The following is a 269,411-nucleotide window of genomic DNA, read 5'->3' as shown; positions in this document are numbered from 1 at the left end:
GTACCCATCAGGACCACTTCCAGCAGTGTCTGATGTATTGCTGTCACTGCTAGGTGTCTGTACCCATCAGGACCACTTCCAGCAGTGTCAGATGTATTGCTGTCACTGCTAGGTGTCTGTACCCATCAGGATCACTTCCAGCAGTGTCTGATGTATTGCTGTCACTGCTAGGTGTCTGTACCCATCAGGATCACTTCCAGCAGTGTCAAATGTATTGCTGTCACTGCTAGGTGTCTGTACCCATCAGGACCGGGTCCACAGTGTCAAATGTATTGCTGTCACTGCTAGGTGTCTGTACCCATCAGGACCACTTCCAGCAGTGTCTGATGTATTGCTGTCACTGCTAGGTGTCTGTACCCATCAGGACCACTTCCAGCAGTGTCAGATGTATTGCTGTCACTGCTAGGTGTCTGTACCCATCAGGATCACTTCCAGCAGTGTCAGATGTATTGCTGTCACTGCTAGGTGTCTGTACCCATCAGGATCACTTCCAGCAGTGTCAGATGTATTGCTGTCACTGCTAGGTGTCTGTACCCATCAGGACCGGGTACACAGTGTCCATCCACAGCAATAACACATGTTCATAATTGACAGGGTCGGCCTAATCTATCGGTGAGATGAACAGCTGTTCAGTCTTGAATTCCCCGGTATCTTGACATGCAGGCTTACCAACACACACTATAATAGCCTTTTAAATATCATTGCTCCTAAAGTCATAAAAACACTGTATCACAGAGAAGGAGTACCCTTGAATGCAAGCTCAACACAATGTATCCTCTTTTGTTCTCTCTTCACAATTTCAAGGTGTGACCTTTGGTCCAACTACTGCAAGAGTAGAGACACTACTGCACTACTATAGCAAAACAGGCGCAGATCCACAGCAGATTGTCTGCTTCGGGGCTGAATGACAAGTCATTGTTGTATAACATCATTTGGCAATCTATTGCAAATTCACGTATGTTTGGCACATGTCCATGTTGCACTACTACACATCCACAAACCAGGCAAATTGAAACTGTTAATTGTTCAAAGTTTATAGTGAGAGAGTTAGGTGTAGTGGGTGGTTGTTAAAACAGTCTTATCATGTGCAGGGAGACATGTAAACATGTACCCTGTCCTTGGTAATTACCCTTGTCACTAACAGTAATACTGAAAAGGGAGCAAACATCCCTCATAAACCACATTCACAAATAATTGATCAATTGTAAAAGAAGACATGATCTGCAACAGTACATACAGATACGGCCCAGCAAAGTGCATTGAACCCGAACATATCCTTTCTCAGTGAACTGATCCTACTGCTGTAAACAACACCAACAAGCACATCCCGTCATCACATTCTGGCTGAATTATATCATGGCAGTCTCTCTTCCTGGTGTAGACCTCTCACATCAATTTGTAACTTTCCCACTGCCTTGTCACTGCTTCTCGATACTACAGTGCATCCCTTCCAGAAACATGACGGTGCATCTGTGTATCTCTTCCAGAAACATGACGGTGCATCTCTTCCAGAAACATGACAGTGTATCTCTTCCAGAAACATGACGGTGCATCTTTTCCAGAAACATGACGGTGCATCCCTTCCAGAAACATGACGGTGCATCTCTTCCAGAAACATGACGGTGCATCTCTTCCAGAAACATGACGGTGCATCTCTTCCAGAAACATGACGGTGCATCTCTTCCAGAAACACGACGGTGCATCTCTTCCAGAAACACGACGGTGCATCTCTTCCAGAAACAGGACGGTGCATCTCTTCCAGAAACATGACGGTGCATCTCTTCCAGAAACATGACGGTGCATCTCTTCCAGAAACATGACGGTGCATCTCTTCCAGAAACATGACGGTGCATCTCTTCCAGAAACATGACGGTGCATCTCTTCCAGAAACATGACGGTGCATCTCTTCCAGAAACACGACGGTGCATCTCTTCCAGAAACATGTCGGTGCATCTCTTCCAGAAACATGACGGTGCATCTCTTCCAAAAACATGACGGTGCATCTCTTCCAGAAACATGACAGTGCATCTCTTCCAGAAACATGACGATGCCTTTGTTCATGGTGATAGTTGGCCTTATGATCATCTAAACAACATCAACAATGGGTTTCTTTCCCAAATGTGACAGTCCGCCAGATAACTGTCATTCATCTGAATCCTACTTACGTCTCTATCCATGTTATTCCAAAACTATTGTGATTGCACAATAATGAAGATAAAGTGTTTGTACTTGAATGATGTCTTGTCCTATGATATCCTCCCACATTTCCTTGATTCAGTGTATTGTTGAGAAGCAAAAGGAAGTAGCTTTGATATCCACCTGTTCTGCATGGAAGTGCTATCTATTGATAGCCTAGCATGGAATCTAGGTGAACATTTTCTGTCATGACTCCATGGAATGAGGACAACTGCACTAGATTGACACTTCAAGCAATCTTTATACCAGTTTCTATGGCAACTATGAGACCTAGGTGGTCTGTTAAATCTGACAGATAAGCAAAGTTTGATGCGGAAAGAAATAACAGCTCACTTTAACTGTCACCTGAGAATATTCAGAATGTAAAAAAAATGAAGCCAGCTTTAAATAGTTGTTGAATTTGAATTTTCCATATTGACCAATCAATACTTTTGTAGACATATTGCAAAACAAAATCTCGTGCCAAAGAAGAACATGTGCCGAAGTATTTGGAGACAAGTCTCCTTCTAGTACTTTAGAATAGCATCTGTATGACCAGGCTAGGGGCAGACAGGCATAAGGCACCCACTCACAGCCTTCCAAGCAACTGGGTCAATAGAACAATTTGCAGTAATGGGCAGAGTCATTTAAGTCAATGCTCTCTGAAACATTATATCCCTTTTTGTTGTGTTTGAGCCACATCGATATAGCATCTTGACTGGTCAGTTGTCCTGCTTTCATGCTGTTGAATCTTGGATTGGCCAGCAAGGTGTGGGCGGGACAGGACGTTAGGAACACACCGTTCTTCCCCGACGCTAGGAGGTCCTGCGAGTGTTGGAGGATAGCCTGCTTCACCCTGTCCAACACTTGCATATTCCTGGGGGGGCAGAGTCCAGCCCGAGTACAGGAGATACTCAGTGTGGCCGACGAGTACCATGTGTCATACAGGGAGTTGGCAAAGAACATTGGCGTGAACACATGCTTGTAGAACACCTCAGGCAGGAAACAGCGCCACCGAACCTGTTCTGGGAGGTTCCCTGTACACTCCTTTAGCACCAAGGATTCTGTGGGAGGGGAAACAATATCCCATTAGAAGAGAAAAATGGTACAGTTTAAAATGTCACCAAAGACTGTAATGTAATAGTTGCTGTCAGCAATGACTTTTATATAATTGCCTAAATACTGAGGACTAAATTGTATGGATCTGAACAAAATATAATGCCAGAAAAGAACCAACATACAGTCCTGTTCAGTTGGACAATTTCAGAGAAGATTTTTTCAAAAGCCAAAAATGTATTTGAGAGAATTTAGAAGGAGACAAAAAAAAATATCAAAAAAATCAAATATTGCAAAAATATTAACACTTATGTTGAGAGCAACTACTAACTACACCTACAATAAATGTCATTCCATGTTGAAAACAAATGACAAATGAACAACAGGTTTTTCAATATGGCTGCTAGATTGAACAACTTTAGCCCAATCATTGGTTTGAACAAAGATGTGAAGTTTCAGCTTAATGGTTAGTTGTTTCTGAGATAATGTTTACAGAGCTAACTGTATTTCACTATATGATGGGATTTGTATTGTATCAAATAATGGAAGCAAAACTGTTTCACAAGAGGCGGCATGATGTACTTCTGGGGTAAGTGTCATGCAGCATATACTTCTAGGGTAAGTGTTGTGCAGCATATACTTCTAGGGTAAGTGTTGTGCAGCATGTACTTCTGGGGTAAGTGTTCTGTAGCATGTACTTCTGGGGTAAGTGTCATGCAGCATGTACTTCTGGGGTAAGCGTTGTGCAGCATGTACTTCTGGGGTAAGTGTTGTGCAGCATGTACTTCTGGGGTAAGTGTTGTGTAGCATGTACTTCTGGGGTAAGTGTTGTGCAGCATGTACTTCTGGGGTAAGTGTTCTGTAGCATGTACTTCTGGGGTAAGTGTTGTGCAGCATGTACTTCTGGGGTAAGTGTTGTGCAGCATGTACTTCTGGGGTAAGTGTTGTGCAGCATGTACTTCTGGGGTAAGTGTTGTGCAGCATGTATCTCTGGGGTAAGTCTTGTGCAGCATGTACTTCTGGGATAAGCGTTGTGCAGCATGTACTTCTGGGGTAAGTGTTGTACAGCATGTACTTCTGGGGTAAGTGTTGTGCAGCATGTACTTCTGGGGTAAGTGCTGTGCAGCATGTACTTCTGGGGTAAGCGTTGTGCAGCATGTACTTCTGGGGTAAGTGTTGTGCAGCATGTACTTCTGGGGTAAGTGTTGTGCAGCATGTACTTCTGGGGTAAGCGTTGTGCAGCATGTACTTCTGGGATAAGCGTTGTGCAGCATGTACTTCTGGGGTAAGTGTTGTACCGCATGTTCTTCTGGGGTAAGTGTTGTACAGTATTTACTTCTGGGGTTGCAAGTGTTGTGCAGCATGTACTTCTGGGGTAAGCGTTGTGCAGCATGTACTTCTGAGGTTGCAAGTGTTGTGCATCATGTACTTCTGGGGTTACTAGAGTTGTGCAACATGTATTTCTCGGGTAAGTGTTGTGCATCTTGTACTTCTGCTTTAAGTGTTGTGCAGCATGTACTTCTGGGGTAAGTGTTGTGCAGCATGTACTTCTGAGGTGTTAGGCGTCATGTACTTCTGGGTTAAGTGTTGTGCAGCATGTACTTCTGTGATAAGTGTTGTGCAGCATGTACTTCTGGGATAAGTGTTGTGCAGCATGTACTTCTGAGGTGTTAGGCGTCATGTACTTCTGGGTTAAGTGTTGTGCAGCATGTACTTCTGTGATAAGTGTTGTGCAGCATGTACTTCTGAGGTGTTAGCCGTCATGTACTTCTGAGTTAAGTGTTGTGCAGCATGTACTTCTGGGATAAGTGTTGTGCAGCATGTACTTCTGAGGTGTTAGGCGACATGTACTTCTGGGGTAAGTGTTCTGTAGCATGTACTTCTGGGGTAAGTGTCATGCAGCATGTACTTCTGGGGTAAGCGTTGTGCAGCATGTACTTCTGGGGTAAGTGTTGTGCAGCATGTACTTCTGGGGTAAGTGTTGTGTAGCATGTACTTCTGGGGTAAGTGTTGTGCAGCATGTACTTCTGGGGTAAGTGTTCTGTAGCATGTACTTCTGGGGTAAGTGTTGTGCAGCATGTACTTCTGGGGTAAGTGTTGTGCAGCATGTACTTCTGGGGTAAGTGTTGTGCAGCATGTACTTCTGGGGTAAGTGTTGTGCAGCATGTATCTCTGGGGTAAGTCTTGTGCAGCATGTACTTCTGGGATAAGCGTTGTGCAGCATGTACTTCTGGGGTAAGTGTTGTACAGCATGTACTTCTGGGGTAAGTGTTGTGCAGCATGTACTTCTGGGGTAAGTGCTGTGCAGCATGTACTTCTGGGGTAAGCGTTGTGCAGCATGTACTTCTGGGGTAAGTGTTGTGCAGCATGTACTTCTGGGGTAAGTGTTGTGCAGCATGTACTTCTGGGGTAAGCGTTGTGCAGCATGTACTTCTGGGATAAGCGTTGTGCAGCATGTACTTCTGGGGTAAGTGTTGTACCGCATGTTCTTCTGGGGTAAGTGTTGTACAGTATTTACTTCTGGGGTTGCAAGTGTTGTGCAGCATGTACTTCTGGGGTAAGCGTTGTGCAGCATGTACTTCTGAGGTTGCAAGTGTTGTGCATCATGTACTTCTGGGGTTACTAGAGTTGTGCAACATGTATTTCTCGGGTAAGTGTTGTGCATCTTGTACTTCTGCTTTAAGTGTTGTGCAGCATGTACTTCTGGGGTAAGTGTTGTGCAGCATGTACTTCTGAGGTGTTAGGCGTCATGTACTTCTGGGTTAAGTGTTGTGCAGCATGTACTTCTGTGATAAGTGTTGTGCAGCATGTACTTCTGAGGTGTTAGGCGTCATGTACTTCTGGGTTAAGTGTTGTGCAGCATGTACTTCTGTGATAAGTGTTGTGCAGCATGTACTTCTGAGGTGTTAGCCGTCATGTACTTCTGAGTTAAGTGTTGTGCAGCATGTACTTCTGGGATAAGTGTTGTGCAGCATGTACTTCTGAGGTGTTAGGCGACATGTACTTCTGGGTTAAGTGTTGTGTAGCATGATTTACCTCTGAGGTTGTGGAGATTGTAAGTGTTGTGCAGCATCTCCGCCATGACATGCTGTTGATTGGCATCTGGTTGATCCAGGAACAGGGAGCCATCCACCAGCACATGCAGGGTCTTCACTGATGATGGCAGCTTCTCCCTCAACCGGTCAGCTTGGAGAAGAGCTGCAAGCCCTCCAGCTGTAGCATAAATCCCCTCCTAACACATGTGTTACTGTGAACATTCCTCTTTAATGAAACATATCCCGTCAAATATTATTATGCATTTCAAGGTGATCCGTGGAAGTTGTCCTACATAGCTGAGTACACAACAGTTTGCAGCTACAAGCTACAACAACCACACAACAGCAGTCAAGCTACAACAACCACACAACAGCAATCAAGCTACAACAACCACACAACAGAAGTCAAGCTACAGCAACCACACATCAGTCAAGCTACAACCACACAACAGCAGTCAAGCTACCACCCTACAACAGCAGTCATGCTACAATAACCACACAACAGCAGTCAAGCTACAACAACCACACAACAGCAGTCAAGCTACAACAACCACACAACAGGAGTCAAGCTACAACAACCACACAACAGCAATCAAGCTACAACAACCACACAACAGAAGTCAAGCTACAGCAACCACACATCAGTCAAGCTACAACCACACATCAGTCAAGCTACAACCACACAACAGCAGTCAAGCTACCACCCTACAACAGCAGTCATGCTACAATAACCACACAACAGCAGTCAAGCTACAACAACCACACAACAGGTGTCATGCAACAGCAACCACACAACAGCAGTCATGCTACAACAACCACACAACAGGTGTCATGCAACAGCAACCACACAACAGCAGTCATGCTACAACAACCACACAACAGGTGTCATGCAACAGCAACCACACAACAGCAGTCATGCTACAACAACCACACAACAGGTGTCATGCAACAGCAACCACACAACAGCAGTCAAACTACAGCAACCACACAACAGCAGTCCAGCTACAACAACCACACAACAGCAGTCAAGCTACAGCAACCACACAACAGCAGTCAAGCTACAACAACCACACAACAGGTGTCATGCAACAGCAACCACACAACAGTAGTCATGCTACAACAACCACACAACAGCAGTCATGCTAAAACTACAAAACATCAGTCGAGCTACAACCACACAACAGGTGTCATGCAACAGCAACCACACAACAGCAGTCCAGCTACAGCAACCACACAACAGCAGTCAATGTACAACAACCACACAACAGAAGTCAAGCTACAACAACCACACAACAGCAGTCAAGCTACAACACCCACACAACAGCAGTCAAACTACAACCACACAACAGAAGTCAAGCTACAACCACACAACAGCAGTCAAGCTACAACCATACAACAACGGTCAAGCTACAACAACCACACAACAGCAGTCGAGCTACAACCACACAACAGCAGTCAAGCTACAACCACACAACAGCAGTCAAGCTACAACCACACAACAGCAGTCAAGCTACAACCACACAACAGCAGTCAAGCTACAACCACACAACATCAGCCACACAATAACAGACACACTACAGCAGATGCACAACACCAGGGGATGTCAAATATTGGTTGAAAACCTTGGCCCTACACATATGACTGGGGGTCTTCTTCTACGAAAAAGACACCAGACACTAAACAATACTCTAGGCCAACCACCCCACACTCAAGATCAGTCCATGTGGGAATTAGACACACAGTCAGGTACACGGGCACACAGGTGTATAGATATCGTTGTGTACCAATGATGATGACATACCTGATGACCCAGCAAGGATGACATGATGTGCTGTGGCCAGGCTGGTGTGAGACAGCAGGTACTCGATCAAAGTCTCAAAGACTGCCCCACCTCGCAAATACAGTTGCCGGGATTGCACATCCAACACACCTGACTTGTTACCTGCAACAGAACACGACAATACCTTACATAACACATGTAAAGTCAGCAAAACATGATGACACCTTACATAACACCTGTAGTGTCAGCAGGACATGACTACACCTTACATAACACCTGTAGTGTCAGCAGGACATGACTACACCTTACATAACACCTGTAGTGTCAGCTGAACATGACGACACCTTACATAACACCTGTAGTGTCAGCAGAACATGACACCTTACATAACACCTGTAGTGTCAGCAGAGCATGACACCTTACATAACACCTGTAGTGTCAGCTGAACATGACGACACCTTACATAACACCTGTAGTGTCAGCAGAACATGATGACACCTTACATAACACCTGTAGTGTCAGCAGAACATGACGACCTCTTACATAACACTAATAGTGTCAGCTGAACATTACGACACCTTACATAACACCTGTAGTGTCAGCACAACATGACTACACCTTACATAACACTAATAGAGTCAGCTGAACATGACTACACCTTACATAACACCTGTAGCGTCAGCTGAACATGATGACACCTTACATAACACCTGTAGTGTCAGCTGAACATGACGACACCTTGCATAACACCTGTAGTGTCAGCAGAACATGACAACTTACATAACACCTGTAGTGTCAGCAGAGCATGACACATTACATAACACCTGTAGTGTCAGCTGAACATGACGACACCTTACATAACACTAATAGTGTCAGCAGAACATGATGACACCTTACATAACACCTGTAGTGTCAGCAGGACATGACTACAACTTACATAACACCTGTAGTGTCAGCTGAACATGACACATTACATAACACCTGTAGTGTCAGCTGAACATGACGACACCTTACATAACACCTGTAGTGTCAGCAGAACATGACACCTTACATAACACCTGTAGTGTCAGCAGAGTATGACACCTTACATAACACTAATAGTGTCAGCTGAACATGACGACACCTTACATAACACCTGTAAAGTCAGCAGAACATGACGACACCTTACATAACACCTGTAGTGTCAGCAGAACATGACACCTTACATAACACCTGTAGTGTCAGCATAGCATGACACCTTACATAACACTAATAGTGTCAGCTGAACATGACGACACCTTACATAACACCTGTAGTGTCAGCAGAACATGACACCTTACATAACACTAATAGTGTCAGCTGAACATGACGACACCTTACATAACACCTGTAGTGTCAGCAGAACATGACGACACCTTACATAACACTAATAGAGTCAGCAGAACATGACGACACCTTACATAACACCTGTAGTGTCAGCTGAACATGATGACACCTTACATAACACCTGTAGTGTCAGCTGAACATGACGACACCTTACAAAACACCTGTAGTGTCAGCAGAACATGACACCTTACATAACACCTGTAGTGTCAGCAGAGCATGACACCTTACATAACACTAATAGTGTCAGCTGAACATGACGACACCTTACATAACACCTGTAGTGTCAGCAGAACATGACAACACCTTACATAACACCTGTAGTGTCAGCAGGACATGACTACAACTTACATAACACCTGTAGTGTCAGCTGAACATGACACATTACATAACACCTGTAGTGTCAGCTGAACATGACGACACCTTACATAACACCTGTAGTGTCAGCAGAACATGACACCTTACATAACACCTGTAGTGTCAGCAGAGCATGACACCTTACATAACACTAATAGTGTCAGCTGAACATGACGACACCTTACATAACACCTGTAAAGTCAGCAGAACATGACGACACCTTACATAACACCTGTAGTGTCAGCAGAACATGACACCTTACATAACACCTGTAGTGTCAGCATAGCATGACACCTTACATAACACTAATAGTGTCAGCTGAACATGACGACACCTTACATAACACCTGTAGTGTCAGCAGAACATGACACCTTACATAACACTAATAGTGTCAGCTGAACATGACGACACCTTACATAACACCTGTAGTGTCAGCAGAACATGACGACACCTTACATAACACTAATAGAGTCAGCAGAACATGACGACACCTTACATAACACCTGTAGTGTCAGCTGAACATGATGACACCTTACATAACACCTGTAGTGTCAGCTGAACATGACGACACCTTACAAAACACCTGTAGTGTCAGCAGAACATGACACCTTACATAACACCTGTAGTGTCAGCAGAGCATGACACCTTACATAACACTAATAGTGTCAGCTGAACATGACGACACCTTACATAACACCTGTAGTGTCAGCAGAACATGACAACACCTTACATAACACCTGTAGTGTCAGCTGAATATGACAACACCTTACATAACACCTGTAGTGTCAGCAGAACATGACACCTTACATAACACTGATAGAGTCAGCAGAACATGACGACACCTTGCATAACACCTGTAGTGTCAGTAGAACAAGACACCTTACATAACACTAGTAGAGTCAGCAGAACATGACACCTTACATAACACTAGTAGAGTCAGCAGAACATGACGACACCTTACATAACACCTGTAGTGTTGGCTGAACACATCTTCCTGAGGCAAGGGTGTTAACTGACAATACAAGTCTAGTTTACAGTCTTGTTGAACTAGGCTGGAATTTCCAGGCTCGATCATAGTGCCACCAGTGGCTATTATGAGTTATGTCCCTTCTATGTCCCTCCTATTGACCAATCAGATTTCATCTCTCATAGCACGTGCATTTGCTTCAAACAAATTGGCAGTAATCAAAATCTATATTGTAATAAAACAGGTTTTACGATGAAGTGAATCAAATCATTTGAGCACCTTGATTAAACACATGAAAAGATTTGCAAAAATATCTTTTGATGCCCAGTTGTCGGAACACTTGCTTTGCAAATTATGCAGTCAACAGAAATCTGCATGTTGAAATCCATGTTGTTTACAAACTGAATGTCTAGTGATTTTGATTCTATTCTGCACAGACTCATTAATCCAGCCAAAATGTAACTCTAGTTTGGAAAGGGTGGAAACTGGACTTTTATAGTCAGATAACTCCCTTGACTCGGGAAGATGGCTGATCACTTTACCCATCACCTGTAGTGTCAGCTGAACCTCCTCTACCTACCTGTGAAAGAGCTCCCATCACAGTACAGAAACTGGGCAGTGTTCCAGGTGAAGAAGTCTGGGTTGACCCTCTCGTCACTGGACAGGATACCCTCAAACAGAGCAGAGGTGTGGGCAGACTGGCTTGATCCCAGCTCGGTGAAGCTCCTGTGTGGTACAGACATGTTGGAGGTCAGCGACACCTTCCATTACATTGGACATTCTGGACATTGTGTGGAAAATAGAGCTCTAAGAATGACTGCATAAATATCAGGAATTGTTATCAGTATCAATAATATAGTATTGATTTCCTGTTTGAATTATGTTGTCATAACCTAAAACAAAAACACATTGATATCCCCTTCCCTTAAATATGTGCATAAAATAAAATACAGTTCATCATATACGAGGGGTGGCCTAAAAGTTCTGAGCCTACCTATGAAGGATGTATAGTCCCTAGTACCCTTAACAGCGTACATGTATTAAGTGCAATACTTCTTACATGCTGTATTTGAACCTAATCCACAACCAGGCAGCATATGTCTTTAGGTGTTCTCTGCTGATGAAAAGGTACAAAATTGGCTACCTCCAACAGCCATATATGTGGACACAGTGTCAACTATAGGACATGGTGCTCCTATCTTTGGCACTGCAAAGAAGTGGGCAGCAGGGTTCAAGAGGGGAAGAGAGATCGTCAAAGATGAATCTGGATCAGGAAGACCTTCAACTGCCACCAGGTAAGGAACATGTTGATAAAATACATGATATGATTACAGATGATCCATGACTCACCACACATCACATGGCCAATACAGTAGGCATCTCATGGGAGAGTGGAGAACATTCTGAGGAATGTACTGGGCATGACAAAGGTTTCAGCCTGCTGGGTTCCATAGATTTTGATCACTGATCAGAAACGATACAGGTTCATCTCTCACAAGACTTTGAGAAGGCAAAGTCAGTTCCATCAAATGGCAAGGTGATGGCTTCAGTTATTTGGAGTCCAAAGTCATCCTACTAGTGGACAACTTCCCAAAAGGTAAGATTAAAGGTGTAGTTCCACCAGGACAATGCACCTGTGCAGCAAGTCTGTTGTTGCCATGGCTGCAAATTCAAATGCATGACTATGCCTTTGAACTCTTCTATTTTCATCAGCTCTGGCACCATCAGATTTCCATCTACATCCCAAACTTGAAGAAAGAACTGTCTTGCAACCATTACACAATTGATTACATCACCACCAGGAATAAGACTTCTACACCAGTGGGATCCAGGTACTCAAGCATCATTAGTAGTGGATAATGTCGAAAAGATAATTAGCAACCAACTCCATCAATGCAGTCTATCATAGAGGCTAGGAACTTTTCAACCACCCCTCGTACTTCATTATACCAAACAAGGTTAATCTTACAGCTTGTGACATGGTCACTGATGACTAAACCATACAATTCCTTCTATTCTTTAGAGGCTTTCAATACCCTCCACGGGCCTTAATTAGTAATGATTCTTTTCAATAGACAGAATCATTCATTTAATAAGCAAGGTTACATATAATATTTTCAAAATTCTACATCATGATTAAATAAATAAAAATAATAAAATAAACAAGTCCTGGAATGTTGTATGATGCTGTGCTTGTTATGTAGTAAACACTGTAGTGATGTATGATGCTGTGCTTGTAGTAAACATTGTAGTGATGTATGATGCTGTGCTTGTAGCAAACATTGTAGTGTTATATGATGCTGTGCTTGTAGTAAACACTGTAGTGATGTATGATGCTGTGCTTGTAGTTAACACTGTAGTGATGTATGATGCTGTGCTTGTAGTAAACACTGTAGTGATGTATGATGCTGTGCTTGTAGTAAACACTGTAGTGATGTATGATGCTGTGCTTGTAGTAAACATTGTAGTGATGTATGATGCTGTGCTTGTAGTAAACACTGAAGTGATGTATGATGCTGTGCTTGTAGTAAACATTGTAGTGATATATGATGCTGTGCTTGTAGTAAACACTGTAGTGATGTATGATGCTGTGCTTGTAGTAAACACTGTAGTGATGTATGATGCTGTGCTTGTAGTAAACACTGCAGTGATGTATGATGCTGTGCTTGTAGTAAACATTGTAGTGATGTATGATGTTGTGCTTTTAGTAAACACTGAATTGATATATGATGCTGTGCTTGTAGTAAACACTGAATTGATATATGATGCTGTGCTTTTAGTAAACACTGAATTGATATATGATGCTGTGCTTGTAGTAAACACTGAATTGATATATGATGCTGTGCTTTTAGTAAACACTGAATTGATATATGATGCTGTGCTTGTAGTAAACACTGAATTGATATATGATGCTGTGCTTTTAGTAAACACTGCAGTGATATATGATGCTGTGCTTGTAGTAAACACTCTAGTGATGTATGATGCTGTGTTTATGATAAGCATAGGTTCTATGGGACCTGTTTCAACCCAAATGTCCAACTGGGTTGTTTGATGTATGATATCTGAAGTGCTTACAAAGTTTCATCAAGGAATTTTGACAGGTGTATGAATTCTACTCTGCAAAATGAAACCCTCATTTGAACACTGTCATAAGTCCTATTTGTTATTGCCTTAGAAAAGCAAAATATAGACATCTGAAAAAATATGTGTACAGCAAAAGGCACCAGCACTGTACTTGCCTCATGTATACTGGTATACAAAGTTTCACAAAGAAAGAGAAACAGTTATGAGTTATGCTCCGAAAACAATACCTACCCTCATTTGAACTTAAATCATACTTGTTGCCTTGGAAATGCATATAAATATAAATTTCAAAAATTCCTGAATAGCAAATGGCAACAGTTCAATACATACATGCGGATTATACATAATTTCACCCCAAAAAAACAAGTGGGCTGAAAAAAAAGACAAGTGGTTCTCAGGCAATTGCTTTTGAAAATATTGTGCGGGCGGGCGTCTTTTTTGTTTTGTTTTTTTAAACTTGTACAAACTGGTAAGAATCCAAATCTGTATATCGCTGTGTATAAGAGGCTTTCAAGGGGTCAGGTGGGGGTCATCTTATACACAGGGTTGAAGAGGATTTTTTTTTTAAATTTCCCCAACACAAACACATTACTGTGAGCTTGTAACACCGGAAATACCATGTCAGCAAATCCGTGCAGAAGTACACAAATTAATCATGTTATTACACTGCCTGGTTGTAAAAAGAGTTTATAATATTTCTGAATGTATATTTGTAATCTATTTCATTAATTTTATTCAACATTTCATTCAATATTGTTTCAATTCATTTCGGCTAAATTGTATGTGAAGTGATCGGCAGATTGCAAGACTCAATCTTAATCTCTGCATATAAAACAATGCCAATCAGAACAGGAAATACTGTTTAATCGGTAAATCATCATGTCTAGTGATGTTTTATCTCAAATTTCAAATTTGTATTGGCCAAGTTTAATTGTTATGATCTGTTCTTTTTCCTGAATTCGCTGAAAGGATACAATGTAATTTTTTCAGCGGAAGACAAACAAGTCTGTATTGCAAATGTAGGGACTTTGTATGCACTGGTGATGTGCTTCATTCTGATTCGCTTTCTAGACGGGGTATATAATTAGCATTTCCCACTTATTTTATGAGACAAATAAACATGTAATTGTAAATCTTAACCTCTGTGTATGAAACAGTGTCATTCATACAGTACACAAACGCCTTTGAATTTGTAAATCATCATGTCTGGGGATGTTTTATCACAAATTTAATGTTTTCTTTGACCAAATTTGTAAACAGCAAAACAAGCACACAAACTCCTATATTGCTGCCATGATCAATCATGATAACACTGGAGATGTGCAGTAAAGCAGTGCGCATGAAAATGGAAGAAACTGCAAGTTGGATTGCATTGTTTTTAAGTACTGTAGCATTTCACTTTTGGGATCGTGTGATCGAGACGCGGAATATTTAAGGGATTTGTGATGATGAGGTGGTGCCTGAGAACCAGGAATATATATATATTTTTTTAGCCTTATTGGTTTATGAGTTATGCTTTGGACATGAAACCTGATGGACAGACAGAGCTTGTTTGTATACCCCTTACAAAACTTACTTTGGGCAGGGTGTAACAAGAAACCTAGTAAACTACTATCATTATGTACATATGTCCAGATTACATGTTATCTTCACGACATGTTCAGTGGTTAGTTCAGTACTTCCTGTGTGTGAAGATTGTGGAGTACCTGTGGTAGCAGTCCGTGGGAGACACACACCAGCCCCCAGACTGGAGGTGCAGCAGCCAGTTGTTCTCAGCACTGATCTCACCTGACAACACAGACACACGACACACTGTCACAATTGTTTACATACAATCAATAGTTTAGAACAATCAGATATAAAAGTTGAATTCAAGTGTGTGACTGATGATATACTACCAGGCTTGATTCAACTTGCACCAAGTGCCTGTCAACATGAAGAACTAGCTGCACCAGAAAAAACAAAACAGGTTGCACACTGGTCCCATAAAAGTATCCGATGAGATTGGTCATACGACTGTATCATATATTTTGCTGACCTCACCCTTTTAATGTAACATTTTATTTTGACAACACCACCCTCAAATACATGTAACATTATATTATGACCCCCCTCAAATACATGTAACATGTAACATTTGTTTGTGACAACTCCACCACCATTCTATAATAAATGACCAGTCACTAAATAATGTTGCAATTCAAATTTATACTTCATTTTATTTATTTGAAAAAAGAATTAGAACTGTCATTTTTATACTGAGATCACAATGTCTGAGATAGAAATTAGAATGCTGGTGGAACCTATGCAGCCAATATGCTCCTCTAGGGGTAGAGAACTCCTCTCAGCTTTAACATCAAGTAGGCCTCCTCACCATGTCGGAGATAAAATGCTGGTGGGGACCCATCCAGACAATACGCTCCTCTAGGGGCAGAGTAGTCCTCTGGTAAAATCACAAGCTCACCATCTGTGTCACTTTCATTATGGAATTGTACAAACACAACACGCATGTTCGACAATGCTCGCACAATCACTACTATGGCAACAAGCATTATGGCAAGAGTTATCTGAATGTACAGTCTTCGAGAACACACAATAGGTGGAAGAAAGTTTGGCCGTGAAAGTCTTGTTGGGGCAAACTTAAATGTCATGGCTGGAGGTTTTTGTAAAAGAGCTTCATCTGATTCCCTGTGCCCGAATTCCATGTTTGAATCTATGAACCAGCAGCGACAATACAAGCATCAAAACTGGTCCAACATGACAGCTTTGATAGGAGCACCCGAACTGTTAGAAAGTGTCATCCATAAGTTGTGGTGTGGGGAACCTGAAACAGGGAAAATAATAAGGGTCTGGTAAGATGGTACGCATGGTGCTTCTGTCCAGTGTACAAACAGAAGCAGATCAAGTTACCATGGTTACGGCTGGTTACATGTGAGTGGTGACCAGTGGTGATAGGTTACCTGATACATCTGGTTCAACATCTGACAGTTCAAATCATTACAGAGAGCCTACTGTGATAATGAAATGCCAGCCACGAGCACACAGACAGTACAGCGCCGGCTGGAGTCAGCACGAGGTGTTCACGGGGCTGTTACCAACAAACTATCAAACTACTAGCCTAACTACTATTTCGATGAAAGCAAATTCTTTCCTATATTATGTGCTGAACATAGAATATTAAGGACATAGACATGTGATAGCGGTGTGAAATCGTTTCAAACTGATGTCAGATTCTGTTGGACCAATGACGTTTCTACTGCACTGGTCTCATTGTCCAATCGTTTACACACAGTACGTTCCACAATAACGATAAATATCATATCACACAGTGCATATATCATGTATATCATCCATATCATTCTCTATATCAGAGCAATAATGTTGATCATGAGTATTGACATATCATCTCATACACACATAAACAATAGATAAAGGTGTCAGCTGATACTTGATTACAGATTTCACTGGGGAAAACGCTGCAAACGAACTGTACAAATCGAAAGGTTAATTGAACTTACCAATTTGTCATCATTAGCTAGCGTAACTGTCCATAGGTACCGCAGTATGACACATGTAACTGCTTTGTCCATGTCAGTAATCACGATATTCACACATCGCCATCATGAGCGTCCCCGACTGTTAACATAATCTCCGTACACCGACGATGTCGGGAGCTGAGCAAGGGTCGTAAACTGTTTTGGTCGATCTTTACTACAACAACCGGGTTCGAGTCTTGGACATTTTGCACTTGCGTACATTCACAACATTGAATTCTTTTTACCATTAAATACCATTTGCATTTTTTTTAATTAAAGCAGGTTTGGCTGTTTTCAAAACAAGAACAAATGAATCAAATATAGATTGAGTATAATTAGTAATTCAGTATTGATAAATGCAATATAAATATCATTTCTAGAAAACCTTGACACGATTTTCTATGAGATAAAATGAGATAAATACTCAAGAAATCAAAATATTGCTGCCCCAGTGAGATCACATCGCTTAACATCTCTCAACATAACCAGCATTTGTTTGACCATAAGAAGTGAGTGAAACGATCAGTAAAACGTCGTCCTGTGGTCGTATATATATATGTGCGTGCGTGCGTGCGTGCGTGCGTGCGTGCGTGCGTGTGTGTGCGTGTGCGTGTGCGTGTGTTCACATTGTCATGGTTTCCATTGTTAAAAGTGTCGAACTTCATGTTCTCTATTTCCCTTATAACTACCGTCGATTGTGCATGCGCAGTGATACAATGTTTGCTGCAATGAATCAAGCTGACGCGACAGAGTGTATGACACGGTCTTTAACTGATTTTCTCTGTATAAATACCTGTTAAGAAGAGCCCTGTACATAGTTTCTTTAAATCTTTACAGTTTGAAATACACAAGATGCGTTGAAGATTTTAAATGTTTGGATCGTAGATATATTTGTTTGTCTATATAACGCACCACAGCGGAATAAATAATGCAAGTCATCTGCAATGCCTGTCGAATTGCTGAGTTGCTGCAATCTCAGCGTTCTCCTCGGGGGTATTGGGCCGGATTACACAGTCAAAAGGGCCACATGTCAAGACCTGGGATCTTCCGACTTGTCCAGCACCTACAGCTTCAAATTCACCCAAGCGTGGTGACTGGCAGGACAATAGGAATTTAAGAGGGGCATCTCACATCTATTACAAAAAAAGTTTTGTTTCGAAATGTGGTTTATGCTTCAAATATTGGTAGTAAATTCCTTTAGAGCTTGGTGCAGCTTTATTTCGTTATATTTGGAAGAAATTATCTTTCATTGATATCTCAAGCATTGATACAAGCCACTGACAAGCCGCTGTCAATCAATCAATCAATACCACTCACAGTGGCACATTACATGTTAATTACGGATGATAGTGGCTCAGGCACTTATTACATATGCACTTTATAGATTTACTGATTAATTTAATAACTGATCCTTTTTAACACACAAAATATTGTTGTAGTTTGTAATAATTTGGTTTCATATAATAATATTTCTTTAAATATAATTTGCGTTCATTCACAAAAACAGTGCACTCAAACAGAAAGTGGAACGTATTTCCAATTGAGATTTGACACAGTGGACATATTCCATAGCTATATGGCAGTTTCATCCATTGGCCAACCTCTACAGGTAATTTAAGATTGTGAAATGTATAGGATAAAACACGCCTCCGAGGTTTAGATTGAAAACGTAATAGCGCCAGCGAGGGAAAAGCCCGATCTCAATGTTGTACATTTTCAACCCAAACCGAGGAGGCGTGTTTTATCCAACGTATGAACCCCGTCTAAATGCAAGAAATCCCAGAAGAAATAAGAAAACATCGAAAAACATACCTTATTGTGAAACAATCCAGCGTGTCGCGGTATAAAAGGAATTCGATCAAACCTTAATTGGTATTACAATTAAAATGTAAAACCTCAAAGGAGGTTTAGAAGTGACCCATTTCAAGATGAGCTGGTTACTAGGTTTACCCGAGGTTGTTAGGAAGCTAGTGCAATATAGTGTAACACGGTGATAGGTTTATAAACAAGAATAACATTTCTCATTGGATGAAAGTGTTTGATCATGGTGCCACTCTTGAATAAACTCTCAACAAAACTAAGCCTCTGGCGCTACCACTTTTCGGGAAAGTATATGCATCTTTAGGGACTTACATATATACTAGTATATTACTTAGTTTGTGCCAGGAACTAATAATGCTTTTAAATTTTTTCTGTTTGAGTGGGATCCTTCTAAGTTTACAAATTAAGTATATCTTCACGTGCAACACTACCAAGTTTATAAGCCGTATACTGAGTTACTGAAAATAGAAGACGCGAGTCTGACAGGAACTGAACGTGTGGGTGTCCAAATAATGTTGTGACCACCAGATGTTTGCAAGTAACGCCCGACAATGCATTTTGCCAAAGGTTGTGAAACGTTTGACAATAAGTGCGTTAAATAGCAGGCGGCCTGTAACTTTAACTCCCGTCCCCACGTGTTTAATATTCTTCCATAAGAATAATGTGAACCTGAATCATATGTACGAGGTTACGAGCATATATGGAACAAATTTGATTGTGACAATATATGATGAATGAAATGTAAGAATATAAAATAACAAGTAAAACCAATAAGTGTAATGATTGTTTACAAAGAAACTATTACAAAAATATTTTGCGTCAACATTTTCTCACTCGGTAAAACATCAGGGACCTACAGGTATATCGTTTTAAAAATATCGATTATAACATTTTCAGCCATTTAACTGATAAATATCACCAAAAGGGAATATGGAATAAGCTGTAGATATCAATATATGCACCAAAGAAAATGGTATAGAATAGTGTAAACCATGTTTTGTTACACATTCAGAATATTGCAAGTAACGATTATTACAGTCAGTAACTGAGAAATGTTGTCTTTCGGGTTAACACGTGGGTACTATTCTAAATATAGATACTGTTTTGAATACAGTATTTGTCTAACAGTTCCTAATATTTTATCGCCTGGCGATACTCTAGGTGAACATCAACTATATGTGAAATGTTGACATTGTAATACTTTTTTGATGTGGAAGAGGAGATGGCTTGTTTCTGTTTGTTCTTGAAGTTTAAAAAAGAAATAAACACACCTAAATTATGTAGTTATGTCTCCAAATTGGAATTAGTTTTAAGATAATAGCATCAGTAACCAAGCCAGGGACTCCAAGATGGCCGCGCCCATGTACTCATATGTCAAGAGCAGGTTAGCTGATAAAATTCGAACATCAAGTAACAATCTCTCTTCACTGTATGTTTTATTGAGAATGCAATCTTACATGTTGCAAGTGACCCTTGATAAAATAGTTTCAAAGTTCTTGAGAGAACACTCGACAGATGACTTTGTCACTGAAGTTGTCTAAGTAAGTGAATTCTATTCATCCAAACAAGCAGGTGCTTGCGTTAAACATAATCGTGGCAATAATATATAAGCATAACTGTGGAGTTCATCCATAATGTTGATTTTATTATCTTAAATACGAAATGAGGACAATAGAAACATATGACAATTTGTATTGCTTTGTATTTTATTTCTTGTATCCATCATGATCCACAGCGAGGATATGAACAGAAGTTACAGTTGATAAGTTGGCCAGCGACAGGGAGACCAGTGATAATGGAGACTTTTACACTATACTCTGCCGTCCTCCTGGGTGTGGTCAGTGTGTGCTACTTCAACTCCCTCAATTGTGGGTTTGTCTTTGATGATATGTCCGCTGTGGTTGAGAATAAGGATTTGCGACCACACACTTCAGTTTCAAGACTATTCTGGAATGACTTCTGGGGCACACCAATGCAAAATGTAAGTCTAGGCCAGAAGAGCAAGACATTCATTCATGATAAATTCTAGGGTATTACATGATATATTCGATACATTCATAATACACCTTCTACAGGACATGTAAATAACCACTGATTATTACATAGAATTATGCCTTATGGAGGCAGATATGAACACAAGAAAACACAAGAAAAAGGCAATATTGTGCTTTTACTGACATCCACAAAATCATCCCCCAAAGCCTGGCATAAGCAGATGGGAGCAGAAGACTCGTCAATATGGTTGATTGGGTGTCAATTTAATGTACCTGAATGGCATCAATTGCTGGTCCGTGTCTGGACCAGACTTGGCTAGTTACAGGTCACTGAAATAGCTGGAATATCGCTGCACAGAGCATGCACACACACACTCAACAAAAGCTATTTGTCATCAGCATGGTCCAAGGTATATTAAAGTTATAGTGATCATCATCCCTTGATGTATTAGCATGAATTCTCAAACTTGGCAACAATTGTTGTTATTCTATCAATTTCTCATCTCCACCCTTGCAAATATTTCATCATATATTTTCAATAATGATCACATTTACAACTGTTTACCTGCAGCTATTTTACCATTGTTCAATGTGTGACTGTTAGGAGAGAAGTCACAAGTCCTACCGCCCTCTGTGCGTGCTGACTTTCCGGCTCAACTACAGCCTCAGCGAACTGGAGCCCATGACTTACCACCTGGTCAATACTTTGCTGCATGCAGTGGTCTGCATCATGTTCATGAAGTGAGTACCCGTATTACCATGCGGTTATCTTTATCATTTTATTACTTTGATAATTTGATAAAGTATGTCTTAAAGTGATTCCCAACGTTAGCCATGCTGGCTGGTAAAAGAATACAAATGCGAAGATCCTGGTTAGAATTGTAAGAGTCGACTAACAGGATCAGGGGGTCAGGCTTGCTGACCTGGTTGCATGTCATCATATCCCAATTACGTAGATCCATGCTCATGATATCACTCACTAGGTTATCTGGTCCAGACTCAATTATTTATTGACCGCCATCATACAGCTGAGTTAAACAACAAACAAACAAACAGGTTTCCTGTTATGATTGTTTCTGATCTGTTTTCTTGTCCAGGATGTGCTGCATGTTTCTAAAGGAGTGGACATCCTTTTTGGCTGCCTTGCTGTTTGCGGTCCACCCTGTTCACACAGAGGCGGTATGTATGTCACTGTCAGATGTCACCCACTGTGGCACTAGCCTGTGTATGTCACAATTAATGATAGCTTGGTATATAGCACTCAACAAAGTGATATTCCTTGAAATCTTCTATTCAGTATTTTGTTTGTTATAATGTTTCAGTAATAGGATACATAAATTGTTATTGGTGAGATTTGTTGCTTTTAGTGGTTGCCTCATCTGCTTCATGTTTTGCCCTGCACAGGTGACAGGGGTTGTGGGTCGAGCTGAGGCTCTGTCCTCCATCTTCATTCTGGCTGCACTGATGACGTACGTCAGGTGTACGGGGTACAGGAAGCAGATAAGTGAGTTGTACATGGGGAGAAGGGGGGCAGGAAACACCCAGCACCGATGCTGTGAATGTTATGATGGTTCATCTGGTCAGATGAGGTACTGACAGTGTGTTGAGAGCATGCTCCCAGTACTGTATGCTTGTCATGACAGCTTAATAGATTGGAGATCTGTTCCATTGTATTCATGGTGTATAAAACTAAATATAGTAATATTTTGAAAATATGTTGATATTTATACAATATGCAACATGCTCACTCAAGTACCACTGTTTATCCTGAGCAATAATTTGGCATGCTATAATTAGGAGTTATATAGCTCAGCAGAAATTCACTATCTCCAGTTATTGTTTCAAACATTTATGCCTGGCTATCATTATCATGTTTATTTTTTTCTTATATGCTAAAAGTACATGAATAAGTCCTGTTTAACAGTATGACATGTATGATAGACTTGTGTGTCATTTGTCATTATTACTTGTTTATCTTCCAGATTGGATTTGGTTGATAACAACTGTATGGCTGGTTACCATAGCAATGTTATGTAAGGAACAGGGAATCACTGTTATTGGCATCTGTTGTGTTTACGAAGTGTTCGTTGCACAGAGGGTAAGTACTGCCAAGCGCAGCTATGTTAATTCACCAGTCAGCCCTCCTTGTTCTGCCACGTGCAGCTATGTTAATTATCCTGTCAACCCTCCTTGTACTGCCAAGTGCAGCTATGTTAATAAACCAGTCAACCCTCATTGTACTGCCAAGTGCAGCTATGTTAATTAACCAGTCAACCCTCATTGTACTGCCAAGTGCAGCTATGTTAATTATCCAGTCAACCCTCATTGTACTGCCAAGTGCAGCTATGTTAATTATCCAGTCAACCCTCATTGTACTGCTAAGTGCAGCTATGTTAATTATCCTGTCAACCCTCCTTGTACTGCCAAGTGCAGCTATGTTAATTATCCAGTCAACCCTCATTGTACTGCCAAGTGCAGCTATGTTAATTATCCAGTCAACCCTCATTGTACTGCCAAGTGCAGCTATGTTAATTATCCTGTCAACCCTCCTTGTACTGCCAATTGCAGCTATGTTAATTATCCAGTCAACCCTCATTGTACTGCCTAGTGCAGCAGTGTTAATTATCCTGTCAACCCTCATTGTACTGCCAAGTGCAGCTATGTTAATTATCCAGTCAACCCTCATTGTACTGCCAAGTGCATCTATGTTAATTATCCAGTCAACCCTCATTGTTCTGCCAAGTACAGCAATGTTAATTATCTTATCAACCCTCATTGTACGACCAAGTGTAACTATTATCCAGTCAACCCTCATTGTACTTCCAAGTGCAGCAATGTTAATTATCCTGTCAACCCTCATTGTACTGCCAAGTGCAGCAATGTTAATTATCCTGTCAACCCTCATTGTACTGCCAAGTGCAGCTATGTTAATTAACCAGTCAACCCTCATTGTACTGCCAAGTGCAGCTATGTTAATTAACCAGTCAACCCTCATTGTACTGCCAAGTGCAGCTATGTTAATTAACCCTCATTGTATTGCCAAGTGCAGCTATGTTAATTATTCAGTCAACCCTCATTGTACTGCTAAGTGGAGCTATGTTAATTATTCAGTCAACTCTCATTGTGCATTGAGGAGAATTGCTAGCAAATAGTTTTCTTACTTGCTTGTTTGTAGTTTTTTTATTCTATTCTTTGTTTTATTTCTATAAATACTAATTCAGGGTTGTGTAAATACCAAATCACTGAAAGCCCTCACTGTGTGGGGGAGCATCTACATTTCCTTGAGATTGAACTACAACTAGCCGGCTGGGAAAATGTCCTAAGTTTTTAAGCCATGGTCTCATATTGGCCTTAATTTCTAACACTGCTAATGTTACTAACTTGAAGGAGTACATAATTTTTAATCAGTGTATATTACTATCAGGATTGTTGCAAAATTACATTCTAGGGGCACCCTGAATATGTGTTAAAGTGTTTTCACAAAGTTGTTTCAAATACCAGGCCTCTTTCTGGGAGCTGGTGGACTTCCTGCACAGCCTGGTGGGAGCGAGGCCACGGGTGCCGGGGTGGTTGTCCACATCAGTGGTGCGCATGGTGTTCCTGGTAGGCAGCACGCTGCTGATGTTGTTTGCCAGGATCAAAGTGATGGGAGCACAGCTGCCAGTGTTTACCAGGTCAGACCATGCCGGCATATAATGTTGGACATCTACAAGAATCATGCCTGATACAGGTTTCATCGTATTAAATAGAGTCGTTATCCAACATAGCAGGACAGAGTTGTCACTTCCAAGATATCCAGGCAACCGAGATAACGGTGCATAAACATCCAGAAGATCAACTAACAGTATTATAGACATAGCAATATGCTTGCATACACAAGACATTCAGAATACAACACATGTATGCAGTGATAAATTGAAATGTATTTCACAGGCAATTAAGAATTGACCTTCACTTTGTGTGAGCTTGCTCCGACGTTCATACAATGTTTGGCCCTCACTCTATGAAGGTTCATACTCCAATGAACTCACACAAAGTGAAAGTCAATTCTTATAATTTTTTATCACAATTTCTTACCTCATAGGATGTAGGCCGAGATCTAAACACAATTTTATTTAGTACGTGTGACTTCATGTTTACACTGACAGCCATACAACAACCAGCTATATCGCGGAGTAATATAGTTCCTCAAAAAGAGAGGTGACATGGGCGTATGGAGGCACAATTTGCTCTTCAGAAACATCTTACGCAGCACATGTGTTCAAATCATGTGTATCCTCATTAGATGAGAAAGGTATGTAAAGAACTACCTGAGTAAGTCAGTCACAATGACAGCGCGTCGTAATATATTTACATCAAGTACAAGACGTCAAAATGGCCGACACGATAAACGTAACGGGAGGATTTCCGAAGTTGTTAATGAACCTGTGGCGGTTACATGTGTTAGTCATCATTGATCAACTGGGCGATCATTGAAAGGTGAGTAAAGATGCGTCAAACTGACACCAAGGTAAATTCATAGATTGCTGGAGACGGTCAATGTCAGCCCAGGCACGGATCGAGTCGATACAACGATAGTTTAGATGTGCATTTCATCGTTTGTTCATTAGGATAGGCCGCAGCAAGGATATTCGTGAACAATCATGCAGTCATGCTCTCTGACATTTCTCAGTGTATACTGAAACGCTGAGACCAAGAATAAAGGTTCTAAATGATCAGAAAGAACGCTTATGTATGTTTTCGTGCTAGGGAATTCCCAGGGGTTTCCCCAGGAATGTGGAAGTAGTCTGTCAGTGTATACGTCATTTCAAGAACACGGTCTCGTGAAAAACGTATGAACGTCAAATTGTGTCGTTCATACACTTATGAACATCAACTTCGCGGTCATGTGACCGACCTCTCGTCCAATGGAAAAGCTGTATATCGTGTAAACGTCAAATTAAAAAATTATTGAACAAAAACATTTGTGACAAATTATGTACAGTGTAATAACTGGTACTGTTGACAAAATATGTACATGCACTTTATCAGGCACAGCAGCAATCAGTAGTAGCAATGAGTAGCAGCAATCAGATTTCAACAACTGAACCACTGAATTGCCCACAACATCATTATGTAGTGATAATGTTATGTCTGTCCACTTGACAAAAACAACAAAGTGCCACTCTCACCTCAAGCTGGTTAATTCACAGCTTGGATATTGTGAGTATTACCACACAACTTTGATTCCTATAATCCTACTTTGATAAGCATTTTATTACGTAAAACAGGAAGTGCCGCTATGTTTAACTCACGGCAGCTCATTATCTTCCATTAAAGATAACCAGTACAATTGGATTAAAAATTAAGTTCATAATTGGTTGACATTTGGTTCAGATTGCACTGTGCTTTTACAGTGATTTAAGATGTGTGAGGAAATGTTCTAGATATACATGCGACAGTGATCACTGCTATGGCAGGTGCTTAATTTGCACTTCTCAAAATTCTTAATAGGGGAACTACCACAAGGCTGTAGTTAAGTGCCCCCCCTGCCCCCAGGCTGGCTACGGCACTGTACCAACTGCAAATAATGGTACAAGATTCTATGGTAAAGTAACAGTTGGACAGAGTTCAAGGGTCGAGATAGCATATGTAGGGCTGGTCCAAAAAGTCTGGGCCTAACAAACCAAACCATATTCTCATATTGATAGTGAAGCTATTCAATTCCAGTCAAGAAGTTTACTGAAGCCACCCTGAAAACCCATTCAGGGCAGCATTGAGGTCATCATTGTCGTCATAGTGCTTTCCATGAAGGTGTTCTTTCAGTTCAGGGAACAGGTGGAAATCACTTGGTGCCAAGTCTGGTGAGTATGGAGAGTGATGAGGCTCTTCAAACCCACACTGTCCCACAGCAGCCTTTGCAAGTCGAGAGGTGTGAGGAGAGGCATTGTCATGAAGTAGTAGAACTTCAGCAGTTAGCATTTCTTGCCGCTTTTCTTTTATAGAATCTCTTAGGCATTGAAGCAAATCAGCATAGTAGGCACCAGTAATCATCTTTTGACTTTCTAAGTAATCAACAAGGATGACACCCTTTTCATCCCAGAATACAGTGGCCATAACATTCTTCACTGATCTTGAAGACTAGAATTTCTTTGGTGTCAGAGAAGTGGAATGGTGCCGTTCCATGGATTGACGTTTTGACTTGGGATCATAATGGAGACCTATGTTTCATCACCCAATCTCTTTTTGAATTTGATGAAATCCTTCTCAACTAATTCTAAATTTTCTCTCGCAAATTTCAGTTCTCCTTTCCTTTAGATCAGAATTTAGAAACTTTGGCACCCAATGAACAGATATCTTATTCATCAGTAAGTGTTCATGACTATAGTTTCAGTGGCTTAGACCTGTGTCTTCCTCAAGTTCAGCAATGGTAATACATCTATCTGACAGTATAAGTTTTTATATCTCCTTCATTGAATCTTCATTGATGGAAGTTGAGGGATGTCCAGACCTAGGGTCAGCATCAAGGCTTGTTCTCCCAGCCTTAGAAGTAGCTGCCCAACGTTCAACAGTGGAATATTTTCCCCATACACTTGTGACATGCGGTCATGAATTTCTTGGGGAGCACTTTTCTCTGATGTCTAAAACTTGATGACTGCTTGGTACTCAATCTTTTCCATTTCTGTGTCCATTTGGACCTCTATCACATTCAACTGGCTGTCACTAACATACAAACGGTCTCAACAGACCAAATACACTTGCAATGAACAACTCAAACAATGTACTACATTGACTAATTCACTTTCTTATGGACCCATAGTTGAAAGCCTAGAACTTTTTGACCAGCCCTCGTATAGTGAGGCAGTTTGGACCAGAGAATAGGGTCAAGATATCGGTACATTTGAGATATCGGGGTTTGACTGTAGTTCTTTTTCTATGTTATTAACAATACCATTTAGCTGTAAGATACACTAATTCTAAAACACTTGTGAAAATCTGGGTTAGAATTGATCTTTAGCATCATACCAGTGCTTGTGGGTTTCAACAAAATGGTAAAAGTCCAAGACATACTTAACTTCTGGCTTCCTCCTATATTCACCTGACACGCCATGAAATGCCTGAAGAACTGTATGACATGGTGTTAAATCAAACTTACAAATATCAATATATCTGAAGTTTAAGCAAACTGTACAATATATGGGAACAAAGACATCCGAGGTTTCTCTTCACTCTTGGACTATGATTACCAGTGTAGGTATGTCCCCCCTCACCACTTGCTGGTCCTGCTGCAGGTTTGACAACCCTGCATCTGTGGCGGACTTCCCTGCCCGGCATCTCACCTTCAACTACCTGCTGTCCGTTAACTCCTGGCTGTTGCTCAACCCCTCCCATCTGTGCTGTGACTGGACGATGGGGACCATTCCACTCCTAGAGACCATCACAGACTACAGAAATATCTTCACACTTATCTTCTATGCAATGATGATAAAGTTTGTGACCTATGCTCTGAGTGGTCAAAGTCAGAGATCTAGGTGTATTATCATGGTAAGTTTTTGTATCAGCAAGCTTATTTAAGTAGTGTCAGAAACAGAAAGAAAGAAAAATTTTAGCAGAAAAATATAATTAAAAAAATATTAATCGATTAAAAGTTCTTAATAATTCAGACAAAATCATTTAATCTACATTTGCTTTAAGGGTTAAGATTAATGATTTCCCTCTTATAAAGCTGCATCACCAACACTGTAAGGTATTAAAGAGAATTTGTCAGTTGTACAATCTTAGGTTTCCATCCTGTTTCTTAGGCTTCTTTATCTTTGATTTATATTTCTGATATGCAGCCTTAAGTTATAAACAGTTTATCTATAAACATATGTTTTAGTCTGTTTTCAGTCGTACAAATGGGTATCTCTCATACCCTCATGTCTAGTCACACGTTTAAAAGGAAGCCAGGTCAAGTGCCTCGTCGAGAGACAGTACACGACACGAGGGCGTTCATCGCCTTCGTGGTCGTCGGGAGTACGATTCGGACGATAGCTACGATGGGGATTGTAGTGCAGTCAAGTCTCTTTAATCCGACACTCGTTAATCTGACACTCGGCTTTATCCGACACAAATGAGGGGAACCGAATGATTCAGTGCCATTTAGTCCCATTAATCCGACATTCTCGCACACCGACTCCGACACACCTAATTTGCAACGAATTACCGAAATCACTCATTAATCAGTCTCGTTAATCCGACACAGTGGTCAGCGTATTCCGTGGTCATCTGCCCGCGAGTACACAACCCCGTGTTTTGACACGCATTGGCTGCAGAGATTAATTTAACAATTAACAGGAAAAGCTATTCAAACCTGTATTTTCAAAGCCATACAAATGTAGTTTACAAATTGAAGCCAGATAAATGTGCATGAAGCCAGTTTAAAATACGAACAGGTATATAAAACATGGTCGACTGGTATGTGAACAAGAAAGCATGGATGACTTCATTAATATTCAAAGCCTTGCTACTGATCTTGGATCGGCAAATGCGATTGGAGCAACGCCATGTGGTATTGCTGTTGGACAACGCCCCGTCCAATGCTACTGTCGACACAACTAATGTAAAATGTCACTTTTTGCCACCAAACACCACATCACAGATTCAGCCATATGATGCCGGGATCATAAAGAATTTCAAGCTTTATTATAAGAAACAGCAAATGAAATTACACCTCGACAATGTTGATACTGAAGAACCACAAGCCCTAGATGTCAAGCAAGCAGGGGACTTTGAGAAATGTGCCTTCAAAATGTGAGAAACAGAAAACACTGACAGACTATTTTAAGTAGATGAAGCAAGTTGTTAAGACAGTAGCACTTGCATTTACACGAGGAAACGTGTGTCGTTGATGTGATAAATTCAGTGAGTAATGTCTCTATTGTTATGTATAAATGGGAAAATTAATATAAATTTCATTAATCATAAAATAAGGAATGAATTAATAAACAACATAACAATATAAATATTTCTTTTTTCATGATTTTATTACAAGGTACACATGGTTATTATCTATCGTGAAGATGTCCGATTTTCGATCACAAATCACTTAATTTCGTTAATCCGACATACTCGTTTATCCGACACAATCATGTGCAACCAACGATGTCGGATTAACAAGACTTGACTGTATTTCTACAGTTAGAGATCGTAGCCCTTGTCCCTATGAGGACGTGCGGCGTTCTTGCAGGGAGTTTCTGGGAGTTCAGCGCCGTAGTGAAGATAATGACAGAACGATGCCCTCGTCTCACTTACATATCGACCCGGCTTTGATAGCCCAGATCACTGCGGCGGTCCTCGCCTCAACGGCGTCGACCAAGAAGGTAGAGTTGTTTGCTTGGCTATCTAACTTTCTGCCTGAGTTATCACAAGACGATGACAAACCGACGCGTGCAGGCTTTAAGGTCGGAGATACACCGCAGTCTCTTCAGTTTTATCCTCCCGATGCCTTCAGAGCCATGGCTCAAGATATGGACCAGAACTTTGCCTCTGCTCTGCCTGGACAGAGTTTCTGCAAGCCGCCTGTTCGATCTCGTTACCCGATTTATGGCATGCCGTTTTCGTCACCCATGAGTAGGGACTTGGATTGGGGGCTACTCTTCAAGAAACGCCCTCCAAGATTCTAGTAGAAGACAGGCATTTGGAATCCATGGACACTGCTGTTTGTCACCATCTACAACTGCTTGCTATGCTGTCAACAGCGAGCCACCGGTTTTGAACGCCCAACCACGACGTTACCGAAACGAGAATGTGAAACAGGCCTTTCGTAGGGACATGCCTCGACAACCGTCCCGCAAGAGTGATTTGGACAGGAAAGGTCGCCAGGGCTGTGGTCCCAAGAAGAAAAGGTTCTCCTCATCAACTGCCTCGAGATGGAAGCAGTGATTCAGGTGGTCGAGTTCTGGAAACTTCGACTCTGTTGGAAACGGCTGATGATACAGTCGGACAACTCCACAGTCGTCCACTGCATCAACAAACAGGGAACGACTCGGCGGCCCTTCTGAACCGGACATTCAGGTTCTTCGCCCACGTCGACGCCCTGTTGAGACCATCGAGGCCGTCTCCCACGGAGTGGATGATCCATCCGACAGTCTTTCATCTGCTGACAGATCGACTCTGGTTGCCCTAAGTAGATCTCTTCACAACCCGGTACAACAACCACCTCCCTCGATTCGTGTCGCCGGTTCCAGACCCACGGGAACCGCCAACGGTGCTATTACCATCGATACTGGAGAAAGTTCGTCGAACGGCCAACCTACGTCTGCTTTTGGTCGCGCCTTATTGGCCGGCCAGAACGTGGTTCCCGGAACTTCTTCAGATCATCGATCAGCCACTGTTCCCCTTGCAAGATGGAGACGACCTCCTTCTTCATCCTCACACTGACAACTTACATCCGGGGATAAAGAACTTCCAGCTTCACGCCTGGGTTTGCCTAAGACCTCGTTAATGAAGAAAGGATATTCGGCTAAAGCGGCAGCGCTTGTCTCGTCGGCAAATCAAGTTACGACTCGTAAGCTGTACGATGACAGCGAGAGTATCGGAAATACATGCCATTGACGTCGGTCGGATTACGTTCGATCAGCGTAACCATGGCAACGTCCATCTTGGTCTCAGATGGGATGTTTTAGCGAAAAATCAACTTCCTGGCCAAGATTTGAGAATGTTCCACATTCCTTCCTTATCTGCCAGTATGGGCCCTCATGATCACGCTGATCTCATCCTTTGCCCAGTTCGTGTGCTTCATATTTACCTGCAGCGATCTGAACAGCGACGACAACATTTTTAGCGGTTGTTCATACTGCTCTCAACCAATGCAAAGAAAGAGATTACACGTAATACTCTCTCCTTTTGGTTGAGAGCGGTCATTCTCAGAGCTTACGAGGCGCAAGGACTCGCACCTCCCACCTCCTCTCATCCGCACGAAGTTCGAGCCATAGCTTCAACATTACCACTCCACAGTAATTGTTCACTGCAAGCTATTATGGAGGGCTGCTTTTGGAGATCTACTTCAGTGTTTGCTTCGCATTATCTCAGAGATATCTCAACAGAAGATGTTGAAGGATTCAAACAGTTTGGTCCACTCGTGGTGGAACAACAGGTCTCTCAGAAAAGACAGTGAATTTGTGCTTTATTCACTTTGGACTTTTTGCTTGACACTTCGTGCCATATAACATGTTACAATAAAAGCTGTTGGTGAATGTAGGCATTCTTATGGTTTTTTGTTGTGTGCAGTATTTCGGCTTTTTTATTATGGTTCTTCAGTGTATGCATCGTCTTCCCATACTTTATAGTACTGCTCGTATTTTTATTTACCTTGTATACTGCGAGTTGCTCTGTAACTAAATTATGCGCCGACCACACTTCCATCGCAGTTCAATTGACGTGTGCAGTTGTCCTGTTGCATCGATAATTAGTTGTCGAAGAGCATTAACCATGCTGTTATTAGTTACCTTGACTACGGCGAGTTGTTCTGTAGCTAAATTGTACGCCGACCACACTTAGGTCGCAATTCAACTGACGTGTGCAGTTGTCCTGTCACATCGATAGTTACTTGTGGGTCGAAGAGCATTAACCATGCTGTTTTAGTTACCTTGTATACTGCGAGTTGCTCTGTAACTAAACTATACGTCGACCACACTTCGATCACAGTTCAACTGATGCGTGCAGTTGTCCTGTCACATCGATAATTAGTTGTGTGTCGAAGAGCATTAACCATGCTGTGCGTTCGTGATAAACAACTTGTCTCGTCCGTGCATCTGGTCGAATGTTCTATTGTCACTACAGGGGTGAGGAACTTGGTACATTCGACGTGAAAGAGGTCACTTCCTGATTACTTTCCTGACCCTCCTTCCAGTGTTCCATCGAATTCAACCCATTTGTACGACTGAAAACAGACTAAAACATGGGTTTTTCAGATTAAAAGCAATGTTTTATTGGTCTGTTTTCAGTCGTACGTTCCCACCCAGCCATCCCCACAGGGAAGTAATCCAGTCCAGTCCCGCTTGATGGCTTATTCTTCGAGATTTGTGACATGTCATAGGGATGTGCGTGCGCAACCGGACGGAGACAAGTTTAATGTTTACATTCCAGCTTCTGGCTTCCTTTTAAAAGTGCGACTAGACGTGAGGGTATGAGAGATACCCATTTGTATGACTGAAAACAGACCAATAAAACATTGTTTTTAATCTGAAAAACCCATGTTTACATTCCAGCTTCTGGCTTCCTTTTAAACGTGTGACTAGACGTGAGGGTATGAGTGATACCCATTTGTACGACTGAAAACAGACCAATAAAACATCGTTTTTATTCTGAAAAACCCATTTTTCGTTATGTAACACTTTGTGGATTAGTGTGATTAGGATTTTGTTCTGGTTGGGTTTATGGTGTTGTTGAAAAGAAAATTAACCTCAAAAGTGAGTGAACAGCTGATTTTTTACTTATCCTGCATTACTCCTTAATGCATATTACTGCTTGTTCTGGACAGAGAAAAGAGCTGTGTGAAGGTCTTTGCTTGGAGAAGTTGATCTCACGTGACCAAAGGAAGTGACGTCACAGATCATCACATTACTCTTGTCACCTGATGAGAAAAGACCTGTTTTCTTGTTTCTTGGAACATAAAACTGGTTCAAACCCTCATGTGTTTGCTATCTGAGTTAATGTTGTTTTGTCTTTGTGTTGTGCATACAGTTTGTATTTTGATAAACATGTGCATAACTTTATTAGACACTTACTGGCGTTTTCTCAAAAGAAAACATAAGGCCAGGTGTCTTGTTGCTCCAAGTAACCATCTTGAATATTTTGCGTAGCCAGCCGTTTGTGGACTGTTTTGCGTTCTATCTTCTTTTGCTTGGTACCCCACGTTTGGTGTATCATCATCGCCCCCGCCTACGGCACAGACGCCTATGATAAACGCCTCCCTCCTCCAGTACCTGTAGTACCAACAGGCGAGACAGCCGGCGACGCCAGCGCATCTACAAGCGCCTCTCATAGCGCCTCCGTAGACGCCTCCTCTAGCGACCTTTCAGATGGCGCCTATCTGCATGACATCCTTACAGACATCCGCGCCCTTGCCAAGTGCGTCCTCATTGCGGAGTGACACCTAGACAGGGTCCTCTAGACAGGGTCAGAGATCTAGGAGCCGCTCCCCGATTAGTAGGCTCTCTAGTGGCTATCGATCCGACTCGGAGGGCGCCTTCATCCCTTGATATGATGACACCCCTATGGACGGTGGATCCCACCTGGGTTTTGACCAGGTAGCTGACTGGTTGGCTGACAGATTGGAGGCTATCGCTTCCTCGCCATCGCCTAGAGGTCGATAGCAAGACGGCTATCCGTGCGGACCCCACTTCAATCCCTCCTGACCAATTGATCAGAGACATAATCTCAGTCTTGGACGAGGACTTCAGTAAACTGTCACTGACTCCGTCCTTCAGGGCCCCACGGTACAGACGAGATGACTTCCCAATTCACTCTCTTCAAGTTGCGGACTACGCTTACTCCTTTGATGAGGACATGCACCGCATGACGGGATTGAACCACTCCACCTCAGTCTGGGTCTCCGACAACAAACTCTCCTACGTAGAGACCGAGATTCGGACACGCTCAAACCCCTCTCTCTGATGACAACCCCAATTGGATTGACTATCTAACTACTGTCGTATCCTATCTCCAACAACAGGTGGAACAGATGTGCTCCCACATGTGCGCCGCTCTGATCGAGCTCACTACCACCAGACGCCTTGGGTACCTTGCCTTGTCCAACTGGGACCCAGAGTTCAAGAGAGACCTCTTGCGCCAACCCTGGTCCGGCTCTGACCTATTTAATGGACAAATATCCCAGACACACGCCCTGGTCTCAGCCTTCACCCGTGATAAGACGGCTCTCAAGGCCCTGGCCAGGGTGTCCAAGTAGTCGTCCAAGTAGTCGACACCCCAGTAGGTGGGAGAACGGCTCACTTCTGGCAGAATTGGGAGATCCTGGGGGACCCATATGTCACCAATATCATCCAACACGGGTACAAGCTGACGCTTGTAGACGACCTGCCACTGACGTCGTCACTCATAGTGGACACATTACCCCCCCAACTCAACAGCAGCTTCTGAGCTGGAACATCACGGCGCTGCTATACAAGAAAGCAATACAGGTTGTACACACCCCAGCCATAAGACCGGGCTTCTATTCACCTGTCTTCCTGGTCCCGGATCGAGGCGCAGGAGGCGCTCATCAGCTTGGACATCGAGGACGCCTACCTACACGTCCCTATACATCCCGGCGACAGGAAATTCCTCTGCTTCATCTTCATGGGAGTCCATTACAAATGGGCGGTCCTCCCATTTGGAATTTCTTCAGCCCCGTGGCTATTCACATGGCTTACCAAGCCGATAGACCTTGTACCTCCATCGCCGGGACATCCTGTTTGAGGCGTACATAGACGACTGCCTTCTGGACCATCTGGACCCGGTCACTCTACTCCGCCACAGGGACTTCACCCTCCAGCGCCTACACCAGTTGGAGTGGAAGATCAACTTCAGGAAGTCAGAGTTGACACCCTCCAAGCGCCTTCAGTTCATCGGGGTCCTCTTCCAGACGGACCTTGACCTCATCTCTGTACCCAGAGACCGGTGGGAACGTATGCAGGCGCACCTGATTCCAGTCTCCACCTACCACGCACTCTGCAAGTCCTCCTGGGCCTCCTAACCTCGGCACAGGACTTGACCTACAGAGGAAGGCTCCAACTGCGGCCTGTTCAGATGTTCCTGGCGCCCTACATCAGACACCAGGACCCCGCTCTATCCATCGTCCTCCCGGATCATCTCAAGCAGCATCTCCGGTGGTGGACGGTGGAATCGAATGTCTTAGGCGGCGTCTCCTTGACAGGGCTTACGACGTTTACGCCTCTTCGTAGACGCGTCCCTACAGGGATGGGGTGCACACCTGGAGGGACAGGTCGCCTCAGGGCTGTGGTCCATCGATCTCGACAGACAACATCACTGTCGTTTGGTGTCTCCGGAACCAGGGAACAACTCATTCGACTTCGCTTCTTCAACAGACGTTCTGATTATTTCACCTAGGGGATCAGCTGAGGAACCAGTTCCAGGTCCACCGCATTCCAGGCTGCCGAAACATCCTAGCGGATGCCCTGTCTCGGCCAGACAAGGTGGCTCCCACAGAGTGGAAACTTCACCCAGACCATGGTCTTCTCAACATAGACCTATTCACCACCAGCCAGAACTACCAGATCCCGACCTACATATATCCAGTGCCGGACGCATGACGAAAATCCCGGAACTCCAGGCACAGCTCCGCTCCTTCAGACTGGAAAAGGGGCGGTCGGGTAGCCTAGTGGTTAAAGCGTTCGCTCGTCACGCCGAAGACCCGGGTTCGATTCCCGACATGGGTACAATGTGTGAAGCCCATTTCTGGTGTCCCCCACCGTGATATTGCTGGAATATTGCTAAAAGCGGCGTAAAACCATACTCACTCACTCAGATTGGAAGACCAAAAGGTGAAGTTCCGTCCCCCGGCCTAGGACTTGAACGTCATTCTCACCGCGCTGAGAGATGCGCCTTTTGAGCCACTCAAAACGTTGTCATTCTACAAACTGATGAAAAAGGCGCTCGCTACAGCAGCCTGGGTCAGCGAGCTACACACCCTAGACGTCACACAGGTCTGCTTTGAGCAGGGAGAACACAGAGCTGTGCATCTGGGCCTGGGACTTCATTGCAAAGAATCAGCTCCAAGGCCAGCCCGACAGATCGTTCCTCACCCCCCCCCCCCCCCCCCCGTCATCGACTGTGGGCGCGGAAGACGAACGAGAGCTCCGTCTATGTCTGGTTAGATCGCTTCATTGCTACATCCGACGATCCGAGAAACGCCGTAGACGGCGACGCCAACGGTATCACCCACAACACGATCGCCCTCTGGCTACAAGCCATCATCCTCCAGGTCTACAAGGCCACTGGACTGGACCCTCCACGCTCCAACAATCCGCATGAGATCCGGGCAGTCGCCTCCACCGTGGCGCTTCACAGCAACTGCTCTCTACGCGCCATCCTGGAGGGATGTTTCTGGCGTTCCAACACGGTCTCCGCCAGTCACTACCTGCGAGACGTCGCTTTGGAGGACGTGCAAGACACGCACAGCTTTGGTCCGTTAGTGGTAGCCAAGCAGGTCACCACTACTACACGTCATTGACCATGCCTCCAAGTCCAGAGCCGGCCTTTCGACCTCCCCTGGCGTAGCCCTGGACTAGAAGGTTCATGCCTCATTTGCATACGGCTCGTTGCTCCAGTCTCGACCTAACCGAGCGCTATTGTCAGGCTGCGCAGTACTAGGACACAACACATACCTGACTTCCCATCCATGTCATGGTCACCCAGGCCGACCACAGCCGAAGACAGGCTGACGGAAACGGAGTTTCCTATACATGGAGTGGTCACCTGATGCCGACCACGCAGCCGAGGACGGGGTGAGGGAATCGGAGGTTCCCACACTTGGAGTGGTCACCCGATGCCGACCACACAGCCTAGGATTGGCTAGTCTGGAAATAAGAGATGAAACGTCCACATCTGAAGGTATGCTCACCTCCGGTTCCGTCCGATAAAGATGCATTAAGGAGTAATGCAGGATAAGTAAAAAATCTAGTAAAATCCTAGATATTTTTTATATTTGTATACTTATCCTGCATTACTGTGTCTCAATGGATCCGGCCATCACAGATCTACCTCCCCACAGTACCTTCCGATGTTTCGGACTACAGAGTAATGTGATGATCTGTGACGTCACTTCCTTTGGTCACGTGAGAGCTGCATGATGGACTGGTATCTCAGCTAGTTGGAGCAACTTCTTCAAGCAAAGACCTTCACACGGCTCTTTTCCCTGTCAAGAACAAGCAGTAATATGCATGAAGGAGTAATGCAGGATAAGTATACAAATATAAAAAATATGTAGGATTTTACTAGTTTTGTTTCTTTGTAGATATTATTGAGTTGTTAGAATGGTCTGGGTATAGCAGTATCCTTCCTTATGTCCTTCCCATTTGTATGTTTCAGTCTTTAGCTTTTCTAGTCCTTCCATTTGTTCCGGCCTCCAACTTGTTTTTCCCTGTGGGCTTCGTGGTGGCAGAAAGAATCCTCTACACTCCCAGCATGGGCTTCTGCATGTTGGTGGCCCTGGGCTTCCAGATACTTGTTCACCATAAACAGTAAGCTACTCCGATGGGGAGGTCAGCTTGGCACACACGTGGGTTCTGGTTCACCATAAACAGTAAGCTACTCTGATGGGGAGGTCAGCTTGGCACACACGTGGGTTCTGGTTCACCATAAACAGTAAGCTACTCCGATGGGGAGGTCAGCTTGGCACACACGTGGGTTCTGGTTCACCAAAACCAGTAAGCTACTCTGATGGGGAGGTCAGCTTGGCACACAAGTGGGTTCTGGTTCACCATAAACAGTATGTCCCAACGTTGCTGACATTGATGTCTCCCTGTCCCAACATTGTTGACATTGATGTCTCCCTGTCCCAACATTGCCAACATTGATGTCTCCCTGTCCCAACGTTGCCGACATTGATGTCTCCCTGTCCCAACGTTGCTGACATTGATGTCTCCCTGTCCCAACATTGCTGACATTGATGTCTCCCTGTCCCAATGTTGCTGACATTGATGTCTCCCTGTCCCAGTGTTGCCGACATTGATGTCTCCCTGTCCCAACATTGCCGACATTGATGTCTCCCTGTCCCAATGTTGCTGACATTGATGTCTCCCTGTCCCAGTGTTGCCGACATTGATGTCTCCCTGTCCCAACATTGCCGACATTGATGTCTCCCTGTCCCAACATTGCTGACATTGATGTCTCCCTGTCCCAACATTGCTGACGTTGATGTCTCCCTGTCCCAACATTGCTGACATTGATGTCTCCCTGTCACCAGGTCTCTGAAGATGGTGGTGCAGCTGTTAATGGCAGGCCTCCTTCTGACACATAGCATCAAGACAGTGCTGCGTAACAATGACTGGTCAGTAGATGTCCATTGTTTTGATAACAACATGTGTAATTTTGTATCAGTGGACATGATGATCCCCATGTGCAGTGTATTTAAATGGTTCATGACAATTCCCATTAAATTAAGTTTCAATGACAAATGTTAAAGGGCAAGTAATCAGTTGTGGGCTGCTGATCTGTCCCAAGACTATAAGTACTGTCTGTGTGTTGTCAGGGCGTCTGAGTACACGCTGTTCAAATCAGGACTGAAAGTCAACCAGGAGAATGCCAAGCTGTTCAACAATGTGGGCCACGCCCTGGAGAAGGTGGAAAAGTACAGCGAGGCCCTGGAATACTTCGAGACAGCTGTCAGGTGAGCTACTCAGGGCCCTGGAGCACTTTCAGACAGCCATCAGGTGAGCAGGTCAAGGTCTGAAAGACTTCCAGACAGCCATCAGGTGAACAGGTCAAGGCCTGGAGTACTTCCAGACAGCCATCAGGTGAACAGGTAAAGGCCCTGGAGTACTTCCAGACAGCCATCAGGTGAACAGGTCAAGGCCTGGAGTACTTCCAGACAGCCATCAGGTGAACAGGTCAAGGCCTGAAGTACTTTCAGACAGCTGTCAGGTGAGCAACTCAAGGCCTGGAGTACTTTCAGACAGCAATCAGGTGAACAGGTCAAGGCCCTGGAGTACTTCCAGACAGCCATCAGGTGAACAGGTAAAGGCCCTGGAGTACTTCCAGACAGCCATCAGGTGAACAGGTCAAGGCCTGGAGTACTTCCAGACAGCCATCAGGTGAACAGGTAAAGGCCCTGGAGTACTTCCAGACAGCCATCAGGTGAACAGGTAAAGGCCCTGGAGTACTTCCAGACAGCCATCAGGTGAACAGGTCAAGGCCTGGAGTACTTCCAGACAGCCATCAGGTGAACAGGTCAAGGCCTGAAGTACTTTCAGACAGCTGTCAGGTGAGCAACTCAAGGCCTGGAGTACTTACAGACAGCAATCAGGTGAACAGGTCAAGGCCCTGGAGTACTTCTAGACAGCCATCAGGTGAACAGGTCAAGGCCTGGAGTACTTTCAGACAGCAATCAGGTGAACAGGTCAAGGCCCTGGAGTACTTCTAGACAGCAATCAGGTGAACAGGTCAAGGTCTGTAGTACTTCCAGACAGCCATCAGGTGAGCAAGTGGAACCTGTGTCCTGTCCAATGTTCTCTTGCATTAGTTGCTAGGGTATTCCATCAGGTGCTCTATGATGTCTTGTAACAGTGTGATATGTATTGGCAGTTTTGTTTTTATATTTGCAGTGTTCAGCCTGATGACATTGGTGCACATATAAATGTTGGTCGAACGCTGAGCACCTTGAACAGAACCCAGGAAGCAGAGAAAGCTTACAGGAGTGCCCTGGCTCTCTTTCCCCCAGTTATACCTGGTATTATTATTATTATTATTATTATTATTATTATTATTATTATATACTGCAGGTATCCAGGTACTAGTATCTGCTCAAATGCAGTTTTATTTGTTCCCAGACCAGTGAATTCGTTTGTATTCCAGTTATTATTCTCAACTCCCTGGGGAGCTGCCTAGGTTATTTACAGACCGCCATCATATAGCTGGAATATTGCTGAGTGCGGCATAAAACAACAAACAAACAAACATGACAAGTATGCTGCTGTCCCCCTGATGCACTCTCCATGCCGTTATGTCAGTCTTAGGATTTTGTGCCATATTCTCATAACGGTTGCCACAAGCATTCTTAATTGGTCTGAAAAATAATTTGACCTTTTAACACACCATTCCATTTTTAATAGACTTTTGACTAACATCTTTGGTGCTATGCAATGGAAAGTGGCAGATGACAAGTAAAGAATGGGTTGTGGGGAGTCAGTAGTTATCACAATGACTCCAGATGATGACTATTCCCTGCAGGTAAGAGCTACACGACCCGGATTGCCCCCAACCACCTGAATGTTTACCTGAATCTGGCCAGCCTGGTCTCCAAGAACCCAGACAGACTGCAGGAGGCAGATGATGTAAGTCTTACATAGCTGGTGTTCCAGACAAACATCCAGGTCGCTGGCATGGCCAGATTGTAGATGATGTAAGTCTTGGCTAGCTGAGGTCTCAAATATCCCAGTTGCTGTCATTCAAGGCAAGTGAGAGAATATCCTAGTATTGTTAAAGCTGTTAAGAGTCTTCCTTAGAGTGTTTCCTTTGTTGCTGATGCTGGTATCTGTGTGCAGTTGCTGAGGACAGCGGTGTCAATGAGGTCTGACTACATCCAAGGCTACATCAATCGAGGGGATGTTCTGGTCAAGTTGGGCAAGTGAGTCATGGAGATAGAAAAGTAACCTTACTTGTGTGTTCTGGTAGACATGGAGCTCTTTGTCTGATGTGTGTTCTGATAGACATGGAGCTCTTTGTCTGATGAGTGTTCTGGTAGACATGGAGCTCTTTGTCTGATGTGTGATGTGTGTTCTGGTGGACATGGAGCTCTTTGTCTGATGTGTGTTCTGGTAGACATGGAGCTCTTTGTCTGATGTGTGTTCTGGTAGACATGGAGCTCTTTGTCAGATGTGTGTTCTGGTGGACATGGAGCTCTTTGTCTGATGTGTGTTCTGGTGGACATGGAGCTCTTTGTCTGATGTGTGTTCTGGTGGACATGGAGCTCTTTGTCTGATGTGTGTTCTGGTAGACATGGAACTCTATGTCTGATATGTGTTCAGGTAGACATGAAGCTCTATGTCTGATGTATTCTCAGGTAGACATATATGTCTGATGTGCGTCATGTGTTGTAGGAGAGAGGAGGCTAAGCAGGTGTACCAGCAGGCCCTCAAGGTGGACGACGACAATGCTGACATCTATTATAATGTGAGTAATCATTCCCACGATAGTGACATATAACTGACAGTAGAACTTCTTCCACTATCTTATTCTCTTTCTGATTAAATCCTCCTTGGGGCACTTATTGCATTTTCCTTGCTCAAGAAAATCTACATGACATAGTTGTAACCATTTTCCTTAATAAAAAATGTTACCACACAAAAAACTTCGTTTTTGTATGATATACGACCACCCTTACGGGGCCTCACCCCCAACAGCGCCTCACGCCAGGGGGAGCAACTCTCACCCAAATCACTTTCCTTATGACATCTGTAAGAGACAGACGTGTTGACGTTAATACCCTTCCCGCCCACCTCAGAAATTACGGTCTTGTTTACAAAGACCTTCAAACTGTGTACGGGTTGTTCTAAGACAGGCACGAACGCTGCCTAATATGTCTAGCGGAGGACATTGCCTTTACCCCCCAAAAGAGACAAGTTGACTTGTTCCACTTTAAAGAGGTCTATTAAAGGCGGGGGTAGATATCAGATCTACTAAGACATCCCCCCCTCCCCATCTAAAAAGGGTAAAAAAGCTGCCGAGATTGTCTCCCCCGCTCCCTCTCCGGGGGCCGGGGGAGAAGGCTCGAGGGTCCCCGTAGTAAGCACTGCACCCTCTCCTGCACTGTCTTTGGCAGACTGTTCTGCGTTACTTAAGTCGCCGATGGCGTTGATGATGGAGGAGATGAAGTCTCGGCTCCGGCAGGAGCTACGGGCTGAGCCTTCCCCGTTGTCGGCGCCGGACGCGGCTTCGAGATCAGTGTTATGCCCGGCGTCGGCCGAGGCAGGCCACTTGGTCTCGGGGACGATCCGAGACCGGGCTTCGGCTCCGGCTCGAGGTCGCTCCCCAGCAGAGGGGTGGCGGGCGCCGGCCCGTGCACTACCGACGCACAATTTTCCCTAGCGGAGCCAGACGCCTCTTCCGAGGCCGAGGCTTTCACTAGTGGATTCGTAGCCCGGAGCCAGGGGGGTTCCCTTGGTCTCGGGGACGATCCGAGACCGAGCTTCGGCTCCGGCTCGAGGTCGCTTCCCAGCGTAGTGGTGGCGGACGCCGGCCCGTGCACAACCGACGCACAATTTTCCCTAGCGGAGCCAGATGCCTCTTCCGAGGCCGAGGCTTCCACTAGTGGATACCTACCCCGGAGCCAGGTTGGTTCCCTTTGTCTCGGGGACGATCCGAGACCGAGCTTCGGCTCTGGCTCGAGGTCGCTCCCCAGCGTAGTGGTGGCAGGCGCCGGCCCTTGCACTACCGACGCACAATTTTCCCCAGTGGAGCCAGACGCCTCTTCCGAGGCCGAGGCTTCCACTAGTGGATACCTAGCCCGGTGCCAGGTGGGTTCCCTCGGGCCGGGTGCAGAGGCACGTGCGGGACAGGATTGTCCAGGGAGGGAGTTAGCGGGAGAGGGGCCGGCCGACTCTTCGGAGTCGGCCGCGCAACTAACGGGACGCTATTCGTAGCTGTGCATCGCAGATGATGTGCGCTGTTATGGGCATGCGCAGGCGGTGGATGTCGGTATCTAAATACTCGACTTACACACGCCAAGACCTACTTGCTTTGCCGTATAAGAGGGTGCCACCCTCTTCCCTGGGGCTCAGCAGATGGTCCGAGAGGCCGCTCAATTGTATACTTCCATCAAAGACTCATAAGGCCTTGTTGGAGGTACCAAGCGTTAAAACCGCGTAAGCGGGCCTCTCCAATTGTGCCCTCCTACGCTAACGCACGGGTCAGACGTCCAGACCTGCTTGTAAGCCGCCGCTTCCTTCAGGTATAAGGGCGCCGGGAGGAGCAAGAGAGGCACGGGCCGGGGCAAGGCGGCTGGTCGAGGCCAACAGCTTTTTCGCGGGGCTGGGAACGATGGGTTCCCATTAGCGCCTGAAGAGCCCCGGGTGAACCCACAGTCGCAAGTTATCGAACTGCCGACAGCTGGGGTCCACTGCCGACAGCCGGATGTCCCCATAGGCGGCCGACTGGCTCTATTCCTGAAGGAATCGGAGACAGTTACATCACAATCCCCGGACCCCGTCCATTTTAAGGGATGGCCATTTGCCTCGGTGGAAACATCATCCGCCCCTCCCCTTCTCCGGGAGAAAGCACACTCCGGTGCCTGCTACCCGAGAGAAGGCGGAATTCCTCCGTGCCGAGGTCGACGCACTTCTTATGAAAGCTGCGATCGAACCGGGTCCCGAGGGACAGGAAAGCTAGGGCTTCTACTCGACTTGTTTCCTAGTTACCAAACATTGATCTCACCTGTCGAGACAGGAGAAAGGCGTATTTAAGTCTATTGACGTTAGCCAATCTCCACATACCAATACACCCCGAGTTCAAGAAATACCTGAGGTTTTCTTTCGACGGGAGGTGTTATCAGTTCAGGGTTCTACCATTCGGGATCTCTACGGCCCCGAGGGTGTTCACCAAGCTGATGTTGATTCCCGCCCAAGTGGCCAGGTCAAAAGGTCGGTTCTGCCATCCGTACCTCGACGACTGGTTACTAAGAGCTCGATTGCAATCCCTGAGTCAGATAGCTACACAACAAGTGATAGATATTCTGATCACTCTAGGGTGGAAGGTCAATCTCAAGAAGTCAGATCTGAGCCCCACTCAGAATCTAGTCTTCCTAGCAGCTAATTTCAACACGGTGAGAGGACGTGTATCTCTGTCACAAGATATCAAGTCCCTTAAGCGCAAGTCACACTGCTCGTACATAGCTCCAGTTACTGGACAACATGGCGGCGACAGTGGATTTGGTCTGGCGGGGCGCTTGAGAATGAGTCCCATTCAACAAGCACTCTGTCGACTTTGGGCGAACTCGGAAGATCTCGAGACTGTGCTCGAGACTCCGTAGTGGCTCATTACACACCTCCAGTGGTGGAACGAGGTCGGGAATCTGTCCCGGGGGCTCCCCCTCGACACTCCCGTTCCGTCTCTCACAGTTCAAACAGACACTCTTCGGCTGGGGAGGCGTTCTGAATGATCACACTGCCTCGGGACTATGGTCCCAGCAGGAGATCAAACTGCATATCAATGTGCTAGAACTGAGAGCGGTCAGGTGGGTGTTCCAACGCTTCCCGGGTCTGCTTCGTGGCCAAGTGGTTCGTCTAGAGATGGACAACCAAACGGCGTTGACTTACATCCGGAAGCAGCGGGGAACGGCGTCTCCGTCGCTTCGACGAAAGACAGTTCCTACTATAGTGCGACTCTCACGATATCAGGGTGCTACCTGTTTATCTCCCGGGGGTGGACAACGTCCGTACGGACGCTCTGTCTCGCCGGATCCTCGCTCCTCACGAGTGGAGGCTCGACCCGGGGATATTCGGGATTTTCTCCATGTTATACAGGCCGTTACAGGTGGATCTGTTTGCGTCTGGGATGAATCACCAGACACCAACGTTCTGCTCCCGAGTCCACGACCCGGGGTCGGTGGCTCCGGACGCCTTCCAGCTAGATTGGACGGACAGAATTCTGTGGACATTCCCCCCAGTACCTCTGATTTCCAAGGTCCTGTCTCAGCTAAGCACTCAGCCTGCGCGACTAATTGTGCTCCTGGCACCTCTTTAGTCGGCGCAGAGTGGGTTTCAAGTAATACTCAGGTTTCTGGCTCAGCCTCCTGTTATATTACCTTTATGACCGCACCTCCTATCCCAGAACGGGGCCCTCCACCCGAATCCCAGGATTCAGTGGGTGGCTTGGCCACTGTCAGGAATCGCCTCCAGAAGAGCGGTATTCCTGCACGAGTTGCAGACACAATACTGGCTTCGCGGGGGGATTCGACAAACGTTCAGTACGATAGATAGGCCTGCTATGCGCCCTGGTGTGTCGATAGAGGGATTGCAGATCCTTTTTTCTGCAGATCTCATATCTGTGCTTGAGTTTCTCCAGTCGCGACTAGATGACGGCCTGGCCGCATCAACAGTCCGGGGGTACTCTACAGCTATCGCAGCTTTTCACGTCACTGTCGACGGGGCACTTCTGGGTGCACACCCATTAGTGCAGCGCTTTTTAGCAGGTGTGGACAGGATCTGACCGCCAGTCCGGCGGATCAGTCCCCCTTGGGACTTGTCAATCATTCTCGATTGGCTGTCCGGTCCTTCCTTTCGGGATCTGTCGTCTCTCTCTCTTCAGCTGTTGAGCTGGGAGACGGCGTTCCTTGTGGTGGTAACGTCCGGCAGACGGGTAAGCGACATTTGTGTTATGTCAGCCGATCCCGAAATAACTGTCTTCCATGCGGTCGATAAATATCACCGGGACAGAGTCAGTTTTCGACTACCGGACTCTTACCGTCAAAGTGTCGCACACGCTTCCACGTGAACGGCTCCTATTGAGCTACCTGCTCTTTCACAGCCTTCCTCGTCGGGGACCACTGCAAGACATGCTCATGTCTTGGATGTCCGCACGACTCTCAAGGCCTATATCAGCAGAAATATTGGTGTCCGTAAGGATAACCAACTATTTTGCTGTTACGGCGGTAGGAAGGTTGGCTCACCTGCGAGTAAACAATCTATCTCGAGGTGGATAGTTCAACCATTTGTACAGCGTATACGCTTACAGGCAGGGACCCCCCTACCAGGTTGAAGGCTCATTAGGTTAGAGCAGTGGCTGCGTCAAAAGCGTATGCCGCGGCTCTGCACATTGAGCAGATCTGCTCTGCGGCTATTTGGAGCCAGCCGAGCACGATTCATCAAACCTTACCAACTCGACAAACACTCAAGCGAGCGTACTCGGTTTGGTCAGTCAGTTCTCCGAACGGGGCAAAGTTCTAATCTCTAGCCGATTGAGCATTCGAGATTTTAGACAGTCCTCCGGTTATACTGCTCAGTAATGGTCCGGAATTTATCTTCTGCGGTCGATAAATATCAGTCCTTACTACTCGATAATACTCGTATTTTGCGCACGCGCTCCTTCGATCCTCGGGTACCCTCTGGCCTAGCTCAGCGCTGGTTATGGTCTCTCGTGATCTACGCCCCTATATCACTTGTTCAAAAAAAGTGTGGGGTGGGTGGGAGGTGTTTCGAGTTCTCAACTTATGACAAGCCGCAAAAACAGGCTTTATCATAATATATGGTCGACCACGCCCTGTCTCTAGCCCCCGCCTTTCGACGGTGGTGCCTCACGATAAGGTTGGTTCCATTTATTGAACTCAATATTTTATTCTGTTGAATAATCAAATACGATGTATTTATTTACGCCTGTTTCTGACGGATGCCACTTCCTAGATTATCTTTGGGAGTCTGTCTTGATGCAATAAGTGCCCCAAGGAGGATTTAATCAGAAAGAGAATTTTACAAACCTGTAGAGGTTATGAATTCTCTGATGAAATCCTCCTTGGGGCACGGCCACCCACCTCCCCACATTCCGTCAGCATTCGACATATGGAATGTGATTTGGGTGAGAGTTGCTCCCCCTGGCGTGAGGCGCCGATGGGGGTGAGGCCCCGTAAGGGTGGTCGTATATCATACAAAAACGAAGTTTTTTGTGTGGTAACATTTTTTATTAAGGAAAATGGTTACAACTATGTCATGTAGATTTTCTTGAGCAAGGAAAATGCAATAAGTGCCCCAAGGAGGATTTCATCAGAGAATTCATTACCTCTAGTAGCCATTATGAGTTATGTTTCTTCTATGATCTCCTATTGACCAATCAGATTCCACCTCTCAAATCTCTTTCATTATCTCGAAACAAAATCGCGGTGATCTGATCAAGTTAAGCAAAGATAAGGTTTACCTTCCCTGCCTCACTGATACCAAGTGCATGTGGATTGTAGCACATTGAAAAAGATTTGGAAAATATCTATTGAATCAGATGATAGCACACATGCTTTTCAATTCCTTCAATTGGCCAAAATCTGTACAGCAGTCGCCCGGATGTCAATTTTATTACAAGATTTGTTAGTCCATCCAAAATATAACTTCGAAATGCCAGTTTAGTTCACCAAGGGTGGAAACAGGACTTTTATAGTCAGTTCACTCCATTGCCCTAGGAAGATGCCTGTGTGCCAACTTTTACAAGTTTATTTTCTATCACAATGATGATGGAACGTGTTACTCCACAGCTGGGTGTGGTCAGTCTGGAGCTGAAGCAGATTGGGGAGGCCCGCAGATACTTCGAGGCAGCCCTAGTGCGCAACCCAGACCACACGGTCAGCAAGACTTTTCCAACACACAGTTGCCATATCACTTTCTTTTACAGAAAATAAGACATGCATAAACATGATAAAATAGAACATTATATTTGTGTGTTTTTCATGTGATTTAAAATAAATCACTAAATCAGATACTTAATTTCATAACTCAGTTGATTCAGTTGAACATTTCTCACTGGAGTCAGTAGTTGAAAGGAATCATCAGATATGTTCGAGACAGGCATTTATGGTAACGGTGATTGAGCCGACATTTTGTTGTGCATCGTAAGTAGATTTTCACATACGTGTACTAATTATAGGTTTCTTATAAAAGAAATTCAGTATTCAAGGAATGACCTTTATACTCGTCATTTGTTCAAGTTTCTATTCTTGACATGTGAGTAATTCTTACATATTAAGCCTTTATGAGGTTATAATGTTAGAAGTTCATAATGTTGAACCTGTTCTCAATGTTGGCTTTGTTTCAGCAAACGTTGTTCAACTCGGCAATATTGCTGCAGGAAGGGGGAAATGCCAGGGATAGGCCCGAGTCCTACAGAAGGTGGGAGTTGGTGCTGCACATATGTGTGGGCTATTTTGAACTGACAGGGGTGATACTGACCAGGTTTTCACTGACAGGGGTGTCAGACCAGGTCTTCACTGACAGGGGTGACAGACCAAGTCTTCACTGACAGGGGTGACACAGACTAGGTCTTCACTGACAGGGGTGACACAGACCAGGTCTTCACTGACAGGGGTGACAGACCAGGTCTTCACTGACAGCAATGACAGACCAGGTCTTCACTTACAGGAGTGACAGACCAAGTCTTCACTGACAGGAGTGACACAGACCAGGTCTTCACTAACAGGGGTGACACAGACCAGGTCTTCACTGACAGGGGTGACACAGACCAGGTCTTCACTGACAGGGGTGACAGACCAAGTCTTCACTGACAGGGGTGACACAGACCAGGTCTTCACTGACCGGGGTGACAGACCAGGTCTTCACTGACAGGGGTGACCAAGTCTTTACTGACAGGGGTGACACAGACCAGGTCTTCACTGACAGGGGTGACACAGACTGGGGTCTTCACTGAGAGGGATGACACAGACCAGGTCTTCACTGACAGGGGTGACAGACCAAGTCTTCACTGACAGGGGTGACAGACCAGGTCTTCGCTGACAGGGGTGACACAGACCAGGTCTTCACTGACAGGGGTGACACAGACTGGGGTCTTCACTGAGAGGGGTGATACTGACCAGGTCTTCACTGACAGGGGTGACAGACCAGGTCTTCACTGACAGGGGTGACAGACCAGGTCTTTACTGACAGGGGTGACACAGACCAGGTCTTCACTGACAGGGGTGACAGACCAAGTCTTCACTGACAGGGGTGACAGACCAGGTCTTCACTGACAGGGGTGACACAGACCAGGTCTTCACTGACAGGGGTGACACAGACTGGGGTCTTCACTAACAGCGGTGACAGACCAAGTCTTCACTTACAGGAGTGACAGACCAGGTCTTCACTGACAGGGGTGACACAGACTGGGGTCTTCACTGACAGGGGTGACGCAGACTGGGGTCTTCACTGACAGCGGTGACAGACCAAGTCTTCACTGACAGGAGTGACACAGACCAGGTCTTCACTGACAGGGGTGACACAGACCAGGTCTTCACTGACAGGGGTGACACAGACCAGGTCTTCACTGACAGGGGTGACAGACCAAGTCTTCACTTACAGGAGTGACACACTGGGGTCTTCACTGACAGGGGTGACACAGACCAGGTCTTCACTGACAGGGGTGACACAGACCAGGTCTTCACTGACAGGGGTGACACAGACCAGGTCTTCACTGACGGGGGTGACAGACCAAGTCTTTACTGACAGGGGTGACACAGACCAGGTCTTCACTGACAGGGGTGACACAGACTGGGGTCTTCACTGAGAGGGGTGATACTGACCAGGTCTTCACTGACAGGGGTGACAGACCAGGTCTTCACTGACAGGGGTGACAGACCACGTCTTTACTGACAGGGGTGACACAGACCAGGTCTTCACTGACAGGGGTGACAGACCAAGTCTTCACTGACAGGGGTGACAGACCAGGTCTTCGCTGACAGGGGTGACACAGACCAGGTCTTCACTGACAGGGGTGACACAGACTGGGGTCTTCACTGAGAGGGGTGATACTGACCAGGTCTTCACTGACAGGGGTGACAGACCAGGTCTTCACTGACAGGGGTGACAGACCAGGTCTTCACTGACAGGGGTGACAGACCAAGTCTTCACTGACAGGGGTGACAGACCAGGTCTTCACTGACAGGGGTGACACAGACCAGGTCTTCACTGACAGGGGTGACACAGACTGGGGTCTTCACTAACAGCGGTGACAGACCAAGTCTTCACTTACAGGAGTGACAGACTGGGGTCTTCACTGACAGGGGTGACACAGACCAGGTCTTCACTGACAGGGGTGACACAGACTGGGGTCTTCACTGACAGGGGTGACGCAGACTGGGGTCTTCACTGACAGCGGTGACAGACCAAGTCTTCACTGACAGGAGTGACACAGACCAGGTCTTCACTGACAGGGGTGACACAGACCAGGTCTTCACTGACAGGGGTGACACAGACCAGGTCTTCACTGACAAGGGTGACAGACCAAGTCTTCACTTACAGGAGTGACAGCCTGGGGTCTTCACTGACAGGGGTGACACAGACCAGGTCTTCACTGACAGGGGTGACACAGACCAGGTCTTCACTGACAGGGGTGACAGACCAGGTCTTCACTGACAGGGGTGACACAGACCAGGTCTTCACAGACAGGAGTGACACAGACCAGGTCTTCACTGACAGGGGTGACACAGACCAGGTCTTCACTGACAGGGGTGACACAGACTGGGGTCTTCACTGACAGGGGTGATACTGACCAGGGTCTTCATTGACAGGGGTGACGCAGACCCCTTAAGAAGCAATTTCTCTTTCTAAAAGAACTCCTTGAGTTTGTGGTGAAACACTGCTGGTACTACTTGGTAACAAGAGTCTCACCTTTCTTCAATATGGACGGTAACTCTCCATGTGATCTTGGTGTCTGCAGGTTGAAGAAGCTGTTGGACGCTGATCCAGAGGACTCCAAGATACACTTTAACCTAGCTATGCTGGCGATGGATGACAAGGACTTTATAGCGGCAGAGAAATACTTCAAGCGAGCCCTGGAGGTGAGCCTTGCAGCAAGCTGTAGGACACACTGTAGCATTACAGACCTAGGAAGGGACGTAGCAAAGGAGTGATAGGGCCTATGTCCAATTTGTAACAAGTCATCAACTAATAGGGGATTATGAAGGAAATGTCTCTTACATGTTTATCTTTATCTTCATTTGAAGGTTTGAGTTAACATCACACTGACCCTGAGATTATGAACAGTGGACCTGAGATTATTTGACAGTGGACCTGAGATTATTTGACAGTGGACCTGGATTATTTGACAGTGGACCTGGATTATTTGACAGTGGACCTGAGATTATTTGACAGTGGACCTGGATTATTTGACAGTGGACCTGGATTATTTGACAGTGGACCTGAGATTATTTGACAGTGGACCTGGATTATTTGACAGTGGACCTGGATTATTTGACAGTGGACCTGAGATTATTTGACAGTGGACCTGGATTATTTGACAGTGGACCTGGATTATTTGACAGTGGACCTGATGTTATGTGAACGTGGCTTAGAGATTGTTTGACAGTAGGTCTGAGATTGACAGTGGGATTGTGATTTCGTGAAAGTGGAATTGTGATTGTATGACAGTAGAATTGTGATTATGTGACAGTAGAATTGTGATTGTAAGACAGTGGAATTTTGATTGCGTGACAGTGGAATTGTGATTGTGCGACAGAAGAATTGGGATTGTGTGACAATTAAATTGTGATTGTGTGACAGTGGAATTATGATTGTGTGACAGAGGACCTGGTATTGTGTGACAGAGGATCTGATATGGTGTGACTGAGGACCTGGTATTGTGTGACAGAGGACCTGGTATTGTGTGACAGAGGACCTGGTATTGTGTGACAGAGGACCTGATATTGTGTAATAGTGGACCTGATATTGTGTGACAGTGGACCTGGTATTGTGTGACAGAGGACCTGATATTGTGTGACAGAGGACCTGATATTGTGTGACAGAGGACCTGATATTGTGTGACAGAGGACCTGGTATTGTGTGCCAAAGGACCTGATATTGTGTGACCGGGACCCTGATATTGTGTGACAGTGGACTTTGTAGTGTGTGACAGAGGACCTGATATTGTGTGACACTAGACCTGATGTTATGTGACAATGGACCTAATGATATGTGACAATGGACCTAATGTTATGTGACAATGGAGTTCATGGTATGTGACAATGGACCTAATGTTATCTGACAATGGACCTAATGGTATGTTTTGTTATGTTGACAGATTAGGGAGAACGTCCCAAGCACTCTGTTTAACATGGCCCTGATGTTTTGTTATGTTGACAGATTAGGGAGAACTTCCCAAGCACTCTGTTTAACATGGCCCTGATGTTTTGTTATGTTGACAGATTAGGGAGAACTTCCCAAGCGCTCTGTTTAACATGGCCCTGATGTTTTGTTATGTTGACAGATTAGAGAGAACTTCCCAAGCACTCTGTTTAACATGGCCCTGATGTTTTGTTATGTTGACTGATTAGGGAGAACTTCCCAAGCACTCTGTTTAACATGGCCCTGATGTTTTGTTATGTTGACAGATTAGGGAGAACTTCCCAAGCACTCTGTTTAACATGGCCCTGATGTTTTGTTATGTTGACAGATTAGGGAGAACTTTCCAAGCGCTCTGTTTAACATGGCCCTGATGTTTTGTTATGTTGACAGATTAGGGAGAACTTCCCAAGCGCTCTGTTTAACATGGCCCTGATGTTTTGTTATGTTGACAGATTAGGGAGAACTTCCCAAGCGCTCTGTTTAACATGGCCCTGATGTTTTGTTATGTTGACAGATTAGGGAGAACTTTCCAAGCGCTCTGTTTAACATGGCCCTGATGTTTTGTTATGTTGACAGATTAGGGAGAACTTCCCAAGCGCTCTGTTTAACATGGCCCTGATGTTTTGTTATGTTGACAGATTAGGGAGAACTTCCCAAGCACTCTGTTTAACATGGCCCTGATGTTTTGTTATGTTGACTGATTAGGGAGAACTTCCTGAGCGCTCTGTTTAACATGGCCCTGATGTTTTGTTATGTTGACAGATTAGGGAGAACTTCCCGAGCGCTCTGTTTAACATGGCCCTGATGTTTTGTTATGTTGACAGATTAGGGAGAACTTTCCAAGCGCTCTGTTTAACATGGCCCTGATGTTTTGTTATGTTGACAGATTAGGGAGAACTTTCCAAGCGCTCTGTTTAACATGGCCCTGATGTTTTGTTATGTTGACAGATTAGGGAGAACTTCCCAAGCGCTCTGTTTAACATGTCCCTGATGTTTTGTTATGTTGACAGATTAGGGAGAACTTCCCGAGCGCTCTGTTTAACATGGCCCTGATGTTTTGTTATGTTGACAGATTAGGGAGAACTTCCCAAGCGCTCTGTTTAACATGGCCCTGATGTTTTGTTATGTTGACAGATTAGGGAGAACTTCCCAAGCGCTCTGTTTAACATGGCCCTGATGTTTTGTTATGTTGACAGATTAGGGAGAACTTCCCGAGCGCTCTGTTTAACATGGCCCTGATGTTTTGTTATGTTGACTGATTAGGGAGAACTTTCCAAGCGCTCTGTTTAACATGGCCCTGATGTTTTGTTATGTTGACTGATTAGGGAGAACTTTCCAAGCGCTCTGTTTAACATGGCCCTGATGTTTTGTTATGTTGACAGATTAGGGAGAACTTCCCAAGCACTCTGTTTAACATGGCCCTGATGTTTTGTTATGTTGACAGATTAGGGAGAACTTTCCAAGCGCTCTGTTTAACATGGCCCTGATGTTTTGTTATGTTGACAGATTAGGGAGAACTTCCCAAGGGCTCTGTTTAACATGGCCCTGATGTTTTGTTATGTTGACAGATTAGGGAGAACTTCCCAAGCACTCTGTTTAACATGGCTCTGATGTTTTGTTATGTTGACAGATTAGGGAGAACTTCCCAAGCGCTCTGTTTAACATGGCCCTGATGTTTTGTTATGTTGACAGATTAGGGAGAACTTCCCAAGCGCTCTGTTTAACATGGCCCTGATGTTTTGTTATGTTGACAGATTAGGGAGAACTTCCCAAGCACTCTGTTTAACATGGCCCTGATGTTTTGTTATGTTGACTGATTAGGGAGAACTTCCCGAGCGCTCTGTTTAACATGGCCCTGATGTTTTGTTATGTTGACTGATTAGGGAGAACTTCCCGAGCGCTCTGTTTAACATGGCCCTGATGTTTTGTTATGTTGACAGATAAGGGAGAACTTCCCAAGCACTCTGTTTAACATGGCCCTGATGTTTTGTTATGTTGACAGATTAGGGAGAACTTCCCAAGCACTCTGTTTAACATGGCCCTGATGTTTTGTTATGTTGACAGATTAGGGAGAACTTCCCGAGCGCTCTGTTTAACATGGCCCTGATGTTTTGTTATGTTGACAGATTAGGGAGAACTTCCCAAGCGCTCTGTTTAACATGGCCCTGATGTTTTGTTATGTTGACAGATTAGGGAGAACTTCCCAAGCACTCTGTTTAACATGGCCCTGATGTTTTGTTATGTTGACAGATAAGGGAGAACTTCCCAAGCACTCTGTTTAACATGGCCCTGATGTTTTGTTATGTTGACAGATAAGGGAGAACTTTCCAAGCGCTCTGTTTAACATGGCCCTGATGTTTTGTTATGTTGACAGATTAGGGAGAACTTTCCAAGCGCTCTGTTTAACATGGCCCTGATGTTTTGTTATGTTGACAGATTAGGGAGAACTTCCCAAGCGCTCTGTTTAACATGGCCCTGATGTTTTGTTATGTTGACAGATTAGAGAGAACTTCCCAAGCACTCTGTTTAACATGGCCCTGATGTTTTGTTATGTTGACAGATTAGAGAGAACTTCCCAAGCACTCTGTTTAACATGGCCCTGATGTTTTGTTATGTTGACAGATTAGGGAGAACTTCCCAAGCGCTCTGTTTAACATGGCCCTGATGTTTTGTTATGTTGACAGATTAGAGAGAACTTCCCAAGCACTCTGTTTAACATGGCCCTGATGTTTTGTTATGTTGACTGATTAGGGAGAACTTCCCAAGCACTCTGTTTAACATGGCCCTGATGTTTTGTTATGTTGACAGATTAGGGAGAACTTCCCAAGCACTCTGTTTAACATGGCCCTGATGTTTTGTTATGTTGACAGATTAGGGAGAACTTTCCAAGCGCTCTGTTTAACATGGCCCTGATGTTTTGTTATGTTGACAGATTAGGGAGAACTTTCCAAGCGCTCTGTTTAACATGGCCCTGATGTTTTGTTATGTTGACAGATTAGGGAGAACTTCCCAAGCACTCTGTTTAACATGGCCCTGATGTTTTGTTATGTTGACAGATTAGGGAGAACTTTCCAAGCGCTCTGTTTAACATGGCCCTGATGTTTTGTTATGTTGACAGATTAGAGAGAACTTCCCAAGCGCTCTGTTTAACATGGCCCTGATGTTTTGTTATGTTGACAGATTAGGGAGAACTTCCCAAGCACTCTGTTTAACATGGCCCTGATGTTTTGTTATGTTGACTGATTAGGGAGAACTTCCCGAGCGCTCTGTTTAACATGGCCCTGATGTTTTGTTATGTTGACAGATTAGGGAGAACTTCCCGAGCGCTCTGTTTAACATGGCCCTGATGTTTTGTTATGTTGACAGATTAGGGAGAACTTCCCAAGCACTCTGTTTAACATGGCCCTGATGTTTTGTTATGTTGACAGATTAGGGAGAACTTCCCGAGCGCTCTGTTTAACATGGCCCTGATGTTTTGTTATGTTGACAGATTAGGGAGAACTTTCCAAGCGCTCTGTTTAACATGGCCCTGATGTTTTGTTATGTTGACAGATTAGAGAGAACTTCCCGAGCGCTCTGTTTAACATGGCCTTGATGTTTTGTTATGTTGACAGATTAGGGAGAACTTCCCGAGCGCTCTGTTTAACATGGCCCTGATGTTTTGTTATGTTGACAGATTAGGGAGAACTTCCCAAGCGCTCTGTTTAACATGGCCCTGATGTTTTGTTATGTTGACAGATTAGGGAGAACTTCCCGAGCGCTCTGTTTAACATGGCCCTGATGTTTTGTTATGTTGACAGATTAGGGAGAACTTCCCAAGCGCTCTGTTTAACATGGCCCTGATGTTTTGTTATGTTGACAGATTAGGGAGAACTTCCCGAGCGCTCTGTTTAACATGGCCCTGATGTTTTGTTATGTTGACAGATTAGGGAGAACTTTCCAAGCGCTCTGTTTAACATGGCCCTGATGTTTTGTTATGTTGACAGATTAGGGAGAACTTCCCAAGCGCTGTTTAACATGTCCCTGATGTTTTGTTATGTTGACAGATTAGGGAGAACTTCCCGAGCGCTCTGTTTAACATGGCCCTGATGTTTTGTTATGTTGACAGATTAGGGAGAACTTCCCAAGCGCTCTGTTTAACATGGGTCTGATGTTTTGTTATGTTGACAGATTAGGGAGAACTTCCCAAGCGCTCTGTTTAACATGGCAATGATGTTTTGTTATGTTGACAGATTAGGGAGAACTTCCCGAGCGCTCTGTTTAACATGGCCCTGATGCTGGTGAATGACATGAACCGACCAGGTGATGCTCTCCTCTATCTCCGGACTCTCCTACAGGTGAGAGTTAGCCCTGACAGAACGTCTGTAATACATACATACTTCACCCAAGCTAAGCTAGGTTACCTCTATCTCACTGAAGGTAAAACCACCAGGTGCTCTCTAAGCAAGGTTGTACTACATCGTCTCATGTAAACAGTGATGGTGTCATGTGTTCTCTTGTTTAAGTTAAACCATTATTCTTTTTACTTCCATGGGAATAAGTAATGTTCGAACTCTCCAGTTGCATGTGCTTATACAGTCAAACACTGGTGTGTTGAACTTTGATGTGTCAAACTTACCATTGCTTTGAAGTAAAAGCTTGGTCCCTGCATATTCCTTCAATTTTCATCATTTTCAGTTGTGTTGAACCTTGGCTAACTCCAAGTATTGACGTAGGTCCCTTCAACTTGGACACATTTTACATGCTTCATCTGCTCATGGGTTGTACTGAAGACAACTGTAGAGCAGTTGGTGAGGTATAGATCCTTGCTAAAATGAGGATTGTTTTACATTGTGACTTTTACCTCCCCAGTATAAGTCGGACCACATCAAGGGGCTGATCCTGACGGGGGACCTGAATGTCAACTATGTCAAGGACCTCAATGCAGCACAGCAGGTACGAACTTGCCCCAAACAATTAGTAGCAATCATTGAGCAGCTACCGTGGTCCAGTGCAGTTCTCCCTTGTAGGCATCCAGAATGGAGTGTGGAGAATGCTATTTCATATCAAATTGGCGTCTCAAATCTTTAACATCAATATGATGTGTAAAATGACTATACATAAACACATTCATCATCGATATCCAACCAATCTACGATTTAGTATTTTCAATATTGAATTTTCAAAATTATTCTAAAAATATGTGCTTTGAATTACTGAATGAATTATGGTAACAAATGATTATAATCTATGATTGATCGCTTTGAAGAAACCAAATATGACTAATTCTGACTCAGCCTGTTGACATGGAGCATTTAAGGTAATTTAAGATACCGACGTTTACTACAATATCTGAAAAACTATCGGACCTACTCCAGTCAAAGTTGGTATGACATTATGAAACAGTCATACATAACTGGATATTACATTTAAAGACAATCGGTGCATGAATAAAAAATCTGTCTATTTAGCTATCACTATATTTCATCAACAACCAGACCTGTTCGTCACGGGTGGAACGAGCATTCATTGTAACAGCCATCTGCATAATGCTACCCCTGGGTCACAGGGCCATATGACACAATTGAACCAATCAACTCAACTCATAAGAGTGCACGGGAATCACGCACGTTGAGACGCCCAACTCTAACACCGTATTCGTGTGTGCGTGATTCCCATTCCACCCTTTCGAGTTACCTTCCAGAGTATACATGGGAGTAAGTGTTATATGCTGTTATTCCCCCTCCTGCTCCTTGTAATTCATTATGTTTCAGTTGATAGTATTTAAACCTTATCATGGCTACACTGAAACTCTTGTAGCTGTCTTCTTACTGTACTGTATGTTATAACTGTTAATTGTTTAACGTTTCCTGCATTACTCCGTATCGCATTTACTGCTGTCTTTTGACAGAGAGACGAACTGAGATCCAGCTGCTGAAGAAAAGTTGTTCCAACCAGTAGAGGCAGCACCCTCCCACAGTCATCAGGATCGTGACTATCAACTTGCGATTCAAAGATTCAACTTGCCCACTGGCTGTCTGGACGAGGTTTTGTTTTGTGACATTCTCCTTCACCCCGTCGTTTAGAGCGCCATGCTTTAGGAGTGATGACCTACAGGTTCACTCCTTGGATGAGGCTGAAGGAGCTCACATGTTCATTGGAAGCCATCTCTTCAAAGTCTTCTACGTGCCTCTTGGTCGATACGTGCTAGGTTTCCATCGAAACAGAGCTTCTGGTGGACAGCGTCTGTATCAGAACTGGCAGATCTTCACTGTTCAGGCTCATTAAGCCTGTTTGACCCCTTCGTCATAGGCTACTGGGTACTCACTTCTCGGGATCATAGTTGACTGGTCTCGCATATCACGGTGTATCATATCGCTCTGCACCGGCCCCGCTCTCGGACGACAACATCCACTGTCTTCTTCGTTGACATCCCCGGCACCAACGCCAGCGTTCCTCAAAGAAGCTCTTCCACGACGCTCCTCGGCACTCCCGGTGCTCCTGCAGTTTTTCCCAAAACTCTTACACCACTTGTATGTCTACCACACAGTTCATTGAGGATTGTCTGTGTGTAGAGATTCTTCGACTTGGTGGTCTTCCCCATTGACCTGTACTTTCTCGTTTAGCACTCATCAGGTTGAGAGCTCAACCCAGAGGTCTTCGCCAGACTCTTCAAACGATTGACGCCCCAAATATTGATCTGGTCGCCACATCTCAGAACTGCCAGCTGTCTAATTATATTTCACCGGTGCCAGAACCGGGCACTGTGGCAGTCGACGCCTTCAATGTTCCCTTGGAAGGATTACGCGCGTACGCTTCTCCGCCTCTGGTTCTCCCTCCAACGGTTCTTCATAGATTGCGGCCACTCGGCACCTGACACTGATTTTGGTTGTGCCTTGGTGGCCGGCCAGAAGTTGGTTTGTAGACCTATGAAACATCCACAGAGACAACCCCTTGAAACTTCCGGCATGGTCCAACCTTCTGCTCCCCCCACACAGTTGGTTGCCACACCCAAAAACCTGCACGGTTTCGCCTGCACGCCTGGCACATCTGCAGAAAGCCCTATGAGCCAAGGGCTATTCGGTTAGACGGGGACTGTATGATGATAAATGGTGAGCGTTTCAGGCGTTCTGCTCAGACAAACACCAGGATCCAATGACAGTGTCACCACAGTTCCTTGCTGAGTTCCTCCTGTACTTGCGCAGCACACGTTGGTTGAAAGGTTCTACCATCTCCACATACCTGATTGCCATTAACTCAGTTCTTGCCATCCCGGACGATTGGAGAATGACGAAAATTCCTGAACTCGAGGCCCAGCTGCGCTCGTTCAATCATAAAGACCAGAAAGCCAAGTTCAGACCGCCCATGTGGGATCTGATAGTGGTCTTTAACACTCTTAAGACGGCTCCCTTGTACGACCTAAGGAAGAAGACGGTGTTTCTACTAGCTTTGGTAACTGCTTCGCGACGTCTCCGGTTCGAATGCCTTACTCAGGGCGCCGTTCATCTTGGGCTGTGCTATGACTTCATCGTAAAGAATCCATGCCCAGGACAGCCTGAGCCTGATAGATCATTCACTACCTCCTCCCTTCCCCCCGTCCATTGTGGGTGCTGAGGAGGAGGAGGAGCTTTATTATGCCCAGTAAGGGCACTGAAGGTTTCATACAACGATCTAAAGACGATCTACCGCAAGTCTAGGAAACTCCTTTTCCTGCCGGTCTCCCCTTCGTCGCAGTCGGATGTCAGCTAGAATACCATTTCATTCTTCAAGCTTATAAAGCTGCCAGAATGGACCCTCCCCCAAGGCTATCAACCCGCTATCAACACAAGATCAGGGTGATTGCATTTACCATGGCTGTTCACAGTAACTGTTCCATCCAGTCAATCAAAGAAGGCTGTTCTTGGCGATCTGAAACCGTCTTCGCCAGCCACTACCTCCGTGATGTAGCCTTGGAAGATGTCGCCGGTGTTCACAGTTTTGGTTCCATGGTTGTAGACCAACAGGTCACCATTCCCCGACGCCAGTGATTCTCCGATATCCTGAACGGGGCCCCTTGACCTATCTGGTGTTAATCACCCCCGACTAGAGGGCTCAACTGCGTTCCACATTCGCTCTTGGATCAGTTCTACTTTTTGGCTACCCGCCTCATTATCCCCCGCCTAATGAAGTGGGCATGGGATATAGAAATGGGTTCTGTTGTCTGTCCGTCTGTGCGTTTGTGTATGTGTGTGTGCGTGCCTGCGTGCGTTTGTGTGTGCATCCTGAAATCGTTTCTGGAGCATCGCTCAGAAACCGTTAAATATTTCTCTACTAAACTTTGCATGTCTACCAGGCACATACTGAACTGGTGCCTTTTGCTATTTAGGAATTCTAGAAATTTTTATTTTTTATGTTTCCCTGGCAACAAGTTGGACTTAGGTTCTATAGGGTAGAGTTTGTTTCCGGAGCATAACTCAAAACCCATTCAATTCTTTCTAACAAAATTTTGCATGTTTACCAGACACATAGTGAACTGGTGCCTTTTTATATTTAGCACTTTTAGAAATTTGTATTTTTTTACGTATCCATGGCAACAAGTTGGACTTAGAAAACAATAAGGGTAGGGTTCGATTCTGGATGAAATTTTCCACATCTGTCAGACACATGCTGAATTGTTGCCTTTTGCTACTTATGAATTTTAGAAATTTGTTTTACTGGGCATTATTTCCAGAAATATTTCCTTGCCAAACATTGCATGTCTATATATAAAGCACATACTGAACAGAACTGGTGCCATTTGATATTAAGGAGTTTTAGAAATGTTTATTTTAGAATTTCCATTGCAGCTATTTTGACATGGGCAAAGAGAAATGTTGGGTCAGTTACGTTGTTTGGGGACATAACATGTTAAAATGGTGGGGGATATAGATGACTTCATCGACTATACGCTTTGTCTATTTCTGTCACCTATTCGGGTTTTACTTTTTGCATCGACTCTCGTCTCTTGACAAGAGGAATGGTACGAGATGTTGACGCCGCTGATTCTCCGATACCCTGAGTGGGGCCCATCAACCTCCCTGGTGTTTATCACCCCAGACTAGAGGACTCTCCTGCATTCCGCATTTGCTCTTGGGATGTTGACGCCGCTGATTCTCCGATACCCTGAGTGGGGCCCATCAACCTCCCTGGTGTTTATCACCCAAGACTAGAGGACTCTCCTGCATTCCGCATTTGCTCTTGGGATGTTGACGCCGCTGATTCTCCGATACCCTGAGTGGGGCCCATCAACCTCCCTGGTGTTGATCACCCCAGACTAGAGGACTCTCCTGCATTCCGCATTCGCTCTTGGGATGTTGACGCCGGCCCCGCTGATTCTTCGATACCCTTCGAACTCTGTGGCGTTTATCACACCAGACTAGAGGGCTCTCCTGCATTCGGCATTCGCTCTTGGGATGTTGACCCCGGCGCCGCTGATTCTTCGATACCCTTTGAACTCTGTGGTGTTTATCACCCCAGACTAGAGGGCTCTCCTGCATTCCGCATTCGCTCTTGGGATGTTGACCCCGGCGCCGCTTATTCTTATATACCCTTTGAACTCTGTGGTGTTTATCACCCCAGACTAGAGGGCTCTCCTGTATTATGCATTTGCTCTTGGGATGTTGACCCCGGCGCCGCTGATTCTTCGATACCCTTCGAACTCTGTGGTGTTTATCACCCCAGACTAGAGGGCTCTCCTGTATTATGCATTCGCTCTTGGGATGTTGACCCCGGCGCCGCTGATTCTTCGATACCCTTTGAACTCTGTGGTGTTTATCACCCCAGACTAGAGGGCTCTCCTGTATTATGCATTCGCTCTTGGGATGTTGACCCCGGCGCCGCTGATTCTTCGATACCCTTTGAACTCTGTGGTGTTTATCACCCCAGACTAGAGGGCTCTCCTGCATTCCGCATTCGCTCTTGGGATGTTGACCCCGGCGCCGCTTATTCTTATATACCCTTTGAACTCTGTGGTGTTTATCACCCCAGACTAGAGGGCTCTCCTGTATTATGCATTTGCTCTTGGGATGTTGACCCCGGCGTCGCTGATTCTTCGATACCCCAACCCAGGCCCATCGAAATCTCTGGTGTTTATCACCTCAGACTAGAGGGCTCTCCTGCGTTTTGCATTCACTGTTAGGTAAGTTCTAGTTTTTGGCTGAAGACAGGAATGGTTGTAGATGTTCCGGTCATCACTTGTATGCGGTGGGGATTCATCGGACCTTGATGAGGGTTTATTATGGATTCACTTCTGAAGGTATGCCACCGGCCATGCTGTCTAATAAAGATGCAATACAGAGTAATGCAGGATAAGTTAAAATATTTTTTACATTTGTATACTTATCCTGCATTACGAAGTCTAAGTGCCCTCCCTCCGCTATGCTGCCTCCCCACGAAGTTTCAGATGTTATATGTTTAAAGCAGTTATGTGTTTTGATGTGATGTCATGACTTCCGGGTCACATGCTGACTGTGTGAGGGTGCTGCCTCTACTGGTTGGAACAACTTTTCTTCAGCAGCTGGATCTCACACAGTTCGTCTCTCTGTCAAAAGACAGCAGTAAATGCAATACGGAGTAATGCAGGATGAGTATACGAATGTAAAAAATATTTAGATTATCTAAAATTACCAATAATACAGTATATCAACTCAGGAAATGTGCTTCAACACACAAACCTGATTTAGTTTTTGTCCTGAAAATTCAGATTTAAATTAGGGTGTGTTCAACTAGCTTCAGTATGAAATACATCACACATTATGTTTCCTTCTGACAGAACTTTGAGGCAGTGCTGGCCCTGGATCCGAAACACGTTCAGGGCAACCACAACCTGTGTGTTGTGTATGTGGAGCAGGGCGACCTGCTGAAGGCAGAGAAGTGCCTGGTCCATGCCCACAACCTCGCCCCCGAGGAGGACTACATCAAACAACATCTCAACATCGTCCGCAGAAAGATACAGCAGATCAGACAACAGATGGCCGCACAGAAGGCACAGGCCGCAGCAGACAAGCAGCCCTCACCCCAGTCCAACCAGCAGGCTGCCCAGGGCAGACAATCAGCAGGTGCAGCAGACAAGCAGCCCTCACCCCAGTCCAACCAGCAGGCTGCCCAGGGCAGACAATCAGCAGGTGCAGCAGGTGCAGCAGACAAGCAGCCCTCACCCCAGTCCAACCAGCAGGCTGCCCAAGGCAGACAATCAGCAGGTGCAGCAGACAAGCAGCCCTCACCTCAGTCCAACCAGCAGGCTGCCCAGGGCGGACAGTCAGCAGGTGCAGCAGACAAGCAGCCCTCACCTCAGTCCAACCAGCAGGCTGCCCAGGGCAGACAATCAGCAGGTGCAGCAGGTGCAGCAGGTGCAGCAGACAAGCAGCCCTCACCCCAGTCCAACCAGCAGGCTGCCCAGGGCAGACAATCAGCAGGTGCAGCAGGTGCAGCAGGTGCAGCAGACAAGCAGCCCTCACCCCAGTCCAACCAGCAGGCTGCCCAGGGCAGACAATCAGCAGGTGCAGCAGACAAGCAGCCCTCACCTCAGTCCAACCAGCAGGCTGCCCAGGGCGGACAGTCAGCAGGTGCAGCAGACAAGCAGCCCTCACCCCAGTCCAACCAGCAGGCTGCCCAGGGCAGACAATCAGCAGGTGCAGCAGGTGCAGCAGGTGCAGCAGACAAGCAGCCCTCACCCCAGTCCAACCAGCAGGCTGCCCAGGGCAGACAATCAGCAGGTGCAGCAGGTGCAGCAGGTGCAGCAGACAAGCAGCCCTCACCCCAGCAATGATGTGATGACATCTTTAACTTCATTCATCCTATCATCACACTAGTTTGAGATTAGTACATCATATATGATTCCATTTGTAGAAAATCAAGTGACAAAATGTTCCATACTTCTGTAAATATGGTAATGAAGGATAATTTTGAGAAATTTCCAGGAACTCTAGGGCATGGCCAAAACAATTGCATCTTGTGAAGTGTTATGTCACAGCAGTGTGATACTAGAGTGTTATTATACTGTTCAAAGCGGCATTAAAACCCAACTCACTCACTATACTGTATAAGGAAATGGAAAAACATGAAGACCTGCTGCCTTGATTTTCCTGTGTACAGTTCCATTCTGTTATGATAAATAACCATTCGTGACCAACTCGTGTTATTCCAGGACAAGCCGAATAGCGACTCATACCCCTCTAATAGCCATTTTTGCGACCAGGTTGCATCTTAGCGCAAACGGGCATACCTAAAACAATTGTCAACTCGTTGCGTAATGGTTCACATATATTTCCCCATATATTATATATATGTCAGATGCAATTTAAAGCACATCTGGACATGCAGAATTATACGGTATGATTGAACACATTAAACTGTGTCTTGGGTATATTTTTAGATGCAAGACATATGTAAAATCAAAAATTATTTCTGAGGGATTCTTTGACGAACAACTTGAAAGCAAACGCGCATTCTGATTGGTTTGTCGTATTTTCGCACATAACATTCATAGATAGGAGGACGAGTCTTCTTGCAGGTTACGGAAAGGGGCGAGTGGTGACGAATGGATAAATAACATGGACCCATTCGCCACCATATCTTCACTGTGCCTCGATTGACTCAATGCTGAGAGTGGATGTTCAGTCAAATTCCACTGTTCTTTACCAAGCAAAGCAAGCGACTATATCAGCTGTACTCAGCTCACCTGGTAGCATAAGGACTCCCTCCCACCTCCCTCCTGTCTCAATACTCCGGTAAACATTGTCTTCTGATTGGATTATATACATCAAGGACTCACTCGGACAAGTCCTCAATTTTGAATGTAGATGGAGGTTAATGCGGAACTCTTATTCAGAAGAGATTGATTGGTTGTTAACTTCAAGCTCATGAACAAGAGAAGTTGTGTCCAAGGCACACAAGCTCCTTCCCTAGTAACGGTTACTAAGTTTTCTTGCCACCATTGTCTGGGGGTTTGGGGGCTTTTGTTGAAATGTGGCCCCAATGAATGTCACTGATGTGATTGCTACACTCCTTTGAGGAACTGCTATTTATTTTAGTAATATTGCTGTGTTAATGTCCAATGTTTATGAATTCCTTTGATATTCAGTTTAGAGGTTTAATCATAAGTAAAGATATGAAAGGAAGCTGAGTAATTTTTTCTGCATATTTTTAGCTCTCTCTCCCTATCATAAAATCAGTAACAAACAAACAATGCACATAGGTAGCAAGTATTTTGTAGGTGTAGCGAAACTCTGTGCCAAGTTGGAAATATACGAGATGGTGAATGAGTCCAGGATGTTTGTCATAATAGAATAGGGCGAGAATATATTCGCTAAGCCGGCATGGAACACCTGTTGATTATGGGGGAAGATCAATTAATGAATTCTCTGTGTGAGTTGTATTGATCCTGTATTTTTGCTGATGATGTTGTGATATGTGGTATGTATATACTAAGTGACCTAATCACTTCTCGGACTCACACACAAGTACTGATTTCACTGATATAGATTTGATAAATGAGAACATTTACATTTTTTTGTTTTATATCGAGTATTGAATTATTAATGATTTATGGAAATCTACATATTGTAGTTCACATGTTTATACAATGTTTTGCTGTCAATCTTTACATGCTTTGTTTTGGACCAACTGATGTCAGTGATTTAACATTAACTTACCCATGTACATACCAGATTAGAACAAGAAGTAAACAAGCACTTCTAACCATTGTTACTTCACACCGATCTCAGTTGCCTGGTTAGCAGCTCAAGCGACCATGTGATTGTTACTGAACTCTGTTTGCTATGTCTGGTACAGTCTTTCCCTGTACAACTTTCAGAGCATGGCATGGCTAATTGTCATCAAATTGTTTGTTGTGGAATGAATGATTATTATCTCCCCTGACACAGGGATCAACATGTCTGTGTGTTGTCATTTGTTAACGGAACACTACTCCACAACGCTGTGTATCACCACTTTGAAAGAGGTGCTTGATAAGAGATGACTTTACCATTTAGGAATTGTTTTTGCATTTTCCTTTTTTATCAATTTTATGAAATCAAGTTGGACCGATGCTGGGATTTGTTAAAACTGTTGATGAGCTGGCGATGGTTGCTGGTTGGGTCATTTTTACCTTTTGTGAATTCTTCTTGAGGGATAAGTCATCACTTGAGGATGTGATGGATATTATTTGCAAGGATGCAAAGAAGGGAACATGTTACATTGCGTACATAAAGACTGGAAGCCACCCAGTTCTGTGTGCCGGTATGGTCAGTTACAGAGCACAAACACAATAAGGCTTCACTCAAGTCATTGGAATTCCCTATGTGCCCCCATAAGCAGATCTCCCAACACATGATCCCGACATAATCAAACCTCCTACTTTCACCTGATGTTTACCCAGTGATCCTACCATAGACTTCACTCTGTTAATCTACCATTATTGTCAATGTATATAGTTTTATTTTGATCATTTGTTATAAATGTTGCCAATGTACATAATACATTATGGTTGTGTGGAGGAGAGGACATGTTACATCGTTTCCTCTAGTTATCCCCTACATTCCAGTGATGAAAGACAAGTGCTAAAATCACATTTAGTGACCATTACACATCAATGTAATTGAAATCCCACAGTGAAATGTTCAGGCAAGGATCCATTCCAAACTTGTAGGAAACAAAATGTTTTCCCTTGCTTGTCACACTGGCAAGATGTCTATGCTAGGGATGAAAACGTAAGTGCAAGATGTCGTCAGCATGATGTGAGCACTACTGATGGCCTGCGTGTGTCAGACTCAAGAGTCAAGTGACTACCTCAGTACATCAACTACTGATGGTGAAATAAAAGGGAAGCTTCTATTTGTCTTGTGTTTCTAGGTATTATTCTATTCCCAACACTATAACTGAATAGTTTGTTTTGGGTGGTGTGATGTTTCATTTGAAGTTGGGAGGCAAGACATTCCTTATCAAAGAATAGGATAGCCCGTAAAAACTGACAGCGTTTATGTAGCTGTTTCCTAAAAACAGTGGACATAGTCTTCATTAGTGGGGAAACTACTCAAGACAATAGTGTAAAGTATCTGATATTGGAAACGGAGTTTGGAGGAATTTAGTATTTTGAATTTATAGATATGAAAAATACCAAAAACATCTGTCTATTTTTGTATGTCCAACACTCCTGGTGTAATGCTTTAACCAGTCAGTGCCAAGTGTAATGTAATATTCCCTTGTGAATGTCCCGCTTGTTGAATTATTACATTCTGTGTTGATGTCACACATATAATACATTGTACACCTATGCTGCAGCATCTTTAGAGGGAGGGTCCTGCCAGACTCCACCCACATAGGCTATGAATGACAGCCATATTTTACCTGGTAAATGTAGGATGAAGTGAGTTTACATGAAATGACTGATTATTTCTGGTATATTTAGTGTTTGGTTTATTGTTTCTACTGTAGAACCATTAATACTTTACACTGAGATGGCAGCTTTCTTCCTTCAGAAAAACTTTGTATTGTGTTGAAGCAGAAGATTATTTCAAGTGCCATTGTTCCTTGTACAGCACTGATTAAACTGTTGTATCCTCAGTTAATACCATCAAGGCCTCAGTCACAAGGACTTCACAGGTATATTTCATTCATTCTAAGAATATGTTTTTTGATCCTGCCAGTTCAGGTTAACAAGTGCGCTATAATATCCTGACTCACTCACTGCAGCTGTTGATGCTGCTGGTGCTCTGTGTCTTCGTAAACACAATAAACATATCTTCTCCAGTGTGTCAGTTTTATCTTTCATCAACTGGCCATATACAAGTAGGGCTCATACAATAGTGGATTGTATGAACACTCCCTCATGACAGGTCGGTGATCACAATATCAGATATTTTAAATACACACATGCACAAAAGTTAAGCGCCACCATATTTATAGTCTCTTTATTTCATGTGTGGGAATCAGAAATACGAAATATGATGATGTATGACTGAAGTATGCTTCCATAGTTTCATGAACCCAAAATTTGTCCAGATACCACAAGGAAAGCATGCTTTAAGTGTTGCTGCAGTTCCCCTACCTTATAGATAGTGAAATTCAAGTTTCAGATACGTTGCATTTTGCCCCTGTGTGAGATTCCAGTTCCAATAGAGGTTGAAAGTTAACGAACGCTGAAAGATGGCAAGTGATAGGCATGAAAATTGTGGGCATGTCATGCAGGGCCATTGCAAGACAAATGGGTCGTCATCACAGTGTTGTCACTCGTTTGATTGTCAAACATGGTCAAACCAATGATTTCAATGACAGGCATAGGTCTGGTAGGCCAAGAAAGACCTCTAACAGAGAGGATAGACGTCTTTTCAGGATAGTCAGATGAAATCCATTGGCCACTTTAACAGATTTAAGACTGCAGTGGATTACCCATCAGAGACTCTCGAGGATGACCGTAAGGCGTCGCCTCAGAGCGGCTGGTTTTAACGCCAGAAGACCAGTAAAACATCCTCAACTAACTGAAAGGCACATGCGGAATCGTCTGATATGGTGTCGTGCCCGTAGTCGATGGAACTTGGCCAAGTGGAGAAGGATCCATTGGTCTGATGAGTGTCGAATGCTGCTACGAACTGTTGATACGTGTTTGGAGGCAACGTAACACTCGTTTTGCACCAAGGAACATCCAGAAGACCTTAGCATGTGGCGGGGGTCTGTCATGATATGGGGTTGTATTTCCTTCAGCTGCAAACTTCTGCTGGTGACAATTCGTGGAAACGTGAATGGCCAACAATACCAAGATGGCGTTCTTTGTCCAGTGGTAGTCAACCATCCTCTTCAGACAAGACCTGTTTACATGGACGACAATGCTAGACCACACAGATCTCGGGCAGTTTTGGCTTATTTGCGTCAAGAAGCTGTTGCCACTCTTCCTTGACCGGCCTGTAGTCCTGATCTTAATCCGATTGAGCATCTCTGGGACATTCTTGGCCGGAAAATCAGACATTGTGATCCCCCAATTCAAAATCTCGCTGGACTTGAAGGCGCACTTCATGAAGAATGGATCCGTTTGCCTCAGAGAAGCATTCAACGACTTGTAATGAGTATGAGGTGTAGGGTTGAAGCTGTGGTCAATGTCCGTGGATCATACACACGTTACTGACGTTTCTGTCTTGCAATAGACTCTGCACTCCCTAGGGTATCTATGTGACACCTGATATGGTCTGTTGATATCATGACAGTTACATGACAAAAAAAGTTTTTCAATGTTTTCTAAACCTTCAATTTCTGGTCTTCAGTAAAATTCCTTTCTGCTCGTATTCTTTTGGAACACAAGATAAACTTGCTTTGGGACAACTTTTGCATCACATAAGGTTTACATATATGGCTTATAACAATCGTACATCTTGTTATAATAGTCATCATTAAGTGCCAAAAGTAACAGCTCACAAATATGGTGGGTGGCGCTTAACTTTTGTGCATGTGTATATATTCAGAAAAATAAGTTTCAACAAATATTGATTAGTTAAGATTAAACTAGATTGGTGTTTGATTTATATGCTACAACAGAAACAACGCTACCAATTAGTGAATGCCCCCAAACGGTGAAGCATTTTGACTTGACCACATCAGGAACGTATGGTGAAGCATCTTGACTTAACCACATCAGGTGACAGTTGACCTCAAACATGGAAAATATGGGAAAGCCTGTGCCTCTAACTACCTTGAGTTATGATTTATTAACATCACTTCCAGTGTGGGAAAACGTGGCATTGAAGTCCTATGCTATCTTAATAATAAAGTTGTAAGTACTTCCGGTTTAAATGACCTTGAATCTCATCCATGAATGCTCAAGATGTCTACTTCCCACGGAATGACATCGAACTTCAAAAACATCCAATCGCATGCGAGAACATTACAACTTGTGTTACTATTAAGAAATTTCTATACCATACAAGAAACTATTTATAAGTCATTACATGAGATATGACATTTGAAACACTTATGACAGATGAGTTAGTTACTTGGAGTTCAATCTGATATTTCATGAAATTTGAACCGTTCCATAATTTCACATTGACCTCATATGGCGATAAGATTGAGACCCCCACCTTAGAGGTCATGTCCACTTCTATTTATAGGTCAGAAAATTCTCAGGAAACGGGCCTTACATGGAGCTGCTATATTATTCCTGAACATCGTAAGGCATGCGGTCAACACTTGCAATATGTACACAGCAAACACACTATTTCTGTAAATATGTCCTACTAGCACAATGATAACAAAGAAATCATTGTTCTGGAAATGATTGGTTTTAATATCTCTTCATTCATTTTCAAGCTGTACATGTTTGTATTGCGGACAATAACAGCATTTTTACAGGAGTGTGGTTAATCTGTAATTGGTTCATAGAACATGCAATTTCAAGGAGAGAACAACACCAAAACACCTGTACAATAAGGTATTTACATGTATTCAGTATACAAAAAAGCTGACAACTTCCCATTGACCAGAAAGTTAAATTTGTGCTGTTTTAATCAAGGCTATCACATCCTAGGACAATGACAAGACCTAGCCCCCACACTCATAGGATGCTATCCAATCAATTTTGACTAAACATGATGAAGGCTGAGCAAACTTCCAGGACATAGTTTGCCCATTCTTATGTGTGGAAATACCATACCAGGTACAAGTAGATGATTTAAAGCTTCTCTTGATTCAGTTGAAATATCTACACTGGTATTTGGACAGAATACGTTCTAATTTACTTGTCCACATCCTTGTACCCTAGTCCAAGACATCCCAAAACAGTTTTTAATCAATACTGTGAAATAAATAGTAATTAGAATTTAAACGTGTTCCTCCTATGATGTTTCTTGACAATGTGAGCTGTCTGCCTCTGCCGCCAATGCCCTGAGGGAGGTCGGTGTAGCTGTAGCACTGTCCTCTGCCGTAATCTCCACCTTGTACATCTCGCCATTTATCTCCACAAAGTCCCCACTACTCAGATGCAGCAGTTGCTCTGCTGACAGCTGGATGCTTGACTTCTCCTCAGCATCCTTACTAGTCTCCACTGTTGTCTCCATGGTGATAGGGTCAAGCCCAGGGTCATCCATGACCTGGACCTCCTCGATGACACTATCTGCCAGGTTGATTTGCCCTGCTAGGGCCTGGAGTCCCTCAATGGCCTCTGCAGCTTCATGCTGCTGGACGAGGGAGTTGAGGGAGATGTTGTGAAGCTGACCAGCATCAATGATCAGGTTGCCATCTTGGTTAGGTTCAGGGGTCACTATAGTTGCCAAATCCTCAAGGGATATAACACCTTGGACACCAGTTGGATCATCCTGCGAGTCTGTATCTGCAGTTGTTGCTGTTACAACATCACCGACAGTAAGAACATTCTGATCCACATCTTCTCTGATATTGGATGTGTCTGTGACAAAACAGCTTGTTGAGCCATCATCCTTCATGACGATCTCGATATGGTGCTTCTTACGCATGTGCTGGAAGAGGTTCCGGCGTTTAGGGTTGGTGTAGCGACACAGTACACAAGAGTACAGGTGGGATGGAGGGGTGTGGTCAGTCATATTATGTTTACGCATGTGAACCAGCAAGTTCTTCTTCGTATTTGTATGGAAGTCACACACCACACAAGAAAAGTCATCTTCACGCTCAGATGGCATAATATTTCTGTGTTGAGTGTGCAAATGCTTATACAAGTTGATCAATTTTGAAAATTTCATAGTGCAGTGATTACATGCGAATATTTTATCCTTAGTACTGTAATCAGTTCGATCTATAAGCTTGGATATATCTTTCATAGCAACCTGACTACCCTCAACAGGAGTGCTTTCATTTGGAAGAGGCTTACGACGTCTTCGTAACACGTCAATGTTATGCTGTGAGCGCATGTGGCGTAGAACGTGTTCCTTTTGTGACCCCCGATACAGACAAAGCCCACACTGATAGGGCTTCTCCTTCGTATGAATAAGTACATGTCTACGTAACCGACTTTCACAGTCGGTAACAAAACTACAATGTTCACAGAACAGTTTCAATTCGGGGCCCTTCCGGTGGAACTTCATATGCTGTTTGAGATCTCGTTTGCTGACAGTCATCAAGTTGCACTCCTCACAGGCGAAGGCATTTATTGTGCCATCTGGCGAGTCCCCTGGCAGGTGTTTCCGTTTGATGTGGACTTTCAGGTCGGGGTTTTCATTGGCACACATGTAGTCACAGAAGGGACACTTGATCTGCTTCTCCTGAAATACAAGCCAGACAGAGGTATAGCACACATGTAGCCACAGAAGGGACACTTGATCTGCTTCTCCTGAAATACAAGTCCGACAGAGGTATAGCACACATGTAGCCACAGAAGGGACACTTGATCTGCTTCTCCTGAAATACAAGTCCGACAGAGGTATAGCATGCATGTAGCCACAGAAGGAACACTTGATCTGCTTCTCCTGAAATACAAGTCCGACGGAGGTATAGCACGCATGTAGCCACAGAAGGGACACTTGATCTGCTTCTCCTGAAATACAAGTCCGACAGAGGTATAGCACACATGTAGCCACAGAAGGGACACTTGATCTGCTTCTCCTGAAATACAAGTCAGACAGAGGTATAGCATGCATGTAGCCACAGAAGGGACACTTGATCTGCTTCTCCTGAAATACAAGTCCGACAGAGGTATAGCACACATGTAGCCACAGAAGGAACACTTGATCTGCTTCTCCTGAAATACAAGTCCGACGGAGGTATAGCATGCATGTAGCCACAGAAGGGACACTTGATCTGCTTCTCCTGAAATACAAGTCCGACAGAGGTATAGCATGCATGTAGCCACAGAAGGGACACTTGATCTGCTTCTCCTGAAATACAAGTCCGACAGAGGTATAGCACACATGTAGCCACAGAAGGAACACTTGATCTGCTTCTCCTGAAATACAAGTCCGACGGAGGTATAGCATGCATGTAGCCACAGAAGGGACACTTGATCTGCTTCTCCTGAAATACAAGTTCGACGGAGGTATAGCACGCATGTAGCCACAGAAGGAACACTTGATCTGCTTCTCCTGAAATACAAGTCCGACAGAGGTATAGCACACATGTAGCCACAGAAGGGACACTTGATCTGCTTCTCCTGAAATACAAGTCAGACAGAGGTATAGCACACATGTAGCCACAGAAGGAACACTTGATCTGCTTCTCCTGAAATACAAGTCCGACAGAGGTATAGCACACATGTAGCCACATTCCAGCTAGGACATTTAGCAACAGACGTATAACTAGCACTGTGATCAACACACTAACATACTAACTGTGCTAGCTAACGGTCCCAATATAAACAAGCTGAAGGGTCCGTGTGTGATTAAGCCTTGACATTGATTTCTACAGGACGATATATTGAGAGTCAATAGTTTACTGTTTGATAAGAGTTTTTCACAACCAACAACCCAGTTCAACAGGTGAAATGGGGTTAAACATCATGTTCAAGACTACAGTGACAGGTGTGTATGCGTGTGTAAGTGCTTGTACTAGTCTAGACTAACATCCTTCATACCATGCCTACCCCACAGCATACTGCACCAGGCACTTAACAAGTACATTTTTTTAACCCTCTTTTGGTATGATGCAGATCGGTAATCAAACCACCGCCCTTCCACTCTGTTTCCATCTGAGTAAGTATTGATGGTTTGCTCCTGCTAAATCCTTATTAACGTGTTTATGAAGAGCTGCTGACATGCAAATCGCTGTGTACCTCGTGCTTATACTTGATATGTCTCTCAAGGTGTATCTTCTGTCTGAAGGTGAGGCTACACTTGAGGCAGGAGAAAGCCCTCAGGTCTTCATGTATGGCCATGTGTCTCTTCAAGTTGCTACTAGTCGCTGCCCGGTACTCACACTGGGTACAGGCGTACTCTCTCAGACCTGCAGCACAATACAAACAACTACATATCAAAGGCTTCTCAATTCAGTTATTAGTGGTAAATTTACTTATCTTTAAGAGCTCATGTGTGACCCTTTGAGTGATCTTTGAGTAAGTCGACCTACCGAGGTGTTTTTTCTTGTGTTTGTACCAGTTTGGTTTCTTGCTTGTCTTGTAATTACACAGCGTGCAGTGATACACTCCCTGGGACATGGACTCGCTTGACAGGAACATGGAGTCCTGAAACAATGCACAGTACTACATGATTGACAACAAAATATTATAAACATGATTTACATCAATTTTAGAAAAATTTTTTTAAAAAATAATAAAAAAAATAATATAATTTCTATCAATTTTAGAACACATGAAGATCCGGGGAAGAAAAGGTCTTCAGCAACCCATGCTTGCCGTAAAAGGCGACTGTGCTTGTGCTTGTGCTTATGAGGCGACTAACAGGATCGGCTGATAAGCCTCGCTGACTTGGTTGATGCATGTAATCGTATGCCAATAGCATGGATCTATGCTCATGATATCAATCACTGGATTATCTGGTCCAGACTTGATTATTTACAGACTGCAATCATATAGCTGGAATAATGCTGAGTGAGGTGTTAAACAACAAACAAACAAGCATCAATTTATAGGCCTGAAAAAGCCAGAATATTACACAAAAACAATTTTACATATCTCTATCATGTTAAAAAAAAGAAGGTAAAATTGTTTTAAAATGTTTGACATCTTTCATCAAAACACCAATAAATGTAACAATCCAATAGTTTAGTCTACGATCAATTTTGTGTACACACATCAATCCTGGTGCGACTTTTGACATATCTCTGTTGTATAGTAGCTCCCTCTGGCAGTTCCACCAGGATATACTCCTCACTCTTGGCTTTGCCCCCTGGCCCTGGGCTCTCGTACCCCACCTCGCCTTCCTGTAGCTCATGCTTGCCCAAGTTGACAGAAATAGTCCTCAAGGTGGGTGCCGGCAATGGCTTGTAAATAGTTGGTGTTATGGTCTTTGCCTGTCTGTCGATTGGTGTTTGGGTTGAAGCCGAGGAGAACTTGGAATCATCAGCCTGCGAGTCTGGTGTGTCGTCAGACTCTGAACTGGAGGCCGTATCAGCTGCCTCAACAGTCTTACTGCCTTCCAGGATCATGTCCACTCCAGTTGGTCGTGCTTCTGTGTCCTGGACAGAAGATGATTCACTTGTCAAGCACTCCAATGTTTCTGAATCGGTCAGTTTCTCGCATGGCCCTGGCTCCTTCTCATCCTTCTCCACAGCCCTGCTGCTGTTACCCTCCAACATGGAGGACAGGGTGACAATCTTCACCACAGAGGAGTTCCTCCTTGCCGGCGAGATGATATACCCGGGTTTGGCCGGTGTCAAGGGGGAACCATCCTTGAGGAACTGGTTAGGAAGTGTCTTGTTCTTGTCTGCCCTCTCGGACTTGTTGCTGGCAGTCAGTTCACTGGCTGACATCTTGTCATCACTGTTTCCCAGGTGCTGGTCCACATCTGCAGTAGACAACACGTTTCAAACCATTGCTTGTCACAGTGAACAACAGGACATATAAATCCTGCATGCATCCAATAAAAATCACCATTCCTACACACCATGAGTTAAAGAATAAATAGAAGTCAGAACTAATTAATATTGTCTTGTGGCAAGAAATATACATTTCTTAACCCTAAACTGTGAAACTTTAAAACACAAATTTGGACTGAAAAGCAATTAATCAAAGCTATTATTGAATCTTAGCCCCTGGGTCAAACATGCGACAACCAAAGAAATCCATGACAATATCTGGCGTTTGCCATAACACACTGAAACAATTTCCCCTAAGTATCCACCTAATCTCCATCTTATTGTTTGCTTATGTGATAGAACCGATACTTCTCATTCAGGAAAGTGCTAAGAAACACAAGTAACAGGGAGGTACCTGGCTGTACAGCATCAGCTGTGCTGTCGGAATCCTGTGTTGTGGTGGTGTCTAACACCCGTCTTGTGGTGATGTCTGACTCTGTTGACTGGCAAGGTGTAGTGGCAACAATGTCAACCCCGAGACAAGGTCCCCCTACATTTGTCTGACCCTGCTCCAGCGACGTGACTGGAGCCGTCGTGTCAGTACGATCTCCTCTGCTCTGGTTGTGTGACAGAGGGGGAGGCTTAGTGTTTGTAGAGATCATATCTGCCTCAATCACCTCCTCCATCACACACACATCAGAAACAGTCAGGGGAGACAATTCACCACTCTCACTCACTGAATGATTGGCCTGCTGAACTCTACTATCTACAGAGTCATGTGTAGTTGCCACTACAATATTTGGGGGTGTCTCTGAACTGTCTTGCGCATTGTCCAAGGCAACTAACACAGTTGATCCTGATTTGGTGGTCTGTTTGACTGACTTAGTTTGCACACTGTCTGAAGCCTCTAACACAGTTGATCCTGATGTGGGGGTCTGTGTGACTGACTTGGCCTGTATATTGTCTGAAGCCTCTAACACAGTTGATCCTGATGTGGGGGTCTTTATGACTGACTTGGATTGCACATTGTCTAAATCCTCTAACTCTGAACTGGTCTCTTGTGAGTTTATCTTTGGCACAACCACAGCAGTGCTTGCAGAAGCTATGGTGTCTGTCTTTGTTGATGTGTCTGGAAAAGGCACTCGCACTATGTTCTCAGCTGATACTACCACTGGGATGCCATCTCTACCTGTCACCTCTAGCCCTTCAGGGATTTCTTTGATGCTGAAATAAACAATGACGACAAAAAATAACGCAGTGGAATAATGAAATCTGTCATAACTGGACCTTGTCTAATACATCAATTAGATTAATAAAGTGTGGACAGCGTTTGAAATAACAACCTGCTCGTAGGCCTGTGGCAGGTAGATCCCGTGTTGGCCCGTAGTTGCAAATTTGTGTGGGTCCTTATGGCCTGCAGTAAATTTACATATCAATTTATTTGTCACGATAAGCTGCAGTTTGTTAAATGAGGGCCTGAAGAACTTAGTCAGGTCCTGCAGCTTCTAAACTCTGAGGGTCCTGATGGCAGCCTGGCAATTTTTTTTATTTCGAACACTGATTGTGGACCCTTTGTGTAGGACAAGAGATCCATACAATCCTCTAGCTAGTGCTCTGTAATCCATGGTAGACTAGTCAGTGTTTGCCTTGTGTTCCAAAATAACGGGATCCCCTGTGACGCGAGCGCCGTGGGCGCGAAGCTATCTAGGGAGGCTTTGGGGCATGTTTGTTAAATGTGGACCTGAAATGGTGAACTTTAGGCCATTCTGAGCATAAATAAGTGTGTGGTTAAAATCTTTAAGTCTCAGTTTTAATGTGTGTACACAAGACATCTTTGAAATCTTCATAGATTAGCCACTTGACTCTTTCAACACCAGTCAACCAGGAGCTTTATCTGCTGTGACACCAAGTTCCCAGAGACTCTTGTGTGATTGATGAAGCCAACATTTATCAAGGAAAATATCTGCTTGTAAAACATTAGTCCTGCACCATGACTGTGGAATATATATATTTTGTGAAAACAACACCAATCTAGAAACGTATACAAAAGCAAGTCAAGCCAGCTCTAGCTAGGAAATCAGCAAAGGGGAAATTATATATTTATTTTTAGAGTCGATAAGGGTATTATGTAATATAAGATTTCATAGACTAAATGTTAGTCTGGTAAAACATCTTTGCAACTACATGTTATACACCATTTGAAAGGTCTAATCCTACTGTTTATACATATTTATGTTTATCACATTATTTAAATAAAGCATTTACAACTTAAGTAAGTTGTAAATAAAAACAAATGTAAGCTAACACATTCAAACGTCCAGATTGAGGACCAAGGAAGGGTAAATTTGACGATTTTTGTCAAATATAAACAAACATAAAATCGACTTACCTATTTCTTTTTTATTTTCATTGTTTACCTGATCGGGAAAGCATTTTATAGATAATTGTAAATAGTATCTGTCATCACCAATCTCTCGATACCTGCAGCTGTCAGTAACATGAAGAAATACGTCCGTTTTCGAAGCTTCGTATTAGAAAGTTTATCTTTTCATCTACATAAACCTCGCCAAGTCTTTTCGTCGCTGTAAGTTTGTCACGTGCTTTCTTGCCGATATCTGTGTTGATTGGTCAAACTAGAGTACATGACCTAAGGCTGTCAATCAAATTACAGCAATGGCACATGTGTAATCAAAGATTTTGACGGTAGTTTTTTGTTATTCTTAACGTTTCAAGCAGGAAACTCGCGATCTATATTAAAAACATGGAACTTCATGGATGTATCGTTCTAGGTTAGGAGCTGTGACAAAGTTTTTTCAGGCATATTGGAAACATCGTATCTGAGCCGAGAAATCGAGGCGATGAAAGCCGAGATGTCATTTGATTTACATCGCGATCGCACGAAAAGATTGAAATAATAACTTAGCTGTAATTTCGACAACTTATAGATAAATTTTGGTTGATGTTATTCATTACTTTGTATACTAGATTTAAAGATTTGCTTGAAACGTCTTTGTTTTGCTCCTTGACATGTTCGATGTGGACTGTTGTCGAAGTGTGTGTCCGAGAATTTTATTTTCAATAACATCGCAGGAAATAGTGAATCATTTAATCTTTCGATAAAAAATGATAAATTGAAATGGAAGACGTATTTTAGACATTGTGAAATGTGATTGATTTAATAAATGAATGATATGACAGGTAGGTTCATAAAATTATATAGATCTACCCTTTATTTTGACGTGACTACAACATGGCTGGTCTACCGGCCTACGGTGTTGAAAGAGTACATTGGCTCTTCAAGCAAACTTTCTTGAAACCTATTTTTCTTTTGACAAAGTTTCGGGGATGCCATTTGGACTTTAGTCCTTGACATTGACAAAATACTGTTAACAAGGTCTGCGATTGGCTTACGTTTCTATTTCCGTTTTGTAAACCAATCAGCGATGCCATTACAGACACGACATGGAAGAGAAACGTCATCGGATACCTCTCCGTTTCCCGCAAAATCTGGCTTGCACCGTAACCCCACGAATATTGGATACACATTCTCACATGGGTTTTGGGAGCGAGAGAAACACGAAACAAAACAACAATAAGTTATGCGTGAAGGGAACTTTTTTCAAAATAAAAAACGCGTAAGGGGACGCGTGAAGGTTGTTTTTTTTGCGTCCTATTTTTTTTCAGTGCGTATTTTTGTATATGGGACGCCGTAAACGCAAACACTGCTAGTAGTACACATTTCATCAGTATTACCATAAAACAAGACATACCTGAACTTATCTGCCGCCTTTGTTTTGGCCTCTGTCTGCTGTTGAACCTTGGCTTGGGCCATGGCCAAAGAAGCTCCACTGGAAAATGGTGTCAACTTTGTCTTTTCCTTTGACTTTGGTTCAGACATAACTTGCTCAATGTCCATATTCAGCTTGCTGTCCTCTGACTTGCACTTCTTCCTTGTTGGCATGTCATGCTCAGCAGTTTTAGTGCTGCTACCTTGATTTTTCTGTTTATTTGTGTCAACTGAAGCGAAAAACAAAAACAGAAGTAAATATATGATAGCTTCATGATACAAACACACCATTTGGAAGAGCAGCCAATTACTGTGTGAAGAACAGAACAAAACAAATAAAAATATCTCTAAGATGTCTTAGGTAGACTTTGCTTCTCAGTTAACATGGCTTCGTGTTCATGGATCACATGTGCAGATATAAGAATGTCAAGTTAATATCAACATCTAGAACACATATGTTTTTGTAAAGTAGGTATCATGGTTTCAGATCGGTTCATTTTCTGGGACTCTGTCATGAAAATTGTCCTGAAGATATATTTCAATTTTGGTACTAACATAGAAGAATGTCGGATTACAATTTGCACAAATCATGAAAATATCCAATTAAATTTGCCTTTAGCAAAGTCACTGATATACATACCCTTTATACTAGATGAAGTCTGAGGCTTCCTTCCAGTTGAGAAGAGATGCATGTCCTTGAAGCGAGAGTTGGGCACCATTCCCCGTCCACTTCTTCTTGGTGATAACAGACCTGCAGTACTCCCCTCCCCAGATGTCCTGACATCACCCTGAATCGCCGTGGAGATCTTGCTTAGTTTAGATTCACCTTGCTTGTCACTCTTCTGCCTCTTGGATGACTTCTCTGATGCAGGATCCTCCGAATGTGACATCGTCTGAGTTGAGTGAGCCTCAGCTGGTGCGGTCAGTTTAGCCATTGCTAGCTTTCTGCCTCTCTTCCTTGCAACAGGAGACGTGGTTACTGTGGCATGGAAATTTGTACTTTTCTGTGTCCCATCTTGACCAGACTCCTCTGTCATCTCTTTTCCTGGACTCTTCTTCAAGTCTCGATCAGCATCATGCCTGCTGTCCTTCTTCACAATCTTCTCCATCTCACTCAGGTCTTTGTGCTTCTCGGTCCTCTTCTCCACCTCAATCAGGTTTTTGTGCTTTTCGGTCCTCTTCTCCACCTCAATCAGGTTTTTGTGCTTCTCTGCCCTCTTATTTCCTGCAGCATTATCTCCTTCTGGCTCTTCATCTTGGATCTTTGCAGTGATGGCAGGAGACTCTTGTCTCCTGGGACGACCTCGACTTCTCTTCACTACAAGTTCTTCAGAGGAAGCATCCTCAGGCTTTTTCTTTTCTTTGTCATGTTTGGGATCTGTGTCTGAAGCAGTAGACCTTGTTCTTTTTGTTGATAATGAGGTCCTGCATCTTGTGGATTGTGTGGTGTCCATTTTCCTCTGTTTTGCCTTTTGAACATTGTCTGACTGCTCAGTTTGAGCACGAGTTCTTTTCTTGTCATCCACAACCCGTGGCGAACTGCTCCTTGTTGAAGGCATGAGAATCTGTAATAGCAAAATGACTGGACTTTGGTTTGTAAAAAGAACACATGATCAGTGGTGCAAGTTTTGAAACTGACTGAAATGGAATACATATTAGAAATACAATGTTACCATGGTTACTAGGGGAAAAGACAATGAAAAGCACTGTTTATTTCTATCATCTATGGCTCCAGATAGATGTGATATTGTTTATTGATTTGTATATTAACTCAAGTTCATCCCACACAACTAATATCAGTAGTTTCAACTAGGATATTTGCATTTGCTTACATTACAGTATCAGAAGGAATCTTGGAACATGAAGTTCTTTTATGTGGGTCAGTTTTTTGGCGAGTTAAATGCAACGTCCATCTGAAGCTAAGAGATGAATACAAAACAAACCCACTTGACTTGCCATATCACAATAAGTTATCATTTTTTAAACAAAAAAAACACAAAAGTGAAAACCTGTAGTTCAAACAGATCAACAAGAACATTATTAAAGTGACATCCTCTGACCCCTAAAAATATTATTGTGAAAATGTTTTATGTCAACTTTACTACTTTTTCACTTTTGTTCAAACCAAAAAAACCCACCCCTAATTTTATTTGTTTAAAACTGAAACATGCTCATGGAATTACGATTGATGAGATATGAAACTTTGAACTGCTCCCATAGTCGATGTAAGCCACAAAAACATACTCTTGTACAGAATGGAAGTTTACCACTGGTCACAGCTGGTGAACAAATTGGGCATACATGAATCACACAAAATCATTCACATGCAAAGAACTGTCTTGTGGCAAACCCCCCCCCCCCCCCCCCCCCCCACACACACACACCATTTTCAGTAACCAACTGAGCATGATGTATGATGTAGTATAGTCTGCACATATACCATTTATACAGAGAAAAATAACCCAGAGCAAATTGAGTTTACACCTGCGCACACATAATCACAATTTTCTAGTTTGTCTCATATCAGTTATGTAACTGCTGGGTATAGCGACCAGTTATTGCTGAGACTAATTATCACCAACATCCTGTTGTAGCATGTATGTGACAGACGGCCACCTGTTTCAGTTTGGCTTGCAAATAGAAGGGAGAATATTTATCCGAAAATAATGAGCAAAATTGTTACCAAATACACACAAATACACCTTGCTCCAATACACCTTTCAGAAAAGCCATCCAGGGGTAGCACGTGAACACAAATAGTGATCAACATGTATATGTTGCAAAATGCAGAGTATATAGTGTTATATAGATTTTCATGTGGAAATATTTTATTCTTAAATATTGGTTTGCATCCACTGGCAAAATTCACAACTGATTCATTATAATAAATACAATATGTGAATGTGATATCAAATATTAAATAAATGTTATTCATAACTGAAGAGGTGCGCATGATCACATGATGTTCAGACGACTAGACAATATGATACACATAGCCTACACTGTTGTGATTCCCTGTTTGTACATTTTTCACATATGCTCATATAAAAATAAAAGTTAGTCATACAGTAGGTCATTTCCAAATCGCAGAAATAATGGTGATAACTGGTCGGAGGGCAGTAGATAATATCCAGCAAAAAATATATAAAATGTCTGATTGTATTGTTACATCCACATAATGAAGTTACTTCCAAACGTTGTGCAAATTGCTCCACGCACACACACATTTATGTTTATATACATGTCGTGTGATACTGAGGACTGGATCAAGCACCTGTTGTTCTCGATGCCGACTGCTGCGATGAAACTGACAGTTCTGCCATATTTACTGAATTTAGGTCATTATTAACATCAGCGACCGCCATATTTGTACTTCGTTTCATCATTCAAAGCCACGGGAAGGGACGGGGACCAATGTCAAACAATTAGCATGGTAAACAAAGAATTATATTGCCCAACAAACAGTCACAGCTACGACATTCATGAGCTGGCGAAAGACTGTGTTTCCGAATGAAGAGCTCTCAAGATCTTTCACGATGGAGGTGAAAAACTCAGTTTCGATGTAAAACGACCTCCAAGTCTGGAGATTGCTTAGAAACCTTGGGGGAGTAACTCTCAAGAATGACGGGCGTTTTAGAATGTTTCCGGGTGATGTGTATGGCTATATACCTTATAACTTCAAAAAGACCGAAGGCAGGTGTCGATCAGGATATGAATATCGTCATTTTCCCGTGGGTAGTCAGTGTCAGCATCGAACGGAAGGTGCACTTCGTCGTCGTGATGCTAATCGCGTGCGTAATGCTCCAGACATTTCATTGGCTGATTTGTTTGTGAGGTGAATTTCCGCGGCACGTTCAAAGGCTATTAATGAACGTTGTTTGTTTACTCATAGATGCGTACTCAATTATGAAATGAATTGGTTCCTGAGAGATGAATATCGATGATAAATCCCTTGGTGAAATATTAAAGCATTAGGCCGCATCTGTAGTGTATGACAAGAACCGTCAACATTTTATGTTAGTGAAACTATACGACCTAAATCTAGGTTTTCACTTTAAGATTAGCCCATCTTTATTGTGGTTATTTTAATCCAAAGTAGGCCTAAATTTGGATAATTTATGGTTATGATCAAAGAGATACAGAAGACTTATCCTGTACCTAAAACAGAAGCCATTGTCGCTCACCTGAATCTTTTCAGGCTTCATTTTAGCTTGCAAACAAAGCACAACATATTGGTGAAAATTGCACCATAATCATGAAAATACGACAGATCATTGTTTTAAAATACGGAAGGAAGAACAGGCAAAACAAGTGTTTTACCATTTTTTTGTACTATGCACAGATGAATTTATTTCACACAAACTAAAAATATTATCAAATGTTATGCAAATAAGCACATACTGTATTCGACGTAATAAGCGCCCAGAGCGCTCTCAAAATGAGAAATAGGGGGCTCTTATTAGAATATTATTTTGGTGGCCGCTGACAACCTGAAATGTTTATGTACGACAGATATATTTTTCCAGAATTAATTGCCCATAATTAAGGAAGCATATATAGCGTATTATACACGAATAAATAAGTCTTGTGTACATTGATCAATCGGAAGGGGTGCTAATTGGGATTGTTCACTGGCCAATATATTAGCAAATATCGCTGTGGCTGCTTATTAGAGCGGGGCACTTATTACGTCGAATACGGTATTTCATAATTCATGCAACATTCACACCATGCATTATTCCACACAAATATAATACATGTAGAAATCTACAATATTCTTAAAATGTTTATCAAATAGACTCTCATATATTCTTCCGCTTCCCCACATTTCTCACATGTAAGCATGCACTAAAATACTGTGAAATACAGATGGAGATGAACCGGTGTCAACTCACTGGTTTGTTTGAAAAAAGCATGCTTACAGGACATATTGTTTTGAATGGACCAATTAATGTTACATGTCAAGGCACATCCAGGAATGTGAAGAAGGGTTGGGGTGTACACTACCCAAGTCACAAACACACAGGATACGTTGATAATTAAGCTGTCTGAAATAGGTTCAGAGGGTGTTATACAAGGTAGGTGTAAGCAATATAGTTTACAGCTGCCTGGAGGATAAAAGTAAAACTGAAGGCTCCTGACACAACCTCTGAAGTCAACAATCAACATCCTGATGAAGGCACTGGTTGATGTTCCCTCAACTGTATGTGCAAGTATCTGAGAGTCAATACAATGATAGTGGAAGCTTCTGAGACTAGTGTCCAACCATCAAGTACCAACACTAAATGGTGTCCTAAGTATAAACTTGTTTGTTTTTCATTCATTAATAGTAAGTTAATTTGGAAGTTGAAACATTAATATTTTCTACCAACTACATTGAACTTTGGGCCAAAAATGTGAAATTGAAAACTATCTCATAAATTCAAAAGGCCTAAAGAAAAGTATGTGAAATTACACAATCTCTTATTTAATTAAAACAAGATAGTAGATATTGTGCCATTTTGGGGGAGGTGATGGTGCATTTCTTTCGTGGTGCCATTGTAGCTTAACCATGATACAAGACTGATAATTATTAAGTGTCAAGCGTCATATTAAGAGGACCTATAGATATAAATATTGCTTGCTCTCTTTCACATGGATACACTTTGGCCGATGTTGTTGGAAGGATTCTATCCCAGTTTTGTAGAAGTACTTTTTGTGGCTGTCCAAAATGTCTCTCCACAGCTACTATGACATCATTGTTCAAGTTGAAGTGGGTTCCAGCTGAAACTTTCGTCATGTTTGGGAACAGATGGAAGTCTGATAGGGTCAGATCAAGAGAATAAGATGGGTCCTGAATGAGTTCAAAGCCACACTCATGGATTGTAGCACACATTTTCTCAGGTCACACATCTTGTAGTCCTAAGTTCATTCAGTAATTGACTCAAAAGTACATCATAATATGCTACAATTATTGTCTGAACTTATTGAAAATTGCCCACCATGATGGCCATCCATGGATATGGAGGCCATAACCGTTATAGGTGATGGGACAGTCCTTGCCTTCTTTGGTAATGGTGATGTCATGCTTCCACTGTGTTGGTTGGACTCAGCCTGGAAGTGGTAAACACAGGTTTCATCCATAGTCACAAATTGTTGCAAGAACCTTTCTGGATCAGCTTCATACACAGCTAGATTATCATGATAAAATGTTGTTCCTGGTGCTATTGTGACAGATGTCAGAAGTTTGGAACCCAACAAGCAGATACTTTCTTCATTGTTAAAGTTTCTGTGATAATGGAATGTACTTTCTCCTGGGAAATGCTGACTGAATTAGCAATATGACGTTGCCATATCTTGAATTCTCTGGATCCTTTCTGGTGTTGCTTATGTGACAGGCCTTCTAGGATGGTGGCTGTCTTTAAGACTCTTGCTGTCGTACTAAACTCTGCTGCCCACCTCTCTAGGGTGGCACTGAGGGGGGCATCCTTCCATTGTGTTGTACTTATTTCTTCATGGATGGCTTTTTTTGTTAAGCCCTTTTTCTGTAAGTAATTGATGAATGCAAGTTCCTAAAGATTATCCATTTTCTGAAGGTAATAAAAACCCTTCTTAGACTTGTCACAGCTAAACAATTTGCTCAATTATCTCCAGTTGTTGTGGCTATACATCTATGACATCATGTGATGTCCACACCAACAGATTTGACTGTTACCCAATACCTTCTATGTGAGGCTAAGAACTTATCAACAACCCATCAAAGTTCCAGCATCTTCACAGATTTGGCTTCATCAGTTGATTTCAATTTTTTACTGTTTACAGTGACAAAAACTCACCTGAAATGAAGTTGTAAGAAGTTGAGGTTAAAATCAATGAAGCATCTAAAAGGTGTCTGCCCCAAATGCTGGAAGAAAAGAGTAACACATGACGTAAATATGTGAGTGTGGTTACCTTCTGCACACACCACCATGGTATAAAGGACCTACCAACAGTGTGTCGGATTAGGGCACACACCACCATGGTATACAGGACCTACCAACGGTGTGTCAGATTAGGGCACACACCAGCATGGTATAAAGGACCTACCAACAGTGTGTCGGATTAGGGCACACACCACCATGGTATACAGGACCTAACAACAGTGTGTCAGATTAGGGCACACACCACCATGGTATAAAGGACCTACCAACAGTGTGTCGGATTAGGGCACACACCACCATGGTATACAGGACCTACCAACAGTGTGTCAGATTAGGGCACACACCACCATGGTATTCAGGACCTACCAACGGTGTGTCAGATTAGGGCACACACCACCATGGTATACAGGACCTACCAACGGTGTGTCAGATTAGGGCACACACCACCATGGTATACAGGACCTACCAACGGTGTGTCAGATTAGGGCACACACCACCATGGTATACAGGACCTTCCAACAGTGTCAGATTAGGGCACACACCATCATGGTATACAGGACCTACCAACGGTGTGTCAGATTAGGGCACACACCACCATGGTATACAGGACCTTCCAACAGTGTGTCAGATTAGGGCACACACCACCATGGTATACAGGACCTACCAACGGTGTGTCAGATTAGGGCACACACCACCATGGTATACAGGACCTACCAACGGTGTGTCAGATTAGGGCACACACCACCATGGTATACAGGACCTTCCAACAGTGTCAGATTAGGGCACACACCATCATGGTATACAGGACCTACCAACGGTGTGTCAGATTAGGGCACACACCACCATGGTATACAGGACCTTCCATCAGTGTGTCAGATTAGGGCACACACCACCATGGTATACAGGACCTACCAACAGTGTGTCAGATTAGGGCACACACCACCATGGTATACAGGACCTTCCAACAGTGTGTCAGATTAGGGCACACACCACCATGGTATACAGGACCTAACAACAGTGTGTCAGATTAGGGCACACACCACCATGGTATACAGGACCTAACAACAGTGTGTCAGATTAGGGCACACACCACCATGGTATACAGGACCTAACAACAGTGTGTCAGATTAGGGCACACACCACCATGGTATACAGGACCTAACAACAGTGTGTCAGATTAGGGCACACACCACCATGGTATACAGGACCTAACAACAGCGTGTCAGATTAGGGCACACACCAGCATGGTATACAGGACCTACCAACAGTGTGTCAGATTAGGGCACACACCACCATGGTATACAGGACCTACCAACAGTGTGTCAGATTAGGGCACACACCACCATGGTATACAGGACCTAACAACAGTGTGTCAGATTAGGGCACACACCACCATGGTATACAGGACCTAACAACAGTGTGTCAGATTAGGGCACACACCACCATGGTATACAGGACCTAACAACAGTGTGTCAGATTAGGGCACACACCACCATGGTATACAGGACCTACCAACAGTGTGTCAGATTAGGGCACACACCACCATGGTATACACACCTAGCATCACTGTGGCCCCCTCATGCACACTTTCCATGCCGTTGAAATACACCTGTGAACAAATGGTTTCCCCATTCTCTTTCTAGAACAAATAGGCTATAGGAATTGTGATGTGGGGATGTATGGGTGGACATGTAGCATGTGTGAGACAGGATAAGTATATAAAAATACAATTTATAGTAAATTTACAAATACATAAACCTATCCTATCTCACACTATGCATTCAACAACTGTGGTATATGCACAAAGATATGCTTAACAGTGATACAGAACAATATTAAGTAACACTGTGTAGTGTCATGAAGGCAACACTTGTGGATAGGAAAGAAACACTCCAAGGACCGCAATTGTAAAGCCACAGGATACAATGCATGACTCATTATCGATTCAGAGATGGACTCCAGCCAATCAAAACTACAAGATAGGGATATCACTTTCTCAATTGGTTGATAGGACAAGCCACTTTTTCATCTCTTATTGTGTTGTCAAAACCACCAATCCCACCTCAGCGATTGAAACGATAGGTTAGGATAAGAAAGGCAACGATCGACCACATCCACAAAAGGATCATCGAACTAATACCCTACAACACGTGCAAAGGTGTAAAGGATTGGGACACCTGAATTCAGCCGCGCCTAATGGCGACTTCCAGATGAAGACCAAAGTCTCTACAGACGAGTGAATACATCCTCCAAACAGATGCTCAATCTGGGAAACCCGAAAAAGTATAATAGACTCAAAGAATAAGATTTCCAGAAACATCCTTCCATAATTGCAGCCAAAGTACAATTATTGTGTACAGACATAGTAAAGTCGATAGGGCGAGTTTCATGAGGGTTGGAAACGACCGGAGCAGGCAGGCCAGAAAAAGTAGGAGCCCGTAGAAAACTGACAGAATCCCAAACAAAATCGTGGTACTGGAGACTTCTGTAACAACTGGCGTAAAAAGCCGAATAAGTCTCTTACGGGGACACCGAAGAGGTTTTGCTGCACCAAGATTGACCCGAAGCGCATGTACGGGACACAAGGATACCTCTTCAAGATCCCCAGGATTCAAGATGGACGTCAAAAGCGGGATAGTAAATAACCAATCAGGTTGTTCGGGAAGTTGATTTTTGTCTATGAAATCCCATCGCAAACCAGAAAAAAACTTTCCTGTGCAAGCACATTTAAAGTTGACCTCTAATGCACGAATCTCACCTGCACAAGCAGCCGTCGCGATAGCCAAAAGAAAGACATTTATGAACGTGATACGTTCCAACTCCTCGACAAGTGGCTTGCATTAGCCGAAGTTAAATGTCGACAAATGACGTTAAGATCCCACAGGTCGCAGGTGAAGTTGTCCTCTCCTGGTGCGAGCTTGTGCCGTCATCAGGAGAACGAGAAGTTGTTGCCATTAACGCAGAGGGAGTGACTGGGAGTGTCAGTGAAACAAGGTGAATTGCCAAAGACGTCTACGGTAGATTCTCCAGAAGGGTCTGAGGGGTCGAGACGGGAAGCGACCGCTGCAATCCGAGCAGACATCATGTGAGTCGGAAGGGGAAAAATTGGTTGGTTGGTTTGTTGTTTAACGCCGCACTCAGCAATATTCCAGCTATATGACGGCAGTCTGTAAATAATCTTCACGAGTCGAGGGGGGGGGGGGGGTTGGAAAAAAGAAAATGCGAGAGCATGTCACCATACTGTGGCAATTAAAAACAGAATGAGTTGGCTGGGGAAACCATTTGTTAAGCGCTTGTAGGTCGACTGGCATGAAAAGTGTGCATGACCCAGATTGTTTGGAGGTGACCATGGTGATGTTTGGGTGGATTGTCTTTTTTAGAAACCAGTTTAAGTACGTTTCCACTTAGGATAAAAGGAATGGAAAATGCATAGTGTGAAATCGGATAGGTTTAAAAATGTAGATTATGTCAGAATTTGTTTCATAAGTTTCTATGACATGTCCGTTGTGTGCAAGGCATTATTAGCCCGTGAACTATGTTCACTGGACCTTTTGTAAATGGCCTAACTACAAGCACTAAAAAAGTTATTACTGGTATTTTTTACCATCTGCAGTTTATGGTAGAATATGTAACTGTATTTGTGATGAGTTGTGTTATTACTTAAACAATAATCCGAGAAGTAAGGGAGTTCTTACTTTACTTAGAGATCATTGAGAGCAGGGGTCACCATGAGGTGTACTGAGAAGTACAGCACCAATCATCTGACGATCCGAGAAGTAGAGACCGCCCGGAGAGTGGAAGGTCCTGGGTTTGATCCCCGGCCACGTCATACCAAAAGACTTTCACGTCACCTCTGAGTAGTAGACTGGAGTCTGGAATGCTACTGCACTGGCATGATCAGTAAACAACAAGTACAATGTAGCTCCAAGACAGTGAGCTGGAGAGTGAATGAGTTGAGTCATTTTTGGCACATTAAAGAAATCTTCAAGTTTCAGTTTTTCACTCACATCACAGTTTAAATCCCCAGTAACTAGGAAACGTTCACATCCATGCTGCTTGGAGAAATCCTGAAGTTTCTGCATGAAGTTAGTAAGTGAATGTGACAACCGTGTCCAGGACACTTTTAGAGAAACATACACACAAACAATGCAGAACTTGCCAACAAGAAAGGAATTGTATTCCATCCTGTGAGATGATATTACATCATATAGCTGGACACTGTTCTTGAAACTTGTTCATACACAGTCTCCGGGATAGACTTGATATCCTGGCAGGTCTCTTTCAATGTAATCATTGATGTGTGTTTCTGTGTATCACAAAACATGAACCACACCGACAAACCTATTCTTCAAATCTTCGAAATGAGTATTGAGTGAATGAACATTCAAGTGAGCCACCTCTAGTCCATCACCATGACTGTTCTCTACAGGGTGTGTCTGCAATCTAGTCATCTCATCCAATGCTGTTTTGTTTACTACAATTTTGTGTTCATCAAAACCTACAAGCTTACGGCCTTTCCTTGATTTGACCCCACTGAGCATTGTATACACTTGACCAGAATGGGCTTTAAATTTACTTCCTTGTGTAATTGTCATGTTCCCAATCATCTGCTCATAGGTGCTACCTTGACACTTGTGGATTGTGAGGCCCCATGCTAAAGTTCCTGGATACCGTTTTCTTTCAGCCATGACAGATATAGCATTGTCAGAGGCTGTTACAGCAGTAATTGGTACTGCATGTTTCAAATTGACAGGGTTTTGCTTTCTTGCTTCAAGACCAACCTTGGATAATCAAACTGGACAAAGATTGTTCCCTTCAGCTACCCGACTGCCCCTGCACTGCGATGAAGTAGGCTGGTTCGGATACCACTGTTCATGTTACCGGTATGCATTACAATGAAGTAGGCTGGTTCGGGTACCACTGTTCATGTTACCACTACCCACTGCGATGAAGTAGGCTGGTTCGGGTACCACTGTTCATGTAACCGGCATGCACTGCGATGAAGTAGGCTGGTTTGGGTACCACTGTTCATGTAACCACTACCCACTGTGAGGAAGTAGGCTGGTTCGGGTACCACTGTTCATGTTACAACTACCCACTGTGAGGAAGTAGCCTGGTTCGGGTGCCACTGTTCATGTTACCGGCGTGCACTGCGATGAAGTAGGCTGGTTTGGGTACCACTGTTTATGTTACCAAACATGCACTGTGAGGAAGTAGGCTGGTTCAGGTGCCACTGTTCATGTTACCACTACCCACTGTGAGGAAGTAGGCTGGTTCGGGTGCCACTGTTCATGTTACCGGCATGCACTGTGAGGAAGTAGGCTGGTTTGGGTGCCCCTGTTCATGTTACCACTACCCACTGTGAGAAAGGAGGCTGGTTCAGGTGCCACTGTTCATGTTACCGGCATGCACTGTGAGGAAGTAGCCTGGTTCGGGTGCCACTGTTCATGTTACCGGCATGCACTGTGAGGAAGTAGGCTGGTTCGGGTGCCACTGTTCATGTTACCGGCATGCACTGTGAGGAAGTAGCCTGGTTCGGGTGCCACTGTTCATGTTACCGGCATGCACTGTGAGGAAGTAGCCTGGTTCGGGTGCCACTGTTCATGTTACCACTACCCACTGTGAGGAAGTAGGCTGGTTCGGGTGCCACTGTTCATGTTACAACTACCCACTGTGAGGAAGTAGCCTGGTTCGGGTGCCACTGTTCATGTTACCGGCATGCACTGTGAGGAAGTAGCCTGGTTCGGGTGCCACTGTTCATGTTACCACTACCCACTGTGAGAAAGGAGGCTGGTTCAGGTGCCACTGTTCATGTTACCGGCATGCACTGTGAGGAAGTAGGCTGGTTCGGGTGCCACTGTTCATGTTACCACTACCCACTGTGAGGAAGTAGGCTGGTTCGGGTGCCACTGTTCATGTTACCGGCATGCACTGTGAGGAAGTAGCCTGGTTCGGGTGCCACTGTTCATGTTACCACTACCCACTGTGAGGAAGTAGGCTGGTTCGGGTGCCACTGTTCATGTTACCCCTGTTCATGTTACCACTACCCACAGTGAGGAAGTAGGCTGGTTCGGGTGCCACTGTTCATGTTACAACTACCCACTGTGAGGAAGTAGCCTGGTTCGGGTGCCACTGTTCATGTTACCGGCATGCACTGTGAGGAAGTAGGCTGGTTTGGGTGCCCCTGTTCATGTTACCACTACCCACTGTGAGAAAGGAGGCTGGTTCAGGTGCCACTGTTCATGTTACCGGCATGCACTGTGAGGAAGTAGCCTGGTTCGGGTGCCACTGTTCATGTTACCGGCATGCACTGTGAGGAAGTAGGCTGGTTCGGGTGCCACTGTTCATGTTACCGGCATGCACTGTGAGGAAGTAGCCTGGTTCGGGTGCCACTGTTCATGTTACCACTACCCACAGTGAGGAAGTAGGCTGGTTCGGGTGCCACTGTTCATGTTACCCCTGTTCATGTTACCACTACCCACAGTGAGGAAGTAGGCTGGTTCGGGTGCCACTGTTCATGTTACCACTACCCACTGTGAGGAAGTAGGCTGGTTCGGGTGCCACTGTTCATGTTACCACTACCCACTGTGAGGAAGTAGGCTGGTTCGGGTGCCACTGTTCATGTTACCACTACCCACTGTGAGGAAGTAGGCTGGTTCGGGTGCCACTGTTCATGTTACTGGCATGCACTGTGAGGAAGTAGGCTGGTTCGGGTGCCACTGTTCATCTTACAACTACCCACTGTGAGGAAGTAGGCTGGTTCGGGTGCCACTGTTCATGTTACCACTACCCACTGTGAGGAAGTAGCCTGGTTCGGGTGCCACTGTTCATGTTACCGGCATGCACTGTGAGGAAGTAGGCTGGTTCGGGTGCCACTGTTCATGTTACCACTACCCACTGTGAGGAAGTAGGCTGTTTCGGGTGCCACTGTTTATGTAACCGGCATGCACTGCGATGAAGTAGGCTGGTTCGGGTACCACTGTTCATGTAACCGGCATGCACTGCGATGAAGTAGGCTGGTTCGGGTGCCCCTGTTCATGTTACCGGCATGCACTGTGAGGAAGTAGGCTGGTTCGGGTGCCACTGTTCATGTTACCACTACCCACTGTGAGGAAGTAGGCTGGTTCGGGTGCCACTGTTCATGTTACCACTACCCACTGTGAGGAAGTAGGCTGGTTCGGGTGCCACTGTTCATGTTACCCCTGTTCATGTTACCACTACCCACAGTGAGGAAGTAGGCTGGTTCGGGTGCCACTGTTCATGTTACCGGTACCCACTGTGAGGAAGTAGGCTGTTTCGGGTGCCACTGTTTATGTAACCGGCATGCACTGCGATGAAGTAGGCTGGTTCGGGTGCCCCTGTTCATGTTACCAGTACCCACTGTGAGGAAGTAGGCTGGTTCGGGTGCCACTGTTCATGTTACCGGCATGCACTGTGAGGAAGTAGGCTGGTTTGGGTGCCACTGTTCATGTTACCGGCATGCACTGCGGTGAAGTAGGCTGGTTCGGGTTCCACTGTTCATGTTACCACTACCACCTGTGAGATAGTAGGCTGGTTCGGGTGCCACTGTTCATGTTACCACTACCACCTGTGAGATAGTAGGCTGGTTCGGGTGCCACTGTTCATGTTACCGGCATGCACTGCGACGAGTGAGTGAGTTTGGTTTGACGCCGCTTTGAGCAATATTCCAGCAACATCACGGCGCAGGACACCAGAAATGGGCTTCACACATTGTACCCATGTCGGGAGTCGAACCCGGGTTTTCGGCGTGACGAGCTAACGCTTTAGCAACTAGGCTACCCGACCGCCCCTGCACTGCGATGAAGTAGGTTGGTTTGGGTACCACTGTTCATGTAACCACTACCCACTGTGAGGAAGTAGGCTGGTTCGGGTACCACTGTTCATGTTACCGGCATGCACTGTGAGGAAGTAGGCTGGTTCGGGTGCCACTGTTCATGTTACAACTACCCACTGTGAGGAAGTAGCCTGGTTCGGGTGCCACTGTTCATGTTACCGGCATGCACTGCCATGAAGTAGCCTGGTTCGGGTGCCACTGTTCATGTTACCGGCATGCACTGTGAGGAAGTAGCCTGGTTCGGGTGCCACTGTTCATGTTACCGGCATGCACTGTGAGGAAGTAGCCTGGTTCGGGTGCCACTGTTCATGTTACCGGCATGCACTGCGATGAAGTAGCCTGGTTCGGGTGCCACTGTTCATGTTACCGGCATGCACTGCCATGAAGTAGCCTGGTTCGGGTGCCACTGTTCATGTTACCGGCATGCACTGTGAGGAAGTAGGCTGGTTCAGGTGCCACTGTTCATGTTACAACTACCCACTGTGAGGAAGTAGGCTGGTTCGGGTGCCACTGTTCATGTTACAACTACCCACTGTGAGGAAGTAGCCTGGTTCGGGTGCCACTGTTCATGTTACCGGCATGCACTGTGAGGAAGTAGGCTGGTTCGGGTGCCACTGTTCATGTTACAACTACCCACTGTGAGGAAGTAGCCTGGTTCGGGTGCCCCTGTTCATGTTACCGGCATGCACTGCGATGAAGTAGGCTGGTTCGGGTGCCACTGTTCATGTTACCACTACCCACTGTGAGGAAGTAGGCTGGTTCAGGTGCCACTGTTCATGTTACAACTACCCACTGTGAGGAAGTAGGCTGGTTCGGGTGCCCCTGTTCATGTTACCGGCATGCACTGTGAGGAAGTAGGCTGGTTCGGGTGCCACTGTTCATGTTACCGGCATGCACTGTGAGGAAGTAGCCTGGTTCGGGTGCCACTGTTCATGTTACCGGCATGCACTGCGATGAAGTAGGCTGGTTCGGGTACAACTGTTCATGTTACCGGCATGCACTGTAAGGAAGTAGCCTGGTTCGGGTGCCACTGTTCATGTTACCGGCATGCACTGCGATGAAGTAGGCCGGTTCAGGTGCCCTTGTAAATTGTGTTTTCACAATAATACACCATATACCTTGTCCAAGTTACTTTGTCAAGTGGTATACATCTCAAATAGGTAATGATGGTAACGGTTCTCTAACAACCCTGTGCACATGTTTTTGTATAATGTGTAAATGGTTTCCGAGTTATGTTCTTGCCAAGGAAACATAAGTAAAAACTCCCAAACTATCAAAAGGCATCAGATTATCACTGGACATATTTATGTGCCAATTTAAATGAAGAAATATAGTACGGTTTTCAAGATCTGCTCCAGAAACAAGCACTTCCACCATTTACAGTCGAAGTCAAAGTCGTCAGTGAAACTCAAAAAATATTTTCTTTTTAAATCCCAAACTATCAAAAGGAGTTTTCCACTAGACCTATTTATGTGCCAAGCACTATCGCCATTTTCAGTCTCTAAGTTGTTGCCTTGGTAGCCTTTGGAGATCCCAAACTATCAAAAGGCACCAGTTAACCTCTAGACCTATCTAAGTGCCAAGTTTGGTTTAAGATATCTCTCATGTTTTTTTAGTTCTGCTCCGGAAACGAAATGTGATGGACGGAGGGACAACACCCACTTCTATATCCTCCTTCCACCACCTGTTGGCGAATAATAATGATGCATGATAGGGCTGGGACGGAAATATACGTATAATCCGACCCTGCATGCACTGAAGTTTACTGAAGCTCGAATTTATTAAAGCATATAGGTATATAGCATATAGGGAATGTGTGGATAGTCAGAAAAATATGTGAACATTAGTCATTTGTAGTGTAACCATCGAGTTGTAGTGAATGTTTGTCATTAAACAACCACTGGGTCCGGGTAGTCCTGCGGGTACCCGGGCCCTACTCAATACCCATGTCCCGACCTGATGAAGTACCCGAGTTAGACTGTAGATCTGGAAAGTTTTGCAATCAGGAAAGTAGTGCGAAAACTTGGAGTGACACACACTCTTAATAGTTCCACTACGCAGTTATATTTGTAGTTCAACAACAACAAAAACGCAAGGAGGCATATTTCTTCTATTTCTTTCGTTCCATTGTCAACCAACCAGTTACATAATTAAATAAATAACCCCTCACATCCTGCTTCCTTAATTACACTTTGTCACTGTGTCTGTAGTCTGATCAGGAAAGTTCACCGTCCAGTCTATACTGTTAGATAAACAGGTCACTCCAACGTTCCTTGTCAACTACAGCAACACATGCATCTATAGTTAAACAATCAATGACTAGCACGGTGTTACCCTGTCATCTAGTCACCTCCTACTTTGTAGCTTTGATCTTTGGTTGGTTTTTGTTTATTTGTTGTTTAACGCCGTACTCAGCAATATTCCAGCTATATGACGGCGGTCTGTAAATAATCGAGTCTGGACCAGACAATCCAGTGATTGACATCATGAGCATCGTCGCAATTGGGATACAAAGTGATCTTTGGTAATCTCATAAACAGGATGTCACAAAATTTTCCAGACGTAGTTAAGGCCAGTGTTAGTGATAATTTCATGGGGCAAAGCTTTCCAGATTTCCAGTATACATATAAGCATGTTTCTTAAATAGAAAAAAATGTTTTCCTTGGTAAGTTCACGTTTGTACTGCAAGAAGATCTGCAGAGGGTCAAAATTACCATGTTAATGTGGTTATATAGAACTGTGTAGAATTTGACAGTGTTTGTTTATTGACCTGTAATGTAAAACTAATTATCATATAATGGGAAGGTTTCTCGGCAGGATAAAGCCAACGGATAAAAACAATATCCGTTGGGGTCATATGCGGATAGAGATGCAAATATCAAAGGTCAAGTAGGACTACTTTCACAGTTTATAAACAAACATGGCGTCGCCAGTCAGAATTAACCATCAGGAATCTGGATAAACTACAGAGATAATTGCTTTCATTATCAAAAGAACAGTCTAATATACTGAAAGTCAGTGTCTAACTGTGACGTAGATAAGGCATTTTATAAGTTTTGGCAACTTTGGAGATATAAATTTCGACACAATTTTGCGAGGGCACGAGGCCTAGCCAAGCGGGATCAGTAGCCATATCTGTGCTTGTAGACCTCTGCGGCTTGAACCTTTCTCCTCAAATTAAAAAAGTTGGATTTGGCCGAAATATGTTTGAATTGTTACCTTGTTTCGTTTTGTCGCTGTGTGTACATCTGACTACACTTCTTGACGTTATGACAGGACAGACCGACTGTCAACAACGTCTGACCGTGGTCGTGACGTCTCATAGACTAGGGTTAGAGTAGCTTCCCTTTGACAAAGGGCAGTTACTCTAGCAGACAGACCAATCGATTGCCACGAAAGGCAATTAAAAACAATTGTTGTTTTGCGTACATGTTGCTTCGCCACTGTATAAGAAAGAGATTTCAGTTTGAACTATATTGGCTACTGTCACTGTCCGACCGACACATTACTTACCCTAGGACGTAATAAATATTAATGCGCGCATTCCAGGAAAACTCGCAATGTTTCGGTAATGTTTTTGAGAGAGGGAAAGCGATTTTGAAGCACAGAATTAAAAAATGACATTATATGATAAAGAGGTTATCACACTTGTGTGTTTGGGGATGTATTAGGAATAAACACTATGTATTTAGCTCGCCAAGGCTCTCTAAATACAATGTTTATTCCTAATGCAGGATATTTACCATTCCCAAACACACACGCTAGATAACCTCTATTGATCTGTTTGGGTCATCCCCTAAAAGGTATATTGAAGACAAGGCCTTCATATTTATATCAAAACATACAAAGTGACGATAGGCGACAGACGTTGATGGTGCCCAGCGTCCGACTGGGTAGAGAAGAAGTGTAATACTGTTTCGTGGAATGGTGCAGATCAGATTGTAATATAGATCCTTCAAGAATCAGCAATCTTAACTTGTTTGCCTTCATTTCCAACAAGCTGTTTTACAAAGGTGACCTTGGCATAGTGTAATGGCTTCACTGAGACACAACAAACTCCACACTGTTGGTCACATGTCTTTAATAATCCATTTGAAATCACAACTTCCACAAACCAAACATGACTTTTTAATGGAAACATGCAATAATAGTATTAAAATTGCAATAACCTAAAAGAAAACCGTGTGAGTACAAGTTGATAAATAGTGATGTATGGATCAGTTCAATTTCCAAATAATAAATGATAGATCATTCCAGCAAAGCTTTTACAGAAAAAGTAAATTTGGATAGAGTTGATACTTTGATAAAACATGAGTCTTCACGGCCTTGTGCATAGCTTCATAAACAACATTAATACATAACAATATTTAGCAGTTGTTGATCACATTGTTACTGTCTAGGGGGTTGGTAATTTATAAGGCTTGGGTCTTATGACGACTATCATCCTTTGCTGCAATGCATGCACACTGTTTATGCCACATTTTTTCATAACATTTGGTTACCCACCCTCTTTTGCTGTCATATTTGCATGACCCCTCCAATATTCTACACACTTCCACGGCATCAGTCAGATGATTAACTTCATTGTTTTACATCCTGTTATCTGTCCTGCGTTGAGCATACACGGCTATGGAATTGACTGCTATATGACTTACCTCCTTCTTCTGCTTATTAGTACCATTAGTACATTTTTTGGCCTGATGTGAACATATACATTCTACTTTATCCGACCTGCAGATTTCCAGACTTCAGTATCTCATGTCCATGGTTGCATTTGCCATTTATATGTTGCAGTGCCTCAGATACTGTGAAATATCTACTGTGACAGTGAGAGGTCAAATGGAATATCTACTTTATACTGCATCACTGAGTAAGCATATACCAGAGGACATGCATAGAGTATGGTAACTAACTGTAGATACGACTATTATTGTAACATGTACCATATCCATCTTCCCAATGCCAGAGAGTTGACTGACTCTACAAGTTCCCTTGCCAGACTAGGCTAGAATTCCGTGGCTCGATCGTAGTGCAGCCAGTGGCAGTTATGAGTTATGTCCCTTCTATGTCCCTCCTATTGACCATTCAGATTCCACCTCTCCTATCACTTGAATATTTTGCAAATAAAATGGCAGTGCCCAGTCCAGACATTCTGATTGATTATCAAGATCTTTATTGTAATGAAATGGGTCTTACCCCTGCAAAGTACATCAAATCACTTGAGAACCTTGATTAAAACATGTCAGAAAAGATTTGGAAATCATCTGTAGATGCCCAGTTGATGGTATACATTATCTGTCAATCCTGCAATCCACCGGAATCTGCAGGGTGGTCACCATGTTGTTTATGAACCCAATATTAATTTCATTCCACAATTTTGATGGACTATGCATAGACTCATTAGTCCAGCAGAAATGTTACTCCATAATTCCAGCCTAATTCGGCAATGGTGGAAACTGGACTCCTACAAGCAGATAATTCCCTTGCCTTATGAAGATGGTACCATATCCTGAATGACTACATAAGTTTTCATTTAAGCCTCTTTTCTTTCCTTTGATGATGACACGTGAGAAGTTTTAAACTTTCCTGTATTTTATCACACCATCTTTACTTTGGAGTTGCGCATCATATCACATTACAATATGAAGAAAGATTTGTTTTTTTTACTTGGTGTATATCTGACAAATGTTTGGGTCGGCAGGCAGGGGATTTCTACACCTGGTTTACATGTGCACCTAGCAGCAGATCTTGCTGATACAGGCTCTACTTTGAGATTCCAGTGTCTTGGCAGTAAATAGTCTGTACCATTTAAACAGTTATGAACTCTTATGCCTTTATTATATATATGCCAGCTTCACCCGATGTGGCAGTGTAATAGTTAAGAAATTAACAATGAGGAGTTGTTTATTGTAAAATAAAACACTGCCAAGGAGAATAAATCACTTGGTTTATCATACCTGCAGTTATTGTACGGAAAACAACTACCACGAACATGTACTTCTTATACATGTATATGTGATATCAACATTATGGGATGCAATCATTCGGCCATTGTGTTTATCTGCATTACCGAGCTACATCTACAGTAAACTACGGATATAACAAACTTAAAGGGACCACTAATTTTAGTTCATTATAAATGTAATTCGTTATAAACATATATACAGCATATGGCTGAAACCATAAAAACATTTCGTTATATCCGCCAGTTAGTTATAAGCGTGTTTGTTATAAACGTAGTTTACTGTATAAAGGGCAACATCTCACTACCCTCTCAAAAATAGCATCAAATAATGTAAGTCTTCATCAAATTGCGAGAGCATGGTTGAATCTCCAGAAATTACGTCATGATAAGACAAAGTTTTTTTATGAAATATAATATGCCCCTTTCTCCATTGTTCTTTGAGATTTATCGTGGAGATATCTTATATATGCCGATATACAATTATGTGCAGCTGATTCTAAACCAGTATGTGAATCGGAAAGTGTTTAGGACTACACCAAGCTGAAGCCATCCTGTAGCTACCAAGGCTGTGTGGTAAAGAGGTAGCTTCAGTAAGCAATTTATGCCGGTAATTATCAGCCATTAACACAACTATCGCTACACATGGTGAAAAAAATCAATCATCTTAATGCCATTCAACTACACTGCATTCATTTTGAAATGCATACCAAAAAACTAAAGTAACAAAACAATGATGCACATATTGAATATTTACATCATCGTTAATAATCATGACCAAACAATATAATAAAAGCTTGACTATCAAAACACATCATCATTCAGGATTATGTAAACACAACATTCCTCCCTGTAACACCAGAATTTTTCCTAGCTACTTCTTTGGGACAAATGTGAATAAGTGATAAACATAAATTATTGTAACAAGACCAACTACCGTAAAAATACAAAGTTAAAAACTTTTTCAAAATAAAAAGAATTGTCACTAAGTCACAAACTAAGTTTAGATCTGTCCTACAAATCAAAGTGCTATCTGTCATTATGTAGAGAGAGTATGCAGCACCTATCTGCACTGTTTCCTTTCACAATATGTTCCTACACGTCTGGCACTGCTATCTGTCATTATGTAGAGAGAGTATGCAGCACCTGTCTGCACTGTTTCCTTGCACAATATGTTCCTACACGTCTGGCACTGCTATCTGTCATTATGTAGAGAGAGTATGCAGCACCTATCTGCACTGTTTCCTTTCACAATATGTTCCTACACGTCTGGCACCATGTTTCCACATGTATGTCAAAATGTTGAAACTTATCAAGTATCGCTTGAAGATACCGGTACTTGCATCCTGAGCAATTTGCTCCATGAAATCAACAGCTCAAAGCATTCCTGCACTGCAGTTGTCCATTGCTATATAGGTATGACAAGTTACAATATCAATGACTAACTTAAAGAATGCGCTATAAGTTGATAGTTTGGATAGAGCTAATAATTATTATCATTTACCTTACCTTTCATTTTTTTTCACAAAAATTCACCTTGTCAAAAACTACAACCTTAACTCCCCACCAACGTTCCGGAGCGTACACAAAGGTGTTTGTATTGTGACATGGGGACATCACCAGTGTCAGAAGGGGATGGGACTGTCACAACACTGTTGTAACACTAGAACAACCAGGAAGGCAGCATGTGTTTTTACTCAAAAACATATCGGTCCCCCCACCTTTAATTTGATACATTAGTTCAACTTGTTACTCAATATGTGTTTGCAAACATAAATACAATATTAGCATGTTTTAGACCAGAAACAAGCAGAAATATTCATTAGCTGTAGTGATTTGGTGGGAAACAAATGCTACTTCTTTGAGAGTTTGATGTTTCCATGGAAACACAAGAAATGTAAAAACAAAGTTTTTTTAAAAAGAATATGAAAGGCGGAGAGGAGGATAAGACATACCACTCCCCCTTACTTTACACTAGTGTCTGTCAAAATGAAAGTTTAATACTACAAATACAAGAACAACATTATTAGTTCTTGTCCTCTGAGTGAGTGATTTCAGTGCGTCTTCTTATCTTCCCTGACTCTCACACCAAACAAATGGTGTTGATACCTCCCATAGATTGCTGATGTCATACTGATGGAGGTGTCAAATTCTGACCTCATGATGCTGTTTCAAGAAACATGCACCAACTGGACCTTCACTTCAAGCAAACTTCCTTACTTTTCATAAGCAATCCAACATACATGAAGACGTCACGTTTTCTTGCTGCCTCTATGATTCAAACATCCTTGCCACCATGATGGAATTCTTCTATACATATATACAGGCATTCTCTGTCCTTGGCCACAAAACTACAAGCACTTTGACAAACACCAAGGACATTGCCAACTGTACAATAGTAAATATAAGTACTGGAAAATACAAATAGTCTTACTGATATATATATGATAGATACATGCTGGTTGCAATGTGTAGATATTTGCCAAATATACACAGTTGTCGAGTAAGGGCCTTGGGAAGGCCTGTTGTCCAATATCCAAACTCTGTCACACCTGTACATCGGCCTTGACCTTGACCTTGATCATCACCACAGTTCAACCATTATACAGGAAATAAAACACTAAAATCTTCTTATTATCTGTGCATCATTTTTTCACAAGTCGATCTAAAGGCCTGCCTTTTGTGGCTTGAAACACTTAGTTGCCATGGTACTGAAATTATTGACAGTTGGTACGTTGACAACAACGTCCCTACGTTTGGCATCATCTATGAGAGAACGCCAGTCCTGTCCTCTCTGAAACAAACAGATTGTCACTATTACATGTACAGTAAGTACCCCATGGGGATTTGGGGTCAGACATGGTCCACTATTACATGTACAGTAAGTACCCCATGGGGATTTGGGGTCAGACATGGTCCACTATTACATGTACAGTAAGTACCCCATGGGGATTTGGGGTCAGACATGGTCCACTATTACATGTACAGTAAGTACCCCATGGGGATTTGGGGTCGGACATGGTCCATTATTACATGTACGGTAAGTACCCCATGGGGATTTGGGGTCAGACATGGTCCACCACTACATGTACGGTAAGTACCCCATGGGGATTTGGGGTCAGACATGGTCCACTACTACATGTACGGTAAGTACCCCATGGGGATTTGGGGTCAGACATGGTCCACTACTACATGTACGGTAAGTACCCCATGGGGATTTGGGGTCAGACATGGTCCACTACTACATGTAAGGTAAGTACCCCATGGGGATTTGGGGTCAGACATGGTCCACTACTACATGTACGGTAAGTACCCCATGGGGATTTGGGGTCAGACATGGTCCACTACTACATGTAAGGTAAGTACCCTATGGGGATTTGGGGTCAGACATGGTCCACTACTACATGTACGGTAAGTACCCCATGGGGATTTGGGGTCAGACATGGTCCACTACTACATGTACAGTAAGTACCCCATGGGGATTTGGGGTCAGACATGGTCCACTACTACATGTACAGTAGTAAGTACCCCATGGGGATTTGGGGTCAGACATGGTCCACTACTACATGTACAGTAAGTACCCCATGGGGATTTGGGGTCAGACATGGTCCACTACTACATGTACGGTAAGTACCCCATGGGGATTTGGGGTCAGACATGGTCCACTACTACATGTACGGTAAGTACCCCACTGGGGATTTGGGGTCAGACATGGTCCACTACTACATGTACAGTAAGTACCCCATGGGGATTTGGGGTCAGACATGGTCCACTACTACATGTACGGTAAGTACCCCATGGGGATTTGGGGTCAGACATGGTCCACTATTACATGTACAGTAAGTACCCCATGGGGATTTGGGGTCAGACATGGTCCACTATTACATGTACGGTAAGTACCCCATGGGGATTTGGGGTCAGACATGGTCCACTACTACATGTAAGGTAAGTACCCCATGGGGATTTGGGGTCAGACATGGTCCACTACTACATGTACAGTAAGTACCCCATGGGGATTTGGGGTCAGACATGGTCCACTACTACATGTAAGGTAAGTACCCCATGGGGATTTGGGGTCAGACATGGTCCACTACTACATGTACGGTAAGTACCCCATGGGGATTTGGGGACACACATGGTCCACTACTACATGTAAGGTAAGTACCCTATGGGGATTTGGGGTCAGACATGGTCCACTACTACATGTAAGGTAAGTACCCCATGGGGATTTGGGGTCAGACATGGTCCACTACTACATGTACGGTAAGTACCCCATGGGGATTTGGGGACAGACATGGTCCACTACTACATGTAAGGTAAGTACCCCATGGGGATTTGGGGTCAGACATGGTACCACACTCAGAAACTGAACTGACCTTTAGAGTGTCAAGATGGCCTAGGATGTAGAGGGCATACTTAGCACGGGTGAGAGCCACGTTCATTCTCCTTCGGTCAGACAGGAACCTGCAAAGTCAACCGATCGGAACCATTACTTGTTTTCTCTCTTTTTTATCATCATAGGTAACTATATGAGGAGTCAAGCTGCCCTGACTTTCACTGGAAACATTTCTTCTTAAGACATCTTTCAAACACATAACTTGAAAAAGCCCTCTTAACAAAATATCCCCCGACCCAGGCTAACGGTGTGTAACATACCCAATACTTCCAGCGGACCTGCGAGCCCGCACGCAGGACATGATGATGACGTGTTTCTCCCGGCCCTGGAACCCGTCCACTGTGCCGACCTCCACATCTCTCACTCGCCTGCAGGAGACAAGCATTACAACACAGTCCATGTTACATGCAGAAGAATAGGAAAACAAACCTCATACCTTTGCTAATGCTACAGGTTCCACAACTTTAGCTTTTTCTTCTTAACATGTGTTTTTTATGGATGTTGTCGTCATTCGTTCCATTTTGAGAGCTTTTCATTGAATCCTGATAAAATCATCTACCACATAGCAATCTTACAGAAGCTAAACTGTTCAGGATATGTTTGATCTTGTGTGCCCCTGTAAAGGGAGGGGAGGAGTCCAAAGTTACTACCTCGGTACAGGACCCCCTACAATCAGACCCTACCATGGGACCAGCTGTAGGTCTCATGCGGTGGGTACTTAATATTTGATTGGGAATTGTTTCATTGGAGCCCTGGCAAAAACTATTTACATAGACTTATAAAACATACAATCATGCATACACTGAAGCTGACTGAAATTTTATCTTTCTTCAAACATATGAAAGTAAGTAGATATGCAAACATTAGTGGCTTGTAGTGTAACCATGGAATTTTAGTGAAATCTTGTCATTAATAATATATCACATGACTAACCACAGGTCCAAGTAGTCCTGTGGGTACCCGGGTCTTATTCAGCACCCACCTGCCCTAAGTGTCTGAGTCACCCAACCCAGCCCAGCCCAACATATCCCGAGGGAACTCTGAGTTAGAATAGGTCCCCAACGGCATAAAGCTGCCATGCCAGGCAAATAAGAGGATTGGTGGTCAGACTTGTAAGAAAAGGATAATTGTGTGTCAAGACACCCTGACACTGTGGGACATAACAGTGCTCATAACCACTAGTATGTGTTTTCCAGATTTTATTATTCACAGGCCGCCATCACATAGCTGGTATACTGCCGAGTGTGACTCAAAACAAGAAACAAAGATCCTGTTTGCGACTACAAAAGTACTTACTTGTAGCTGAGTGAGTTATTGACAAGACACCGTTGACTCTGATAAGGGCAGATAACTCCAATCCTGGTTGCTGGTATCTTGGAGCGGGTCATGATAAGTTGACAAAGCTCTGCTACACAGTTGGCCTCAGCTTGGTTGCTCACTGACCTGGCAGTAAAAACCTACATGTCATTACCATGGTTGTTGTAGAAACGGATTCACAAGGACAAGTTTTGTTCTTATTTATGTTGACAAACATTATGTGCTATCTGATTTACAAGTGTTTAAAGAGTAACAATTCTTAGAAATCTGAAACACAATGTTTATCAACATTATAAATACAACATACATCAGACATGTTCTTCTAAACAGCTGTGGGACACACATGATGAGTCTGGAATGCTACACCAATTTGTCCAAGTAGTACACAGAACATATAGTAAACATTTTCTGACAAACATAACTAAAATACAATGTGCTATGGCCACAATGAACAGCTCAGGAGATTTCAGGGCATTTTTATGGAATCTGCTGTTACAACAGGGGAATGATCTATGCCTAGATGCGATGATTAAGTCTGTATTGAAGTGCTACACATTTTACCAAGGTACATGCTCTCTGGCACTTGAACTAGAGATTTAAACATATCTCACAATTTGATCAATATTTTTTTTTATCTAACAATAAAAACAATCTTGATGTCAAGTCGCATGTGGTCCTACATACTCTCATACAATTAATACTTCATCAACACTAAACCCTGCTGTGGTGACAAACATCAATGCCAGCTAGGCCAAGGAGTGAGTTCACTCAGACTTTCAGTCCGGGAAGCTGCAACTAGGCACAGCCCACAGTATACAGTTTGGGATCAGTAGTGTTATTCTTGTCTGCAACTAGGCACAGCCCACAGTATACAGTTTGGGATCAGTAGTGTTATTCTTGTCTGCAACTAGGCACAGCCCACAGTATACAGTTTGGGATCAGTAGTGTTATTCTTGTCTGCAACTAGGCACAGCCCACAGTTTGGGATCAGTAGTGTTATTCTTGTCTGCAACTAGGCACAGCCCACAGTATACAGTTTGGGATCAGTAGTGTTATTTTTGGCTAAAAACATTTATTAAAGAAAGTCAACCATTGTTTCTTACAACAGGAACTCCAATGATGTGCTAGTAGTTTCACATTTCTTGCATCCATTCACATCACAGAATACCCGAAGAGAAAACTTTCAAATTCCCAAAGAGGAAGAGGAAGGAGTGTTGTCATCTGATCATGCTGCTGTAGATTCTCTTTCACGATAATACATGTACTTTAGATAGGGACTGCTGCGAAGGACTGGTGTAAGAGACAGGTACACCCACCCTTCAGTTGAGCTCTGTTCCTGCCCATCCTCTATGTTGAACACCAGGTAGGGTAACAGTGGCCAGTTCCTGACTCGGATGCCAACTGAACTGAAACCCAGAACACATGGTCCAAATATCAAATGTACAAAATCCACACAGGGTACAGTCAGTGTAGGGGTGAGGGTAGAGTCAGTGTAGGGGTGAGGGTAGACTCAGTCTAGGGGTGAGGGTAGAGTCAGTGTAGGGGTGAGGGTAGAGTCAGTGTAGGGGTGAGGGTACAGTCAGTGTAGGGGTGAGGGTAGAGTCAGTGTAGGTGTGAGGGTAGTCAGTGTAGGCTAGGGGTGAGGGTAGAGTCAGTGTAGGGGTGAGGGTAGAGTCAGTGTAGGGGTGAGGGTACAATCAGTGTAGGGGTGAGGGTAGAGTCAGTGTAGGGGTGAGGGTACAGTCAGTGTAGGGGTGAGGGTACAGTCAGTGTAGGGGTGAGGGTACAGTCAGTGTAGGCTAGGGGTGAGCGTACAGTCAGTGTAGGGGTGAGGGTACAGTCAGTGTAGGGGTGAGGGTACAGTCAGTGTAGGGGTGAGGGTACAGTCAGTGTAGGGGTGAGGGTACAGTCAGTGTAGGCTAGGGGTGAGGGTAGAGTCAGTGTAGGGGTGAGGGTAGAGTCAGTGTAGGGGTGAGGGTACAGTCAGTGTAGGCTAGGCGTGAGGGTACAGTCAGTGTAGGGGTTAGGGTACAGTCAGTGTAGGGGTGAGGGTAGAGTCAGTGTAGGGGTGAGGGTACAGTCAGTGTAGGCTAGGGGTGAGGGTAGAGTCAGTGTAGGGGTGAGGGTACAGTCAGTGTAGGCTAGGGGTGAGGGTAGAGTCAGTGTAGGGGTGAGGGTACAGTCAGTGTAGGCTAGGGGTGAGGGTAGAGTCAGTGTAGGGGTGAGGGTACAGTCAGTGTAGGGGTGAGGGTACAGTCAGTGTAAGAGTTAGTACTCTGTAACACATGGGACCTATTCAATTGCAGCGTAAGTATTGAAGTGAGCACCTTTACCTGGCCCCCCAGGTGTTGCTGCCTGGCAGTGTATATGAAGGTACATGGCCTACCTGTCTGTGTTCAGCTGGCCGTCATACACATACAGGTTGGGGAAGCTAAGAATGGCGGGATCCATGCGGTACTGTGTCTTCAGCATCAGAACAACATTCTGGTCTTTTGACTTGAAGTAGGAGTACAGTCTCTCAAACAGGGACAGCCCAAACTTCATGTCCTTGGCTTTCTGTTAATACATCAGTCACACACAGGCTGAAAGGTGTTTGGTTGAAAGAGACAACAATAGCTTCCATGTCACCAACAAACCTGATCAACAGTGCAGTCCCATGTACCCCACATCCCAAGTAAGCTGAGGTGAACCTACAACACACTCGTCACACTCCTCCAATATACTACACTGACAACCACTGTAGAAGAACTCTCTCATGTTGAAGCTGTGCGGTTCAGGGAATGTTCCTAGTTACAGAAGTTGTTCCCATTATACGCAAGCCCTATGGCATGATGTTGTGAATACAAGGACAACCCACTCCTATGCCTGGAGCTGCAGCTCCCCCATTACTCACTGTGGACCATGTCCAGGTGATGCCAGAACTGCAGACAACATAACATTGACTGGGCTTTTGGAATCAGTATAACACAGTCCCAAGGATGGACAATCACTTTGAATGTTTTCACAAAGGATTGAACAAAGAGGTAAGGAAACATCATCCAAATATCTAAGAATTTATCACTGCAATCGGTAACATCAAATATGCTGACAGAAGATCCTGTCTACAGATTGACCATTGAGCAGTCAATGTTGTCTCTTGTTAAACTACAATAGACTCTTTGACTGACACTCTTGTGACACCTTATCGTTACTAAAGCTGCAACTCGTTCATACCCAAACTACAAACCTCCCAAAATCGACATATCTCTTTCCACCAAACTTAATAAAGAAACTGACCAAAACACCTCTAAATCTACCACACGAGCATACATACATGAAGAATTGCCAAATTAGTGTCACATATACACAGACGGGCCCTTTGCCCAGGACTCAAAATGCACGGGATTGGCATCCACATCAACAAAACTATCCTTTAGGCTCCCCAAAAATCAATCGATCTTCACAGCCGAACCAAATGGGGATAGTAACAGCCGTACACAGCGCCCAAACTATAAAACACCAAAAAACCCTAATCCTAACAGATTTATTAATTGGGCTCTCCCCCCAAAAAACTAGCTACCAATATAACATAAACCATCAATCTATAAAAACACACAACCTCACAAACTCCTTTGGTTCCCCCACCTTTTTAGCATGGCATATTTCCAAATTCCAAATTTCCGCCCAAATTAATTAAGTGACCATAAAGCCCCTCCAGGTTGCCTTACCTTTTGGACGTACCCTTCTCGACCACGTCACTAAATGGCCTGGCGGGCCCGTGCACAAAATAGGAAATATGGCAGAAAGCGCACATTAAAACCCAAACTAAGTGAGTAAGACTTCTCATTTGTGAACCATTTTGTGAGTTACAGCCACCATAATGAAAGCACATTGCAATATAGGCACAGTGGAAACACACTGGAAACACAGTGGGGCTATTCCACATTCTCATTAGGGGACACTTCAACAATTCAAACGTGAAACAACAATCAACAGATCATAACCTGTCATAAGAATGTAGGACATTTTGGGAAGTAGGCAGAATGAGAACATTCCTGATTAGCTGTTTTTTTCATCTGCCTGTCATGTTGATGCTACACAAAAACATATCCTTAGTCTTGAGGGCCCTTACCATCACTAACACACACTTCAAAGTCCTGAATAGTTTCACCTGGGTTTCACACTTTTTCGATCGCTAACAGTCATTGCTTTAGAATAAACATTGTTTCAGTATTAGAAGTCGGAATGTATTACCACTGATCATCAATCCATACAGTTCAACAGTCATCGTTCATATCCCTGGAGTCACCTGCTTTGTATTAGGGTTACACCAGGGCCCTGTCCAACAAAACAATCTTACAGCTAGGACTACTAAGTCAGTAATAGATATAGGAGTTAGTATCGTCCTAAGTACTAAGGATGCTTGGAGTGGGGCTGTGGTGGAGGTGTTGTACCTGGGAGATTACAGTGGGCGGCAGCTGCTCCGGGTCGCCCACCATCACCAGCTTACTCACACCATACTGCAGCGGGATCAGACAGTCCAGCTCCGTCGACTGAGTTGCCTACAACAACAGCCACCATGCATGGAACTGCCATTCAAAATAGTGTTTTGTAGCTCACCTGGATATGTAGTGAACAGCCACTATAGATAACAAAAAGTAGCTGTCAGTATTGCCGTTCAACATTCACTGCATTAATCAATGTAAATAGTGAGGCCAAAAGTGTTAACAAATAGGATACAAGGAAACTAGATTTCCACAATGTTTCCAAATCTGCAAGAAAGAATGTACTATTAAGAACATTTTTGCAATACACAACAGTTATAATTATTTAAATCAGAATTTCAACTCTTAGCCTAACATACCTTCTAAGGATAATAATTTTTCCCCCAAATCCTAATGATTTGAACAAAATATGATGTCATCATCAGAGAAATGTACATACAAAATTCAGTTTCCTCACTCTGGTAATTTCAGAGATGTAAACAGAGCAAAAATGCCCTTTGAGAACTAAAGAATTGATCAGAATGAATTGTAGCTTTTTCAATAAAGGTGACCTGGTGGCCATATTGAAAATCTGATATGAACCTCTCAAACCAATTAAGATGTCATGATTGGTGGCAATCGGCCAAGTGGTTTCTGAGATGACGTTTATTTGAGGTACGAATCCCCGTACGATGGAATGCATTTTGAGATAAGTTTGGTGCATGGTCAAAGAGCGAAAAATGGAACCCCACTACAAACTAAATACCTGTACATACTAAGTTTCACTACTGTTGGATAGAGAACAGCCGAGGAGCAGCCACAAGAAGTTTCAACTTTCAGTATGGTCAAAGTGCAAAGGCCAAATCAAGATCAAAATGTAAATACTTCCAGAAAAAGGCCATGATTTTTTATTTTTTTTATATAGCTGACATGGTGGCCATATAGTCATCTAATTCATGTCTTCATTAGTGGGAACAATCACGTGAAGTATCACCCTCATTGGTACAGTTGTTTCTGAGGAACCTCCGGACACTGGGCAAGCAGCCCATGACATTAGCTCACTTGACTTTCAGTCAGGTGAGCTAAACATTTACACCATTATATCGTATCAAAGTATTCAAATTGTGTATGGTTACAAACAAATCTTGATGCATTAAGACCTCAAGCCTTAATCAATTGAAGCTGAAACTGTCTGTTACCTCATCAATGATGGCACAAAGGAAGGGGTTCCTGCGATTGTTCGTGCGAAGTATGTTCATGATGCGTGCACTGCCAAGGCTGCTGAGGGTTCCACAAATGACGTGGGCGTCCTGCAGCACTCGCTGCCTTATTCTGGTCTCCTCCGAATGAGTCAGTTGGACAGACTGTCAGCACATCACACACAAAATTCATCAGTAAAAAGTTTCATAAATACATACTATATGATTCTGATATAAGCTCTGTAAGCAAACGCCACCTTCATTTGATTTTAAATCACAATTTTGTACAAACAACATGGCTTTTAGAATAATCTAATGCGCAAAAATGAATCAACACCACTGTGAGATCAGTCTGTTCCATTACAGTATATACTTAGCGTGCTATGTCAGTGTGCAGTGTGCTTCTTATCTCTGATATCAATAACACAGAGTGAACACATCCTGAAATCACAGTCATCAATTGTTGTGTTGGTGTAGGTTGAGTCGTGTGGGGACACCTCAGCTGTACAGATACGTGGAAACTGCTGCGTTGCTGTCACATAGACCTTCCATGCCCTAACCTGACAGTGCAAGAGATCTTCAGCATCCTGATATCAAGCCCTTGATCATACCGGGAAACTGCAGAACCTTACATATTGTGTCAGACTGGGAAGCTGATAAGATGGTGTTGATGGCTACCATCATGTAGATTCCTAGACTCATGCAAGAAGAGGAGTAAATCAGCCACACATAGCATCAATGCCTCATGGGGTCGCCATAGGCAGCAAAAGACTTCTATAAGTGGAAATATGATGAACGTTGACCACCGATAGAGCCATTTCTGGAGAAACCATCTGACGTCCGTCCCCTTTGCAGAATAGCCACATGCGCAGAGCAAGTGAATCGGGGGCTGGGCAGGGCTGCTTTAAGTGTAAGATTTAGTACTCGGTTTGTGGCGACATTGACAAGCTCTGGAAACCACACACAACATGGCCAATAAGGCACTACTAGAGGGTTGCTGTGGATATAATCTTCTGCAGGGTCCATGGCAACAGGACTTGGGGAGGATATGTATACATGTTATATTCTCCCACGTGAATGCCAGAGCATCGTGATCCACAGCTTTACGGTCGGGCATCCGGTGAGGCAGGACCTTGTGATGTACAGACTGATAGAGAGGTGCATCTGCTGGGGCAGTACAGTATGGCCAAAAAGGTAACTGTCACAAGGAGAGTCGATGGGCGGCCATTCGGTCAAAAAATACAAAGTGGAACAAAAGGACAAAAATACGCAATAAAGATCAAATATTACGAATAAAAAACTAAATGTTACAAATAAAGGGCAAAATACAAAACAAACAGATGCTGGTTAACCAAATACAAAGTTGAAAAAAAGGTCAAAAGTACACAATATTAATAGTCAAATGTTATGAAAAGACGTCATAAGAAAAGAAAGAACAATGTGTACGAAAGAACGTCAGTGAACACGAAAGGACGTTTACAAGAACGCCAGATGGTGCTGCAATTTGTAAAACATTACGAGTTTAATCAGCTTGTTCCACTGTGTATATGATAACTGCATCCTGAGGTGTACAATGTATTACGTCATTCCTCGTGCACTCACTGTCTGATGTCACACACACATAGATAATAATGTACACACTCTGTATATACATGTTGCGTTTAAGCATCATCACCGGTCAAGGGCCTTTTCATAAATACAGTATACTGTGTAAATCGGACATCTGCCTAATTTTGCATACAACCTTCAATAAACACTCATTTAACACTAAACTAGGATTAATCTACAATGATCCAATAGCTGTTCATGCTTGGTGCAACACGAGGGTGCTATGATGCCGAGTTTTGTTTCAGATGTACATTTTCATAACATCTGAAAAGTGAACGTTGTGCGAGTATTTGTTTCATTTAACAGCTTTGACAGAAATTGTGTGTGAACAAAATGCTGCCTAATACCTGAATGTCAAAAATATATATCAAATGTATTTATATTCATATGTATAACGTTACACAGTAGTTAGGAAAAAAAGCTTGCCATAAATATAGTCTTGCCCCGCTTTCCCGGACGATTTTCATTCAAAACGAAATAATTACTACATAAATTTACCCGTATATCCGGAAATTCAGTTTCCAGAACTGGACGGTCATTTTCATACACAAAACACTGAAATGCACACAAAATTGTCTCACTCACCCGGACAATACACTTCCGCTGGTGGTAATCCTTTGATTCGTGAGAAGTCAATTAACCAAGTGACACTGAGTTACGTTTGAGACGAGCTTGTTTATTGTACATGTAATCCGCTTCAATAAATATGGCGTCTGTGGAGGTCAGAGGTCAAAGTTGTGTAAGTATGGCCTGTCAACCAGCGAAACGTAAGCGACACGCAGTTACAGCACGAGAAAGAAAGGGAAATTTGTCTGTTTAAAGAAAAACACCCGTCAGCAAGTTTAGAAACCATCAGTAAGCATTATGGTACTGAATTTGGACATACCATAGGAAAATCGACAATTATTGACAGTTCAAACTTCCATGACAGACTTTTTGAAACTTGTATGAATAAAGATTGAGTGGATGTACCTGTTTGCTCTGTCATCTGTAATGAGTTGCATGATTGAAGGGAAGTAACTCTTCCAGTAAGAAGCTGGTTTCAGTTATACGGAAATTTGTTTATACGGACGAATTGTGAAATGACGCAAGTGTCCATATAAATGAGGCACGACTGTACAGAAAATCAGTTTTCCTCTATGACACCAGCATTCGTTTTCAAACCAGATTTATTTTGCTTGTTTACATCCAGACCATTTATATTTGTGACAAAGACAATTTGTAAGTTGATGCCGAAATGTATGTGTAATTCAGGGATGTATGTATCCTCGCTTAGTGTTAAATGAGTGACGTCAGGCGGTGGGTGCACGAGGAATGACGTAATACACAGTGCATGCCCGTACACGACTGTAAACAGCACCAGGGAACAGTGCATGCTCGTACATGATTGTAAATAGCAACAGTGAACAATATATGCCCGTACATGATTGTAAATAGCAACAGTGAACAGTGCATGCCCGTACATGACTGTAAACAGCAACAGTGAACAGTGCATGCTCGTACATGATTGTAAATAGCCACAGTGAACAGTATATGCCCGTACATGATTGTAAATAGCAACAGTGAACAGTGCATGCCCGTACATGATTGTAAATAGCAACAGTGAACAGTGCATGCTTGTACATGATTGTAAACAGCAACAGTGAACAGTGCATGCCTGTACATGATTGTAAATAGCAACAGTGAACAGTGCATGCTCGTACTTGATTGTAAACAGCAACAGTGAACAGTGCATGCTCGTACATGATTGTAAATAGCCACAGTGAACAGTATATGCCCGTACATGATTGTAAATAGCAACAGTGAACAGTGCATGCCCGTACATGATTGTAAATAGCAACAGTGAACAGTGCATTGCCCTTACATGATTGTAAATAGCAACAGTGAACAGTGCATTGCCCGTACATGATTGTAAATAGCAACAGTGAACAGTGCATGCTTGTACATGATTGTAAACAGCAACAGTGAACAGTGCATGCCCGTACATGATTGTAAATAGCAACAGTGAACAGTGCATGCTCGTACTTGATTGTAAACAGCAACAGTGAACAGTGCATGCTCGTACATTATTGTAATCAGCAACAGTGAACAGTGCATGCTCATACATGATTGTAAACAGCAACAATGAACAGTGCATTGCCCATACATAATTGTAAACAGCAACAGTTAACAGTATTTGCCAGTACATGATTGTAAACAGCAATAGTGAACAGTGCAGGACAGCGTTTGAAACTAACAGTTTTCGTCCATCAGTCCTTATGATGATAACATATAGCAAAACCCTTAAAATGTCAAATTTCTATTAGTCCTAATGATACCTTTACCATTGGGCAGTTTGGCAAGGACTAGTGCCAATTTCTAACGCTGATGCTGGAGTGGGCATGGCTTATCGAATTTACAAATGTGAATAACTTAGAAAAATTATGATTCAAAACAACCCAAAAAGGAGCACCAACCTTTTTGGGACAACACAGGGACAAGTACATATAATCCCAACATGAAACAGCAGCTATAAAGAGCCAGCATGAGGGTAGTTGGGAGTGTTGCCTTCAGTAAGGTGATGTGAGGTAGGAGGATGAGTGAAGGCAGATAACTCTGTAACTGGTGACCCCGGATTCAAGAGTGCATCCATGCAAGCGGTTGTCACTCTATGTTAGGACTATGGGAGATAGGAAGCAAACTGTCACTCCCTGTTTTGTAAAATACATGAATAGCTCAAGTAGCTCAAGTAGACATTCCAAGAACACAACTAAAAAAGTATGAAATACTGACTACTGTTCAAGAGATCAGTGTTCAACCTACATGATGAGCGGGTCCACTCTGCTGGTTGTCCAAATATTTTAGTTCTTTTTCAAACTTCCTGAGGTCTGCCTGTCTTCTGTCAATCTGTAAAACAACACACTTTTAATCGGGGCATTATAGATTTCATCTTCATATAATTTCAGTAACATCAGTGATACTGAGGGGTTGTAACTGACTGAAAGTCTTGACATGGTATGACAGCTGTTGGGAGGAAGCACCAAGTGCCTCCGCCAGCTGCAGACTTGTGGCACGTTGGTGATGGCCACCAGCATGATTACTGTTCTGACAGACCAAGACTCAGACCTGGAGCAGCTACTGGATTACAATCCACAACCACTGGATCCTTCAATGTGAAAACACATCACAGACCACATATGCACAAAACATGCATGTGCTGTTACTCTAGATATACAAACATTATTTCAAAAAGGAAATAGTGTCTGCAGTTTTTGTTGTTGAATAAACATATTCTGTCATATACAAACATGTTTCAAAATACATATTCTTAAAATGATGTACTTGTAGCAGAAACATTGAAATATATGATCAGATTTCATAACGTGGATGTTGATGCAGCCATCCTTCGATGTAATGAACTGAATCTGCAGGCCCCTACAACCTGTTCAATCTTTGTATTAAGAATGTCCAGTTCTGCTGCTAACACACCTAGCCTGTAGATGCAGTTCCCTGACCTACCAAAGTTCTGCTGCTAACACACCTAGCCTGTAGCTGTAGTTCCCTGATCTACCAAGGTCCTGCTGCTAACACACCTAGCCTGTAGCTGTAGTTCCCTGATCTACCAAGGTCCTGCTGCTAACACACCTAGCCTGTAGATGTAGTTCCCTGATCTACCAAGGTCCTGCTGCTAACACACCTTGCCTGTAGATGTAGTTCCCTGATCTACCAAGGTCCTGCTGCTAACACACCTAGCCTGTAGATGTAGTTCCCTGATCTACCAAGGTCCTGCTGCTAACACACCTAGCCTGTAGATGTAGTTCCCTGATCTACCAAGGTCCTGCTGCTGACACACCTAGCCTGTACCTGTATTTTGTTTCCTGATCTACTGATGTCATCAAGCTCCTTCTGAATTTTCTCAATCCGTTTTCGAAGTTGATGTTGCTCCTGACGGACACTGTCTGGCAGAGATGAATTGTTGTCTCTTTTACGTTTCTCCTCTGAAGGAAACCAAGATAACACTACAATATCACACATTGATGAATACTATTTGACATATACAGTAAAACAGCCGCTGTAAAACTATCCAGGGTTAATATTTCAGAATATTTGTATATGTCCAAATGGCTTTCATCAATTGTATATAAGGTCCATTTCTATTTAGTATGCTTATCAGCCAACTTCAAGAAGAGTTATGCTTATATGGTGGACGAGGTAATTCAGGGATGTGAAGAGGTTTTCCCGAAAAAAGAGGAAAAGTCTAGGGGGGTCTGGTGGCATGCCCCCCTAGAATTTTTTTAAACATTTGATTGCATTTTAAGCAATTTCGTGCAGTTTGGACAACATTCACACCAAGAAATGTAATAAGTCAATGGCAAAAGTCAATAAGTCAAATAAACAAGTTGCAGTAAAATTTTGAAGTTAAATCAGTACTTTTAAAAAATCGGGCATAGCTTTCGCACCCCTGGCTACCCTCCAGGTCTGGGAGCAATACTGCCATAAACTTCAACCCCCATCCCCCAGACACAAGGACAACTGTCACAAGCGTGCAGTGTCTCACCCTTTCCCCATGTTGAAACATATTGAAAAAAAACTTACCTTTTGAAGAAAAAAACAAAACTCCATTGCAAACATAAGACATTAATACAACATATATCCCCATGTTATGGGGTTTTGGACGCTGAAGAAACATTCATAGTTTTCTCGCTAATCACATGAACAACTGTAAAACATCTCATTCACTTACAGACTAAAAGACAACTTATCTTAAAAACAAGCCATCAGCTGACCCTGAGTATTTACAATTTCTGTGTGACGCCACACCCCATGTTATAGTGCAAGTATTCGTGATAGAAAAATGATGTCCGAAAACCTATGCAGGTGAAAGCTCTGATCGAAAACAAGACAATCCGAGATAGTTGTCCAGTTTTCGATCATATATTTCGGATTGTTTTTTTTCCATTTTTTAATTTCATTTTTACGCGGAAGATGACTTTTCCCGAGGACTACTGTTTTAAAAAACATGATTTTCCTCGTTTCCACGGAGATTTCACATCCCTGGTAATTTGTTGTTATTTTTTACATTTTTCTTATCAAGCTCATTTTTATATGCTGAGGACTTTTTCTTTTTATCTGTTATTAGCTTTCAAAAGAAAATAGATTCTTTATCAAAATTCTGTACAAAGTGGGGCACTTCTTCCCATGAAACAGTAGCAGTTGAATCAGAAAAGTCTTGCACCTACAATTGTCTTCAAAATGTTTGATTCTCAAATAAACCTATTCTATTGTATAGTACTCTTGAGCTATCAAACAATATTTATCATTGTGTAGCATTCTAAGAATACTACCTCTATTACATCATGGCCATAAATCCTCCATTTTGGCTGTCCTCGCCATATAAAATCTTAAGATTTACAACTGTCGCCACTCTTCTCGGCCAGCTATCTAATAGATCATCTGCGTATGTGCAAGGTGGGAAAACGTCACTTCTTTCAAATAACCAAACATCCTGCATGAGGTTGGAGGGACTAATTCCTGACATAATAGAGATAGTATTCTTAGAATTATACACAATGATAACTATTGTTTTGACAATTCCTTTGAATACACTACCTCAATTCCATCATAGCAAGAATACATCAGAGGGAAAGGTGAGACCTGGAATCTAGTCATCCCAGATAGCTGACAGCAGTGACAGATAGTACATGAAGAAAGTGACAAGTAAATGCACAAAAACCTGATATTTCTCTTGAAAACCATGATATTGGCATTGCTGTAGCTTCACTACCTGTACAAACTGATGTCATTTCCAGCTTAGATGACATCACTTACACTCTTGATGATGCCATTTCCTGTTCTGAAAACATCCTTTCCTGCCCTGGTGTCACCTCTGGTTCTCTGTGGACACAGTTAGCTTGACGACATTCCATACTGGTGCCAATACCATCTAGCCGTAGATCATTGCCACATGTAATAATGTGAGTCCAGCTGTTAACCTATGGTCTGCCTACCCTGGTTCACATATGACCAAAAAGGCTAATTTACCTCATAAGGTTTGTAGTCTGCTGAAATCCTGGACACCCCTAACCTCCCCGTTTCTCCGGAGAAAAGGGGCAGGAGCTACTGACACACTACAGCCTCGGGGTCCCACAAGCTGGTTCCAGATCTGCTTGGATATCATGTAAGTAGAAGTTTGTGAAGGTGTTAACGTGAACTCCATTGACAGCTTGATACGACCTGCTCTATGGATACTGAGTTCCAAGAAACCAAGTTTGTAGCTAAGGCTTGGATCTGCAGTTACTGTGAGTGTGAATTGATAGTTGAGCTTGTTGATAACTGTCCTGCTACTGTAGCCTTAGTGATGTCCCTATCTGACAAAGGCTTTCAGGATAAGATCAGTCATCTCCTGCACTTTCTATGACCTTCAGTGGCTGTAAGGTGGAACTTGAAAGCTCTTTCTGGACACAGTAATCCTGATTGTGAGTGAGCGTGGAAAAATCAATGGCATGTAACTCTGACACTCATTTGGCGGTTCTAAAGGGCTGATAGAACAATGGATAGATTCCATTCAGGAAACAAACTTTGATGTCTTCTTGTTGAAAAGCTCTCATAAGACGAAAAAGTACTGGGTGAGAACCTACTGAGCTGAGACCCTGTCTTGTTGGGGAACAGATGTTACGGCTGACCTGTAGTCCTCAACAGTGCCAAGCTGGAATTCCTTCTTCTGTTGTGGCAATTGTTATTATCCCAATCGTTCTGCTCTCTGCCATTGGCAGAACTTCCACCATCTAATACATATGGCTGAAAAAGAAGGTCTCCAAGATCATACCACTGTTGCAGAAGCAGACTTGGAAAATCCGGAAGCCTGCCTTTTCCATCTGATAGTTTCCAGGCATGGAGGCGGAGGTAATGGAGGACGTTCCAACAGTTTGAGAGGTCATGCCATTAGAAGTGGGAATAGTCTTGGGTTCCATGCTCTGTTGGACCTAGCCAGAGCTATCTGAATGATGACGCAGTCAGTCTCCTCCACCTTCTTCATTACTCTGTCTAGGAGAGACCAAGGACAGAGCAAGGAAGGAATGCGTAAGCGAATAGTCCCTTCCAGTTCTAGAATAAAACGTCCGCAGAGAACTTGAGGGTCTGGTACCGGGCTGATATAAACAGGGAGCTTGTGGTTTAGACAGGCAGCAAAAAGGTCAGGATGTGTGTCCAAAGTCATTGTTATCCATTTGAACACATCTGGGTGAAGGGACCATTCTGTCAAAATCATCTTGTTCCTCCAGGAATTTCCCCGGTATGTGTTGACTTTCCACTCTGCAGTTGATCCAATCTGCCGATCTGAACAAAATTGTAACCTCCTTCAGTAAATTCTCTGACCTCGTCCCTCCCTGCCTATGGACAGTTGATGTGAACAGCCTTGTCTTCCTGTGACCATTCTCCCTGGATCCGTCCATGTTAGCGGCCTAGCCTGTGCTCAATGCATAAATACTATCTCCCTCAACACTAACTGTTTGATTGGCATTCTAGGAGTTGATGAATAAGAAAGAAAACGTACAACCTTATGGATAACAACTGCCAGTTAACTGCACTACGTGACATTTTGATGTAGATTCTTACACTGTTATCAAGCTGTTATCACTTCAACTTGATTACGGGGTAACAATCTACATCAAAACGTCGCTATATGCAATGAACCAGAAGTTGTTATTCATAGAATTGCACGTTTTCTTACTATCTCAAGAATATTAGAAATAGTTGAAAATATCAGTTTAAAGTTTTGAGATTTTATGGTGAGGACAGCAAAAATGCTGAATGTATAGCTATGATGTAATACAGGTTTTGTATTCAAGGGAATTATGGGGTTGGTATAAATGGGATGTTTTGGAACATTCCATACAAGATTTTGGTGTGGCCACTGAAGGTAGATTTGTTTTTAACTACTAAGACAAAAGGATCAAAGAAGATCTTTAACATTCATAGGAGTATCACAAACTCATGAAATTATTGGAAGAAGGGCGCTGCTGGAAAATTAAATTTCTTTCCTTTTGTAAATCTTTTGTTTTTAATGTAAAGTATGAGTTATTCACTCCAGTTATAAATACTGAAACCTTGTCTTCATCTCTTGTGTTTATGTGGAAAATATATCAAACATGCCATGATTTTATGCTCTTGACTACTAGAATCGTAATTGCAATTTACATTACAATTAACCAATTGTTTTTGTACCACCATGCCATATTAATTCCATGCATGTATAGTGTGCATGGGCCTGTGGCCTTCATACTGAAATATATTAATATGGTAATACAGGCGATTGGTAAACCAAGATGAACTGGGGGCTGTAAGAGACATTTGGTTTTGTTATAGGTGAATCTTTTCGTTGCCAGTTGTGTTACATACAGATGTGAAGTAACATTACTGTACATATGAAAAGCAAATCTCTGCATCTTCTTAAAGGCAAACTGGAGTTCACTAGTTCCAGCACTGACTGTAACTCCACATATTGATAATACTTGGAGAAAACTTCCCTGTTCCGATATTTGTCCTTTTACAAGCCACCTTAACCCTTTAGTGTCCTGTGTAGAGATACTAATAAGCCTGGTACCTTTAGCTCGCTCTGTGTTGACCAGCTCATCATAAGAATACTCCTGGACATCAGAATGGATACTGTTCACCTTTCCAAACCGCACCAGTCTCATTGATGTACACTGGCCTCCACCTTCAAACACACATGGAATGTATGATTAAAAAAGGAGTTATCACAGACACTTCACTACCTTCATCGGCAGCTTATTGATGAGCTACAAGTCTCATCAGTTAATCTGCAGCTCCATTCGATGGTGTACAGACTGCACCTACATGTACTGACCACTACGTAGAGCTACGAGTCTCCTCATCAGTTCATCTCCAGCTCCATTTGATGGTGTACAGACTGCACCTACATGTACTGACCACTACGTAGAGCTACAAGTCTCCTCATCAGTTCATCTGCAGCTCATTCAAAGGTGTACAGACTGCACCTACATGTACTCACCACTACGTAGAGCTACGAGTCTCCTCATCAGTTCATCTGCTGCTCCATTCGAAGGTGTACACAGACAGACACAACACTGACCCTTGCTGTCCTAGAAATAAATGAAAAAAATAACTAGAAAGGTTTTGCATTACATGCAAAAAATGAAGCAGTCCCATCCAAGTTCAATGACATCACACCTGTGCATTACAATTTTGAAACAGAATGACTAATACCTCCACCTCTCTTGATAACAAAGTTTGGACGACTTCCAGTTGGAAAAACAAATGCCTAATGCAGTACAACTTTTAAACTGAAAGTCCTTTACTTCTAGCTATGTTACCAAGCAGATAAAGTTATAGTTACCCTGGACTTTTAAATATGTGCATAAAAATCACAAAAAGTATGTCATAGTACAAGTGATATTATGTTTAGTACTAAACCTAATGATTCTTTAAATTATTTCTACACCTTCCAATGAAGTGAATAAGCAGTAGCATTTTCAATAGAAAAAGTTTTCATTTGATCATGTTGACAGCATTGCTAACTCTAAAAGTGTAAAATGTACAACAAATTGTATATTAATAATACTTATTCTATCTCACACTATGCATGGCCCATTTTTTATTAAGTGGAAATGTGCCTAAAGAAATGTTTCCAGCCACTAAAAAACAATTCAACCAAACACACATAGCATCACCATGGTCAACTCCCAACAATCTGGGTCATGCACGTTTTTCATGTCGGTCGACCAACACGCGTTGAACAGGTGCTTTCCTCAGCCAACACATTCTCTTTCTAGAGCTAACAGGCTAGAAGAGTTGTGATGCCTGGATTAATGGGTGGGCATACAGCATGTGAGACAGGATATTAGGTATCATAAATATACAAGTTATTTAAAATTTACAAATTTTTAAACTTATCCTATATTACATTATGCATTCATCCTACTGATGGAAGGTGGGCCGCAAATCCCTAGTCTATAAAGGCAACAACAGTAGGATAAACAGGAGGAAGCTGGAGCCAAACAGTGACACAGAACCATATCAGGTAACACTGTAGGATATACACGAGGAAGCTGGAGCCAAACAGTGTCACAGAACCATATCAGGTAACACTGTAGGATATACACGAGGAAGCTGGAGTCAAACAGTGACACAGAACCATATCAGGTAACACTGTAGGATATACACAAGGAAGCTGGAGCCAAACAGCGACACAGAACCATATCAGGTAACACTGTAGGATATACACGAGGAAGCTGGAGCCAAACAGTGACACAGAACCATATCAGGTAACACTGTAGGATATACACGAGGAAGCTGGAGCCAAACAGTGTCACAGAACCATATCAGGTAACACTGTAGGATATACACGAGGAAGCTGGAGCCAAACAGCGACACAGAGCCATATCAGGTAACACTGTAGGATATACACGAGGAAGCTGGAGCCAAACAGTGACACAGAACCATATCAGGTAACACTGTAGGATATACACGAGGAAGCTGGAGCCAAACAGTGACACAGAACCATATCAGGTAACACTGTAGGATAAACACGAGGAAGCTGGAGCCAAACATTGACACAGAACCATATCAGGTAACACTGTAGGATATACACGAGGAAGCTGGAGCCAAACAGTGACACAGAACCATATCAGGTAACACTGTAGGATATACACGAGGAAGCTGGAGCCAAACAGTGACACAGAACCATATCAGGTAATACTGTAGGATAAACACGAGGAAGCTGGAGCCAAACAGTGACACAGAACCATATCAGGTAACACTGTAGGATAAACACGAGGAAGCTGGAGCCAAACAGTGTCACAGAACCATATCAGGTAACACTGTAGGATATACACGAGGAAGCTGGAGCCAAACAGTGACACAGAACCATATCAGGTAACACTGTAGGATATACACGAGGAAGCTGGAGCCAAACAGTGACACAGAACCATATCAGGTAACACTGTAGGATATACACGAGGAAGCTGGAGCCAAACAGTGACACAGAACCATATCAGGTAACACTGTAGGATATACACGAGGAAGCTGGAGCCAAACAGCGACACAGAACCATATCAGGTAACACTGTAGGATATACACGAGGAAGCTGGAGCCAAACAGTGACACAGAACCATATCAGGTAACACTGTAGGATATACACGAGGAAGCTGGAGCCAAACAGTGACACAGAACCATATCAGGTAACACTGTAGGATAAACACGAGGAAGCTGGAGCCAAACAGTGTCACAGAACCATATCAGGTAACACTGTAGGATATACACGAGGAAGCTGGAGCCAAACAGTGACACAGAACCATATCAGGTAACACTGTAGGATATACACGAGGAAGCTGGAGCCAAACAGCGACACAGAACCATATCAGGTAACACTGTAGGATATACACGAGGAAGCTGGAGCCAAACAGCGACACAGAACCATATCAGGTAACACTGTAGGATATACACGAGGAAGCTGGAGCCAAACAGCGACACAGAACCATATCAGGTAACACTGTAGGATATACACGAGGAAGCTGGAGCCAAACAGCGACACAGAACCATATCAGGTAACACTGTAGGATATACACGAGGAAGCTGGAGCCAAACAGCGACACAGAACCATATCAGGTAACACTGTAGGATATACACGAGGAAGCTGGAGCCAAACAGCGACACAGAACCATATCAGGTAACACTGTAGGATATACACAAGGAAGCTGGAGCCAAACAGTGACACAGAACCATATCAGGTAACACTGTAGGATATACACGAGGAAGCTGGAGCCAAACAGTGACACAGAACCATATCAGGTAACACTGTAGGATATACACGAGGAAGCTGGAGCCAAACAGTGACACAGAACCATATCAGGTATCACTGTAGGATAAACACGAGGAAGCTGGAGCCAAACAGTGTCACAGAACCATATCAGGTAACACTGTAGGATATACACGAGGAAGCTGGAGCCAAACAGTGACACAGAACCATATCAGGTAACACTGTAGGATAAACACGAGGAAGCTGGAGCCAAACAGTGTCACAGAACCATATCAGGTAACACTGTAGGATATACACGAGGAAGCTGGAGCCAAACAGTGACACAGAACCATATCAGGTAACACTGTAGGATATACACGAGGAAGCTGGAGCCAAACAGTGACACAGAACCATATCAGGTAACACTGTAGGATATACACGAGGAAGCTGGAGCCAAACAGCGACACAGAACCATATCAGGTAACACTGTCTACTGTCATAAGACACAGCGTGTGGAAAAGGGAGAAACACTCCAAAATGTTGTGACCCTGATACGTGAACAGAGGAAACACATGAAGTGGGGCACAATATGAGTAACATGTTCATACATAGGAGTGTATGTTATAAAGCCAGACAATAGAATGTATGAATCAAAAACGGAATCCAGCCAAACAGGGGTATCACTATCTCACATGGACGAAAGGAAAGCCAGCTTGGTATGTCTTTTCACACTTCATCAAAACCATCAATCACACCTCAGGAATTGAATCGATAGGTAAGATGAGAAGAGGAACGATCGACCTTATCGACAATAGGATTGTGTGGAAGACAGTAGTGTCACTGCAAATTAGATAGCTGGAAGTGGGACTTTTTCTGCTGGTGCACGTGAGCAGGTGTTTACAAACAACATGGATACCTTTGATGATGGAGACAATGTTTTAATAGATGAAAGGGGAACTGCTACAGTGATATCCGTGTTGACAAATGGATATTACAGGTTACAGTTTGATGGTCCCAAATTTGAATTTGACTGTGATGAAGGAAGATTATAAAAAATTTCACTGTGACCAACGTTTTGTCACTGAAACACCATCTTCGAACACGGCGAATCAGACGACAACTCAAAGCCTAAAGTTGCCCAAGGTAAATTTGTGGCTGTTGAGGGCGGTATGATCTATGGCGTGATCCTAGACAATCAAAACAAAAATACAGCCAAGAAATCTTTGTATGATTTGAAAAAGTTTGATAACTTTCTAAAAGTCAGAAATGAAACTAAAAGGGGAGAAACTTACAATGGAGAGCTGACCCCATTGGTGATTAAGTGATCGAGTTCCTGTGGCAGTCCGGATCAATTGGAATCAATAATCCAATGAGCATAATAAACTGTCTAAGGCTCTACAACACCATCCATGTTGGTTTAAGAGGTGTCAGTGATCATTACAACATGTGTTGGGGCGACATCACCTTGCATGTTCATGGAGACCAAGAATATTTTGAACTGTCCACGAGACAAGAAAAGAATAGGTCCGGTGAGAATCCTCGTGACTGTCACGACGTAAGCCTCCAAAATGTGGTCTAATTTTGCTGATCCCTCTCGGTGCCCTGTGCAGGTGTATAAGTTGCATGCCTCCACGCGTCCACTCAACTTCTGTCGAGCTGATGATCCCTTTTACCAATGTTTACACCAGCACGCACACTGTAGGCATGCCTTAACCTGGTGATCGGTGGTTTATCCACCATCGTATTGGGAAAAACAAACTTTCCTGACTCATAAAAAACATGTGCGATGCCGCCAGTCTCTAAACATCTAAAGAACTCACTAAACAAGAACTCGCACGTAACAACTTGTGCAAAGGTTGAATGACAATAATGTTCCGCCAATTCAAATAATTCAGATAACAGGTCACAATAACATCCACTCTGTGAACAATTACTGCCACATTAATCCTGACCAGCACAAGCAAATATCCAACATTATTTCGCGAAAAACTCCATCCCACACTGTGACATCCCAGCTTGTTGATGAAACTCCCATCATGCAGAGCGGCCCAATATCGCCATGAGACAACAGTCAGCAGTCTCAAATTATTAATGTTTCTGGTGGTGTCAACACTATGTTTGCTGGCAACATTGCTGGTGGAAACATAACGATTAATCTCGTTAAACCTCCAAGCCCAGTTCCAGTCAAAAGAAAGGGACAGTCATTGAAAGTGACAGTGACAGTAACACCGACCAAAGCATACTCTGACCTCTCCTCCTGTTGTTGTTACCGTTATTTAAGTTTCTATTATTCTGCAAAACTGTGCAAGTATTTTGTTTAAAATGATTCGAAGAACATTTTTTTCACAGCGAACGAATATGCCATGAAGAAGTTAAGAGGTTGTTTATTTTAGTTCACAGTAACTTCACACGTCAATGGAAACATGTATCACTACACACAATCTATATGTAAGATTTTGACATGTATCTGATGTTAATTCACATGGATTTATTTCTTAAAAGGGAAAAAATAATGCAAAAATGATATATAGAATTCATCACTCATGTTTTTTAATATGGGAAATATCAACCTCGTCTCGTTAATCAGTATTTATATACATGTATATGAATATCAATGAATACCAACTAACTAAGTCGAGGTTGATATTTCCCATTAAAAAAACCACTTGTGATGAATTGTCTATATGAGACCCAAATCAAGAGTACTAGTTGCACCTGTTTGTGAGTGGTATGTTTGTATGTGATGGCAGTGGTACCTGTAGAATCTTGGTGATGATACCAGTGATAGTGTGAGTCTTGCCTGTGCCTGGTGGTCCCTGCAGCAGACAGATCCGCGGCATGTGTCTCGGCTCCTGCACCGCCCGGCACACTGCGCTGATTGCCTCCGCCTGCGACTGGTTGTAACATTTCTACAAACAGAATCATTACCAAATCCCCCAATTTTTTCTTCATAATTGCTCACTATAGACATGATAGACTACATGATAGAATTATGCATTTGCTAAAATGCTGACTTTTGATAATAACACTATTTCAAAGGTGGCCTAGTCTATACACATACACTATTTTGTGATGAAGGCAATATGCAGAAGTCTGTGATTGTTCCTTGTCATCTTAAGAACGGTAAATTTTATATTTGTAATACTTATCCAATCTCACACTATGCAATTTTTCCTTCTTTCGATCCTTATGTGGAAATGTGCTTTAAAAAAGTTTTCAGTTAAAAACGTAACAACATGAGATCAGGAATAAAATGATGTAGGACATCGTTACATGAACAACCACATAGCTGTGTATAGAGATCTTTTCAGCTTACAACTTAGAATCAATCTGGAAGGGGTCTCCAGCCAATTAGTTCTACTGATCAACAACATCCACAAAAGCATCTTCAAAGCAGTACCGAAACATGTGCACAAGGCAGAGCTGGGCAGGTAAAGGTTGGGGACACGGTCGAAATGTCCAAGCCTTGTGGTGACTTCGATGCTGGAGACCGGAGTCTCTACAGACGAGGTTGATCACCCTACCATTGGGTACTCAGTCTGGGAACCCAGATAAACATGACCTTGGTGGAGGCCCTGAACATCAGTGATGGAGATGTCACATAGATAGTGGGAAGCCAAGTCCGTATCAGACTTCCAAACAACAACCATCCATGATGGCGGACTGGGTACAATTGCTGTGTAAGGTAAGGTAGAGGTGACAGCTCTCCTCTCATGTGGACTGGATGTCGTAGATGAAGACAATTCAGCGATGGTGTAGGCCTGAAGTATAGTTGAATGGAGCCAAAATGAGACTGTTGTATGGGAGACTTCCATGGTGGTCCCTGTAGAAAGAGGGATGAAGAGCTGCTTGCAGGCACGCATAAGTGGCCAAGCAGTCTCGAGGTAGATGAGGAGCATTTGAACGGGCATAAGGTGATGTCTTCATGGTCATCTGGGTTGAGAATGGACACCAATGACTGGATGGACAAGAAAAAAAATGAGCGTGGCTCATCTAATACCCCGCCTAGAGTGTCAGTAGTTTCAAATTAAATAGCGAGGATAGGGTTAGGGTTTGAAAAATTCATAAAAAAATGGAAAATTAATAAAAACATTTTTTTTCTTTTGACTGCACCCCTCCAAATGACACAGATTATATGTACTAAGTTTTTGGACGGACGGAACCTTGGTATAACTATATACCCCTGACATTTTGTCGGGGGTATAAAAACAAAAAGTCTGTCTGTCCCGGAAGCTGATTCTTCACGATGAAGGAACTGTTTGGACTGAGTGAGACGAACTGTCCTTCGACATGATCGTGTGGACATCCGTTATGATAGGTTGTTCTAGTGTAGATGTGGGCACAGACACACTGGGGACAGATGGCTGGTTCGTTTGGGGAGAAAAGTGCCAGAGACCATCTTCTCGACCCACAGGTAGGGGATGGTAGATGCAGGTGGTTTCACAGCTGTTACAGTGGAGGGGACAGCTGGCTTGGTGATGTGTTTGGGCTTCTTAGAAGACGAAGGCCCATCCTCAGCATTGCCAGATTTAAACTGACGGTCAATGTTAAGTTTCTGACACTTGCGTAGGTATAGACCAAAGGCTTCCTCTGAGAAGTTGGAACATTGGGAACACTTGTTGTCTGGAAGGCAACGGCCACGATCATGTGGATCAGCTGTTTAGACATTGTACAGACTGAGTGTGTATCGCATTCTGTTCCCATCCTCTTCTAATAATTGTGTAGCTATCAAGGAGGAGGAAGCTCATTCAAAAAACACCAAATAGGATTCTCTAAGATTCAATACACACCTCTACAGAGTGGCGATGGGAAAAGGAATGCTGTGGAAGGGGTAATCATGTGATCAGGTCGTGAAGGATTACAGTGTGTGACCTGTTTGTTTGAGTGGTGATGCTGGGATGGGTTCGGGTGATTTGTTTATAGAAGATGGAAACCTTGTTCAAGCACGTTTCCATTTAGGATCGAAGAAATGCATAGTATGAGATAGGATATGTTTAAAAATTCATTGGTTTCCTACCAGCAGAGTTGGGTCAGGCTTATGTGTATCTTGGTGGAAGACTCTCTGGCTGCTTGGGTGCAGGATGTCCCTAAGCAGTGGACTGCGGGGCAGGTACGTGAGTCCCTGGAACTGCCGTCGACTGCTGACCAGTGAACACAGAGGCTGCAACAACAACGACAACATGACAAAATGTCACCAACAGCACTCTACCCACAACAAAATGACACATCACCCATAGCACACTCACCACATGACACCCACAGCACACTAACCACATGACTCCCATAGCACACTCACCACATGACACCCATAGCACACTCACCACATGACACCCATAGCACACTCACCACATGACACCCACAGCACAGTCACCACATGACACCCACAGCACACTCACCACATGACACCCATAGCACACTCACCACATGACACCCATAGCACACTCACCACATGACACTCACAGCACAGTCACCACACGAATCCCACAGCACACTCACCACATGACACCACGTCACCATAGTACACACACTACATGACACCATAACACCAAAAGCACACTCACCACGACACCATAGCACACTCACCACATGACACCCATAGCACACTCACCACATGACACCATAGCACACTCACCACATGATACCCATAGCACACTCACCACATGACACCCATAGCACACTCACCACATGACAACCACAGCACAGTCACCACATGACACCCACAGCACAGTCACCACACGACTCCCACAGCACACTCACCACATGACACCACGACACCATAGTACACACACTACATGACACCATAACACCAAAAGCACACTCACCACGACACCATAGCACACTCACATGACACCCATAGCACACTCACCACATGACACCATAGCACACTTACCACATGACACCATAGCACACTCACCACATGATATCCATAGCACACTCACCACATGACACCCATAGCACACTCACCACATGACACCACAGCACACTCACCACATGACACCCATAGCACTCACCACATGACACCCATAGCACACTCACCACATGACACCCATAGCACACTCACCACATGACACCCATAGCACTCACCACATGACACCCATAGCACACTCACCACATGACACCCATAGCACACTCACCACATGACACCAATAGCACACTCACCACATGACAGAATGGCACCCATAGCACACGCACCACATGACACCGATAGCACACTCAACACATGACACCCATAGCACACTCACTACATGACACAATGACACCCACAGTACTCACCACATGACACCCATAGCACTCGCCATATGACACCATGCCACACACAGCACTACATTGACACCATGCCACAGACAGCACTACATAACGCCATGTCACACACAGCGTACTCACCAACATCACATAATAACAAATCTATTAAAATCCTAGATATTTTCATATTTGTATACTTATCCTGCATTACTCCTTAATGCTTATCGCTGCTTGTTCTTGACAGAGAAAAGAGCTGTGTGAAGGTCTTTGCTTGAAGAAGTTGCTCCAACTAGCTGAGAGGCCAACCCATCATGCAGCTCCCACGTGACCAAAGGAATTGACGTCACGGATCCTCACATTATTCTGGAGTTCGGAACATATGAAGGCATCGTGGGGAGGTAGATCTGCGATGGGTGGGTACCTTTAGAGTCTAAAGTTTAGACACAGTAATGCAGGATAAGTATACAAATATAAAAAAATATCTATGATTTTACTAGATTTTTTACTTATCTTGCATTACTCCTTAATGCATCTTTATCGGATGGAACCGGAGGAGGGCATACCTTCAGATGTGGACTTTCATCTTATTTCCAGACTCTGTTCCCTAGCCAATACTTGGCTGTATGGTCAGCTTCAGGTGACCACTCCATGTATGGGAACCTTCAACTCCCTCAGCCCATCCTCGGCTGTGTGGTCGGCATCAGGTGACCACTCCATGTATGGGAAACTTCGTCTCCAGCCCGTGTGGAGGATGATGGCTTGTAGCCAGAGGGCGTCTGACTTCCGCTCGCGAGGTCGCAGATACCGATACGAAGAAGCGTTGTCGTTGTCGATGGCGTACCTTGGATCGTCGGATGTAGCAATGAAGCGCACTATCCGGACATAGACGGAGCTCTAGTTCATCTTCCACGCCCACAATCGATGAAAGGAGGGGATGAGGAATGATCTATTGGGCTGGCCTGGGAGCTGATTCTTTGCAATGAAGTCCCAGCACAGGCCCAGTTGCACAGCTACTTGTGCTCCCTGTTCAAAGCAGGCCCGTGTGACGTCTAGGGCGTGTAGCTCATTGACACGGGCTACTGTTGCGAGCACCAGTAGGAAGACTTTTGTCAGATTGTAGAATGACGACCTTTCGAGTGGCTCGACCAAAGTCAGATCGAGGTTCCATGTCGATCTGATCTTCTGGACCACTTTGGGAAGGAGTACAGGTGGCGGAAAAGTGTATGCTTTTAGTCCTTCCCAGGGGACACTGAAAGCGTCGACTGCCCAAGCCAGTGGATCCGGGACCGGAGATAAGTAGGTGGGGATCTGGTAGTTCTGGCTGGTGGCGAATAGGTCTATGTTGGGGAGACCGTGGTCTCGACAAACAAGAGTGCGGCGTCTGGGTGAGGTTTCCACTCTGTGGGAGCCACTGTGGCTGAAACAGGGCATCCGCCAGGTGGTGGACCTGGAACTGGATCCTCAGATGATCCACCAGGTGCAACAATCGGAACGCCTGTTTAACAGTTTAACAGTTTATTCTCCAAACCAACGGCGGTGGTACAAAAGAACAAGCATGTAAACAAAGTATTGATATGTGGTAAGATGAGAGTATGTCATGCATGAATATGTTATATGAAGGAGCGAAGTCGAATGAGTCGTTCCCTGGTTCCAAAGGCACCATACGACAGTGATGTTGTCTGTCAAGATGGAGAGCCGGGCGTGTCTGAGGGCCTGCTTCCAGTGAGCGATGGCCAAGATAATTGCAGAGGGGATACAGAGGGGTCCTGGCGCCTGATGTAGGGCACCAGGAACATCTGAACTGGGCGCAGTTGGAGGTCAAGTCCTGCGCTGAGGTTAGGAGGCCCAGGAGGACTTGCCATTGACGCAGAGTGCTTGGTAGGTGGAGAGCTGAAGTCAGGTGCACCTGCATGCGCTCCCACCATTCTCTGAGTACAGAGATGAGATCGAGGTCCGTGTGGAAGAGCCCCCCGTTGAACTGAAGGCGCTTGGAGGTGTCAACTCTGACTTCCTGAGGTTGATCTTCCACCCAAGATGGTGTAGGAGCCAGAGGCTGAAGTCCCTGTGGCGGAGTAGAGTGACCGGGTCCAGATGGTCAGTAGGCAGTCGTCTGTGTACGCCGGCAATGGAGGTACGAGGCTATCGGCTTGATAAGCCATGTGAATAGCCGAAGAAATTCCAAATGGGAGGACTGCCCATTGGTGATGGACTCCCATGAAGATGAAGCAGAGGAATTTCTGGTCGTCGGGATGTATAGGGACATGTAGGTAGGCATCCTCTATATCCAAGCTGATGAGCACCTCCTGTGCCTGGATCCGGGATTGCATCCTGAAATAAGGTGGACGCGCCAGGTAGCGTTTGTTGAAAGCAGCGAGGTTGTGGATCATCCTGTGTTTGTCCAAGTCTTTCTTGGGGACAAGGAAGACAAGTGAGTAGAATCCCGGTGTTATGGCGTTTACAACCTCTATGGCTTTCTTGTCTAGCAGCGGCGTGATGTTCCGGCTCATTATCTGCTGTTGGGTGGGGGGGTAAGTGTCCACTATGGGTGATGACGTAAGTGGCGGGTTGTCTATAAGCTATCACTTGAGGTCCCTGCGGTTGGCGTTACCTCCCTTGGGGAAGCCGCAACAGGACTGGTATGTGCCCGAGGACTTTCTTTTCCCCTTGCCTCTGCCCCAAGAGGTTGAGGTGGAGCCCTGCCTCCGAGTCTGGAGAGTGTTGCGTCGTGGCTGTTAGGAGCCAAACTGGGAAGCCTTAGCAAAGCTGGCTGCGACACCCTGGCCAGGGCCTTGAAAGCAGCCTCATCACGGGCGAAGGCTGAGACCCGGGAGTGTGTGTTGGATATCTGTCCATTAAAAAGGTCAGAGCCGGACCAAGGTTGACGGAAAACGTTTCTCTTGAACTCTTGTTCCCAATTCAACAAGGCAAGGTACCCAAGGCCTCTAGTGGTAGTGAGTTCGATGCGTGTGGCGAATCTCGGTTTCCACGTAGGCGAGTTTGCTGTCGGAAACTCGGACTGAGGTGGAGCCGTTCGATCCCGTCACGTGGAGCATGTCCTCATCTAAGGAGTGAGCATGGTCCGTAACTTGAAGAGAGTGGACTGGGAAGTCATCTTGTCTATTACGTGGGTGACAGCTTACTGAAGTCCTCATCCAGAGCTGAGATCATGTCTCTGATCAGTGGGTCAGGAGGGATCGAGGTTGGGTCCGCAAGAATGGCCGACATGCTATCGACCTCTAGGCCGGGCGAGGGAGCGATTGCCTCCAATCTGTCTGCCAGCCAGTCTGTGTCTTGGTCAAAACCCAGGTGGGATTCACCGTCCGTTGGGGTGTTGTCATAGCAAGGGATGAAGGCGCCCTCTGAGGAGTCGGATCGATAGCCACTGAAGCGTCTGCGAACCGGGGAGCGGCTCCTAGATTTTTTACCCTGTCGAGGAGATCTGCTGTCACTCTGATGTGAAGACGTACTTGGGGAAGCCGAGTCCGCGGAGTGACGAGAAGTAGAAGGTGTCTGTGAGGTCGGCCGATGTGGCGGAGGCAGAGGCGCGGGTGTCTGTATGGGCGCTGCGTAGATAGGTGTCAGCTGAAAGGGTGCTTGAGGAGGCGTCTGCAGAGGCGCTATGGGAGGCGCTATGGGAGGCGCCTATGGGAGGCGCTCTGTGAAGGCGCTGGCATCAACGGCTGTGTGGCCTGTAAGTACTGAATGTACTGGAGGAAAGAGGTGTCTATCATGGGCGTCTGTGCCGTAATATAGGTATAGGCGTCGTCTGGTATGTGAGCACCATGCCGGGCGTCAAAGTGGTCACCGCCATAAAGATATACGCTGTTGTGGTCGTCAAAGTGCTCTGGGTGGAGACTGCGACTGTGGGGTCCGACATCAAGTTGAGGTTGGGGGTAAGGCATCCAAGATGGCTGATCTTGTAGGCGAATTCTCGGAGCAGTCTGACATCGTGCGCCCGTTTCCTGGCCTGCTGTGTTCTGAGTTTTTTACACACACAGAGGTACTGACTGAAAGCTGTGGGTGAAAGCAGTAAACAGTCTTGACATCGGTGACCCAGAAAGCATTGAGATGTACAATAAGGCACAGTGGTTGGGGATCCCACGCCAACTTATTACCCCGGCACTTTGAGCAGGAGGGCATGATATCTGCAATGTGGCAGTGTAAAATCACAATGCGTCCCCACCCGATAATGTATGCTATAATTTGTTTATCCCACTGTGTGGGTTTATGAAACAAATATTACGACAAACGTAAGACAACATACAACAAAACAAACAATACTTGCAAGGATACGCCAATCGTGGGGTACCAAGCAAAAAGAATATAGAACGCAAACCAGTTCACTAACTGCTGGCTACGTAAAATATTCAAGATGGCTACTTGGAACAACAAGACACCTGGCATTATGTTTTCTTTTGAGAAAACACCAGTTATGCACATGTTTATCAAACATAGAGTGTACAAAATACAAATCGTAGGCACAACACAAAGACAAAACAACATTAACTCAAATAGCAAACACATAAGGGTTTGAACCAGTTTTATGTTACAAGAAGAAAAAACAGGTCTTCTCTCATCAAGTGACAAGAGTAATGTGAGGATCCGTGACGTCACTTCCTTTGGTCATGTGGGAGCTGCGTGATAGGGTTGGCCTCTCAGCTAGTTGGAGCAACTTCTTCAAGCAAAGACCTTCACACAGCTCTTTTCTCTGTCAAGAACAAGCAGTATTATGAATTAAGGAGTAATGCAGGATAAGTAAAAAATAATAATTTTCTTTAAAGTTACCCTCCTGATCTAATTGATTTAATTAATTAATGTTGTATGAACATTGTAGAATTTTCCTATTTGGAATATTCTATAAGTAATACGTTACCACTGTTATACCGAGGCTGTTGTCTCCCACAACTGCTCTTATAGCCAAATCTTCCACAGAGATCTCAATTACCTCATGCAGCACGTGCCTAGTCACCCATGCTGTCATGTGACACCCTTCACTCTTGTCTCTAGCGAGAGCAAGTGCTCAGGGGACGGACGGGCAGGCAGCAGCCCAGTGGTAACGTATTACTATAGAATATTCCAAATAGGAATATTCTACAAATTACATTAAGTAATACGTTACCACTTGTTATACCAAGGCTGATTACCACAGTAGGTGGTGGGGAGCACCTACAACCCGAACCTGACTGCTCGTGTTCCTTCCGACCAGCGGAAGTACACAACAAGGAGGAAGCACTCGATGCGCATGATCCTAGCTTGGCGTTACCATATAGGGATACCAAAGCACTGTCAAGCGCATACCGGAAGGCTCAATCGTCTTGCCAACGATTGGTGACTCTGAACCGCCCCACTGGATAGGTATTTCTTTGCCGCAGCGGAAGAAAACACAGTATCCGTGTGAGCTAAATCTTAGATCAGGTGAAACAGTCAGAAAGAGGGAAATTAATTTCATTCGGACCTTAAATCCCAAGAACAAGCCTACTTAAGCGTATGTAATACGCACATGACCTAAATTCAATATCTGAAAGCATGCATTACAAGGTTGGAATACACGACAGACAATTAAGTATATAATTGACAATTCAAATAAGGAAACACACAGAAAGCCGCACTCACCTGTGGATGAGCGCGCTGGCTTGCGGGACCCCCACTCCCGTACCCACTGCTGTGGGAACATTGGAATCGACCCAAATTGACCACCTGAAGCCTGAGGAGTTCGGAATTGCGCTGGGCACACCCCTTAGATGACTGCTTGTGCCGCGATCAGCGGCCCAAGACGGTGCACACCCTTCACGTCTTCATCAGAGACCTTTCTGAGGTAATGATTGGCAAAAACCGAGTCAGAACGCCAGTAACAACCCCGCAATATTCTGTGAACAGATATATTGGAGTGTAGGGCAAAAGTTGCTGCTAGCGCCCTGATCTCATGCGGGTTTGACCCCGCAACCAGTAACCCCCGAGCCCGGTACGCCCGATTGATGACAGAACGAAGCCATAATGTAATCGAGTTGCGAGTTATGTCAGCAGTCCGATTAGGGTTACACGATATAAACAGACGGTCACACCCTTGTCTGCGTTCATCCGAAGCCTTAAGAAAATACTTAAGGGCCCTAACCGGACACAGCGCTCTGTCCTCGGTATCAGCAGGATGTAAGATTTCTTTGAGTGATCTTACAGTGAATTCTCTCTCCGTTTGGCCAAATTTCTGATTCTTAGCGACGAAGCCCATGAGCAGGCCCAGGCGGACCTCTCCTTCGTCGCCCTTATCAAATTGTACCTTGGTGACATCGAGTGCGTGAATTTCAGACACACGTGCCGCCGTGGCAAAGGAGAGGAGAAATGCTGTTTTCCAAGTCACATGCCGAAACAAAGCATTTTTCAAGGGTTCATACGGAGCTTCCTTAAGCGATTTCAACACCAGGGAAAGATCCCAGGCAGGAGCCCGAAAGCGACATTTCTTAAGATCTTGCTGTTTGAAACCCTTGATAATACCCCGAATCACCGGCTCTTTTGAGAGACTGGTACCCATAGCAACGTCCCGTACCGTAGCAACGGAGGAGACATAGTTGGCAATAGAACCCCCGAGGAGTTTCAGGGTCTCTCGTAAGTGAGACATGAAACGAGCAATATCCTGCACAGATACCTTTTCTGGCAAATGAATGTGATGTTTACAACACCACTTCGTGAAAATAGCCCAGCGTGCATTATACACCTTCTGGGTAGAATCACGATGCATACTAACGTATGCCCGAGACGCCCGACGAGAAAACCTTTACTCCTCAGCCGTTCGGTGACAACATCCTTACGTGCAGATTGAACTGCCCTGCGTTTGGATGAAGTTGACAGGTGTGAGGGTGGATCAGGAGATCCAGTCTCACAGGCAGAGGAAGTTGTGACTGCGTGACTGGGGCCAGCAAGTCGGGGGTACCACGATCTGTTCGGCCACATTGGCGCGATCAGTAACATTCGACAGCGAACTCCTCGGAACCGGCTTAGAATGAGTGGTTGGCGGGTAAGCATAATCGTCCATGCCCGTCCAGTCTAACGCGAGAGCATCGTGATTGATGGCCCTCGGGTCCGGGACTGGCGATACAAACAACGGGAGTTGATTGTTGAACCTGGTTGCGAACAGGTGGACCATCAGACGACCCAAACGTTCGCACAGCCACTGAAACACTACTGGGTTGAGCATCCACTCTGGAGGGGCTGGGGCCGGAACAACCAGGGCCTTATCCTGAGATAAGGCCGCCAGTTCGTAGTCCACCAGTTGAGACAATAAGGCCGCGACGGAATCCCCAGACAGCCCAAGAGCCGCCAGGGGATCCGCCGTTGTGGAGGTAGTGCCCGCAAGGGGCGCCCGACAAGACGAACCGGCCACCTCAGGGGTGATAGCAGAGCGCGGGTAGCGCCTGTATCGCTCAAAGTCCTCCGGCCCCAGACCCTCACACTGGGTGCACCGGGTGTCCTCGCAAGGAACCTGACACCACGGGCAACGATCCTGAGGATCCCGAGAAGACAGAAACTTGACAGGCCACACAGCGCCTGTTTACAGGAGTAGCAGGTGTGCTGGATAAAATGTCCAATTCCATGTCCGACATTGTTCTTTGAACAAAAAACAAAACATGGTTACAACACACACACCAAACATATTCACAAAACGGATATTTTCCGAAGAAAAACAAACAATAAATGCGAATACATAAAAAAACATATAATAGAATTATATATATATTAATAGGTGATGCAAAAAAACACCAATATATACTACTAAAGGTGGATGGAAGACATAAATGCCGACGCCACACCCCGTTAGTAGCGGAAAAAAAGGCGCCTAGCTCCTTATAAAAAACGCCCCGTAAATTACAGTTTACTTAGGACTAAGAAACAGTAATAAATATCACCAAAGGATTGGCAGGAGGTGAAAAACATGACCGTAAGAGGGACGCTGGAGAACAGTCACAAAACGTCTTGCTAGGGCAAGCGAAGAGACAAGAGTGAAGGGTGTTACATGACAACATAGGTGGCTAGGCACGTGCTGCATGAGGTAATTGAGATCTCTCGCTGTATGAGCAGTTGTGGGAGACAACAGCCTCGGTATAACAGTGGTAACGTATTACTTAATGTCATTGATACCTTATTCAGTTAATGGCATTCAGCACAATGACATTGGACTTTCACGAGAGCAAGAAAACAAGCAGCCAGGGCTTCAACATAACTAGCAGATTATTCACATGTATTGAGTCCTCCCTGGGCCTCATCATCATCTGGTGAGGGAATCTACTGTCTCACCTCCAGCGTCATCAGCCTGTCACTGATGGGTTTAAACTTGCGGTACCGCCCCAGTGCCGTCAGAGTCAGGAGATGCAGCTCACCGCTCAACTTCTCAACACAGGATTCTGGCCAGACAAGACATTAGAGCTAAAACATGTCTCTGATAAAAGATGTGTGCTGTTGTCATTAGATGAAGGTAATACCCAGTCTGTGGTGAAGTAACCTGTGTTCTTGCAAGAGAACATTTTCAAGAAAAAAGTTATTCACAACTGTATTTACTGGGTATGTTTTGGAGACATTCAACATTGATCTGACCCCGGCGTTCCCCTTACAGACTTACTGAGTAGAGGGTATGTTCGGAAGAGATTATAGGCATTGTCACAGGGTCTGACATTCATCCTCTCCACATATCCCATGAAGGGCTTCCATGTTGGCTGGGCTGGGGCCCTGGTAGCAGCATCCTTCTGAGCTGGCAGTGGTGACCCCCACACATTCATCCCCAACAGGTCTCCTTCCATGGGGTACTGGCCGCGGCGGTACTGCTCCCTCGTCAGCACACCTGCAGTCACAAACAGTGCTACTGGTACAGAAGCTCACCTTTCACTGATAACCTTGCCTGCTTTGGTGACATGATATAATTAGATGATAAAGTGCTCAAAATGCTGAATTGCACTTATTCAGACATTTAATTGAACTTGTACCATTTATCATGTTGGTACCAAAGATGGAAGTTTTTGACAGTGGCATGACAGAAATATGTAACCGATCTTGTTAAAGTATTATCATCATTATTCATTGAAAGTTACTTTGTTACCAGGTTAACAATGGTTAACTGTCCTACAACTGCACACCATGTTGGACAATTTGATCTCTAGAGATCATAACATGAACAGATGACAGACATTAGGTAACTAAGGCCCCAACCTTTAGGACGTGTATACTAAACTTGATAAAACCCCTGTCATTTACAACAAAACAAGAGTACATTATAAACAGCAGAGCAAATGGGCTTGAATGATACTGTTGCAGATGTATCCCAGCTCCACTGACCTTGCCAGATGAATTTGCTGAGTCCACCCTTGTCCTGCTTGCTACAGATGTCCACACTGAGAAACATAACATTTGTCACTGTCTTTACTTTCTTTTGTTTCCACTCCTTGAATATCTGCAAGATGACACAACTACAAGTTTCAGTGATCGTGGAGATATATGTTGGACTGGCAAGAAGTGCATGGTGCATGGGAATGGGTCCCTGATAGGTGAGTAAAGGAATTACTGTTTCAGTCGGTGATGTTAGCCACTTGTCCGAAACACAAGTCTAGTTCAGTCTAGTAAGCTCAGCTAATAACAATCCACACAATAACACTAAATTCAACTAAACATTATGCTTAGAGCCACTTCCGGGCTAGTAACATCAAACATCTTCGGCACAGACTGCTTTATATAACAGAGACCAAAGGCTATACTGTCTCAAACAATTAAAACATTGTGTCCAAGGTCTCTGATAAGTACAAGCCAATGTAAGTTGAAACTCACCATGTCCCAGGTCTCCATAAGCAGCAGTCTGGTCATGATGGTCTGATAGTCCTCCAGACTGGTGTAGCTCTCCAGTAGGGGATATACACATTCTTCAGGCTTCAGGATTGGGGGAGGGTGGCCAGCAAACTCAGGTTTACCTGGAGAGTAATAGCAACAGGCCTCTTCAGTGTACTGAATTAGAGACACTTTCTAGGTTTGGAAAACAAGAGAAGTTTCACTTACATTGTTCTTCCAGCCACAAAGGGTTCCAGGCAAGGACTCTCTGAAGGTAGTAAGTCATGTCCATCAGTTTGTCCGGATCCTTGATGACACCCTGAACCTTAGCTCCTGTTGTTGCTGTAACTGTTGGTCTGTGCTCTCCAGCAGAACCTTTTAACATCTGTGAAAACGGCAGTATCGGTTCAATTGGTCTGAAGGTTGTCCTAGGTCTCTGATTTGCATTTATTCCCATTGGTATAACTGAAACTGTTGGTTTCACGAGCAGATTGTGGGGATGTTTCATTAGGAGATTCCGATGCTGACCTGAAGCTAGAGCAGACGTCTCCCTGGACACACACTGTTGCACAGACTTACCCATGGATCTGACCTGCAAAAGTGATAGTCAGTGATCAATATAGATGTCATTTTTATGTACAAACATGTCAAATATGGAATACAACAGGTGAGAGCACAGTTCTAAAATTACTTACCCAGCTGGCTTTCCTTGGGTCATTTTCACTGAGTGTCCTGAGCAGCTTCTCAGGTGGCAAGTCATTGGGAAGATGGGCTGGAGATGGTGTAGACAAGCGTTCAGGGGCATGGAACGCTGTGGTCTTTAAAGTGGAAGCTGTTTCTGGGACCCCAGCCACAATACTTTGTCCTTTGTTTTCTTTCCCTGGCCCAGCCAGAGGAGTGGGGGTAGTCCTGGCCTTAGCAGGAAGAGGGTACATCGACAGATCAAAGGAGGCTTCTTTAGCTGGTTGAGCAGAAGCTGTAGGACTTGATGTTCTCTCAGGGGGTGGTGTAGAAGCATCTGTCTCGACGGCACTAACATCGAGGCAGGATTTCTTCTCTACTGATTTGGGTGGAACTAAATCTTTCCTGTCAGCAACTGAATGTCTACTATTTTGTGACAAAGGTGATGGTCTAACTGAACCAGATGACTTCGATGACGGAGTAGATAACTGTTTTGAAACGGATGATGAACCAAGTGGCTTAGACAAACCAGGTGATAACCGTGATGATGGTTTGGATGAACCCGATGTAGATTTTGTTGAACTTGATCGTGAATGGGCTGATCTTGATGTTGATTTTAAAGAACTGGATGTAGATTTGGATGACCCAGGTGTTGTTTTGGATGAACTAGATTTGGATGAACTAGATGTTACTTTAGATGAGCTTGACACTGATTTTGAATGCGAAGAGTGAGATGGGTGGGATGACCGTGAGGAATGTTTGGATGAACTATGAGAGGTCTTGGATGATGATGGTTTTGGTGATGTAGACTTTGATCTGTCTTTGGATTTTCCACACACACGTGATATGTCTTTGACAGATGAAAGCAAGGTCTCAGTATTGGTTTTTATCACAGAGGAGGTGATATTTTCAACCTCCATGTCAACAACAGATGGGTGTTCATCTGCATGTTTGCCAGTACTGCTGGTCTTGTTGCCAGCTCTATCTGGCTTGTGCTTTTCCACCAGCTTGTTGAAGGTCAACAGAGGCAGGCCCTTGGCCATGATCTCCTCCTCATCAGGCAGAGCCACATCACTGCTGCTTGTGTGCAGTGCTGAAATATGAAATACATATTATTATTAACTATGCCTTGTTGAGACAAAAACATAAGGTATAAGGTACAAAAATTGTGAGCATGCTGACCCCTCAAAAACAGCCTTAGACTGATATTGTAAGTGTCATGGAGAAGTACATAACAGAACGGAGGTGCAATTGTTAAGATTGCTTCCATTCAATTCTAGTCTAAATTAATAGAATTTATAAAAAAACCAAAATAATTTGGGGAATCATAAATAGCAAAGGGCACATCTGAACCATATGGTGAATGTGTGAACTATATTTCATAAAGATATCTCTAATCATTTTTAAGTCCTGATCTGGAAATCAAACCCACTGCTTTCATTCAGTTCAGAAACTAAGTCAAAATTTCAAAAGTTTATATAAAATATATTAAAAATGCAGGCGAAGAATAAATAGCAAAAGACACATCTACACCATGTGGTGAATGTGTGTACCAAGCTTTGTATAGTTAACTCTTATGTTTTCCGAGTTCTGCTCTAGAAACAAAACTTGATGGACAGACTGAGCCTATTTCTATATCCCCCAGAGATGACAAATTCGAAAGAACAATCATCTGTGTGTTACTTTAAGGACAACTTGATTTGAGAATTTCAATCTAATCTGTCTGTTCGCATACACCACATGATACAAGAGAAGTTATTCAACTATCAAAACAATACCATGGAATTGGGATTTGGAACTTTGTATTTCTGTCAGGTACACACCAATACGAACAAAGTCAAAGTCAAACTTGTTGCCATGGAAACGGAAAAAATATAAATTCTAAAAAACCCTGAATAACAAAAGGCACCATCTGAAAACCTGGTCTTTGTGTGTGCACAGTTTTAAGAGAGAACACCTATTAATTTTAGAGATATGGTCCGGACAAACACACCACTATGAACAGAGTCAAAGTGAAACTTGTATCCATGGAAACAGGGAAAAATTCCTAAAGAGCAAAAAGCACCACTTCAGTCCTTGGTTAATCCATGTACCAGGTTTGAACGAAAAGATTTTCATGGTTTTCAGGTTGTGTTCCAGCAACAAAATCCACTACTGCCTGGTAACATTTAATCCAAATTCTTTCCATGGAAATCGAGAAAAATAAAAATGCCCAAAATCCCCATATAGCAAACAGCACCACTTCAGGATCTGTTTGAAATATCTGTCAACTTTTTGAGTTGTGCTCCGGAAACAAAATGATTACGGACGGAAGGATAGACAGACGGATGGACAGACAAGGCACTGACTATATGGACTACATAATAAATGACAAATATTACTATATACACATACTTACTGTAACTCTGGGCATGTCTGACCTACCTGCTGGTTTCATCTTGGCTGAAGGCACCAGAGGATCCACAGCAGTCTTGTGAGATCTCTCTTTTTGGTGCCGCTTGGCCGTCTGTATCTTCTGTGTCAGAGAGAAGCCAATGTCTTCACTCTTCTGCTTCTTCTTTTTGATCATTCTGCCAGTTTTTTGTGGCACTGTTTTTGGGGGTGGAACTCTTTTGGACAACCATGTAGTCTTTACTGGAGGGGTTGCCTTATAAAAATTGGACTTGGTGATCGGGGCCACCTTAGTTTTCATCTGTTCTTCTTCTTGTTTATTACTCACTTGTGTCTCAGACACTTTACTTTTTGGGGGCAAAACCATGATGCTCTTCCTTTGGACATGCTTGGTCATTATTTTCTTCATCACAGATTGTGCAATCTTGGGGAGATTGGTTTCTGCTGATTCTCTCCTCTGTTCAGGCAGTACTCCCTTTCCACAAGATTCCACCTGCAGAGACTTTGTGAGGCAAGGTTCATCAACTTGAGTCATCACATCAAAAGGATCAACATCCATGCAAGGAGGAACTTCCTCATCACTAGATCTTTGCAGACTCTCCATATCCTGCATTGATGCAGGATCAACCTGGGTGGCAGCACCAAACACATCCCTCTGTTGGCTACTCCTTCCCCTAGGTTCAGGCTGAACTTGTGTAGCAGCTCCATATACATCCTCTTCTAGGTCCTTGTGAAGCACCTTCTCTGCGAGTCCTGTGCTATTCAGACATGACAGGTTTGTCTCCTCCAGGTCATCCAGAGCTCTGTACAAAGCATCATCATCAGATTCTGTATCAGGGTCGACCCCAGCTTTCTGGGCTGTGGTAGAGTCTGCGTGAATGGATGGGGACATAGACTGTGTTTGTGCACTGTATAACTTTTGAAGGTTTAACTTGGTCATGCCAAATAGAGATACTTTCGATTTCACATCAGTTGCTTTGGGTGTTGAAGTCTTTGATGGCACCTCTGATGGTAGATGAGCACAATCAATTTGGGTATCAACATCAAATATGTTCTTATGACTAATAGTGCTTTTCCTCCCCATGGATGACTTAGAAGGTTTAAATACTGGAGGCCTCATTTCTACATTGGGAGACGACCATACAACTGACTTAACTGAAGCAGTCTTTCGCATTTTCTTTTCTTGGCTACACACATGTTGATCCTGGCATAGTTCTGTTTTCCTTGCTACAACAACTTGGGTATTATCTGAGCTAACAATAGCTTTATCTTTTGATAAATTGTTGGCTTTATTTTGCAAAGCTTCAGATACACTTGCATCCATTTGCGTTGCAGCCATATAGATGTCTTCATCAGACAGAAATGAATCATCTGTTGAAGATTCCTGCTGCAAGTTAAAGGACACACTTTTACCTCTTGATACCTTCCTGGACAGCTGTATAGCAACACTGCTGCCAGCCTGGATTTCACTTTCCTTATGACATTGATTGTTGTCTCCTAAATCACACTTGGATTTTATCACATAGTTGTCCTTGCTCTTATCATCAAGGGAGTCATCAACTTCAGTCAACACATTAAACACACTGTTGTCACTGGTAAGAGGATACTGCTTGTAGTTTGGTACAATGTGTAAGCCTGGAGGTTTATCATCCCATGCTTCCAGCATCTCACCATTGTCCTCCACGTCATCTACTTGTGTTTCTGCCAGGTAAATATCCTCAACCTGATTTGTTTCCAGTACTTTACTGACAGACATTGAATGTGGAGACCCATGCTCGGGATGGAAAATTTCCTCTTCGTCTGAATCTGAGCTGATCTCCCAAATGCTTCTTCTCTTTCCAGGCTTTGAAGACATCTGACAATTAGCATGTTTACTGTTATCAGAAACACTTTCAAAGTCAAATGTTCCTTTTTTCTTAGTGGTGGTTGTCCCTTGAATCTGTTCTTGATCAGATTCATCAGACTCTCCTAGATGATCAAAGGGATTTCTATCCTCCTCAGCTATCTCTTCAAGGGATTTGTCTTGATCAGAATCATTAACCAGGGTCACATCCTCCTCACCAAAGTCAAGGTCAAACAGTTCTGTGTCAGAGTGGTCAAACACGTCAAACATGCTGTCTGTGTCCGAGATGTGTTCTGAGCGAACATTGGTCTGTGAGAGATCAATAAGGGCTTCATCATCACTTGAATCATACACAAAGATGACATCCTCCTCCTGTGTGTAACAAGGCAGCTTTATAGGGAGCTCTAGTTTCTCCTGTTTAATCTTGACTCCTTCCTTTTTCACCTTTATACTTTCAAAATCATCTGGAATATCAGTGAACTCTTTCCTTGTGTCCTCTGCCCTATCTTGCTTGGAAGCTGCAACATACTTTTCGTGAAATCCTGACACACTAATTTCAGAATGCTTTGAATGATCAAAAACACCACTATTTTCATTTATTTCCTCTCCCTTTCGATTACTATCACATACAGGCTTAAACAAAAGACAATTTTCACTGGCATTGCTGTCAGTGCTACCTCCTGATCTACTTTCAATTTTCTTCGACTCTGTAAAAGATCTGCCGGTAATCGCAGTTTCCACCATGGGAGGTTTGACACAGGATATGACTTTTGGATTCAAGACCTGCTGACTCAGAAGTGGAGGATCAACATCTGATATATTGGAAGGACACTTTTGATGCAGCATTGCATCAACCAGAGAAAGTTCAGGAGGATTCCCATAAACAGTCTGTGATGGTTCCTGGGTCAGTTCCTCATCGTCCTCTTCCATTGGTTGTGTCACGTCCTCATCAAGACCAATCACCATGATATCACTGTCGTCACCTTCCTGGGAGTCAAACAATGTGTCTGGGGGCTGGGTCAGTTCATCGTCAATCTCATCATCTTTTGTTTTGGATCCAGGTACAGTTTCCCCACCTTGAGCAGATTTTGTTTCCTTTGTTTGTTTAATATCAGCTGCAGTCTGAAAACTCATGGACTCAAGGTTCCTGTTGTCATAAACCTTGAAGTCATACTGTTGTGTGGCATCACCATCTTGTGTGCTTCCTCTCCTACACTCCATCTTGCAAGTAGCAGACACAACCTTCTTGAGCTTCTCCTTGGCAGTCTGGGAAACAATGAAACTGGAGAGGGCAGGTGTTCTTGTTTGGTGTTCACCTTGCTCATACTGATATTCCTGTGTCTCCTCATCAGAAGAAGACACAATAGCCTTGGACTTTCTGGAAGCCTTCTGTGGAAGTGGTGGACAATGGTATTCCCCTTCAGAGTCAGAGGAAGCTTCAGAATGGCACGATATGTCATCATCCGAAAAACTTTCATAGTCTCTCTTTATCTTAGCCTTCCGACTACTGGTTATTGTTGAGGTCCTTGATTTGTAAGGTGCCTGGCCCTTCTTTCTATCAGCATCAAGATTAGCCCTGGAAAGGGGTGGCTCACTGTCTGAAGCAGAGGAGGAAGCATTCTTCTTACTAGACTTTGTCATTGCACTAGACTGCCAAACTGATGTTGAATTGGACTTTGTCACATTACCAATGTCTTTATGCCTTTCCCCCTTACATATTTGACTGTCACACTTATTGTCTTTCTCATACACACCACGATATGGGGCACAGGTTGTTGAGACTTTCCCCCTTTTTGCAATTGCAACAAAACTTTGCTCATTTTTAATGTTCTCTTTGCTTGTAGGTATGTCATCTGATGAAGAGTCTCCATTTGAGGTTTCTAGTATAACAAAGTCAGAAAAACTGTCAGAAGAAACGTTCTGGGTTTTTTTGTTTAGCGACAACTTGTTAGGTCTTGGTTTCAAGGCGGTAAGTGTGTCTCCAGGGGACTTCATAACCTGACCACAACTCTTAGCTTTATTACTTTTAGAATCAGCAGACTGTTGTTTTGCATGCCTCTTTAAGGTTAACAACTTTTCAGCTAATGTTTCCTCAGCGTCAGAACTAGAACTGTTGATATCTGAGATGACTCGACTGACAATCTGTGACATGCTTTTGTTCCTCTTGGGAGACTGACTGGCTTGACTCTGGCTAGAAGCTGAACTGTGTCTCTGAGACAGTCTGACAGTCCTTCTCTTTGGCCAGGAGAGCTCAGGTAAGTCAGTGTCACCTGCATCCTGTGTAAACATCATCTCATCATCAAAACCTTGCTTTGATGAGCTTGCTCCCCGACCTCCACTTTGATTTTGGAATTTCTTAAAGATAGATGAGGTGTTGTAGATTGGAGACACCTGCGAATTGGAGGCAGTACTCCTGGTGTCATTCGGTGTCTTTTTCTTTTGGGAGGATGATATGTGTGACACATTCTTAACATCAGATTTGAGCATCTGACTTGAAGTTTCATGTTCATCAGAGGAGAACAAGTCGATGATGACAAACTCCTCATCAGACACCTCATCTTCATACTGACTAGTACTTGCGGCAGCTTTTGTCTTTTTAGCTGTACTGGGTTTTTCAGACACTGAGCGACGGTTGTCAAGATACTCATCACTGACTTCCCACCTCCTTCTCTTGCGTGTGTTAAACAGGTCATGTTGCTGACTTCCAATTCCTTGGGTAGTTTGCTTGCTGCTTGTGTCATCCTTAGAGCTGGTCTTAGACTTGGATAACCACATACCAAGTTAGGGGAAATTCTAGAAGACAACAGGTACACAAACAAATTAATACAATTTTGCCAAATAATAAGTCACATTAACTTTTTCAGGAGACATGGCAATATCTTGAACATCCTATGGACACACTCAGCTCAAAGCTTTCAATGTGGCCATCTAAAACTAATAAAATTTTTCCTCCCTCCCACTAATGTGTGATAGTTCACATCTCTCTTTCTTTTTTTGCATCCACCATCTTTCTAAGGCAAGGGAGTTAACTGATTGCAAAAGTCAAGTTTCCACCCTTGCCGAACTAGCCTGGAATTATGGAGTTACGTTTTGGCTGGACTATAGAGTCCATGCAGAGCCCAATCAAAATTGCATAATAAAATTGAAATCAGATTCGTGAACTGATGTGTAAACTTCTGACAATTGCAGGATTTGCATAGAATGTGTACCCTCAACTTAGCTTCAACAGATATTTTCCAAATATTTTCATGTTTTTAATCAAGGTGCTCACATGACTGGATGCACTTCGCGAAGTAAGACATGTTTTATTACAATATAGATCTTGATTATCGATCATATTGTCTTGACTGGGCGCCGCCATTTTCTTTGAAGCAAATGCAAGTGATATCAGAGGTGCATTCTGATTGTCAAAGGACATAGAAGGGGTATAACCTGTAATAGCAACTGGTTGCGCTACAATTCAGAAATTCCAGCCTAGTTCGGCAAAGGTTGAAACTGGACAATTAAGGTCAGTTAACTCCCTTGCCTCTGGAAGATGGGCATCCACAAAAGAAGTTCGAAAGTTGCTCTACCAGCGATATCATGGAGTACTGTGCTCTACCAAGCCGACATTGTTTATTGAAACACCACTTAAGCAATATGAAGGAAGGGACAGAAGACAGTCATTGTGTTCATGTCTTAGTGGTCAATGGCAAACATTCCTGGAGTTGCGCCCCCTTGCCCGCTTGGCGGCGCTGCGGTAGGTACGGTCCAACATATATAAACTTCAGTCGACATTGACCCACTTGCTTTTCTGTAAACAGCCGGTAGTACTTGAAGGCCTATTTCTATCATGAATTACAGAAGCTGGAAGTTGCCCGAACTGAAGACTGAGCTCAAAGCACGAGGTGCTAGAGTGTCAGGAAGAAAAATCGATCTGATAGAACGGTAAGTTTCTAATATTGCTGTTTCTTAGCATTTCTTACTGAGCAGTTATTTTATAAGATTGTAACAGTAATTATTCCCCATTTTGTCACTTTACACAGTGCAATATTGGTATCATGGTCATTGGTAGAACATATGTTTAGTTTAGACAACTGAGATTGCTAAACAAATGACGTAAGCATCGACGCGATAATGCCGACAACATAAGTGCTTCAGTTTTCGTTCACGTAAACAACATGCCCCCGTTGCTAAGGACGCTTTGCGTTGCACTGCCAAGGGAAAGAGCGGTGACCACGGATCTTGTACGGAAGGTAAATGTCAGTCACAATAATTTATTCTTCGAATTAATGACTCACTGGCAGTGTGCAAAATATTACACCCTTTTACATGAGGTTGGGATAACTTCCGGTTTATAGATTCTATAATTATTTGGGCAATTATTCAATAAAAAATTGTTCTTCGATACGAATATACATAGTAAATTTAAGCAGAGATATTATCTTGGAAGCGGTCTAAGGAGTGCATCGCGTTTAACTCACCAACCCCCACACAGTCCATGTAACATTTTCTCCTATCTCCCCCACCCCCAAATAAATGACAAGTCCCCAAAAATGTAGCTTAAATAATCATAATGCCCCCTTGCTACACTTGCTAAATTAAGTTTCTTACTACTTGTTTTATGACACCCAAGTGTCAGTCAAATACTGCAAATATGATGTAATTAGCATTTCAAATTCACTACTAGAAATTTACTTTTGAACCTGCTCTGAAATATTTAGTCAAGAAGATTCCACACAATTTGACATAAAAATGTGACCTTATGTACTGTGATGTGACCTTCCTATACCGCTTCACCCAGAACATTTATTTCATCCTCAAGTGTGAAAGGTTCACATATTTATTATTTCTTCACAAATATGATGGGTCCATACTTGTATAACCGCGTTCATATTTCTAATATTAAGATTAGATGTAATGAAGCATTTGAATGGTAGTCTAACAGAGTAATCTTTAGACATTGGTTCGATTCCGGTCGAAGGCAAACACATCAGGAACCCTTATTCAATGCATGTATTTTTATTTTGTGACACAATGTCTTATTCTCGTGTTAATATTAATATCCGTATTATCATATGTTGTTTTTCTAACAAACAAAATTATATACAATTACTGTAGTGCAAGTAAAGATATTATTACTGAACAAAAGTCAAGTTTTAGTACTGATAACAATGCAGAGATGGCTTAAGCTTCCTTACTGACAGAAATACTGATTTGTTGACTTTGGAGTTACAGGGATCTGTTCTTAAAATAATTGTTACTTTTTGACAAAATGGAAACTAAGACATTTGTGTACTCCAAAAATAATTTAATAGTCCATATATTTTACAGTTATTTTTTTCAATCAGGTTTTTTCTTTTACAGTTGTTTATTTCAAATGTTTTTCAGACTCGAGAGCTATGACCGAAACTACAATTTTGGGAGAGAGACAGAACTTGAAGCTGAGTTTGAAATGACACTGCCCCTAGTTGAAACTTATAGGGATGTAAATGGTGACAGTCATCTTCCTTTCTTAGCATACAAAGCTATAAATTATTACTTACAGCCTTTTCAGAAGAAACTTGGTTCAAGTTCAAAGAATCTGTACACTAGTAGGTTTTTGAATTTTTTTCGTTATTCAAAACCTAGTAACATGTGTTTCCTGAAGTCTGAGTGCCGTGCTGAAATGAAGAAGCATGTGACTTACAAAGTCAATATTGCAATTGATGACGATGGTTCTGTTGTGGAGGGGCAGTGTGAGTGTGCTGCAGGCCAGGGTCCATCAGGACATGGCAAACATATTTGTGCAGTGTTATATGCTATGCACAAATTTTCAACAACTGGCGATGTTTTAACAGAAGAAACATGTACACAAAGATTGCAAACATTTCATAAAAGTAAACCATATAAAGGCAGTCCAATTAAAGCAACTGACCTTGATTTATGCAACAGTGAACTGAATGTTATATTTGACCCACGACCAGTTCAGTATCGCAAAGTGCCAAATTACCCTGACTTTTTCTGCAATGTTTGGTTGAACCACCCTAGTGTCAATCCATTTCCAGTTGCTAAAATGTTTCCTCCAGCAAATCCATTTGCTGTTAATCATGATCATGATTATCTTAAGTTATCTTTAGCTGACCAATACCTGAAATCCCAGAATATATCAGAAATATCAGATATGGACAAAACCAACCTTGAAATAATAACCTGTAAACAGTCAAAGAGCGAGGAATGGAAAACTGAACACACAAAGAGAATTTCTTCTTCCAATTTTGGGAAAATTTGTTTGGCAACAGACAAAACTGATTTTCATAAACTTGCTAGATCAATGACTAAGCCTTTCGAGGACATTCAAAGTCCACCACTTAGACATGGCAGAAAATATGCAAAGGTGGTTTCAAAACCTCGCCATGTGGCATGTTTGAGTCAGATGTTCATCCATTTCTCGCAGCTTCACCAGATTCTCGGTGATGATACTACCATTGAAGTGAAATGTCCATTTGCATCTAAAGATTGTCTAATCTCTGAGATAACTGTTCCCTATTTGAAGGTATCTGAGGGAAAACTTACCCTTGACAAAAGCAAGCCATATTTCTTTCAAGTGCAAGGGCAGCTCTACTGTACTGGTAGAAAACAGTGCATTTTTATTGTATACACGCTGAAGGATTTTAAATATTTTACTGTATCCCGAGATGACCATTTCATTGAATCTATGGTTGAAAAACTTGTGGCATTTTATGACACCTTTTTCAAAAAGGCACTACTTGACAAATTCTATTTCAGAGATTATGACAGGTATTCCTGGTAAATTTCAGTAACTGCTGATACTCATGTGTCAATGGTCATCAGCCCTATAAACAAGAAAGACAGAATTGTAGTCTCAATGTTTAATGCTGAACATATTATATTCTGCATATATGGACATTCACAAACAAATAGTTATGAAAAAACTTGCAGGGCTCCATTTAAGGATGATAATTCACCAGATGCATGTTGACGTGAAAAGAATTGCATCAGACAAAACCAGGTCGAACTCTGGCCCCATACATTGATGCATTCACTTGTGTAAATAAATACAATCTCAGATGTCTATGAAGACATTTAGTACTTACTGTTACAGTACTATGTGACAATGGCAACCATCTTCTAATCACTCCAGTAGTTAATAGTTGGATAATAATCTTAATATCATAATATCACACCCCCCCCCCCCCCCCCCCCCCCACAACCGTGTGACACGTAATCCTATCATAATCAATGTAACTATCCTCAACCAGTGTTTTAAGCCAGCTCATTGCTGACTGGCTAGTATTGAGCACAACCACCAGTGGCTTAGTTAATGACATAAATCCTGCTGGGGTATCGTGCAGGAAGCAGAGGCACCGTAAGTCCCCATGATCCCCTGCGAGGTGGCCTAGCTTTGGTTACTGGTGGCCTATAACCCGTGTTTTAAAACAGTATAAATGATACTGTTATGTCCAATTGTGTATGAAAAATTGTTTTTAAATATACCTTTGCATTCATGAGTAAATTGTGTATATCAACTTGGTCTCGTCGCTATATGGCTGAAATAGTATTGATGTGACATTAACTTTTAACTCACTTTGTGACGATGACAACCATCTGTTAAGTACTCCAGTAGTTAATAGTTGGAAGATCTAAATATTTAAATATAGATGAAGCTACAGTGCAATACATAATCACAATTCAGTGTCCATACTCATAAATATCATCACTGCTTGAAGCATACTCCTTCAGCTCTGTATCTGAGGAATTACAACTGTCATGTGATTATTTTCTGCAGCTGAACTGTTTGTGGGAATGATAAAAAACCCATTGTCATTGACTTCTTGCTTGTCGTGATTGCCATTCATAACATCTGAGAGAGCTGAAGCAACAGCACTAAGACGTGCCAGATATCTGGACCGGTCTAGCTGCTGCCGGTATCATATGAAACAAGAATACACAGCCATGGGGCACATTAGAACTGTGTCCTCATTACAGCCACAATGCACAAAGTAACAGATTTAAACATGGCCCTCCTAACTTAGGACAATAAATTACAATTTGTTTCTCAGTAAACATGTATCCATTGAAAAAATAATGGATATATGATCCAGAAATATACACTTCAACTTATTCAGATTTTAAGTTCGTGAAATAAAAGCAACCAGTATTTGGGTTTAATCCAAATTGCTGCCATGGAAACAGGAAAAGGCACCAGTTCAACTTGTGTTTGATACATGTGCAAAGTTTCATAATAACATATGAAACAGTTTCCGAATTATGCTCGGACAAAAAATGTGTACCTCTCTCCCACTTTGTGGCAGGGGATAATGACATATTACCGCAAAATGTAACAGTATGCACCAAACACTGTCAACATTCTGAAATTCATGTTACTGATGTCATAAATTTAAAACAAATTCAGTGAGTGAGATGGGTTTAACACCACATTGAACAGGAAGTTTAGCATTATATTATCATAAGCTCTGATACTAACACATTTATGTTTGTACCTTGACAAAAGAGTATGATTGTTTGTGGCTGCACAAATGGTAAATTTGCTTCAAACTTGCTCTTTGACCACAAATTCCCATTCTAGTCTGAACATGATACATAATCGATAACCTGTTACATTTAACTTTATCCTCATGAATATTTAGCAACAATTATCTTTAATCATGTAGCAAACGTAATAACAGGCCTTGTTGAAAGAAATTAGAAACATATCTCCATACTCTACGACCGACTAACGTCCGACTGGAATGACAGATATTTTTAATGATTTGCTAACCAATATGATTAGCAAGTAGAGGGAACAATGCACTTTTTGAAAGAACAAAGCATGAAGCAAACCGTGGTTATTTCTGTGGCTAATTTGGTTTCTGAACTGTTAAGAGGTTCAGTAAGTATTTTGAATGTTGTTGCCAGATCAATAATAAATTCATTGTGAACTCTTTTGCTTGATATTTTCCTATCACGCATAACAGTCTTGCCAGACATACGGTTTTTCTTTGAGAAGAATGTTGGCATATTAATGGTAACATCTTTTGGTGCAAAAATATCTTGTACGTTGAAACCTTTATCGGCCATAATACTATCTCCTGGGTCGCACATCACTGTCAAACCACTACGCTCTACTATTTGACAATCACTTGTGGAGCAACCATACGCAGGAGACACGTATGACACAAGACCACCTGGTGTGGATCCAACAAGTATTTTGATTTTAATACGTTGAGTCGGTAGACTGCTGAGCTATGGGGCGTTTTGGTTTCTGGATGGGGCATTCAGTACCATCAATGATAATTCGTGTGGATGGAAATTTGGATTTGAAATCACATGGACAAAAATAGTGCACTAAGTTTCTTTCTGGCCAGTTATCAAGCTCACTCCACTGTCTATACATAAAATTTACCCAGGTGATCCATACATTTAATACAGTTTTCTCTGAAATTCCAAAATGAAGACCAAGTTCAAAGTTAGTCTTATGTCGGCGCAGTTTCATAAGTGTAAAAGCAATTGATTTTCCACACTGATAGTCATACTGTCAACTTTGCTGTACAGATAATTTAGGTGATATGCACATAGACCCAAACTTGCAAGTACAAAGGTGAAGTCTGTATAGCTGGACAGTCCTGTATAAAACAAAATTGCTGCAGCATTAAACATAATACTTTGTACTGAAAGCATTGGAAATTTGTCTGTCTGAGCTGATGTACTTTCATATTCAACCTCTGCACTATCTGCAGAACAAATGTTTAGGTCGGTATTCATTTCATCCAACTCAACATTGTCAATTATTTCCTCCCCAGCTACCTCACTGATGTCACATTCAATATCACAATCTGTATCCATTGCTTTAAATGTCCTCTTTTGGCTCTCACGTCTTTCAATGCGGGATTTCCTTAAGCCTCCATCGGCCTCAAGTGTGTTGGCTGAATCAGTCCAGGGAAAGATTGATGGTACAGCATCTGGTTTTCTCTGTCTCCTCAGAGGTGTACACCCTGGGGAAAACAGCAGTTGATTATTATTTTCCAAACAGATATTGTGCAATCTTTTGACTACCAGTTGTGAGATAACTTTTTATGATTAGATTTAAGTTAATTTGCAGGGAAAGAACAAATTTCTATGGGGTAGATATGTTTTGTAACATTATGAACATAATAGTGATACACATTTAAATTATGGAAAATTATGATATAAATTAGCTGACAATTTCGTAGATATAGTCTCAACATTACATACATATAATGCCTGATACAGAGAAGTGTCTTGAAGTTCAACACGTACACATGACACTATTCTGACAAATACATATCAAAAGTGAACAAACATGAACCTGTATTCTTGAATCATCTGTGCCTCATCTCTGTGGAAAACAAGCACCTGCAGGAAAATGTAACATGACGCATTAAAGGCAAAAACGTCAAATATGTGTTGACATTCCTGGTAATCATCAATTCAACAAATTAATGAAGAAAACTAAGAAGGGTTATGGTCAAACATCAACAACTTAATAAACAGGAATATAATAGTGGTAAACAGGGTTTTACCTTAATTAACTGGGTATGCACTAGACCCCCAGTAATTGATTTCAAAGGCCCTTGCATGAAATATATGAGGGTCAAACCTAAACATCACTGGCAAAAAAATGGCTACTATAGTAAGGCAAAAATGACACATTTTTTCTATCTTGGTTTTAAAAAACAATGAAATATACTCATAGCTTCACATGCAAACACACACAAACATGATTACATTAGAATTAGCCAATACTCCAATTTACCTGCCTACTCTGACAGGAGGGAACACAAATTATCATAAAAAAAATCACACACTTCGAAGTTGTAAGAATCTTTACTCAATTTAACTCAATGACAAAATCAAACTATCTGTGAAAATAAGTGTGTCCCGTGGGACGGAACATATTCTATTTTGACTGCGTCCATTCTTCACATTTCTGCATAATGGATACAAATTTCTGAGTCACGTAAAACCCTCTTCGTAATTTCAATGCAAGAAAATATAACAAATATAATTGGCATGCACGTTAATTAAATCTGCCAACGAATCGAAACATAACAAGTTACCCAAATATCTTACCATAACTAGTTACAGCAATGAAATCAGACTGCCTGAAGTGGGAATGACACACAACACTGTAAGATGACGGTTTCCACATCTTGCTTTGGTTTGATTCGTCGCTCCTCCGAATAGCAATCAACCATCGTTTCAGCAACATGGGTTCTCTCGGAAACGACAAACCACCTCGATTGCAGCATCCCGGGACACAGCAGCACGTCGAAGGCATTGTAAATACTTTGTTGTAGTTGTTGGTCCTGCAAATATCTATGAACCGCGTAATATACCGGAAGTACGCGCAGGACCATAGCGTTTGGCGCCATCTATTGGCGAAGTAGTAATGGGGCATAACTGAGGAATGTTGGCCATTCTATGAGACATTCTGATTATATCAAGAAGCAAATATTTTCATAAATGTGATAAATGAGAGATGGCATGGGAATGCACATATGTGCTACCAAATACATAATATGTTCATGTTGTTTTTAGCAAAATTTCATCAATATGATGGTGGGGAACACCAGAAATGTGCTGAGTCAAGAAATATATGGTGACGTTGAGATGTTAGTGTCGGCACAAATACATGTTTGGTGTAATAGTAATTAACAAATAAATTTAAAGTATGAATCAATACTTTTTCTTAGCGTGCGATTGATACTTGTATCGAGAAGTAAACAATCGCGATCAGCCAATGCATTGTCCCACTACTAATAAATACATGCCATCATATGGTGGTGTTAAGATGTTTGTGTGATGTGAATTAAGTGCTGTGAATAAATTATTATAAATATATACTGATTAAAGCAGTCCCATTTTTGACATCTTGCTTTTATACCAACTTGTTACAAATGCAACAAATATGAAAATAATTGGGTACTTAGTGTGCAGGCTCTCTAAATTTGTGTACAGATCATATAAATGTTTGTGTATAAGTCAGCCAAATGAAGTACAAATGCTCCACACCACGTATTGGTCAGACAGGATTATTAGGTACAGGTTAGTCATTTTCGATGAGTATGACTCCTCACAGGTCATGACCCTCTAGTATTCATATTGGGACAGTAGGGTACTGTTTAAAGTGGCTTTAAACCAAAACCATGTGATATTTTCATACAAAGTCATTTCAAAATGCAAAATTTGTTAAATTGAAATATAGCAAATAAGGAGTTTCGATACTCCAAATGAGTAATAGATACACTTATGTCATGAGCTTGTCCCCGTCCTATTGAACGGTACAACGGTCTTTCAGCTGATAGCCTATAAGGTCTGATGACTATGTATTGTCCGATGAACGACAGGGACGTCAACAATTGTTGGGTACTACCCCTACACATATAATTGTTAGAGGTTTCCCTGCGTTGTAATTAGCAAGTCGCAAACCCCGTTAATCATCAGGCCCAGTGACGAATGTGGTTCTTTTTATCGAAACCTCGGGAAATCATCATTTCACATAAATGAAAAAGGGGACATCAAACTTCTTGGTAATCATTTTATATACACATGCATGCTTAAATCAAATACCAACGCCACATCAAAGTTACCTTCTATTTATAGAAGTTTTCACATTTTTATGTGTTGGACGTGTACTTTTCCTTTGACGTTTCTCGATTGTAGTTACCCGCCCTTGTTGTTATAAATTCCCAACTAGTTCTGAAACGAAGTATGTATTGTTACAAAAAACGAACTGAGATTGATGGAAGATGCCATTTAATTAAAAAAAAATGAAATGTAAGTTCATTTTTTTTTTAAACAATTTATTTAATGTTTATTTGATTTTATTTACTGTTTTGTAAAGCAATCACTTATAGATGAATATGTAGCTGCGATATCGTCACGCTGAAACATGTGTAGAACCAGTGGAAGTCGGACAGAAAAAAGGGGAGCAGCACACAGCTTCGATTTCGCGCCTACATATTTATTTATCGGTGATTAATAGGATGATAAAAAAATCGAAAAGTGCTATCTGAGGGTTTGACACTTATATTGGCAAACCCTCAAAGCATGTGTCAGAAATAAAATCACAATTCTAATCTTACCAACAGGGACAAGTGCTGCTATGACTCCTCATGTTGAGACACATAAAGAGAAGGGCATATACTAGACATTTATTAAACATACAGAGAAGGGCATATATAAACATAGAGAGAAGGACATATATGAAACATACAGAGAAGGGCATATATAAACATAAAGAGAAGGGAATATATGAAACATACAGAGAAGGGCGTATATGAAACATACAGAGAAGGGCATATATGAAACATACAGAGAAGAACATATATGGAACATACAGAGAAGCGCATATATGGAACATACAGAGAAGGACATATATGGAACATACAGAGAAGGGAATAGATGAAACATACAGAGAAGGGCATATATGGAACATACAGAGAAGGGAATAAATGAAACACACAAAGAAGGGAATATATGGAACATACAGAGAAGGGCATATATGGAACATACAGAGAAGGACATATATGGAACATACAGAGAAGGGCATATATGGAACACACAAAGAAGGGCATATATGGAACATACAGAGAAGGGCATATATGGAACATACAGAGAAGGGAATAAATGAAACACACAAAGAAGGGAATATATGGAACATACAGAGAAGGGCATATATATAAACATACAGAGAAGGGCATATATGGAACATACAGAGAAGGGCATATATGAAACATACAGAGAAGGACATATATGAAACATACAGGGAAGGGCATATATGGAACATACAGAGAAGGACATATATGAAACATACAGAGAAGGGCATATATGAAATATACAGAGAAGGGAATACATGAAACATACAGAGAAGGGCATATATGGAACATACAGAGAAGGGAATAAATGAAACACACAAAGAAGGGAATATATGGAACATACAGAGAAGGGCATATATATAAACATAAAGAGAAGGGCATACATGGAACATATAGAGAAGGGCATATATGGAACATACAGAGAAGGGCATATATGGAACATACAGAGAAGGGCATATATGGAACACACAAAGAAGGGCATATATGAAACATACAGAGAAGGGCTTATATGGAACATACAGAGAAGGGCATATATAAACATACAGAGAAGGGCATATATGGAACATACAGAGAAGGGCATATATGAAATATACAGAGAAGGGCATATATGAAACATACAGAAAAGGACACATATGAAACATACAGGGAAGGGAATAAATGAAACATACAGAGAAGGGCATATCTGGAACATACAGAGAAGGGCATATATGAAACATACAGAGAAGGGAATGAATGAAACATACAGAGTAGGACATATATGAAACATACAGAGAAGGGCTTATATGAAACACACAGAAAAGGACATATATGAAACATACAGAGAAGGGAATAAATGAAACATACAGAGAAGGGAATAAATGAAACATACAGAGAAGGGAATATATGGAACATACAGAGAAGGGCATATATATAAACATACAGAGAAGGGCATATATAAACGCACAGAGAAGGACATATATGAAACATACAGAGAAGGGCATATATAAGCATACAGAGAAGGGAATAAATGAAACACACAAAGAAGGACATATATGAAAAATACAGAGAAGGGCATATATAAACATACAGAGAACGGAATAAATGAAACATACAGAGAAGGGCATATATAAACATACAGAGAAGGGCATATATAAACGCACAGAGAAGGGAATATATAAACATACAAAAAAGGGCATATATAGACATACAGCGAAGGACATATACAAATATATAAAGAAAGGAATATAAAAACATACAGAGAAGGGAATACATAAACATACAGAGAAGGCCATATAAGAAATACAGAGAAGGGAATATATAAACATAAAGCGAAGGGCATATATAAACAAACAGAGAAGGGCATATGTAACATACTGAGAAGGGTAAATATACACGCACAGAGAAGGGAATATATAAACATACAGAGAAGTGCATATAAAAACATACAGAGAAGGGAATATATAAACATACAGAGAAGTGCATATATAAACATACAGAGAAGTGCATATAAAAACATACAGAGAAGTGCATATAAAAACATACAGAGAAGTGCATATATAAACATACAGAGAAGTGCATATAAAAACATACAGAGAAGGGAATATATAAACATACAGAGAAGTGCATATAAAAAACATACAGAGAAGGGAATATATAAACATACAGAGAAGTGCATATAAAAACATACAGAGAAGGGAATATTTAAACATACAGAGAAGGGAATATACAAACGCTCGGAGATGGGAAAATATAAACATACAGAGAAGGGCATATATAAACATACAGAGAAGGGGATATATAAACATACAGAGAAGGGGATATATAAACATACAGATAAGGGGATATATAAACATACAGAGAAGGGGATATATAAACATACAGAGAAGGGGTAATATGCATAAAATGACAGAACGCCTGAATTACGTACAGGTCGGGGTAATATGTATAAAGTGATTGAACACCTGAATTACGTACAGGTCGGGGTAATATGTATAAAGTGACTGAACACCTGAATTATTTACAGGTCGGGGTAATATGTATAAAGTGACTGAACACCTGAATTACGTACAGGTCGGGGTAATATGTATAAAGTGACTGAACACCTGAATTACGTACAGGTCGGGGTAATATGTATAAAGTGACTGAACACCTGAATTACGTACAGGTCTGGGTAATATGTATAAAGTGATTGAACACCTGAATTATTTACAGGTCTGGGAAATATGTATACAGTGACAGAACACCGGAATTACGTACAGGTCTGGGTAATATGTATAAAGTGACTGAACACCTGAATTACGTACAGGTCAGGGTAATATGTTTAAAGTGACTGAACACCTGAATTACGTACAGGTCGGGATAATATGTATAAAGTGACAGAACACCTGAATTACGTACAGGTCGGGATAATATGTATAAAGTGACAGAACACCTGAATTACGTACAGGTCGGGGTAATATGTATAAAGTGACAGAACACCTGAACTACTTACAGGTCAGGGTAATATGTATAAAGTGACTGAACACCTGAATTACGTACAGGTCTGGGTAATATGTATAAAGTGACAGAACACCTGAATTACGTACAGGTCTGGGTAATATGTATAAAGTGACAGAACACCTGAATTACGTACAGGTCTGGGTAATATGTATAAAGTGACTGAACACCTGAATTACGTACAGGTCTGGGTAATATGATTAAAGTTACTGAACACCCGAATTACGTTTCTGGGTAATATACAAATCAACTATACACTTGAATGACGAATCTGGAAAATATTTATTGTGGCTAGACACGTAAATTGCTAGTATATATTATTTAAGGTGAGTGGCCATCTGAATCTCGAGTCTGGGTAATATGTACTCTCCCAAACAAGTAGGGCTCAGGTAATAAAAAAAAGTTATGAACGGTCCTTAAAAGAGAGATCAGAATTGAAAATAACTGCAAGAGATAGAACGGTTTCGGAAACAAAACCTAACGCCACATTATCCGACACACTGCATGTGGGTAGGTCATTCTTGATTTTGACACTTCAGCGATAGATCATCAACTCGCCCTGAGCCATTTGTATTGTTGATTTCCATTATCCACTGTAACGTGTAAGCTCTCTACTCTAACTTTATGCAGTATTTGTGATCAGATTTGAAATATGTCGTATTCAACGTGTTGAACGCCTTACATCTTCCCGAGGCAAGGGCGTTAACTGACTTTAAAAGTCCAGTTTCCACCCTTGCCGAACTAGGCTGGTATTATGGAGTTACATTTTGGTTGAACTAACGAGTATATGCACAGTCCAATCAAAATCGTGCAATGAAATCGAAATCCGGTTCGTAAACTGTCGTGCAGATTTCGGTCGATTGCAGGATTTGCAAAGCATGTGCACTGCCAACTCTTTGTCAACAAATATTTTCCCAAATCGTTTCATATTTTTAATCAATGTGCTCACTTGATCTGATTCACTGCACGATGTAAAACCCTTTATATTACAATATAGATCTTAGATTATTGATCAGATTGTCTTAACTGGGCGCCGCCATTTTGTTTGAAGCAAATGCAAGTGGTACGAGAGGTGGAATCTGATTGGCCCATAGGAGAGGCTTAGAAGGGACATAACTCGTTTTAGCCACTGGTTGCGCTACGATCGAGCCCTGGAATTCCAGCCTAGCTAGGCAAGGATGGAAACTGTACTTTTATAGTCAGTTAACTCTCTTGCCTCGGGAAGATGAATGGCTAAGGGTTATTGGCATGCTTCGAACTGGTAGAACTCAGCGAGAGGTCGCCAATATATTCAACGTGTCTCAGTCTGTGGTTTGGACTTTGGAACAGGTTTCATAAGACACGGAATGTTAATGATCAATAAAACAAATCCAGAAACCCAGGCTTGTAGAAATCGAATCTGAACAGCCAACAAAATCGCTGTTCATTTGCGCCAGGCAACCCGAGTTTATTTAGGTTTGTTTGTTGCACTCACTGCAGTATTCCAGCTATATGACGGCGGTCTGGACTAGACAGTCCAGTAATTGATACCATGAGCATCGATCCAAGCAATTGAAATGCGAAGACATGCATCAACCAAGTCATCGAGCCTAACCACCCGATCCGGTTAGTCGCCACCTACGACAAGCATACGCCAATTTACTGACTAGAAAATCGTCTGCAAGCTGCTAATTTGCATGCTGCACGCTCAGCGACCACGCGTTGTAGCACCGTAACCCGACGACACATTCTAGCCAGACGCCAATAGTGTTTAGATCGTAGAACGGAGGAATGACCGATGGTCTGTGTAATGTTTTCATATGAGTCCATATTCACTCTGGACTTTTTGGATAGGCGTGGACGTGTCTCTCATCCTCCTGACGAAAGCTACGCGAACGTCATCGTAAGGCAACGTGACAATAGTTGCGGTGGGTCTGTAATGATATGGGATGGGATCACTGTTACTGCCAGAGCGCCACTATTGTCCTTGTGCGTATCGTAACTGACTACCCCCACTTGCAAAACATCATCAGATTGCTATAGCTAGCCATCAGTCCTGACTTAAACCCCACAGTGCACGCCGCGGACTTGCTCGGGAGACGTGTACGCCGACGTCAAAGGTCACCTGCACATTAGCCGACTGGAAAAGACTCCCTCAAATTGTCATTGGGAGACTGTTCTGTACTTTTCCCCACCCATTACCATTATTCGATACCTCTTTATTTTTCAGTAATCATCTGTTATTTTCAAATAACCCCTACTTTTTTTGAGAGTATTTAAGTGGCTAGACACCTGAATTACGAGTCTTGTCGATGAATAAAAGAGGTTACATGTGTAAATATATCGAGTGTGGGTCATCTCAACAAGTGGCTCTACATTTGTCAAATGATCATACCCACATAAATAAAGTAATTAAACATGTCCAGGGACCGCTGGTACATACAGAGAGCCGCAGGCATACACGCATACACTTGCTTAGGAGGCATAACAAGTGGCTATATATACGCCTATCACATTGTACGTCGCCATAGTAATCAGATATCATTTAATGACCAGGATACTGATAGCCATATGAAGAGGTACTATGCTCCATTGTCTGCTGCCAGTTGTCTAGGTCGTGCAGGTTGTAATTGATGACGTGAGCGAAACTTTGACATTAAATGTTAGACTATATAAATAATATATAAAATAGTGGGGTTTGAAGAGCTTGCCTAGCTCCTCAGCCTTAAAGCGCAACATAATCTCCGCTCGTTCTTGTGGCGAGTGACATTTCTAGAGGGACAGTTTTGTTGAGTAATAGGTTTCAAACCTATCCAAAAAAAATCATGAAAACTGTGCACAAATATGAATTCAAATCGCTAGTTGTGTGTTGTCATGACTGGTCTTAATCGTGGATGACATTTGTCCTTTTGCTGCAGTCGGGACAGTTTCAAGGTAGAATTATTAAATAGACTGTTCCCGGCACACGTCCGAGACTCCTGTTTCCGACTCCAAGCCCTGTTCAACCATGTGGCAATTGGACAGACGGGCGTTCACCTGTTTGTCCCTTAACTGCTGTGGCACCTGTTTGCTCGCCCGGTCCAGTTGTGTGGACACATTCCAATGTCATGTCCAATGAACCGGGAACTGGTCAATCTGTTTATTTGTCAATTCGCCGGACATCTGGACACACGAGGTGTTGGACACGGACACCGCTGTCGATTGCGTGTCTTATGGCAAGGCATTGGCCATTTCCGCGCTCCGTTCCATAAATCTCATCTAAGCGCTCGATTGATATTCTCACTAATCGCTTCATCTGGTTACCAGTCGGTTCAACAGGTTTCTCATTACGGCATTCAGGCACATGTAACGAACGAAGCCTTGTCACGTGTTTTATGTCTACTGGGTGGTTATTGTAACAACACGTTTTACATGTGTTTAACTGAGCGAAGAAATATCAAATTTGGCCACACATCGATTACCCCCCTTGGTAAATGAAACGAGGCCTTAACTAATTAAGACATTCAACAGGTCTGTCTGGACACTCGTATTGTTTACTCACCTTAAATAACAAACAACCACATAGCAATCTTGTCATAGCTGCAAAATTGTTTTATATCATGCAGGTAGTTTAACAGCAATTAGAATAAAAAATATTATATTTTCAAAAAGACAGCATCTATTGTTAGATGAGGTATGTTGCCAACCGACTTAGTGACGTCACAGCATGAAATTAGTAGGGCGATACGGTGTTGGTAAAATACAATGGAAGGAATAATGATTTAGCTCCACACAGTGGTGTTAGAGACCTCGGGCTGATACTTCAATATCCCAGCTTACCTCGACACGCAAACCACGCACACCTTGCCAACACTTGGAGCAAAATGGCCATATGTCAATAACTGTATCCTCCTCGAAAACTTACAAAACTTCATCGATTATGCGATAGTCACAGCTGCAAAAGGAAGGAGAATTTTCGGAAGGTGGGTTGCCTGTGAGAAGACGTCATGTTTGTCCGTGAAAAATAACCAGAAAGTTATATAGAGTTAGCAAGTCAGCGGTGCTAAATTGGTAAGTGTTGATGTACAGTAGAGACACTATTCACTTGACATACACTCTTGTTGGTTTTGACCTTTACCATTATCTGGTATACTTGAGGCGGACTGAAGTCGTGTGGATCTGTAAAGGAACACATTTCACTTTGAAGGCCACGGATTAGATTCATTCTTTAAATGGTTACTGTACTTTTCTTTAAATCGTGTAAACTGTTTCCAAGAGCGAGTAACCTTTTGTCATACTAACGAAAACATGATGAATTATTTTATGTACTACATGTATTAGCCTCATCAACAGACTATTAGGTAAAGTTCATGGTTTTATGAGCGGGTGGGGTTGGGCGTGTCCGAAACGTGCCCGGGGAGTGGAGGTAGGGGTCTCATATGTATGGTTAGGGTTGGGTTGGGAGTGAGGTTTAGAGAAACAAAGGTTAACAGAACATGTCTGATGAACTGCGGCGAATGTGTCGGTATGATCCCGTGTCTGGTTACTCCGCCATTGAGACATGGGGGCTTGGGTGTCTTCTCGGCTAGATCTCACGAGAGTTCGTTAAGATATCAGTTCATGGTGTGAAGACAGTGTATGCTGTACAAATCTCACGCGATCAGACACAACTTACCTTATATGTTACCGTTTTGAAACTGTTAAACAGTTCTTTTATGATCAACTTACATATCTGTGTAACGATTAACTAACTACAGACATTGAAACGAATAAATCGAGAATAGAGAGAGAATAAAAAATGAATTGCTTTTGGGGGATACAATAACGTTTTTCTGTTACAAAGTTACAAAAGCCAAATGTACGCTTTAATGTACGTTATTCGGCAACCTTCACCAAATTGGTACTTCAAGTCGCCAGATTGTGCCGGAGAAGAATCAGTGTACCAATCACACATGGATCAGGTGGCAATTTGTTTAAAAATTAGTTTTAATATTGTATGCATGTAATAATAAATTAAATCAATTTCGTTTATTTCAGAATATGGTCGTTTAAAGGATGTGTGTCTAAAGAAACCCTTGACTTCGTAACCTCCAGAACATTTGACGACCCGTGATGGCGAAAGTAATAGACAGACTGCGTATCCAAGGGGTATCCCCGTCTCGGGAAAACTCGTTCAGTTCTCACAGCGAAATAATTAAGCCACCACCCCCTCCTACAGAGAAAGCATGGGTAGCTAACGGTGACAATTTCTACATGCCCGGTCAGCGACCAAGTTGCAGTAAAGAATTTCTCAACAACAGCTCCAACCCTGCTTCCAGACGAATGGAAGTCCTCACACGCATGCGCACAGCGAACCAAGGCATCTCGACCATGGACACCAACTTTGGTCCGTCAACTATTCAGTTTGTGCTTCGTGGGAAACCAGTTCGGGACAAGTTGGGGAAATACGTCGGTCCAGACACATTAAAATTGCTCCCAGACAGAATTCAGCCTCTGCAGCCTACCAACACTCAAGACATCGATCGTCAAATCCAAGTCCACATTGGGAAGGCGCATAGTGAGCCTACAAATAGCGCCGTGTTGGAGAAGGAGATGAGAGACATTAAAGCAAAGGACGACATCAGTCTTCCCGCTTTCGCATCCCCGTACTTCATGCTTGGTCCAGCGCTGTCTCCGTCGTATGGTAGTACTTTCATGGCCAAGAGATCATCTCGGTCCCAAGGGGAAGGGTTTGAACTTACTGGGCATAAACTGAAGGGGGTGGATAGCGGGACATCCAGATCTGGGTACAGTGAGATGTACCCTAGTATCGATACCCCCCTACGTTCACCTCGCCGGTTCACGCGCAACGCCTTCAAGGAGAGCCCGTCTCCACTCGTAGCCCCAAATCCTCAGGCGCTCAATCAATGTCTTAGTGTCAACCAGAGCATTCGCCTTCCCCTGGGAACCCAGAACGAGGCTATCAAGCTGAAACACTTCACCCAGTTCGTAAAGAAAGATGCCAAAGTGTGCTTCAATAATCCTTACAGAAAGGTGAAGAGAGAACGTCGCACCGTCGCAAAGCCTGACACCCAATACCAGTTTGACTCTGTCTCGAGTTACGTCCATTTCAATCGGATCTACCAGCAGCCCACCCCCGGCCGGTCAGTGGCTGTGCATATCCCCCAGATGTCCGGCTTCCCCGCTCACTGCACGGACACCGTGCTGCTGCGGATGATGCTGGAAATGAACAGGCCAGGTGCGACTAGGTCTCCGGACAAGTACTCCGACGTGGCTGTCCACAGAGATTTAGATGAGTTCCTCATGGTGCGCTCACCTTCAGCCATCAGTAAAGCTGCCTCTGCCAACAGTAAGAAGACCGGGCGGAACAAGAGTGGGAAAAGCAATGTGGACACACCTATAGAGGAAGAGGGAGACTGTGCGTGGGCCGGCAACCAGGGGACAAAATCCGGGAAATCTAGGGAATCGGAAACGCAGGGCATGAATGCACAGAAGGTTCAAGAGGCTGATATGGTGAAGGAGGCTAAGGCTGTGCAGGAGGCTGGGGAAGAAAGGGAGGAGGTTCAGTTGCAGGATGAAGCTCAGCTTGTTGATGAAGGAATAGGCGAAGCGGAAGACGGATGTGTCGAGGAGGAAGAGGGAGTCAATGAAGACGAAGAAGAGGGTAGAGTATGATACATGCTCTGTTATGGTACGGGACTCAAAATAGTGCGAATATAAATAGCTCATCGGACGAATGCAAAGCGAATAAAGGACCTGATGTATTATTTATGATAAACACGTTGTTTAAAATGACTATTTATTATTGTACCTCCTTCAATTTGACCTGCATATTTCTGTGATCTCATAATGATGTTCGCCATTTGAGCTATGTCGTATGCACAAAGTCAAATTCAATAAATACACCCATGGACACCTGGAGGGCAGGTTGCGTGGCTGTTGTCACACCACAGACGACTGTATATATATGTTGAGCCTTTTCGCACATAATAATAACGACGGACGGGAGTGTACCTAGTGGTCCACTCGTAACACCGAATACACGAGTTCGATTCCCCATATAGTTACAATGTGTGAAGCCTATTTCTGTTTTCCACCGTCGTGATATTGCTGGAATTTTGCGAGAAGCGGTGTAAAGACATACTCCCTCACTCACTCACTTTATACCGACGGAGAGTAATGTATAAGTGGTCATGTTTTGTGTATCTGAAACTAAAACATGCAGTTCTGATTAAACGTATTCACAAAACGTTAGTTTGTTGTATCTTTAACTATGTTGAGACGCACCATCAATACTTCACGGGTTTGTTGACACTACTTCATCCGTCACTGCGTCGCTGTACAGTCGCCACCGAGTCAAGCCACTGTCTGGCTTTGTGCCATAGCGTTGCGGCCTGTATCTGTATGCATTACTTTAATGTCGGGCAAAGTAGGATTTACACAAACTTCATGCTTCTTGCTGTTTGTTGTTTGTTGTTTAACGCCGCATTCAGGAAAATGCCAACTTCTTGACGGCGGTCTGTAAATAATCGAGTCTGGACCAGACAATCAAGTAATTGACATCATAAGCATCGATCCACGCAAGTCAGCTACCCTGACCATCCGATCTCGTTAGTCGGCTCTAACGGCAAGCATGGGTTGCTGAAGACCTATTCTCTAAAAGGATCCTTACATGTTCAAAGTTCATGCACGAAGTAGGGCTCACTTGACTTCCATGAGTAACACACGGTCCCATTTCATGACCTGAGTAAAGGGCTCCCGTCACTGTGCTGTTTAGTGCGTCGTTGCGTCTTATTTCTACCCACATTTGGGCATCGTTCCAATGCACTAGACGTGTCGATAAAGGCGAAATTTGTTAAAGAAATCGAGACAAGCAGATATCACTTGAACAGGCGTAATCTTACTTTCATGTGCAAAAGGGTTTGATTTTCATTAATTAAATTGAGAAACTTTGCTGATGGCTGTTTCGGCGTCTTTGTCATGCATACATACACAGATGTTTATACTTAAAGAATCAATAATTCTTCCTCTATTTGTGATTTTGGGCATAGCTATTTCTTCAATAAGGACTTATTTGTCAAACCATGTGTTTTCTTTTCACTCTGGCATCATAAGAAGGGGATTTCCCAAAGCGTCGGGGCTGCAAGCAGTAAAAATCACTGTATTTTAGATAACAAAAAAGATTACTGCCCTCGGGCTGCGTTAATCAAGAATGATTGTCTTCAAGCAACTGGAGCCTGTTTCGTGTCGACGTGACTTGCTGCGCTGTGGGGTGGGTTTTAATCAAGTTACGCGTCACTGTTACACTGCATAGCAACCGTAACGTTGTATTCCTCATAATAAAGAAGTTGACATCCATATATTCTCTTCCTTAACCGTATTATAGTCCTGCATCACGAATGTGGAATATATGTATTTAATAAATCAAAACCAATCTAGATTATAAAAATGCAATTCTAGCTAACTCTATCCCACATGAAATCAGCACCAGTAAAGATTATTTTTAGAGGAGTAAATGTGTGGACTCACACGCGTTTTTTAAAAAAAAATGTGAACAGCACACAAAGGTTGTTAGCTACCGAGAGCTCACAAAACACTTTTGTTTTATGTTTAAACAACGTAAATCAGCCTTATCTACAAAGTGGCGACCCTCATAACTTGCCATGGACCTGCAGTCGATACTAAACAGTATTGTCACATCAACAGCACGGACAATTTCTGGTTTGAGATCAACTAGCGGCAGATTAACGCGCAACCGGTTGAGGGAACTCAACAACCGGTCACGTCGTCCAGCGATACGTCCAATGTTGCACGCCTAGCTTGGTGAAGACAGCATCTGAGGTTCTGAAGACAAGATTGGTACAGAGCACAGTTCACAGATGAGTCCAGCTTTCATCTGGATAGCTCTGAAGGTCTTGCAAGGTCTACAAGCGTCAGGACAACGTTTTAGAGACGTCGACGCTTGCGTTACTCAACGTCGTTTGTTTGGGGGTGGAAGTGTAATGGTATGGTGTGGCATCACAACTCATGGGAGAACACAACTCACCACTGTTAATGGCAATTTGAATGGCGTAGGCTACCAGGACGACATCAAGATAATGTTCTACACTTTGTGCAATGTAGGGACGTAAAGTCACGTTGCAGCAGGCTAATGCCCGCCCACATGGTGCACGTGTTGTAACACTTATGAGGCAGGATATCATTGTTGCAGTGCCATGGCCAGCTGTTTCTCAAGACCTCACAGAACACGTCTCCTGTTACCAGGTATGGGTTTTGTCAACGAATCGTTTGTAATAAAACATGGATAAGACGAATGGCTAAATATATACAGTTGTATATGTATTAAGTTGTCATAACATAACATTTATATCACTGTATATGAAGCACGGTTGCCTTTGTCCGCTTGTGTAGACAAATGTAGTTACGCCCGAAACAAGAGTGGACTTGTACATAGATGTGTTGTGATGTGTGCTATACCGCACACTACCTTCAGAATGTGTGTACGGGTACTACATGGTCTGCACGTGAAGATCCGGGTTAGAAATGTTCTTCAGCAATCCATGCTTGCCGTAAAAGGCAACTGGCCAGATCTTCACAGGTCCGAGAAATTGAGGATTATCACATGTTATTAATGCACGATGGACAATTATGTTAAAAATAATGCCACGTCTCTGTAGCTCACCTGGACATTCAGTCAGATATTGAACATATCAACAAAGACAGCCACTTAACATTTTGCTTGTCAACGTCCTCATTCAAATATTATCTGCATTATTTCTGCGGACTAAAACATGAAATACCAACACTCAACTCAATGGTCTCAACAATGTGATCCTTGCAGAAGCATAAACGCCAAAGTTTAGTTCCCTTGGTCTGGCAATTTCAAATATTCCAATTATGCATTTTGAGAGAATTTACAATCACGGTCAATACAAGGTTAAAACGTGTATATCTACATTACATGCGTGTTAGATCACACAGCAAACTAACCAAATGCCACATGCCAATATAGTAATGGCCATAAGTTTCAGCTTTCCAAGTGAAAAGTCAAAGAAGGTCATAATTTTAAATATCACAACAAAAACAAGCGGAACCTAAATGCTGAACCCAACTACTAACTACACATGTACCAATGTCATTCCATTTTAAACAAAAATGATATGGCTATTTCAATATACGTTTTTACGTTTGAAGAAGATGGTGGCCATATTGAAATTACAATTTTGAAACCTTAAAAAACTTGAACCTCCTTATAGTAACAACCATCCACAAGTCGATCGATCTTTCCCGAGAAGCGGAAACTGTACAACATTTATGGACGATGACATGCGACAATATAAGCCTTTCAGGTCAGGTGAGCTAAGAATCCAGTTGTTACTATTACCGGCATAGGTCGTAGGAGGAGGATTCATGAGGACTGTCCAAGTGAAATGATGACGGAGATGACGGATTATAGCATGGAGACCCAACGCTCCATGCATTATGGCACATTTTTAGCATGAGTAGATATTGGTAAACTGACACCTGTGGGTAATTCATTGTGCAACAAGTGATTCAGTATCCCACAATTTCCCCGACTTACCATGTGCGAGAACTGAGCTAGATCTCTGCCACAATCTATTTAAATGCTGTCGGGCCCATGCATGTGAGGAAAGCAGGGCAGTAATAAATACTGGGAACTGTGATCGTCTACACGAAAACAGGTATCTCCCTGGTGCCATGCCCAGCTATACACCCCTGTAAGTCCCCCATAGAACCACATTTTCCCTGTAATTGTTATCACCCCACGATTATAAGAGAAGAGTGTCGGAGCTGAGATAGCTTGACCCTGTTTAGAGGCTTCTAATGCAGGCTGAGCCTGTGTTGGGTGGCTTATGCGGCTCAAGAAGGACTGTACATGTTTACCCTGTCTAAAGGTAGATTCTTGTTTAGGTGAGTTTAGGGTAGATTCTACGCAGAGGAATGGCTGTGTAGGTTATAAATTGGCCTAGTTTAGATAAGTTAAGGGGAGATTCTACGCCAGTGGAAGGACTGTATAGGTTAGCCTTCTTTCGATTAGTTTAGATTAGTTCTGCGTTAGGGGACTGTACACGTTACCCTAGCTGTGATGGGTGGTTTGTCGGGCTCGGGGAGGATAGCAAAATGAATTATGAAAAGGACTTTACAGTAGATATTATACATTTCCAGTTTTTTATTTCAATAAATTGAAATGAGCACAACAACTTTGGCTGTTTTCTGTATATGTAATTAACACGAGTGTATATAAGAATCAAGGGTAGACAATCGCTGTAGGACTAAACAACGCCCACTGATGAATGTGTTGTGAACTGTACAGCTATGTAATTGTAAGCTTAATTTTGGAGTTTGAAACGAGCAGCTAATCCAGTCTAATGAATGTAACTAAACTGGCAAGTTAAGCCAACAGTACTACCAGTTGTGTGCCACATTTGTCAATATTTTCCTTATCACCTGCATGGAGATCGTCGAGTCAGCAAACCATTCGCTTCCGCCTTATCAACATCTGTATGCTGGTATGAGAGGGTGTAGGTCAATCTGTAATACTGATTGCACAACGCATGTGCCACAACGAGCACGCTACACCAGTGCACTATAAGTCATGGGACACAGTGAACAGAACACGTTACTTCACTGAACGTGATCGTGGAAGCAGACTAGTTAGTGCGTGTATATCAACGTTATAGCGGGGAAAGGAAGTATATATTCCTAACATAAACAGGTAGGCACATAAGATCAATAAGATTTGTGTTGTTTCAGACGATGTGTTCTATGCAGAAAAACTCCTGTCAGTTTGTATCATTCAATCAGGCGCAGATGGTTGTAAAACAAACATACTACACTTATTGACATGTATCCTTCGAGACCTCGTAGCATAAATGGGTCAGTGTTATTTTTTAAAGCTAAGTATCCCTATGCACTAAGCTACGTATCCCTATGCTCTAAGCTACGTATCCCTATGTACTAAGCTACGTATCCCTATGTACTAAGCTAAGTATCCCTATGCACTAAGCTACGTATCCCTATGCTCTAAGCTACGTATCCCTATGTACTAAGCTACGTATCCCTATGTACTAAGCTAAGCATCCCTATGCACTAAGCTACGTATCCCTATGCTCTAAGCTACGTATCCCTATGTACTAAGCTACGTATCCCTATGTACTAAGCTACGTATCCCTATGCTCTAAGCTACGTGTTCCTTGGCACTAAGCTACGTATCCCAAGGCGCTTTTTATCATACTTCATTTGTCTGTTAAAAGGCTGTGATCCAGTGATCCAGTGCAATCTGTCGCGATTAACCTCACTCATCTAGAAATGGACGTACAGTATTAGACTATAAGAGGCAGGGCTTTCGGGATGCCCCCAGTAGCCCATGATTGTGGTAGTGAGGCTAAAGTTGCCCTGATGGAGGAAGATTGTCCTGGTTGTGGAAGTTACTCATACTGTCAAGCCCAGGCCCGATTACCAGCTCGCCGTGATATTAGTATGACATGGCTGATATGATTACGTCGGCGTAAAACAGGATTCGCTCTTTTTCACCCCACTGTCAAGGTCACATTCAGTCGTTTAAGAAAACACAAAATGCTGACAAGTATGTCTGATTAGTGTGTCTGGCCAAGACTCAATGATACAACCATTGGTTTGTCTTGCCAGACACACTAATGGTTGTAGCATTGTGACTAAGTCTGGACTGTACAGTTAAATGACCCACCCTACGGCCCAGACTTAGCCCCCAGTGAGTCTATTTCTTGTTCCGGCAAATGAAATCTGCCCTACATGGAAGACGCTTCCAGGATGACGAGGACATAACGGCTGCCACAGAGGCGTGGTTAGAGGGCCAATCTGCGGATTTCTATAAAAATGGTATTAAAAGCTTGAAGGACAAATGGAATAAGTGTATTGAGGTGAATGGAGATTATATTGAAAGTTGCAAAACGTATTGAACGCCTCTCGTATGTTATCAGCATTCGGAAGAGCGCACGATGTCTTGGTGCTGCTTGCTGCCGGGCTTGAGTACAGGGCTGGTGTTTGGGGCCGTTTTGGCCCTGGCGTGGTGGTGGCGGCAGTCTCGACCCCGGAATCTTCCGCCCGGCCCCTCCGGCCATTTCCTGTTCGGAAATCTCAAAGATTTTGGTCTGAGACCAGAGATTAACTTCATGAAGTTCGCAAAGCAGTACGGCCCGGTGTTCAAACTGTACTTCGCGAACAGGCTCATGGTTGTCTTGAATGGATACGACGTCATAAAAGGTAAGATTTACATATTTTCAAGACTTAACATTATGTTAGCCAAAGGAGTTTTGTCATTAATCGTATTTGTATCGCCTGCATCGATGATCATGAGTGGCTGATGCTCTTGATGAAGATCGTGGCATGATGTTGTCTTGTAGCGACTCTGGTAGGAGAGGCCGACGCCTTCGCTGGCCGCCCCTCCCTCTACATCAACAACACCGTGACGGGGGTTAACGGGCTGTCTCAATTGCCGTACGGGGGAAGGCGGCTGAAGGAGCAGCGGAAGTTTGCCTTCTCCTGTCTCCGGGAGATCGGGAGAGTGGGGAAGATCGAGCTGGAGGAGAAGATCGTCCAGGAGATGGAGGTGAGAAGGTTATGGAACATCCTCGGCACCATGGGCCGCTATTGTTGGTCTGTTACAGTATGTGAGATATGTATGCAGCTACCCGTTATAGCATATATAAGTGTGTGGAGCATATCCTAGGACAGCCGAGGGTGACAACATATATAATTGTTTAGGGTCGTTTCGGTTGTACCCAGATGAATCCCTTGATGAAGGTCAAAATACCAGTGTCTAGTATGGCGTCACTGAGGTAATAAACCAAGGATATAAAAAATGTATATGTATGGAACTTGGGGGAAATTTCCGCGCACACTTCGTCCAGCTTAAATCTATGCGCGTGGGATTCTTCTATTTCTATCAATACTTGTGCCCTTCTGAACTACCTTTGTCTGCAGAAACCATACTGTCAGGGGTGAAGTATAAGGTGTTTTTCAGTTCAAAATCACCGATGTTTTTCACCGAATTACCTACAGGTCTGGGTAATATGTATAAAGTGACTGAACACCTGAATTACGTACAGGTCTGGGTAATATGTATAAACTGACTGAACACCTGAATTACGTACAGGTCTGGGTAATATGTATAAAGTGACTGAACACCTGAATTACGTACAGGTCTGGGTAATATGTATAAAGTGACTGAACACCTGAATTACGTACAGGTCTGGGTAATATGTATAAAGTGACTGAACACCTGAATTACGTACAGGTCTGGGCAATATGTATACAGTGACTGAACACCTGAATTACGTACAGGTCGGGGCAATATGTATAAAGTGACCGAACACCTGAATAACGTACAGGTCTGGGTAATATGTATAAAGTGACTGAACACCTGAATTTCGTACAGGTCGGGGTAATATGTATAAAGTGACTGAACACCTGAATTACGTACAGGTCGGGGTAATATGTATAAAGTGACTGAACACCTGAATTACATACGGTTCGGGGTAATATGTATAAAGTGACTGAACACCTGAATTACGTACAGGTCGGGGTAATATGTATAAAGTGACTGAACACCTGAATTACGCACAGGTCGGGGTAATATGTATAAAGTGACTGAACACCGGAATTACGTACAGGTCTGGGTAATATGTTTAAAGTGACTGAACACCTGAATTACGTACAGGTCTGGGTAATATGTATAAAGTGACTGAACACCTGAATTACGTACAGGTCGGGGTAATATGTATAAAGTGACTGAACACCTGAATTACGTACAGGTCTGGGTAATATGTATAAAATGACTGAACACCTGAATTACGTACTGGCCGGGGTAATATGTATAAAGTGATTGAACACCTGAATTACGTACAGGTCGGGATAATTTATATAAAGTGACTGAACTCCTCAATTACGTACAGGTCGGGGTAATTACGTTTAAAATAAAATGCGAAGTGACTAGAACTCGGTTTGGACGAACAGAAGATGTGTAACGGGGGCGCCGAGGAGCCCGCAGCCGTGGCTGATAGAACAGCTGATACTGAATTATAGCTATTGCCTACAATGACGCGAATGTGTTGTGGGTTTGGTCGGACGGAAGTTTGAACATTATACAGCAATATTTCGGTGTGTGAGCTAATTGTGGGCGAAGATCCAAAGTGATTCAGGTCGTGCATGTGTGTACAAAGAACGTTTCCACCGACAGGTGCTGTCGTCAACATTCGACAAGATGATCGGAGAGACGTTCGAGCCTTATCCTGTCATCTTTAAGGGGGTCTCCAACATCATCTGTAACATCTGCTTCGGGTCACGGTACTTTCAGTGTGTCTATAACAGACCTTAGTATTTTTGAACAAACAACTCTATATTGATTCCCGAGCGTCGTCTGTCTCCCAACATCTATGTCTTTTGGCACCATGACACATACTGCGACATTGTCAAATCTGAGTTGAGGCATATGCCAAAGACTACCATGCAGGCACACATGTTCACTATAAACCTTGAGGCAGGAAAGTATACCTACACGCGTTAGTTGTAACACACAACTTTCATATAATACATGTACATCTTAAGACTGAATGTGTAGTCAGTCCCGGTGACATGGCTGATGGGCGTTGGGGCGTTGCTCATGGGTTCAGTCACTGGTTTTCCTGGCCAAGACTCGAATATTTGCAGGCAACCCCCATAAGCTGGAACAATGCTGACTGACGCATTGGACGACATTCACACACTCACTCAGTAAATACTCGGTACTGTACTAACTCATCTCCCCTACCTGATGGCTGCCGACAGGTTCGAGTATGATGACGAGCGCTTCCTGACACTACTGCAGACGTTCGACCAAGAGAAGAACCCAACCAAGAAGGCGGCGCTCGTGCAGTTCGTGTCCTGGCTCCGGTTCCTCCCCTCCTACCGGAAGCTGCTGAACAAGATCTATGACACCTGTGGAAAGTTTATAGGTGCGCCAGGAAGGGTTACTATATAATAGGATATAAATATTCCTAGGGTAGTGTGTCCACAAGCAGGGTGTTCACGACAGTGCGTATGTGTGTACGTACGTGTGGAATAATTGGGACGATCCGGCGTGGCTGTTCACTGCTGGGTTATTTCTTTTCTAGACGTAATACAAGGAATAGTAGACGAACACAGGCAGCATTTCCGACCGGAGAACGAGGTTTATGACGTCATCGATGCCTTCCTACTGGAACAACACAAAGCGCGGGAAAGCGGAGATCACAGCTCATCCTTTACAGGTATGTATGTATATTAGTCCTATATCCTAATCTGAACTATACTCTGTGTTTTGAACTATACAATTTAAAACAAAACACATCGCTCGATACGTTATCCGACATTCGTATCACTAGTTATATAATATGAATAAAATAGAAAATAACAGATGATTACGGAAATACAATGAGCTATGGAGTAATGCTGATGCATGGTTAAAAAACTGGAAGGACTAGGTGTAACATGACAGTCGACAGAACATGTTGAGGGTGTATTGTGAGGGTGCAAACTACCAGGAAAGAAGACAGGAGTGTGCAGTCAAAAATTAAAGTTTGAGATGACTTGGTCAAACATTCGTTTCTACGACGTGACATGGTCCGAATCAGTCTGCCAATGACAAATTGAGGGAGAGTTGGTGCAGAGACTTCAGGCTGATTTGTTAATGGTGACAGCCGAGCATGCAGATTACTGCTTGCAGACGATCATATAATCTGATCCTCTTTTCAGCGACTTGAACTCGGTGCCCCGGCCTATGTGAACAGCAATTTGATTGGTTGTTTGGACTCGTTAACTTAAAGCCAGGGCCGATCATTAACATTTTGTGTCAGCAGAAACCTGTTCTAAAGTCTGCAAATCACAGCCTGAGGCACATTGAAAATATTGGGTACTTCCCCAAAGTTTGGGGTGTGTTGTGACTTAGGTTCCTTATCTCTCTCATCTTTGAAAAATTATATTTTGAAGACTGATCATAACATTTACATATCCCCTATTCTCTTTGGGGATTCTCTTTATATATATAAGTATTTACAATTCGAGTGTACATGCAGTTCGAGTGTACAGTTCCATATATTTATGTAAATATAAAAAAAACCACAACGCTGAATACTGAGTAGAGCAGAGCCTGTATCGGTCACCTGGCGTGCAACACAGGCTTTCAATGTCAAACAACAAGGAGTTGTGGACATTCAGTAGTTTATTTCAGACACATTGTGCATTAAAACAGATTTTGAATGAGTCTGACGAGGCTGTTAGAATAAAGGACATTGTACACCATTCAGTAGACGTCATTTACTATAGGAGCCGCCATATTGAGCTGGAATATATTGCTGAGTGCGGCGTTAAACAACAAACAACAAAATCTATTACAGGGATGGGAATGGTCCTAAAAAATCATATTTGTCGCCCCAAATACCCTTTTGTACTCCATTAAACTGCCAACATCTGTTATGAGTGCAGCATATATCAGACAACAGACGTATAGCGGGAATCTGTAGCACGTGCATTAGGATATTACTATAACTGTGTTATCAGATGACCAGCTCCACTGGTTCTTGGGAGACTTGTATATTGCCGGAAGTGAGACCACCACTCGGACTCTAGTCTGGTCTCTGGCACTACTGGTGGCGCACCCGGAAGTATACAAACGCCTACAGGCAGAAATCAATGACGTCATTGGCCATGCACGCAATCCGAAAATGAGTGACCGACACAACATGCCATATATGGGTACGAACCTGTTCATAACATGCTTATGATTATATCTTACGTTAATGAATGAATTAACGTGTAAGTCCTTGTGCTTTTGCGCTGACATTGCCCTACTACTCATGACTCATGTGTGATAAGGATACCTTTTTTTACTTTTTAAATGCTCGAATAGTGTGAGTGTGGCGATAAACAACAACCAAATGAAACAATATTTTTGTGTACTTGACTAGATTGTTTCATGAGTTATGCCAATTACTACTTACTATTACTGTTACTTTTACTGTTCGTGATACTATTTGGTGTCTCTACTCACGCCTCCTCCTCCTCCCCCCCCCCCCCCCCCCCCCCCCCTAGCTCCACACACACACACACACTAAATAGTTCTGAATATGAAGAAAGGAGCTATCGAGATTTAGGTATATTTTGGTTCAAATTGTCACATATAACTAAATATTACTGTTAGTTATTAGATAATTAATGAGAATATATCACTTGGCGACTGTTCATATTTCAGAGGCAACGATACTTGAGATCCTACGCTTCTCAACAGTGGCCCCGTTAGGTAATTATGCCAATGGAGATCATGATATAGAAAACACACGATAAAATCTCTTTCTGTCATATGCACTAGTGATACGCCGTCATTCAGTAGGTCCGGACAATGTAGAAAGGAGTGTGACAGTGTTGCAGGTCGTCACGTCGTGTCTCGGCCATACGTGAGGTACCTCTTTTACAGGTACTAATGTGTATTCACATTTCATTGTATTCCCCCGCAGCTGTCCCTCACGCAACGACGCGTGACGTTGTCATCAACGGCTATAACATCCCCAAAGACACGTTCGTGTTTATCAACCTGTGGTCAATCCACTACGCCGCCAATACGTGGGCGGATCCGGACAAATTTGACCCCACCCACTTCCTGGATGCAGAAGGCCAGGTGTGCAGACCTGAAGCATTCATGCCCTTCAGTGGAGGTACGTGGAGAGTGCGAGTTAAGTTTAAGGCCGCTTTGAACAGTATGTCCGTTATATCGCGGCGTGAAGGTACATGGAATTGTTCCAGCAACCTCATAGTGTGTACAAGCCTATACAAAGGTACTAAGAAATAACTTGTTGATATACCAGGATATGACCTGACTGCACGGTAGGTCAGTATGATATACTGCAGCTGGTTTCCATGGGTGTAGTTGCCCTCTTTTGGGGAAGTGTTCCTTTTCAAACGACCAGTATATTCTTGTATAGTGTAACGTTCTTTTCAAACGACCAGTATATTCTTGTATAGTGTAACGTTTTCTTTGTTGTGACAGGTGCCCGTGTGTGTCCAGGGGAGTCTCTGGCTAAGATGGATACCTTCATGTTCCTAACCAGCCTTATGCAGAGGTTCAGCTTCAGCCTCCCCCCGGGGGCGGACCCACTCAAGGCCGTACACAGTGACATAGGCACGGGGCTGCCCCCTCCCTTCAAACTCAGGGCAGAGAGACGGAAGTGAAAAGGAAATCATCTCCCCCAGGAGCTGCGTGACAGTGCACCGACTATGTGTCTTGTAGCAGTTGATATCAGTTATAAGTGAGGACAAAAGCATGGGATCCTCATACAAACCATTGAACTATCCATGAGACATGATATGAACTGTATATAGTATAACTACGTTTTGGCAGAATGGTGTGTTTTGCTTACCATATAATACACACCTAGAGATAGGAATCAGCAGTGACGTTAACATTCCCTGTAACACTGTGATTGTATTTTTGATGACGGTCTTCTGAGTTTCATTTGATATTGTAGCTATAATCATCCAAGTGTCAAGGAGTATTGTGGAAAGTATTGTAACTATAATCATCCAAGTGTCAAGGAGTATTGTGGAAAGTATTGTAGCTATAATCATCCAAGTGTCAAGGAGTATCGTGGAAAGTATTGTAGCTATAATCATCCAAGTGTCAAGGAGTATTGTGGAAAGTATTGTAGCTATAATCATCCAAGTGTCCAGGAGTATCGTGGAAAGTATTGTAGCTATAATCATCCAAGTGTCAAGAAGTATAGTGGAAAGTATTGTAGCTATAATCATCCAAGTGTCAAGGAGTATTGTGGAAAGTATTGTAGCTATAATCATCCAAGTGTCAAGGAGTATTGTGGAAAGTATTGTAGCTATAATCATCCAAGTGTCAAGGAGTATTGTGGAAAGTATTGTAGCTATAATCATCCAAGTGTCAAGGAGTATTGTTGAAAGTATTGTAGCTATAATCATCCAAGTGTCAAGGAGTATTGTGGAAAGTATTGTAGCTATAATCATCCAAGTGTCAAGGAGTATCGTGGAAAGTATTGTAGCCACCAACAATGGGAAATTGTTAGGACTCCAAAGCCAAATATCAGAATAATGAGTGAGTTGGGTTAAACCCATCTTTTAACAGTATTTAAGTTATAGTCTGACAGGGCCACTGATATGGTATTGCGATCCGTGTAAGATAGTTTCAGCCTTAGAATAAATAATGCCTCATCAGAGAAGATGCCCCTCATGTGACATCAGCGGTCAAGTGATAAGTGAGTAGACATAGGTTCGTTGTTCTTGTCCCTATCTCATTAAAATCATATCGAAGTTCTCGCTGCCGCTAAACAAAGCGAGAGCTAAGATCTGATTTTAATGAGATTGTTCTTGTCCCTACATGCCTCGTGACAGACGCTAGAGGAACTTTGCTTTCACAGAATATGTGTAGGATAAAGCACGACTCCGAGGTTATGGTCGGGAAAGTAAGACCTCGCAAGAGGGTACCGGCAAGGTAAGAACGAGGTTTTCTTACCGGAAGACCTGCCCTAGGGTCATTATGTGAAAATGAGCTGTATCGTAAACAACAGGCAAAATCTGCTATAGGTTTATAAATATCGTAAAAGGGCGTCAGATTTATCTTGTTGGTTTCTTCATTATTCATAGGTTACTTTTGGTATGAATCAACTTATATGTCCGTCAACGATGTGTGCAAAGTATGTCTAAAAGCAGTGCTGACTGGTTTGGTAGAAGGCTGCCAGGTGTCTTTGTGTTACTTGTTAGAGAAATAGTGACCCAAACACATTTTTCTCTAGCGATTTAATGACACACTTTTATCATGTATTGCTTGGATATATGTTTTTTTTTACCGTATTCATATGTTGGAAATGTTTTTGTGACTTTGACTGTCACACATGCGGGCTTATCTGGAACTTGTAGATACTTCTCATGTATTTATGGTCATTTTGTCCACCTCAATAATTGTACATATCTGGTCGTAAATACGAGGGGTGTTCATTAAAGATTTCCCCTAAACCACTTAGGGTTATCATATTTGGTTGAAATTTCACATGTGTAATGATACATGTATCTATGGGTTAGGTCTGAATTTGCAGCACCGAACTATTAATCTTACCACTTTCACAGGTGTTATGATCGAGTAGGGTGTGACAATGGAGCCAGTAGAATCCCGAGCAGTGATTAGGTTTTTATATTTGAAAGGTCGCACACCAAAAGAAACTTTCGATGAAATGAAAGCAACTTATGGGGAAGATGCCCCATCATATGACGTTGTTAAACACTAGCATCGCCAGTTCAAGTGTGGTCGGACATCTGTGGAAACAGCTGCCATTCCTGGTCGCCCCCATTCAGCCATTGATGAGGACACTATCCATCAAGTGGAGACCGCTATTTTGGAACACCGACGTATAACTGTTCGCCAGTTAGCACAAGATGTCAAGATCAGTGTAGGGTCTGTGGAAAAAATCATCCATGACAATTTGGACATGCAGAAGGTGTCTGCACGATGGATTCCCTGGTTGCTCACACCTTTCCAAAAGCAGGAACGAGTCAATTGCTCAAAGGATCTTTTGGACATGTGCCAAAAAAACCAGGCAAACTTTTTTGACAGACTTATCACACAAGATGAAATATGGGCCCATCACTATGATCCTGAGACTAAAGTTCAGTCGATGCAATGGAAGCAATGTGGAGTCACCACCCCCAAAGAAGGCACGTGTCCAACCCTCTGCAGGCAAGGTCATGCTCACGGTGTTTTGGGACCAGCACGGAGTAGTGATGATGGATTTCTTGGCAAAGGGTACCACAATTACAGGAGCTTATTATGCTTCACTGCTGCGAAAATTGCGGGACGCTATCAAGCTGAAGAGGCGTGGCATGCTGACCAAGGGTGTCCGTCTCCTGCAAGACAATGCTCCAGTACACAACTCTCATGTTGCCCAGACAGAAGCACGGTCCTGTGGCTATGAAATCTTTCCACATCCTCCTTTCTCTCCTGACCTTGCACAATCTGACTTCCACCTCTTTCCAACCATGAAGTCAATTTTGAAGGGAAAACGTTTCACAGATGATGAAACACTGATTTCTGAAGTCAAGTCCTGGTTTGAGACGCAAAATGAGGGCTTTTACAAGCGAGGTCTCCATAGTTGCATAAAACGATGGGAGAAGTGTGTAACTTTTGGTGGTTCCTATGTGGAGAAAGACTAATACCTATGCCAAGTTTCATTCCACTAGGTCCTTCAGAAGTGGGTCAGGGGAAATCTTTAATGAACACCCCTCGTATTTAGTGGTACCATTGGATAGCTTATGTTCCGCGCTTTATTTTGGTATCTTCCTTATTGGGGTAGTAGTTTGTTGGCTATTCGGGTCTTCCCTGTGTTAAGAAAAACACTAAGCTCTCCAGGCTATTGAATTCCAACGGCTGATCAAAAGTTGTCCACTCTGAAGTCCACACACATGGGTAAATCCCTGGGAGTCATGCAACTATTTTGGTCAAATACTCATTTTTAATGGTTGTGTGTCTAGATGCTCCATAGGTCAAGTACCTATCTCCGGAAGTTTAGAATGTCCATGTCCAGTCATAGTGACGGAGTCTTTAGTCTATAAGACTAGTTTGATAAACAGGAGATGTGCTTCTATTTTATGGTTCAGGAGACTTATTTTAGGAATAAGTCACTGTGTTTATTCCCCATTATTAAACCCAGTCAACGTTAATCACTCATTAGCGTGTTGAGTTAATTTACTGAGGTGTTAACACGTCGCAGCTTTACCACCTGGCTACCCCCAGGGTGAAAGACAATGAAACAATACATGTATATGTTGAATCATTTATTGATGACATGATCACAAGGTTTACAAATATACACTGTCTGTGACATAACCTTCATCTTCTTTCACATAATCCAGCCACATGTCCACACACTGGACACATTTACATGTCTTGAGGGACTGTGTTCCAAAATGTAATACTTTAAAGACAAACAAACATCTTCCACAGTGTCCTGCTTTAGGAACTTGGCTTTCTTCATTTAACTATTTAATAGCGTCAACATTTTCAGGACACTGTTCCAAAATGTAATACTTAAAAGATAAACAAACATCTTCCACAGTGTCCTGCTTTAGGAACTTGGCTTTTTCCATTTAACTATTTAATAGCGTCAACATTTTCCGATGATTTTGATATTAGTACAGAAATGCACAATATCTGATTAGGAGTAAAAGACCTGGCTGTACATGGCTACTTAATCTATACATACATAATAAATACAGTATGAAAGCACATGGCTTTGTTCTGAATCAACCACTGCCAATGTTATACCTCTATGAGTCTTAACTTGATTAGTGACAAGACAATTCAATGAGAGGTGAGACATTACGGTGGGCAAGAGATACATACATCGTCTACTGTCTGGACAAACATCATTTCTTACAACAGAGCAATACAGTCATTAGACAAGCATATTGTATTTTAACCACAAATGCAGACTGTTAGTTATTTTACTGGTCTCTCAGCGAGAGGCAAACTGACTTGCAATTCATGTTCCTGCATTTCTTGCACGATGAAAGAATAATTTGTACATAGATGTCTCCAACATATGTCGTATCATTAAATGATACTGTAGTACCATACTGACACAGCACTATAACTTCCACCCCTGTCCACTCAGCCTGACTACGGCATGTGCAGGGAAATCCTGGTCTATGTGAACAACTTGGGCTGCACCGAGCTACCATCTTAACTGTGGCCGACAGAAATACACTTCAAGTGTACTGACTTTGCCACAATATCCCAGCCCACACTGTGCTCATAATAACAAACACATATATGAGTGATCTTAGCTTTTGATTTTGACAAATGAACACAATTCATCAGTTACTAGACACCTGCAAGAATTTTTGGATCATCTGTCTTCAAAGGTGCAGATAAACTGAACGAAGATCTCGGAATCATGATTTTGATGAGCACATGAAAACGTTTTATTAACAACACATTTGAATTCCTACGTAACATTGAGCCATATTAAATAATCTAGAACCACTACAAATGTAGGCACCACATTCACAATATTGGAAAATGCAGAAGTAACTATTTGATTATATACCTTCATATGTAGTCATAACACCAGAAACTAAACAACAGGATTATTTACAGCAAAGTGGAAGTGTTTTCTCTGACCAACTGCTAAAACTTCAAACCTTTGATATTATCTGAACACAATTTTCAAATGACATGGAGTGTGAGTCTGTTGTCTTGTCAAGATAAAAGGAGATGCCTTTTCAAAAACCATAACTTTACATGATTAGTAAAAAGCTGAACATGAATTTTCATTACTGTGTATTTGCAAACTAGAATTAACCTTAATCAGGGGGTAAGACGAGAATTGTACACATCATATGGACTGTTACCATGGTTACAGCTCCATTCTCCTGGTTATATACAGATAAATTATTACAATGAATATACAAGTCTAAATATTCACACAAATAGTGTGATGTAAAACCGATATGAACAATAGTGTCTGCGGCAAAGCAGTTGACAACAGTTTTAGACAGTTGATGCAACAGTTGACTCCAACCCTATAATGTTCAATACAACCCTACTAAATTCTGTAACAGTATTGGTCCAGTCTTACTCATATACTTTTGTTTATTTTCTTACATCAGTTTAAAGCTCCTGACAGCAACTTGCTGGATTACAAGTGTGTACTACATACCTCAGAGAGATGGAGGCATAATTAATGTCGTAAATTTAAAGAATAAAATAAGAAACCATAAAATGGTTGTATCTACTACATAAGAAACTGGATACAAGAAAATGTGTGGTTTAATCACAAACACACAACTGCTATTATTAGACCAACATGTAAGTGAGACAACTTCTATTGGAATAAAAAACCTTATGTGACCAGGGCAGGAAACAGTGATATTTCATAACAACGCTGTGCTTTGTGAACACAACTACACTTTAGGCATGTTCAACTGATGAGTAAAGAACTGCAAAATGTATATGGACATGTATCCTACCTGACCAGCATCATCCAAGAACAGATGAACCGGGTACACCTTAACTCAAAGCACCTGACATTTCTCTGGCACACAGACTATTTACAAAGCATTCTACTTCACATTCCTTGGCTACTCATTACATGGTGAGTGATCTGCTCCACAGGAGGTTGACAATTCTGCCAACATTGCTGGAATGACTAGCCACATAATAGACTAGCCCCTTCAAGTCAATGTCTACCAATCACTATCAGTGTACCCAAGAGGCACTGTATTCTCATGCTCACTACATCCCGTGGTTGCCAGCACACACACATGCATAAATATATATTACATTCAACTATGTACATTATATGTAGGAAAGGGTTTGGGGACATTACGAGGAAGGTATTTGGTTACATTCAGCACATTTCTAGGGAAGACTGCTTTGGCTATGACTGCACTGATCATTGTTCAAAATGTTCTTATAGCGTGAGCAAATATTACATATTTGTCCATCAACTTTCTAGTATTAAAAATTTGTAGATTAAAGTAAATGCCAAAGCATAGGCAAATATACAAAGCCAAAGGGAAATAAGTTGTTAAATTAAAAATGTATGATTTATGTTAATCAAAAAGATTCAACATCTACACAAAGCAGTCAAACATGAAGGTGAAGGTTTAGACCAAGATCAAATGAACAACCAGTAATGATTGGATGCCAAGCACAGCCTCGTCCAATGAGCATGCTGTTGCTGGGTGTGATGCCAAGGGTGTGAACAGTTTCACATCAACAGCATCCACTGCCTGATTTCTGCTCTGCCTGTTCATCGTCTACCACAACAACACTCTTCCGTGTGTTTGTCCCCGTCTTGCTTCGACCTAATGTGTCAGTGCCCGATTTCTCAATCATACCTACATAAAACACACAATCAATTAGATGTCTATTGCCAATTTCTTTTTCACATCACCATAACCATGCTATCTTTCTTAAGATATCAAAATGTGCTTCAAATGACTGAGATGGTCTATCATAATTGGAAATAACTAGGAATGAGGATTGTGGTTTAGTCTCTGGCTACATAGTCAAGATATTCCATTCAAAGCTGAACATAACCTGAACCAACATTTCGTATCAATTTTACATGACTGAACAGAGATAACAGCCCTTATGGTTTGAAACAACTTTTAGCATCTTAATCTGATGACTGCTAGTACAATGTTTATTTCACTGATTCATTGTTTATCCGTGAGGATACAACCCAAGTTAATAAAATATCAATATTGCCAACTACAAATTATGAACCAATATCTGATGAGGCTACTTTGATGATATCACAAGAAGCATAATTCTGTTTTACTAATAAATTTTGTTAGTTACAATTGTTTTTGATAATAAAACAGCAAGTCACAATGATTCTAATAGAGGTAGTGCTCTTAAAATATAACAACATTAATGGACATGATGCAAACAAAAAGACTCTAGTTTGATGTCTCCAATGAGCAGTCTGGAAGCACCAGGGTTGTACTCACCTTTACTTAAATCCAAGAACATCTCTTCAATACCCTTATTGAGTTTCGCTGATGTGTGAAAGTGTCTAGCACCCACTGATGCTGCATATCTATAAAGAGAAAATCAAAATCTTTTAAGTTTATTATTCAAATTCAACAACAAAATATTGTTTACTGACCATGCTGACATATGGGAACAAAATAACACAAAACACCATATATTACCATGACTACATCGTGTCCTGTGCCATATCTATTGGGCATGAAAATGGGAGGGCAATCTAAAGCAAGCCACCAGTCCACATTAGTGAGATAGAAAATTAATTACATGTAAAGAGGTGCCCACAGGTGAGACCGACAAGCACCGGCAAGGTGCAGACAGACCAAAATTATAGCAGGCATGACAAAGGGATGTAACTCTACACAGCAAGAAACATGTGACTTTGAATATTGAGCCTCTGTGCCCTAGTTGAACATAGATATATCACATTACATCATGAAAAGAATTGGGGTGCACATCAATGTCTTGCACCTCAAAATATTACATATATTACAACAAAATTCACCATTTGCATTGAAACGGTCCAAATACCAGCAACAGAGAGCAGTTAATGTAAGCATGGTGAGTATTAATTTGCGAGTAGTATACTACAATTTGAGTAACCACTTCAATCATACATAAGCATGAGTAGGACCAATTCTACTCTGCAAGCTGCAAAAACAATCAAGTTGATTAACTCACGCCTCAGCATCAGCAACAGGAACATGCCTCTCCTTCTCCAAGTCTGTTTTGTTGCCGGCTATACACAGGGATACATCATTTCCAAGCATTCGGCGCAGTTCCTTCACCCAGTTCTTAACCTGCAGAATATAACCTCTTATATCAAAATTCTCTGTAGAGTCTTGGGAAACACTTCTAAACATATATATACCATATTCCACAAAGTGGAACAAAGACAAAGTATTCCAGTCCTGTAAATTTAGACCTGGTTTTAGACATAGAATTTACCAATAACCCCTGAGCCTTCATTAAACATACCTCTGTTTTGGCAACGTGACTGCATTATTACATGCAGTTGGGTTGGATATTTTTCATTCAGGTAATTAAATGACTTATCGTATAGATGGACATGCTGATAGCCATATAGGGTGTATAAATATAAATAAAATAAACAAAATATTTTTCTGTCAGAGCTAGTTTGCAGGAGCGGACAGGTTACCAGAAACAAAGGTTTTTTCGTTGTCGCCATACGTAAAAAGAGGAAAAATTGCTTATGGTACGACACACTAGGCTAATGATAAAACCGAATTTGCCAAATCATCTGTAGCTCATCTTACTAATGAAGAAATAATTTATGACTAGCCTTCTGGAAGGAATCTTCATCTGTGATGTCATAGACAAGGATTGCTCCATTACTATCTCTGTAGTAGATGGGTCCCAGGGCATGAAATCTCTCCTGACCAGCAGTGTCCTGAAGACATGGAAGACAAACACCAGTTACCATGACAAGAGAAGAAATAGCTGCTGTGCCAGTACAATAACATCTTAGCAAAGAGATTATGGAAAATTATTACTATAACATAAGCTTACAATACAATATATGAGCAAATAGGCCCAGGAAGTTGAGCAGCATAATTTGTTTTGGAGATCATCACAGTCTCCAAAACTCCAATACTCCACTGTCTGTTTCAAATGTGGACATCATCTCCATAGAAGGTTGTTTCCAGTGAATCCTGAGCAAACTTTGACTGTACTCACAAATCACAAATATTTTCACATTCCTCGTTTATATTATTTTTTTAAGTACGGTGATCAAATATACTTGTCTGAATGCTTAGCTAACTCGTAACGAGAAATAGGAAGCTTCAACACTGATTCGCTGATGCGAAAGTTCACCTGGCACAGCCTCTTATGAAGCTCTTTATGCAGAGAGGTATCGTATCAGTGTAATACATACAACCCCATGAGAATGTCATCAACAGGGGTTGATAAAAAAATGAACCAGATACTTAAACGCCACACTCAGCAATATTCCAGCTATACGACTGCTATTATGATGATCATAGTAACAGCTTCACTGAACCAAGTTAACAACTTTCATAAGATAGCGGAAGCTATATATTAATCATGATATTTTGTGTATTAGTTGGTTGCGAAAGCTTGTTTTCTGTAAGAAATGGGAGACAGATTTTAAAAAATTGTCTCAACTAAATGTGTTTCATCATGTTAGATATTTGTTTATAGACTAATGTTTTCTTGTGTAAATTAGGTTATGTTGAAAGTCAGTTGATATCGAGACCCCAATCTATCTTTTCTGGTCCTGTAATATGGTTCAGCAAATCTGGCCTCAACTTGAAGTTTGGCTACTTCAAAAGGCTAACATCCAAATCGAAATTACAAAGAAACACGTGATGATTGGCTTTCCAGAAAAGCACAATGACCCTCTAAATATCATCTCCTTGATAACAAAAGACCTTATATTTAAAAGTAAGTTAAATAAGAGACTCCCGTCATTTCAAGTCTTTAAAAACGAAATAAGAAACTACTACAACCTTACTAAATGTGCAGCGATTATTGAGTGTGACACTGGCCTGTTCTATAAATTTTGGTCAACATGCCATCATCTATTTAGATGATTAATCAACTATGTACTGGAATGTCACATTTTATCAAATAAATGTAAAATGATTAAAATTAAAAAAAATAAATAAAAAAAATGTTAGATATTTGTTTTCTTGAAATGGTCATGTGACATTCCCACATCTTTTCTTAAGTCATGTTAGAGCAAGGGGCAGATCAGGAGTTTTTTATATATATTATAGAACAGGATGCAGTTTTGTTTAACACAATCTGAAATAAGCGTGTTTCTTCTAATGAAAACAAGCAGAAGTTAAACAGGTCACAATGAATCCTCTTTGACTTAAGAAGAAAACCTACTGTAAGTCCATGCCTTTATTTTGAATACTGAATTTCTTTTTAATCCCTGGCTATTAGGGCTGAGTACCGATACAGATCAAAGTGATCGATTATCGTTAACTAACTATCGATCAATTATTGATAAATATTGGTGAAGTATCTTTAAGGAAATACGCAAAAAGAAATCCAAAAGAAATCAACACATTTCTCTCCACTGGTGAGTGGTGGCACATGTATTCAGGGATTACTTAGTGGACATTTGAGATATAACAAAGACAGTTACTTTCCATCCTCAGCAATTAACATTATTGACAATAACAAGTCTGTTTTTGTAAACCTAAACTTTATTTCATCAAAATATTTTCATATCGATAATCGTTAATATTTCTTCCCATCGATGATAATTCTGATTATCGATCTTTTTTTGCAAGCCCTACTGGCTATAAATATATATGAGCTGTTGCCTGTCACCGAACACAGGCCAATACGCTTTTCCCCATATCAAATGTCATAATGATACATGTAGAAATGACAGAGTACCGTATTCGACCCATTAAGCACCCTGCCCCCCCCCCCCCCCCCGGTTCCGAAAATTTATATAGTAATTATTTCGTTTTAAAAGAAAATCATCCGGGAACCAAGGTTATGTGCAGAAAAAAATTACACCGTACCCCTTCAGCGAAGTCCGGCAAATGAACGGGTGATGAGAAACTTCGTCAGTACAAATTCTAAATTTGAGATAAAAAAATCACCAGACATGTTGATTTACCGTTTAAGTTGTATTTTTTGTTCAGCTAGGCATTGTTTTATATCCAGGGCTTAAGATTACCTTAAGCATTTTCTCGTAAACTAAGCCAGACACAGCAATCAGCTGTACACACATTTTCTTGGAATCTACCGGTGATTTGATCAAGACACACCCAATGATATAACTTTACAGGATTTTAAATGCAAGTATCGGCAAAAGTTGTATCTGAAACTATTTTTTTATCAGGAATAATATATTCCAATATATCTTGTTAATTTAGATGCAGCTTTTACTAAACATATTTAAAATAATAATAACCCTAAGCGAAGCAGCTGATCGCTATTGCCGGGTATTATTTTTTACATGGAACCAGTCTGACCAGTCACCGTCAAGGCTCCCGTGCACGTGATCGCGAGAATTACGTGTTGACAAAGAATCGTCCAACAAAAACAAATATGACTTTTAACGAATCAAAGTATGGCATTTATGATATATGTATCCATTCTCTGTCAACTTATGTTCATTTCAAGGCGTCAATAGCGGTAATCTGACCGTGGTTGCTGTTAATAACGGCGAGTTGTTCGATCTTCCGATCGCTTCACACACAATTTCGCCAAAATTAATTAAAACAATATTAGAAGGAATTTTGTACAGTGTAATAACATGAATAATTTGCGAACTTCAGTATGGATTTGTTGACATGGTATTTCCGGTGTTACGTGCTCACAGTAATGTCTTTCCATGGGGGAAAAAACATCAAAACTCATTAATTCGTGTATAATGCGCACCCCCTTCTACACAGCTGTGTTTTTTGGAAAAAAGTGTGCACTATTCTCAAGAAAATACGGTAAGGCTTACTGATGAATTTACGCCAATTTGACTCTGAATTGGTCCCAATAAGCGCCCACCCCTTCTGTCTTTTCTTAAGCGCCCTGGGCGCTTAGTGGGTCGAATACGGTAATAGGCCAAAAAGACATTCAATATCATATGGCTGCCACAGCAGTACTGTGAGGTTTTTAAGACAGGCAAAATGACCACTATCTGAATGTGGTATTGTAATTTGTGCGTGGCTTCAAATTTTGTAATATATAGCTAACAATAACAAGGATAACAAACTAATACAACGCCAATAATATTTATTGATGACATTTGTTACTGGTCGGATGAGCTGCTCTCAGGGCTCACTGATCATGAGGCTGTTGTTGCAAACTGTGGGATTGCTTTTAGACAGACAGCCAGCCAGCCAGCAAAAAATATGGGGTGAGTTAGTGCTAAATGGGCCTAAATTACATTATCATGATTATTACACTTGAAATATTGTTTTTTTATTATTATTTTTTGCTTCAAGTTCCAAGACACTAGCCCTTAGGGCTAGCCCCGATCTTAAATTAAATTTCTAACACAGCAATGATGTTATATTTTTAGTTGACATAACCTATTATTAACTTCTGAGATAAAATGAAGGATTGCTTACCCATATTGATAGGTTTACTCTTTTTCCACCAATGTTGAGCTTCTTGTTAAGAAATGATGCCTGAAATACAATGTCAACTCATAATGAAACAGCTATACACTTAAATAACTAACACTTAACAAAAGAACTAGTTCAGAGTTTCATTATCTAGAGTTTTAGAATGTACTGGTTATAGATGACTTGTTTCTTTGAGTTTCAAGTTATTGATTTTACATAGCATGTCAACAATTCAATCTTGCTATGAGTGAGTGAGTTTGGTTTAACGCCACTTTTAACAGTATTCCAGTTATATCACGGCGTGTCAGCTTAATGTGGGATGAAAGCCCGAAGTGATGCAGGTCTCAGACGTTTACCACTTCAGTGAAACCAACGAGCACGGGTATTGTGCTGAAAAACCTAGAAACATAATCGGGGCGAACCGGGATTCGAACCCACAATCATAGGTTTCTGGTGTGCCCAAGGGACACAACTCTGCACAGTGAATCGCGGTGCCTTAGACTGGGCCACCCGTGCCCCCAAATCTTGCTATGAATTCAAATTTGTTAAAATACATGTTCTAGTGGATACTCAACCTATAATCATGATAATTCATTCAGATGCCAGAATACTATTGAAATGTCTCAGAAATATTGGTGTATGAAAGCGAATTGATACTAATGAGCATGTGTATGGTTCTGCCTGCGAATAAATGTTCTAAATTATCATTGTGTATGATTCAGGCCATAATTGTGAACATGTGTGTGTGTGTTTGTGTATTATGAGCAATGATCCATGTCATAGGGTTACGTTGACAAGCCATCAATCAAATAGCCAAGCCTGACTACCCCGATCCATTTGGGCTGAAGGGGTAGTTTTTGGCATGGGTACTACAGATGTGTACCTCATGTACTTTTTGGTACACATAAATGTACCCAAGCCAAAATAAGAATGGAATCTGTGACTCAAAATGGAGGACGAGTCCATATTCCTGAAACCAAAACCGCTTCATGTTGTAGTTCACTTCGCCTTGCTGACCACGAGTGTATGTTGTGCATTTTGGAATTACAGTGCATCAAACACCAGGGTATGATCAATATTATATAACCCCCTGAAATGCATCACATTAAACAGATTGATAATTATGATTCCGGAAATCTCCCATGTTCAGAGACATTTAGACGAACATGCACTGTCATGCTGGGCTTTACCATGGTTTGGCATACAGGAAGTCTAGTTTACACAAGCACGCAAGAAACCAGTTTAGCAGACTGCGGAATGGACTTATCCTTGGGTACCGTTCTGTATTTTGGTACATTTCTGTATAGTAAAAAGTAGATATTTGTAGTCCCTATGACTCCTTCAGCTCCATCTAGTCACCTCTTATGACCAGCCTGGGTTGTTAGGGACCAATTCAAACCTGGAATCCCTTAGGGTTATTTGTGAACAGGGTTAGCAATTTTCTGTACAGGTTACCCATTATTATTGTCAATGGGTCAGCCCAACAGTGTGAGTGGCAAAGCCTATTCACATGATTCGTGAATGTGTCATCTTGTCCAACTGTGTCTCATCAATCACGTTTAAGTGCAGTGTATAAATCTTGCTTCAAGATAAAGATTTGTTAAAGCAAACAAGAATCCATAATAAACTCAACACGTTACGTAACTCCTATCTACGTCACTGCCGTCAATAATACCAAAAAAGTAATAAAACACAACTTCGGTATCCTGTCATTGAACGAGAATAGGTTCCTCCTGTAAATACAAGACAGTTAATGTATTTAAAACAAAAAGAATTGTTACCTGTAATGTTGTGATGTGCTTATCATTGAATTTGTTTTCCACATATCTCAGTACAAGCGAGGTTTTTCCGACACATCCCTCTCCCAGAAGGACAACTTTGAAGTTATAACCCCTGCCTCCCCCACTTACACCTGCCATATCACCAATTTGATGTTATCAGATATAATATGTAATAATTTACACTCTCAGCATGTGGTTAGAAGAGAATCACGATGACAAGAAAATTTATGTAAAGAGCTTCCTTGAAGTAGAAGCAGAACACTCTGGACAAGTTATTGACATTTTCCGGAAAATGGCTCCCAAAGCATGACGTCACGCCATCACGAGACTACGAAAGACATCGCTTAGGACCAAAAGAATTTGTAATTATACCTGTCAGCTCTTATGGTGGCATAGATATGAAAATATGTATACTGTTGACCATCTCTTGACTCATAATTTGCCATGCATTACTGTAACAGTACCGATCGTCAACTCTAATATTTGCTGCATGGGGCTTGGCGGATGTGGAAGTGGTGACGTCATTCAATATTCACAACACAACTCGTCACGCGAAAGACCGTCAACAAATTGCTCGTTCATTGAAAATATAGGATATGGCTTCGCATAAGGACCAGGTAAAATTCAGTTACATATATCATACTGATGCTCTGTACTGACATGTTAAATAATAATAATGGGATAGTTACTGAAGGATATTTGAGAAAAACTGCTAACCTAGCACCTGCTCGTCATGTAACTATAAACTGTCATGACTTCAAGTGCAACACAGGACATTCTCTTGAGATTAACTAGGAGATAACAACTGACACATACAGCCAATCTAAAAATTGTAATTAAACTTCTCAATTTAGGTGACATGATAACCTATAAGAATATGAAATCAGAATTTATGATCTTTCAACATGTTCAGGAAATGGAAACATTCTCTAAACAATTATTCATTATATACATTGTACATGTGAGTCATTGATCATGTTTGTAAGCTTGGCTGAGAGTATAACTAGCTGCAACTTTTTGGATTTCAATCAGGACCACACAGAGGATCGAACACAGCCAGCTTGTAGTTCAGCTTGGTGGATAATCAGTTAATCTAATATCCAAAAGTTATATTTATTTACATATAGCCCGTTTCTTCCATCTATATATAGTTTTTAGGTAGCTAACCATGCTAAAGCTTGCTCTAACACACAACAGACCTCAGGATCTTGTTGGGTTCTTGATCGGAAAGAGGATCCATTGGCTATATGGAAAGAAATGAGGATGACCAAGGCTAACCCTAACACAACCCTAAAAATCAATATTAGCACTTGAGATCTAAGCTGTACCCAGTAAACAGCAGTCTTGAATATGGTACTATAACCTGATTACTAAATATAGACATGCCTGTCTTGTATATGTTGTAAGACCGACTCAGTGGTCTAATGGTTGAGTGTCCGAACGGAGAGAGGAAGGTCTGGGGTTTGATCCCCAGCCGCGTCATACCAAAAGACGTTAAAAGATGGTACTTGTTGTTACCCTGTCTGGCGCTCGGCATTAAGGGGCTAAAACAAGGATTGGTCGGCTCGGAGTCAGTATACTGTGTCTGAGTTGGGTATTCATGTTAAACTGCGGCATGGTATCTCAGTGTGCTAGCACTATAAATCGGATCAGTCCAAACTAGTATAAGCAGCCACACACACACGTGCATGCACGTCGCTATATAAGTGTAATAATCTTGGACGCTACGTTAAACCCCATTTCACCTCACCTGTATATGTTGTATGAGAATCAGGCTAAAATGGCACCAAAATTGCCAAATGAAAACATCAGCAGCATGTTTTACATTTTGTCCGACCAAAGATCATTCAAGTAATCATACTTGTGTTAGATTAAAACATAAACTATTAGTGGTGTAACGATACATCAAACTATCGATTGATTGCGATTGCTTGTCTCACGATAGTACACTATCGATTGCAACTTGAAACAATCGATACTATTGGCGATAGTTTGTCTAACTATTGATAGTTTCGATAGTTAATTTGTTTGGTACATTTACTTTCTTAAAAAACATAGAAACAACTCCTATGATCATCTAACCTCTGTCGTGCTTTCGTTTGGATTGCACTACTTTGTCTGCTTGATTTAGAGTTACGTCCCTTAGCTACTCGTTGCTAGGCAACATTGACAAGTTGGCGGACGCCACATGTCAGTTCGAAATTGTCGCCAATAAGGCAGGCAAATCGTGGGTATTGGACCATTTTGGGTTTGTCAAAATGCAAAACAAGACAGACAAGCAAAAAGTAAGTTGTAGAATCTGTCGGATAATTCTAAAGTATTCAGGAAATACTACTAATCTGACCGACCACTTGACAAGACGGCACTCAGATATTCGTCCACGTGAAAAAGGGGGATCAAATACTAGTCATTCTATCACATTCATCACTTTGGTGCTAAAACACTGCAGTAACCTAAGACTTTACCAGTTACATGAAGTGAAATTTTGTATTAAAATGTTTTTGAGAGGTCAATTTGAACTTGTTTTCTTTTCATTTGTTGTTTTTTTTACACATAGTATCAGAAAGTTATAATTAGTTTGATGGTGTCAGTCAAAATGCTGAAATATATGCTGCTAAAGCCTGCTATAATTGCAAGTGAAAACTATCGCAATAGTATCGCAATAGTAGGGCCACTATCGCAATAGTATCGCAATAGTAGGGCCACTATCGCAATAGTATCGCAATAGTTGTTTTAACTATCACAATAGTATCGCAATAGTCAAAAATGCCTCAATAGTCACCCCTATAAACTATACGGTTTTCAAAATACATGGTTCATTCTTAGAAATTGCACAATCCTTGATTGAAAACCTTTTTATTTTCGATTAACAATAACTATTACGCTTGGATGAATTTATTGGACATGTTAATCACACTTGCTGGGGTCGCACTTGAGTGGGTCTGTCCTGATTGAATTAATTAGTGTCAAGCGATTCACTGAGTACCACGGAGTGCAGCGCACCCTTCTCATGTACAAGAGACAGTTTATATGATGTCTGTGATTATTCAGTATATTGTGTAAAACAGGTGGCGATATCACTTAATATATATGTATGTATTCTTCCCCCCAGACAATATATGCTGCTGTAACAATATTCACCTTATCAATTGTTCAACATGCATTTTTACATTCAACATAGGCGACATTCTCTTATTCGAACGTAATATTTACACATTCAAACCATATTTTACTATTATTGTAAATAAATCTGTGTGTTTGTATGTATCTTTATTCAAAACACTTACAGCAAGCCTTCTCACTTGTTTCTTTGGGTGTACATGTGTTAACAAGATGTATTTATGGGAAACAAAATTAGTATGTATGACATCTTTACACTGACAGTCATACACCAAGCTGTATCGTGTGAAAATAATTTCCTCAAAACGAGAGATAACATGAGTGTATGTATGCTCAAATATCTCTACAGTAACATCATTTTAGGTTTGGTTACAACAAATACATTTATGTCATATCAGTAGTAGGTGAGAAATGTCTGTTAAGAACTGCCTCAGCAAGTCCGTAACAGTGCATTGTAATACATTTACTTCAAGATTACAGAATGAGCTGACATGAACAACATGGCGGGGGAGATTTCCAAAACTTTCAATAAACCAGACAATATTAATATTGAAAAATATAAACAACAAAATAAGAGACAAATCACGTCTTGATTCATTTGAAATAATGCAAACAATTACTTGAGAATCTACAAGGATTTATCATAAAACTGAATACGTCATTAAAGGGGCACTGATCTAACACAATTCCCCGGGACTGGTTGTTGCCTTTGTTATTGTTTTTTCCCAGTGAGTACCCGGATGTATAGCAGAAATCTAGACTAGTTCGCGACCTCTGCTGTGCCTTTCGTAAGCGCATTAGTCACGTTTATGGATACCGGTAGTAATAAGGGTGTATGGTCACATTGATCAACAAAATGAAATACAGTTTTCGAGATAATAAGGAAATGTAGGTATCTTTGGGGGTAGCATCGGTAATGGTGACGAAGTTTTGATAAGTCACTTGCTTGGTAATTTTGCGATTTTTACTTGCAACACGAAGTAAATATTTCACCTAAGTATTGCTTTTTTATATTGTGTATATTTTTTTACCGTCAAAATGTGTAACATATTTATTAAACGTCTAAATATTTTACAAAGTGACTGAAAAATATTTCGTTGAAAAGTACATGTCTGTGTTGTTTGGCTTCTAATCCTACATAATAATCTGTTGTGATGTTTGTAGGCCCTTTTTTTCGTCTTAATCAATCTGGATAGATTTCTTAGTCAAAATGGCTGAAATATTTACACATTTTATAAATTGCCTGAGAGAATCAAATTTTACAAATTGACGGTAATATATACACGGAGAAAACAACGTCTATCGCGCATTGAAGAATTTCCCAACCAAGACATAGAGAAACAAGAATGAATTGGTTCAAATGAAGGAAAACAAAATGCAAATACCATAATTACAACCCACCAAATTTATGTGTATAAATTTTAGGCAGCTTCCTTGTTCGAGGAATGTATCCGTGAATATCCACACAAAGGAACAATATCCCACTCATCTGCAGCTGTACAAAGAAACTTATTCGATGTCACGTGTCTCTGTAACAATCAAATATTTTAAAAAACATATATCGTTTCGGGATATTATAACCGTGTTCGTTTCTCAACTGATCACTTGGATTGTTTCAGGTGTTTCACATAGGTGTCAAGTCTTCAAGGGTCGGCTGAGAAAGCCCACGTGACAACTATTTTCATAACGTCCACGGTTCCATTGAGTGACAGATAACAATGATCAATCAATCAACATATTATCAGTTATCCCTTTGAACAAAGTATGTTGTTTTAACATCGGCACTTCACGCCATGATATGAGTGTATTCCCTTTGTTTTAGTAAACCTAGACATGTAAACACTCACTTTTGACATATCCACTGTGCAAGATAACAGTGATTAATCAATCAACATATTTTCTGTTAATCCTTTGATGACCAGGAACGATCCGTTGATATACAAAAAAAGTAAATGAAATGATCATTCATCTCTTGCTTGGCTGCCACGTGCATATTACATAACACACATTTCACCTCACTTCAAACCTGGATTTAGATTGAATAATTACCCCAGACACATTAAATGCCAAATGGGAACCTTTGTCAGGTAATCTAAGTGGTACTACCACTAATTGTACCTGTAATAAATTCATTAACCGAGCATCAAGGGAATGACGACAAATACACAAGTGTAGGGTTAGACGAGAAAACGTGGATGACAACAAGGGAGTAGTAATCGTATTATCGACGCAATCCAAAACCCGAAAATTCTTTCACTGCATGGATACTTTTTTTAGTATTAAACTATAACCATCTTGGGTATTTCCAAATGACGACATCCGATGAGCTCCGCCGTTTTTTTGTCTCTTTGTTTAGGTCGAAGAAATTAATTAACATGCGCCCTTTGTCGAAATCTTTATAGATCACAGTTAACCAATCAGTGTTTATGTAAAAATGCGTAAAACAAATATTGCCTCCAGCCGCCAAGTTCATTTAGCTGTCCTTGCAGACGGTAGCCCAGTCTCTGGTCACGCTCAGTTGTGTTGCGTATCATCCGGGTAATCACGGGGAAAAAAACAATAACAAAGGCAGCAACCAGTCCGGGGAATTGCGTTAGATCAGTGCCCCTTTAAGTAGTCTTAATATTTTCTGCCAGACAGTCAGTCAGGCACGTGGAGGAAAATTTCATGCAGCCCGACAGAAAAGTTACCAGCCATGGGCAAGTGTGCAGACACTTATTTCAGACACTGCCTACTGTTGCATGTAAAGTATGGGTTTTGTTCAGGGATGGATTGTAGCAAGGATATTATCACAGGCATACAGTCAAAAGCTCTTTTTCAAATGCTCAGTTGGAGATGTAAGTTTGTATTTGATCAGAAACAATGCTTCTGTATTAATTTGGGCCAGGGAATTCCCCCAGGAATGTGGAAGTAGTCTGTCAGTGTATTCATCCTTTCAAGAATACAGTCTCATTAAAAATGTATGACTGTTAGGTTTGTGGTCATGTGACCAACCTCTCATCCAATGGAAATGCCACATATTGTCTAAAGTACACTTGGAAAAATTATGCACAATTAATCCATAGCTGTGTTGACTAATTTGTTTTGGCCAATGTTACTTTTTGATGTCCATTTGTTTGTCACCATGGTCATTTTGTAGGCTGGTTGGGTCTAAGAGTGTCCAGAATCAAGTTTATCATGTTATGGAACTAGCCCATGCCACTAGTTCTGCAAGTGTTATTGTGAGATTATGTTGAACACTCAGTGCTTACAGTCTTGTTAGATGCAGTCTGTGCCCAAACACTTTCAGACTACTTGCTTAAACTTGTCTCTCTGCATCATCTTCAGTATATCTTACTGTTAATATTAGTATCTGTGTTAAACAAAGCAAACAAACTGTACTTGGGCTTCTGACTGGTGTCTGATCAGGATACTATGACGTCTGTAGATGTAGTCCTTTGATTATCATGTCTGGTCCAGACTTGATTATTTACAGACCGCCGTCATAGACGTGGAATATTGCTGAGTTCGGTGTTAAACAACCAACCAACTTTGATTATCATGGCAGTGTTATCCAGCTTACATCCAGACAGTCTAATTTGTTGCTCTGTGCCAAATCTCCAATTGATTATCTTCATGAGACTAAAGGGTTAGATTATACTGTATATATAACATGTCAACATGTGCTGATAGATGCTTGGCTACAGTTTCTGACCTTGTCCTTTAGTTTAATCCATTCCAACTTCTTGCAATGTGTTTGTATAAACTTGATAAAAAATCCAAACTGATTTTAGCATAGAACTGAAATTGTGTACCTGTACCTAACTAATATGAATATTTATGTGATATTCAGATAACATAAATGGTTCCATTCATCATTTAACATGTAAATCTGAAATCTGAACACATGTCTGGATAAAGTCCTATTATTGGAATACTGAATGGGGAAATTAAAAGCCATAATAAAGTGGTGATTACATTTTCAAGTTTGAAAAACTTGTGTCCAATGATCTGTGCGTTGACTAAGGATTTGCTCTTTTGTTTTGTGTAGACTTTAATTTAATAGGAACTGAACATGCTGAATGTAGTGTCAGATTTAAACAAATATTGTACTCTCATTTTTAACATGGTTTTACTAAATATGCCAAAAGCCCAGGAAAACTACTTGCAGCTTGCCCTCAATAAGAAAAACTAAGCAACACATGAAAGACTGCCCAGTCCCCTGTCCTCAACTATCCAGTGTGTTATCTCTCCGTTATTACCCTGGACCCAATCGACACAGCTCATCTCACTCCAGTTTTAATGCCAGAACTAAAAAAATAGCTGTCCAGTTACGTTGTGCAGCTCTTTGAGTGTTGAAACAAGCGGCGATAGCACCAATACATGATTCACCTTGTTACATACTGCCTCAAATACAACTGAAGTACAATCTTACTAGTCAAGAAAACATCTTTTCCACTAAAAATCAAATGTTACACAGTATTCTGATTCAATAATATGATGCTTATGTATCACAGGCTCGCTCGTATTAATTAGGGCTGTATCAATACAAGATGATACACTGGAATATAACAAAATGTGTTGTAAAGTGCATTTAACATTCACTACTAAAAATAGCTTCCACGAATATCCAAAGCTAGCTTTTCCTTTTGAACCTGCTCTGAAGTATTTGTAGTCAAGAAATTTCCATGTGATTTGAGGTAAATATGCATATTGCGATATATTTCGTATCGTGACCCATGTATCATGATATGTATTGTATTGTGACCTTACTGTATTTTATCCCCAATTTAATGAATGTTGCTTTGTGTTGTGCCAAACTCTTATTCAGAAGAGACATATATATTCCAGCCCATGAGCGAGAGAATATCTGTTAGTGATAAGCCAGAGGGAGATGGTAACGTCACTTCCGAAACAAAGCTTTTGTGTTGAATGGGTCCAGAGTGTTTATCATAATAGAATGGAGAAATTATACACTGGATCATAGAGGATGCCAGGCCCTACGATTGCACAAAATTTGCATATATATGTACCAATTAACCAATGAGAAAGCAGGTTCTTGCATCTAGCAAGGGAATATTATTGATCTATTGCCATGCGTGTAATGCGAGATGTGTATACACAGTTATTAAAGAGGGTAGGTCAATGTATTGTACACTGTGACACGAACACGAAGAAGGATACATTGGATAACCTTTAAATTCAGAAATATGTTAAGATAAGATTTTGTTGAAAACTTTGAGTCAGTTTTTTCTACTGCTTGTATATTATCATGATTATCAGTTTTGATGTGTTAATTATTACAATAATGCGTCAGTGCAGTGCTAGAGACGAATGGCATTAGAACACTTTCATTATTGTATCACCTTCTTGTGTATGATTATCAATTTTAAAATATCTTTTTGACATTTTGTATGAAAATATGCATGAAATTGAATGTCCTAGAAATTGAACTGAACTTTAACCCTCTAAAAGTTTTTAATTTTTTTAAAACCAATCCAGTGATTAATGAGTGGCTACATTTACTCAATGTCTTTTTGTTTTCACCTATGTGGAACATGTGTAGTAGAAATATGTAAAGTTGAAAACTTATTGAGATTGTTGACCTTTATGCATTCTTTTTGTCATACATAAACACCTGTGATCATGGCAATCATGGCAATAGGGCTAATGATTCACCGATACCTACAGTGTCATCGATATTTAGTTACAGACGATACTTGAATTGTCAGTTTTTGTCATTGCTATAAATAGAAAAGGAACTGATGGTATAACAAATGAAGTAGCATAGCGAAACACGGGGAGGTGGTGGTAACAATGGACGAGCCTGCTGCATTTAGTCTTCAGTTTGATTTTGATAAGTCCTCATACAGAAAAAAGGTCGTGTGCAGAGGTTTTAGAGTTGTAATTCAGTGATTTCTTCATTTCTAACTGCATGTATTTGTTGTGGAGTATGATGATACCAGTGGTATTGTCAGTCTGTATCGTGATAAGTATCGTATCTCGAGGTGTCAGGCGATACCTCTAATGGACACAAAGTCATTGTTTTGCTGGAGATGAAATTTGCTCACCCGGCCGTGGAAAGGTGCTGAATGTATGTAGGAGATAACTGTATGAAGTGATGTATGTCTTGTGGAGCTGCACAGTCCAGTATGGTCCAGCTTTCTTACTGGTGACTCAGGTACACAGGGTACAGTCTCCATTTGGGAAACAATGTCAGATCATTCAAAATTCAAATAACCTTAACAAGTTTGAGAGTTTATTATTTCACACCTGATGCAAGTAAGATTAAAAAGGTTATGTACAGTATTAAAAGAATTCAACATATACCTTGGTGTTTGGATCTGAATTTATGATGATTGTAGGACAGGACATATGTTGGTTTTGTTTGTATGATGTCAACCCTGCACTCAGCAATATTTCAGCTATAATATGATGGTGGCCTGTAAATATTGAATCTGGACAGGCAATAAATACAGTGATCGATAACAACATATGATCCTTGTAATCATGATCATGATAAATAATGTATTAATGCTGCAAGGTAATGCTCCCTACATCACTGATCATTGATACCATATTATGTTTTTCGATTTTTCCACAGGTCCTTTATGAGAAAGAAAGTGTATTCATTCACATCAATGTCCAAGATTCTAAGGATAAAGATGCTCACATCCAGGGGAGAGTTTTCCTCATCAAAAAGGTATGGAAGCAGACATATGTTACATAAGTTTACAGTGATATATCTATGTATGATACTTAGATGCAGTATAATAGAATACACCACAGAGTTGCTTACACAAGCTTATACGAAATTAAGAAGTATCAACGTTTGTGATCGAAAATCAGAGAACTTCACGATAGGTAATGATACAAACATGTAATAAAAAATGAAGTATTCATTTTGTTATGTTACATTGTTAGCGGAATAGGTTTTCTAATTATGCAACCGCTAAAGCTTAACACAAAACAACTGTTACAGACTGTATGACGTATTCAAAATACTTTAAAAAGCAAAGTCTGGAATGGAAGTCGCGAGTTTGAAAGTGGTACCGCAAGGCTCAAGAAAGCTGCTTTCTAAGTTGCTAATGTCGACTTCCTGTTAGTCATTTCATTGACCGGTCATAGTCCGCTAAAGGTCTTTCTGATGTGACCTGTAATGGTGTGTCCTCGGCGTAGGGAGAACTTGTATCTGATTTTAATGAGATTGAGGTAATCTAAGCATGTGATTAATTCTGTTTTCTTTATTTAAATCTATAATTTGTTTTTTTGTTAAGCAAGCTTATCTCTGCAGCCATTGTAATATGCAGCTACTAGCCGACTCGTCTCACATCAAAACACTGGCTGTGTACTCGCGGGCAGATGACCACGGAGTACGCTGATCACTGTGTCGGAGTGATGAGACTGATTAATGAGTCTTTCGGTAATTCGTTGCAAATTAGGTGTGTTGGAGTCAGAATGCGAGACTGTCGGATCAACGGGTCTAAATATCACTGATTTAATCGGTCCCCATCATTAGTGTCGGATAAGGCCGATTGTCGGATTAATGAGTGTCAGATTAACGAGACTTGACTGTATGTCCCCATATGACTTTGATGTCATGTTTGAATTGAAGTAAGAAGTACAGCATTAAGGTATTGGTAATCATGGTGATGCTAGATGCAACTGCATTAATGAGCCCCTGTGGCTTGAAAAAGACATCTTGTATAATGCTTAAAATGTTGAATTAGCATGATTGGTGACCAAAATGTCCCAACAGAAGTCATAGCTTCACTTTCACAATGTCAAAGTACTATCAGAGCATTGCAAATGCCTATGCCCTGATGCAATACATTGATAAAAATATTGCACAACAATTGCTGTGCCAATACAAAACAGGTAACAATGGTAACAGTGTACTTCACATGTATGTTAATGTATGATGTTAAAGAGTTGTAAACATGTTGACATTATTGAGGACGGGCAACATTCCAAACACACTCTTACAAACTGCTTGATGTTAGTGTTGACCTGATAATGTATACATTACAACACATTTATCTCCCCAACATGTTTTAATCTGCCATTGTAAAAGAATTAAAACAAATTTGATGGAACAGCAGGTTTGATTGGGTTGAGGTTAACTTGTGCTAGGTCACATGACTTTCAAAGACTGGGAAAAAGCGTGCAGCTTTTTGCTTCAAAGTGTAAGGGATTTATTATCTTGTCCAAAAATCCATGTGCTGCCTGTTTTCTTTGTGGAGGTGGAATAAGGATTTATTCCCTCACTGAGAAATTTATTTCCCTCCTGCGGGATACATAGTATTTTATCAAGATCATGTGAATCAGATCTCATCATTTTGACATGGATGATAAAATTGTATATGTTCCTTTTAGCATGTATTGTTTCTGATATAGTTATGATGTGAACTCACAACAGTTGAATGTTACAGGTTCTACAAAACTCATTTACTTTTTTGTTGTTCATATTATTTACTGTTATTAAATGCTTGATTGCCTTGGGTATATCATGTATATGGGGGTCGGTGGGGTAGCCTAGTGGTTAAAGTGTTGGCTCATCACACCGAAGACCCGAGTTGTATTTTCCATATGGGTACAATGTGTAAAGCCCATTTTCCGGGGCCCCCTGCCATATCATTGCTGGGATATTGCTATTAAATATGGTGTAAAACCATAATCACTCACTCACTGGGTACATGTTTCCAAAATGATTGATTGTATAAACATACAATATGTACAACATACAACAATCATCATTAATGTTTCAATGTTATTGTGAACTTACCCCTCTAAGATGGTGGCGTGGGAAAGTGTCTCACCTTGTTGCTGCTGGTGTGTTTCAGCATGATGGAACATACATAGAGTGGAGGGCAGAGGACCTTGTGGCTGTGGATGGTCAGTCGGACCAGGACTGGGCAGTCATTGGGGGCAGTGTCAGCAGTGTCAGTTACAAGAATGACCGAGAGGCAGATTCAGGTGTGTCAATTCACACATGTCGTCAAGATTTGCACCGGCTTGACAGAGTCTTGATTATTTAGGTCTGTCTTGAAAATATAAATTGCATTGAAGAGGTCTTGAATTTGTAGAAGCAATGTTGTGCATCCTAACCTGACATTTGTACTGGTGTGTCATCTCCAACAGGCTCAAGTGCAGGCACAGGCACAGGCACAGGCACAGGCACAGTTGAGTTAGATTGTTATAGGAGGTGAAGGTGTAGAGAGTTATGTCCTGTAATGCCCTGTACTTACTTAACTGGGTCATCTACAGTGGCTTAGTCATCAAGGCATCAAAACTTATGATGCAGAGTTGCTACCCTTAGTAACTCAAAGATCTTCTGCTTGTGGGTTTAATATTAAATTGTCATGTCAGATATTACTGAAATATTGGTTAAGAAACCCAACTCACTCACCCTGAGATCATCTTTATTTATATTGTCTATAATTACAAGTTACAATCTTTACACTGGTTTTTTTCCTGATTAAATTTAGTCTCCATGAATGCCAAGATGGACGCCCGTCGTAAATATAACATCAGTTTTGATGTGTTGGACCTGAAAAGTTTCAAACGTAGTGCTCCAAATCATGGTTGGGCCTATATCATCTTTATCCTGAAGGATGGCACAACGTACCCTGCGCTGCACTTCCACAATGGTGGCAGCAAGGCATTACTCCGGGATCTGGAGCAGTTTGTACATATCCGCAGGTGGGTCAGCCAGTGTATTCCAGTTGGTCAAATACACATCATGATGACTGCTGGGGACAATTTAATGATGGTGCATTCAAATTGTAGTTCAAATCTTTCTTCTGGGGGACCATCCTTTTGTCCACCAGTAACACTTTGTTTCTTGAGTACTAGCAAAAAACTGAAAGATCCCAAAATAAGTTCTGAAAAGAGGATCATATCTAAACTTAACAGATCCATAATAGCTCCACGTGTGGCTCAGTCATCTAAGGCATCACATTTTGCTGTGCAGAGTTGCTTCCCTTAGGCATTCCAGAAACCTATGCTCATGGGTTCAAATTCCAGATTTGCCCAGATGATGTTTGCTGTGGTAAACATCATCTAAGACCTGCATCACTCGGGCTTTCCTCCCACAGGAGGCTGACATGCCCTGATATGAGTGAAAGACTCTTCTAAGCGGCTTTAAGCCAAATTCACTGAATTCATATGTATATTAGAATTGCATGTTATAATTGTTATTATGTCCTCATGTTTTTAGTATGAGATACAGGAACATGGAGTGTTCACCTTTTTGTCTCTGATGTTTCAATGTGGTATACTTTCAGATCTCCCAACGACACCCGACTTTTCATAATTCAGGAACATGATCCAGAGATGCTCTCTAAATCCTTCGATGAGCTGCATCTCTTCGCTGATTCTCAAGGGGACCTTGTCTCGGTTAGTGAATATACTACATTGTGTATAGTGATCTGCCATGTCACCATAGTTATGGTGTGATTAGTAGCCCGATTTAAAGTAAACACATCATATATTAGTATTTTATGTGTGTTAATTTACTGACTGAAAGGATTAAAACAAAAGGAAGGTGTGATGGGTCCCTAGTGTAATTTGAATAATGGTGGTGCTTTACGATCATGATGATCATGATGATCATATTTTTACAGCTACTGGCCTTTGTGCAATTAGGAATGTTTGTTTGTTGTTTAACGCCGCACTCAGCCAAATTCCAGCTATATGACTGCGGTCTGTAAATAATCAATCTGGATCTGACAATCCAGCGATTGACATCATGAGCATCAGTCTATGCAATTTGGCTATGATGACATGGATCAACCAAGTCAGCGAGTTTGACCACCTGATCTCGTTAGTCACCTCTTTTACGACACCTGTTATGACCAGCATGGGTTGCTGAAGACAAATTGTAACCCTGATCTTCGCAAATTAATTAGGAATGTAGGACTTTGAATGACTGTAACTCACTTGATATTAAACTTCTTTTTCCTGATGGTATTATTTTTCATTGTTTTATGGAAAAGTCATCATTTCAGTTTAGAGAGGATGTTAAAAGTATTTTGATTTTGTTCTGTGCTGATGATTAATTATTTTGTGGAGTTATTGTGTCTGTTGGCAGAAGTTCATCAAAGACCCATACACCACGACCATGGGGGGCTTCTCGAAAGTGACCAACTTCCTGCGTGACACCCTGATGCAGCAGGATAACCCCATGACACGGCCACGCGAGGAGGTCGCAGAGCTGCTGCAGGAGGACATTCCAGGCATGGAGATCAGTCACCAGGATGAACCAGGATTTGAGGTTGTCACAAAGGTCCGAGTTATTGCTTACTTAATAGATCTCTTGTATGATGTAACTCAACTAGAAATTTAAATATTGATTTTCAGTAGGTATGGGCTAGTAAGATTCAGATTGTGAAAGAATGGTATTAAGGTCTCCATGAAGCAACTATTGATGAGTGTTGATATTTCTCAGACCAAACTGCCGAAGCGGCCTGAGGTAAAACGAGGTGAGCCTTTGAATCAGCAGCAATGGACGGCTCAGATGGATGATGAAGGATGCATCAAAGACCCAGAACATGTCAAGGACATCATTTTCAGAGGAGTAAGTTTTTTTATTCCAAAAATATGTACACAGATAAAAAAAAATGAGTTTCAAATTGACATGTAAATTTATGCTGGTTTTTCCCCATTTGTTTCTCTCAGAAACTGATTATGAATAAATAGGCAATGTAGGTTTCCAAATAGCATTGATGAATTTGGAAAAAAACCTCTATAATGGTTGTTTGTATGATGCTAGGGAATCGACCCAGTAATTCGTGGTGAGGTGTGGAAGTTTCTCCTGGGTTTCTATCGATGGGATGCAACCTTCAAACAGAGACAAGATGAGCGCAAACGGAGAGTGTAAGTACACTAAGGTTATTACAACTCTTGAGTCACACCAGATACCCCCAACATACTCAGGCACAACAAGAAAGATGTGTGGTATTATCGTAGATGGTTCCTGTGACTCATACAAACCATAGTTAGTAATTATTTCTTATCCTGATACAACATAGTCCAATTTCCTTCTTTGTGAGATCCTACTTATAACACAGAACCCAAATGTGCCTCCTCCCCCCCTCCCCCACCGACTAGAGTTACCTCCCTTTGAGCCCTAACTTTTTTTTCTCATGGTAGTCTTCTTTTATATCCTTTGATATAAGACTCTTTTTATCCCCCCGATATAGCGGTCAGCCAGTCCGTCCGTCTGTCCGTCCGTAATCATTTCCCTTTCCGGGGCAGAATTCTAAAACCATTCAGTGTATTTGATTGAAACTTGGCAAATCTATCAGGCACATACTGAACTGGTGCCTTTTGATATTTTGGGATTTTTCCAATTTTTCTTTTTTTAAATTTTTATGGAATGAAGTTGGACATAGACTCAATTGGGGATGGGGTTCGTTTCCGGGCCAGAATTCGAAAACCATTCAGTGGGTAAACAATGTATGCTTCTAAAAGAACATTCAACTGTTGACTCATTACATACAGAATTGCACATTTACTAGTGGTTACTTTACAGACAGCTGCTGGGGGGATATGTCATCTTTCTGATGACTCTTGTTTCAATACGTTTGTAGGTAATATTTGCTACATACAAGAACACCTCGATTTTTTTAATTTACGGGTGTCTGTCAGCAGCCCAGGTAGAAGTAGTGGCACACTTTTCCATGGCCTCTGCATGAGGATAATATATAAACATTTGTAACTACAACCAACCTGTCTACTATCCCCACGTGGACAACTAGATCGAAGCAGCTGTGTTGATCCAGAACTTTCTCACACTTTCATGTTTTGACAGTAAGTTTCTGTGTACAACCACAGAGCAACTAGAGATGATCATCAATTAGAGACAGCACATCTTATTGCCTTGCAGTTTAGTACAACTAGAGGCCAAAGTGCTCTCTAGAGGCATCCCCTGTGAATAACATTCAGCTGGAGGAAGATGCTTTACGGCTGGGGATATAGTCCTTTAACAACTATCATGCCTTCCGACACTTATGATATCTTCGCACTCTCTGGATGCACCAAGGAATCATGTCGTATGGCTGAGGATATACTCCTTGACAACTGTATCGCCTTCTTTGTGTTAGGGCTCTTCTGCAATATTCCAGCTATATGACGGCAGTTTGTAAATAATCGTTTCTGGACCAGACAATCCAGTGATTGATGTCATGAGCATTGATCCACACAATGAGGATACGATAACATGCATCAACCAAGCCAGTTAAAATGATCACGTTGCTCACCAATTATGACAAGAATAGTCACCTCTTGCGGCAAGCATGGGTTGCTAAAGACCTATTCTACCCCAGCTCTTCAGGGGGCCAACACCTATGTTTTAGCACACTTCAGAGGTGCCAAGGCTCTCTCTGGAGGCATTTCCTGCAAATGAGATTCAGCTAAAAGAGACAACAAGATGATGAGAAATAGAAGACAAAAAGGCCATTAATTCTGTGAAGAGGCTGTTTTCCCCATCCTAACTCTTACCTCACAGGCGGACACCAAACTCATCAGAAAGAAGACGGCAATGGAGACGTCTCATAGCTGTTTCTTCTACTTCTATTATGATGACCACATCTATTATGATTACAACGTCTGCGTACGACATGGGGAGATTCAGAAGATTCAGGTATTCATGTCACAAGGCCCAGCTCCTTGGACTTGGGACCAGGATGCTTTTGCTATCACATGGGAGGTCTTTATTCCTGCCTCCAGCTCTGCACAGCCAGAATTCTACAGGAACTCAGGGACACGCAGATAGTCAATCTGATTTTGATTGTACCATACTAACCCAGATCTCATAGAATTAGTACAGCTCCAGAGATCACATTGATGTTAAAGAGCTTTCGCATTGAGGATCAGGGAGGACCCTGTGTGGCTCTACAACAAGTGACTACAAATCCCTATGAGCCAAATGTAGAAGCATCATTACAATAGCTCAAGAAAAAAACTGTAGTTTGGGTTACCTTTGCCACAGCTGACCATATTGGCGAGATTCATGCCTCAGACGTCACTTACCTGCAGTTCGACAGTCTCATGGGAAGATTCATTTACTGCTGATGTGTGACTTTGTAGCTCAAAATCACCAAGGGCAGGAGAAACGATCCTTTACCTTATCATCCCTATCTACAGTTTTAGCACATCAAGATAAAGCTGATTTATCCATGTTCCCAGTTCGGGATCTATTTCGCTACTTGGAAGTCACACCGATGACAGCAAGACCGAGGTCTCTAAGAATACCGCAATACCGCAAGCATCTTGCATTCCTAGGGGCATGCAGGTTTAGATCCACCATGGGCAACACTCAGCAATGCTTTAGCATTGTGCATTCAGATCGGTGTAAAAATTCCCGCTGAGTGCTTTCCAGATATTTCCCCTTTGTGTCTCAACACATTTTGGGAAAGCATGTTGAGCTGTTTTTGATACCTGCTACAATTTCAGATTAAAGACAACACCGAGTATAGAAAGACGTCAAGTCGTGAATCAGAATCAGGTCTTCAAATACTTCACACAGGGTGAATCATCTAGAACAAAAATATCTAAAACTTTAGACTTTGACTACAGCACTGAGCAATGCTTTAGTCATTGAAACCTCTGGCTGAGTGTTGGAAATGTTTTCTTGTGGGGCACGTACTGGCACAGTGAGTGTCTGGATGTATTGTCAAGTTGATATCATATCCTGCAGCTTGAGACAACAATGAGAGCAGTTAAAAATGCTTCCACATTAAGCATTGAGATTATCATTACATCCCCCTGATGAGTTTTATACCAAATATTTCCCTTGTGTCAAGTAGTTGCACAATGAATATTCTGAGGGATTGTTTGGCTCTTGTTGACCTATTGTAGGCTGCACAGGTACTCAATGATGGAGCACTGTCTAGCGTGCCAGAGTAAGGATGGGACAGTTGCTACATCATTTGTGAAGATGGGGAACTTAAGTTTCTAAATTCTCTCACAACAGTTTTGAAATATGGATTTGTAAATAATGTATATGTGACATGGTACAGAGATGGTAACTCTTGACCTTCATCTTGCAGAGATGACTATTTCCGCATGAAGCTGCAGTGGAAGACCATCAGCTCAGAACAGGAGCGCAGATTTGCCTTGCTGAGGGAGAGAAAAGGGCTTATTGGTGAGCATTCTTATACATACCATAGTCAGTAAGAAATGGCAGGGTTCTGTACTTGGTGTAGCATTGTTAGTTCCTGGTTCTGAAGTGTGTTGGTGACTGAGCTCTGTGTTCCAGACAAGGATGTGACGAGGACAGACCGGACACAGAAGTTCTTTGTGGGCGAAAACAATCAGAATTTGCAGGTGCTCAACGACATCCTCATGACCTACTGCATGTACAACTTTGATCTAGGTGAGACCAAAACTGTATCCAAAAGTTGACTGCGCTACGCAATCTGTTATATTTTTTAACTTATTCTGCATTACTCCTTAACGCATTTACTGCTTACTTTTAACAGAAATGAAGCTCTGATTGGTCCAGCTGGTGAGAATAAAAGGTTGTTCCATTTCCCCAATCACCAGCTGCCACGTGATACCGGAATTGGATAACATGTGCTGCTATTTTTGGTCACTTCCCTTTGTGAATTGGTGGTGTCTGGTTCGGTGTTGTTCATATGCAATAATATTTAATATCAGCATGTGAAGTTTGTCGAAATGTGCTGGCAGACACCCTATCCAGGCCAGACACATTGGCACCTAGGGGCATTCCATCTCACATGTCAACCCAACATCGACCTATTCACCAGGAGCCTCACACTGAGCATGGTTGCCGGCAAGAGGGTGTTTTGTGGACCTAGGAAACCTTGCAGGAAGCAATCCACTACCCCTACCAGGGTGAACCAACCTACGCATGCACCCACACAGCAGTCGACCACAACCAACACCAGGCAGGTTTCATCTGGACACCTGATTCATCTGTAAAGGGCCCTAGGCAAGAAAGGCTATTCGGCCCGAGTGGCTAAGGCCATTGCTATGGCACAAAGACCCTCGACTCGAGGCCTTTACAATGATAAGTGGCTATCATTTGAGACCTATTGTAAGGAAAAAAAACTCAAGATCCCACTACAACCTCACCTCAATTCTTGGCCGAGTATCTCCTACACCTTTGTACAGAACGGCACTTGAAGGTTAGCACCCTTACCCTAAGTGTTTAGTGTTGACATTTCTGGAAGATCATAAAAAGACCAAGATACCGGAACTGAAAGCAGCTTAAGGATCAGAAGGCCAAAATTTGTCCCAATGTGTGAGATCTAAATGTGGTTCTTTTTTATTTGTGTGGAACTCGATTCAAGCCTCGATTCAACATCTCACCAAGAAAACCATTTTTCTCTTGGCTCTAGCCCTGGCGGCAAGAGTGAACGAGACTCATATGCTCAACATCACTTGTGTTCGGTTTGCCTCAGGTTATGCTAGAATTGTATGACAAAAAAACCCAGCTTCCAGGACAACCCGATTGTTCTCTCACCATCCCACCTTTATTGTGGGAGATGAGGAAAGAATTCTGCAGTACCATTTCTTTGTGGTTGCGTGATATTATCCTTCAGGCTTAAGAGATTGCTAATCTCAGGCTGCCGAGAGTTAATAACCCCCACAAGATTCGGGCAGTTGCCTTGACTCTACACAATAATTGTTCAATTAGAGCCATCATGGAAGGATGTTTTTGGATGTCAGACTCGGGCTTCGCCAGCCACTACCTGGAGGTGATGGTTTTAGAAGACTCAAGGGCATGCTCAGTTTTGGACCGATGGTTGTAGCTCAGCAGTAGACCAATCTGTGATGCCATGAAAAAATTAATCATCACCAAAGCCAGCCTTACCCGACCGACATTAGTTTCACTACTGGCTTGTTAGGAGGGGTTTCTGCCTTTACCTAGTCATGGCTTGGTAATCCAGTGTTTAGACCCTAGTGCACGATGTTATCTCTTACTGTTTGTTTACCCGGACATACTCATACTCTCATCACCTTTCCGTGGACAGGATCAGCTACCGATCTGCGCAGAAGAATTACACCATGCGGCTAAGATGACTGGAAGTTGTGAGAGTGTTTACCAAGTACACATCTGAAGGTATCCCGGCCTCCATACCGTCAGATACAGATACATTAAGGAGAAATGCAGGATAAGTTAAAAAAATCTAGTAAAATCTAGATATATTTTATATTTGTATACTTATCCTGCATTACTTCGTCTAAGAGCCCACTTGTCACAGACCTGCCTCCCCACTATAACCTCAGACAATTTATGTGTGACCAACAGTAATATGAAGGTTCCGTGATGCCACCATTTCCAGGAGGACATGGCAGCTGGTGATTGGGGGTCCTGCTGATGGAATGGAACAACCTTTTTCCTCTCACCAGCTGGACAGCTTGATTTCTGTCAAAAATAAGCAGTAAATGCCTTAAGGAGTAATGCAGGATAAGTATACAAATATAACAAATATCTACAGATTTGACTAGTTTGTAAAATGTCCATGCTTCCCTACCAACATGATCTACACTTGTGTTGAAAATATATGATATGACTTCATACTGCTGTGAATAGATGTGTAACCTTGTCTTTGACTCATTAGTCCTGTATGCTTGTTTATGTGTCTTGTGTAACCATACTACCTTAACTAACATGTAACCAATGGGACATAGCGTTGTCTGCTACATACTGGAAGTGCAGGTCTGCCACTCAAGTGTGGGACTGACTGTGGCTGTTTGTCTGCAGGCTATGTCCAGGGCATGAGTGACCTCCTCTCCCCCATCCTGGTTGTCATGGAGAATGAAGTTGATGCCTTCTGGTGTTTTGCAGGATTTATGGAGAGAGTGGTAAGAATGACTTTACACAGGTGTAATCATTAGATGTGCTAGGATGGGGATTCGGTAAAAGAACATTTCATGGAATGGGTCTGTTTAATTATGTGGAAACTTAACAGAACATGGGTATGACAAACACACGGTTTTACCTTAACCTACAAAACTAGAGGTCCGGGGGACGTCCTATAATTAATTTAGAGGGTCCTGTAAAGTATTGAAATAGTATAGTGTACTGTACTCCAAGATTTTATAAATACTTTTAATTACAGGATCTTTGCATTTCTTGTAAAGAATGTGGTACAATGAATGTTTTTGGGCATCACTTGGGATTCATTAAACATTCTTTCTGCGTCTGTTCTATACATTTGTGTATACTGGATGCACATTTCTGCACCTTGTTAACCCTGCAAATACAGCAAAATGATAAAGTCCTCTGATTGTTTTAGGCACACAATTTTGAAATGGACCAGAATGGAATGAAAGTGCAGCTGTCTCAGATCCACAAGCTTATGCAGGTGTATGACCCTGAACTGTGCAACTACCTAGGTAAGACAACAATGGCATACTTTCTGTGTCAGATGTTTATTTCTTGACCCTTCGTGCAGAACTCATAAAGCCTTGAAACACAATTCAGACCAACATTCAGCGTTAGAAATTGGCACTAGTCCTGTAGTCCTTGCCAAACTGCCCAATAGTTAAGGTATCATAAGAACCAGTAGAAATTTGCCATTTTTTTAGGGTTTTGTTATATGTTATGATGTTAGTTTCTACCGCCGACATTGTGGAATTATAGCTATATATATTGAGAGAAAAAATACTGCTCAAGCCAATATTTCAGGTACAGTTATTAGGAGCTGATTACTCATGAACAGTGTAAGCTCTCTAGTTCCTACAAAATATCTAGTATAGTTGGGCTTTGTTGTGAAATAATGTTCAGCCATTAACCATGTATGACAAGTGGAGATCCTTCTATTTTTATTCTGGATAATAAGTCATCATGTGTAACAGGGACTCTTTGATAAACCAGTGCTACAATTCTACTCAAAAACTACAGCTGATATACTAATAAAAACAAGATATTACTGACATTTGTTGCAAGTGATTACCCCCTGGCTTTCAGTGAAATGTGTTTTGTATGTAACGCTGACTGTGTCCTGCCACTAACAGACGGCTTGCTGCTGCTGTGTGATGAGAGCACATTGTGTGCGTATGTTGCCTTGCTGTGTGATGGGAGCACATTGTGTACGTATGTTGCCTTGCTGTGTGATGAGAGCACATTGTGTGCGTATGTTGCCTTGCTGTGTGATGGGAGCACATTGTGTACGTATGTTGCCTTGCTGTGTGATGAGAGCACATTGTGTGCGTATGTTGCCTTGCTGTGTGATGGGAGCACATTGTGTACGTATGTTGCCTTGCTGTGTGATGAGAGCACATTGTGTGCGTATGTTGCCTTGCTGTGTGATGGGAGCACATTGTGTACGTATGTTGCCTTGCTGTGTGATGAGAGCACATTGTGTACGTATGTTGCCTTGCTGTGTGATGGGAGCACATTGTGTACATATGTTGCCTTTCTGTGTGATGAGAGCACATTGTGTTGCGTATGTTGCCTTGCTGTGTGATGAGAGCACATTGTGTGAGTATGTTGCCTTGCTGTGTGATGAGAGCACATTATGTACGTATGTTGCCTTGCTGTGTGATGAGAGCACATTGTGTGCGTATGTTGCCTTGCTGTGTGATGAGAGCACATTGTGTGCGTATGTTGCCTTGCTGTGTGATGGGAGCACATTGTGTGCGTATGTTGCCTTGCTGTGTGATGAGAGCACATTGTGTACGTATGTTGCCTTGCTGTGATGAGATCACATTGTGTGCGTATGTTGCCTTGCTGTGTGATGAGATCACATTGTGTACGTATGTTGCCTTGCTGTGTGATGAGAGCACATTGTGTGCGTATGTTGCCTTGCTGTGTGATGAGATCACATTGTGTGCGTATGTTGCCTTGCTGTGTGATGAGATCACATTGTGTACGTATGTTGCCTTGCTGTGTGATGAGATCACATTGTGTGCGTATGTTGCCTTGCTGTGTGATGAGAGCACATTGTGTGCGTATGTTGCCTTGCTGTGTGATGAGATCACATTGTGTACGTATGTTGCCTTGCTGTGTGATGAGAGCACATTGTGTGCGTATGTTGCCTTGCTGTGTGATGAGATCACATTGTGTACGTATGTTGCCTTGCTGTGTGATGAGATCACATTGTGTGCGTATGTTGCCTTGCTGTGTGATGAGATCACATTGTGTATGTATGTTGCCTTGCAGAGGGACATGATTCCGGCAACTTCTACTTCTGTTTCCGCTGGATACTCATCGTCTTCAAGAGAGAGTTTCATTTCCACGAGATACAGAGGTTATGGGAGGTAAGGAGTATGAAGTCAGGTTTCTCAATTAAGCTGCCCTGTACACAGCCTCCTCTGTGTTGCAGGAATTTGGAATCTTTGTCAGACATTAAAGACTCAGATATCACGTGTGGGTGTGACTGACTTGGACATGGCAGTTATAGCAGATAGGATTGATCTATACGCATGACGGTCATGACTGGCCCAGACATGATTCAGATTCACACTCAGACTTGACTGATGGCCAGATAGGACAGACCTTCATTTCTGGACTGGACATGACTGGCCTTTAGACTGTAGCCAAAGGAATACGTTACTATTGATGCAATGTTACAACTATGAATGAAACAGGCAGAGCCTATTCCATGAGAAGACGATTATGCTGTTTGTGGCTGTGCAGGTTGTGTGGACGGATAGGCCATGCAAGAACTTTCACCTTCTCATGAGTCTGGCCATTTTGGACACAGAGAAAACAACGTTGGTGGAGAACCGCTTTGGATTCACAGAGATTCTCAAGGTCAGTTCCTTTCATGCAAAGTTATGACCAACACACAGGTCTGACAGGATTAGAATAAGAGAGATGTGCATTTCAGTTGTGAAAATTGTAATTGCAAATAGATTGAAGCAACTTCATCAATGTAGTATAAAAGTTGGTGGAACAGTGTAATCTGATGTATTTTAGAAATTATGCTATTTATTCTTAACCGGACTCAACACACTGCAATTTCCTTCTTTTCGAGCTAACACAGAAAGCAAAATGCTGGGCAACCATCTGACATACCCATGATGAGCACCTTGGCACACTGGATGTCATCGTCACTAGCACTGTCTGCTGCCAGTGACTCTCCTCATGTATCATTGACTGTTGTGTATCCTGGTATGTCCATGAGCATGGTATGTCCATGAGCATGGTATGTCCATGAGCATGGTATGTCCATGAACATGGTATGTCAATGAGCATGGTATGTCCATGAACTTGGTATGTCCCAAGAGCATGGTATGTCCATGAGCATGGTATGTCCATGAACTTGGTATGTCCAAGAGCATGGTATGTCCATGGTATGTCCATGAGCATGGTGTGTCCATGGTATGTCCATGAGCATGGTATGTCCATGAGCTTGGTATGTCAATGAGCATGGTATGTCCATGAGCATGGTATGTCCATGAGCTTGGTATGTCAATGAGCATGGTATGTCCATGAGCATGGTATGTCCATGAGCATGGTGTGTCCATGGTATGTCCATGAACATGGTGTGTCCATGGTATGTCTATGAGCTTGGTATGTTCATGAGCATGGTATGTCCATGGTATGTCCATGAGCATGAGGTGTCCATGAGCATGGTGTGTCAATGGTATGTCCATGAGCATGGTATGTCCATGAACATGGTATGTCCATGGTATGTCCATGAACATGGTATGTCCATGGTATGTCCATGAGTGGGGCGGTCGGGTAGCCTAGTTGTTAAAGCGAGCACTCATCACGCCGAAGACCTGGGTTTCAATTCCTGACATGGGTACAATGTGTGATGCCCATTCCTGGAGTCCCCCGCCTTGATATTGCTGGAATATTGCTAAAAGCGGCGTAAAATCAAAATGTCCATGAGCATGGTGTGTCCATGAACCTGTCCATGAGCATGGTGTGTCCATGAACCTGTCCATGAGCATGGTATGTCCATGAGCATGGTATGTCCATGAGCATGGTATGTCCATGAACATGGTATGTCAATGAGCATGGTATGTCCATGAACTTGGTATGTCCCAAGAGCATGGTATGTCCATGAGCATGGTATGTCCATGAACTTGGTATGTCCAAGAGCATGGTATGTCCATGGTATGTCCATGAGCATGGTGTGTCCATGGTATGTCCATGAGCATGGTATGTCCATGAGCTTGGTATGTCAATGAGCATGGTATGTCCATGAGCATGGTATGTCCATGAGCTTGGTATGTCAATGAGTATGGTATGTCCATGAGCATGGTATGTCCATGGTATGTCCATGAGCATGGTGTGTCCATGGTATGTCCATGAACATGGTGTGTCCATGGTATGTCTATGAGCTTGGTATGTTCATGAGCATGGTATGTCCATGGTATGTCCATGAGCATGGTGTGTCAATGGTATGTCCATGAGCATGGTATGTCCATGAACATGGTATGTCCATGGTATGTCCATGAACATGGTATGTCCATGAGCATGGTGTGTCAATGGTCTGTCCATGAGCATGGTATGTCCATGGTATGTCCATGAGCATGGTGTGTCCATGGTATGTCTATGAGTGGGGCGGTCGGGTAGCCTAGTTGTTAAAGCGAGCACTCATCACGCCGAAGACCTGGGTTTCAATTCCTGACATGGGTACAATGTGTGATGCCCATTCCTGGAGTCCCCCGCCTTGATATTGCTGGAATATTGCTAAAAGCGGCGTAAAATCAAAATGTCCATGAGCATGGTGTGTCCATGAACCTGTCCATGAGCATGGTGTGTCCATGAACCTGTCCATGAGCATGGTATGTCCATGAGCATGGTATGTCCATGAGCATGGTATGTCCATGAACATGGTATGTCCTTGAGCATGGTATGTCCATGAGCATGGTATTTCCATGGTATGTCAATGGGCATGATATGTCCATGAACTTGGTATGTCCATGAGCATGGTATGTCCATCATGTTTCAGCATTACTTCTACAACCATCAGTGGTTACTCCACTAGCAATGGTTTGGTAGTTAGTTCCAGTTCCTTTGATGGTTATCTGGATCTGCGACATCAATGTCTTTAGTTAGGCTTTACCAGGTGCGGTTTGAACTAGTGATGATGCCTTAGGGCTGTGGATGCGCTTTCCTCTTGAACTTCATTGACTTTGATGCCAATTATATCTTCACACATTCAATTGGCACCAATTAGAATTACATTCAGGAGGTAGAGAGACCACAACAATGTTTCAACAACTTTATGCAGTAACTGATTTAATCACAAGTGACTTGTTGCCAGTCCTGGACAATTTGGGTCTGCCATCACAGTAACATCTTCTGTCCACAGTTTGAGCACTGGTATTGTCTTGACATAAGTCAGCAGTTTCCATTGGCTACAACGGCTTTAGGCTTCTAGAGATTCCTCAAAACAGTTTCCATTGGCTACAATGCCTTTAGGCTTCTCGGAATTCCACATAACAGTTTCCATTGGCCACAGTTCCTTTAGGCATCTAGAGATTCCTCATAACAGTTTCCATTGGCTACAACGCCATTAGGCTTCTAGAGATTCTTCAGAACAGTTTCCATTGGCTACAATGCCTTTAGTCGTCTAGGAATTCCTCATAACAGTTTCCATTGGCTACAGTTCCTTTAGGCATCTAGAGATTCTTCATAACAGTTTCCATTGGCTACAATGCCCTTAGGCTTCTAGGGATTCCTCGTGACAGTTTCCATTGGCTACAACGCCTTTAGGCTTCTAGGAATTCCTCATCTCAGTTTCCATTGGCTACAGTGCCTTTAGGCATCTAGAGATTCCTCGTGACAGTTTCCATTGGCTACAACACCTTTAGGCTTCTAGAGATTCTTCATAACAGTTTCCATTGGCTACAATGCCTTTAGGCTTCTAAGGATTCCTCGTGACAGTTTCCATTGGCTACAACGCCTTTAGGCTTCTAGGAATTCCTCATAACAGTTTCCATTGGTTACAACGCCTTTAGGCTTCTAGATATTCTTCATAACAGTTTCCATTGGCTACAACGCCTTTAGGCATCTAGAGATTCCTCGTGACAGTTTCCATTGGCTACAATGCCTTTAGGCTTCTAGAGATTTCTCGTGACAGTTTCCATTGGCTACAATGCCTTTAGGCTTCTAGGAATTCCTCATAACAGTTTCCATTTGCTACAATGCCTTTAGGCTTCTAGGAATTCCTCATTACAGTTTCCATTGGCTACAATGCCTTTAGGCATCTAGAGATTCCTCGTGACAGTTTCCATTGGCTACAACGCCTTTAGGCTTCTAGAGATTCTTCATAACAGTTTCCATTGGCTACAATGCCTTTAGGCTTCTAGGGATTCCCCGTGACAGTTTCCATTGGCTACAACGCCGAAAATATCACACGTATCTTATTTATTTTATTCATAAAATCGGTTAATATTTTTCACATTTACAGAGAGTTCTATTTCCATAATAAACACACCATGGCTTATGCCCCTTGCAATATGATGTCATTGGTGCCAATTGATAAAGGAATGACGTCATAAGACTTTATTAGACGCGATTCACGTGGTGTATGTAGAGGTGTGGTTCTATCTTCTCAGATGCGCACCCTATTGTTTTGTTCTGTGCCGAGCTGTCCAAGATACAACGCTAAGCACAATTACTCTAAAATCATTTCGTTTTCCAAAATCGCGACTGAGAAGACAACAATGCATGGATAACATACTGTAAGATTCGCGATTGTGGTTGGAAAGGTCTGTTGTATGAATTGCGCTTATTCGTTCATTTGTGTTGCGCATATTGGCTCTTGCTGAGTTGCTGTCGTCTTCTGTGAGAGTTTAGATACCTGCTGGTTCTGAAACCACAGGACCATTTGTAACTAATAATAACAATAAGAAAAAACTCGCCAAAAAACTATAGACGAGGTCGAAGGCCGTTTTTGTTACTATTATTAGTTACATACGGTCCTGTGCTGAAACTGATCGGAAGCGGATGGTGTATGAACCTTATATGGAAACGGGCTAAAGGGACAGCACTCTCATCAAGACCCTGGCTGGGATGTTTTTGTAAACAAACGCCGTAAAGTTGAAGAAACTCGATCAGGTAAGTTTGCTGTTTTGTTTCTTCTAACCACAGTAGTATTTAAGAAATCTATATTAGCAGGGGTAGGGTGATATTTGTACATAGTTTCACTTGATAATCATGGATATCCGCGATGTTGTCTCGTTCACATGTTCACTTCCTGCATGGTTATGTTGATACTCCTGATCAGCTGATCGTTGCAGTATGCAGCAAACTCCTGTTGATGGAGTAAGTTGTGTTACGTAATGTTTTAGTTTTACAGCCATTCCCGTCTGGAATTAACACAAATCATCTCATTTCGGTAATTAATAAACTTTATAATAACTCAGGAATTATATAAACTCATTGAAATTCTGTGTGTGCGTGTTTGTGTGTGTACCTAATCTTTAAATAATCATGTACATTCATTTTGATTCAGACTGTTGAAACTGTTGAAAATACATCGTTGCCACATGTTTATTTTTTTTATTTAGGCTTTATATATTTTTTTATTTAAAAAGATATCTGGTTTTGTTGGTTTGTAGCTGACAAAATATCCAGTCACTATCCAAAATCATCACCCACCCACCACCCAAAATATTCAAATTCCATGTTCAATGCAATTCACACACATGTACACATGAAAAAAATCAAGTTACCATTTTTTATTTTGTGATAGTGAGATATAGATGACAAAAGTGTTAATGTTTCTATGTTGTATCTTTCAAATATGAAGTTTCGAGCCAAGTCATGCCAGACACCGCTGCCCAGAAAGTACAGGTCCCCAGTCCATCATGGTGTACAGTCGCTGTCCAATGTACACCAGAAGCATGGCACACCGGGCTTCACAGTATGAGGTACAAAATAATATTTTGACAATAAATAATCACACAATGTAAATACTTTATGCAAATAATTTCTGTATTAAACTATTTTGTGTATCTATTATATTCTATATTGTTGTCTTTTGTTGGAAAAGTGTAGTGTGGATGACAAATGAAAGTATACTGTGAATGACATATAAAAGTTTACATCTGATACAATTTGTACACAGTTAACTGATGATATTTGTATTCAGGCACCCAGTGACATGCCTAACACTGCTGAAGATTATTACCACCTTCTTTTATAATTATTTAGTCAGTGTACATATTATTTTGACAAATTTATGTTAAAATTATTTTTATATTTTTCAGGTCCCACAATGATTATATGGAAGAGTATACATGCGACGAAACCCTTTCCATATTCATATGAAATCTCTGTAAAAAACAAAGTCGATGGTACAATTCTGACTAAATCATGAGCACGTGTTAATGAATCGCTATCAAATAGTGATAATACCAGGTGTTTGCGAAATGTGAGAGTATCCTGCCCAACCGATGTCAGAAGAAATCCCTGGTGTTGAGATCCATTTTCATTGTGTGCAAATTGTGTTTATTTTCATGCAGGGTCATAAAATATTAGAGTGTCTTGTGAGGTACAGTGCTTCAGACAACAAGAGAGCTGTACTTTTGAATTAGTCAACCAGTGCACTAACAAGTTGCCACTGAGCATTTAGCCAGTGCTTGTGATATTTTCTTCAGTCTTTTCCCCAGCCTTTGCCCTTGCCCAAAACTACCTAATCCAGCATCAGCCATCCTGTATTACAGAAACTTATCAAATGAAACAGCAAAGGCTGATTGTTGTCAGAGACCATAAAACAAGATTTCAATGAAAAAAGTTTATTTTAATGAGCATAGAGAAAAACATTACATACATCAGATGCAAATCTTTCACAAATCACCTCGACAACACAAGATGGAATACCTTTTCTCTGATTCTTCAACTATTTCTGCAAATCCCCAAAATGAACCTCTTGTTTATGAGGTGTACATAGATTCTGAAATGAAAAAGTGTCTTTTATTAGTCAAGCTATACACAACATTACAAAAAATATCATACCATTTACATATATATTTTTGTCATTTAATCTGGAGGGATGCCTAAAAAGAAGTAACTTGTATTGATGATATATGCATAATTTTTATTACATGTTAATAATTCAATAAATACCAAAACAGTTTATAGTTCTATCATGTTGACATGATGTGTTTATTACTATAGGTTTGAATACCTCTTGAAATATTGTGGGCATGTTTCAATATCACTGATGTAAGTTAATAACCTTACAAGTTACATATGCTTTCACAACTTGCTGGCAAAAATAAACATTTATGGTACTGGAGATTTATTTTCCTTGTCAGATTTGTTTGTTGTGCATGATAGATCTTAAAATGCATAATAAAATAAATTGATGAATGTAAATCATATTATATGTTTTCTAAACTTTATTTCAAGTGTTAATATAAAAAAGGGTGGTGGGGTAGCCTTGTGGTGAAAGCGTTCGATCGTCACACTGAAGACTCAAGTTCGATTCCCCACATGGGCACAACATGTAAAGCCCTTTTCTGGTGTCCCCCAGTTGTGATATTGCTGGAATATTGCTAAAAGCAGCGTAAAACCCTACTCACTCACTCATTTAAAAAAAATGATTCATATTTCATTTGCATTTTAGGGGGTGATTGTTACAGACATTTTGCTCAAAAGGTCAGGTCGGGAGGTCCAAATTTCCACTTTCAAATATTTTTCACTAATATTCAACAAGTTTTACTTATAGTTTCTTAGATAATTTATATGTATTGATTGTGACAGTAAATGAGCTTCTTGTAAACATTTTACATATATCTGGTCCACTCAGTTAAACAACCCTCTGTTTTTAATAATTAATTATATATTAGATATTTCTTCTTTTTCATAGTTTCTAAACATTTTTAAAAAAATCTGGCCTCACAATAGATGATAAATAGTTTCCCTTCAAAGTTGCAATGCATTTTCTATGAATGGTTTTCAAAACATACCAATAACCAATTATCTATTAAATAGAATAAGATACTGTAGGCCTACTGCAGTAACTGGTTTCAAACACTAAACACATCAATGGAGTGATCTATCTTTTTACTTTCAAACGGGGACGGTGTGAAGTGTGAAGTACGACATCCAGTTACTTATCAATAAATATGGCAAGTATTTTGAACTCGGATGGGAACAAATCAAAGAGAATCTTTTTTTCCCCCAGAACGTTTCTACTCGGCAACCGACTTTAGAAACGTACCCCATTTTCGTGTTACTCTAAGCATATGGTCTCCTCATCAGCTGGTAGGCCTAATGAGTAAACACTGTAATCGTGTTGAGACAACGTTTGGCGACAGATTGTATTTGTTTCTTGATATTGGCAAGTAGCATTGATCTATAGCCTATAGGTGGTGGGAATAGTTACACCTAATACAGACAAACTCAGATTGACAACAATGCCGATACCGGCGATAGGGTCGTAATAGGGTGAGACAGGATGAATAGGCCTGTTGACGAAGCATGAGGGTCACCATGCGTGACAAAAATCTCTTAGAATATTACGTTTCCGCCTCTGATAATGAGCATATAGGTAATTTAGGTATACACACATCAAAGTGTTATTCTTACCACGTTGTCGATCGTAGGCCTAATTGTGTAGAGGTCGAGTCGGGGTCGGGTGACAAATTAGGTGATGTGGGTCTTCTCTTGTTTCCACTTGATTTTCATCGTTTCCATACCGCGAAGCTTGGTCGTTTTGGTTCAAAATCGTATGGTTTTGCGATTTCTTGAAGGGTCAAGGGAACTTCTTCGGACCAGGCAAGGTATCGGATGCCATTTTGTCTCACCATAAACTGGTACTTGATTTCTTTTGCATTGTGACAAGACAGGGACCCAGTTAAATTGGCACCAATTACGTCATAATCTAAGGGGGATAACTCAGGCCTGTTTAGCTCGGAAAATGAAGGCCTCATAATGGCATGACATTTTCACACTTATTGTGAGGTCGCTACATTGACTGTGAGAAAAATGAGTGTATATTTTCAAACACTGATACTAACTAATTCTAAAATTGCGTTTTGTTTAAAACAAGAAAGAAAGTGATTTTTGCGTGTACACATCCCCTTTAAGGCTTCTAGAGATTCCTCGTGACAGTTTCCATTGGCTACAGTGCCTTTAGGCTTCTAGGGATTCCTCATAACAGTTTCCACTGGCTACAATGCCTTTAGGCTTCTAGAGATTCCTCGTGACAGTTTCCATTGGCTACAGTGCCTTTAGGCTTCTAGAGATTCCTTGTGACAGTTTCCATTGGCTACAGTGCCTTTAGGCTTCTAGGGATTCCTCATAACAGTTTCCATTGGCTACAGTGCCTTTAGGCTTCTAGAGATTCCTCGTGACAGTTTCCATTGGCTACAGCGCCTTTAGGCTTCTAGAGATTCCTCGGTACAATGCCTTTAGACTTCCGGAAATCCCTCATAACAGTTTCCATTGGCTACAATGCCTTTAGGCTTCTGGAGATTCCTCATAACAGTTTCCATTGGCTACAATGCCTTTAGGCATCTAGAGATTCCTCATGACAGTTTCATGTGTGAAGCCCGTTTCTGGTGTCCCCCGCCGTGATATTGCTGGAATATTGCTAAAAGCGGCGTAAAACCAAACTCACTCACTCACTCATGACAGTTTCCATTGGCTACAATGCCTTTAGGCTTCTAGAAATTCTTCATAACAATTTCCATTGGCTACAAAGCCTTTAGGCATCTAGAAATTCCTCGTGACAGTTTCCATTGGCTACAACGCCTTTAGGCTTCTAGAGATTCTTCATAACAGTTTCAATTGGCTACAATGCCTTCAGGCATCTAGAGATTCCTCGTGACAGTTTCCATTGGCTACAACACCTTAAGGCTTCTAGAGATTCCTTGTGACAGTTTCCATTGGCTACAACGCCTTTAGGCTTCTAGAGATTCCTTGTGACAGTTTCCATTGGCTGCAGTGCCTTTAGGCTTCTAGGGATTCCTTATAACAGTCTCCATTGGCTACAGTGCCCTTAGGCTTCTAGGGATTCCTCATAACAGCCTCCATTGGCTACAGTGCCCTTAGGCTTCTAGAGATTCCTCGTGACAGTTTCCATTGGCTACAACGCCTTTAGGCTTCTAGGGATTCCACATAACAGTTTCCATTGGCTACAGTTCCTTTAGGCTTCTAGAGATTCCTCGTGACAGTTTCCATTGGCTACAACGCCTTTAGGCTTCTAGAGATTCTTCATAAGTTTCCATTGGCTACAATGCCTTTAGGCATCTAGAGATTCCTCGTGACAGTTTCCATTGGCTACAACGCCTTTAGGCTTCTAGGGATTCCTCGTGACAGTTTCCATTGGCTACAACGCCTTTAGGCTTCTAGGGATTCCTCGTGACAGTTTCCTTTGGCTACAACGCCTTTACCCTTGTAGAGATTCCTCATGACCAGGAAGCAGTGAGGAGACTGCACTTATTAATAGGTGATCCCTGCCTTGTCACAAATTGTGTTAATTTCTTAAGTCGGTCATACAATCTTATTCATTCAGTGCAATCATCAGTTTAAGACGGAACAGCATGTTAACTGTCCAGAATAATGTGGCAGTAGCTGGTTATATTGGCGACATTTCACTTGTATGCAAGGGAGATTAAATTCATGTTTCTCCAACTGAAAAGTGGTCGTAATTGTGTGAAGGATATGAGAAGAATGTAAGAATGAGTTCCTAAGGACCTATTTCTTAACTTATCCTGCAGTACCAGCGTCTACCCCTCTAGATCGGCCTCCCTTGCATCTCTTCTATCTACGTTAACCGTGCAAACACCATCTGTACAGCTGCCTGTGACTACTCCAGAGACGACAGTACTCCAGACGCCGATGACCACACTGATGCTACACCTATCTACACGTCTGTGACAACCCCAGTGCTGGCGCCAACAACCCAGAGATCAGCCTTCCCACATGTGTGTACCACCTGTCATCAGTGCCCGCCCCAGCGCGCCCGAGCAGCTGCTCTCCACGCTACTGGGTGTGGATAAACCACACACTATTTTGTCAATGCCTACCACCATTCAGCTGGACCTGATGCTTAAGGATGGTCTGAATGGTCTGATGGAAGGATGGAAGAATTTGCAATATTATCTTTATCGCCGGCGTTCAAGGTTCTTCGTTTGAGGAAGGATAATTTCCCCATCCAGGTGTTGGAGGTGGTAGACATGGCACACTCATAGGATGACCTCGCAGACAGAAGATAGCCATAACACAATCTCCTTGTGCTCTTATTCTGCAGGATTTTGAGACAGCTGGATTGGATCCCCCACCAACCCTCACGAAATCCGAGTGGTCAATGGACACTCTTTCCTTCAACAGAAGTTTGAAGTTTTCCTCAACTCCTCCGCAGCGCCTGGCCTCATGGTGAGGGTTCTGTGAAAGTTTGCAAGAATTCTCCCTGTCTGATCGGTGTCCGTACTCTTGTAGAATTTGTTTCATGTGGCTTTTGGTAGACATGATCTGTACCAAAACCTGAAGACCATCACACATTCACGATCGAGTAGACATTTGACAGAATTGTGTTGTAACGAGGCACCACCCTTCATCGTCACCTCAATATATGATGCCCAGGGAATGGAAACAATCACCGTACATCGTACAGTACGATCTTTCAGACAAAAGAATTATTTATATTCACCCTTATCTACTAGATATGTCGTCAATCTTATAATTTTTCCCATGACTGATACGTCACCTTCCAATGACAAGCGGTCAAACGAAGCACGTAACTTCATTGTCACATTGGTATAAGAAAGGGATGGAAATGATCTCCTCACTTCATACAGTGTGATCTTTCAGACCAAAGTTTCATATATATTCAGCCTTATCTACTGGATACAGCTTCAACTTCTCATGGGCAGGATTGGTCGAAGTAGTTACAGATCTGTGCAAGTGATGTGCTCAACTACTGCCGTGAACTACTGCAGAGTTTATGTCACTTAGGAACGCATCTAAAGGTGTGCCCTGCGCTGTACCATGTGATAAAGATGCATTAAGGAGTAATGCAGGATAAGTTAAAATGATGGCAGATGAAATGAGAAATTTGGACCATGTCCCATTTTTGTTACTTCAGTTCATAGGAGGCCTGTTTAACACCATCAAGGGCCACCTAATGGTTCCACTGGTCAAACGACTGAAGATGCAATAATTGATTTTTCAGTGTCCGTTCCATGACTGGCAGTGTCTGTTAGGATTGTTAAAGTCAGTGCAGGACGCCACAAGGAGAAGACGTCTTCATCTCCAGCCATTGATCCACCAGAAACATCCAGATCTGATATTCTTATTGTGAGACAATTTCTAGAGTCAAACTCAGAGAGACCGAGAGACTCCAACTCACCACCTCTTTCCCGACGCATCACTACAGGATTGAGGAGGTCATGTGGACCCCCTCTCAGTCTCAGGTGTGCAGTCAAGTCAGTCAAAACGGCACATAAGTAGCCTTTAGTTCTTATCCCTTATACTGGCGATAGCTCACAGGAAACAAAGCTGGAAGGGCACCTGAGTCCTTGTCTGGTCTCCACTGACAACTCCACAGTGGCACACTACAGCAAAACTGGCCCCCACTGTTTTGCAAAATGAACATATTTCTTTTAGTCTCTGACACTTGTACTCAGTAGATAAAAAATTCAAAATTAACATATTATTTGTAATTTCAACATGGTTGATAAATGAGCTGAAGTGTCACTGGATTGTCTGGTCCAGACTCGAATGTTTACAAGTCACTGTCGTATTGTTTTTTGTGAGGATTGTGTGAGTAGTGAGTGTTGTAGGTGGGGAGCACAGAATTATCTTTGACAGAACATTCCAGTTCATGCCAGGGCTCCCCTGATCCCTGGCCTGACAAATGTCGTCACTCTCATCCTGTCAAGACAACACCAGTCCAGCCCATCAAAGTGGCAACTTCATCCAACTTCAAGTTGGTTAATGTGTTGTCAACAGGAAGCCTAGTCATGGAAAATCCACCCTGGGCACGTTCAGCCCAAGATCGTTGGCTCGGCACATGTGGAACATCTGCAAAGGCATTAATGGCTGGTGGGTTCATCAGAGAAGCACAGGCCATTGTGTGGACACACAGGAATTCCACTGGAATGTCCTATGACACTAAAGAGGACTCTTTCACAGCCTACTGTAAGGCAAGAGGACGGGAGCCTGTGTAGGTGATGCCTCAGTTCATCAGATACTACTTGTTATTTCTTCTAAAAGCCAAGAAGTTATGGAGTAGCACCATAGGGACTTACAACCGGGGATAAATGGCAGGCAGTGGAATATCAGACTTGAAGGACTGTGGACCAAGGAGTAGGTATAAGTCATGACAAGTCAGCAGTATCTTCATGCCCCATTACTGATGACACTGCTGATATGAAATTTTGGGATTTTGTTGTTATAAGCTACAAATAATTTCCAATCCAGCCACTGCTGAGTGCTGACGAAATGTTTCCCTTGTGTCACAATAAATGTTTTCAGGGATTGTTGTGCTCTTGTTGCTATTTGCCACATCTTGGAAGTTTCGATCCTTATGTCAAGTATCAGGAGCCGTACATGTACTTGACCATGTATCATAGCTTTGCATGTTAGAGTAGGGTTGTGACAGGTTATTCAGGATTAGTGAAGAGGGTAGTTGCTTAGGTTAGTCCAATCCAATCCAACACTGCAAGCTGCTGACCCTGCCAGCATCTGTGGGATAAACACTGGAATATGTTGTATCAGGATAAAAATATGAACTATTAGTCATATTCATGATATTAGTATACTTATCCTGACACAACAAGACTCGGGCACACCAGTCTGTCACATGTATGGATATGAAGATAGGTGCTGATGGGAAGGCAGTGAGGGATCAAGGACAGATAACTCTGATTGGTAAGCAAGGGCAACAGGCTCCCCGGATGTAGAACAGGAATGTTTTGGGTTCTGTATTACATGAGTGAAGAGAACAAATTGCAATATGTTGTTTCCGGATAAGTATACTTATATTAATATATGACTGTTGTGCATATAGCTGATGCCAAGTTCTCATTAGCAAGTCATTAATTTGCACTGTATCTTCTGACTAAGTCACTGGAGTTACGTATGCTCCACTGATCTGTTTCAGATAATGATCTCAGGTTTTCATCTTCCAGGTGGTTTGATCTGAATGATATAGAAAAGTAATGACCTGTGGTACATTTCAGCACATCAATGACATCAGCTTGTCAATCGCCCTGGATGACACGTTACGGAAGGCGGAAGGCATCTTCCTGCAACTGAAGGCCTACAAGAAGCTGCCACAGACTGTCAAAGAAATTCTTGGTCTGGCAACGTCTCCCGGGCACTCGACCTCCTCGTCATCACGTAGCACGCCAGCCAGCACCCCTATCAACTATGAGAGCAGTCCTCGTCTGGAGCTTCGCGGACTCAATGTTACAAATGGTACCAGTAACTGCAGCTCGTCAGTCACGACGCCTGATGATAGCAGCATTGAAATCCTGGCTGAGACAGCTGATGCAGGGGTGACCAACTACTACCACTAAACACTGTGATAAATGCCAGGTATGGCACAAGATGCTGGAAGCAGGCCTATGTACATGTGGTAAGCTGGTCACATCCCCAACATCCATTCCGTATTTCGGTCAAGTGTCAATAATTATACTTCTCTCCAACAATGTATTCAAACCAGAAACACTTTCTGTGGAACTGTATTGAAAAACGTGTTTCCTTCCACTCGTTTCTTATGCATGTCTTAACCAGGTCATTATGTTGGGCCAGATGTGTTAAGCTATTACAAATATGCCATCTCAAAATGCTTTTGTATGTAACATATGCTATGGGAAGCCAAGATGAGGGACACATAGTGATCGGGTAACATTGACCAGTCTGCAGCCATCATATGCCTTGATGCTCTTCCTAGTCCTATATGTACGGGTTGTGTCAGAAAGAGAGAGAGAGAGAGGTGTGTTTGTATTTCACTGTGGTTGAGTGTCCTGGAGCCTTATTTATTGTTACCTGGAATACAAAAAGTGTCAGCCATTTAATTTGGATTCAGATTATGTCATGACGTTACCTAGAATACAGAAAATACAAGGACAATGTTGCCTTGCGTAACAAAAATGTCTTGTTATCTTGCATACAAAGCAGGGATACATAGTCATACAGCTTGTTACAGCTTGGATATTGAGAAAAACATCTTTATACCTTGGATGCTAGAATATCATGTTGTTATCAGTGTTTCAAAGAATGTGAGCTTGTCACCTATGATTAAGGGTGTATCACTTCGTGTTTGTAAATAGACTTTTGTCAGATTGATTATGTTGAGATGATCATGTAGGATATTTTATTTCTCAAGAATTACATGTAGGTACAATAGGTGTTGATTTTCAATATTTTCTTATAATTCAAAGTATGCTCTATTATTTTCTTTAACCAGATGTTAATTTGTATTCCGTGATTTTTACAATGCTTGTACATGATTGAATATGTTGACATTTGTATATGTTGGGTGCCTGTGAAAGTGTATGCCCTGAAGGTCTGGTACAACTAGTTAGTTTCTTCCTGTTGACAATGCATATGGATCTGTTGCTCACCAACATGCTCCACACTACAGCTGCAGAGGTGCAGTGTGCTGTGACAGGTAGCTTGTCTTCATGGCACACTGCTTTCTGGCTTAAATGTTATCACATCACACTGGTGTACAGCCATGTGCTTCTTTCTTTTTGTGCCTTTGGTCATGTGTTTTTTGACCATATGCACACCAATTGTCAGCAAGAACTCAGGCCGTAACAGCAAGTTTGCAGGACTCTGTTCATCATGCTTTATGTCCATTTTTAAAACAGTATTTAATCAAAATGTAAGATTAATTTATCCATGTTTATGGTGATAGTGAATATCTGATCTCTTCTCTTGTGTCTAAAGATATTTTATGCAGCTTGTGTGAGAAACAAGATGATGAAAGTGTTGATGAATGATGAGCCTGAAAGTCAAGAGTTTGTGAATGTTGTGAGCACAAAGGGATGTAAATTTGCTTCAGATATGTTACTAAAGCTTTGATTCAGGTGCAATACATTATTGATGCTGATTTAACTGATGAGATTGCATTCAGGAAAACAGCATGATTGTGTTTAATGAAGGAGTATATCTGTAATGCTAGATTATTGCATGAAAGTAAGACATTTCTCCTTACTAATTTTCTGCACCAATACTATTTATCATCTAAGGTCATAATCCATATGTTGACCGTAGATGCTGGAATGAATGATTACAATATCATGTGATTGTCTCTGGACAATGAAAATGGTCATTGACCATTTATTATGTGATACTAACATACAATGTTTTTGTTCCTTCAGATAGTGTATGACTGTGACCAGTGCAGTTTTGAAACAACCTGGTGTATATGTGTAGCCTGTGTTCTTTCTTGCATGTCATGTAGATTTTGAAGATACAACCGTATGATACTGAGAATCTTGAACCACTACCTAGAGGGGGGCGCTAAACATTAAGTATGCTCCTAAATGTCACTAAAATCAGGTGTTTCCCTCCGATACGTCTCTGCACCAACATCTAAAGACACCTCCAGAGATCTGTGTTCAGGTTAACCCTGAGTGACTTTGAGCACCCGGGCTAAATGAAAGATCCATGGGTTCTTCAGACAATCAGATGTCAGCTTCCAAAAATGATTTATAGCCATTTCTTCACTACATTGAAAAGGAAATTTCTATTTTAGAAAAAGAAAACCCTGACAGGATGCAAATAGTGCTTAAGTATTACACCTTTGCTATGTACATTTTAGGAAGGTTGTTTAAATTTGTTTCAAGAGACAAAATGCAGATATGCTGGTCTGAATGGTACACTTAATGTACCGATAGTTTAGAAGCCTGGACACTCATCAGAAAGTTTACCTGCTTTGACCTCATGGATAATGGAGGCGTTATCATGTCTTCACGCAGAGGGATATCGTGTCGGGAGAAAAAGATCTGATTTTAATAACATTGGTATGCACCTACTTCAACAATCATACATATCTATATATACGTTAGTTCTCAGGAGCTGTGAATTTGAATAGAGTTGGAGTTTCATTGCTTGAAAGAATTAACTTAAACTTGTAATATGTTACTTGTAACATTATTTCCTTGGATACTTTTCCTATTTTATATTATTGGGGATAAGATGTCCCATCTCGGGGGGGTGGGGTGGGGGGGTAATTTTCAACAGAACAGTTGAGAAGACATCTAGGATAGTAGCTTTCGCTTTGTCATCATGTAAGCCAGGGTACAACATATGGTCAGATATGCTGTGCCCATGTTCTTGGGGACAGGATGTACTTGTGATGGGTTTGTACATGTTATGGTACATAGACATACAGATCTTCACTGATGGTATGTACTTAAACTAAGTCCTTGTGTCGGGATCACTCTGTGCAAGTAGCCCAGCAAGGTGTTGGTCATATAGGGCATCACAGGCTGTAAGGAGTTTTCAAAGCTAATTCTTTCTAATTTCTTTATCATTTATTTCCAGTAGATTTTATGAGGTTGCTAAAATAGACCAGTTCTCAAAATATTTGGACTATCACTTTGAAGGAACATATAAGGATACATCATCATTTTCCATCTATAGAAAATCAGATGACAGTTGCAAGCATTGTGAAACCATTACAATGACATATGCTCTAGTTTGTTTATCTGGTCACACTGATGTGCTGCCATGTCTATAGACTAGAGCTGTGTATGTTATCTATGGTATTTTTACAATTCCTTGTCACTTTCTTACATACTTTTTTGACTCCAAATTATATAGCCTTGAAACTTTGAAGCATTTTGAATGTGTTAGTACCGTGTGCAGCAGCATGTGTTAGTGCATGTTGTTAGGTAGTCAGATACATGCCCCTTACCTACAGCTGGAAACATGTTTCACGTCCAGTGCGACACTAAGCCAGTTCATAGTGTGGTCATTTACAGAAATAGAAAGAAATATATTTGGGAAAGTATGTTTTAAATATGAGTATTATCAGTACAAATATCTATCTATTCAAAATGAATAATCTTTGGTAAATATATAAAAACTGACAAAGACTATAATCAGTGAGTTGAAGTGTGATTGGATGCCTGTCCGGCTCACCTGTCAGGAACCAGGGACTCTCTCATATGCTCTGAAGTCACTGCGTATATTGAATCTCTTAGGTTCTGATTGGAGGACAAATTTGCTCATAAAATCGGTAGCTGAGTGGATTATCATACCTTTACTAAAACAGACCTGTGCGAGAAACTGTTTCGACCACACAGATTCGAGTTTATGGGTTTCACGAAAGAGGTAAACTTCTGCAACCTGTATCACCCTGTACTTTCTGCAGACATTAAGACTGTTGCAATGGATCCACTCTCCTGATTACTGTATGGCATGGCATGTAATAGTTCACTGGACAAAAAAGTAGGGATCTGGAACATAATGAGGGTAAGTGTGTTGCCTTACTTAAGGAATGAAGTTTTTATCAGACATCAAACTTTTGAACTAGCCTCCCTTAGCCTAATGAAATGCATATAGGAAATCAATTTGATTAATTTTGATTCAACTTTCTAGTTTCTTTATGCTAGCTTGGTGTGTGTCTGTTTTTACTTTCATTCAACACTTGTCTTAGATAATTTCTGTCTCTGTCAATAGGACTCAGTAATGTCAAAAATGTGCTCCCAGTCTATTGGGACATTTTCTATACATGAATCTGTGAAAAGCATAAGAAAACTCAGTATTGAAACATGTAACTCAACGTGACCAATCAAACAGCTTCCTTTCAAACAGTGGAAATGATAAGTCAAGGTTTATTTGTTTTTCAAAATGTCCTTTGTCTCCAGGAAATCCAAGCCAGTGTGACCTATTATCCACTTGTAGCCACTAACCTTGTGGTAAAATGTGTTCTCACCCTTCTCCATTTATATAACAGTTCATAAAACATGATTACAGAATATAACATTATCTGTCTCCTCCATCACTTTATATCCTTACTAGTAGAATATTTCTGGTAGAATAGGTCTTCAGCAACCAATGCTTGCCATAAAAAGCGACAAACGGGATCAGGTGGTCAGGCTCGCTGACTTGGCTGATGCATGTCATTGATCCCAATTGTGTGGATTGATGCTGATGATATCAATCCTTGGATTGTCTGGTCCAGACTCAGTTATTTACAGACCGCCGTCATATAGCTGGAATATTGCTGAGTGCGGCGTTAAACAACAAACCAACCAATCACATCCTTTCATCTTCTACCAGGGGCGGTCGGGTAGCCTAGTGGTTAAAGCGTTCGCTCTTCACGACAAAGACCCAGGTTTGATTCCCGACATGGGTACAATGTGTGAACCCCATTTCTGGAATATTGCTAGAAGCGGCGTAAAACCATACTCACTCACTCACTCATCTTCTACCATCTGAGCTTATTCTCTTTTGAGCCAGGGGGTATGGGCTTGTTTTTCTTGGTATGTGTTGTCTTGGATGTAATAGCATGTTCTAACACATTGGGATTAGTGTCAAACCAATTGCTTTATATTGCTGCAACCAATGTCATTGTTATACCTCTTTTAGGAATCTTGCAATTCCTTTGGGTAATCTGTACCAAGTGACGAAACAATACATTTCAATGTAGACCCCGAAATCTTGTAACTGACACTGACCTTGATTATTGATTTGTCACATGATCAGTAATCACCTATCATGTGATGAATATTGACTCGTCTGCTAGAAAACAAGATGATGTCTGGTACAAACATTTCTTAGTTCGCAGCTAAGTTACTGTAATGAAACAGGGGATGTTTTTTTGAAAGACTGCATGAACTTCAAAGAGAATTTCGGTAAGACAATATGAATGATTACTCTTGACGAAATACACATGGGAAAAGGAGGACCCTCAGAGCTGACCCCTTAGGCAGTCTGACCGGACCAACACGGGTTGGTTCCTCGGGTCCTTGTTAAGAGTAATTGTTTGTATAATATATACTATAGTTAACTTTTATCATAACTTGGTTTGGAGATTTTGAATGATGGTAATCAAGTTATTCTAGTCACATTGTTACTAATCATCCAACAAACTTTAGGATATGTAATTTTCATGACATGCATAATAGTACTTTTAAAACATAGATTATTAATCTCTTTTTGTAACTCGAAAGTGTTAGACTATTTACTGAGACAAGGGTATTTGTGGATTGAGGTATACAGATAATTGAGGGTGGGGTATATACAGTAATATTTGACGCTGTCAGTAACTTCTGTTGGTGGCAGTTGTTGTCTTACTATTTAGTCACATCTACCAATTACTGCTGTTTTCTTTGTGATTGGAGGAACTGCTCTGCTCTGACTTTGGGAAGTGTAATTGGTCACAGTAATTTCACATGTGACGGATGATAGGCTTGTGTTGAGTATTTAAAAGCAAACAGTTACAGCTTCTTCAAGAATGTTTAGTTTGATTTGGAAGGAATGTTTTTAATACCTCAAGACAGGCACAGACCAGCTATGACCTATGATGTCCATTGTGGAATGAAAGGATGATAACGTTTTACAGGAAGATCTTAGTATGCCAATGCCACGTTAATAAGAAATTCTCTCTAAATAGAAAGTTCTCTATTAAAGTAGCAGTCTTGCGACTTTAGCCACTAGTTTGAAGCTTGAGTAACACTCTGTTCAGTCCTGTAAACTCAGAAATATTAACTATTCTACTAAATTTATGGAAAATGATGCTGAGAGCAGAGTTTGGGCTTGTAGCCTCAAACAGCTTTTGGGACATTTTGGCACAGATTGCAGTAGTATGTATTGCTTATGAGAGTAGGATAGACAGCAAACGTATCCACTTAAAATCAGATCAACAAATAGGGGTATTGAGTGAAAGTAAAGATCTGACTGAGATTGGAACGAGATGTATCTTTATGTAACAAATCTTGATATATTTGCTAAATATGTACTGATGTGTTAACATGCATCAGAAGAGGTTACCATTCATAATCATCACAAGAAATGCAAGTTTAAGTATATTGCTTTTATTTTCCTTATTTTTAACAGAAAATCGAGGAAACAGAAACTAAAACTGCCAAACTTAGATTTTTAATTGAACTGACAACAGATCATCTAGAATACCAAATCATGTATAGCCTTCTATTTTTATAGCTGTTGATTTATTAATCTTTTATGCTAGTGACAGTGCGATGCCAGCAGTTGATCTGCATATGTACAGTTCATGTAAATAAAACTTTTAAAATTGATAATTTGTGTTTTCCTCCTTTGTATTTGTGTTTCTGAAGAATGAAGGAACTACAGGCATCACGGTTTACCTATGATCAGTGGAACTTGGCATGATGAAAAGATGCAATTCCCAACTGACACCTGCAATGCCTACACTGGACGTTTGAACTGCATGTGTATTTAGAGATGATTACTATGTTTACATAAAATATAATTGAGTGAAATTACACCGTTTTCTAGAACTAGTTTCAGTCTGCCTGACTGATGCTGATATTCAGGCTAAGACATATAAGGTCAATTCATAATAAATCTTTCTTGTCAAATAACAGGTTCATCCCATCTTATGACCTCAAAAACTTGGTGGTTGAGCCACTAATTTAAATATCAATTCTGTCACGTCACTGGATGAGATAACATGTTATTTGACAAGAAACCTCAAAATATCCTCTCCATGAGAGTTCTGATGTATTTGTAGTATACTGAACAACAAAAGTTCCTGTGACATTGAATAAGATTTAATGCTAAGTTATGTTTTTTACCAAATCTGAAACAATTTAGGTTTGCAACAGATAAAAGACTCCTGTAAGTGTTCAAATGGTTTAATTTGCCATACTGACTTCAGAAAATGCGTGATTTCATAAAAACACACGAACAATAGCATGTGTGTCCACCTCTGGTTGGGATGCAAGCACCACATCTTCGTCTCATGGAATGGACCAGGCGTCGCACAAAGTCCTGTGGGATATCTGTCCATATCTGCTGGAGCATATTTTGAAGTTCCTGGAGTGTCTGTGAAACAGGTGGTTGACGTCGAAGGCACATCGCATCCCACTTGTGCTTGATTGGTGAGAGATCAGGGGAGCGAGCTGGCCAGGGGATGACATTCACGTGGTTTTGTTGTAGAGAAACCTGAACAAGTCGAGTGATATGAGGCCGGGCGTTGGAAGGTAATGCCTGGGCTATGACGACGCAAAAACGGTAGAACAAGGCCGATGATCTCATCGCGATAGCGCTGTCCATTGAGATTTCCCTCTACCACTATCAAACGGGTCCTCTGTCTTGCTGTATTCCGACCCCATACCATAACGCTGCCGCCCCCGAAACGATCTTCTTCCATGACACATTGATTGACTTAATGTTCATCTCGACGTCGGTACACTCGAATCCGTCCATCGCTGTGGCTGAGGTGAAAACGAGTGAATCTACACCAAATGGTGTTTCTGTTGACGTCAAATTGTCTTGCAATATCACGTTGACTCGATCCTGCTTCAAGCATACCAATGGCTCGCAGACGCTCATTTTCGGACAGGCGTGTCATTTCGTAATGTTGAATAATTGCGTAATTTTGTTGTTTTTCTGAGTGGTTGTTGTCAGCACGATGCTGATCAATGCATATGGAATCCCACACACGTTTTTATACCCATTCTTGGGTTTTGAAATGCATGGGGCTTGCATAAAAGTCAACTTTTGCATGGAATGCATGCTTTTCTGTAGCAGTTGCGTTTTTGTGACTTGATTCCATACATGTACTGCAATATTGAAAACCAAACTTTACTTGTTTGAAAAATACACTAAAATATTTGTGTCACAGGAACTTTTGTTGTTGAGTAAATGTGAAAGTTGTACGCTTGTAGTTCGTAAATCATGCAAGGTTCTATATATCTGTCCTGCATCCGAGCATGGAGTACGATGGCGTCATTTAACCTCAACTTAATTGTCTTCACTGCCTCAATGGTGTCGGTTTTGTCATCAGTGGCTTCCCCAGTGTCGGGGTAAAGTTTAGCTTTCCTTCTTCAAGGGAGAGATGGGCGGATCCGTGTCTTTTGTGACCGAATGAGTGTTGAACTTGATTTTACGTTCAATAAGTCATCCGAATCAGCGGAGGAAGTGTCATGATGTGATGAACCACCTCTTATGGACTTAACAGATCTTGTTAATATCCAGTGCAACTTAACAGATGTGTATTATCGTGACGAGGTCTTATGTCCTCAAGTTGTCTCAGTGTCTTCTAGGCCTCATAGGCTGAGATCACTCATCCAAGGCTCAAATGACTCCGCAGGCTCAAATTGTGCGCGCTGCTTGAATGACACATGTGCTCAACCCCCATGTTGTTGTGTCGATTTCTCAGACATATGCCACCTGAACCGCCCTGTTAATGTGGTCACAACTTCGCTGTTCACCACTTATTTATTTGTCCACTCTTTACAAACTGACGAAATACGAATAGTTTTACATTAGAAACCTATTTGAGAGTGATTCATTGACACATGCTTATAATACAGTCGAATTGAACAATGGACGCTGCATTTTGCAGTGATTTCTTGTTATGATTATATATAAACCTCCTGCCACTTTGGTCAATAGCATCTTCCTATCTCATAGTAACCTTGTAAGAAGTACTACTTCCAAGTGAGAACTGCTCAGAGGTTTTACATTTGAATTGTAAGACCTAGGTTTAACAATTTATCTTTCATAAACTGGCCTTTTGATATGAATATAATGTTGAGTTTTGATTGGTTAGAAGTCACTATATTTTTATATGAAAATTCGAAATCACGTGAATCTGAATCGAACCTGCAGCCTCGCATATTGTGTCCATTTTGTGAGCCACTGGGGCATTTGATGAATGGTTGTTAAATTTTACACACACGTCATGACTTCGTTCTGTGTATGCTGCACCTGGTTTTTCTCCCGCATGCTTTCATCCACGACACACTATTGCCAAGATAAGGTATCTCGATGTTTTCTTATTGTTTTGAGATGGTTTATATGTTGGATAAAACACTCCTCGCAGTTTTGTTTTTCAACCAAAACCCAGGAGTGCTTTATCCTTAACAGAAAGGTTTTGTCATTTAAATAAAATAAAACCTTGTTGAACAATTGTTTTTATCTTCATTAAATGTTTATAGATTATTTTATTTCTATTTTATTTCTATAAGGAAATGATGATGTATGGTACCTTTCCCGGCGCTGTGCATTATTGGAATCCAAATAACTACTTCCTTTCCAGAAACCGTTCCAGATATCATTACCCTCGGTTAGTCCGTTCTTCATGAACAGATATTTTACACGAGGGTAGTTGACAAGGTTCTAGCTTGCACACATGAATTGTAGGAGCTTATATTGTATATTCATCTGAGGCTGACTTGCTCTCTTTGCGAACAGCTGGTGTCATCATTGATTTTCAGTCATTCATTCATATAATTTTCACAGCTATTTTGTATTTTACGCCCAATGGAATCTGTTTCGTTGAAAAACGAGACTGGGTATTTTCTAGCATTGACGTTTTATATTTCTAGAATAATTTTATTTTACGACAAAAGTATTGTTCCTTAAAAGCAAAAGGAATTCGATATGCCTGTAATGTTTTGTTTTTGCTTGACATGGATACTAGTATTTGATACTGACCGTCGTAGCTTGAGGTAGTGACGCTACGAGCACACGCAAATTACAGTAAACTACGGTTATAACGAAACTAAACTCATTAAAATATTACACGTATTACATGTATTGGAAGTGTATTTCATCATTCAGTAAGGAAGAAGCACATACTGTCTACTGTGGGGGTACATGTCACCTGGGAGTACAAGGGATACATGTCACCAGGGAGTACATGGGGTACATGTCACCAGAGAGTACATGGGGTACATGTCACCAGGGAGTACAAGGGGTACATGTCACCAGGGAGTACAAGGGGTACATGTCACCAGGGAGTACAAGGGGTACATGTCACCAGGGAGTACAAGGGGTACATGTCACCAGGGAGTACATGGGGTACATGTCACCAGGGAGTACATGGGGTACATGTCACCAGGGAGTACAAGGGGTACATGTCACCAGGGAGTACAAGGGGTACATGTCACCAGGGAGTACAAGGGGTACATGTCACCAGGGAGTACATGGGGTACATGTCACCAGGGAGTACATGGGGTACATGTCACCAGGGAGTACAAGGGGTACATGTCACCAGGGAGTACAAGGGGTACATGTCACCAGGGAGTACATGGGGTACATGTCACCAGGGAGTACATGGGGTACATGTCACCAGGGAGTACAAGGGGTACATGTCACCAGGGAGTACAAGGGGTACATGTCACCAGGGAGTACATGGGGTACATGTCACCAGGGAGTACATGGGGTACATGTCACCAGGGAGTACATGGGGTACATGTCACCAGGGAGTACAAGGGGTACATGTCACCAGGGAGTACAAGGGGTACATGTCACCAGGGAGTACATGGGGTACATGTCACCAGGGAGTACAAGGGGTACATGTCACCAGGGAGTACAAGGGGTACATGTCACCAGGGAGTACATGGGGTACATGTCACCAGGGAGTACAAGGGGTACATGTCACCAGGGAGTACATGGGGTACATGTCACCAGGGAGTACAAGGGGTACATGTCACCAGGGAGTACAAGGGTTACATGTCACCAGAGAATCTTTGTATAGTCTCCCGAATGTTGCACATACATGTTGTAGATTTGACGACCCTAAATTCTAGTTGAAACCGAAGGCGAAGCTCATCTGTTTCAATCAGAGGTTGTTATTGTGAACTGAAACTTCTAATTGACTATACACAATCGAATATTTTCCAATTCAGGATAAAATTGACATCTTTCATAATTTCCACTCCGTCATATTGTAACTATAGCTTTCGTATGAGAATGTTTTCGAGAAAATGATTTGGGTGTGGTCAATGATTCTGTTGACACGCCGCCTCTGAGATACTGTATACTGCTGGAGTGACGACGCAAACTTAATAGGTTGCCTGTGGAAGCTTCCTTCTGGGTCAACAACAGCACGCCTGACATCTCCGACCACGCCAAGAAACGACAGAATACGAGCCAGCTCTTTCTCCAGGTTAGCCTGGATATTCTCGTAGACTATCGGCATCACGTGGTCCGCCTGCAACCACGACCTGTAGAACGGAAGCCAGGCACGTCGGAAACGGCTGCTTTCAGAATCCCAATCTTAAAAGAAATATCAAATACACTTGTTGAGCTACAACTAAACTTGATGTTTTATTTTAGTTAGATCACATCAAGAAGCTTCTGATTTGATAACAGCCACCAAAAAATATCCTAACATTTGATTTAGCTATTACTTTTAAATGCGTTTTGCTTCAAGAATCAAATAGAATGGATAACCAAAGTAGTAAACTTCACATAGTGTGCAACCATGAACACCTAGTTCATGACCATCCCATTATTCCAGTCTATTAGCAATGTGGCCCAAATTAATAATGCAACAGCCGTCCGTGATATAGACTCTCGTTGGCACTTTTCTTATCGATCATATTAGGAGCCAACATGACGGCCCACATATGCGTTATACATTGAATCATGGGCTCACATTTCTGCCAGGCCTGTATAGGTGCAGTGCCTGTGTGTTGTCCCGAGAATACCCTGTTGAAGTTGGCGACAATGGCGTGGTATGGGTTTCTGATGATCAGCAGCACCTTGTCAGGTGTAAAGGTGTTGTCGGGATATCTCAGGTGTGTCTTGATAGCCACAACGGAATGGTCAGCTCGCTCTTCTCCGCAGAACACATCCAGCAAGGATCTGTCATGATGGACGGAGCCTGTTGCAAGCCCTTGTACCAGAGAGAAGAAAAGGGAAGGTCAATTGATGCCTTTCGCAATCACTGTTCATCAAATTTCAAGGTTCAGATTATCATCGCACCGGATATTTCCTCATCAAGGAGTTGTCTGTTCTTCTCTCCGTACGCGATCTAGAGTGGGGGCGCAGCGGGGTGGCGCGCGTTTTCCCCCTTCCTCCTTATGGTGTTTACAAATCATTTTGACGTACGAAAAAAACATCAACTAGAAATGCACCAGCTGACATGCATCAACTTGGAATGTTCTAGCTGACATGCATCAACTAAGAATGTTCCAGCTGACATGCATCAACTAGGAATGTTCCAGCTGACATGCATCAACTAGGAATATTCCAGCTGACATGCATCAGCTAGAAATTTTCCAACTGACATGCATCAACTAGGAATATTCCAGCTGACATGCATCAACAAGGAATGTTCCAGCTGACATGCATCAACTAGGAATGTTCCAGCTGACATGCATCAACTAGGAATGTTCCAGCTGACATGCATCAGCTAGAAATGTTCCAACTGACATGCATCAACTAGGAATATTCCAGCTGACAATTCTCATGGACATACATCAACTAGGAACGTTCTTACCATAATAAAGTATCATTTTCTCCGACATCAACAATTCTCACCTGTCATTCGCTCGATGAGGTGCCTTACCCAGGTATTGCCTGTCCCGGGAAAACTTGCTAGTGCCGTCAGAGAAAGGGGTACATCGGAAAATCGGATGCCTGTTCTGCAGTCGGAAGAGTTGTGTGTGTTGTCAAAAGTGTCCTTTCTTTGTATGGAGTTTGTCGGGTTGGCGCGAGCTGCTTGGTGGTTTTCATGATGTTCACTCAACCACTTGTGCGCCCTATGTTCAGCTAACCGAGGTCGGTAAATATTATAGCTACTTCTAGTACTAGACCGTAAATACATCAGTATTGACAAGAAACTTAACAGAACGATGAGAAAACATTTTCGACAAGTTATTCTCATCGCTTAACATTTGAAGAATAGCAAAACATGTCAGCTTTTACCCAACACAATATGTAAACTGACACTACATAACCAAAAAAGACAACCGCTGTCAGTGATACTCCAGGGAGAATCAATTACCCAGCAGGTATCAAGTGTCCCCAGATCCCCAGTCGTGTTTAATGTATTATGTACATAGTCAGCTTGGCAGAAGTGTGAAGCTGTTGCCCAAAAATCGAATCTCCACAGTAATGCGTTCTACAAATCCTTGTGTAAAATTATAATGTAGAGAATATAGTGGTGGTGGTCATAGAATTCTAATATACATCCGAATAAAATGTTTTTCTTGTAGATTAAATTAACGTACACCAGCTGTTACAGTGGTGATTGAGTTTGGTTTGACGTGGCTTTGAATTGTATTTTCGATTATATGGCGTGGCGTTATCTGCATGTCAAGATCATCTTTTTGAGCGCATTTTATATGATTATGTAAATGTTTAGTAGGCGTGGCCACAAGACGTATAATTGCCGGTTATGTTTCCGGTGGCGTGTAAAACGTAAATATGTTAGAAGACGTGAAACATATGTAGTGATTGACAAGTACTTCCGATAAGTGCGTATAATATACTGTTTGGCAGGTCCTTTCCCACGTTTGACTGTCAGTACCCTACGCCCTTTGGATGTACTGTGTATCCACTTTCCTATGCTTTAACTGTCAGTACCCTACGCCCTTTGGATGTACTAAATATCCACTTTCTCACGCTTTGACTGTCAGTACCCTACGCCCTTTGGATGTACTGTGTATCCACTTTCCCAGGCATTAACTGTCAGTACCCTACGCCCTTTGGATGTGTTATATGTCCACTTTCCCAGGCTTTGACTGTCAGTACCGTACGTCCTTTGGATGTACTAAATATCCACTTTCCCAGGCTTTGCCTGTCAGTACCCTACGCCCTTTGGATGTACTGTGTATCCACTTTCCAAGGCTTTGGCTGTCAGTACCCTACGCCCTTTGGATGTACTAAATTTCCCTTTTCCCAGGCTTTGGCTGTCAGTACCCTACGTCCTTTGGATGTACTGTGTATCCACTTTCCCACGCTTTGACTGTCAGTACCCTACGCCCTTTGGATGTACTAAATATCCACTTTCTCACGCTTTGACTGTCAGTACCCTACGCCCTTTGGATGTACTGTGTATCCACTTTCCCAGGCATTAACTGTCAGTACCCTACGCCCTTTGGATGTGTTATATGTCCACTTTCCCAGGCTTTGACTGTCAGTACCGTACGTCCTTTGGATGTACTAAATATCCACTTTCCCAGGCTTTGCCTGTCAGTACCCTACGCCCTTTGGATGTACTGTGTATCCACTTTCCAAGGCTTTGGCTGTCAGTACCCTACGCCCTTTGGATGTACTAAATATCCCTTTTCCCAGGCTTTGGCTGTCAGTACCCGACGTCCTTTGGATGTACTAAGTATCCACTTTCACAGGCTTTTACTGTCCAGGATCCTACGCCCTTTGGATGTACTAAATATCCACTTTCCCTGGCTTTGACTGTCAGTACCCTACGCCCTTTGGATGTACTGTGTATCCACTTTCCCACGCTTTGACTGTCAGTACCCTACGTCCTTTGGATGTACTAAATATCCACTTTTCCAGGCTTTGACTGTCAGGACCCTACGTCCTTTGGATGTACTGTGTATCCACTTCCCACGCTTTTACTGTCCAGGATCCTACGCCCTTTGGATGTACTAAATATCCACTTTCCCACGCTTTGACTGTCAGTACCCTACGTCCTTTGGATGTACTAAATATCCACTTTCCAAGGCTTTGACTGTCAGTACCCTACGCCCTTTGGATGTACTGTGTATCCACTTTCCCAGGCTTTGACTGTCAGTACCCTACGTCCTTTGGATGTACTGTGTATCCACTTTCCCAGGTTTTGACTGTCAGTACCCTACGTCCTTTGGATGTACTAAATATCCACTTTACCACGCTTTGACTGTCAGTACCCTACGTCCTTTGGATGTACTAAATATCCACTTTACCAGGCTTTGACTGTCAGTACCCTACGTCCTTTGGATGTACTGTGTATCCACTTTCCCAGGCTTTGACTGTCAGTGCCCTACGTCCTTTGGATGTACTGTGTATCCACTTTCCCAGGCTTTGACTGTCAGTACCCTACGTCCTTTGGATGTACTGTGTATCCACTTTCCCACGCTTTGACTGTCAGTGCCCTATGTCCTTTGGATGTACTAAATATCCACTTGACCACGCTTTGACTGTCAGTACCCTACGGCCTTTGGATGTACTGTGTATCCACTTTCCAAGGCTTTGGCTGTCAGTACCCTACGTCCTTTGGATGTACTGTGCATCCACTTTCCCACGCTTTGACTGTCCAGGATCATACGCCCTTTTGATGTACTAAATATCCACTTTCCCAGGCTTTGACTGTCAGTTCCCTACGTCCTTTGGATGTACTGTGTATCCACTTTCCCAGGCTTTGACTGTCAGTACCGTACGTCCTTTGGATGTACTAAATATCCACTTTCCCAGGCTTTGACTGTCAGTACCCTACGTCCTTTGGATGTACTGTGTATCCACTTTCCCAGGCTTTGACTGTCAGTACCCTACGTCCTTTGGATGTACTGTGTATCCACTTTCCCACGCTTTGACTGTCAGTACCCTACGTCCTTTGGATGTACTGTGTATCCACTTTCCCAGGCTTTGACCGTCAGTACCCTACGCCCTTTGGATGTACTGTGTATCCACTTTCCAAGGCTTTGACTGTCAGTACCCTACGCCCTTTGGATGTACTGTGTATCCACTTTCCCACGCTTTGACTGTCAGTACCCTACGTCCTTTGGATGTACTGTGTATCCACTTTCCCAGGCTTTGACTGTCAGTACCCTACGTCCTTTGGATGTACTGTGTATCCACTTTCCCACGCTTTGACTGTCAGTACCCTACGTCCTTTGGATGTACTGTGTATCCACTTTCCCAGGCTTTGACTGTCAGTACCCTACGTCCTTTGGATGTACTAAATATCCACTTTCCCACGCTTTGATTGTGAGTACCCTACGTCCTTTGGATGTACTGTGTATCCACTTTCCCAGGCTTTGGCTGTCAGTACCCTACGCCCTTTGGATGTACTAAATATCCACTTTACCAGGCTTTGACTGTCAGTACCCTACGTCCTTTGGATGTACTGTGTATCCACTTTACCAGGCTTTGACTGTCAGTACCCTACGTCCTTTGGATGTACTGTGTATCCACTTCCCACGCGTTTACTGTCCAGGATCCTACGCCCTTTGGATGTACTAAATATCCACTTTCCCACGCTTTGACTGTCAGTACCCTACGTCCTTTGGATGTACTAAATATCCACTTTACCAGGCTTTGACTGTCAGTACCCTACGTCCTTTGGATGTACTGTGTATCCACTTCCCACGCGTTTACTGTCCAGGATCCTACGCCCTTTGGATGTACTAAATATCCACTTTCCCAGGCTTTGACTGTCTGTACCCTACGCCCTTTGGATGTACTAAATATCCACTTTCCCAGGCTTTGACTGTCAGTACCCTACGTCCTTTGGATGTACTGTGTATCCACTTCCCACGGGTTTACTGTCCAGGATCCTACGCACTTTGGATGTACTGTGTATCCACTTCCCACGCGTTTACTGTCCAGGATCCTACGCACTTTGGATGTACTGTGTATCCACTTCCCACGCGTTTACTGTCCAGGATCCTATGCACTTTGGATGTACTGTGTATCCACTTCCCATGCGTTTACTGTCCAGGATCCTACGCACATTGGATGTACTGTGTATCCACTTCCTAACGTTTTGACGTTTTAACATTGTTCAAACTGCCAATCAGATGATACTGTCATTCCTTTTAACCATTTAGCTGCGCTCAGTCGAATATATCATCCCTGTTTTGACAAGTTCTTGTACACCGACACTGCCATCAACCCAGTAATCTACACAAGTCCATATGAAGTTTTGGTCACACAAAGCTCCAGCGAGTTGGTCACCCGCCAGATGGCATGGGCCAAGAGAGGGTATTTCCGAGTCAGATGCAACAGACATCGCTCCAGGCGCTCCTGTACCTGGCCACACACAATGTGTCCTGCCCTGGTAGTCTGTAACACTGAGTTGTGTGCACACGTCTCCATGACAACGATGATATCATACACGTTTTCAGCCATAATTGGGCAGAAGTCTACTGTAGCACAGTGTGCCTGTCTGAGATGACATGCGAATTGTTCAATGTGGTGGCAGAACATATACAGAACCTCCTGTAGCAGAGCCAGGGACTTGGTCTGGTAAAAGCAGGGCAGTAGCTGAAGCAGCCTGGAAATTTCACCACTCTGGAAATGACAGTCATCAATTTTTGAGAGACCAATACATCCATACCAACATAGGACTTGACAGAATATTGTGGTATTCTTCCTAGTCATGCTAGATAAAGTCACTAGGCAAACAGCCTTACATGTTACACCATTTAAAAATATGATTGGTCGTACATAGTTTACAACATTCTTTTCAGCATAACTGGGAGTTTTAGCACACACTAAACCACTGCCACAGAAGATCCAGGGTAGAATAGGTCTTCTGAAACCCATGATTGCCGTAAGAGGCAACTAACGGGATCGGGCGGTCAGGCTTGCTGACTTGGTTGATGCATGTCATCGTATCCCAATTGTATAGATCGATACTCATGATGTCAATCACTGGATTGTTCGTCCAGACTCGATTATTTACAGACCGCCGTCATATAGCTGGAATGAGTGCGGCGTTAAACAACAAACTGCCACTGATATATTGAAATCCATTCTAGCAGCTGAAGTGTGTGTGCACGTTTCCTTTTGCTTACCTGGCGGATTCTGTCAGTAGCTAAAACTCTCTGTATAATGCTAGAGAGTACATTAAGGAGTGTCCGGCGACAGTGTTGCAGTTTGCCGTCAGCAGATTCCTGTTCCAGTACACTGACCACGCTGGTCAATGCTTGCGGAAGGAAAGATGTCGTGAGGAGTCTGGCGGGGTCACACAACATCTCCCCCACACACCTCAGGCTGTGATCCACAGTATCCCATGTAACGTCGCTCCTGGATACAGTCAAGTCGCAGTCGTGTGAATAATGGGTCACCTTCTCCTCTCTAGCGCTAGATCTGTCAAGGTTGATGATGCTCTTCAGGAATGCCATGTCTGTACCGAGAGTTCCTCTCTGGACTAGCATGGAAGGATCTCTGTCACTGGCCTCTGATGAGGAAGGAGGGGTTGGGAAGAGCGACTGGCTGTCAAACATGCTCTCCTCCCCTGCCATTTATATGAAAACAACATGTTGAGCACTCCCTGTAGACAAAGCTTTACCCTGTCTAACAATATTGTCATTGAGAAATTACATTTTGAATGATGTAATAATTAAATTATATCATAATTCATATGTATCAATGTACACTAACAAACAAGAATTATGCCCTAATAATGTGGATAGAGAGAGTCGAAGATGAGGAAATCTAACGATTATGTTGAATAAGATCAGCACCTATCTCAAAATTTGGAATAGTTCTGCAAAATATTATCCATGTGTACCTGTAATTTCTGAAGACAGCGACCCAGAGTGTGACATCAGCAATTGTTGTTTTAAATTTAAAATTTCCTCTTGGGCATTCTCCCATCTCTCCTGCCACTTGTGTTGTGAGGTCATGAACAAGGATGACAGATACTCTGTTTGTTCCTTGGCAGTTCTTGAAGGAGGCCTAGACCGGATAACAGCTAGTGCCACAGCGAGTTTAATCTGCTTTACAAGGCTGAGATCTGAAATATGACAGTAACCTAATATAATAGACATATTATGTAGGCCTACTTCACGAGTATTCCGGGGAAGAACTGGACCCTATTCACAAAACGATCTCAGCGATACGGCTCACATTGGTGGTCACAATGCCCAGTGAGTTCACAGGCACTCCATAGAAACAAGAAAGCTCGTTATAACCCCTCTACTGTGGTGGCCGAGAGGGGACATCCTTTTTGCTCCCTCGCTCCCTTGATCGCTGTAAAGCAATATTGTTTTGAGTGGAATATTATGTTACAATGTGTCATACTTTTGTCCGTAAATATTTCTTTTGACATTTGATTTATGATGAACTTGTCATGTGCAAATCTAAATCTTTGTCAAAATTATGTATGTGTGTGTATGTGTGTGTGTGTCTGACTCATTGTCTGTGTATATATGTGGTAGATAACTACACAACTCACATCAGAACGTACAAGTGTTAACCATACAGTTTAATAGATAAAGAAGTATTACATAAATATGTATATTCCTTCTTGAGCCGATGTTATTATCGGATATCTAGTCTCCCCTGGTGGGAAAGTTAAACTCTATTTTACAAGCACTATAGCATTAAATGTAATTCCCGAAGACAGTTTGATCGAAAGAAATTATAAGAAACGAGTTGTTTTTAAATAATAATTACAACGCATTTCTATTGTGCAAGGAATGATGGTCAATGACGCTCTCAAAAGTCGTATATGGGACTGAAGGTAGAGAGACAAATCTGATCGACCTGTAAGGGAAACATAACTTTGTACATATATAACTTTTGTCTGCATAATGTACATGCATCTTTATAAATATAGTTGCCATCCCGAAATCGGACGAGCACATATTCGGCTTCAACTCCAAATCTGTTGACCGACAAAATAATTCTTTGGACATTGCAAACCAAACAAATAGTGGCTGATAATACTGGCAATTATTTGTCAAACTAAACATACAAACTAAACGAGATAGCATTATGTATGTACATGTAACATATTTATTTACTACGAGATGTTGAACAAATCTAATTATAAGAGGCAAAATAGCGGTGAGAATTATAGGAATGGATCACTGAAAACCGTTTCAATGTATGGCATTATGGGAAATATAGCTTTCTCTCATGACTAACCAGAGTCATATGAAAGAATCGAGTGTTCTTTAACCTCTTTTGAATAGTTGTCCTGTAAATCTTGAAAGTGTTGTTTTTAAGGAAGTACACTACTCAGCGCTAATAAGCGGTGTTATTTGATAACATTTGATTTGACTGTTCAATTTGATAAATATTATGTTTCCAGATTTGTTTTCGGGTTTGCAGGTTTTATAGTTGTGTGTTCAAATCCTGGAAATGTTTGTTTTTTGTCTATCTTTAGAATAGAGTACTACAAACTTTTCAAACACGTGACAATACCCTATAACGGAATTTGTAGTATGTATTTTGTTGCCATTAACGCCGGCGAAACGTCATCGAGTGTACATAAGCTCCTCCCAGTGATCTATCATCTGTATACGCATTATCATTAAATACGCCCAGCGATGTTGAGCGTTTTGAATATTTGTTTACTGCGGCGGCGCATTTTATTGCAAGGGCTAGTTTATGAAAGCACTTATATTTTCAATATAATTTTTACTTCGTTTTTTTTTCGTAATTCAAGTGGCTAAAATGGTAAACTAATATACATATATTATTTTTATTTTTCGGTTCATTGATTTTTATTATTATGCACAAGAATACAGTTTATTAGGTATATTATATGGTATCTTCCCAAAACGTAGACCTGCCAAAACGCAGACCCGTTAAAACAACACTCGTTATGGCTGGTTGCATCAGTAATAAGTACCCTGTACCCTTGATTAAGTAAAATGGTATCACCCATGTAACAAGAAAGAAAGCTGGGTAGATTTCACAATTTTTTATTCAAATGTTATTTCATTGTCATTTATGATTATCAGTCATTTTCACTTGTTTATCATCTTTCTCTCTGTAGACAACCTTCCTGGTTGGCGGTGCTGACAGTCTCTGACTGTGGTGCACTTGCCACTGCAAGATCTGTTCACACACCTCCAGGACACATTTTCATTCTTCGTCCTGTACTTAGCATATGTGTAGCCGTCTAGGAGAACTTGTGGGGCACCTTTCTGGGACAAGACATACTCAACTTTCGTAAGTCTGGCCATAGCTTAATTGGCCGAGGTTGAAGCTTACTTACTTACTTACTTTGGAGATTTAACGTGCGCTTTCCGACTGATGCGTATTTCGCACACGGGCCCGGCCTGGCCATTTAATGTTTCCGAAAGGGGCGAAAGTGGTGTGTGCAACCCAAGAGGGGGCTTTAGGGGTTGCTTATATAGAATTGTTTTTTCTGAGTTAAGGGAGAAGCCCCATTTGTCAGTCCATTGTTGTATTTTATTAAGAGATTTTTGGAGTAAAATTTTGGGCCATTTTAATGCTTTTAGTGCGGATCCAGAGGGCACCATCATCCGCGAATTTTGATGTGTTTACTGTAGGGGATAGGCCCTCGAATAGATCTGACTGACTGACTGATATAGAAGATTAACTTGCGCTTTCCGACTGTAGCGTATTTCGCACACGGGCCTGGCCAGACCATTTAGTGTATTCCGAAAAGGGTGAAAGTGGTGTGTGCAACCCAAGAGGGGGCTTTTAGGGGTTGCTTATATTGAATTTTTGGAATTTTTAAATTTGGAATAAATGCCGAGGTGGGTGGAAGAGGGACCTAAGGGAGTCGGGTGAGGTGGGTGTTTGTATGTTTAATGGATTTTGGATTGGTAGATTAATTAGTTTTTAGATGCGCTTAATTATCCCCCGCCGCGCGAAAGCGCGAAGCGGGGGATATAGTATTCACGACCGTCCGTACGTCCGTCCGTACGTCCGTCTGTCCGTCCGTCCGTACGTCCGTCCGTACGTCCCACCTGTTTGTTGCCGCGATATCTCAAGAACTAAACACTGGATTGTCTTCATATTTGGAACTATGGTGTATATACAGACTCCGCAGACACCAGTCGGTTTTGGTGACCTTGACCCCATTTTCAAGGTCACAGCAGGCATATCTGCTTTTGGAGTTGGAAAACGGTGTTGCCGCAATATCTCAAGAACTAATCTCTGGAATGTCTTCATATTTGGAACTATGGTGTATATACAGACTCCGCAGACACCAGTCGGTTTTGGTGACCTTGACCCCATTTTCAAGGTCACAGCAGGCATATCTGCTTTTGGAGTTGGAAAACGGTGTTGCCGCGATATCTCAAGAACTAAACACTGGATTGTCTTCATATTTGGAACTATGGTGTATATACAGACTCCGCAGACACCAGTCGGTTTTGGTGACCTTGATCCCATTTTCAAGGTCACAGCAGACAAATCTGCTTTTAGAGTTGGAAAACGGTGTTGCCGCGATATCTCAAGAACTAAACACTGGATTGTCTTCATATTTGGAACTATGGTGTATATACAGACTCCGCAGACACCAGTCGGTTTTGGTCACCTTGATCCCATTTTCAAGGTCACAGCAGGCAAATCTGCTTTTGGAGTTAGAAAACAGTGTTGCCGCGATATCTCAAGAACTAATCGCTGGATTGTCTTCATATTTGGAACTATAGTGTATATACAGACACCGCATACACCTGTCAGATTTGGTGACCTTGACCCCATTTTCAAGGTCACAGCAGGCAAATCTGTTTTTGGAGTTGGAAAACGGTGTTGCCACAATATCTCAAGAACTAATCGCTGGATTGTCTTCATATTTGGTACTATGGTGTACAGGCGGGGGATATTTCGTCACTCTGTGACAAATACTTGTTAGATCTGTTTTGATTAGGAATACGCCTATAGGGCCTTGAAGTTTTTTAGTTTATATTGAGGCAGGGCCCAATTAATTAGTGAGCTAAGTTTAATTGCTTTTTGGGAGGTCTGCATTTTCGAGGTCTACGTTATGGGAGGGAACCTATTATATTGGCGCTGAACACATCCAAATGTCGCCGCCTCCATCCTTAGCCCTTGGATCCCCTAATTTACGATCACGGATTCTCACAAAAACTGGTTGTTTGTCTTCGAGACATGTGTCCCGTCAGAGATAGTCCCCACGAGAAGTTGTGGTACATGGCCCCGTTCCTCAAAGCGATCTTAGCACTAAGGTGATCGTAAGTCCCATACTTTAACATAGGTTTACGATCATCGTAGTGCTAAGATCGCTTTGAGGAACGGGACCCTGTATTCTAAAGGTGTTCCGTTAAATTATGTTTGAGTAGATAGTGAGAAAATTTCAACAGTCCCTCCACATGTATAATTTGAAAATGTGATTGGAAAACGTCAGCTCTTTTATGAATAAAACCCACCCAAGCCACCCCCACTGAGGTCAGGTTTACAATTCATTAATGTTGTTTTAAGTATATACTTTTTATCGTATAGAAACACATGACTCTTGCGATCCCTACAGTGGCCAAGAGGGAATATTGGTATACCGCGAGAAAGCGATAGAGCGAGAAAGCGATGTCCCCACTCGGCCACCATACTCTTCCTGTTACAATCATTAGCATCGCAAATCTGGATAAACTTAAATTATAGTATACACGTAACGACATTCAGTGATATTCAACGGTTTGGGGCCCTGACTCAAATCGTTCTATTTCATTATATTACTTTCCCTCGTGTTATGGGTTTCGGACGCTAAACAACATTCATATTTTTCTCTATAAATAATCACACGAACAACTGTAAATCATCTCCTTCACTTATAAAAGACAACTTTCTCTTAAAGACAAGCCATCATCTGAGTATAAACAATGTCTGTGTGATGTCACACCCCTCGTTATTGCGCGAGTAATCGCGATAAACATGGCCGTCCGAAAACGTATGATCAGACGACGCCTTTGAATTCTTGTCGTTTGGTCATGAGGAATTTAGGTTTACATTGGCGACTACTCCCTCACTCATGATATTAAACAAACCATACAGCACAGACGTCTAGACAAAGCATTGACAGTTACATACATCTAGTGCTCAATCTCAGGACGAGGTAAATCGAACAACGTACCATAGCCATCACTCTAACACAGCTCATCATTAGACCTAGTCGTACCTTCCGATTCTGTGTAGCGACATTTCACTCTTTGGATGCAGGAACGCGCTGTCATATTTGCGTTTACATATACATACCCAATATCACTATAAAATGCAAGAAATATAGAAAATGTATGGCTTGAGCATGAAAATCCACCATGTTTCTACCCAAGGGGAATAACTCACCTATTCCTTTGGTTGTCTCCCTTCCCGAAAGTTCACCATCCTCGCGGGGTTACTCCGTTCGGGGAGCTCAGCACAGTAACCCCTTACTAACAGTGCCGTTACACACCCTAGGCAATACTTGCACGTTTTGTGTTTCATTCATATAGAAGTCTTATAAGACTTAATAATTTAACATACTTATGTGAGACACAAATACGTAAAATATGTAAAAATATATCTTTCACAGAACAACCTTAGCTACGGTTAACCTAAAGGGCAGGCAGAGTGAAAACAATTATGGCCATTTTGTTTTTCCAGATACATTTAGACAATTTCCGAATGAGAAAAATTCGTAAGATTCGTAGAAAGTATTTAAATGTCAAAGTGAAAGTGCTGAAATCACACGCTCCGTAATCGGCTTCGAAAACAAATCATTTGGGGCGCGTGGCCCAAAGCTTCCAGCATAGCGCTGACAACTGTTTTCATTGGCTGTTTGCAGTGTTTATCTACTTGTGATTCTAAGCCGTTATACATAAATACTGTTTCTGCTATTTCTCTTAGTCCAAAAAATATTACAACATTTCACACATTGTTGAATGTGAGAAACGACCTCTGATTTTGAAATTGTGAAAAAATAATTTTAAATAACAATTACCAATCCGTAACTAGCGTTTTATTACTAACATCATGTTTGGGTAATAAAGTACCGGCTGCCCTCGGCCCTATTCCACGCAATACATGCATCTTCAGTGTTGTTACATAAGTTGTGTGGACACAGTAATCAAATGGATGAGCAGACAAAAAAGACGTGATCTATTCGACAGGCACACTGGTCGTCGGCCCGATCGTCATGGTAATCGGCGGAATTATTTCGTTTGGGAACGATTTTGACTGTCGTTTTTCATCGTCTGTTTTACGCTATTTCCGTTTCTCAAATCCAATCTTGCTCAAGCATTTGTGATCAAGCATGCCCTAAGGTATTAAAATCTGCAACGTTGCCATTTTGACTTTAAGAGTAGGAGATTTAGGATACGTGTCCCACCGCTGGTGGGTGGTGCTCATGAGAGTGCATGACAACTCAATCATAAATAGGCAAACAAGGCAGTTCATCAAAGGACAAGACGGTTAATCACACGACCTTTCGGCTTTCATCCGAGTATCAAGGTCTGGTCATTAGATATCTTCAAGTTGTAATTTAGTGTAAACTAATTCAGGGGACATTTGCTCTATCCCGCCGTGTTGCTGTCTTCTACTTTAGCGTTTACAAGCTGAATCTGCGATGGAAAACACGAATCTATACACCTGTGGTAGTAGCAACAGCTACAAAACTGGTGTCGGAACAATGGGTATTTCACGACCACTTCACTTACTATAATGTACATCTACGCCTTACTGATCGAGAAGGATCGCCCCTCGCTCTTTGTGGCTGTGTTTGTATCACAGAGTCTTTAGATATTTAAACATGTTCTAACACTGAAAAGGGGGTTGTGCTTCTCGTCTGGTGCTCATTTTCAGTTCAGGTCAAGTAATTAGTGCCTTGTATGATACTGAAGCAATAAGGGTATAGTCAACTTGTTTGATAGGCATTACTTAGAAGTTGGCGGATGACAAGATAGACACCATTTTTATGGATAACAACTTCTTTAATACTGTAAAAAGCGACTTTTCGGTATAGATCCTTATACCGTTACGTCGCTTTTTACAGTATTAAAGAAGTTGTTATCCATAAAAATTGTGTCTATCTTGTCAAGGGTATAGTCATTAACTTTTCGATAGATATAGGCTGCATACAATTTTAGCAGACAATTAAAGTACTGTTGAACAACTGAACTAACCTACACCAACTGCCAATTCGACCAGGTCTAGTGTCGACAGACATGAAGTCGCAAGGTACTCGGCATATCTATGCCGATGTTTGAGTGAGTGAGTGAGTGAGTGAGTGAGTGATTATGCTTCATGCGCCTCTTTTAAAAGCAATAGTCCAATCTTATGACCGCGGGAGACACCAAGAATGGACTTCACACATTTTATTGATGTAGAGAATGGAACCTAAGCCCTCACCATCTCAACGAGTGCTTTAACCACCAAGCCTCCCCACGCCATCGATCGTATATATTGGGGGATATTTTCTATGAAATTGTGTGATCAGTGTTCACTACAAAACATATCCCCCGGAATATACATAATCCCTAATTGTTTTTGTTCAGTATATGATATACATGCATTATTATTATAAACCCACTGCCAACCAAAAGGCTAACCATGTTTGATTTAGATAGCAAGGAAGCATCAAATCAGTGAAGTGTTTGTGAATAATCTTTGTTGTTTTGAATACATCTTTCCGAGGCAAGTCCAGTTTCCACCCTTGCCTAACCAGGCTGGAATTTCGGAGCAAGACTATATTTTAGCTGGACTAAACGGGTCTGTGCATAGTCCAATCAAAATCACGTATGGAAATCGACATCCTCTTCGCAAACAACCTGGTGACTGTCCTGCAGATTTCGGTCGTCTGCAGGATTTGCAAAACATGTGTATCTTCAAAAATGGGCGTCGACAGATATTTTCCAAATCGTTCATGTTTGTAATCAACGTGCTCAAGTGTTGTGCTTACAATCCACATGCACTGGGTATCTGGGCTGGAAAAGTGAAACTTTTCTTCGATTAACTTGATCAGATTGACTGGGCGCCGGCATTTGAAGTATATATGAGGTGGAATCTGATTGGTCAATAGGAGGGACATCTAAGGAACATAACTCATAATAGCCACTGGTGGCGCTACGGTCGAGCCACGAAATTCCAGCTTCGTTCGGCAAGGGTTAAAACTGGACTTGTATAGTCAGTTAACGCCCTTGCCTCGGAAAGATGTTTTGAATATGGTCTTTGTCAGTTTAATATCCCTTGGCGTGATTGTAGATCAATATACACTGGCCAAATTCATGCATAGTCAACAATACTTAATGTTTCAACAGGTCATTACGATGATTATCAGGTATATTGCAAAACAATTTAGGCTGGAGATCCTGACTTGGCATTTGGATGAGCAGGCATATAACTGGGAATATGCGGAAGACCCAGTGTATATTGGTCTTCATAAAAAATAGAACGAGTGATATTGGTATCTTTTTCATGGTGCTCGTTTACAGGCCAGTAAAAGCCGGAAAATCTCGTAACGACAAGATTCTCGTGAGATTACCTAGGAGCCCTTATTCATCGTGGCCACAAACCGGATTTAACGTTAAAATCCATCGCATGTACGTTTTATCCAGTTTTCGCAGGTAGTTTGTATATCTCTGACAATAAGTCTCTAAAAGCCTCTAATATAGAGATAGAGGACAAGACAAGTCTGCACATTTAACGCTCGGATCTCCAAAAGTGTGTGCTATGTCGAACGACCATGTGGATGGTCCGGACATGGGTGACTCAGGTCTATCATCTCGATCTGACCTGACTCAACGTCTGTCCATGGAAGAGTCACAACCTCTCAAGCTGCTTCAGGATCAATTAGTTTCTGATTACGTCAGACCATTGGGTTCTCAAAACTTTAAACTGGTTCTGATTTCCGCTGACTTCAACTCCCTATCAGAACACACTGCCCCCAAATATCAAACTTTCTGTAAAAGTGCATTTGGCATTGGACGGGGAGGTTCAGACCATGTTGGACAAAAGTGTGGAAGAGGAGGGCCTAGAAAAGAACTCATGGACACAGTTTGTGATTTCGATAAGGTTTGTTATCCCCTGGGACGACATTCTCTGCTCTGCAGAACCGACAGAGCTGTTAATTCGTGACAGGGGCTCCATTCTGTATTTGCTGATGAACCTGGGCTTTGTCATAAACTGGAAAAAGTCAGTACTAAGCCTCACAGCATATAACCTTTCTCAGTTTCAAGATCAACTCACAGACTCTCAGTTTACCAGAAGAGAAAGAAAGGAAAGGAAAGATGGTGTCGCTAGTCCCTTGGGCAAAATGCCTGCCACCAGACCAGTAATCCCTGCTCAGCTTCACTGCAGGTACATAGAGATGCAAGCGTTTCAGGAATGCAAGACAGATGCGTCCATCCTGGGCTGGGGAGTGGTCTGCCCACAAAAACGCACGAGAGGATGTTGTTCCAAGGACGAGAGCAAACTTCACATAAACACTCTGGAGCTGAAGGCAGTTTGGCTTGGCCTCGCTTTCTGCAAGACTCTCTGTTGCAAGAACATAGAGGTACAGATAGAGAACCAAACGTGAATCACCAAGGGGGTACACGTTCGACTACCCTCCTGGTGATAGCCAAACAAATCTGTGAGTTTTGTCTGAATCTCTGGACTATCTCCCGGGAGTGGAGAACATTCAGGAAGACTGGGAATCCAGACACTGCCTGGATGGCAGCGACTGGATGCTACACAGCTCTCTGTTCAGTAAACGGACCTATTTGCATCTCGTTTAACTCATCAGATGAAACAGTTCTGAAGATGGAGTCTTTCCAGATATAAGGGCAAAGGGGGGAAATGCGTAACCTAGTCCCTTTGTCAGAGGGTATGCATTTCCCCCCTTTGTCCTTATAGTGAAGTGACTTTGGAAAGTTCGGATCAAGGATAGTGATTGTCACACATATGTGGCAGAGCCAACTATGGTTTCCCCTGTCGGTGGATATCCCAATCTTACTTCCCTCCACTGCAAATCTGCTGATGTCGCCTCAACTCTAGGACTGGTTCGCCCATTAGTTCAAAATCAATGCTAAGGTTAGCCGCTTGGGAGGTTTCAGGATGGGAGGCATTAAGAGGCATCTGTTGGGCTCTTTTCATGTCAGTGGAGATGTGGTACTCAAGGGGCTTACAATATGGTCAGGAGTAGGTGGTCTCGCCGGTGCAGTCGGGAGACGTTGATCGCTTTTCAGCCACTCCGGAGGCTATAGTATATTTTCTAGATCACATCAACCAGTACAGGACTATCAGCACCTGCAGATCAGCTTTGTCTGCCTTCTGATACCATTGACGGGATCAGCATTGATCAACACCACTTGGTTAAGGTGAAATGGGGTTTAACGTTGCGTCCAAGATTATTGCACTTATATAGCACGTGCATGCATGTGTGTGTGGCTGCTTGTACTAGTCCGGAGTAATGTCGATTTTTCAGTGCCAGCCCACTGAGATACCATGCCACAGTTAAACATTAATACCCCATTTAGACACAGTGTATTGGCTCCGAGCCGATCAGACCTTATTTTTGCCCCTTAATGCCGAGTGCCAGGCAGGGTAACAACAAGTACCATCTTTTAACGCCCTTTGGTATGACGCGGCTGGGGATCCAATCCGGGACCTTCCACTCTCTGTGCGGACGCTCTACCACGAGACCACGGAGGCGGTCCCATGGTTGAAAAAAACCATTTACAATACAACACAGATACTCATCAACCTTGGATGTGTTGCGCCTCATGTCTAATCAGGGCAGTAATGCCAATCTGATAGATAAGGGTCTGTCGGAGAAGCCCATGTAGACTTCAGACAGAGCCTCTGACCTACCCGCCTTAGATATAAACTGCATGTCTGAAAAACGGGAGACGGTAGAGTTCCACCTCACCAGACCAACAAAGGTAAATAAGACCAGTTCGAGAGCCCTTAAGGTCTGGGGTAAAATAGGTCTTCAGCAACCCATGCTTGCCGTAAAAGGCGACGATGCTTGTTGTAAGAGGTGACTAATGGGATCGGGTGGTTAAGCTAGCTGACTTGGTTGATGCATGTTAGGGTATCGCAGTTGCGTAGATCGATGCTCATGATATCAATCACTGGAATGTCTGGTCCAGACTCGATTATTTACAGACTGCCGTCATATAGCTGGAATATTGCTCAGTGCGGCGTTGAAAAACAAACAAACAAGACGGGTTCGAGACTAAGTCCTTGTTAATGGAAACTTTCAAGGACAATTGCTGAGTGATGTAAAGCCTCACAAGGGGGTCTCATCAGCAACCCTGGACCCCCAACCTGACGAGCAGTGCTGGGAATGACACAAGGCTCACTCTATCAGGCACTTCTACATCTAGGGTATTGCCAAGAGAGCCTACCTTGCCACTGATATTCTTGTCTGGAAACTCGTCAAACGCATCAACCTTCAGAAACTTTCTGAGGAGGCCTGCATTCAACAATAGCAACGCCACTACAGTCCTGTTGACAGACAGGCTTTGAACTATCATTAGCACATCTTCTACGTTTTATGAAGTGAAATCGATAATTTCACAAGCATACTTTGTTTTACTCATGAAATTACAATTTCATCCATCACATCATGTTCAAAATGAACAAGCAAACTGATTCAACAAGCAGGTCAATAAACTTTATTTTTGACTGTGCATGTGAGAGGAATGGATGGACGGCCCCTTAGCCAGTATTTTGTAGAACTATAAACAAAAGGGACATTTTCCTAAACTGGTTCCTTGCCTCTCAAACTTAACTTCGTCCAGCCGCTATGCGAAGAGCTGGGTACCTGACTAATTATGTTCCAAGCTCCCGCTCAGCGCGTGACACCTTCGTTACACTCCCGGTAAACAGTGTGAAACTTGAAATTTGCCCTTTAACCCTAAATGTAGTCAATGTAAGTGTGTAAGTCAATGGGAATGCCATCATAATGAATTTTGAATAGGTATATACGATTGACTTCAGATTGGTTCGAGGTTGTAAACAAACGGAAAATCATCCAACTACCCCCTTATATTCTTATTATATCAATTACATGGTAGTCGAAATGAAATAGAAATTCAAAGACAATAAATCAGCTGCGCTGGGAGAAAAGTATTCGGTCACTTATCATCACTTGTTTGTAAACATAACGGTCAGTCGGTGGCGAGTTCAACTCCAAGCATGGTTGTGGCCGCTTATCACTGTTGGGAAATTTGCTGAGAGCAATCGCTGTTTGGAGCGTGTGTATCAGTGGAAATTGGGGTTTCCTCAGACGAATTGCGTAACCTGTCCTTCTGCAGACGTGTAGTAGTAGCAACTAATACCAGGGGTCAAAACAAACTCGACCTGCCCTTCTTTTCATCACCGACGGAAACCATAAAAACGGCAGCCTCATCAGTATCTGCTTCGGTTTGTTTATTTGTTTAATTACATTCCTCCAGTGTCCATCGTGTTTCTTCACTAAATGTGGCAACAATGGTGGCCCCGCCCAGAAGTGTTGTTATCCTCTTATAGTCCGTCATGTAAACTGCAAATAATCCCGACTTTGAACTGTCAGTTGTACCCCAGACAGCTAGCTAAGACTGCCACTTCTGTTTCTGTGGTTATACTCGCGGAAATAGATGCTACAGACTTAAGCATTCCTGAATGAATGCTCAGTCTTTCTTATTGGTGAAAATATTACCACCCTTTGGAGAGAGTAACTGTGGTTTGATACCTAAGAGACTCTGGGGTGCACAATCATATATACAGGCAGCGGTTTGAAACATCAAAACCCTGTGGGTTTGGCCTGATGACATGTTGCTACATAGATAGCCGTTTGGCATTGCCGGAAATGGACGGTGACGCCTCGTTCCCGTAACGTAGATAACGTTGTCGTTGACAACGTTCCCATCTGTTTTGAACAGATTCATTATCCCTCTCGCTCGCTATAGCTCTTCATTTCGTTGACTGCAGCATCGTTTCAAGATCTCCCACCCACAAGATATTTACTAGGATGCAAATTCCAGGTATTTAAGACCACAGCTGCTGCATTTGTAGCACACAGATTAGTACCTAAATTGGCCACAATTTGACATCCAATTTGATCATCTTTTCGACGACCCCTATGACCCCTATGCTTTAACGAGGGAATCCGGTCACTGCTGCTGCGAGTTTATGGTCGTCGCTGGATGAGGAATCCGACTGTGTGTGTATCTACATTTCCTTCAGATCCTCCTATAAACCTCGCCCACTGACCCTCCCTTCTCCCTCCCTCCCCCTACCAATGTAGCGTCCCCAGGCAGGTCCCCAAGCCCTCCTCCGACCTCCAGAATGTTTTCATCCCGTTCTGGGCCCGCCCTGACCGCGGTGAGACGCTCCCCGCCCCAGTCACTGTCACCTACGTCGACCACTACCCTGCCCCTAGTGACGACGACAGTGGCTACTGGGTCTACGGGGATGGCGACAGCTTCGTGGGGGACCGAGAGATTCATCCTCTGAGTGTAAATATGTATGTGTGCGATGGTGCGTTTGGCATGTATGCTTGAGAGTGAGTGAATGAGTGAGTGTGTGCGGTTACATCACTTTTACCAATATTCCATCAATATCATGGCGGGGGACACCAGAAATGGACTTTACGCATGTCGGGAATCGAACCAGGGTCTTCGGCGTTACGAGCGAACGCTTTAACCACTCTGCCATCCGACCACCACTTGAGAGTATGTGTGTATGTGAGTATGCATTTTACATGTGTGATTGGGTGTGTGTATCAAGATTTTGTATGTATGGTTGGGTGTGGGTTAGGGCGAGAGATGATGTGTTTTGCAAAAGTGTGTGTGTGTCAGAGGATGTGTTTCGCAGGTGTGATTGGGCGTATGTGTGTCTGCAAGTGTGTTCATGTGTAAATGTATTTTTGTGTGAGAGGATGTGTTTTGGTACCCATCTGATAAAACATTGTTTCCTTTTGGTCTTTCATGGCTACATCATTTTGGCTTATTTTTGGGCACACTCAATCGATTTAGTTATCAGAGTTTTGGCGTACCCTTTGGGTGACATTTCTAAGTTTATAACTCCTCAGACTTGACTTGAAATAACGAGAAAATAATTGAAATTACGAGATAAAACAAGAGACTTGGAGAGGAAAAACAAATATAATTGAAAGAACGAGACAAATAACGGAAATTTCGAATTAGGGTGGAGGATTATCCGCATATAGCTTGTTGGCTTCTGCTTTGATGGTTAGCGACACCCTGTCAGTATCAGGCACATCATGGTGTCGTGGTTTCGCGTTTAGATTCAAGTCCAAACACATAGGTTGACTTCAGATTTGGTAGCACAGGTCTAACAATGTAAGGTGGCTTGCTGACAAATTACCTCTTCTTTCAAAACAAAGGAACAGTAGGACTTTGCTTGCTCTTGGTTATATAAGAGATAGCAGGTCGAATGACTTTGTGGTTGATGCCTCTTTGCGAGCTGCTGTTGTTGCTGCTGCTGTTGGTGCTGTTGCAATGTGGTGAGTAATGCATGTTTTCCATGGTGTTTCAAACTTTCCCCCTGACTTGATATTGATCCACTAATCCAGGCAACATATGCGTGCTCCTATATTTGGAGTGCTGATTTTCCAACAGTCTTGAGTATGGACAGTGTCCATCGTCCTAGATTGCCCTAGTTTTTTCCAAGACCTCTACCTCTTTGCTGGATATCCCTGGTATACTACCAGGCCTCGCCGCTGCTGTCCACCCAACCCTGTAATGAACAGCATGCAGGAGTCCCAGCATGGTCATGATACTCAGAAGGTACCATGACGATGTTGGCGTAAATGAAATGCCACGATGGTCTTCCCACTTTGGAGTGGCACGGGGCGTCCAGTGTCCTTCATTTAATAGGTAGTAATGGTAGTATATGGTTTCCTGGTGCAATCCCAGGTAGTATATGTGTTGAGGGGCCTTGATCGCGACACTGTCCCTCATACTCTGACAGGACACAAGAACATACAAGAGCAAAGTAGCGAGTGTGCCACCTACAATTTGACCTTACGCCACATACGAGTAGACAGTACCAATACTAGCCGGACGGCCTACTTGCTGTTGACCTTGGATTAGAGGAGACCAGGTCATCTGACCAACATTACTTTCCAGTTCTTCACCACCGATGTACAGCAACACTACTCTCAACATGAGTACCAGAATAACTGGTAGCGCCAGGTATGTAATGTGAGCTGTAAGTGGTGTAATTATGAAGGATGACGTCACATAGCCAATACAGCAATACAGAACATTCTGAGGATTGAGCTGACAAGGTTTCAACATGCTAATTCCAAGGCTCCAGGTTCATCATCTCTGAATTACTGAAATCTTTCTTGAGCAGACCCATATTTTTTAGAGTGATGTGTCGCCATGGAAACTCATTTAAATTCCCTAATTCTTCCTACGATTCTCTTCCCATGCATATTCTGAAAAGGTTGAGCCAATATCTTGAACGAATAGATGAATGGGTGGCTAAAAATAGGAGAAAATGCTACACTGTGTAAAATTAGTAATTTTCTTTGTTTAACTTTCAAACAAGTGCATTTTTTCGAGCACAGCGTTCGTTTGCACACCTAACTTATTTTGCTTGATTTCATCCAGCCACTTTGTATTGGTGACAAAGACCATTGGTCATTGATTGTAAAATGTATGAGGAATTCAAGGATGTATGTATCGCAGCTAAGTTTGAAATATACGTGATGTTACAGGCGTCTCATATAACCGATGTACCTGAAAGGTGATTTTGCAAATACTATATCCAATATGGCGAAAAGCTCCGACGTTCATACAGTTTGGCACTCACTCAATGTAGGTTCATACTCCAATGAACTCACACAAAGTGAAGAGATATTATAAGTTCATATAACCAATGTCCATGAATAGCCGTTTCATTTTATTTTACAACTAAAACTGAATATATTACTTCAACAAAATGGATAATATGTTTCGTTAAAATACATGTACACATTTCTGAAAGAATTGTCTTGGAATTGTTTTTTATGTCGTTTGATACAAAGAACAGTGATATCTATCGATTCGCCAGGTGGGCGTTAGTCACAAACAATTTACGAAGTATTACTCTCGTTTTGCATTATATTATCAATGGGTTCATTCTGTTTTCAACATTGTGATCACAGAATAGTAAGCTGTTAACTTTACTTTCTCCAGGAATTGTAAAAAGTATAAGAATAAAACCTATGCCAGGTACCGCGTTGGTTCAAACGTATACGATTGTTCTGATAATTCTATACCAATATAGCTTTCTTCGCATCTTCTACTGTGTAAGAAATAATAACATAATAATGAACAAATATATGTCCAATACTGAATATAATTTTGGTTGATTTGAAATATTCCTTTGGGTATTACATTACGTAAATTGATGCCAAATTTGTGTCGAAAAAGCGTCAAATTCCGTTTCACACATCGAGATTTTCCATGCCATGAACGAAAACTAGGGGAGATATATATTAATCAAAATACCAGTGTCGTCTTTCTCCGACGTTATAAAAGACATAAAACCAGCCATGACGTCATAAGGAATGGTGTTATTTTGGGGGTATTTCATTACATTTGATAATAAGGCTAGTGCTCAATTAATAATGATGCAACATTAGTCAAATTACACTTACACAATCAGGAGAATGTTGGAATCTAAGGACTAAGTTATAGGTTAGATAAGGCCATCCATTTCTCTATAACCTCTTTTTTATGAAGTACGATTTTATCATTTCTTATGGGTATAAGTTATAACTAAACGTATACAGTTTCAATATCGATATTTGTGTTGGAATAGTTTGGTTCCTCCTGAACAAAACACCACGAAAATATATTGTCCTTACCCACAGCTAATTCTCATCAAGTGACCTGAGTTACAATAAACTAGAGCTAAGCATAGCGGAGTTATGCCCCCTTTTCTTTGTACGCGCGTTATCTCTCTGTCGCTTTTTGACGTCATAGAAAAAAATCAGTTTTCGTCATTTACGGCATGCTATTTTTGGCATTGAATGTATGTCGTTATACATACGCATATTATAACTCCATTTGATATATTGTTATGTTGATCAGATATTAGGCAGTATTTTGTTCGCTCACAGATTCCGTAAAGCTTCTAAATAAAAACAATCGTCGCACAGTACGTTTATACGATAAAAA

The 269,411-nt window shown here is 42.3% G+C and overlaps 10 protein-coding genes and 2 pseudogenes across 20 annotated transcripts; 5 read left to right on the top strand and 7 right to left on the bottom strand.

The window, feature by feature from the left end:
- Nucleotides 1–450: 450 nt before the first annotated feature.
- LOC139473948 (uncharacterized) lies at nucleotides 451–17,439 on the bottom strand. Its single transcript, XM_071256785.1, has 7 exons — nucleotides 17,335–17,439; nucleotides 16,191–16,640; nucleotides 15,523–15,604; nucleotides 11,313–11,458; nucleotides 8,068–8,208; nucleotides 6,268–6,444; nucleotides 451–3,239 (listed from the first exon to the last, which is right to left on the bottom strand). The coding sequence occupies exons 2-7, from the start codon at nucleotides 16,519–16,521 to the stop codon at nucleotides 2,788–2,790; spliced, it is 1,329 nt and encodes a 442-aa protein (XP_071112886.1). The 5' UTR covers nucleotides 16,522–16,640; nucleotides 17,335–17,439; the 3' UTR covers nucleotides 451–2,787.
- A 3,074-nt stretch (nucleotides 17,440–20,513) lies between these two features.
- Nucleotides 20,514–68,406, top strand: LOC139473732 (protein O-mannosyl-transferase TMTC3-like). 7 transcript variants are annotated; one of them, XM_071256458.1, is made up of 22 exons: nucleotides 20,514–20,557; nucleotides 20,909–21,154; nucleotides 21,772–21,908; nucleotides 22,265–22,346; nucleotides 22,572–22,671; nucleotides 23,150–23,265; nucleotides 24,669–24,841; nucleotides 28,439–28,691; nucleotides 38,238–38,389; nucleotides 39,115–39,198; nucleotides 39,400–39,537; nucleotides 40,472–40,596; nucleotides 41,097–41,200; nucleotides 41,411–41,493; nucleotides 41,966–42,038; nucleotides 48,097–48,183; nucleotides 48,654–48,727; nucleotides 51,267–51,387; nucleotides 56,902–57,006; nucleotides 57,521–57,604; nucleotides 63,438–64,005; nucleotides 64,108–68,406. In XM_071256458.1, the coding sequence occupies exons 2-22, from the start codon at nucleotides 20,969–20,971 to the stop codon at nucleotides 64,431–64,433; spliced, it is 3,171 nt and encodes a 1,056-aa protein (XP_071112559.1). In that variant the 5' UTR covers nucleotides 20,514–20,557; nucleotides 20,909–20,968; the 3' UTR covers nucleotides 64,434–68,406. The 7 variants fall into 7 exon arrangements, with proteins under 7 accessions (XP_071112559.1, XP_071112561.1, XP_071112560.1 ...); XM_071256460.1 differs by having other exon boundaries at nucleotides 63,438–64,164; nucleotides 64,306–68,406; XM_071256459.1 differs by having other exon boundaries at nucleotides 63,438–64,305; nucleotides 64,408–68,406.
- A 2,542-nt stretch (nucleotides 68,407–70,948) lies between these two features.
- On the bottom strand, nucleotides 70,949–83,610 carry LOC139474873 (uncharacterized). 2 transcript variants are annotated; one of them, XM_071258063.1, is made up of 8 exons: nucleotides 83,541–83,610; nucleotides 80,512–81,436; nucleotides 79,855–80,101; nucleotides 76,500–77,308; nucleotides 75,362–76,074; nucleotides 74,678–74,792; nucleotides 74,385–74,554; nucleotides 70,949–72,882 (listed from the first exon to the last, which is right to left on the bottom strand). In XM_071258063.1, the coding sequence occupies exons 2-8, from the start codon at nucleotides 81,428–81,430 to the stop codon at nucleotides 71,485–71,487; spliced, it is 4,371 nt and encodes a 1,456-aa protein (XP_071114164.1). In that variant the 5' UTR covers nucleotides 81,431–81,436; nucleotides 83,541–83,610; the 3' UTR covers nucleotides 70,949–71,484. The 2 variants fall into 2 exon arrangements, with proteins under 2 accessions (XP_071114164.1, XP_071114166.1); XM_071258065.1 differs by lacking the exon at nucleotides 83,541–83,610 and adding an exon at nucleotides 83,146–83,398.
- Nucleotides 83,611–102,548: 18,938 nt separating this feature from the next.
- LOC139473631 (uncharacterized) lies at nucleotides 102,549–158,952 on the bottom strand. 2 transcript variants are annotated; one of them, XM_071256305.1, is made up of 22 exons: nucleotides 158,878–158,952; nucleotides 144,475–149,077; nucleotides 142,065–143,143; nucleotides 141,598–141,961; nucleotides 141,373–141,512; nucleotides 140,887–141,001; nucleotides 140,177–140,395; nucleotides 139,855–139,961; nucleotides 130,343–130,486; nucleotides 128,082–128,234; nucleotides 122,581–122,671; nucleotides 122,152–122,265; nucleotides 117,414–117,547; nucleotides 116,373–116,456; nucleotides 111,963–112,127; nucleotides 110,734–110,841; nucleotides 108,687–108,856; nucleotides 107,617–107,706; nucleotides 106,280–106,426; nucleotides 105,244–105,351; nucleotides 104,964–105,051; nucleotides 102,549–103,381 (listed from the first exon to the last, which is right to left on the bottom strand). In XM_071256305.1, exons 2-22 carry the CDS (start codon nucleotides 149,057–149,059, stop codon nucleotides 103,253–103,255), a joined length of 8,334 nt encoding a protein of 2,777 aa, XP_071112406.1. In that variant the 5' UTR covers nucleotides 149,060–149,077; nucleotides 158,878–158,952; the 3' UTR covers nucleotides 102,549–103,252. The 2 variants fall into 2 exon arrangements, with proteins under 2 accessions (XP_071112406.1, XP_071112407.1); XM_071256306.1 differs by lacking the exon at nucleotides 158,878–158,952 and adding an exon at nucleotides 151,810–151,844.
- On the top strand, nucleotides 150,117–153,056 carry LOC139473632 (uncharacterized; annotated as a pseudogene).
- LOC139473633 (uncharacterized) lies at nucleotides 154,960–157,382 on the bottom strand (annotated as a pseudogene).
- An 8,478-nt stretch (nucleotides 158,953–167,430) lies between the features above and the next one.
- LOC139473612 (uncharacterized) lies at nucleotides 167,431–168,993 on the top strand. Its single transcript, XM_071256283.1, has one exon. The coding sequence runs from the start codon at nucleotides 167,431–167,433 to the stop codon at nucleotides 168,991–168,993; it is 1,563 nt and encodes a 520-aa protein (XP_071112384.1).
- A 4,185-nt stretch (nucleotides 168,994–173,178) lies between these two features.
- Nucleotides 173,179–182,488, top strand: LOC139473588 (cytochrome P450 2U1-like). 3 transcript variants are annotated; one of them, XM_071256250.1, is made up of 11 exons: nucleotides 173,193–173,250; nucleotides 174,094–174,125; nucleotides 175,299–175,581; nucleotides 175,722–175,927; nucleotides 177,557–177,663; nucleotides 178,144–178,310; nucleotides 178,470–178,604; nucleotides 179,893–180,087; nucleotides 180,584–180,631; nucleotides 180,846–181,043; nucleotides 181,376–182,488. In XM_071256250.1, exons 1-11 carry the CDS (start codon nucleotides 173,193–173,195, stop codon nucleotides 181,555–181,557), a joined length of 1,611 nt encoding a protein of 536 aa, XP_071112351.1. In that variant the 3' UTR covers nucleotides 181,558–182,488. The 3 variants fall into 3 exon arrangements, with proteins under 3 accessions (XP_071112350.1, XP_071112351.1, XP_071112349.1); XM_071256249.1 differs by lacking the exon at nucleotides 174,094–174,125 and having other exon boundaries at nucleotides 173,179–173,250; XM_071256248.1 differs by lacking the exons at nucleotides 173,193–173,250; nucleotides 174,094–174,125 and adding an exon at nucleotides 173,645–174,055.
- A 2,674-nt stretch (nucleotides 182,489–185,162) lies between these two features.
- On the bottom strand, nucleotides 185,163–196,087 carry LOC139473589 (ras-related protein Rab-21-like). Its single transcript, XM_071256251.1, has 6 exons — nucleotides 195,759–196,087; nucleotides 193,981–194,040; nucleotides 190,206–190,313; nucleotides 189,584–189,702; nucleotides 188,863–188,951; nucleotides 185,163–188,244 (listed from the first exon to the last, which is right to left on the bottom strand). The coding sequence occupies exons 1-6, from the start codon at nucleotides 195,894–195,896 to the stop codon at nucleotides 188,120–188,122; spliced, it is 639 nt and encodes a 212-aa protein (XP_071112352.1). The 5' UTR covers nucleotides 195,897–196,087; the 3' UTR covers nucleotides 185,163–188,119.
- Nucleotides 196,088–196,284: 197 nt separating this feature from the next.
- On the top strand, nucleotides 196,285–235,920 carry LOC139473610 (TBC1 domain family member 15-like). The gene is made up of 15 exons (XM_071256282.1): nucleotides 196,285–196,375; nucleotides 205,462–205,560; nucleotides 207,701–207,833; nucleotides 208,346–208,559; nucleotides 209,144–209,255; nucleotides 209,950–210,144; nucleotides 210,307–210,435; nucleotides 210,631–210,734; nucleotides 213,911–214,005; nucleotides 214,120–214,236; nucleotides 216,595–216,695; nucleotides 217,130–217,229; nucleotides 218,998–219,095; nucleotides 219,475–219,591; nucleotides 232,941–235,920. Exons 1-15 carry the CDS (start codon nucleotides 196,355–196,357, stop codon nucleotides 233,277–233,279), a joined length of 1,974 nt encoding a protein of 657 aa, XP_071112383.1. The 5' UTR covers nucleotides 196,285–196,354; the 3' UTR covers nucleotides 233,280–235,920.
- Nucleotides 235,921–244,461: 8,541 nt separating this feature from the next.
- LOC139473554 (WSCD family member GA21586-like) lies at nucleotides 244,462–246,550 on the bottom strand. Its single transcript, XM_071256204.1, has 3 exons — nucleotides 246,205–246,550; nucleotides 245,318–245,557; nucleotides 244,462–244,935 (listed from the first exon to the last, which is right to left on the bottom strand). Exons 1-3 carry the CDS (start codon nucleotides 246,548–246,550, stop codon nucleotides 244,583–244,585), a joined length of 939 nt encoding a protein of 312 aa, XP_071112305.1. The 3' UTR covers nucleotides 244,462–244,582.
- A 3,962-nt stretch (nucleotides 246,551–250,512) lies between these two features.
- On the bottom strand, nucleotides 250,513–257,507 carry LOC139474297 (meiosis-specific protein MEI4-like). The gene is given in 4 exon segments (XM_071257250.1): nucleotides 250,513–250,902; nucleotides 251,409–251,851; nucleotides 252,128–252,352; nucleotides 257,408–257,507. Coding segments are annotated over 4 exon segments (1,158 nt in total).
- Nucleotides 257,508–269,411: the final 11,904 nt, after the last annotated feature.

Source organism: Haliotis cracherodii, unplaced genomic scaffold (assembly GCF_022045235.1).
Source record: "Haliotis cracherodii isolate W230 unplaced genomic scaffold, xgHalCrac1.p SCAF_3, whole genome shotgun sequence".
Taxonomy (NCBI): Eukaryota; Metazoa; Mollusca; class Gastropoda; order Lepetellida; family Haliotidae; genus Haliotis; species Haliotis cracherodii.
Note: the sequence above shows the minus strand (reverse complement) of the source record. Positions and strands in the feature narration are given on the sequence as shown.

What these genes read in the sequence shown, in the direction of transcription:
- LOC139473610 (XM_071256282.1), top strand. Translation starts at nt 196,355, where the DNA reads ATGGCTTCGCATAAGGACCAG. An exon ending in GAGTTTTCCTCATCAAAAAG is followed by an intron (nt 205,561 to 207,700) that starts GTATGGAAGCAG and finishes GGTGTGTTTCAG; the next exon opens with CATGATGGAACATACATAGA. An exon ending in GATGAGCGCAAACGGAGAGT is followed by an intron (nt 210,735 to 213,910) that starts GTAAGTACACTA and finishes TTCATCTTGCAG; the next exon opens with AGATGACTATTTCCGCATGA.
- LOC139473612 (XM_071256283.1), top strand. Translation starts at nt 167,431, where the DNA reads ATGGCGAAAGTAATAGACAGACTGCGTATCCAAGGGGTATCCCCGTCT.
- LOC139473554 (XM_071256204.1), bottom strand. Translation starts at nt 246,550, where the DNA reads ATGAGAATAACTTGTCGAAAATGTTTTCTCATCGTTCTGTTAAGTTTC. An exon ending in CCTCATCGAGCGAATGACAG is followed by an intron (nt 245,558 to 246,204) that starts GTGAGAATTGTT and finishes CTCTGGTACAAG; the next exon opens with GGCTTGCAACAGGCTCCGTC. An exon ending in TATACAGGCCTGGCAGAAAT is followed by an intron (nt 244,936 to 245,317) that starts GTGAGCCCATGA and finishes ATTTCTTTTAAG; the next exon opens with ATTGGGATTCTGAAAGCAGC.
- LOC139473948 (XM_071256785.1), bottom strand. Translation starts at nt 16,521, where the DNA reads ATGGAATTCGGGCACAGGGAATCAGATGAAGCTCTTTTACAAAAACCT. An exon ending in CCCACGGACTGCTACCACAG is followed by an intron (nt 11,459 to 15,522) that starts GTACTCCACAAT and finishes TGTACCACACAG; the next exon opens with GAGCTTCACCGAGCTGGGAT. An exon ending in CAATCTCCACAACCTCAGAG is followed by an intron (nt 3,240 to 6,267) that starts GTAAATCATGCT and finishes CCCCTCCCACAG; the next exon opens with AATCCTTGGTGCTAAAGGAG.
- LOC139473589 (XM_071256251.1), bottom strand. Translation starts at nt 195,896, where the DNA reads ATGGCAGGTGTAAGTGGGGGAGGCAGGGGTTATAACTTCAAAGTTGTC. An exon ending in AGCACATCACAACATTACAG is followed by an intron (nt 194,041 to 195,758) that starts GTAACAATTCTT and finishes ATTGTATTTCAG; the next exon opens with GCATCATTTCTTAACAAGAA. An exon ending in CCTGTTGCTGATGCTGAGGC is followed by an intron (nt 188,952 to 189,583) that starts GTGAGTTAATCA and finishes TTCTCTTTATAG; the next exon opens with ATATGCAGCATCAGTGGGTG.
- LOC139473631 (XM_071256305.1), bottom strand. Translation starts at nt 149,059, where the DNA reads ATGTGGTTATCCAAGTCTAAGACCAGCTCTAAGGATGACACAAGCAGC. An exon ending in GATCAGGAAACAAAATACAG is followed by an intron (nt 116,457 to 117,413) that starts GTACAGGCTAGG and finishes GTTGTTTTACAG; the next exon opens with ATTGACAGAAGACAGGCAGA. An exon ending in AGGTCCGCTGGAAGTATTGG is followed by an intron (nt 105,052 to 105,243) that starts GTATGTTACACA and finishes TTGACTTTGCAG; the next exon opens with GTTCCTGTCTGACCGAAGGA.
- LOC139474873 (XM_071258063.1), bottom strand. Translation starts at nt 81,430, where the DNA reads ATGCCTTCAACAAGGAGCAGTTCGCCACGGGTTGTGGATGACAAGAAA. An exon ending in GACTTCATCTAGTATAAAGG is followed by an intron (nt 80,102 to 80,511) that starts GTATGTATATCA and finishes TTTTCGCTTCAG; the next exon opens with TTGACACAAATAAACAGAAA. An exon ending in ATATCAAGTATAAGCACGAG is followed by an intron (nt 72,883 to 74,384) that starts GTACACAGCGAT and finishes CTTGTATTTCAG; the next exon opens with GAGAAGCAGATCAAGTGTCC.
- LOC139473588 (XM_071256250.1), top strand. Translation starts at nt 173,193, where the DNA reads ATGCGGCTCAAGAAGGACTGTACATGTTTACCCTGTCTAAAGGTAGAT. An exon ending in AGATCGTCCAGGAGATGGAG is followed by an intron (nt 175,928 to 177,556) that starts GTGAGAAGGTTA and finishes TTCCACCGACAG; the next exon opens with GTGCTGTCGTCAACATTCGA. An exon ending in CACCTGTGGAAAGTTTATAG is followed by an intron (nt 178,311 to 178,469) that starts GTGCGCCAGGAA and finishes TTTCTTTTCTAG; the next exon opens with ACGTAATACAAGGAATAGTA.
- LOC139473732 (XM_071256453.1), top strand. Translation starts at nt 20,969, where the DNA reads ATGGAGACTTTTACACTATACTCTGCCGTCCTCCTGGGTGTGGTCAGT. An exon ending in GATCTAGGTGTATTATCATG is followed by an intron (nt 28,692 to 38,237) that starts GTAAGTTTTTGT and finishes TGTATGTTTCAG; the next exon opens with TCTTTAGCTTTTCTAGTCCT. An exon ending in ACTTCAAGCGAGCCCTGGAG is followed by an intron (nt 51,388 to 56,901) that starts GTGAGCCTTGCA and finishes TTATGTTGACAG; the next exon opens with ATTAGGGAGAACTTCCCGAG.